General features: G+C 43.6%; 14 protein-coding genes and 1 non-coding gene across 31 annotated transcripts; 11 read left to right on the top strand and 4 right to left on the bottom strand.

The window, feature by feature from the left end:
- Window positions 1-1,836: 1,836 nt before the first annotated feature.
- On the top strand, window positions 1,837-7,475 carry CA14 (carbonic anhydrase 14). Its single transcript, XM_061186064.1, has 11 exons — window positions 1,837-1,891; window positions 3,848-3,868; window positions 4,834-5,013; window positions 5,525-5,667; window positions 5,894-5,989; window positions 6,185-6,251; window positions 6,449-6,606; window positions 6,717-6,837; window positions 7,057-7,077; window positions 7,203-7,287; window positions 7,412-7,475. The coding sequence occupies exons 1-11, from the start codon at window positions 1,837-1,839 to the stop codon at window positions 7,473-7,475; spliced, it is 1,011 nt and encodes a 336-aa protein (XP_061042047.1).
- An 836-nt stretch (window positions 7,476-8,311) lies between these two features.
- On the bottom strand, window positions 8,312-11,837 carry APH1A (aph-1 homolog A, gamma-secretase subunit). Its single transcript, XM_061186063.1, has 7 exons — window positions 11,500-11,837; window positions 10,771-10,941; window positions 10,531-10,604; window positions 10,173-10,295; window positions 9,892-10,019; window positions 9,348-9,471; window positions 8,312-9,008 (listed from the first exon to the last, which is right to left on the bottom strand). Exons 1-7 carry the CDS (start codon window positions 11,835-11,837, stop codon window positions 8,944-8,946), a joined length of 1,023 nt encoding a protein of 340 aa, XP_061042046.1. The 3' UTR covers window positions 8,312-8,943.
- A 128-nt stretch (window positions 11,838-11,965) lies between these two features.
- C3H1orf54 (chromosome 3 C1orf54 homolog) lies at window positions 11,966-19,868 on the top strand. Of its 4 annotated transcripts, none has more exons than XM_061186059.1 (7): window positions 11,966-11,997; window positions 14,188-14,253; window positions 15,446-15,529; window positions 16,311-16,369; window positions 16,787-16,897; window positions 19,013-19,114; window positions 19,790-19,868. In XM_061186059.1, exons 2-6 carry the CDS (start codon window positions 14,208-14,210, stop codon window positions 19,109-19,111), a joined length of 399 nt encoding a protein of 132 aa, XP_061042042.1. In that variant the 5' UTR covers window positions 11,966-11,997; window positions 14,188-14,207; the 3' UTR covers window positions 19,112-19,114; window positions 19,790-19,868. The 4 variants fall into 4 exon arrangements, with proteins under 4 accessions (XP_061042042.1, XP_061042045.1, XP_061042044.1 ...); XM_061186062.1 differs by having other exon boundaries at window positions 11,969-12,021; XM_061186061.1 differs by lacking the exon at window positions 11,966-11,997 and adding an exon at window positions 13,707-13,745 and having other exon boundaries at window positions 19,016-19,114.
- Window positions 19,834-26,525, top strand: CIART (circadian associated repressor of transcription). Of its 3 annotated transcripts, none has more exons than XM_061186055.1 (6): window positions 19,834-19,896; window positions 22,615-23,031; window positions 23,199-23,274; window positions 23,506-23,584; window positions 23,701-23,803; window positions 25,954-26,525. In XM_061186055.1, the coding sequence occupies exons 1-6, from the start codon at window positions 19,891-19,893 to the stop codon at window positions 26,479-26,481; spliced, it is 1,209 nt and encodes a 402-aa protein (XP_061042038.1). In that variant the 5' UTR covers window positions 19,834-19,890; the 3' UTR covers window positions 26,482-26,525. The 3 variants fall into 3 exon arrangements, with proteins under 3 accessions (XP_061042038.1, XP_061042039.1, XP_061042040.1); XM_061186056.1 differs by lacking the exon at window positions 19,834-19,896 and adding an exon at window positions 22,004-22,052; XM_061186057.1 differs by lacking the exon at window positions 19,834-19,896 and adding an exon at window positions 22,015-22,052 and having other exon boundaries at window positions 22,860-23,031.
- Window positions 26,526-32,064: 5,539 nt separating this feature from the next.
- Window positions 32,065-45,560, top strand: MRPS21 (mitochondrial ribosomal protein S21). 3 transcript variants are annotated; one of them, XM_061186053.1, is made up of 3 exons: window positions 32,065-32,149; window positions 32,587-32,701; window positions 44,976-45,560. In XM_061186053.1, exons 2-3 carry the CDS (start codon window positions 32,619-32,621, stop codon window positions 45,154-45,156), a joined length of 264 nt encoding a protein of 87 aa, XP_061042036.1. In that variant the 5' UTR covers window positions 32,065-32,149; window positions 32,587-32,618; the 3' UTR covers window positions 45,157-45,560. The 3 variants fall into 3 exon arrangements, with proteins under 3 accessions (XP_061042036.1, XP_061042037.1, XP_061042035.1); XM_061186054.1 differs by having other exon boundaries at window positions 32,099-32,159; XM_061186052.1 differs by lacking the exon at window positions 32,065-32,149 and adding an exon at window positions 32,166-32,373.
- Window positions 34,582-34,654, bottom strand: TRNAA-UGC (transfer RNA alanine (anticodon UGC)). The gene has a single exon. It is a non-coding gene; the product is annotated as a tRNA-Ala (tRNA).
- An 8,615-nt stretch (window positions 45,561-54,175) lies between the features above and the next one.
- On the top strand, window positions 54,176-73,138 carry PRPF3 (pre-mRNA processing factor 3). The gene is made up of 16 exons (XM_061186051.1): window positions 54,176-54,292; window positions 56,295-56,485; window positions 57,166-57,296; window positions 59,298-59,444; window positions 60,803-60,886; window positions 61,088-61,308; window positions 62,310-62,616; window positions 63,292-63,458; window positions 64,243-64,322; window positions 66,329-66,472; window positions 67,189-67,288; window positions 67,461-67,574; window positions 68,938-69,056; window positions 69,326-69,409; window positions 70,456-70,517; window positions 72,776-73,138. Exons 2-16 carry the CDS (start codon window positions 56,341-56,343, stop codon window positions 72,920-72,922), a joined length of 2,052 nt encoding a protein of 683 aa, XP_061042034.1. The 5' UTR covers window positions 54,176-54,292; window positions 56,295-56,340; the 3' UTR covers window positions 72,923-73,138.
- Window positions 73,139-81,031: 7,893 nt separating this feature from the next.
- Window positions 81,032-163,109, top strand: RPRD2 (regulation of nuclear pre-mRNA domain containing 2). 6 transcript variants are annotated; one of them, XM_061183548.1, is made up of 12 exons: window positions 81,032-81,852; window positions 118,814-118,943; window positions 133,139-133,239; window positions 134,105-134,182; window positions 135,462-135,514; window positions 136,109-136,235; window positions 137,713-137,888; window positions 150,386-150,668; window positions 151,938-152,198; window positions 154,767-154,967; window positions 158,176-158,595; window positions 159,498-159,676. In XM_061183548.1, exons 1-12 carry the CDS (start codon window positions 81,648-81,650, stop codon window positions 159,584-159,586), a joined length of 2,124 nt encoding a protein of 707 aa, XP_061039531.1. In that variant the 5' UTR covers window positions 81,032-81,647; the 3' UTR covers window positions 159,587-159,676. The 6 variants fall into 6 exon arrangements, with proteins under 6 accessions (XP_061039531.1, XP_061039532.1, XP_061039529.1 ...); XM_061183546.1 differs by having other exon boundaries at window positions 81,034-81,852; window positions 158,176-159,357; XM_061183549.1 differs by lacking the exon at window positions 134,105-134,182.
- A 6,770-nt stretch (window positions 163,110-169,879) lies between these two features.
- Window positions 169,880-180,877, top strand: TARS2 (threonyl-tRNA synthetase 2, mitochondrial). Its single transcript, XM_061186050.1, has 18 exons — window positions 169,880-169,994; window positions 170,320-170,516; window positions 170,831-170,954; window positions 171,626-171,750; window positions 172,528-172,645; window positions 172,764-172,828; window positions 173,083-173,161; window positions 174,350-174,496; window positions 174,686-174,784; window positions 175,087-175,304; window positions 175,783-175,945; window positions 176,164-176,301; window positions 176,484-176,561; window positions 178,267-178,367; window positions 178,578-178,679; window positions 178,855-178,927; window positions 179,438-179,552; window positions 180,504-180,877. The coding sequence occupies exons 1-18, from the start codon at window positions 169,929-169,931 to the stop codon at window positions 180,650-180,652; spliced, it is 2,157 nt and encodes a 718-aa protein (XP_061042033.1). The 5' UTR covers window positions 169,880-169,928; the 3' UTR covers window positions 180,653-180,877.
- Window positions 180,878-181,299: 422 nt separating this feature from the next.
- ECM1 (extracellular matrix protein 1) lies at window positions 181,300-187,124 on the top strand. 2 transcript variants are annotated; one of them, XM_061186048.1, is made up of 10 exons: window positions 181,301-181,530; window positions 182,701-182,763; window positions 182,844-182,945; window positions 183,051-183,128; window positions 183,223-183,303; window positions 184,423-184,745; window positions 185,014-185,388; window positions 185,903-186,123; window positions 186,292-186,379; window positions 186,807-187,124. In XM_061186048.1, exons 1-10 carry the CDS (start codon window positions 181,461-181,463, stop codon window positions 187,023-187,025), a joined length of 1,620 nt encoding a protein of 539 aa, XP_061042031.1. In that variant the 5' UTR covers window positions 181,301-181,460; the 3' UTR covers window positions 187,026-187,124. The 2 variants fall into 2 exon arrangements, with proteins under 2 accessions (XP_061042032.1, XP_061042031.1); XM_061186049.1 differs by lacking the exon at window positions 186,292-186,379 and having other exon boundaries at window positions 181,300-181,530; window positions 186,807-186,964.
- A 9,986-nt stretch (window positions 187,125-197,110) lies between these two features.
- Window positions 197,111-200,076, top strand: LOC133088211 (serine/threonine-protein phosphatase 6 regulatory subunit 2-like). Its single transcript, XM_061186046.1, is given in 5 exon segments — window positions 197,111-197,310; window positions 197,313-198,641; window positions 198,644-199,465; window positions 199,468-199,689; window positions 199,775-200,076. Coding segments are annotated over 5 exon segments (2,814 nt in total). The 5' UTR covers window positions 197,111-197,171.
- Window positions 200,077-221,882: 21,806 nt separating this feature from the next.
- ADAMTSL4 (ADAMTS like 4) lies at window positions 221,883-232,947 on the top strand. Of its 4 annotated transcripts, none has more exons than XM_061183540.1 (18): window positions 221,883-221,912; window positions 224,505-224,734; window positions 224,954-225,011; window positions 225,323-225,678; window positions 225,863-226,544; window positions 226,785-226,887; window positions 227,658-227,794; window positions 228,166-228,370; window positions 228,598-228,770; window positions 228,925-229,036; window positions 229,141-229,326; window positions 229,522-229,651; window positions 229,989-230,193; window positions 230,526-230,702; window positions 231,020-231,226; window positions 231,319-231,498; window positions 231,770-231,914; window positions 232,065-232,947. In XM_061183540.1, exons 2-18 carry the CDS (start codon window positions 224,715-224,717, stop codon window positions 232,199-232,201), a joined length of 3,213 nt encoding a protein of 1,070 aa, XP_061039523.1. In that variant the 5' UTR covers window positions 221,883-221,912; window positions 224,505-224,714; the 3' UTR covers window positions 232,202-232,947. The 4 variants fall into 4 exon arrangements, with proteins under 4 accessions (XP_061039523.1, XP_061039524.1, XP_061039522.1 ...); XM_061183541.1 differs by lacking the exon at window positions 221,883-221,912 and adding an exon at window positions 222,072-222,166 and having other exon boundaries at window positions 224,589-224,734; XM_061183539.1 differs by lacking the exon at window positions 221,883-221,912 and adding an exon at window positions 222,072-222,166.
- Window positions 222,996-223,760, top strand: LOC133087071 (uncharacterized). Its single transcript, XM_061183838.1, is given in 9 exon segments — window positions 222,996-223,119; window positions 223,122-223,203; window positions 223,205-223,304; window positions 223,307-223,380; window positions 223,382-223,529; window positions 223,532-223,564; window positions 223,567-223,614; window positions 223,616-223,635; window positions 223,637-223,760. Coding segments are annotated over 9 exon segments (753 nt in total).
- Window positions 232,948-242,182: 9,235 nt separating the features above from the next.
- MCL1 (MCL1 apoptosis regulator, BCL2 family member) lies at window positions 242,183-247,018 on the bottom strand. Its single transcript, XM_061183538.1, has 3 exons — window positions 246,236-247,018; window positions 245,642-245,889; window positions 242,183-245,174 (listed from the first exon to the last, which is right to left on the bottom strand). The coding sequence occupies exons 1-3, from the start codon at window positions 246,924-246,926 to the stop codon at window positions 245,058-245,060; spliced, it is 1,056 nt and encodes a 351-aa protein (XP_061039521.1). The 5' UTR covers window positions 246,927-247,018; the 3' UTR covers window positions 242,183-245,057.
- Window positions 247,019-268,560: 21,542 nt separating this feature from the next.
- ENSA (endosulfine alpha) lies at window positions 268,561-275,511 on the bottom strand. Its single transcript, XM_061183537.1, has 4 exons — window positions 275,310-275,511; window positions 273,526-273,651; window positions 272,040-272,206; window positions 268,561-269,300 (listed from the first exon to the last, which is right to left on the bottom strand). The coding sequence occupies exons 1-4, from the start codon at window positions 275,364-275,366 to the stop codon at window positions 269,285-269,287; spliced, it is 366 nt and encodes a 121-aa protein (XP_061039520.1). The 5' UTR covers window positions 275,367-275,511; the 3' UTR covers window positions 268,561-269,284.
- Window positions 275,512-282,823: the final 7,312 nt, after the last annotated feature.

Here is a 282,823-nt window from a genome sequence, read left to right as displayed (position 1 = left end):
TGGAGGAACTTCAAAACATAAAACTTATCTGTAAGGGAAAAGTAATTCGGAGGGTGATGAAAGAATTAAAAAGGAAATGACATCTGCAAAATGGCTTTGCTTTGCAGATCAATCACAATGGACAGAAAAGCATGGTAGGCTCCTGCCTCTGCAGGGGCTGATGATCTAGCATATGCATTACTCTGTTCACTTGGCTTTTATCCTGCACCCTTATTTAGCTCCCGCTCCCTTTGTTTTGGCTATTTATTGCTACTTGGCAGAAGCAAGGAGGGCAGAGGGAGCTCAAACGGGTGCATCCTTCTGGCTGTGACTCCGGTGAAGGGTATGGAGGAAAAAGAGGTTTCAAAGTCTGGCCTGAAGTTATCTTTGGGTTTCACATTCTGTAATGAGGGATTTAGGATGTACATTCCAATCGGGATTTCCAGTCCCGTGGGGGAACAAGCACCAGCCCACATTCCTGAGACACGGCAGCCTCTATGCTCCACTTGCCCAGCTCTCTGGTGGCAGGTTTCACTCAGTCCCAAAAGTCCTGCCTCAGCCCTTTGTTGGGCAGGAGGGAAGACCCTGGGCCCCTCTTCCACTCCAGCGGGATCACATGGTCTCTCTCTGCTCCCTCCCCTCTCTTTCCCTGGAGTCCGCCTTTTTTCTGATGGTGGTAGTGATTGTTTCTAAGGTCACCCCGTCTCTCCTCCTGCCCTGGCCACCGTGCCAGGGGTCAGTGTCCTCTTTGGTGACAAAAGCCGCCCTAGATCTGGGCTCCCTGGGGAGGGAGATGGCTGGGCCTGACAGTTGGAGCCGCTGTCTCTCTATGGTGTTGCTGCAGCCCCTCCCCCCGCTGGGCACACAAATGGGCTTTATTCAGCAAACAAAACCACCCCCCCTCCCAGGCCACACAGGCACGTGGACCCAACCTCACCGTGGGAAGCGGGTGGCGACAGGCGCAGGAGAAAGAGATTGCTCCAAACAAATTCTCTTTGCCTCACTTCTCTTCCTTATTTTCCACAACCCAGGTTCTGGTCCTTGACTTCCTCCCCTCCACCCGCACCCTGAGTGTCCCAGCTCCTTCTGGTTTACCTCTCTCCTAACTCTGCACTCTTCCTATTCCAGGGCCGCTCACATTCTGCAGGGCATGGGGAACGGGTCCTCCCACCATCTGCCCTACACCATCCAGGGAGGTGCTCCTCAGAGGAGAAGCCAGATGGAGAAGAAGAAGCCCTGAGGGAGCTGGATGGGACCCCAAAGGATCGGACCCCCAAACCCTCCGTTCCTGCCCCCGCCCATTCCAGGGGACACCCTTCTCAACAGTGTCTGTGTGAATAGCAGAGGAAGGAAGAGCTCACCCCAGCTGGGCTCCTGAGCCAGGGCCAGGGCTCCTGTGAAACCCGCCACGCTTCGCTCTGAGCAAGGCCATCCTGCATGCTTAATCGGCTATTTAAGGAGCTGTTCGCCAGCAACCCAGACAGTCCCCACTCCCCACGTACACCCGTCCAGAGCCATCTTAAAAGCGGGAGGCAATTGTGAAGTAGCTGGCCAGCAAGTGGAGTGAAGACTGCAGAGGGAGATAAAAAAGAGAGAGGGCAGAAAGACAGGCAGAGAGAGATTTATCCTGGGGACTCAGAAACTCACGGTACCCCACTGAAAACCAAATCCCCTGGAAGCCCGCAGAGACACAAAGAAAGCAAGAGAAAAAGTTAAATACACGCAACTCCAGGAAACTTCTCTTCTCTCTCCCCGACCCCTCCGCCTCTCTCTCTCCCCTCCTCTCTTCCCCCCTCCCCCTGCCCTAGTCCTCTAGTTCCCAAACTCCCAGTACCTTGTGTTCCTTCCAGGGATACCATGTTGTTCTTCACCCTCCTGCTAGAGGTGATTTGGACCCTGGCTGCCAACGGGGGTAGGTACATCTGGATGTCTGTGTGTGTGTCTGTGTGTGCTGATGTACACATGTTGCCATGCATGCTTAATGGAGGAGGAGGAGTGTAAGAGGAAGCCTAGGGCTAGAATAATAGGCTCAGGGATGCAGGGAAAAAGACAGGACTGGGGAGGAGACCACTTTCCTTCTTTTCCCTTTGCCATTCCAGCCTTGCTGTTCGTGGGGATGCGGGCAAACTAGCCTGGGTCAGGATGTGCACACACACTGCGGGAGTCACTTTGCAGGCTACAAATTCTCTCCGGAGCTCTTTCCCCCACTGCCCTGGTCCCAGGCAACCCTCCTGGTCTTCTTTATTTACAAACTCATCCAATTAGGGAGCCAAAGAGGCCTGGAGTGCAAGGATAGAGGACTGATGGGGTGGGGGGAATACTCCTACGCCTCCTGCCAAACTCACACCCTGAACCCTGACTATGAACCTCATGGCCAAAGTCCCCTCTCGGTTCTATGGGGCGACTAATTTCCTGTTTTTTCCTGAAAGCTGTAGCAATAACAGTCAACACTGTTGGGCCCTTTACAATTTACACAGGGCTTTCAGGAACTCCCAGGAGAGGAGGAAGGACTCTTGGGGGGAACAGGCCGAGGTGCTCCAGGAATGTCCCCAGAACCCCTACCCCTCATTTTTGTGATCCCTGTGCCTAGCACATAGCAGGTGTGTAATTAAAATTTGTTGGAAGAACAGGATGAGGGGGGTATCTAGAGGGCGGAAGGGGAACACAAAGAAGATGATGGGGGGGCGGGGGTACCCAGCCGAGGAGAGTTGTAAATTGCACCTGAGGAGAAAGGGACAAATTGAGAAAGAGGAGGAAGAGATGTAAAACTACTGTGTTGAGGATTTGGTGGGAGGGGAAGGGCAAGGCTCTCAGCCTGCCCAGAACCAGGGAATTCAAGTTGTTGAAGTGTCCCACTGAGCTGGTGAGTGAGAGGCTGCCTCCAGCCCTCCCTTGCGCTGCTTTTCAGAATTGTCTGAACGAAGGGATGGGCCAGCAGAAGAGCCCAACGATGAGATCAAGGATATCTTAGAAGTCTGAGGGTTTATTTAAGGGAATAAGAGAGACAGGGAGGAAGTTAGAATTTTTCTCCAAAGTTTCTAGCAATTTGAATAATGCAGAGACAACCTGCAGGAAGGCCTCCCTTTCCCCTTGAAGCAGTTTGGCCCTGGGTGAGAGCTGGACCAGCAAACCCCCGACCTTTTAGCTGGAGACAGGACTGCACGAGAGCCTGGCATGTGACCCAGCTGGCAGTGCTCTTTTCCACTCACAATGCTTCACTTTCATCCTGTCCCTGCCAGCCTGGCAGCCTGTGCCCACCCACTACCCTCAACGTGGAGCGGACCCTGCCCGATTCCCACCTTCCCCAGCCATCTGGGGATCTAGGGAGCAGAGGTTCCTGGTGATGGGAAAAGTTTCCTTTAGAGTTCCTGGGACCAGAGGAGGAACTTAAATGTTAATTTACAGCTCAGTGCCTTCTTCCGTGCAATGCTTCCAAGCAAAGGAATAATCGCCCTCTTCCCTCAGCAGCACTGCCCGCCCACGCTGAACTTCTTGCCCCTCTCTTTGTTCCAGTCCCTTTCCTCCAAACCCTACACCGTCACCTCAGCCCCATCTTCTAAGGGTTAGATTGGTTTGGCAGAGGCTGTAGAAAAGTGAGGGTTGGGTATTTTGCACATTTGGATCCAGGTTAATTTTAGTCTCCTGGATTTATCTCTTTTCATTTCTCCTCCCCCTTTACTCAGCGAGCACAAGCACAGCCTGGCTGGTGATTTTAAATAGCCCCCCCCTCGACCTTTCCACCGAGGTGTCCAGTTTCAGGGCTTCCTTTGGGAAGTGCTAGTGCAGAGGGAGGAGAAAGGGGGGCGGTGTGGAGGAGGGCCCTGCCCCAGGCTGCGCTGGCTATAACTCAAATTACTCTGCCTTGCAGGTCAACACTGGACATATGACGGTGAGAGCAGAACCCAAGGCCTACCGACACCCCTTCCCCACTGGGACCTCTTCACCTGGCGGGAAGACTTAGCCACGTGGGTGGGGAGGTTTCCTCCAGCTTCTCACCCTAGCTCCTCCCTTCCCCGACTCCCCATGCCCCAGCTTTCACATATATGATTCCTAGACCCTGTTCTAACAATCAAATCCCACACACCCTGATTCAGCAGAAAAGCCAGTTATGTCCTCAGTCAATCTGTGTGGGAGTGAGGGAGCTGGAGTGGAAAGGGAACTGGGTGGGGAAAGGCGCCATAAGCTTAGCTGCCAATTCTCCTCCTGGCTCTCTCTCTATCCTGATGGATCCTACCCCCACCTGAATCTGGAATTGGGACAGAGCTTGAGGTCAGGGGTGAGGAAGAGGCCGGCAGGACAGTTTGTAACCCTGGCAGAAGTGGAACCCGATTCCTTTGCGTTTCTGATTAATAACTTAACCGAATTCCAGAGTCAATGCAAGGTCCAGTGCGAAAGCAAGAAGTGAATGATGGAAAGTCAGCAGATCTGAGTCTTAAGGCCACCTGATAGGGGGGTCCCAAGGAGACCCTACCTCTCTAGGATCATTTCATTTCCCCAGTTTTCCTGCTCCTACTCAAATCCCACCTTCCTGGGTATGCGGGCTTTCTATCCATCCCCTCTTCCTCTCATTTAGCTTTCTTGCCTTCCAACAAGAGGACAAGTAAGTAAAAGCAACTGCTCCCCGTTCATCAGGAGAGCTGGAGAATCATCACTGCCTCTGCATAGGTGAAGGGATTGCAGCAGCAAGTCCAGCAGGGACTCCTTGCTCACCCAGCCCCGCACAACTGGGAGCTTCATCTGGGGTGGAGAGAAGTGCATTTCTGCCCCCACACGGGTGTACAGCTTGGTGGAGCGTTGCTGAAGGGTGGTTAGGGGCTGGAGGACAGGACAGATGTCTGTGGTAACCCCCACCAGGTCCACATGGTCAAGACCACTGGCCAGTGTCTTACCCTGAGTGTGGAAGCAACGCCCAGTCCCCCATCAACATTCAGACAGACAGTGTGACTTTTGACCCTGAGTTGCTACCTCTGCAGCCCCATGGATATGAACAGCCTGGCACCGAGCCTTTGGACCTGCACAATAATGGCCACACAGGTAAAAAGACCAGGCCTCCAAGGAGATATAAGCTCCAGTTCCAATCTTAGGAGTCAGAGGTGAAGAAGCATTCTCCTAACTTCTAAGTTCTCAGAAGGTTTCATCTATAAATTTGGAGACATGAGAATGGGGATCAGGCTCCTGTAGCCAAAGGTGGGAACTGAATGTGTATGATCAAGCTCTATGGGTGGGTTAGCATCATAGCATTGACTTGATCTTTACTAGAAAAGCAGTGGCTAGGACTTCCAGCCAGTGGTCCAGTGGTTAAAACTCCGAGCTCCCACTGCAGGGGACACGGGTTTGATCCCTGGTCAGGGAACTAAGATCCCACATGCCGCACGCAGGGCGCGGCTAAAAAGAAAAAAGAAAAGCAGTGGCCTATGGGAAGAAGTGGGTGCTGTGCAGGGAGACAGAAAAGGCTGGCCAAATCTCCCAAAAGTGGTGGCAACCCAGGGGTGGGAACGTATCCACATTCGTCCACCAACCCTAACTCGCTCTCTTTCCCTCACAGTGCAACTCTCTCTGCCCCCTACCCTGTATCTGGAAGGACTTCCCCGAAAATACGTAGCTGCCCAGCTCCACCTGCACTGGGGTCAGAAAGGATCCCCGGGGGGGTCAGAGCACCAGATCAATGGCGAAGCCACAGCTGCAGAGGTACCAGGGAGCAAAGCCTGGATTAGGACACAGTGGTAGGCACTGTCGGTGCCGGGGGAAAGGAAGGATCTGGAAACTGGGAAAAGTCATACTTGGGGGGAAAGGGCAAGCTTTGTGGGACAGATTTAGGACATGCTAGAGGTGGTGGTGGTGGCTAGGATAAAAGCTTTTGGGAGGGGGTAGTGGAGAAACATTAAATGATTCAATTCCCTCTCCCCTCCCTCAGCTCCACATCGTACATTATGATTCTGATTCCTACGAAAGCTTAAGTGAGGCTGCTCAGAGGCCTCAGGGCCTGGCTGTCTTGGGCATCCTCATTGAGGTCAGTGGCCCGCAATACCTCCTTGGTCTCTCTCCACTTCCTCTGCATCCCTCAGTCCTATTTTGCCCATGTCTGTTGCTGGTCGCCCTCTCAAGACAAGTCAGCAACCCATTCTGACCATTTATCCTATACACAAATGTCTTACTCCAAACATGGACTCATCCCGAACTCTCTCGCCCTTTCCTCCCCATACAGGTGGGTGAGACTAAGAATCCAGCTTATGAACACATTCTGAGTCACTTGCATGAAATCAGGCATAAAGGTGAGCCCTAAAAATCTATCTTAAGACAAAGTAACATTAATTAGGCTTCAGGGAAATTTCTCACAAAGGCCTGAGAGGCCTGGCACGAGGCAGTGAGTTGGGGCCGGAGGTGGGCGGGGTGTTCGCTTCTAGGAGCCCTGTCTAGGTAAGCGAGGGCACAGTGAGAGGGAGATGAGTCCTAGTCTGTTCTTGCCCAGATCAGAAGACCTCAGTGCCTCCCTTCAACCTGAGAGAGTTGTTCCCCCCACTGCTGGCGCAGTTCTTCCGTTACAATGGCTCGCTCACCACACCGCCCTGCTACCAGAGTGTGCTCTGGACAGTCTTCAGTCGAAGGGCCCAGATTTCAATGGGACAGGTGAGTGGTGGAGAGGTGAGACAGCAAAGACATAGTTGTAACCTCAAACCCTTTCCCACTCCCGAGAGCGAGTGCCACTTGTCCCTTAATCCCACTCTTCTACTTCTCAGCTGGAAAAGCTTCAAGAGACACTGTTCTCCACGGAAGAGGAGCCCTCTAAGCTCCTGGTACAGAACTACCGAGCCCCCCAGTCTCTCAATCAGCGAACGGTCTTTGCTTCGTTCATCCAAGGTAACTGTACAGGGCTCGGAAAAGGAGACGGGAAACTGGGGGACTCAATGGCAGGAACTAGGGAACCCCTGGGAAGGAAAAGAAGGCTAACAGGGGAAGGGATTTCCAGGACTTGCTTGGACTGGGAACCACGCCCCAACCCCGAGTACTGGCACAGTGTGCTACTCCCAACTGGGGTGGGGATCTAGTCTCACTGACCCGAGTTTTCTTCCCTTACAGTGGGATCCTTGTACACCACAGGTAAGACAGGCCTACCCAGGTATCGAGGGGTGGAGTGCGGGGTAGGGTTCTCCTCAGTGAGTTAGGGAAAAGCTCAATATCTATGTGAGTCTTAGGCTGACACCTTCCATCTTTATCTCTCCCAGGTGAAATGCTGAGTCTGGGAGTGGGAATCCTGGTTGGCTGTCTCTGCCTTCTGCTGGCTGTTTATTTCATTGCTAGAAAGATTCGGTGAGGTCCTATTCTCCATTCCTCCAGTCCCTTCTTTGGCGTTGAAAAGCATTCGCCTACTCCACCTCTAACCCGTTTCGCCTAGGACATTAGTCATTTCCACTAACCATTCTCCCTCTTCCAGGAAGAAGAGACTAGGAAACCGGAAAAGTGTGGTCTTCACCTCAGCACGAGCCACCGAGGCATAGACTCCTTCCCGGTCACCACAGATGCCTTCCCCTCGCCTATCAGGGAGCTTCTAAAGTGGGGTGCAGGGACTGGCCAGAAAATACTGTAGGAGTAGGCTGACATCCCTCCTTCCTCCAGACAGCCCCTACACAGAGGTATGGACAGGCTCTCATTCAAGGAAGAACAACAGAACCTTCAGCCTCTCAATACATGTAGATCAGGACAGCCCTATGTTGACAATGCAGAGGGTAAACTGTGTTTAGTTGTAGGGGAAGCTGGGGATGTGCCCCAAAGTCCCCCACCCCCTCATCCTTATATCCCTGTCCCTAGATATAGTACAAGATCTCCCCTTAGGAAAAAGGGTTGCTGCTGTTATATTTTTTTCCCTCAATATATTAGGAAATTAAATTTGCCGACCCCGCCTCCGGCCTTACTTTGGGGGCTCTTGAGAACGGGAGAGTTCCTTAATGCCTCAGATGGCAGAGGTGGGCAAAGGGTAGGGAAAAGGAAGAATGGGTGAATAACTCCTTTTACCCCAATTCTGGAGAAGGGGAGATCCACTTCTGGAAAATGCTTAACCCAGAGCTTCTGACATGTTAGACCCCCAGCCCAGATTTCTGCCCTGTATCGAAGCTATGCTTGGAGGGAACCAGAGGTTGCCAGGTTAGGAGGGAGGTTGGAAAAGAGACATGAGAGGGCAGAAACCTCAATTAACATGTTATCCCCTCCTTTTAAAGCCAAGTTCCCCCACAATTATAAAGTCCTTTTTATTAGTCAAAATCACAATCACCTTGATTAAAAGGATGGGATACGCCATCCTCAGCAGAAAATGATACAGTTTATAGAAAACCTCCCCGCCCCCCCCACACCCCCCCAATTAAAAACTAGAAAAAAATCTGCCCTCCTTCCCTGCGATGTCATGGTAGGCTGACTCCCCCAGTGGCACTGCGGCTCTGGGGTGGGCCAGCTTCCCGCAGCACCCTCCAGTACACCTTGGGGAGAGGAGGGATGCTGGTGGTCAAGGAGGTTGAAACATTAGTTCCAGTAATACCAGTTCCCAAACATGCACTTCCTTCCTTTCCCCCAAAGCCTGGGACCAAGGGGAAAGCTGGATAGATATAAGCCCAGCCATAAGGAGCAATTTGAGGAGGGAAAACATAGTCCAAGGAGGTTAGGAGAAGAATTCCAACATACTTCCTCCCTCCTCCCGCTCAAAAAAAAAAAAGGCAATTTGGGGGTCTTTATCACACCAGAAATGGTTCCCCTCAGACCTGAGAAAAAGACTAAGATATCCAGTCTGGGGAGGGGGTACTGGGAAACTCAGAGCTCGTCTACCCTTGAACCTCCAATTGACTTCATCTCCACAGCAATGGCTAAACTAGGTCCCTTTTCTTGGCAACCTGCACTGTCCAGAACAGGAGATGGAGAAATACAGGGCGAGGAGATCAGGAGGGCACCCCAGGCCCAGGGGTCCCCCCCAAGGTTCCCTCAGTCCTCGGGTGGGATGCGCAGGGCAGAATACACCATCACCCGACTGTCCTCCTGCCGTCGGCCTGCAGAGGGGAATGGGGGTGAGTCTTGGGCAGGGTGAGAGCAGAGCACTGACACATGGGGAGTCCTGGACAACAAGGGGAGGGGGTCCCCAGATGGTGGGGATAAGTGCAGATTCAAACCCACCAGTCACTGACTGGCTGAACCCAGACTGCTCCTGGTAAAGCCTAGAGACTAAAGGTCATGAGTGGACAAAGCAAAACCCTGAAGGTGGTGGAATACACCGACAAGGAGACAGAGAATGGTGGGCAATGGACCCGGGCTAGGGCTGGGCTCAGTCATGGGCAGTGGGCAGGCAGGTGGGATCTGTCAGGCGATCAGTCCAGGTAGTCAGTCCTTACACGAGAGACTGCGCTGGATACTTCGGAAGGACCCTCCAGCTGTGATGAAGGCCCAGAGCCCCATGGAAACAGTGACTGCATAGATGGGCAGCAGGCTGGCCTCGTACCAGGGGTTCAGGAATGTCTGGGGATGGGGGGAAGAGTAGAAAAGAGGTTAGATTCTTTCTCTAATCCCCATATTCTCTTTGTGCCTTTGACCCAAATCTCCCCCAGATATCTCACTCAAATTTCCCAGTCCTTCAGAACACCGATATCTTGTGGTTAAGGGCATTTGTGATTTTTCAGCCCCCTCAGAAGTTTCTGCCACTCCTGCTCACCTCAGGCCATCTGCATTAGTTTGACTAATCCATTCAAACTCCTCCCTAGAGCATCCCCAGAGCAGGTTATACAATTGATGCTGAGGTGAGAGACGTCTAAAGACTCACCTTTCTGCCTCCTTCCAAGATAAGTTTTTAAATGTTAAGAAGTGAGAATATATTTCCCCTCCATCCCACTCACCATTAAGTTCTTTTCTCTCTAACTCAGGCCCCTGTCCCCAACTCACCAGTCCCGATGTCAGTAGGTGACTCCCAACCACCAGGCCCAAAGCCCAGTACCGTCTCCTCTCACAGGCATCAAAGAACACAACTCCCCAAAAGGTATGGAGCAGGATAATGGCTGCTGTCAGAAAGGCTGCAGGGAGGGAGATGGGGATGAGATACATCCCTCATCTTCTCCCAGCCTCCTGAGATGTTGAGCCAAAGAAGTCTCCCAGGGAAGGCCAATAAATCAGATCAGGGTCAGGGATGAATGGGGCATGAAGGCAAGAAAGAAAGTGGATCTTACCTGAAGTCAAGAAGTAATAGGGTGAGTCTCCATGGATCCCAACCACACCTGGACCAAGTGCATCAGCCAAAATATTGATAACAGAGAAGACACCACTGATGATACCGAAGGAAAGACCAGAAACTGGGGGGAGGGAGGGTTTCATCAATGTCAAAGATCACTATAGCCTTATTACCAGTGATCCCTCCCCATTCCCAGTCACAGTTCCCCCACACCTACTCTCCCTCCAGACCACCTCTCCTTGGAAGTCGGGTATGAAGAAAAACAAGAAGCCGCTTAGGACATGTGGATGTTTAGAGACTTCCCTGGGAGAGAGGAGTGTCCAACTCCCTCCTCCAGTCCCTCTCCCTTGGCTCACCATAGGCCATCTGGCGGATGGAGATGGGTGATCTTCCGTCCTCACTCAGCGATGCTAACCCCTCATCTGCCTTCCTGGGGTGGGGTGGGTGGGATAAGGGAAACATGAGGGAGGGCAGGAATCGCCTTCCCCTCTAATATCTGCCCTTAGTACCTCCTCGTCCAAACCACCACCCAGGGCTGCCCCACTTATAGTTCAGTCCTCTGCCCTTCTCCCCTCCAGACCACCCCATCTTCTTACTTAAGCAGCTTGTAGTAGGCAAAGCGGAACACCTCCTGTAGAAGGACAGAGACTGCAGCACCAAAAATCAGGAGGCCATACTGGAGTCGGGCATCTGACCGGTCGGTCACATGGACCAAGATGAACCAGACCACAGAGGCCAAGAGCAGGGAGACCAGCCAGAAAAATGCCCTGAGGAAAGACAAAGGCAATCAGACAAGCAAGGGTAGGGGGCATCCAGGGAAATCAAAGAGGGGAACCAACCAAGGCTGCAGCATAAAAAGTGGAAGTTAGACTTCCGGATTGTCCAGGGAGACAGGGAGGAGATAGGATAGGTGTCTCCACCAAGGGAGTTTGTAGGGATCCGAACGCAGGGAAAGGGTAAGAAATCTGATTAAAGAGTCTTCAGAGTGATGAGAGCCAGAGTGTAGGAGGACAGGAGGGCGAGGTATCCATTCCTGGATACTCCCTTAGGGCCGGCCGAGGTCAGCACAGCCCCCTTCCAAGTCTTCGCCTTGGGCCTCCTCGGACGTCGCGGGAGGAGTATAGGAGGAATCTGTGCGATCTCTGGAAGGCGGAAACCAACTGCGGGAAAGGGCAAATCACCCAGATCCCTGACTCGACCCTCTCCAATCTTCACCTCCGACTTGTCTCCCCCTCTCAGGCTTCCAGGCTCGCCCCAGTTCCTCCAGCCCCTTTCGGATCTCTCTCTTCGGCGTCCTCCCGCGTCTCCCCAACCCCTTAACTCACCCGGCGACCAAGATGATGACGCGAAGCGGGTCTCCTGCCACAGTGATCAAGAAAAGCGCAAAGGCCGGGCCGAAAGCGACGAAAGTGCATCCGAAAAACACTGCGGCCCCCATGGCTGGGCAGCTGGGGGCGACGTGGGGGCCCGGCCAAGAGAGGCGAAGGGATGAAGCACGCCAGCCAGGGAGTCCGCGTGGGGTGGCGACGCGACCCCGTGAGGGGCGCGGTGCAATGTCACCCCGGACCCCCGGGAAGGCGGGGACACCGAAACCCCAGATACAGGTCGGCGCGACTTCCCCTACGGAAGCCGAGGAGGAGACAAACCCCTGCCGCGGCCCCATGGCCACCTCCCATCTAATCCCCACCCCCTGGAGGCCAATGGAGAACCCGCGGGGGCGGAGCTTCGGAGGCGGGGGCGTGGCTTCACGACGTGCTGGGAGTTGTAGTCCTGCCCTCCTCCTGGACCTCGGCCCTGGGAGTGGCTCCAGCCGGTTAAACCAGGTTCCTGGGTTCGGTTCGACCTTGGTCGCTGTTCCCTTTCGTTATTTTATGGGGCAGGGTGGTAGCAATCCTACGCTTCTTGAAGAGCTGCAGAGGGGGGAAGATCCTGTTGGAACCTAAAGGACAAATACAAAGAAAGCACAGGATAGAGGGTGCAGGGAGATAGGGACGGGTATTGTTCTTACTTGAATGCGAGGAAATGAGCTAGAGCTACTGCCTAAGAGATGAAGGTTGCACTTAAAAGTAGGAGCTCTTTGAACAGGCTACTGTAGGAAGCATGCAATACAGTGTATCGCTAATGAAGCCTTCATCCGTAATGACAAGAGAATCAGAGCGAAGTAAAAGGAGCCTGGAGAGCAATGTTAGGAGGGTTAGAGGGGATTTTGAGTTAAAATCGGGAGTTAAAGTTGTTTGTAAAAAGCAATTAGAGCTATGGAGTTGGAAAATGACACCCCCCCACCCCCACCCCGCCAAGTTACTCAGTTCCTTTTATGTCATACTTCCTCCATTTATTTTCTGAAAATGAACCTCAGTGGTGTCTTTTCCTCAGGCTGGGGGGGAAGGGAAGGCGCAGGGGATGCATATCAGAGCGAAAGAAAGTTAAAGTATGAGAAGAGGGTATTGTATCCTCATTTGGATGCAGGTGGGGTTAGTCCTTAGGGAGGATGTTTAGGAAAAAGAGTACCAGGATGGGAAAGTGAGGGAAACTGGAATATTGTTCTTGAGAGAGTAATCAAAGTACCCAAAAAAACTATAGAAATTCTTCAGAGAACCAGGCTTACTTTCCTTCCTGGAAATGATTTATGGCAATGCATAGATGTACATCCACATAAGAGTTTTACATTTTTTTCCAGGAAATTCTGGAAAGGAGCTGAAGGAATAGATTATATAGATGTACGTGAGAAGTCACCATGCAAATCCTCCCCCAATAAGGTTAAGAGGGTAGGAACATCCTGGCCAGTGCTCAAGACTCTATTGTCTTGCTTCTGAGCATAGCAAACCAGAAGAGATAGGGATAAGACAACTCGTCTCATCTCTCCTTTGAGCTGTTACCACAGCATTTGCTGACTTAATAACGGGAATCAAACCTATCTTGTTCATTGGTAGTTCCACAGAGACTTGCATAGTGTCTGACTCATAGTAGATGTTGAATGGATGTTTATTAACTCCCTTAAAAAAAAATACCTGCATTCTTTTCTTATTCCCTTGCCTCTGAACCCTGAATTGCCTATCAGACTAGGCCTAGCACCCTGTGCCTAGCACATACGTTATGTTTGATGTTTCTAAATTGAATTGAATGAAAATGGGAACTATAAAAGCAGAGAGAAGGATAAGATGAACTCCACCCCTGTAGGCTAGAATGAAGGGAACATACCAAGTGACTGAAAGTGGGAGAAGGGGTGTGGCATATACAGCAGGGAAAGAGACTACCTGCTTCCTCCCTTTTCCCATCCTGTGTGCAGAAAATTGAGAAAGAGGTGAGGTGAAATCAGTACTTAGCAGAGAGGAAGTAACTAGTCTTAACTGAAAGTTTTTTTTTTTTTGAAATCAGAAACAATGCAGCAGGTGCTTGGAGAGTCTGACAATGATGTTGATATTGTTCCCATACTTCGTAGTCCGAGACACGCAGAGAAGGGAGACTATTTTCAGTCTAGAAAAAATGCTCATCCCTTCCTCAGAATAATTTGACTGTGAAGAAAGAGATTGTGATGAAGCCTCGGAGAGAAGGGCAGTTCTGGATAGTGATAGTAAGTCAGGGACAGCGAGAGGGAGGGTGAGCTTTTTGTGAGGACTGGGAACAAGGAAGGAAAGTAGGGGAGAGGGGAAACTCCTTGGTAGGCTGGGATTTTTGTTGTTTGGTTTGGGTTTCTTTGGGTTTTTTGTGGGTTTTTTTGTTTGTTTGTTTTGTTTTTCTGGAAGTGGCAGCAGGAGGCCTGAATGGATCTAGTCTAGAGCCAGAGGGTCTCAATGAACATGTTTCCATCAAAGTTCACTTTGCCTCTCTTGATCTGGGCAGCTGTGGCTGAGGACCGCACTGGTAGTAACTGATGGCCCAGTCAGTCAGCAAGTGGGCGGGGAATTCCCCCCCCTGGGAGAAGGGTTGCTGCAGCTCCTTCCCTGCTTTGGAGGAGGGCAGAAGGCGGGGTAAGTTTGGTGGGAAACGCTGTAATTTCCTTTTTTACTTTCAAGGCACTAGTGCAGAATCCAGAATGGATGTCCTCTTTGTAGCCATCCTTGCTGTGCCACTCATCCTGGGTAAGTACACGTCTCTCCCTGAGCTTTTGAGCCAGGTCTTCTACCATAAATGGGGTGGGAGAAAAGAAAATGAGGAGGGGGCAGGAGGTGCAGTTCAAAAGGAGTGATAACACTTTCTCAACTGTGTTAGATGTCAGGGGCAGAGGGGGAACCTGGAAATTAGGGCCAGGAAAAGGGGAGGAGAGCATAGTCCTGTCAAAGAAGAGACAGCTGACGGGGATGGAGCCCCAGCCGTGGGGAGGTCCTAACAAGAGTGAACTCAGCTCGCCATCACCACAGACTTGAACAAGATGAGAAGGACTAAAGTGAGAGTGGAGAGAGGTGGACTCTTTGAAGGTGGGGGAGTCTGAAACTAGCGAGGGAAGCCAGGGTATCTTCTTTCCCAGCGAGTTGGAGAAAAACTTTGTATTAGTAAAGACACAGAAGGGGTGGCCTTTAAGATAGTGAGTACTGTCTGCCTTCAGGGACAAGGTCCCAAAAGTAGCTTGGCTCCTTCCCTCCTTTGTTCCCAGTCTGCCAGGTGCTCTCATTGTTTCCTTTTCCTCCAGACTCTGTGTCATTGCTTGGGGTTAAGAGAGAGCATTCAAGGAGCTTAGGGAAATATTTAGCAGGAGGCCTAGAATTCCTGACCCAATCAAGTCCAAGCCACATATTTTTAATCCTGGAAAGGAAGAAAAACTAATGCAGATGGATCATTTAGTCCAGCTGACTCATTTTAAGAAAGCGGATGTTAACTGGCTTGTTCAGAGATATTTTACTAGTTAGCATTGAAACTGGAACTAAAGCCCAAGTCCAAGAGGCTGTGTGTGTGTGTTAGTTGTGGGAGACACTGCTAAGAGAACATCTCTCACAAATACAGTAGGTCTAGAGCATACTGAGGAGTGGATTTGGAGGTCTTAATTTCTGGTGTCTCTCTGCTTCCTACCTTTTTAAGGCTTAGTTTGGGTTACAGTATGTGGAGGGAGCCGTTTTCTCTTCTGGGAGTTCCCGGATTGAAAGGGCACAGTGTAACAGGTCTCATCAGAGTTATGGAGCCCAAAAGACTGAGAAAGGTTTAGAGGTGCAGAGGCAGGGAGATAGTAGAGGGGAGGCAGAAGGAAAGGAAACTGATAGAGCTGAGGTCAACGTCAGGTGTCCTTCTATTGCTAAGGAGTTCCAGATGCCCCCTGACCTCTAGTCCTTGTCCCCCTAGGACAAGAATATGAGGATGAAGAAGGACTGGAAGAGGATGACTATTATCAGGTGGTCTATTATTACACAATCACCCCCAACTATGGTGAGTATGTATAAGGTTCTGACCCTTCGCAGGATGGAGAGAGGTTTGGGAGCTGCTCAGTTCTGACACTTTGACTTTTCCTTTACAATGGTATAACTAGGTCAGAGAGAAATGTGGCTATGAGCAAAGACTATCAAGCTCATGATGTTATGTCTCAAACTAGTGATTTTCAATCCTTTAGAAATTGATTGAAACAACTTGAAATTTTTCAAATTTGTACATGATTTTAGACACCAGATTGAAAATATAAATGCATACACATTCACAAACATTTTTTTTTAATGGTATAGTGGTATAGACAGTTCAGCAATTTCCTTTTTTTTTTTTTTAATTTTTGGGTTTATTTATTTGTTTATTTATTTATTTATGGCTGTGTTGGGTCTTCGTTTCTGTGCGAGGGCTTTCTCTAGTTGCGGCAAGTGGGGGCCACTCTTCATCGCGGTGCGCGGGCCTCTCATTATCGCGGCCTCTCTTGTTGCGGAGCACAGGCTCCAGAGGCGCAGGCTCAGTAGTTGTGGCTCACGGGCCAGTTGCTCCGCGGCATGTGGGATCCTCCCAGACCAGGGCTCGAACCCGTGTCCCCTGCATTGGCAGGCAGATTCTCAACCACTGCGCCACCAGGGAAGCCCCCACAAACATTTTAACATCAAAAGTTCATTAGAATTATACCAGTAAATTTTACAACTTGAGCAAATTGAAGTATTCTGAACAATTTCTTCCTCTTCTCATTTCCAGATCTAGTGCTACCTTTGTTACTACTGATTTTTTTTCTCCTTCCCAGATGACTTTGGTGCAAACTTCACTGTTGATTACTCTATGTTTGAGTCAGAGAACAGGCTGGTGAGTGATATCTACATGACCCTCTAGGAGGATCAGGATAGGTAACAGTTAAAAAGAAACTGGGCATTGTTGAAATGTAAATGATGAACAGGAATAAAAATTAGTTAGGTGAAGTGAAACTAGGTAGTGAGCCCAAAACAAATTTGTTAACCAAAGCTGGGGATGAAGCCAGAATGCAGTAGGTTTGCTAAGACACTGAAAGGGAGGAACAATCCTTGAGTCAAGGGAATTGGTGAATGGGATGGGTACATAATCCATGCAAACATGAAGTAGGGAAGATCCCTGAGTTTAAGTCTTGGGGGATGGGGAGGGGGGAGAAGAGGTGGTGAAGGAGAAAAGAACTCTAAATCGAAAATCTATGAGGATGTTGAATGGAGGCAGTGATAACTCTGTGTTTCCTAATCCTACTGAGGGCAGAACAAGTTGGATGAGGAGGTAATGGAAGCAGTAGAGACTACCATTAGTCGTGAAACAGACCCTGCAGACCATCAGAAGCCTGTAACAGAGAAACCAGTGACAGTGGAACCAGTGAGTGGATTGGGGATAAGGGGGGAGGGAGACAGACAACCCTTACCCTGGATAGATCCCAGGGCTGGTGACGTGCAGCAGAGGGAGGCTTTGGTGGATGGGGGAACCAAATAACTAGTACTACAATGCAGGTGTTCATCTCAGCTTGGCCATCATTTCTTTCACTGAGATTTAACACTAACCCTGTATACAGAACACTGGGAAGATTTGGTGCAGTTAAATTTCAGTTGAATAGTATTTACTGTGTAAGTAACCTATGCCTAAAGCTGCTGATGATGCTGATGATGCTGAAAAAGAAATCTGTGATGTTGTTATTGTCCTCAAAGTATTCATAAAACTCAAGTTTGCACTTATGAAACATTTAAAACAAAATGAAAAGATTTGTCACAATGTTAAATTGCATATACATTTGACAGCATATGACAAACAAGTGCTTTAGGCTGTGGAAGGAGAGAGATTAGCACAGGCTGAAGTTGTCTGGAAGACTTTTAGGAGGTAATTGTGCCTGAAATACACTTTGAAGAATAGGTGAGCTTTTGATTGGCAGGAAGTTATGAAAGGATGAAAGCAATTAGGGGGAAGAATAGTTATTCCAAGAGTGAAAGAGCTGCATAGACAAGGGGGATAGAACAAGCAGGGTATGTTTAGTGGATGGAGTATGATTGAAGGAGAGGGTATATGGAAAGGAACGGTGGGAAATTAAGAAATAAAATTTACAATGCTCCAAATATTTGCTTGGTAATCTCACATATGGGAAGATAGGGCCAAATTACAGAGTCTGAAGTATCAGGGTAAGGTTCAGACTTATAAGCAATAGGGAGCCTAGTAAGTTCTTCAGTGTGGTAAACACACAATGAAAGTGGTATTTTTGAAAAATGATTTATCTGGTTGTATGAAGGATGCAGTGGAGTGGAGAGAGACTCATGAGATTTGCATCATTCCAGAAACAATCCATTAAAGGTCTGGACTAGGGAAGTGGCATTTTGAATGGAGAGGAGAAAAATAAGAAACATTTTGAAGAAAATGCCTTGCTCCAGTGATAATTTCATATGGGCAATAAATGAGGAGAGAGTTAAGATAACTTAAAAGTTTTAAACATGGATATCTGGGAAAATGGTTGACCAAAATGGGAACTGTGGGAGATCAGAGTGATTTAGGAGTGAAGTTACAAATTTGGTATTGGCCAAGCTGAATTTATAGTGACAGCCCTATGAGGGTGTCGTAAAGGTAGCTGAATTAAGTCAGTGCTACAGTTCTAAGTGCAAAGTCACAGTTACAAAAGTAGATGAGCTCATTAGAGCCAGTACACACAGAAGACCAAAAGGCCAATGACTGTGCCGGTAGTTAGTAGAAGAGGAATCAACCAAGGAAATGGAGACAAGCTGATTGGAGAGGTAGGCAGATAGCCAAATTTGTATTATAAAGTCTAGAAGAGAAAGCTTAATACAATCAATCAAAAGCTACCAAGAGGCCAAGGAGAAGGAGGTGATTGATAATCACAGAGAAAGCAGTTTTAATTGAGTGGATGTAGCAAAAGCTAGATTTTGTGGCGTTAGAGCGGGACTACATTGTGAGGAAGTGGAGGGAGAGGATAGACCAACCATCTGAGAAATCTGGTAATGCAAAAAGAGAAGCAACAGCTAGAAAGGGCAACAGGATCAAAGTGCAGTCTGAATATAGTTGAACACAGATGGGAAGAATTAGTAGAAATGGAAAGCTGATGCTTGACAAGGACAGATAAATATTTTAAAGTATATAGTAGGCTCCCTTTAGATTGTAAACTCTGTGAGGACAGAACCACTGTCTTAATTATATTTATATCCCCCCTATGGCACCTAGCACAGTGACTAGCATAGTGTCATGCACATAGCTTAAAAAATAAAACAAAAAACATCTCATTGAATTGAGTCAGGTCTCCCTGGTATGGTCAGGAATGGCTGAAAGGCACAGAGGAAAGGACTTCTTATAGTGATGGGGAGGAGGGCTGGATCTTTCTCTAAGCTCAGAGGAAAGAAGACAGAGATTGGTGTAAAGAGATGGTTATCCTTCCAGAGTGGGAGGTGGGCAGTAGGAAGGATGACACTAGCCTACTATGAGGGGATGTCTGTATTTTAGCAGAGTCCAGATCTGAACAATGCTGTATCCAGTCTGCAGAGTCCTGGTGCACTCCTCCTGTCCTGGGCCCTCGTTCAGGGGGGGATGTATTTCATGTAGAAGGTGAGAGTGCAGCCACTGGCCTTGGGGGAGTCTGTGAAGCAATTTTACCAGTATCTCTGGCTAGTGTTTCCAGCCTGGTCAATTCTCTCTCAGCTGCTTAAAGAGGGATCACATATAGAAAAATCTTATCTAACTTTAAGGAGGTTTAGGAGATGTTGAGGCAAAGGCCTTTGTAATAAGAGTCATTACTTTTTCTGAACTGGGAGGATTTCAGGACCTCCTAGAGCAGAAGCAGGTGGAATGGAGAAGAAACTTCTCCAGGTTTCCAGTCTGCCTCGAGGAATCAAAGCTGGTTCCAGCTGGCCTGGTTTAAGGCTCTTCAGGTGATAGAGGGCAAAATGGGAGGGGCTCTACAACCTGGCAGAGTCAAGAGGCAGAAGTGGGGGTGGTTCCCTAGTGTAGGGGAGAGATGGTGGAAAGGGGGAAGGAAGAGAAACCTGTATTATAGGGAAGGAATTTAAGTTGGTAATCTAAATAACTATGGGCATGAAGGGGTTTAGCAGAAGGAAGGAGTGAAGAGGGGAGGGGGACACATCTAGTGGACGTCATGGGGAAATCTAGCTCAAAATAAGAAATCTGGGGGGTTTCCATAGAGGTGGGAGGGGCTTCCTGAGTCCCCTGACCTTGTTTTTTTGTTTTTTGTTTTTCCCTTTCTTCCTTTTTTTTTTTTTTTAGGAGAGGGAAGGCTGCTACGACTCATTGGATGGGGTTTTGGGAAGAGGAGAGTGGAAGATTAAATAAATAAATGAAGTAATCTGGTTACTCTCTACTCCTTTATGAGGGTCAGTTCTAAAGCTGCAACACTGAAGAGAGCACCAGGATATAGGTGTGGGAAGGGTAGATTAGAAAGGGAGTTAGGCGACAGTAGAGTTAGAGGGAATTATTAGGGCTGTGAAAAAATAAACCCTGAAATTTTGGGAATAATGGAGAAAAACACCCACAAACAACAGGTTTATTCACAGCCTATAATTCCCTCTAATTCTACTGTTTTGCTTTATCATATATGGTGTTGAGACAGTATGTTTGCAGAAAGAAAGTTGAAGTGGAACCCTTTTTTCCTTTTTATAAAATAAGCACATTGTTAAACATACGTAAAATATCAAAAACTACTTAGAATAGATTTTTAAAATTCACACCCTCCTCCACTTATCTCCCCACTGCAGCTCCTAACTATGTACCCTTTTCAGTTAGTAATTAAGGCATTCGGGGACAAACTGTTTTTTTCTTCTTATAAACTTATTTATTTATTTTTGGCTGCTTTGGGTCTTTGTTGCTGCAGGCTTTCTCTAGTTGCGGCGAGCGGGGGCTACTCTCGGTTGCGGTGCGCGGGCTTCTCATAGCAGTGGCTTCTCTTGTTGTGGAGCACGGGCTCTAGACGCGTGGGCTTCAGTAGTTGTGGCTTGCGGGCTCTAGAGTGCAGGCTCAATAATTGTGGCACATGGGCTTAGTTGCTCCGCGGCACGTGGGATCTTCCTCGACCAGGGCTCAAACCTGTGTCCCCTGCATCGGCAGGCAGATTCTTAACCACTGCGTCACCAGGGAAGCCCAGGGACAAACTTTAAAAAGAAAAAAATTTTTTTTCCTTTTATCCTTCGACCCTAATCAGAACTGGGCTGCCCCCTTGCGGTCTCTTGGATGTTATAGCTTCAATCAGCCCACAGTCCCTGGGTCCTGTCCCCTTCTCTCCACTGTGCTCTCAATACTGCAAGGGGGAGTTCCCCGGTGGCTTAGTGGTTAGCACTCCGGGCTTTCGCTGCGGTCACCCGGATTCAATTCCTGGTTGGGGAACTGAGATCCCGCAAGCCTCCCGGCACAGCAAAAGAAAACAAACAAACAAAACAAAACAAAGCACTGCACGGGCCAGTGAATAGTAAACTCCGGACTTGCCACCCTCCGTCCTTCAAATCTTCTCCAGAGGACAAATGAAGAAACTTAAGCTGGACAAGTACATAATCTAGGAGATCAGAGACCTACCCACTCTCCTTTTCTTGTGCTAAGAAACACAGAACTAAGGGCACAGGGCCCGGGGAACCGGGGTAGAAAAGTCAGGAACAACCCAGCGGGGCTTTGACCTCTGGAGTCGTGGCGGGCTGGCATCTGAGCTGGTAACGTGCGTGGCGGGTTACATAAGGAAAGGGCTGGTGGAGCCGCCCCAGCGGGAGCCGGGGAGAGGACGCGGTGTTCTCGGCAGCAATCCCCACCCTCCTCACCCAGCAGGGCAGGAGGCACCCAACTTGTAAGAGAAGGAGGAGGAGGGGAGGGTGAAACAGAGACGGGGGAGTCACGAGAGCTGGGCCGCCGAGAGGGGGAGAGTATACATAGTGGCACACATCCATTCTCTCACACACGTTGCAGACGCAAGTCGCTGATCGTTTCCACGTGCTGCACTCGTGAGCGGAGGCGCTGAAAGAGGGGGCAGAGGGGTCGGTTCCCAAGGAAGAGCCAAGAGTCCCACATCTCAAGGCTTACCCCTTAGGTCACACAACCAGTCTTGCACACTCCAGCTGCGCGGCTCCGGCGCACCACCATCCTATTTAAAGCCACAGGCTCCGCCCTTTTCCTCCCCTCCCTTCTTTTCCACTCTTTTTCCATCCTCCTTCTCTCATCACCGGGTCCTCCTCGCTAGCCGCATGTAGGGGCGGAGCACGGAATGCTTACCTTCCAACCAATCGTCACCTGACTGCCTCTTTATTGGCCGAGCCCCTGTATGCTGTAGCAAATGGAATGTGAACTTCAGTAACGAGAGTCACGTGCCACCGGCTAGACAACCAATGAGGGTGCGAGGTCTGTGTACGCCGGGGGAAGGCACGTGCGGAGCTGCACGTGTCTGGGAGGGGGAAGGGGCGGGACCCAGTGGGAGGGAGGCGGAGGTGGGTAGCCCTGACCCGAGAGTCGGAGTAGGAGCTGGAGACAGCCTGGGCTGAGCCGACCAACACAGGTGAGGAGACTCAGGTCAGGGAGCGATCCGCGCAGGAGGATCAGACCCGGTGGGAGTGGGCTTAGGGACTCAACGCGGATATTGGTATTGCGAGGGATCGCATCACGTGGCAGGCGCGACTGGAGATGGTCCGGCGCAGGGATCCTGATCAGAAAGATTGGCAAGAGGAGGGAGGTTGCTGCCGGGTCCCTAGGTGGGTTCGGGTGCTGCAGATTTCCGGCTTGCCGGTGGCGTGATCTCAGGTAGAGAGGCTCGCTGCGGGGTCAGGATGAGACCAGAAGAGGCGAACCGGGGAAAGGTGTCAAATCATTATATTTACTCTGAACTGAGGGAAAAGAGTCTGTGTCAGGCTAAGAGCTGCTCTGCGGAGGCCAGAGAGGCAATCCAGGTTCTTAATGGAGGAGGGGAGGCGGGGAAGATGACTTTTTTTATTGTCCCTGAGACAGGTAATATTGGGGAGGGAGAGAAGAGATATTATGATCGCAGACAGTACACCCTAGTCTCCCAGTCCATTTCCTAATACTCAGATTCTGGTTTCAAACTCCCTCGCTTTGCTCTTCAGTTGCAGGTCCCGATGTTTGGGCACTCCGGGAGCTGCTCTCCAGCCCCTGATTCTGAACCTATGGATTCTCCATCTAGCGTTTCTTCCTACTCTCTTTATTCCTCTTTTTCCACCTCCCCAGTGAACAGTGACTCTGGCTTCCCCTCCGATAGTGAGAGGGAGGACAAGTGGGCCCATGGCCCCAGGCCAGACACTGTTGGTCAGAGGGGAGGTTCTCGGCCCAGCCCTGGTCCTATCCGCTGCAGGCAACGACCCAAGGTTTCCAGTAAGCAACCTACAGCATCTCACTCGGAACAGCGGGGCTTGGCTTCTTCTATGTCAGGATCTGGGGTCAAAAGATCAAGAGGTGGTGAATTGGAGACCGGTCTAAACATCCAGGGTTGTACCACAGAAGGAGACCTGCTCTTTGCTCAGAAGGTAAGAGAAAGCTGGGGAAAGGAGATACGACCAAGTGGCTTAGCACCCAGTTGGTTGGTAAGGACCCCATGAGGATAATATTGGCTCTCAGATTGGGAGATGGAAGAATAAGTACTGGTGTGGGCAGTTCTTGGTCTTCTCATACCCTTTGTCCTGTTTTTCTACAGTGTAAAGAGCTCCGAGGATTCATACCCCCTCTCACAGACCTACTGAATGGACTGAAGATGGGTCGATTTGAGAGAGGTAGTTATCTGATTACTTGTATTCATTTGAGCTACATTCATCTTTCTGTCTCTCAAAATATGTTTTGAATGTGTATTTCTCTTAAGTCTTTGTTTGGGGCCTGGATGATTCCCTTTTTCTCCTGTGACAATTTGTTTAGGTGAATCCATTTTAAGCCCTTCTGTCTTTCCTTTACCTGATTAAATTCTTGAATCTCAATCCTTGATCTCTCTTTCTCTTTCCTGACCCCAGGATTGAGCAGTTTCCAGCAGAGCGTGGCAATGGACAGGATCCAGCGTATAGTAGGTGTTTTGCAGAAGCCACAGATGGGGTAATTGATTCTTGATTCTTGATTCTTTCCTCAGTACTTCATAAAAAAGGAGCTATCTCCAATCCTGTCCTGTTGCTTTTTTCACACCTAATGGCTTTTTTTTTTTTCCCCCACAGAGAGCGTTATCTAGGAACCCTGCTACAGGTAGAAGGAATGTTAAAGACTTGGTTTCCTCATATAGCTGCCCAGAAGTCATCATTGCATAGTCAGCTGACCAAGGTGAGAACTTATAAACCTGAGGAAAAGGTGGGGAAATAACCAAAGAAATGACGTGTACACGCAGAAATGGGCTCCCTCTTCCATTTTCTTTTGGATCTTTTCATCTTTTCAACAAGTTTTCTTTTCAGGGAAGGGAATGCCTAAACTTCCTTCATTGTCTTGATTTCTAGGTGTTTTGGGGTTCTATTTTGTTTGGATTATTTCAAGGAACTCCATGGAATTTAGCTGTGTTCCTCATGTTGTAGCTTATCTGCTTTCTGCCTAGATACAGAATGCTTTTTACCTGGCCAAATGAATCATGCAGGAAGATTCCTCAGCTTCTCTCTGCAAATCTTTTCTCTTCTGCTGCCCCTAAACCCCTTTTCCTCTCCCTCTTTTTACTCCTTCCCACGTACCCTTGTATCCCTCTGGAAGCATGGGTTTTGAGGACTGGTCACAAGAAGTACATCACTGGGAGGGGTGAAGGCACCCATGGGGCACCCATAAGGAGAATGTTGCAAAGATTCTTTTTCTTTTTATTCTTTTTTATTTATTTTTGGCTACGTTGGGTCTTAGTTGCTGCGCGCGGGCTTTCTCTATTTGCGGCGAGCAGATGCCAGTCTTCGTTGTGGTGCGCGGGCTTCTCATTGCAGTGGCTTCTCTTGTTGTGGAGCACAGGGTCTAGGCGCACAGGCTTCAGTTGTTGTGGCACGCGGACTCAGTAGTTGTGGTGCACGGGCTTAGTTGCTCCGCTGCATGTGGGATCTTCCTGGACCCATGTCCCCTGCCTTGGAAGGCGGATTCTTAACCATTGCACCACCAGGGAAGTCCCTGAAAAGATTCTTAGATCTAGTGTGGAATGACCTATTTTCTGTGCCTTCAAATAATAGAGTACGTAGGGGGCACTCAAACGATAGGGAGAGGAAAGTCTCCTGTAGCTAATGGACAGTCCTTGTTTTCAACTGCTGTGGGAATAATTGATTTAAAAATAAGCAGGAGGGGACTTCCCTGGTGGCACAGTGGTTAAGAATCTGCCTGCTAACGCAGGGGACACGGGTTCAAGCCGTGGTCTGGGAAGATCCCACATGCCACGGAGCAACTAAGCCCGTGAGCCACAACTACTGAGCCTGTGCTCTAGAGCCCGTGAGCCACAACTACTGAGCCCACGTGCCACAACTACTGAAGCCCGCGTGCCTGGAGCCTGTGCTCCTCAACAAGAGAAACCACTGCAATGAGAAACCCGTGCACCGCAACGAAGAGTAGACCCCGCTCACCACAACTAGAGAAAGCCTGCGCAGCAACGAAGACCCAACGCAGCCAAAAATAAACAAATAAATAAATTTTTAAAAAAAGTAGGAAGGGGACTTCCCTGGTGGTGCAGTGGTTAAGAATCTGCCTGCCAATGCAGGGGGCACGGGTTCGAGCCCTGGTCCGGGAAGATCCCACATGCCGCAGAGCCACTAAGCCCGTGTGCCACAACTACTGAGCCTGCGCTCTAGAGCCCGTGAACCACAACTACTTACTGAGCCTAAGTGCCACAACTACTGAAGCCCACGCGCCTAGAGCCCGTGCTCCGCAACAAGAGAAGCCACCGTGATGAGAAGCCCGTGCACTACAACAAAGAGTAGCCCCCGCTCGCCGCAACTAGAGAAAGCCCGCGCACAGCAGCAACGAAGACCCAAGGCAGCCAAAAAAATAAATAAATAAAATAAATTTATTTTAAAAATTACAAAATAAATACATAAACATAAGCAGGAGGATCTTGCCTGCATATTAATCTACACTTCTTAAGGAACTCAACATAGGAAATTAGAACTTAAAATACAGAAATTGGGAAATGATGATTCCAGTTAAAAATAGACTTTTTAGAAAGAAGTTCTAAAATAAATTAGTTTATAAATAGTGAGTATGTATGAGACTGTTTGTTTTATTTTGTATACGTGTGAATAGCCAGTGCCTATATAGTGTGTGGTACAAGAATTTGTTATATAAATGAAAGTAGTTTGGTTATTAAAACTTTTACTTAATCATGGCCTGACAGGAAATTATCTATTGCATAAAACAAGGTATGTTAGCATTACGGAGTTCCCAAGGAAAGCAAATGTTTAAGCAAGCAGGTGGAGTTAATCTGAAACCTTTCTCACATAATTCTCTTTTCTCCCCCTCCCTAGCATTCTCCAGGCCACCACAGTTATCCAGCTGCTTCCTCTCCTGCACTTTCTGTGGAAAAGATGGACCAGACACAGCTAGGACAGCTAATATTGAAACCAAAGCAGCCTTGGCACCTCACTGAATGGCCAGCTATGAACCTCACTTGGATCCACACTACTCCAATTTGCAATCCCCCTCTCAGTTCCCCAGGTACCATCTCCTTTAGCCATGGTCCTTTAGGCACTGGAACCAGCATTGGTGTCATCCTTTTCCTCCAGCATGGAGTACAGCCCTTCACCCACTCAGCCCCAACCACTCCAGTTCCATCTACTACTACAGCATCTCCTGTCATCCCTGGTGATCCTAAGAAACTCTCTGGAGAGGGGCCTTGTTGCCACAATTTGCCAGTAACTCTGCCATCAGACTGGAGCTGTACCCCATCCCCTCCTGGTCTACCCACCATGACCAGAGAGATGACCGTGGGAGACCTAGAACAGATGAGAAGCCACCCTTCTGTTGCTCCTGATGTCCGTCCTCTCAATCCCTAATGCAGGACTTGAGACTGTAGTTTCTAATTTGTGTAAATATATGTCTCTCGATATACTTTTTTAACTGTTAATGTGTGAATTTGTGTTGAGGGAAGAGAAATCCTTTCTGATTAAATAAATTTTATACCTAAACAGTTTGCTGACTGGGGGAAATTGAAACCTTCTGCCTCGAATTCCAATATTTATCCTCTGAGCTGCAGGAAAGAAAGGGGATGGGAATGTTTGTGAACCCGAGCTCCACCAAATTAGAAGTCTGGATGGGACAGTATACGTCCTGCGGGAAAGGAAAAGGGACTCTCTGCTGCTATCTTCCTAGGGAACACCCTTGGGACAGTTACAGGGTTCAGAGTTGGGTTGTTTTTTCATTCAGGCTCAGAGACTAGTACCTTTCTGTTTGTGTCTCTCACTCTTGTAACCTTCCAGCTGGCCCAGACTAGCAGGTTCTACTGCTCTGGGGTAGCTCTTTGCTTTGTTGGGAGCTGTTGATGCTTGTGGCTAAATGCATATGTAATCTACTGCTGCCAGAGGAGGGACACAAAAGCCCGAACAGCCACTGTGGTTGCCAGTTTTGAAGAGGAAGCAGTGCCCCAGAACTGTCAGAATGGGAAGTCCCCTCAGATGCTGGGCCTCCTTATTCAAAAAACTGCAGCTGCTAAATGTATGCTACCCAGTGTCATCAAAGGGCAAAACTGAAGTCTGTGAATTTACCTACATCTACCCTTCTCCACGTATTACTCTTTCTGATTTGTCACAGTTTCCATCAAAACCATGTCCTCTCCCAGCCTTGGCAAAGTTTCAGACTACTTAGTCATTTTAGTTATTGCATATTGGCTACTTAGCATATTCCTCATAGCTGGTTATACATCTTTCACCTGTTTCTCAAGTCCTCTGTTCTCAGTGAATTATTGTCTCATTTTATTTCAGACAACATGCCCTCCCCTTAAGGCAAACTTCTCCAGTTGTGCTTTTGATTACCTTGCACCTCTGGAACTTTTGCTGAGTCACTTATGCCCTCTTTACCTTGTAACTTCCATTTGTTATTGAATTATTTATTCTTTCTTTCTCCTACAAGTAATAATTATTCCTCCTGCAAGTATGATCAGGTACCCCCTTCTTGAAAATATCTCTCGAGGGACTTCCCTGGTGGCACAGTGGTTAAGAATCTGCCTGCCAATACAGGGGACACGGGTTCAATCCCTGGTCCAGGAAGATCCCATATGCCGTGGAGCAACTAAGCCCATGCGCCACAACTACTGAGCCTGCGCTCTAGAGTCTGTGAGCCACAACTACTGAAGCCCACACTCCTAGAGCCCGTGCTCTGCAATAAGAAAAGCCACCGCAATGAGAAGCCTGCACACCAAAACAAAGAGTAGCCCCCGCTCGCCGCAACTAGAAAAAGCCCGCGTGCAGCAATGAAGACCCAACGTAGCCAAAAATAAATAAATAAATAAATTTAAAAATAATTTTTAAAAAAAGAAAATATCTCTTGAACCCAACTGCCCTCTTTCTCATCTTTTCTCTATAATTCTTGACAGAGTAGTCTAGGGACTTCCCTGGCAGTCCAGTGGTTAAGACTCTGTGCTTCCACTGTAGTGGGCATGGGTTTGATCCCTGGTCGGGGAACTAAGATCCCCCATGCCATGCAGTGCAGCCAAAAAATTAAAAAACAAAAACAAACAACCCCCCCCCCAAAAAAGAGTAGTCTAATCATACTCTTTCTGACTCCTTTCCACCACTCAGTCCTTAAATTCTTGCAGCCTAGCATCCACTGCTATCACTCTACTGCACCTTCTTAAGTCACTAAGAAGATCTTACAGAATTAAAGTATTATAATGTAGCTTCCATCCAGTCAATAGCTAGATCCAGGGGCTTTTACAAAGCCTAGGTACTCCATGCTCTCGTTATCATTTGACACTCTTGGTAATGCCTACTGAAACTCTCCTCCCTTGGATCCCATGTCAGCACGATATCCTAATTCTCCTCTTACCTATCTGGCAACAACTTCTATATCTCTTAATAGCCTCACTTCTGCCCACTCCAGAGTATGCATATTCCCTTAGGCTCAGCCCTTGGCTCTTTTCTCTAACTACATTCCTTCACTTCAAGGTTTCATCTCCTTTCGTGGTTCTAATTATTGCCTCAAGTAGAAGACTTCTGAAGCTTCATCTCCAGTCCCAATCTTTCCCCTGAGATGACATACTGAATGTCTACATTTCTGCTGGACAGTTCCATTTACATATTACTAACACTAAAACATTGAAAATTTCAGCATTTTAGAGCCAAGAGGGTACCATCTGTATCTAATTCAACCCCTTCATTTTATAGATGAGAAAACTTAGGTAGCTTGTGTAAGACAACACAATGTGTCATACAGAACTCATTTTCCAGTCTGGTACCTTTTCTAGTGTTTACCAATCAAACTATTATCCTTTTAGAGATGTCCCGTTCTGCCTTTTTAGAACCTCCTTTTCTTCTGTTAATGATGGTACCATCATTCTTCTTTTAATTCTTTAAAATATTTATTTATTTATTTATTACTTATTTATTGAGGCTGCGCTGGGTCTTAGTTGCGGCACACAGGATCTTCGTTGCCGCGTGCGGGCTCTTTATTAGTGGCGTGTGGACTCTTAATTGCGGCATGCAAACTCTTAGTTGTGGCATGCGGGATCTAGTTCCCCGACCAGGAATTGAATCCGGGCCCCCTGCATTGGGAGCACAGAGTCTTACCCACTGGACCACCAGGGAAGCCCCGGTACCATCATTTTTCTATATAATTAGGCTTAAAACGTGGTGTATTTAATCACCAAATCCCTTTTATTCTGTATTTGGAATGTCTCTTGAAATCTGTTTCTTCTTATCCATTCCATTGCCACCTCTCTGGTCTAAACCTTGACTATAGCAATAGCCTCTCTTACCTCTAAACCCTTCTCACTGATAACAAGATTAATCTTCCTGGAACAATGCTTTGCATGTTATTACCTATTCAATGGCTCCCTGGTGTTTTGAGAAGAAAGTCCAGAACCTTTAGTCAAGGTCTCTGTTTCTCCCTCTGCTCCCCTGTATGATCCCTCTGTTCCAGGTTTTTGTTTTTTGTTTTTGTTGTTTGCCCTGAACACTGTAAGCCTTTTTGCCTCTAAACTCTTGTTCATGCCATTCACCCTGCTCAGCCTTTCCTGCTTCTGTTAACTAAGCCCTACCCTTCTTTCAATGACTAACTCAAGTCCTTCTCCCAATTATTCGCTCCATTAAAGATATATATGCTTAGTCTTTGGCCCTTTACTCCATTAAATGAAATCAGGTACATAAACTGCTTAGTACAAAGTTTGGTATATTGTAGGTTCTCAAAAATGCTACTTTTCCTCTTCTTTTCTTTCAAAGTATTTTTATATTTTATCCCATTTGATTCCCATGACAAATTTTGTGTGATTGACAGCAGATATTAGTTCCATTTTACAAATGAGGAAATAGACTGAGCGTTTAAGTCAGGGGTCAGCAAGAGCCAGATAGATATATGCTTTGTGGGCCATACATCTCTGCTGCAACTACCCAACTCTGCCATTGTAGCCCAAAGCAGCTATACCTAATATATAAACAAACAGCACAGCTGTGTTCCAATAAAGTTTTATTTACAAAAGCAAGAGTGGAGCTGGATTTGACCGGTAGGCAGTACTTTGTAGACTACTGGTTTAAGTGACTTGTTCAAGGTCATATGCCTCAGTATCAGAATTTGCGTAGAATCCAGATCTCCTGACTTCCAATCCAGTGCTTTACACTATATTATGCTGTTGCCTATATAATTTATTTTGCATTCAATATATGCTACCTTGTTTTACTATTTATCTTTTATGGCTACTTACTGTCTTTTGGTAGTCCAAGAGTCAGTGGCATGACACAAAGTAGGCATTCAATAAAAGTTTGTTGATAAGCATAATCATGTCCCAGTCTAGCTCTATTTTGGTACTTTGAACCTGGCTTACTCTAAGGCAGGCTTCAGGGTTTTTTTGTTTTTTTTCTTTTTAGATTTTTTAAAAAATAAATTTATTTATTTATTTATCTTTATTTATTTTTGGCTGCATTGGATCTTCGTTGCTGTGCGCAGGCTTTCTCTAGTTGCAGGGGCTACTCTTCCTTGCGGTGCGCAGGCTTCTCATTGTGGTGGTTTCTCTTGTTGCAGAGCGTGGGCTCTAGGCACGTGGGCTCAGTGGTTGTGGCTTGCAGGCTCTAGAGCGCAGGCTCAGTAGTTGCGGCCCACGGGCTTAGTTGCTCTGCAGTGTGTGGGATCTTCCCAGACCAAGGCTCAAACCCGTGTCCCCTGCATTGGCAGGTGGATTCTCAACCACTGCGCCACCAGGGAAGTCCAAGGCTTCAATTTTTGTGTGAGTTCTATTAGCATAATTGATGAGGATGCATCTGTGTGTGTGTGTATGTGCCTCTGTGTTTTAGGGGAGGTAGCCAAAGAACCTTATTACACAAGTACCTGGTTGGGACCTACTTTCTTCTGCACCTTTCCCTACTGTTTTCCAGTAGCCACTTCCAGTAGATCCGAACATATGTGAATAACCATAAAATGATATATATGTAGAAGTAACATACGAATAAAATAAAAGGAAAGCTGTTTCCACAATGAGGAAGAAATAAAAAAGGAGTTATTTATACTAAGTGTCACTAGGAGACAAATAGGATAGAAGCTGACATAAAAGAGTCTTTGATTCTAAATCCTGCAGGTGTTTCCCAATTCTTTTTTTTTTTAATTTATATTTTTGTCTGCGTTGGATCTTCGTTGCTGCTCGCAGGCTTTCTCCAGTTGAGGCAAGGGGGGACTACTCTTTGATGTGGTGCACAGGCTTCTCATTGCGGTGGCTTCTTTTGTTGCAGAGCACCGGCTCTAGGCGCGGGCTTATTTGCTCCGCGGCATGTGGGGTCTTCCCAGACCAGGGCTCAAACCCATGTCCCCTGCATTGGCAGGCGGATTCTTAACCACTGCGCCACCAGGGAAGTCCCTCCCAATTCTTTCTTCAGTGATTTCACTTTATTTAGTGAAATGTCTGAGAAGGTGATGTTATAGGAATCTGATAGTATGCTCATTTCATTTTTTTTTCCTTAGTTTTCAGGCAGATGAGGGGGTAAAGCTCTTTTCCATCCGGAGAGCAGATCTCAAGGAATCTGTCCTTGGCGAAAACAGGAAGCATGCTCAGGAAGCTTCGCCTATTTTTCTTATTTTCCTTCCAGAAAAAGAAATGGATTAAATATCTATTTAAGGTTTAATAGGATTACAGCAGAGATTGGCACCACGTTTTAAATCAACTATAGTTCAATTTTAAAAAAAAGATTTAATAGGATTAAGGGGTATGGAATCGGGCTGACCTCTGAGGCCGAAGGACGGCGACTCCACGAGAAAGCGAGGAATCTGTTTAGGGCGGGATTTAAGGCAACAAGTACTTTGCTTTGTCAGGTGTTGAGTCCAGGCCCGGGGGTTGGCGGTGGTGGGGGAGGATTAGAGAAACAGCCAACCCCGGCCAGAAGGACGGTTGCCATGGTTTCCACGTAGCTTCATTTCCCTTTCAGCCTCGTTGTCTTCGCGCGGCGTTGGAGAACACGCAACTTCCGCTTCCGGTCGGGGCGGGCTTCCAGTCGGCTGGGCGCTGAGGGTTGAGGACCTTGTGCGGGGGTAGGATAAAGTGAGGCGGGTGTGGCGGGAGGGCGCGGTTCCTCGCGATTCCCCACTTCCAAGCACGGAGAGACTCTGTTCCCGACTCCCACCCCAAACCGTCCTGGGACGAGGAGCGGTAATTGGGAGGGAGAGGGGGCGCCTGCGGCGCGTCCCGGTCTCCCGTGACCGGCCAGATAAATCTCCATGGGGACGCCCTGCTACCGTCTGTCTTCTTCCTTATGGTAGGGTTTGTATTGGCAAAGAGATCGGGCGAATCTTGATAAGTCGCGTATACTTTCTAGGATATGAGGACTTGCACGTGCCCCTGTCGCGCATGTTCCAGAGCCCGTTGCATTTCCAGGCCCTGAATAAGCTACGTCGTTGTGTATTCTGTTGTGTTTCTCTTTATTAGCTGGTCTCTATACTTCACTGCCCCTTTCTCCGTCATACTTTAGGTCCTGCAGACTGAAGACTTAAATCCAAGGTCATGGCAAAACATCTGAAGTTCATTGCCAGGACTGTGATGGTACAGGAAGGGAACGTGGAAGGTGCATACAGGACCCTAAACAGGTAACTGGTTAGGGACCAGAATCATGCCTAGACCAACTCTTGAGAAGTGCGGTGGTTATTCTCTCACTTCCCCTGTCGTAGGTTGTCTCAAACCAGTGCCAGCCCAGGTGTTCACAGCCTTGAAACTTCTCAGACCCTCAGTTTACTATATTAAAAATGAAATTCTGGGGCTTCCCTGGTGGCGCAGTGGTTGAGAATCTGCCTGCCAATGCAGGGGACACGGGTTCGAGCCCTGGTCTGGGAAGATCCCACATGCCGCGGAGCAACTGGGCCCGTGAGCCACAATTACTGAGCCTGCGCCTCTGGAGCCTGTGCTCCGCAACAAGAGAGGCCGCGATAGTGTGAGGCCCGTGCACCGCGATGAAGAGTGGCCCCCGCTTGCCACAACTAGAGACAGCCCTCGCACAGAAACGAAGACCCAACACAGCCATAAATAAAATAAATTAATAAAAAATTTTTAAAAAAATGAAATTCTTTCCCAAACCTAACTGTGAGGCTTACTTATCAGCAGTCATTCCTTTGATAATGAACCTGAATTCTATCCAAGACTTTAAAAAGAGCCCAAAGGGAAAATCAAGTTATAAAATTGCTAGTAAGCGAAAACATAGTACATGATATATAGAAAGCTGAGTGAGGGATTGGTATGGGACAAGGCAAATGGAAAAGATGAACTCAGATTTGGGATCTTAGAGAAGCAAGCAAGAGATAGAAAAGTGTTACAGGTTCAGAGAAAGGTTAACAACACAAGCAAAAACATGAAGATGGAAATGAACTGGCTGGAGTGGAGGAGCTGTATTGAAAGGTTTTGAATGCTAGGGTAAGAGGTGTAGAATGACTCTAATAAAGAACGCCTCACAGTTGTGGTTTCTCAAGAAAATAGTTCCTTAAGCTTCCCTTATCACTAGTTGTAAGGATTTTGACTTTCATTTATCATTTTCTCTCCCCAGTGAAGCAGAGTTTGGAGAAACAAATGCTTGTTGAGTTGAATTATCAAATAATTATATGAAAGAGATGTTAATATATGAGCTGGTCCTCTGCCTTAAGGCCACTAAGGTGGTAGCTTTATGTCAGAAGTAAGAGAAGCCTAGGGAGATTAAGTTATATTCCTTGGGTTACAATTGTTGAATGGTGGAAAGAAGCATAAATCACACTTTTCTAGTGCAGTGTTCTTTGCTCTGTTCCTACATTATTGACTAGTTTCTCTGGAAATGGAGAGACCTATGGCAGTCATTCTCCAGTTAAGAATCCTTATTTGATTGGGTTTAAATGTAAGTGGGGTTCTTGGGGACTGAGAAGGTAAATGAAAGAGAACCAATTCATCCAAGCAAAGAGTTCTAGGTATGGAGGGCTGGATGGCAGAAGACCATAGTAAATGAGGACAAAGATGCTGTCAGAAGCTATGTAATTGAGAAGCAGTTGCAGGCTGAGGATGATTTGTATGTCTTTTAAAAGGATCTGGTCTTGGGTCAGCCTCTACGTTCAATGACTGTGCATGCCAGTCATATCCTTGGGCAGAAGCTTTTCCCTCTGCATTTTCACTTGCGTTGAAAGTAAAGATAATCAGTTAAGTACCGGGCAGTAAGATAATCCTATTTCATGTTTTTGTATTGCTGCTCATTCCCTACTCTCCTATTTCAGACCTTTAAGTGGCATGTCTGTGGGAGGGTTGAGATGTCTAATGATCTTTTTCTGCCCATATACTGGAAGCACCAAGTGAATGTCTTTACAGACTCTGAAGTGAATTAGCTAGTGAGATGAAATGCTGAATTTGGGGAAAGGAAGTCTTGTAGATTACCTCACCCTTCTTCTGACCTCTTCCTGTAAGTTTTTTGTTTGTTTGTTTGTTTTTTGGTTGTGCAGTGCAGCTTGCAGGATCTTAGTTCCCCAACCAGGGATCGAACCTGGGCCCCCTGCAGTGCAAGCGCAGAGTCCTAACCACTGGACCGCCAGGGAATCCCAAGTTTTTTTCTGTATGATTTATTTTGGTGGATTTAGATGGGTCTTCTAACTAGGGTGACTGTGATGTTTGTATTGTTAAGGGATGTCAAAGGGCAGCTGTTAACCTGATGGTAAAACAAATTTCCAAAGGCTCAGCTTTAGCTCCCCTCACCTCTTTGATTCTTAAAGAATAACAGAAAAGCAAGAATTTTGTTTTTAGGAAATTAACTACTCTGATGAAGAACCAAAAAATCATTTGTGCAGCATTATTTATTGAACCATTTCTTACAGTTGTATCAAGAAAGTAGCTACAGGGAATTCCCTGGCAGTCCAGTGGTTAGGACTGTGCCCTTCCACTGCAGGGGGCACGATTGGGGGTGGGGGTGGGTGGGGGCGTGAACTAAGATCCCACATGCTGCACGGCATGGCCACAAGGCCAAAAAAAGAAAGAAAGTAGCTACAACTTTAATACTTTTGACCAAAGCCAGGCCTGAAAATAGTTTTCTCACACAAATGAGGCAGCATAACTTAGTGGTTTAGAGCACAGAGCCAACTGACTGGTTCAGATCCCTGCTGTGCCATTTTTTGGCCTCATAATCTGTGATTAGCTACTTAATGTCTCTGCCTCCGTTTTTTCAGTAAAATGGAACTAATAATAGTGCCCACCTCATAGGGTTGATGTGAGGATTAAGTTAGTAATATAAATAAATTGCTTAGGACAGTGCTTGGCACATAGTAGGCATTATGTGTTAGCTATTATCATAATTTGGAAGTAAATGTAAGGGAGTTTTTACCCTTTTGGTTTTACTTTGTAGGTGATCTGTTTATTCATTTGTTTTGAGAGATTGACGGTTTGCTTTAACTGTTTTTTCTCTTATGCTCCCTGATCATCAAGTTATGCTCAAGGTGGCCTGGAGGTGAAAAAATGAGAAAATAATTTAGCTTTATTTTGTCCTGAGGCTCTAGTTGGCTACTGGTATTGGAATGACTTTTCCTATACACGCTGATACTTTCCAACCAAGGCTTCTTCTCTATATGCTAATGCTAATCTCATTTTGAAATAACAGCGTTTATTCCCTCTGTATGCACTGCTCCCTCATCCCCCATTTCCACTTACAAAAATTTAAAACCTGAAAAACAAAATATTTCTAACTTCCTGCCTAAAGGAGTTGATCATCTCTCTATTGATGCCAAGTCTGCAGAAAGCATAAGGCCAACTCACCTTCTGAGAGAAGACTCTTCCCCTATTTTTTTGCCTGGGATTATTCTAATTAACCTGGAAACAAATCTCTGTATCTCCGCCTCTTATGAAATCCTAATTTAGCAAATACCTTTTTATTTAAGCAACATGAGGGTTTTGCTTTTCCTGTTTTTTCTTTTTTTTTTTTTTTTTTTTTTCATTTTATCTGAAAATCTCCTGATCCCAGGTGTGGAGTGGGTGTAGATGAGAAAAAAAGAAATAAATGACAGAAGGTGAGGTGTGTTTGGATACCTTCTGTCATCTGGCCTGGCCCAGTACTATCTCATACCTTCTTGTTCCTGAGAATCTGTTTTCAAATACCTCTAAATTGATTTCTTCCTTCTTTCCTTTCTTCTTCCCTCCTTCCTCCTTTTTGTTAAACAAGAGCCCCATACTTTTAAGATTCTCTTTTTATAGGTGAATTGCAGTTTATGCATACTTTTTTCCTGGGTAGAAATGCTTATTTTAGTCAGAAACAGCAGGAAACTGGTCCGTATAATGCTATGTGGTTTTTGACCCTGCTGCATCACCTGGGGGAATCTATTTAAAAAAAAACCAAAAAACAAAAACCCTCTTTATGTCAGGGCCCAACCTGAGACTAAATCAATCTCTCGGTGGTGGCGTCTGACCAGCAGCATTTTTTACAATGTCTCATGAGATTTTAATATTCAGCTAGGATTTTAATAGTCTTAAGGGTAGAGACCTATGCTTTTTCATTTGTATATCCCTTGCATTTACCAAAGTGTCGGGTGCATAGAAAGCTCTCAATAAATGTCTACTTAATGAATATAAATGTTCCTTTATCTTCTGTCACTCCCTAAATTTAGTGTTTGTCAAACCTTTCCACTGAAGTATACTTAACAGGAGAGGAGAGTGAAGGAACTGTAAGGGGTTCTTCCACCACAAGCAAACATGGAATTTCTTTTTTTAATCTCTTTTTTTAATTAAAATTTTAGGTGATTTTTATTTGTTGTCTTTACGTTTGTTTTAGGGCTAGCACCCCCACCTCCACTCTAGTTAAAGCTGGTCCTCCAGGCAGATGCATTGAATTTATCCAGAGATTTCTGTCTTTGGATAGTACCCTTGGCATTCTATCAAGTATCCTAGGTAAGAAATGTGGTATTACTTTTTCCTCACTTCAGGGATTAAAACACCAACATAGGAATAGATTTGGGGGAAAAACAATTTACATTGCTGAAAAAGAAAAGAATTTGATCAGAAAGGAGAGGCATGGTTAGGCAGGAAAAAAAAAAAGAAGAAATTCTGGTCCCAGACACTCAGGGCCTGAGGTGTGATGATCTCGTTTTAGGCTTCCTTATGAATTTGGAAAAGTCGAACTTTGTGACTAAGGTTATCCAGGAAAACAGTGCAAGAAGTGCATGGTTGGAAGAAGCCAGCTTGGAGCAAGTATTATGGCAGTGATTTTTATAATCTTTGGGGAGGATATGTATTTTGTCAATGTAGATTTATTCTTTAGGAAGTTGCATTTATGTTCCTTTTTATCTTGGAGTGTTAGATATATATCCTTAAATTGTCTTTTAGCCTCAGGAGAAAAAAGTAAATAAATATTTTGTTCTTAGGATAAGCAAGGACTTTTAAGCATCCAAATGTGAGCAGGTTGGTTCTGGAGTGTCCCAGCCTTCCTATCTGTCAGTCTGTCAGACACAGTAAACACTGTATTTTCTTTCTTTTTTTTATAAATTTATTTATTTTATTTATTTTTGGCTGCACTGGGTCTTCATTGCTGCGTGTGGGCTTTCTCTAGTTGCGGGGAGCGGGGGCTACTCTTCATTGTGGTGCACGGGCTTCTCATTGCAGTGGCTTCTCATTGCGGAGCACGGGCTCTAGGCGCACAGGCTTCAGTAGTTGTGGCTCACGGGCTCTAGAGTGCAGGCTCGGTAGTTGTGGCGCACGGGCTTAGTTGCTCCACAGCGTGTGGGATCTTCCCGGACTAAGGCTCAAACCCATGTCCCCTGCATTGGCAGGCGGATTCTTAACCACTGAGCCACCAGGGAAGCCCAGTATTTTCTTTTTCTTTCTTTTTTTTTTTTTTAAATTTCTTTTTTTTATTTATTTATTTTTTGGCTGCATTGGGTCTTTGTTGCTGCATGTGGGCTTTCCCTAGTTGAGGTGAGCGGGGGCTACTCTTCGTTGCGGTGCGCGGGCTTCTCATTGCGGTGGCTTCTCTTGTTGCGGAGCACGGGCTCTAGGCACACAGGCTTCAGTAGCTGTGGCACGCAGGCTCAGTAGTTGTGGCTCACGGGCTCTAGAGCGCAGGCTCAGTAGTTGTGGCACATGGCTTAGTTGTGCCGCAGCATGTGGGATCTTCCTGGACCAGGGCTTGAACCCGTGTGCCCTGCATTGGCAGGCAGATTCTTAACCACTGAGCTACCAGGGAAGCCCTTTTTTTTCTTGTATGGAAGTATAGTTACTGTATAATATTATATAAGTTACAGGTGTACAATATAGTGATTCACAATTTTTTAAAGGTTATACTCCATTTATAGTTATTGTAAAATATTGGCTATATTCCCCATGTTGTACAATATATTCTTGTAGCTTATTTATTTATTTATTTGGCTGCGCCGTGCAGCTTTGGGGACCTTAGTTTCCTGACCAGGGATCAAACCTGGGCCCTGGCATTGAAAGTGGTGAGTCCTAACCACTGGACCGCCAGGGAATTCCTCTTGTAACTTATTTTATACCTAATAGTTTTTACTTCTTAATCCTCTACCCCTATATTGCCCCTCCCCTACCCTCTCCCCACTGGTAACCACTAGTTTGTTCTCTATATCTGTGGGTCTGCTTCTTTTTGTTATTTTCACTAGTTTATTGTATTTTTTAGATGCCACATGTAAGTGAGATTATACGGTATTTGTCTTTCTCTATCTGACTTATTTCACTTAAGCATAATGCCTTCCAAGTCCATCCAAACACAGTATTTTCTGACACTTTACTTCTTTTCCTCTGGTTTTCCATAATGTCCTCTGGCTGCCTTTTCTGTATATCTCTCTTAAATCCCGGGCTTCTCCTCGTTTCTCTCAGCTTTCTGATAGTTGGTAGTTTAAAAATAAGTTGCATGTTCTGCGGTCTAATTACAACAATAGGTATGAGAGCAAATGAGAGGGAGGTGGTTAAAGCTTTAGCATGTTTGGAGCACAGATGTAGTCTTACAAAGGAAACAGCCTATGTGTCTGCACAGTGAGACCACCACAAAATGCTTGTTATATAACCAAGGGCCCTCATTGGTGCCCTGGGATGAAGAGATGGAGAGTGGGGGTCGCTAGGAAGCCCTGCATGATTGGCTGGCACCCAAGTAAAGAAAGGCAAGCACACTGGAAGCATGCTCAGTTGACCCCTTTTATTCCTGGTAGGTGAGCTTCTGGGCCCATTGAGTTCTTCTGTGTACATGTTGATCCTGATGTAGGCTGGCTACACTGACATGTGAATCTGCCACCCCCAAATTCCCCAGCCCAGGCAGCTCAGCTCCTTTTACATAATCTGTTGAACTGGCAGCTGAGTTCTCCTTAAATGTTAGGTTGCCAGGTGCCCAAACTCCAGGCTGATCTGTTTACTCTAAACCTCTTGGTTGACTAGTCCTTGAACTACCTGTGAAAGCAGAAGCATCATTAGTAACACCCTATTTACTTCATGAGTTCTACAAAACTCTTCCTACATCCTTTATTAGAAATGAGTTGAGTAGATGCCTCTACTGTAGGGATTCTGGAACATTTGAAGATAATCTGTGCTTTTTCAGGATACCTAGAAAGTGCAAGGTAAGGAAGGAAATCCTCACCTGGCACCTTGGAATTTATTTGGTTTGTGTTTTGGAAATAGAACCATCCAAGGAACACCATTTAGCAACCCCATCATTATGTTGGGGGCCACCGATCTTTCCATTTTTTTCCCCTCCTCTACTCTTATATTCCTTTGGTACTTTTTTCTTGTCTGTCTTTTCTGCCTGACCACACAGGCATTTACTTGGTAAGATGATCGCTTCTGTTTCAGAACCCTTTTGAAACTCCAGTAGGATACCTGAGTATGTTTCTAAACTCCTCCTCCTTTTGCTGTTTTCTTTCATACTACTTTAAACTGTCTTTGTCATTCCAGTAGGCTCTTCTTCCTAGGTGAAGTCATATCTAGGGTCTCTGTTCTTTTCATAGTCTCTCCTCAAATCCAGTCTCCTTGCCCTTTTTATATTTCCAGTCTTTCCCTTTCAGGCACTTTTTATTTTCTGTTTTTTCTCTAATATACTAGTCTCTAGTCCAAAAAGTGGCCTACATTAAATAGCAGTAAACAAGGTCTAGACAGAAATAAATACTTAATTGTTTGGATCAATTCCTTTCCCTTAGTGTGCCATGTCTTCTTGGCTTGCATCTTTTTACTCTAATTAAGGAGCCTGGCCCAGCTCTTTCCTCCCTCATTTTTCGCTTTGCCCATGGGCACCGCAATAATTTGTCTTTCAAACCTCAGTGGTTTTTGTTTGAGAAGCAGAGTGCTATTATAGAGCACTGCACTAAAGACCTGAATTCTACTGCTAGCTCCATTTTGTGATCTTGGGCAGGTCAGCCTCTCTAAACTTCAGTTTTCTAATCTGTAAAGAGACGACGGGAACTCCCCTGGTGGTCCAGTGGTAAGATCCCGCATGCCGCGTGGTGCGGCCAAAAAAAAAAAAAAAATGACATTACCTGCTTAATCAGTTTCATAGGATAATGATTAGGATCATGGATATGAAAATGCTATCTAAAGTCTAATGTGCCATTTTAGTAAAGGTAATATTGAGGCCTTCTGAGCTAATATTCCCAAGAACTGTGTCCGTTAGAAAGTAACTTAATCCCTTGAGCTGTAGACATTTGTCAGTCACCAAGAGGATTCATTTTTGTCATACATTTACTGATATTTGCTCTTTGCCAAGTATTATATTAAATGCAAAAATGAAAGACTTAATCTCTAACCTTAGAAAGCACACAACCCAGTAAGGGAGATTTTAAAAACTAAAAAACCAAACATGGCTAAATACAATACTGTCTGATCAGTGCTTTAAAAGTGTGTACTGTGGCATTGGTTCTCCCTGGACCATTAGCAGCAAAATCACTTGGGAACTTGTTAGAAATGCAGATTCATGGCCCCCACCCTAGACCTATGGAATCAGAAACGAGGTGGCACAGCAGTCAGTGTTTTAACAAGTTTTCCAGGTGACTGTTGCATGAGTCTCAAAGTTTGAGAACCGCTGTGCGTTGGGAACAGAGGGAAGGAGTGATTAATATCTCCTGGACCAGTTTATAAATGTCGTTACACATTGATTTGTGCCTTTGAAGAATAAATAGCCTTTCATAAAACAAAAAAAGGAACCATATTCTCAGCGAACATCATGAACAAATGTAAAAAATAGATGTGTAGTGTGTTTGGAAAACACCTAGTTCAATATGACTAGACGTAGGCTTTTTAGGGCAAGTTATTAAAGATAAAGCTAGAGCGAGAGGGTGAAGCTCAATTGTTTAGGACTTTGAGCTTAGACTAGTGGTTCCCAAATTTATCTGCACATTGCAATTACCTAGGGAACTTAACAAACCCTGCCCATGTCCCTCCCCACTTGTGACTTAGTTGGAATTTTTAAAAGATCCCCAAGTGATTCTAATGTGCAAACAAGTTTGGGAACCACTGGCTTAGACTATTTTATTTACTGGGAAAGATTTTTTAACATCAGAGTACACAATCTGATTTATTTTTTATAAATTTATTTATTTTATTTATCTATTTTTGGCTGCATTGGGTCTTCGTTGCTGCGTGCAGGCTTTCTCTAGTTGCGGCGAGCGGGGACTACTCTTTGTTGCGGTGTGCAGGCTTCTCATTGCAGTGGCTTCTCTTGTTGGGAAGCACGGGCTCTAGAGCGCAGGCTCAGTAGTTGTGGCGCACAGGCTTAGTTGCTCCGCGGCATGTGGGATCTTCCCGGACCAGGGCTCGAACCCGTGTCCCCTTCATTGGCAGGCGGATTCTCAACCACTGCGCCACCAGGGAAGTCCCACAATCTGATTTATGTTTTAGGACAATAATTGGTATAGGGAGGGAAAATGGAAATAGGGCAACCTGCTTACCCTTCAAATTCAAATAAGGTATCCTTTAGGAAGCTTTCATAACCACCTTCTTATCAAGTACAGATTATATACCTCTCCTGTGTGCTTCCCTCATCTTTGCATCTATCACATTCTATTGTAATTCTTACATAATTGTCTTCTCTACTAGACTGCAAGGGTAGGGAACTATGCCTAAGTTTGTTTTCTATCCTCGGCATTTAACACAGTGTCTGGTACAGAGTTGGGATTCCATAAATACTTATTGATTAAATGACCAGTTAGATGATTATTTCAGTACAGGTATAAGGACCATAATTAGAGCTGTAGCCATAGGGAAAGGAGAGAAGGAAAAGATCTAAGAACTATTTCAGGTTATAGAATGTATAGGATATTGTAAATGTGAGTGTAGGAAGTAAAGGAGAAGGCCTAGTCCAGGAACATGGTGAGATTTTTAGCTTGACTAACTGGTGATGCCATTAACAGAGAGAGTATAGAGGAAGAAGAATGAATTTTAGGAGGAGATAATAAATTTGGTTTTTGTGGGGTTTAAGGCAATTGGAAACATCAGTCTAGCTCTAAGATAAGATTGGGGCTAGAGATAATGATTTAAGAGTCAACCAGTGTCTGGGTCCATTCGCAAGTATGGCTCTACATTAGAATTACCTGAGGGGTGTTTTAAAATATACCCAGTGTATAACCCCACTGGAGACCAATTAAATCAGAATCTCTGAGGAATGGGACCGAGGCATGAATACTTTTTAAAGGCTCTTCAGGAAATGATTCCATTGTGCACAGGGTTGAAGCCCATGGTAAAGTTTAAGGGAATCATGGAGAACCAAAAAGGAGGAGGTTTACAGTCAGAATCTGGAGGGATACCAACAGTTAAGAGTAAATTAGGAAGAAAGCCAGCAATGGAGACCCTTTTGTGGGCCAAGATACTGAGTCTTTGGTGCCCTACTTTTTTTTGGCTGCGTTGGGTCTTCGTTGCTGCGCGCAGGCTTTCTCTAGTTGCGGCGAGTGGGGGCTACTCTTTATTGCGGTGTGTGGGCTTGTCATTGCGGTGGCTTCTCGTGGAGCACGGGCTCTAGGCGCATGGGTTTCAGTAGTTGCAGCATGTGGGCTCAATAGTTGTGGCACGTGGGTCCTACAGCGCACAGGCTTCAGTAGTTGTGGCATATGGGCTCAGTAGTTGTGGCTCGCGGGTTCTAGAGCGCAGGCTCAGAAGTTGTGGCACACGGGCTTAGTTGCTCCGTGGCATGTGGGATCTTCCTGGACCAAGGATTGAACCTGTGTCCCCTGCATTGGCAGGTAGATTCTTAACCACTGTGCCACCAGGAAAGTCCCCTGGTGCCCTACTTTTCTATTGTACAACTCTAGTGTTGGATCCACATGACTTCTGGGCATGACTGTGTTTTCAGCAGAACCTGAATTATCTACTCCTCCCACTTCTGGGAGTTGGCAACAATTCCCTTGCCTCCCATCTCCCTGCCACTAAAACCTAGACAAACTGATCTTACAAATCAGCAGGAGCCTAGGAGAGGATCCCAAAGGACAGTGGTTCCCATGTCTATTCACATTTGTAATGTACCCAAAGCTCAAATCTTTTCACGTACATGTTCAATCTATTATTGTTATCTTGGGCTTTTGGTATAACATACCAGCAATAAATAGGGTTTCCCACTGAGCAGAAGTAGCTGGTAGTTTCTCTTATTTTTATTTCCTTCTGCTGTCCCCCTTCCAGTTATAATAGCAATGTCTCAATTACTCTACCTCCAATTGTGTTTTTGACTTACTTTTTACATGTAATGAAAGGAAAGGGTAGGCAGGAATGGGGTCATGTAAACAGTGCCAGAATGGAGGGCAGTAGCAGCAGGTGCCTCCAGACCTCCTCAGGACCAACTGATGATGGGTTGAGAGGGAGAGACAAGTTGCAGACTGGAGCCAGAGCTCTCAGGAGCCCAGGGATAAGGTAGGTTATAGAATAAACCCCCGTGTCCTCTTGGCTCAGTGAGAACAAAGAGGTTAGTTTGAGTTAAGCGTGTTATGAATCCAAGAGAAACTGTGTTGTAAGGAATTAGGTGGGCAGGAAAAAAACAAATTGAACTAAATTAAGATTAATAAAATACAGTTTCTGCCTTCAGGGGTTATTAGTCTAATGAGGGAGACATTTGTATAAATAAGTAACAGAATGGCAAAATGAAATAATCTCTAAATAGGTATACAACAAAATAAATTATTTTCTCTAAGAAGATGAGAAAGCTTTTGTGGAGAGATGGCATCTGGATTTAGCATCAAAAAGATGTGGAAAATCTCAGGTTGGCAGCTACAGGTTGGGGATGGCATTCTAGGCTGAGGAAGCAGCGTGAGTAAAGACTTGGTATTAATGTGTGTTCAGGGAGTAGTCAGTAAAGTAGTGTGGTTGGAGCATGTGGTACATGGAAAAATCATGGTTGAGGCTGTTATTTTAATGCTCCCATTTGTATCACTGGTGTGATAAGGGCCTCTTCTTTCCCTGTATTAAGTGGGCCCAGATGTTTCTCAGACTTACAGACTTCAGCTGCATCAGCTCTTAAACACAGTAGGGGTGGAACTACATTCTCCACTAAGGACCACATAGGAATCACCCCTAGTTATTTTTTCCTACTGCAAATGACTTACCCCATTTGAAAATTCTGAAATGGCCCCTTGGTTGAGACTCACTGCCATAGGGAGCCACTGTTCTTTTGGGACTGTGCCATATCCCTCAGGTGTGTTGTGGTAGAAAAAAAAAAGGTTGACAACATGACCATGACTATAAACTCCCCAAGAGCAAGGACTATATAATTCATTGCCTTTTTATTTCCCCACGTATTACTCTTTGGTGCCTGGCCTCTATATGTTGGCAGTTAATGCTGTATTGTCACCATTTCACACCATTTTTACAGACACCAGTTATTTGGTCAATTGACTTCGGATCATTGTGAAACTGGAAAAGAACAATAATGAGCCTAAGCCTCTAACTTCATTGCCTGTCTTTATACAGAATCCTTACCATGGATGGGCTCATTGAGGACATAAAGCGACGGCGATACTATGAGAAGCCTTGCCGCCGGCGACAGAGGGAAAGCTATGAAACCTGCCGGCGAATCTACAACATGGAAATGGCTCGGAAGATCAACTTCTTGATGCGAAAGAATCGGGCGGATCCGTGGCAGGGCTGCTGAGGCCTGTGGATAGGAGGCCCCATGTGAAAATCCTTATCCAGCTGTCTCCACCTCTTTTCTTTCTCCCACCCCATTTTCTCTTACCTTTCTTACAATAAACTCAATCACATATATGCAAGAAGGCCTGCATATATAGAAGCAATCCCACTAGTCAGCAATGGACGCTTTCTTGTATTAAGTCAAAGAGAAACCAAGTCCAAAAGTAGTCTGGGAGTAGAATGGTGGTTGCCAAGGGCTGGTGTTGGGAGGAGGGGAATGGGAAATTATTGTTTAATGAGAGCAGAGTTTCAGTTTGGGAAGATGAAAAAGTTCTGGAGGTGGATAGTGGTGATACTTGCACAACAACGTGAATGTACTTAATGCCACTGAACTGTACACTTAAATGATTAAAATGATAAATTTTATGTTTTGTATATTTTACTGTAATTTTAAAAAAATATTTATTTATTTATTTGGCTGCGCCAGGTCTTAGTTGCAGCACACAGGATCTTCGTTGCCGCATACGGAATCTTTATTTGTGGCATGAGGGATCTAGTTCCCTGACCAGGGATCGAATCTGGGCTCCCTACATTGGGCGCATGGAGCCTTAGCTGCTGGACCACCAGGGAAGTCCCTATATTTTATTGTAATTTTTTAAAAAGTAGTCTGAAGTGGGAAATTTTTCTAAAATGTAGTGGAATATATCTACCATGTCTAATTTTTATGAAACCCAAAGCAAGATCTTATTATCGGAAAAGGATCTATTCCTCTTTACTGAACTGCCTTCCAACTATTAGGTAAAAGGAAGAGGAAACATGTATATATTTGGAATAAATTCTAATTCTGAAACACCCATCAACCAGGGAAGAGAGCTGAAACCTTTCCCCAAAGGAATCCTTAAGACAATCTAACATTCACCCCTGTTTTGTCTTTCCTGTGGTTTTCCTAAAGGAGGCTAGTGGAGGGTTGGTGGAAAAGAAAGCAGTAGATGGATGGTAGGAAAGAGAGAATGGGGGAGTGTTAAGAGAAAGAAGGGCACAGAGCCAGAAATACCTACAGCAGTGGTTCTCAAAGTGTGATCTTCAGATCAGTAGCGTCACCTGAGAAATTGCTAGAAATGCAAAATTTGGGACCCTACTTTAGACCTTCTGAATTGGAAATTCAGGTTGAAGCCCGGCACGGCAATCTATTTTAACAAGCCCTGCAGGTGATTCTGATGCAGGCTGAAATTGGAGAACCATTGCCCTACAGTACTCAAAAGAGATTCCAGGTGGAGGTCCCAACTACCACCCCTACCTCTCCTCAACAGGCACTCCTGGGCATGGGACTCTTGACAGCTGGGGCATCTGACCACTGTGGGAAGACCAGCTGCTCTGCTTCCTCTCCTGCTGTGTTTCCTCTGATCTTGGTCCCCTAATAGCCATGCCTGCTAGTATAAGGAGAGTTGGTGCCAACCCCTGTAGGAGAATGCAGAGGGTAGGTGGAAGTGGCTAGCCCACCTCTCCTCACCCTGAGTGGAGCCCACTCAGGATAGTGTTAAAAAAGGAAGTAAACACAGCCAACTGCCAAGCCTCCTATCTCTCCAGATTACTAGTGTTCAAATATTGCCCCCTTGTGGTACAGTAGCGTGGCTTCAGATTTCTTCTGGTCTTAATTCTGTCTTCAGTGTCTTTTTCTCTCTTTCACAGTAACCATACTTACTGATTAAACAGCAGATATGATGGAACCAGTGTACCTTGTTTCTCAGGGCTTGATTGTCTGTCTTCCACTCATCAGGAATAAGGCCCATGGTGAATAAATCATATTATTGGGCACGACATAGAAACAGCTTATAAACAGAAGATCTGGTCCTTGCCCTCTAGAAACTTACATTGTGGTTTGAGAAATTCTATATACAGACTGTCTTCAACTCTGTTACTTTTGTACAACCTCATTTTAATAAGTTAACAAATTAGACATTGATACTTCTGAATCACCTTTCAATCTCTGAATTTGGTCTTCAGTACATTACTTTTGAATGATTTTGAGCCACAGCATGGTATCACCTGTTGCCAATTGCTGTTGCTAAAGAATAAAGACCTGGCTTCTGCCAAAATGGTAGGGTATGTTTGTGATAGCAGAACTAGGTCTGTTACTTGGCAGCTTTTCTCTGAGGCTAAAGTTGCTTCTGTCTTCTCTCCAAAATACTAAGGGGTGGCTAAGGTCTGGAATTCGTCTCTGAAATTATCCCCTGCTTGTCCTAATCTCCAGTCCTGACCACTGTCCATGTTCCCTGGAGCAGTGAACAATGATGGGTTGTAGCAGGTAGCCAGCTGAAAAGGCCTCGTGTGTGAGAAGGGGGTAGCTGGCTGGGTGAGGTCCCAATCAGCTTGTGCTGTCATGGAAGGAAGAAAAACCTTCCACTCCCTGCTCTGGGAAGCTAGAAGATACCTCATGGTCATTTAATGAGTGGGGATTGCCCTAATCTTTTTATTCCTGCATCAGCTTCAGGAGAGGGGTGCTTTAGTATTTACACAGTTACAGGGCAATAGATACGATACCTCCTACCTTGATCTTAGGCACCTATGACATCTCTTAGATGTCCACTGGATTACCTCTGTCAGGCACGTTTAGTACTCTGGAAACAGGTACCCCTTTAAAATTGGACTCTGTTGAGGAACTTTGACATTGTACTTTAAAGTTTTCAGAAGTGCACTAAGTACAAAATAAGTTTGCCTATATGTTAACTGAAAATACTAAGGAATAACTACTCACTGTATACAGTAAGTCCCCTACATACAAACCGTCAAGTTGCGAACTTTTAAAGATGTGAATGTGCGTGCCAGCCCCTGTATGCCAGCTGTTGTACTGTACTACTGTACTTTTCAAGGTACTATACTGTAAGATTAAAAATGTTTTCTTTATTTTTTGTGTTTATGTACATATTATTTGTGTGAAAAGTATTATAAACCTATCACAGTACAGTACTATATAGCTGATTGTGTTAGTTGGGTACCTAGGCTAACTTTGTTGGACTTAACGAACAAACTGGACTTAAGAACGTGCTCTTGGAACGGAACTCGTTCATATGTAGGGGACTATTACTTCAGACTGTATTAAATGTAGGTAGTTGAAGGAAAAGGAAAAGACTGGAGCTTCTAGTATGTGCCAGCTACCTTATATGCATAGTTTTTTACACAGTCAAAAAGATCTAGATGCAGGGACTTCCCTGGTGGTCCAGTCGTTAAGACTCCTCACTCCCAGTGCAGGGGGCCCGGGTTCGATCCCTGGTCAGGGAACTTGATCCTGCATGCCGCAACTAAAGATCCCACATGCCACAACTAAAGATCCTGCATGCTTCAGCTAAGATCCCACATGCCACAACGAAGATCCTGCACACGGCAATGAAGATCCCACGTGCCGCAACTAAGACCCAGCGCAGCCAAATGCATAAATAAATAAATATTTTAAAAATATATATATATAACATGAAGTTTACCATTTTAACCATTTTTAAATGTACAATTGAGTGTTGTTATGTAACTATTACCACTATATATTTCTAAAACTTTTTCATCACCTGAAATAAACTAACCATTAAGCAATAATTTCCCACCCTCCATCCCCTGCCTCCCCATAGCCCCTGGTATTTGTCTATTCTATTTGTCTATTCTAGATACTTCATATAAGTCGGATCATACAATATTTGCCCTTCTGTGTCTGGCTTATTTCACTTAGCATATTTTCAAGGTTTATCTATGTTGTACCATGTATCAGAAATTCATTCCTTTTTATGGAGGAAAAATATTCCATTGTGTATATATATATATATACATGTGTGTATATATATGTGTGTGTATATATATATATATATATATATGCCACATTTTATTCATTCATGTCATTGAACACTTGGGTTGCTTCCACCTTTTCACTAATGTGAATAATGCTGCTATGAACATGGATGTACAAGTATCTCTTTGAGACCCTACTTTTAGTTCTTAGGGTATATGCCCAGAAGGAGAATTGCTGGATTATAGAGTAATTCTATTTTTTGAGAAACCACCATGCATTTTTCCATAGTGGTTGCACCATCTTACATTCCCACTAACAGTGTGCAGGGTTCCAATTTCTCCATATCCTTGTCAACCCTTGTTATTTTCTGGGTTTTTTGATAGTAACCAACCTAATGGATGTGAGGTGGTATCTCCTTGTGATTTAGATTTTTATTTCCCTAATGACTAATGATGTTGAGCATCTTTTCATGTGCTTTTTGGCCACCTGTATATCTTCTTTGGAGAAATGTGTAGTTAAGTCCTTTGCCCATTTTTTAATTGGGTCATTTGTTTTTTGTTGAGTTATAGGAGTTCTCTATATATTCTATATATTAATCCCTTATTATATATATGACTTGCAAATATTTTCTCCCATTCTGTGGATTACCTTATCTCTCTCTTGATGCTGTCCTTTGATGCACAGAAGTTTTTAATTTTGAAGTCCAATTTATCTTTTTTCTTTTGTTGCTGTGTTTTTGGTGTTATGTCCAAGAAATCATTGCCAAATTCAATGTCATGAAGATTTTCCCGTTTCCTTCTAAGACTTTTTATAGTTTTCGCTCTTAAGTTTAGGTCTTTGATCCACTTTGGGTTAATTTTTGTATATGGAATGAGGAAGGGGTCTCATTCTTTTGCATGTGGATGTCCAGTTTTCCCTCCACCATCTGATGAAAGACTGTCCTTTTTCCATTGCATGGTCTTGACACCCTTTAAAAAATTCAACTGACCGTGGACTTCCCTGGTGGCGCAGTGGTTAAGCATCTGCCTGACAATGCAGGGGACACGGGTTCGAGCCCTGGTCCGGGAAGATCCCACATGCTGCGGAGCAACTAAGCCCATGTGCCACAACTACTGAGACTGCGATCTAGAGCCCGCAAGCCACAACTACTGAGCCCGCGTGCCACAACTACTGAAGCCCACACGCCTAGAGCCCATGCTCCACAACAAGAGAAGCCACCTCAGTGAGAAGACCGCGCACCGCAACAAAGAGTAGCCCCCACTCGCCGCAACTAGAGAAAGCCCACGTGCAGCAACAAAGACCCAACGCAGCCAAAAAAAAACACAAAACAACTGACAGTATGTGTGAGGTTTACTTCTGGGCTGTCTAATCTATTCTGTTGATCTATATGTCCATCCTTATGCCAGTGTCACACTAAATATGTTTTGTTTTCTGTTGTTTTTTTTTAAATCTATTTTATTTTTGGCTGTGTTGGGTCTTCGTTGCTGCGCGGGCTTTCTCTAGTTGCGGCGAGTGGGGGCTACTCTTCGTTGCGGTGCGTGGGCTTCTCAGTGCGCTGGCTTCTCTTGTTGTGGAGCACGGGCTCTAGACGCGCGGGCTTAGTAGTTGTGGGGCACGGGCTTAGTTGCTCCATGGCATGTGGGACCTTCCCGGACTAGGGCTCGAACTTGTGTCCCCTGCATTGGTAGGCGGATTCTTAATCACTGCGCCACCAGGGAAGTCCCTAAATATGTTTTATAAGTTACATTTAATCCTCACAATATTCTTTTAAAGTAGAGACTTATTCTCATTTTATAATTGGGGAAACAACCTCAGAAAAATTTATTACCTGAAGGAATCACAGAATCACAGCTAGTAATTGAGAGACTAAGATTTAAACCCATCTGATTCCAAATATTGGAAATAAAATCAGTTCCTAAAAAAAAAGAAAATCCCTATGGGGAATTGAATCCAGGTAGTTAAAAGCACTGAAACTAAATTTACAACTCTGCAGAGTTGGAACTCATTAACCCATTCAACAGACTTTTTGGAGTGACTACTTATGTGAGACATTGGTTTTAGGTGCTGTAGATACAATGAGGAAACTGAGGCATGAATTAGTTGAGCAAGAGGCACCCTCAGTTTGCTACTCAAAGCCAGGATTTATTCATTGTTTCATGCTGCACCATCAGGGAAGGTAGATTTTGGTACATACTTCTCAAGCTTATTAAAAACCAGACTTTAAATACAAAAATCTGGTGCTCCCTGGGAAATTCTAATAACCTCCCTAGAGAATAACTGCATTTTCCAGTGAACCTACTATCTAAGAAAACGTCTTAGAATTTTCATTTCTGTCATTTGTAATCTGGAAATAACACTTTTTAAAAAATTTTCCATGTATAAAATTGTGTCAATTTTTGGGCATGCTTTTTTCCAAACTATACTTCACCCACACACAATGCTTTTCAGAAACACTGGTTAAAAGGGCATTTAAAGTAGGTTTAAAGCCTCATATTGAAGAAAGGGAAAAATACAGGCTTATTGGTAGAATGAGAAAAACATTGAGCCCTTACTATGCCTGGCACTATCCTAGGTCCTGGAGATACAATGTAACACAATTCCTGTCTGTAAGGAATTTCCATTCTTTTTTTTTTTTTTTTTTTTGCAATCACCTTATTATTATTTCAGGCAAGATCATCAATGAATGCTAAAATTAGAAGGTGAAAATTTGATGAGAAACATGACATTTATGTAGTCACCAAGCATCTCCCCCATATTCATTTTTTTTTTTTTTTTGGCCACATCTTGTGGCATGCAGGATCTCAGTTCCCTGGTCTCAGTTCCTGGACCCGGGATCGAAACTGTGCCCCATGCAGTGGAAGCATGGAGTCTTAACCATGGACTGCCAGGGAATTCCTAGGAATTTCCATTCTTTAGGACACCAGACTTCAGCAGGTTCTGAGGCCTGTAAGATCCACTGCTAAAAAAGATCTGTACTTTAATTCAACAAATATTTAATTGTGCCAGGTGGTATTGTAGGCATTTAAGATATATCAATGAACAATGATTCCTGCCTTTATGGAGTTGACATTCTAGCAGAGGGAGTCAGATGATAAGCAATAAATATAATAAAATTACCTAGTACTAGTACCATAAGTGGTGATAAGTACTATGGAAAAAGAAAAAAGGAAAAAAAAAAAAAAAGGGATAGTTAACTGTGCCAAGCAGACTTCGGAATTAAATAGGGTGGTTGGGGAAGACTTCTCTGAGGTTAATTTTGAATAAAAATCTGAAGGAGTGAGGGAGCAAACCACGCATATATCTGGATGAAGAGCAATTCAGGCAGAAAGCAACAAGTGCAAAGGCCTTGAGGTGAAATTATGCTTGGCATGTTCAAGGAACAACAAGGGGTAAGATCCTGGAGGTGAATGAGTGAAGGAAAGAGTAGTAGGTGAGATCACAGAGATAATGGAGTGGGGCAGATCTTGTAGGGCATTTTGCTGAGTGCTATGTAAAGCCAGTGGATAGTTTTGAGCAGGGAAGTGATATAACCTTTCTGATGTGTTAACATGATCATGATGGCTACTGTGATGAAACTAGACTAAGTGAGGACAAGGTGGAAGCAAGAGAAAGCAGACTACTAAAATAATACAAGCATAAAGGTGATAGTAGTGTAGGGTGGTGAGAAGCAGATGGTTTCTGTATATATTCTGAAAGTAGGGCCAATGGAACTTGCTGATTGGCTGGAGAAAAAGAGGGGTTGAGGATGACTGAGATTATTGGCCTGCATAACTGTCAACTGAAAGAAAAATGCACAACATGAGAGTTGTGAGTTTAGTTTTATACAGGGTCTTACTGAGGGAGACACATGTTCAAGAAGCACTTGAAATGTGTTCCACCAGACTACAAAATGGGGGAGGCTTATAAAGGCAAAAACCACAAGGTTACAGTTAGTTACATGAGTTCTTTATCAAGAATTATAATTGGAGCTGGCAAGAAGTAAGGGTGCTTGTTTTTGGGGGGTTTGTTTTGGCTGCACCACACGGCTTACACAATCTTAGTTCTGAACCCAGGCCCTGGCAGTGAAAGCGCCAAGTCATAATCACTGGACCGCCAGGAAATTCCAAAGGGTGCTTGTTAAATAAGGGTTGGTTGGGGTCCGAATTGGTTGCACAGTTACAAGGGGAGACCTTGAGACCATAAGGTTGCAGTGGCATGTGTTGTTCTGAATATGACCAGTGGTGTCCTTGGGTTCTGTACAGTTCAAAGAAAGTTCAAGTTCTCAGTGGGGCAGAATTGTGTCTGAGACCAGATCCTCAATGGCCTCCCAACTCCATTTTTGTATACCTGAACTGTGGTTACTCCATTATAATTTCAATTTGTCATCAACTGTAAGAATATGGTTGCCATTAACTGAGATGAGGAAGACTGTGTTGGGAGCTGGTTTTTTGGGGATGGTGGTGGTTAGAATCAGGAGCTTAGTTTTCATCATGCAAGTTCAGGAATGTCTACTATACAGTTATGTAGCCAACTGGATATATTATTATATATCAAGTAGCTTTATTGAACTCTGTGAGAAGCACTGTCACTCTTGTGGTCTTCACAGCAACGCTATGAGGTGGATTTTTTTTTTACAAGTGAGGAAAGAGAGGGCTTAAGTAACTTGCCTAATGTCGCAGCTAATGAGTGGGAGAGCTGGAATACAAATACAGACACTTTGGCTTTAAAACTCGTGCTCTTGCTTAATCATTAAGTAATACTGAATCTCAGTGGATGCCTGACACATAGTAATAGACACTCGATAATTATTTGTTGCGTGAATGAATGGAAGAAAAAACAGTAAAGGGGAGGGATGGGCTACTATCTTCAGAGTCCTCCTACACTCGTTTTCTTTCTGGGTGATCTCTGGCACCACTGCGAAGTTAGGGAAAAAGGCTAAGGAGGGAGCGGGAGGCGGCTAATGCTAGTGATCACGACTCTCGCATGGTTTACTTTCTACCACAAAGTCCAGGTTTAGCCCAAACGCAGAAGCCCCGTTTTTAGTTCTAGCATGACCTTAGCGCACTTATTCTCCACACTAGAAATACTACAAGCAGCCCAATTTATGCTTCAGGGAACAATAACTTTGCAATAACCTAGTTAACAGATTTACCTGGGGAAACCGAAGGAGGCAAGGAACTCGCAAGCGGAAAACTTTAGAGCGCCGCCACGCAGGCGCTCCGCCGCCGGGAAAGTACCCACTACGGCTGCGCGAATTGGCGGCCCCGCCCTCCCTCGTCACGTGCTGTGGGACCGCGGCGTGGCGGCGGCAGTGGCGGTAGCGACGGCAGGCCATAGGGCGGTCAGAAGGTTTCCGGTTCCGGTGTAACGTTCGGGCTCCGTCTCAGGGGCTGAAGTTTGTGAGGTGAGTAGTGGCCCCGGGCCCGGAGAGGGTATCCTCGCGTCCTAGTGACTAGGGCTAGGGTTCAATCCAAGGGGAGGACAGAGGCGGGAAGGTTCAGTGGAAAGGAAGCTGAGAAAAGAACAAGGTTCTGTGGGTGAACGGGTTGGAATGAGATTGTTGAGAGGAAAAGGGCGGGGGCGGGAAAGGGACGAGCTGAGGAGACTACCTCTGAGATGAGGAGTTGGGGGTAGAACGAGGCTGGGTTGGGGGCGGGTCAGAGAGACGGAAAGAGCAAAAAGAGAAGAATGGGGGTTTCAGGGAGGAAATTGGACTTGTAGCAAAGGAGAGCACAGAGTAAAGAAATCCTTCAGAAGATTAGAACCTGCTACCAGCTCATTCAGAGAGCTGAGGCAGAGGCAGAATGCTGCCTTCCTCTCCTTCCACACCATAGCCACACCCCACCCCAACCCCGCCCCACGCAGTTATTGTTGAATATTTGATTAGTGACAAAGCTAGTTACCGTTTGGAACTTTTATTTTGGCCACTGGCTGTTTAGTTTGCACGTTATCTTATGGAGGAATGGGTTGAAGTTGAGTACATTTGTTCGTATGGTGCTTGGGCACACATTTCATCTGATAGAATTAGTTATGCAATAAATAGTTATTGAATGAATTAAGTGCCATATAGAAATGGCAGTCGTCCTCATTTTGAAAGATGAATGAACCCAGTCTGAGAGGAGTTACTTGTCAGAAGGCTGGTAAATGGTAGAGCTCGGTGTGAGCTCTTCATTCTCTGTGGTGTCTGAATATGCTTTTGAGCAATGCACATGTTGAGATTGATAGGCTCTACTGCTATCTCATGATGGGTAAATAGAGCCACTGTATTCATATAACATGTCACTGAGGCACAAAATCTTTCACTCCTAGTTTCATGACTTTAATCTACTAGCTTCATATGGTTATACGAAAATTAAATACACTATTTAGCAACAGTTCTTATAGAGGATAAACCTGCCAAAAATGTAGAAGATAATCAGACTGTACCTTATAGGAGAAAAGATGTCTTAAAACATCTTAAAAGATTGAATCCCAGATCGGACCCTGATGTGTGGCGCTGCTGGGAGGAGGTTAGCTTGGAATTGATGTCAGTCTAGTTTATTGACTTTTAGGCAATATGGAGAAAATCAGGGGAATAAAAATTTTCTTTATGCTCATGAAGAGTTTTGAGATTTAAGTAGGAGATAAAAACGTAAACATGAATAAAATTTAAGAACTGTACTAACTTATATTAAACAACAAATTAAAGATTGTTGTAGAGAGTCTTTTATGATGGTGTTTTCTCTATTAAGCTAAAAAGTAGAAGAATAAAGGTGAAAAGAGAGAGAGTACATCCAAAACGAGGGTAATCTTTTCTGAACTGAGGGATTAGTTATGACAGAGACCCTGTAGATCATGAGAGAAAAGTATCTAGGTACAGAATTCCCACTGGGATGAATATGAGTACAGAGAAATGTGATAGAACAGTCTTAAGGATTATGAGTTTTAATATAGGATGACTGACCTGGATAAGCCCTCTCTTATTTGTGTCCCTTAAAAGAAGGCCTGGGTTAAGGAATGCTTGCCCAGAAGTAGGAAGAATAGAACGGCTGGGCTCTGAGTGGGCTTTTTCAGTCTTGTTTTCATGTTATATGCTTGCCAGTCCTTGTTGAATATGACAGAATCAAAAAAGAAGCTAGGACTCATTTCTCAGAATAGGTTATTCCCAAGGTTTGTTTGTTTATTCCACAGGTTTCACTGATCCACTGATACTTACTGAGTTAGGGTTAAAAATCAAACAGAATGTAGTTCTTTCTGTCTTGAAGTATGAGTTGTAGGGAAAGTATTTGGCTTGAAATGAAGTAGAGGAACTTGCCTAGGATTGAGAATAGAGGTGGGGAAGGCATTCCTGATATACTAACTGTTGCTTGGGGTCATTTTAGTCTTCTCCTGTCCTCTAACTTAACTCTTTACTGGTTTCTTTTTAGGTGCAGTATTGAATCCTATTTTGAGCTATCCTCCTTTTCCTGAAGAATGGCATTGTCTAAGAGGGAGCTGGATGAGCTGAAACCATGGATAGAGAAGACAGTGAAGAGGGTGCTGGGTTTCTCAGAGCCCACAGTGGTCACAGCAGCACTGAACTGTGTGGGGAAGGGCATGGACAAGAAGAAGGCAGCTGGTATGTACCTTTCTGAAACTTCTGGCTTAACATGTAGGATGACCCCAAATACTGCTTTGAACTTCCCCAAAATTCTCTCTGTTGGGAGTGTCTAAGAAAATGTCAGGCCACAGTTTATTTTCTCTTGCATTATAATGGAAATAGCCTAAATAATTAATATTGCTTCTTCTCTTATTTTTTATTTTTTATACTATTTGTGACATATTTTGAATCTCAGACTGATTTCCTTTGACCACTGCACTGAGTTACCTAAATTATATTTACTTAGGAAATATACTAAAGTCAGATGGGTATATTCAGATTCAGATTGACATCTAAACATATAGAAGTCTCTATAAAATACATGAAAAAAGTTGAGGGAGGCAGATTTTGTTAAGGTAGTCTCCTCCAACTGCTGTTTGGGAAAAGTTAGAGTGGTTATTCATCTTAAACTTTGATGTTCAACCTAAACAGGTTGCTCTGGCTATGCTACTTCCTATGCCAAAAAATTATAACTATTTTTATCTCATGGGGCAAGGTTATTCAGTGTAAGAGAATGTATGAGAATCCTACAAAGAACTTAAGAAAGCATTTCCCTCCCTCTTAGGGATAAAATTCCAGTGTTGGCATCTGTTGTATGCCTAGTATTGGACTAAGTACTTTTACCTTTTCAACCTTACCACCTCTTTTTTTCTTGCCAGACCATCTGAAACCTTTTCTTGATGATTCTACTCTCCGATTTGTGGACAAACTGTTTGAGGCTGTGGAGGAAGGCCGAAGCTCTAGGCATTCCAAGTCCAGCAGTGACAGGAGCAGAAAACGAGAGCTAAAGGTAGGTTACAGTTAACTATATGACGAGCTTGCAGTGTTTTGAATGGTAACAAAGTTGCTGAGCTTACCTGGCTCACACTTTAATATCCACTATTAGAATACCTAATATTTAAGAGAGGTACTTAGACATTGAAGTAGAGGGGGTGAACGTGTATTATCACCATCTTATGGTGATGAACTACCTAAGTTCATGGGTTGAAACGTTCCAAGGAAACAGTAGGTAGCTTTGTCCTTTTTCATATACAGTTAGGAGTTTTGGTTCTCATGTTTCCCTAAGTCTCTCTCTTTTTTTTTTTTAATAAATTGATTGCTCTAAGATTTTACGCTTTGATTTACTTGAGACCTAATAGATTGCTTCAGAATGTGACTTCACTGCTACCTGAGCCATAGACCTCATTGTTGGTCCTTTAGAGATATTACTCTGCAATGGGCTTGTAGATGGGACACCTAATAGCAATTGATTTTTTCCTGTGTGTCTTGAGAGCCTACTGTTTTCCACATAGCATATTGCCAGTCATCTGGCCCCATGAGTGGAATACTTAAAGGGACCATCATTACCTCCCTTACCTCCTTCACTTTTTATCCTATAGTTGCTGATTGGTCATGGCCTCTTTCAATATTAGCAGTGTCAAGTAGCTGATCTATCTCTTTTCTCTGTCTGTCTCTTAAAAAAAAAATCTTTTCTGTGACTCCCATCAAACCTTCCAAAGTGCTTTTGATATCCTGGCTATCCTTTTGTTTTTCCTGAGGCACAAGAGTGAATAAGCAGTGTCTGCTTGGTCCCTGGCCAGGCTGTGGAACCAAGAGAAATAGAGATTTGTGTGCTTTTTGTGTTTAGGGTTTTGTAGGGTTATCAGAGGAATGAAAGATAGTCCTTGCCTTAAAGGAATTTGCAGTTTAAGGGTTGGGGGATGGGAGGGCACAACAAAATACAGTCACAAATTATAGAATTTGAGTAGCAGTTTCATGTAAATTTTAGGGTTGACTATAGAGTTTCAGACTTTCGTTGAATTTTGTTACATTTAAGGGGGAATGCTTGATCCATAGTATACACAGATCTGTAGAGTGAAGATTATGTTTTGATAGGGCGTGCTACTGTATAAGTGCTGAGGGCCTGCTGTGAATAAAGTGACTACATTGGGTGGGATTAATAAAAATGGTTTCTTGAAGGAGGTATCTAGATAGCCTTGGGATTCGGGTCCCATTTTGGTCCATTCAGTCCCCACCCCACACAATATATTATGGGAGAGTCCTTTTTCTTGAACTGTAGGAGTTCCAGGAAGCGCTCGCCCCTGGCCGAGGATATGTCCTTGCAAAACACGAGCCCTCCTAGTGAAGAGGGGATGTCACCCAAAGCCTACCACCGGTGTGTACATTTGCTTTTTCCCATTGTCCCTTCCAGTTGGCCACTCTTGGTCCTGTTAAGTTCACCTTGCAAATTAGTCAACATATTTGAGTTCCCATTGTTTGATGAGAACAAAGTGTTATTGGGGAATACTGAAAAAGAGAGAAAGCCCCTGTCCTGGAAGAGCTTAGACACTAGTTGGGAGAAAGTACGTACTAACATTGAAAGTCTTAACACTTGGCAAACAGAATATCAGCAGTGTAATTTTACTTAGTATGAACCAAGCTCTTAAGCACTAAAAGGATGTGAAACAACAGTTTGATCAGAGTGGGATGAGATTATTAATGAGAAAAACTTCCTGGAGGAGGTGAGTTTTAGGCAGGATTTGGACTGGGGGAAAAGTTAAGGGAGATCATTACAAATGTGGGCAGTAAGATTTGCAAAGACCTTGGGATGGGAACATTTATAAGAACATGGGATGAAATTTGTTTGACTGGAGTAGGAGAATAATGAAGTTGAGATGGGTGAGATGGTCCATTTGGTGGAGGGTCTAGAAGACTCTGGGAAAAGCCACAAAATGCTGATATGGACTAGGATTATTCTTCCCTTCTCCCATGGGCAGGGATACAACTCTTCTTTCATCTTGGGTTCCCTTAGGAAGTGTTTGGTGATGACTCTGAGATCTCCAAGGAATCATCAGGAGTAAAAAAGCGACGGATACCCCGTTTTGAGGAGGTGGAAGAGGAGCCAGAAGTAATCCCTGGGCCTCCCTCAGAGAGTCCTGGCATGCTGACTAAGCTTCAGGTTAGTAATTAAGAACTGGAAGCGGTGCTTTTGAGAGTTGAAGAAGTAAGAGATGGATGGGTCCAGATTTCTCGTGACCTTAATTTGAATTAATTGTTAGCATTGGGAAAATTTTATGTCCTGCTTTATGTTTCATCATTTCTTGGTTTAACCGGGAGTATTCCAGTTGAAGCCTATTGAAATAGCATTTACTGAGCACCTATTATGTGGCAGGGAAGGTGTGTTACATACATCGTTTGCCCAAATATCTACCTCACTGTGTCAGTAAGAGAATTATTGAAATGACTAGAACTCAACATGATGGCAGAGAAGAATTTCCAAATACTATAACACAGAAAAGATATAATCCACTTAAATAATTTTGAGTTCACTTTGTATGTTTTTAGTAGGAATTATCTGTGTATTTAAAATGGGCACTGTTAAAAAATTTTGATACCACATAATTAGTAAATATTTCTTGTACCACTTAAAACTTGTTACAGGAGAAATAGAATATATACATATATATGGATGGGTGGGCGGATGGGTGGATTTGCATATTATGTATGATATTTCTGAAAGGAAAGAAACTGATGGTGATGTTTTTTAATAGAAAATGGGGTCAAGAATTCACAGTATACCCTTTTGTACTTTTTTGCATTTTAAACTATGTAAATATACCACCTATTCAAAAAAACGTTAAAAATAAATTTTTTAAAATATCTTGAAGCGCCTTGACACAGGACTCTTTTGGAAAATTCAAGAAGAGTTATTTGATCATGTCCTCAAAGCTTATTATTCTGAACTTCTTTAGGGCAGAGGAAGGGATTTACAGAGATTAGGAAGTAAGTCTTTACATTGTTGACTCCCGTTACCCAAACTAGGAACTCAGGGACCAATAGTGTGATTTTTTTTTTTTTTTTAAGTGTAATAGTGTTTATGGGTTCTGTCAGTTTTGCATGCATTTTTTAAATGTTCACAGTTGCCCTGTAAGGTAGGTACCATTTTTACCCGTTTTAGACACTTGGAGGTTTAGAAATTAAATACCATGTTCAAGGTCACACAAGCATTAAATGGCAGAGTTAAGATTCAAACTCAGGTTTCCCTGACTCCAGAGTCTTAATTAGCAAGCTATGTTACTATCAATACTTAACATGCTAATCCTGCCTTGGGAAGATAGGTTGAAAAATTCCAGTGCTCAGCTGTGTAGGCTTATTTTTATTACACTTTCTAGCCTATGGTACAAGCAGAATGTGATGGGGTCATTCAGAAATTTTTTGTTCTCTAAACCTGAAAGCCCTTTGAGTTTAGGAACCTGTATGAGAGAAATAAAAAAGAGATGTTAACAGTTTTTCAACTTTTTCCCCCACTGAGAGCAGATCAAACAGATGATGGAGGCAGCAACACGGCAAATCGAGGAAAGGAAAAAACAACTAAGTTTCATTAGTCCCCCTACGCCTCAGGTATTGTAACCAGATTTCTCTGAAAATAACAATCTTTAGCACAGAATTTCTTGCCACCCACTCAAATGAGAGTCCAGAAGATGAATGCATGTTCCACCCCCAATTTACCACAGTCTACCACTCTGTGGGGGGGGGGGGCGGGGGAGATCTGTCTGCTTGTCTAATTTTTCTGATTCTGATTTCTTTTTCTCTGTCTCACAGCCAAAGACTCCTTCTTCCTCCCAACCAGAGCGACTTCCAATTGGCAACACTATTCAGCCCTCCCAGGCCGCCACTTTCATGAATGATGCCATTGAGAAGGCAAGGAAAGCAGCTGAACTACAAGCCCGCATCCAAGCCCAGCTGGCACTGAAGCCAGGGCTCATCGGCAATGCCAACATGGTGGGCCTGGCCAATCTCCATGCTATGGGCATTGCTCCCCCGTGAGTATCTGTTTCATGGAACTCGTTTCTAAAGCTTGAGAAACAATAAATACCTTTGAATGTTATTGATCCTCTTCTTGCAAGGAACTTAAATAATTTCTTAGACAGTTTCATATTTCTTACATATACTCAATAAATACCAATTGAATTTATTCTCTTGGTTACCTTGTTGCAGAGTTTAATTATCTTCTTTTTACAATTGGTAGAACTGAAGTTAAGATTATTCCTCTAATATTGGAGCTAGGAATAGAGTCAGGTTTCCTGGTTCCTAAGTCAGAACTATATCCATTAAACCACATTGAGTGAGACCAGATCTGAGAGCTCTTTACCACTGGGTAAAGGTGATAGACTTCATTTTTAGCACCTTAATTGGTTTGCCATCCCCTGTCTGACTCAAGAATTAAGGAGTAAAGGAAGATATGATTCCAACTTCTTACCATTGTAATTTATAAGTTCATTTCATCTGATTGTACTCTATACTCAACTGTCCAGTTTGATAGTTTCAATCAAGATGTTATTATTCACTGATGGGTTTATGTTCCTTAGAATTTTGTAACCTAGTTGTCTTTGTTGGGTTTTGATTTTTCCTTTCTTTTTTTTTTTTTTTTTTTTTAATTTTATTTATTTTGGGCTGCATTGGGTCTTCGTTGCTGTGCGCGGACTTTCTGTAGTTGTGGCGAGCGGGGGCTACTCTTCATCACGCTGTGCGGGCTTCTCATTGCGGTGGCTTTTCTTGTTGAGCATAGGCACGTGGGCTTAGCAGTTGGGCCTCGCAGACTCTAGAGCACAGGCTCAGTAGTCGTGGCGCACGGGCTTAGTTGCTCCGCAGCATGTGGGATCTTCCTGGACCAGGGATTGAACCCGTGTCCCCTGCATTGGCAGGCTGATTCTTAATCACTGCGCCACCAGGGAAGTCCTGTTTTTTATTTTCTGCTTGTTTTTTTTTTTTGCTTGACTTACTGTTCCAAATGGGATTTATTCCTTTGTGGGCTATTTTTCAGGAAGGTGGAGTTAAAAGATCAAACTAAACCTACACCACTGATTCTTGATGAACAAGGTCGAACTGTAGATGCAACCGGCAAGGAAATTGAGCTGACACACCGTATGCCTACTCTGAAGGCCAATATTCGGGCTGTGAAGAGGGAACAATTCAAGCAACAGCTAAAAGAAAAGCCATCAGAAGACATGGAGTCTAATACCTTTTTTGACCCCCGAGTCTCAATTGCCCCTTCCCAGCGCCAGAGACGCACTTTTAAATTCCACGACAAGGGCAAATTTGAAAAGATTGCCCAGCGATTACGGACAAAGGTATCTGGCTTAGAATATAATCAAGAATTTTGAAGAAGTTAGGAAGGTGACAAAGGAAATTGAATATAGTCCTGAAATAACCGTCAACTCAGTTCTCTATGTTTTTGGCAATTAGATAAACAACTAGTAAAGCAATGAGTAATTTTTAAAATACTATATTTTTTCCTGGAATACTTGATTTTTAGCTGATTTGTCTTCTCAATTACTTTCATTCTACTTAGGTAGAAATAAAATTGAATTTGAAAATTCTCCACATACAACGGTCAGTGGAGGGAAACCGTTGAGAACCCTCAGGGCAACTGATGAAAGCTAGCCTGGTGTTAAAATTTACTGCAGACAGTCCACACACTTGGATAGTTTAATTGACTGTATATGTGATGACTTTAACCTTGTTTTCATCCTCTCAGAATGAGGTTTTCCATAAAATTCCATTTCTGCATATTTGCTGCAGGCAGGCACTGTGGGGTAAAGGGCTAGTGATGAGGGTGAAATGTATGTAAATCAACCAAGTAAAGGATAAAGTAAAGCAGAACACCTCCTTTTTCTAAGCTTTCAGAAAGTATGAATTTGTTGCATTAGATGTAAAGAGTTCAACAAGGGGGTGTTTTAAAGTTTGGGATTCTACTACTTCCCTGTTTTCTTTGACTTCAATTTATCTTCTTGTCTTGTCTTTAGGCTCAACTGGAGAAGCTGCAGGCAGAGATCTCACAGGCAGCTCGAAAAACAGGCATTCATACTTCAACTAGGCTGGCCCTCATTGCTCCTAAGAAGGAGTTGAAGGAAGGTGATATCCCTGAAATTGAGTGGTGGGACTCTTATATCATCCCCAATGGCTTTGACCTGTGAGTTTGTTGGTTAATACCTTTTAATAAGGCTAGAGTTTTAATGGGAAAGATGGTACTTGTGCATTAAGTAAAAATTTTAAATCCAAGGAAGATAGATAACCATATACAAGCTCATATATTTGTAAAGAATATGTTGTATGGGTTGTTTTAGTTTTTTGGGTTAATGTAGGAGGATTGGGCACATATAGTCTAAATAATCTATACAAATAATCTGTAAAATTTCTGTTTGCTTTCTTATACATTGTTATTTGTTTTTACCATATTTGTTTTCTTAATTACCTTCTTTTGCTACTTATAATAGGTGTTTACATTTCTTAAAGATCCAGTCCTAGAATAGAGCAAGGATTCTTAGTTGATGGGGGAGAGAATGATAAATAAAGCATATAAGAAACATTTGGCGAGCTTCAATCATATCTGCTCCATTATTCTGATACATGGCTTTAGGAGACTGTCTCAGCCTTTCCTTATGCTTCCTTTGTCAACCGCTGTCCCAGCGAATTATTGTTACTAATGAGAGAATATGGTGTCCATCAGGGGTGTTAGGGTAGAAAAAAAAGGTTGACAATGACTGGTGTAGAGAGTGCATCCAACCTTAGTGGGACCGTTTTCTCATCTTGAAAATTATATGTAATATATTACATATTATAGACATGCAAATACTTTAAAAAGTTCTAGAATGCATTATGGAGAGTGGATTTTTTCATTGTGTTTCTGAGATTCCCTCTCTCTTTGAATCATCTCTACCCACATATCCTGTTTTCCCTTCTTCCTCCAATTTTAGTACAGAGGAAAATCCCAAGAGAGAAGATTATTTTGGAATCACAAATCTTGTTGAACATCCAGCCCAGCTCAACCCTCCAGGTAATGTAGAGATTACTCAATCAAAGCTCTAGAGAAGTATTAGCCAATAGAAATTTATGTGATAATGGGCATGTTCTCTATCTGGGCTGTCTATACTATAGCTGCTGTGCACACATGACTATTGAGAACTTGAAAACCAAGTTGCATTAATACAGCTGAGGGACTGAATTTTTAATTTTATTCAATTTTAATTTAAATTGAAATAGTACATGTAGCTAGTGGCTACAGTATTGGACAGTGCAGCTGTAGAGCATTGAGGTCTAATCTATAGATGGCCTCACTGATGTATATTACAAATTGGGCTTTTGCCATAGTGTTGACTCCCAACTCCAGTCTAGTACACCACCACTAAACTCCTGGCCTTCTTCAATATTCTTTTTCTTCAGCCTTTCTCTTTATCATTTTTGTAGTGGAAGTCTGTTGGCTCAGTCAGAGAGATGGGTTTTAGTTGTGGCTGTGAACTAGCTAAATCCCTTGGGTAGATCACTTATAATACAGAATTTCCTCATATGTAGAGATAATACTAACTGATATTCCTTCTTAAGCAATCACAGAAGATTTTAACATTTTCATCAAATTTGAGATGAATAGAGGAGGTTAGTTTTTACTCAGTTAGTAAATTTACTCAGTAAATTTGCTTGCCAGTATCTCTAATAAGTTCAGAAAAGTAGATTGAGACCCTGTGATAATAAAAGGATAATAATTATTGAATTATACTTAATCAGAATGTACTTAGCTGTCATCAGCGTGAATCATTAGAAGAAAGTGGGGGATTTTGTTTGTTTTAACAAATTGAGTAAATCTGCTTTGGGAGCTCAGAAGATTTTTTCCCAATCTCTATGACTCTTAAATTATAAATTTCATAATGTTGGCCAGTGGTTTTCAAATTGTATTCCATAGGCACATTGAGGTTCAATAAGTAGGATCCAAATGGGATTCTGGATACCCACCACCTACCCCAAATCCTCACACAGAGCAGCCGGAGCAGCTCTAATTTTGTTTTCTATATTTGCCACATTTCAGTTTATAAAAGGGTTCAACTGCTTAAAGAAAAACAAGTTAGAACATTACTCATGAAAGATAAGAATGCTTTTTTTTAATATATAAATTTATTTATTTATTTATTTATTTATTTATTTATTTATTTATTTATTTTTGGCTGTGTTGGGTCTTCGTTTCTGTGCGAGGGCTTTCTCCAGTTGCGGCGAGCGGGGACCACTCTTCATCGCGGTGCGTGGGCCTCACACTGTCGCGGCCTCTCCCGTTGCGGAGCACAGGCTCCAGATGCGCAGGCTCAGTAGTTGTGGCTCACGGGCTTGGTTGCTCCGCGGCATGTGGGAATCTTCCCAGACCAGGGCTCGAACCCGTGTCCGCTGCATTGGCAGGCAGATTCCCAACCACTGCGCCACCAGGGAAGCCCCCAAAGAATGCTTTTTAAAGACATAACCATAATACCATTATCACAACCTAAAATTAACTAAAAACAAACTAGAGGTCCTTTCTTTTTCTTTTTTTTTTTTAATCTTAATTGGAGTATAGTTGATTTACAGTGTTGTGTTAGTTTCAGGCGTACAGCAAAGTTAATCAGCTACACATATACAGATATCCACTATTTTTTAGATTATTTTCCCATATAGGCCATTACAGAGTATTGAGTAGAGTTCCCTGTGCTATATAGTAAGTAGGTCCTTATTAGTAGTGTGTATATGTCAATCCCCGTCTTCCAATTTATCCCTTCCCCCTTACCCCCTGGTAACCATAAGTCTGTTTTCTACATCCGTAACTCTGTTTCTGTTTTGTAGAGAAGTTCATTTGTACCCTTTTTTCAGATTCCACATATAAGCAATATCATATATTTGTCTTTCTCTGTCTGACTTATTTCACTCATTATGACAATCTCTAGGTCAATCCATGTTGCTGTAAAGTTCCTTTTAATGTGATTGATATTCACCTATATCCCTCTAATATGCTTATTACTTTGGTACATTCATTTCTCTGCCTGACAGTCGACAATGACACACCAGTTACTCTGGGGGTATATCTGACCAAGAAGGAACAGAAGAAACTTCGAAGGCAAACAAGGAGGGAAGCGCAGAAAGAGCTACAAGAGAAAGTCAGGCTAGGCCTGATGCCTCCTCCAGAACCCAAAGGTACATATCTTAGAGGCAGAGAAGAAAGGGTGACAAGTTTATCTCTGTCATTCTAGAGGAACTTTAGCATCTCTCTCTACATGGGTGCTTTTTGTTTCTCAGAATCATTCATTGGTTCTTCCTTTCCTAAATTTTCTATTGTCTTTCCTTATTGAGACAGGTCAACATAGCCATTGTAGAGGTCATTTAAGGCTTTTTTTTTTTTTTAAACTAATATTGACCATAAAACATTCCTATATTCCTGGAAGAATAATAGGCTTGAAATTCATGAAGATAGTAGTTGGAGTATTTGCATAGAGTTGTTACGTACATAATTCTTAAATGTTTGAAAAATGAAATTGCAGTTTACAAAACCTCACTCCTGTAGTTTCCATTATCAGTTAGTAATATTTTGAGTGAGCACTGTTATGTATAGGATCTTTCACTAAATGCTATGATGAGAGTGAAAAATGCCAAAGAAATTAAGTTCCTTGTCTTTCATAAATTTTCAAACAATGTGAATAAATGCATACCAATTATTTAGATTAACTATGTGACCTCCCTCAAATGCTGAATTAATTGGATGGGCTTTCAAGGTAAGAGTATTTGGAGGAAGTGAGTTTTGAGCAGAGATTTGAAATAGGTGAATGATATGAATTAGTAGAGAAGAGATTGACAGGTTATCCCAGCTGGAGTAATGACTTAGGAGATTGATTTTTATCATCTCTTCACTGCAGTGAGAATTTCAAATTTGATGCGAGTATTAGGAACAGAAGCTGTTCAAGACCCCACGAAGGTAGAAGCCCATGTCAGAGCTCAGATGGCAAAAAGACAGAAGTAAGTGCCATGGGATTGGGTGGAAACCCAGGGCAAGTACCTTTCCCAGACTCTTCTGGGGGATCCATATTTGGAGGGAGGGGAGAGTTCTCCGTTGCTCTCTCTTTCCCTCAGCCCTGCCTCTGATCTTCAATGCCTTTCTCACTTGTGGATGTCCTTCCTGTCACGACAGAGCGCATGAAGAGGCCAACGCTGCCCGAAAACTTACAGCAGAACAGAGAAAGGTCAAGAAAATTAAAAAGCTTAAAGAAGACATTTCACAGGGGGTACACATATCTGTTTATAGGTAGGTGTCCAAACTGGGCCAGCCTTTTCCTTAGAAATACCAAAACATTTTCCAAGTGACTGAGGCAGAATCACTGGTGTAAAGCATACCTAATATCAGTTCTACTCTCTTTTAACGACCCTAGTGTAAATCAAGAGCTAGTAGATCTCTTTCATTGGTGAGGGTTAAAAACTTAGTCTTCTATCTCTGAGGTCTTAGTGAACTAATACTAGTTCTGAAGAATGAATGAACGAATATGCTTATTCAGGCCAAGATGTGAGCTAGGGATCATTCATCCTTTATGAAGCATAAAATATTATTTTTTTAGGAAGCATTAAAAGTTTTTTTCCTCAGTTAACTATATCCTTATCCTAATGTATTGCAGTAATCCTTTTATTCCCACTCCAAAATGGACTTTATTTATTTATTTATTTTTTTACTTTTTTATTTGGTTTTATTTTTGGCTGCATTGGGTCTTCGTTGCTGCACGCGGGCTTTATCTAGTTGCGGCGAGTGGGGGCTACTCTTCATTGCGGTGCACAGGCTTCTTGTTGTGGCTTCTCTTGTTGTGGAGCACAAGCTCTAGGCACTCAGGCTCAGTAGCTGTGGCGCACGGGCTTAGTTGCTCCGTGGCATGTGGGATCTTCCCAGACCAGGGCTCGAACCCGTGTCCCCTGAATTGGCAGGCGGATTCTTAACTACTGCACCACTAAGGAAGCCCTGGACTTTATATGTTGTAAATATTTTCTACCTTTTGTGTTGATTTAATGTTTTCATTTTATTCTTTTATGTCAAGTACATGTGTATCTTCTGTTTAGATGTGCTCATGTTTAGTTCTTTATTATAAAAGCGGCACATTATTATAAAAGTAGTGAATGCTTACTAAGATGAAAAACATTCTAACAATACAGAAGGACATTTACTGAAAAAGTCTCCTTCCTATTCTCTGATCCCTTAGGACCACTCACTGTGGGTAACTGCCACTGACAGTTTTTCGTATATTCTTCTAGAAGTTTTTCAGGCATAGCATTGTGACTATATTATAAGCATCTAGAGAGCAAAGAATTTGTTGGTCTTTATACTGTCAAGAACAACTAGCATATAAATATTTTTGGATGATGGTAAATATCTCTCCTTCATAGAGTAAATTTTGTTTACCTGCTATTTGTTGTAAAGTGTACAGTGTTAGACTTTGAAGAAGTTTAAGACAGTAGAAATACTTCTGGATTCATCAATTTTACCTTTAAGCATTAGTATATTTGCTTACTCCAAATGCCTTTGTTTTTAGAGAGAAAACTATTTTGGATCCATTTTTATTTGCCATTCCATTCAGGCAGCTGCTGATGCTAAAATGAAAGCCATAACTAAACTTTCCCTTCTCCAGAGTTCGAAATTTGAGCAACCCAGCCAAGAAGTTCAAGATTGAGGCCAATGCTGGGCAGCTGTACCTGACAGGGGTGGTGGTACTGCACAAGGATGTCAACGTGGTAGTAGTGGAAGGGGGTGAGTCTGAAAAAATTGAGGCAACCCTAGGCCTTGAAGTGATTAACATGGTGGGAAGAAAGGAGAAAAAGATAGTATTTTAGAGCCATACCTGGGTTTAATATCTTGGGCCTCTGTTTCTGTGTTTATTGGAGTAGAAGGACCTAAGATGTGGTTCCTGGGATTGCTTCAGCTACCACATTAATGTCTGAGCATTGAATGCACTCAAACGTTCTTTCTACCCCATTGTCTTCCACAACTCTGGCAAAATTCTCCTTCTCTGTTTCTAGGCCCCAAGGCCCAGAAGAAATTTAAGCGTCTTATGCTGCATCGGATAAAGTGGGATGAACAGACATCTAACACAAAGGGAGATGGTGAATGGGGGTTAGAGGGGATTAAGTGGGAGGTGGGATGGTACTCTGTCCATTCATCTGTTCCCTGTCTCTGACACTCTGGCAAATACCAGATAATGTTCAAGAATTTTAGACCCATTTGGACTTTAAGCATGCTAGACATTCATACAGTATTTATTAATATGATCATATGTATGAGTATTAGTTATTCTCCTGCCTGTCCTTTAAGGCCTTTCTACCAGCTGGTTTCCCTGTTAGCCCGGAATCTGGATACTGGCTACATGAGTGTATTTAGTTTGTGAAATTTCAGCAAGCTGTGCATTCATATGTGCACTGTCTATATTATATAATTTTGATAAAAAGTTTTTTAAAGGATTGAGAGCAAAAAATATTTTTCAGATCAAAAAAAGCTCTCTGCTTCATTCAAGAAAATAAACTTTTATTCTTTTGCCCAAGTTTATCTTGTATATATATTTGACATCCTCCAGGCCATCATTCTTCCATCAATATTCATTCTTCCCTTCTTTGAAGACCTGGGTTAGCATTTAACAGGTGCAGAGAACCTTACTTTTCTTAACTTTGGCCCTTTTATACTTTTCGTTCTTCCCTATTTTTGTACTTAAAGTACACTTTTTACTATAATTGACCTATATTTTATTTTGTTTCGCAAGTGTTCCTAAGATATTTTCATTCATTATATCTGTCCTCCTTCATTAGACTAAAAACTCCTTGAGAATGGACTCATCATTTTGGCATCTGAAGTGCTTAGGACAAGTTTTTATTGTTCTTTTATTTATCTCCTTATTCCCAATACCTGTCACAGCTCTTGACACATAATTGGTCCTCAATACATGTTTGTTGAATTAATTAATGTCCCTGCCTGTTTGGAGATTTCAGTCTAATTGGGGGGAAATAAAGAGTAACAGAAGACATTTGATCCCAATACATGAGAAAAGGTGATAATATTTAAAAGAATTTGGGTAGGCTTGAATACTGTTTGTTTAGAACCTAAATCTTGGTGTCTCATCTAAGTCTAGAGCACGATTTAGCTATATTGTCTTTTCCAGATGATGAGGAATCTGACGAGGAAGCTGTGAAGAAAACCAACAAATGTGTACTAGTCTGGGAGGTAGGTGATCCTTTGTTAAACACTGAAGCAGAACTTTAGCTAATTCCTGATTGTTTATACTATGCAAATGGAGCAATATAATGGTAAAACTAAATAATGACTAATCCCTTAAGTAATTTGTATTTCTTTTTGGAATTCATTGTTAAGTATTTGGCAGCAAATCCTTCCTGATTATATTTTAGTTAAATTGATGGGTATATAGTTTATGCCATCTGGGGAAAAGTATGGAAACTGGTGGCAAGAATACAAATTCTCTATTTATTTATTTCACAGTCATGGATATGAGACTTGGAAAGAGGTAAATGAATTGTAGAATTTTTCTTCGGATATAGTGAAAGAAGTACTAGACTTAAGAATATAAAGTTGGGAGTCTGGGCAGTATCACTTACTAGCTGTGTAACTGGGCAAGACACTTAATGTCAAAAACTGTTGCTTTGTCTATAAAATGTGGATATTATTTTCTCTCCCTATTGTCAGTTTTTTTTTGAGAACCTAATTTGATTATTATGTAATGATGCTTTGCAAAATGTGACTAAATCACTCTTAAAATGGAATTTTTTTATGGTTATACAGTTCTTTCATCCCTCAAATTTTCTTAGTGAGCCACACTATTCTGAAGAATGAATGAATGAGTGAATATGCTTGTTCAGGCCAAGTTGTGAACTAAGGATCATTCACCCTTTGTGAAGTGTAAAATATTATCCTATTTCTCCAGGAAGCATTAAAAGTTTCTTTCCTCAGTAACTATATTCTTATCCTGGTGTACTGCAGTAATCCTTTTATTCCCACTCCAAAATACATTTTATACATTGTAAATATTTTCTACCTTTGTGTTGATTTAATGTTTTCATTTTATTCTTTTAGGTTGCATGCGCGTGTGTATCTTCTATTTTTTAAAAGTGCTCATATTTAGTAACTAGTTCTTTATTATAGAAGTAGTACTTTGGGACTTCCCTGGCAGTCCAGCGGTAAGACTCCGCACTTCTCCTGCAGGGGGCGCGGGTTCGATCCCTGGTCGGGGAACTAAGATCCCACATGCCATGCGGCACGGCCCGAAAACAAAAAAAGTAGTACTTTACTACAAAAGTGGTGAATGCTCATTAAAATAAATTCTGACAATACAGAAGAGCACTTACTGAAATAGTCCCTTCCGATTCCCTCATTTTTTAAGACCACTCTATAGGTAATTGCTACTGTTTTTCATGTATCCTTCTGTCTTACCCCAGATTCCTCCAATTTATGCATACTAAGTAGGTAATAATAACCATAATAACTGTTTCTCTGTCTCATAAGTCCCCATCTGCATATTTAATATCCCCCAGCCCCTTCATCTCTTTAAAATTCTGTTCCATTTATCTCTCAGAGTCCTCAGGAATTATTTCTCAGGTTCAGAAATAAGCCAAGTTGTGCTTTAGCCTCCTTTTGGGAATCTGATCCCTGAAAGCCTCTTGAGGTAGCACTTTGTGACTGCCATTGCAGCTGGTCCCTTTGGTGAGAATGCGGTTCCATTAAGTACTGACTCTTTCTATTGTAGTTGTCTGCAGGTTATCCCCCCTGGCTCCCATTCCTCTCTCCCCCGAACCCCTGTATTGTTCTTTGTCACTGGGCCCCAGAACCTCCTGCTTATATACACAGTCTCACTAAGTCTTGTGAAAAGAGTCCTTTTAGCCTCTAACTCCTTTCTCCTTAAATGCCCCAATCTGGAGGCCTGGTGGGAGGCAAGTTCATCCCATCTCACCCTCCCTAGTCCTTCCTGACTTACTCTTCCATCCAGGCACCAGAGCACAGAACTCCTCATCCTCCATTCAGTCAAAAAAACAAACCCATATAAAGTCATGAAAACTCAGCAAATATCCAAGGGGATGGAGGTTAGAATTGTTTGTTTTGTTTTGTTTGTTTAATATTTATTTATTTATTTATTTATTTATTTAGGCTGCACCAGGTCTTAGTTGCGGCACTCGGGATCTTTTATTTGAGGCATGCGGGATCTTTAGTTGTGGCATGTGGGCTTCTTAGTTGCGGCATGCATGCGGGATCTAGTTCCCTGACCAGGGATCGAACGCGGGCCCCCTGCATTGGGAGCACGGAGTCTTACCCACGGGACCACCAGGGAAGTCCCTAGAATTGTTTTTAGCATAAAATTATGTTCAGGTAGGCACATTGCTACACAGATGTTATTAGGCTTTATAAAGGAATATTATATCTGATTTAAATTAGAAATTGCAGTGTTTTTATTAAAAATTTTGTCTCTTTCCCAGGGTACAGCCAAAGACCGGAGCTTTGGGGAGATGAAGTTCAAACAGTGCCCTACAGAGAACATGGCTCGGGAGCATTTCAAAAAGCATGGGGCTGAGCACTACTGGGACCTTGCGCTGAGTGAATCTGTGTTGGAGTCCACCGACTGAGACTACTGCAAGCCTTTGCCTCTCCCTTCTTGCCTTTGTCTCTTCAGTCCTCTCCCTTATTCTACTTCCAAACCCAGCCCTACTTGTGTGTGTGATCTCAGAACTGTGCCAGGCTGACATTGGGACAAAGGGAGAACACCTTGCTTCCTTCCCCAGACAGCCTGGTGCTGCCCTTTATTCCCCTTATGTGAATATGATTAAAGAGTTATTTTTAAAGTCGGTATGATATTTTTCACACGTTCAGAGGTATTGGAGTTTGGGTCTTCAGGTGATCTTTTCTCCAGACTTCTAGCAATTGCTGTGGAAAAAGAAAATTTTGTCATTGATATTTATGTATATATAAATGGATGAACGAATGGATGGATGATTGGATAATGGAAATTTCTGACCTCATCTTAGAGCAAGAATGATAAATACCGTTTTCCTGGAGCAGAGTGAGGAAGGAAAAGGTATTAAGTGGATAGGGGAGAGGGAATTTCCATCTCTTAACCTTCAGTGCATAGTCACGAGGTTGACAGATTACTTCTGGTCTTGGCTGAGTAGTCTTAACAGGAAATTAGTTCCTCATATGGGTGAATATATGAGAATGTGTGTCATGGGTGAAATGGACACAGGAGAGTCCAAAGAGGATGTTATGGGTCAGTTTGTAAGGGAATAGGATTTGGGAATTTAGCCTATTCTCTTTACTAATTAAAGAAACCAATCCTTTTCTAAAAGACAATGTGTAATTTCTTTTTCCCACCCGCCCCCAAGAATCTGACAAGATGCAGTTCTGTTTAAGCATTTAATGTTTCTGGATTGATTTTAGGAGTATTTCGGTCAGAATAAGTATCCATAGAAGTCCAAAATTCTTACCATAAATATCCTTCCATTTCATGTTGCCTGTTGAGGATGTATTGAGAATGGATTGAACATAGGAGCCATTAGCGTTCCTCCCTGCTAATTGGAGTTTACTAGGAAGTAGTGTCAGAATGAACACTTGACCAGAAGTTAAAACATTCTATGTTATCAAATTAACCCCTTTAAAAAAAATGTGGGGACTTCCCTGGCGGTCCAGTGATTAAGACTCCGTGCTCCCAATGCAGGGGGCACGGTTTGGATCGTTGGCTGGGGAACTAAGATCCCACATGCCAAGTGGCATGGCCAAAAATAAATAAAATTTTTAAAAATTAAAAAGTTACTGTTTCAGGCCCTAGTTAGAGTTCCAATTTTAAGGCAGTATTAGAGAGTGCTAGGATAAACAAGGTGGAAAGAGACAAGGGACTGCAAAAGGCCTTAAGGAAAAACTATACAACCTCTCTTTTTTAGAGATAAGCAAACTATAACCCAGACAGATGACAACTAATTCCTAGAGCAGGAAGAAATCTAAAAAAAGCCTATATCTGTGAGACTTAGGAGCTAGAGAATTGATATTTTGTGATTTAAGCAAATCCAGGGGAAAACTTCATTGTCAGAAGTAAGTGCTTTTGCTTTTATTAAAGGATTTATTACAAATATGCGTATAAATAATTTATACACAACTTCAAAAATGTATTGTTTGCTGAAGACCTAAAAGGAGTCTTTGTTCATTATAAAGTTCAGTAAGTTCCCTACATAAAAGAATGAGTTCCATTCCGAAAGCACGTTCATAAGTCCAATTTGTTTGTAAATCCAACAAAGCCTCGGTACCCAACTCACAATTGCTGTACTGTAATCGGTTTATAATACTTTTCACACAGCTAATACATAACAAAACATTTTGAATCTTACAGTACAGTACCTTGAAAAGTACAGTAGTACAGTACAACAGCTGGCATACAGGGGCATGTTTGCATCTTTGAAAGTTCTGAACTTGAAGGTTCGTCTGTAGGGGGCTTACTGTACCCATAATGAGACTTAATCCTTGTTTTAAGTCTTAACTCCCTGTGCTTCAGGGTGGTGGTGGTTTTTTAATTTATCTGATCCTATACTGTATTAAGCATTGTGCTCGATAAGCATTGCCTCCTTTATCAGAACAAATTTATGAGGAAAGTAGATTTTAGAGGTGAGAAATCTGAAGTTAAGAGTGAGTAAGTAATTTGCTCCAAGGTTATGGCTAGTAAGTGATGGAGTTTAATTTGAACCCAGGTTTGACTAGAACCCAAACTTAGTTCCTACACATGCTGCTTCATTTGTGAAATAGGTGGTAGGAACAGATGTGTTCTTTCAAATGAATGCTAGACTCAGAATAGTTCCTATCTTGGGATGCTGTTATCACTTAGAATACATTGTGAACTTCAGTAATTTCTTTCATAATCTGAAGTTATATGTATATCTTTAGTTAACGGCAGTTATTTGTCCTCTGTAGCGTTCTGGAAAGAACTTTAAAAGTCATTTGGAATTTATCATGGAGAATTAAGTGAGATGATCAAAGTAGATAATAGCTTTCTTTGTTAAAAAATGCAAATATAAAGTTACTGGACTGATTTTTCCTTCCTATATGTGGCTTACCTTGATGAATTTCCAGAAATATCTTGAACAATGGCAATATCATTGTAATATAGGTACCAAATAATTATTTTTGGATAAGACAATTCAGTCATAACTAACACTGTTTAGCAATCAGGGTGCTTTTGCATGTTATTCAATGCAATATTCTGTAGTTAAGATACATGTAATTTTATTCAGGGCAGAAAATGCTACTGTTCAAAAGAGATTCGATCCAGTTGGAATGATCAGGGAAGTTTGCCTGAAAGAGGCAGTTTAAGATAGTTCTTGAAAGATAGGTAGAATTTTGGTAATAGAAGAGGATATTTTAGGCAGAATTAATTATAAATAGAAAATTACAGGATATATTTAAGGAAAAGGAACAGTTTGGAGCCCAAGGAACCTTGGAGGAAAGGCATTTGAGATAATACTGGGAAGTTAGATTGGAACCATTGTGGAGGGTCTTAAAAGTTAGGGCTTTTACTTAACTTGGTACATAACAAGGAAGAAGTTTTTTGGTTTTGTTTTTTGAGTAGAGGAAAACTAGGAGATTAGTCTGGTAATGTATATAAGCTGAAGAGATATACTAGGAAGCTGATCGTGATGCTGTTGATATATAGATTAGAAAGGTGATGATAATCTTTAGGTAGAGGGCAAGGGGAATGAAAAGAAGGGAATTCACGCAAGAAATATCTAGGTAGAAGTCTACAAGATTTGATAACTAGTTGAAGGGGTAGAATCAAAGATAACTAGGATGTCCAACTTGAATAAATCTGAATGCAGGTGCTAAATTTAATCTTTGGGAGAGAATGAGCAGAAAAATGAGAGAAGGGCTAAAAATGGAACTTTGGCAAACACAAGGGGGTAAGAAAACTAGCAATGGGCAGAGAAAGGATCCATTTAGTGGGATCTGATTAATGATTGTATATTTAACAGAAGCAAAGGGAAATGAATTTTAAGAAAGATTTAAGTAAAATAATAGCTGACATCAACGTCATCAAGCCTTTACTAAGCCAGGCACTACTTTAAGCACTCTACACACATTAACTCATTTAATAATTATAGCACCACAGAGAGTAAATTGCCAATGGCAAGTGGCAGAGCCTGAATTTGAGCAGTCTGGTTCTAAGTGTCTTACTCTAAACTATTGCACTAACAGAAAAAGCTGAAGGCTGAGACTGTAAACAGTGCACTGGAATTAGCAATTAATAGATCTTTGATGCTTTTTAAGAGTGTGCTTCCTCAGCACCTATTGCAGTGCCTACCTATTTCACTGAGAAAAGAGAAGCAATTGAAGAGAATTTCTGCACATTCTCACCAACAAATCTATCAATCTACCTGAATCTCTACCTAGATTCTCTACCTTCCTGTTACAAGAAAGGAACTGTCTATGGACCTATCACCTGATCCTATCCTCTCCCACTTACTCAAGGAAATCATCCAGCAATTGTCCCATCTCTATCCTGTATCAACTGTAGCATCTGATAATAGCTACATTATTTCCCACCTTGGAAAAAAGAAATGACCTTTTGAACCCACATTTCCCTCCAGCTTCAGCTCCATTTCTCCGCTCCCATTTTATTTCTTGAAAGAGTTGTCTACACATGATAACTCCACATCTCCCATTCTCTCTAGAACCCTCTCCAATCACTTCACTTCCTGGAAACAGCCCTTGTCAAGACCACCAGTGACTACTGTGTTTGCCAGATTCAGTGGTTATCTCATTCCTCAACTTATGCAACCTATGCAGCAACACCTGACAAAATTACTCCCTCCTGCTTGACAAATATTCATTACATGGCTTTCAGAACATTACTTTCTGGGTTCTCCTTCGCTGGTCATTCCTTTTCAATATCCTTTGAAACTTGTTCCTTATAGCCCAGTCCTTGGTCCTCTATTCTATCTACGCTCACTCACTTCTGGGCAACCTCATCCATCTCATGGCTTTAAGATCATCTATATACTGACAGTTCTTAAACTGATGTTTCCTACCAAGAACTTTTTCATGAACTTTAGACTCACAATATCTGGTGCCATTTATGCCTCTGATATCTCAAACTCAAGATATTTAACTGAAATCCCGATTTCTACTCATTTCTCACAGGGCTGCTCCTTCCCCTTTCCTCCCCTGGTCCATCTGAGAAAATGGCAATCCATTCTCCGAGGGAGCAATATCACCCCACATGGGGAAAAAGTTGGTTCTTGGGGGATGAAAAAGTCTTAGATATTACAATGCTTTGTCACCTTCCAAAGCTCAACTCTACCCAACAAAATCTTACTCCTTATTTAATTTCTCTCATTTTCTTGGGTGTGACACAAGCAGCAATGACATTGAGTTCATGGAAGATACAAAAATTGTATGCAAAGTCAGTAAGCCCGTGCGCCACAACTGCTGAGCCCGCGTGCCTAGAGCCCGTGGTCCGCAACAAGAGAAGCCACCGCAATGAGAAGCCCGCGCACCGCAACGAAGAGTAGCCCCTGCCTGCCGCAACTAGAGAAAGCCCACGCACAGCAACGAAGACCCAATGCAGCCAAAAATAAATAAATAAAATAAAGTTAAAAGTTCACTAAGGGCTTCCCTGGTGACGCAGTGGTTGAGAATCTGCCTGCCAATGCAGGGGACACGGGTTCGAGCCCTGGTCTGGGAAGATCCCACGTGCCGCGGAGCAACTAAGCCCATGCACCACAACTACTGAGCCTGCGCTCTAGAGCCTGCAAGCCACAACTACTGAAGCCCGTGTGCCTAGAGCCCGTGCTCCGCAATGAGAAGCCACTGTGATGAGAAGCCCGCTCGCCGCAACTAGAGAAAGCCCGTGCACAGCAACGAAGACCAAACGCAGCCAAAAACAAATAAATAAATAAAATAAATTAAAAAAAAAACAACTGATTCCCTGGTGGTCCAGTGGTTAGGAAACGGCGCTTTCACTGCCATGGCCCGGGTTTGATCCCTGGTCAAGGAACTAAGATCCCACAAGCCGTGCGGTGTGGCCAAAAAAAAAAAAAAATCAAAAACTGATTTCATTGCTATTATGTATTTATACAAATTGTTAATTTACATATGTAATGCAGTGAATTACAATTTATATACATAAATTACATTAAAGTTTACTCAGCAAATACAGTTATAAAGTTAAATATTATTAGCATTAAAATTTTTTAAGTTTTGGGACTTCCCTGGTGGCGCAGTGGATAAGACTCCGCGCTCCCAGTGCAGGGGGCCCGGGTTCGATCCCTGGTCAGGGAACTAGATCCCACATGCATGCCGCAACTAAGAGTTTGCATGCCACAACTAAGAAGCCCGTGAGCCGCAACTGACCTGGCGCAACCAAATAAATAAATAAATATCAAAAAAAAAAAAAAAAAAGAATTCAATGGAAGAAAGACATCAAAAAAAACTTTTTTTTTTAAGGGGCTTCCCTGGTGGCGCAGTGGTTGAGAATCTGCCTGCCAATGCAGGGAACACGGGTTCGAGCCCTGGTCTGGGAAGATCCCACATGCCGCGGAGCAACTGGGCCCGTGAGCCACAATTACTGAGCCTGCGTGTCTGGAGCTTGTGCTCCGCAACAAGAGAGGCCGCGATAGTGAGAGGCCCGCGCACTGCGATGAAGAGTGGCCCCCGCTTGCCGCAACTAGAGAAAGCCCTTGCACAGAAACGAAGACCCAACACAGCCATAAATAAATAAAAATAAAATAAATTTAAAGCTGCAGTCTCTATAAAAAAAATTTTTTTTTAATTTTTTACAAAGATTTTAGTCACTCTTAACTCTGCATTGAATAAAAAGTAAACTTCATGCTTACTCTTGTATAAAGCACAAATATACAGACGGTACATAAACAGATATACAATATAACTGTGGCATTAACATTTCATGGGGGTTGGGGGAATAGGAAAAAATATCTAAGAAGAATCTTTAGGGTCAACAGCAATGGAAAAAAAGGCTGAGAAACACTGTTCTAGTTAATCAGGTCAGAAACCTTGGTGTCATATTTGACTCTTTTTTTTTTTCTTCTTCTCATATTCCCCTCAAGTCCATGAGCAATCCTTTCGGCTCTACCTTCAAACTATATCCAGGATCTGACGCCACTTCTCTTTTTTTTTTTTTTGCCATGCTAGTAGAAGCCACCATCATTTCCTTGTCTGGTTTACTCCAATAGCCTCCTTAACTGGTGGCTCTGCAGTCAGTCTATTTTCAACATAGCAACCAATGTAATCTTTTAAAAAGAATGCTATGTAACTTTTCTGCTTAAAACTGCTCTAAGTGTTCCCCACCTCAAAGTTAAAATCCAAAGTCTTTACAGTGGCCTTCCAGGCCCTACATGAACTCTCTCCCTTCACCTCTCAGATCTCATATTCTATCACTTGTCTTCTTCTCTAGCCACAATGGCCTCCTTGTTCTTCCTCTAATATATGAAGACATTCCTGTTTTAGGTCCTTTACACTTGCTGTTCCACCTGTCAGCATGTTTTTCTCCCCCTCCCCCATATTTGCTTGGTTACCTTGTGCTCAACATTCAGATCAAGTATCACTTCCTTCCAGAAGCCTTCCTTGATCACCAAACCACCATTCCCATTCCCTTAAGGACCACACACACAACCCCTCTCTCTTCCTTACCCTGCTTCATGCTACTTCATAGAACTTATTACTCCCTGATATATATTTTTTATGGTCTGCTGCCAATAAGCCCCAGAAGAAAGGGATTTTTGTCTATTTTGCTATGTTACTCCCCCACATCTAAAACTGTACTTGGCACAAGACGTTCAACAACTTTTTGTTGAATTAACAAATACTATATGTGAGCTTGACAAAACAGGTTCCCTGCCTCAAAAAACGTGAGTCTACTGGGAAGACGTGAAAGAATTAAAATACACTAACTGCATGTGTTCAGTGGAACAAAGAAGTCTCCAAATCTGCCCAGAGGATTTACATAGGCATATGCAATTGCACGGTTAATCTAGGTTGTGCTTAATCAATGTAATAATAAGTATCTAAGGCTTTTGTAAACTATAATGTATTATGCAATTGTGAGACTGTATCATAACTGGCGAAGGTGAGATCACATCTTGCCTTTTATTGTTTCCGCGTCTCGAAAATTCTACGGGGGAAATTTTTGTTTCACTTCATTTACTTCCTCTTCCTATAATCCAAAAAGTCAAGTGGCTGTGAGTGTTATCGTCCCAGGGGAGTGTAAAAAATTGTTTGGTCTGGGAGTCTGCGTAGTGAATGGCTCACTGGAGCTGGCGCATGCGCATCCTCTGAGGCACTGCAAGATGGCTGTCAGCTACTTTGTGGCGCGTTGGTGCCCCGAGAAATTAGCAGCGGCGGCGGCGGCAGCTGCAGGTGCCAGAAAATAACAGTGGCCGCTGAGCGGTGGGAGTTTCTCGGCCTTGCTGTGTGAGCTGGACAGCCCCAAGAGAGACACCTCGCTAGGAAGCAAAACGCGGGGCGGAGCGGTGAAGCCCCTCCCCCAACCTCTCCTTAGTTTGACCAACTCCCTCTCCCACCCTTCTCTCCCCGTTTTTCCTCCCAACCCGCTACGCGCTGGCCTGCTGCGCAGGCGCACGAATAATCGAAGCGCCTCCTTAGCCCTTGGGGCTTGTGGGCTTCTGCGCGCGCTTCTCGTTCTTCTCCCTTGATTGGCCAGATTGCCCCGCCATCACACCTCCCTCTGCTTTTTCTAGGTTGAGAAGGAAGCAGGGGGGCGGGGCCAAGCAGCGCGTGCGCGATAGTGTTGCTGTCCCTTTGCTGCTATTGCGTTGCAAAAAAAATCCTGACTAGGTAGCCTTGGGCCTTTCTGTTCTAGAGGATCTAAAGGAGAGAGAAAGATTTCTGCAACTGAAGGGGCAGTCGGGTATTAACTTTAAGATATTCATGCCCGCTCTTAGAGGAGTGTGGGGAAGGGCCTTAAGCGTTGAGAGCCGAAGAGTATAAAACCATTAATTTCCGGGCTAGGCGTTTAGAAAGGCTTTGCAGGACCTGTTTTCTGCTTAATTCTTCCGTGATTACTGACTGGTTTAAACACAATCCCTTGAACAATTCCGATAAACCTTCGAAACCCGCAGCCCCTCTTTGCAGCGTGTAGGAGCCGCCAGCGTGCCCAGCAGCTGGTCCTCCCGTCCTACCTCCAGAAGAGCCTAGCGCGTGCACCATCCCCACCCCCTGGCCTCCCTCCCCACCTGCGGCTTTCACGCACTCGCAGTGATTGTTTTGCCCGCTCCCGCCGCCGTCGCCGCCGCCGCCGCGGCCGCCAGAGGAGCAGCAGCGCTTGTGCAAACCGGGAAGATGGCGGCCGGCGGCGGCGGAGGCGGCAGTAAGGCCTCCTCCTCGTCGGCCTCTTCGGCAGGGGCTCTGGAGTCCTCGTTGGATCGAAAATTCCAGTCGGTAACTAACACCATGGAATCTATTCAAGGCTTGTCGTCTTGGTGTATAGAGAACAAGAAACACCACACTACTATCGTCTACCATTGGATGAAGTGGCTCCGGAGATGTGAGTGTTGGGGGGTGACTAGGGAAGGGAAGACGGGGGATGGAAGGAAATACTACCCGAAACGCTTAGGGTTTCCCTGTGGAGCCGCTGCATTCGGTTGGGGTTGTTCATATTAAATTTTCGACCAGAGTGTACCCAAACTCAGACCCTATTCCTAGCTAGGATTGTCCTGAACTGCAGGAGGCTCATCATTTCTTGGATTTTATAGCGACTGACTTGGTGTGACCTTGGGCCGTTGGGCCCAAGTCTGTTGAGATTTACATGTTGTTTCAGAGCCTTGTAAGGTGATGTTGTTTTTACTGAACCTTCACAGAAATTGTCGCGTCCGTTTATTTCTTATAGGCCCTGACGTGTTAATGATTTCTTGTTTTCCTGATGATAGACACGCTATGGTTTAAGCAGTAGTAAATGCACCTATTCCGCTGGAATATGTGGGACCATTCTATTTTCCACTGACCTAAAACTTGTGATGTGTAATAAGAAGGGCCTTACCTAGATGAAGAGGTAACGTGAGCTCCACATAGAGCTGAGGCGACCACCTGAGAGGTTTTTGTAGCTATATTTGCTGCGGTAAAATACAGGCTTCTTGATACTGACCGGAAACAACCGTAGTCAGTATCGCCACTAACACCATAAAATGGAAAACATATCCGGCTACTTTTCAACCAGTTCAGATACCTTTTCAAAGAATAGGAATTGGTTTCATAGGTAATCAAAACAAAGAATCAGAAAGTGTGCTTTTTGAATAGGTACTACTTTTTTACCCCAGTTAATTGTTTTTTTGTCTACATCGTGGAGTTTTTTTCACTTTGCTGCGTTACTGCAGAAAAGAGGTCTATTAGACTGTCAGGAAGCATGGCTTGTTTGCAGAAAATTTCAGATCTTTTAGGACAAAGTGTGGAGAAGTCATTTGTTGCTTCCTGCCGAGAAGAGAGGGTTGACCCTAAATCCATGTATATCTATTTGAATTTTAGGTCTGTTGTTGCTTCCTGTCTATGGCATGTCACCAGTGAGACCCATCGTCCACTTATTCTTCTTATTCCACTTTTGCTATTGCCCCTATAGTGTTTTAATTTGTGTTTACTTTTAGGGAACAGATGGATAAAACTTACAAAATCATAGACCCCAAACTTCAAATCATTTGTGTGTAAAGTTATTGTTGGGAGAGATGTTTTGTGGCTCTTTGAATAATATATGCAGAAAGGGTTGTATAACCAAGGCAGGATTACCTATATTTACCAATAGCAGATCAAAGTTACTTTCTTTCCAAGAGGTAAAATTAGAACATACAATATCAAGTACCAGTCATTATCAAAGACTCACATAGTAAGTATCTACTAAGCGCCTAGCCCTTTGTCATTTACAATATATCTAGTATCTCATTATACCTTAAACTAACGCTAAGAAGTAGATTTTTTAATAATTGATTTACAGATGTGGAAACTAAGCCTCAGAAATGTTAAGTAAGCTGCTTAAGTTTATACAGTAAAATGGTGGAGTTGGGATTTGACTCCACCATATCAGATGACAGTGGCCACATTTAACTTTGTAAAGTAATGTTTTCATGATTATTCTTTAATGTTTTTGGTATACCAGTGGTAGCAAGCAGTGCTCAAGCCTGAGGATGTATTCTCCTTAAGCATATTTTTCTTCCTGTTTTAAAACATTTTTACTTTTCCTACCTTTGGGCTCTGGTGCTTTAACTGTATGGTTACATCATTTGCAAGGATAAGTTGGTCGCCATCCCTGCCTGTGGGATTACAAATGCAATTACAATATTTTTTCCAGTCAGCGATAACGAGATACACTGGAGCCAGAATTTTTCTGCCTCTACTTTTGATATTGTGCCTGAGCTTATTTCCCTTGTTGATATTTTAAGAGTGAAAAAAATGATTGCTCTAGGAAGACAGTACTTCATTTGAAATGCATTATATATAGTTTGTATAGTTAAATGCTTTTGGCTTTCTATAAACCTGATTTTTTTTTTGTCTGGTGGAATGCAACTTAACTTTCTAAAATGGTTAAGGGTAATTTGTAGTTGTTTTATGTTTACATTGAGTGAACATCGTTTATCTTATTGTAAATAAAGCCTTTTGAGAGAAATATTCAGGAGATTGGTGTTAGAATTATTTTAGTTCGAGTTTGGTTTTTAAGTCAGCTTTAGGCAAATTTGTGAAATAGGTGTCTTTGGCATTCCCAGCCTTTCTGTCCATTTTCCTGATGCCCCTTTTGCTTCTCCTTTTTTTCTTTTGACATCCATTATTTAGTAATTTATATTTAGACCGCAGTGTGAGTTTAAGTAACTGTGTTAACTCTTCCTGAGATATTTTCATTTTTATCCTTTATTTCATAATGTGTAATAAGAGACTTTTGTTCACTTTAAAGGAAATAATCTAGGGAGTTCTCTGGTGGCCTAGTGGTTAGGATTCTGGGCTTTCACTGCCGTGGCCCAGGTTCAATCCCTGGTCGGGGAACTGAGAGCCCGCAAGCTGCGCAGTATGGCCAAAAAATAAATAAATAAAAATTAAAAAAACAATAAAGGAAATAACTTAGAGAAGGCAAGTAGTCTTCCTGAAGACACACTCCATGGTGGGTTCTACTGATTTTATTCAGACTTGTTTTAATTTGTTTGATTGAAGCTTCCATTACTATCATTTTTCAAAAGTGATCTTTCTGTGGCCTAAACAGATGTCATTTCTGTGCTTTAAAATCCTTCAGTGATATCCCATTGCAACAGGCTTTAAGGGTTAAACTTCTTTTTACTACAAGTAAAAGGTCTACAAGTTCCTATACCACCTGCCCTGCCTACTACCTCTCAGGCTTCTTCCAATCCTATCTTCCCATCATTTAGATCCAAGCTCAAATATTAACTCCTCAGAAAGGCCTTCCCTAATGATCTTATTTCAAATGGTTCCTTCAGTTGCATTCTAACACATCACTTTATTTTCAGTATATGAAATTACCTTATTTATTTGTTTATATGCTTACTATTTATTTTCTTCCACCAGATGACAGGGCTATGTCTTCTTTGCTGCTACATCCCCAAGCAACTAGAACAGTGTTTGGCACACAATAAGTAATCAATAAATATTTGCCAATATAATTTTGTGAAATAGTTAATCAAGAACTTGAATTGTTTTAATTTCTGTTTATCAGAAGGCAGCGTTTATAATTTAGTAAAAGAAATGATAGGTATGGTTGTTGGCAGTTTCAAAATATGGCTCTTATATGGGCTTGATGTGCAATTTGACTAGACTGTCATTTCTGTATTTTGTTCATCCGTCCCATTTTTAATGTAACATGGAAATCAGTATGGAAAAGTAGAAAAACAGACTTTAGAATTAGACCTAGGTTCAAATCTTAATTCCATCAGTTAATACCTGCGCACAGTACTTAAATTGTGAGTCTCAATTTCTGATCTGTGAGTAGAGATAATTATCTCTCATAGGCTTGTTGTCTAGATTTAAGAAGATAATGCACGTATTTTAGTATAGGTCCTAGCATATACGTATATGTTCAGATTATTTATTATGATGACAACGATGATGTAGATAGTCTTAAGGTCCTGACTATTTGAAATAATTACTTTGTTTTGGGAACAGTGCTGGAAATTACATTCCCAGTCAGGGGGAGATGATTTGGATCAGCCTTTCTGTAGTGAATTAGCAAGTTCTCTGAAGAACTAGTAGGACAAAATGGAAAATACTGTGTTCATGATATCTCCAAGTTGTTTTGCTTCTAACCATTGAATGGGCTGGTCTGTTTTAGAAAGTGTATGAGAATTGAAATGATTTTTTGAAGAAAAGGGGGTTATAGGAAAGTAGAATCATTTGTAGAGCAGAAAAGCTGTTAAGATTTCCTTTCAGCTGTTTTTGGTACGAACTTTAAGTATGTACAAGATTAGAAAAGTAATAACACTCCCACCACCACTGATCACCCCACTTCAGTAGTTATCATTTTTTTTAAAATCAATTAATTTATTTTTGGCTGCGTTGGGTCTTAATTGCTGTGCGCGGGCTTTGTCTAGTTGCGGCGAGCGGGGGCTACTCTTCATTGCGGTGCGCCGGCTTCTCATTGCGGTGGCTTCTCTTGTTGCGGAGCACGGGCTCTAGGCGCGCGGGCTTCAGGAGTTGTGGCTCGTGGGCTGTAGAGTGCAGGCTCAGTAGTTGTGGCCCATGGGCTTAGTTGCTCCACAGCATGTGGGACCTTCCCAGAACAGGGCTCGAACCTGTGTCCCCTGCATTGGCAGGTGGATTCTTAACCACTGCGCCACCAGGGAAGTCCCAGTAGTTATTTTAATGGCCGATCTTTTTTCTTCTGTCCCCTTTACTTTCCCTTCTCCTCCTCCTCATTTGAAGCAAATCTCAGTACAATCTGGTATTTTCTCCACAAGAGAAACTGTTATATAAACATGGACTGGCCAAAAAAAAAAAAAAAAAAAATCTCTTAATACAGGATTAATTTGTTGCAGAGAATTCGAAAAGTACAATTTACTATTTTTGATGTACAGCAGTGGTTTCTCAGATCCTTGAATGGACCGTGAAGATGGTAATAATTTTCTAGCTAACTTTTATCCAGTGCTTATTATGTGCCAGGCACTGTTCCAAGCATTTTGCATGTATTAATTCTTTCAATCTTCATAATTCTTTGAAGTAGGTATTGTTATGATCTCCACTTAATAGATGGGAAAACAGAGGCACTGAGAGGTTGAGTAACTTGCCCATGGTTAGAGAGCTAATAAGTGGTGGATCCGGGATTCAACCCAGGCATTCTTGATTTAGAGCATACACTCTTAGCCATTGTACTACACAGCCTTTCCTATTCATAAAATATTTTCTACAATATTAGGCCATGCAGATTAACTATAATGTCTAGATTTTGAAGCTTTGTGGGTATTTTTGTTTTTATTTTTGCTTTCTGTGGGAAAACTGATTATCTTGTATAGATTTGAAGTTCTGATAGTCATTTATAATTAAAAAGGAAAATAAATTGAACATGTTAGTTACTAAACTTATCTACTTGATAAAAATTTCTAAATGTTAGGTGTTTTAGATTAAATAATAGAAGGATTTTTTTGGTGGCAAAGTTTGGGGTACCACACTGGTACCTCCACTGGTGAGTGGAGAGTGAGGTCCATAATCTTGTATTTGATATTGCACAAATCTGAGGGTCTGGAACTATTTTCTGCAGCTCTGGTATCTGAAATGTAGCTATTCCTTTAACTGTTTACTTTCCTTGTAATTCATCCTTTGTAGCAGATATGTTGGCTACACATACAGAGTATAACAGTACTGCCATAGCTTTTTTTTTTTTTTAATTATTTTATTTTATTTACTTATTTTTTTTGGCTGTGTTGTGTCTTCATTGCTGCGCGCGGGCTTTCTCTAGTTGCGGCGAGCAGGGGCTATTCTTCGTTGCGATGCGCGGGCTTCTCATTGCCCTGGCTTCTCTTGTTGTGGAGCACGGGCTCTAGGTGCACGGGCTTCAGTAGTTGTGGCACACGGGCTCAGTAGTTGTGGCTCGTGGACTCTAGAGCGCAGGCTCGGTAGTTGTGGCCCACGGGCCGAGTTGCTCCGCGGCATGTGGGATCTTCCCAGACCAGGGATCGAACCCCTGTCCCCTGAATTGGCAGGCGGATTCTTAACCACTGCGCCACTGGTGAAGTCCCTGCCATAGCTTTTTAATCACATATCACGTGTATACAAATGTAGGTGGACTAGGTACAAATTCTTTAAGTTTCAAGGTGAATTTTGCTTATAAATCCCTAGTTTACATTCAGTTCTTTTTTTTAATATATATATAAATTTATTTAGTTATTTATTTTTGGGTGTGTTGGGTCTTCGTTTCTGTGCGAGGGCTTTCTCCGGTTCCAGAGAGCGGCGGCCACTCTTCATCGCGGTGCGCGGGTCTCTCACTGTCGCGGCCTCTCCCATTGCGGAGCACAGGCTCCAGACGCGCAGGCTCAGTAGTCGTGGCTCATGGACCTAGCCGCTTTGCGGCATGTGGGATCTTCCCAGACCAGGGCTCGAACCCGTGTCCCCTGCTTTGGCGGGCAGATTCTTAACCACTGCGCCACCAGGCAAGCCCCTACATCCAGTTCTTTTAACAAATATTTATTGAATATCTACTGTGCCAGGCACTGGGGACACAAGCAGGTGAATAAAATGGAGAAAATTTTTTGTCCTCTCAGAGCCTATACTGTCAGAAGAGGAGACAAGCACCAAACAAACAAAATATTAAATATATTAGAAGGTAAAAAATATTAGGAGTGCTAAAAAATATAAAGCAGGGAAGGGGAATACAGAGTGTTATAAGAGTTTGTAGTTTTAAATTAGGTGCTAAGGGAAGGCCTCACTGAGAACGTGACATTTGAGCAGGAAGGTGAGGTATAGGCAATATAGATGGGAGAGTGTGACAGGAGAATGTTCCAAGACAAAGAACAGAAAAATACAAAGGTCTTGAGGTTAGAGTGTGCCTGGTGAGTTGAAGGAACAACAAGAAAGCTTTTGTGGCTGGAAAGGAGTAGTGAAAGTAAGGATTAGCAGATGAACTCAGAGATTATGGTGGGTGATACGGCAGGAGGGGCAGATCACAAAGAATTTTATAGGCATTCTTCGGCTTTTATTTTGAATGAGATGGGGCAGAGAAGTGATGTGAACAGATTTCTGTTTTTAAAAGATCATTCTAGTTGCTGCAGAAACAGGGATGCCAGTAGGTGGCTATTGAAGTAATCCTGGGATAAAATATTGGTGGTTTGGACAAACTTGTGAAAGTTATAAGAAGTAATTTAATTCTAGATCTGTTTTGAAGGTAGATCCAAATGGCTTTCTAGATGAATTAAATGTGGGGTGAGAGAGGAGAGTTATCAAGAATGACTCTGGGGTTTTTTTGGCTGAGTGACTAGAAAGAGTTGACATTTATTGACAGACTTCACTCAAAGTGTACAATTCATTTGTTTTAGTATATTCACAAAGTTGTGCGACAGTCACCACAGGGTATCTGTTTAGTATATAAATTGTCTTTAGAGCCATCAGCCTGGAAGAGATGTACTAGGAAGCAAGTGTAGATAGAGAAGTAAGTGTAGTAAGACAGAGTAATAAGTATAGATAGAGAAGAGGTCCAGAGAGAAGCCTCTGGGGCATTCTGGTATTTCAGATACCTCTTTCTACTCACTTGGTCTAATGTGTTATTGTGTTTGGTTCTTTCTGAGGTTCAAGGTAAACTTTCAGCTCCCCAAAGAAGTAATACATCTATTTTGATCTCTTGCGTATTTCTACTCTTGGTTTAGGTTTAATGGCACTTCTGGATTAGTTAGGCATTAGGTCTGTTATAATTCCCAGTTGTAAAATTATTGCATAATCAATATTCTCTCTGCCCTTTGGATGCCTAGGTCACCTTTTCTTCCATCCATTGCCCTAGGTTCATAGAGATGTAGATAATTTCCATGTTTTCTGACATGTTTCAAAACATGAGCTACCGTAATTATTACATGTAATTATTGTAATGGTGTATACTAAATGATCCTTTTTATGTGTATTGTGAGACTTCACAAGCAGTTGTTATATTTTTCATTTAGCTGCTTTGTCTCTCAAATGCAGAAGGGTTGTATTATATACATGGCCTTAGGTGGATTTAAAGCAATATGTAAAACATACTTTTGCTGTACATCCCATAGTAAGCTAAATGTTAAATTATATAGCAAATAAACATTCCCATAAATCAAAGTGTGAAACAGTATTGACAAACTTCAAGTGATTTTGTGGTGTGGAAATATCTTGAAAATTCCATTGGAAATTTACATTTCCAATGGAAAATTACTAATATTAACATTTCCTTAAACAGGCCACCCCAAAATTTCAGTTCTGTTGGTAGAGAAGGGGTGAGTGTATGTATGTGTGTAATTTCTTAGAGAGTGGAGACTTCTGATTTTATTCTTAGTGATTTGGCTTCCTGCCTTTCATAAACAAATAATAGATGCATCCAAACTCCCTTTTCTCCTAAGCTTTTGTCATTCAGTTATCTTTTTTTTAATTTTTATTTTTAAATTAATTAATTAATATTTTTAAACCCCCTGGCATCAGTCATGGACAGAGAAGCTACAATTCCAAGATTCCTAACACCTTGGTCTCCGGATTCAAGGTACAGCTGGCAATAACCTCTGTCTACCAGGCAGGTGATGGAGACCAATTTGCAAGTGTGAAGCCAGCTGGTGGGAAGATAAGGAGGGGGCTGAAGGGGCTGTGAGGCTCTTTTTTTAAAAATTAATTAATTGATTAATTTTTTGGCTGCGTTGGGTCTCTGTTGCTGCGCGTGGGCCCCCTTCAACTGCGACAAGCTGGGGCCACTCCTTGCTGTGTGCCCACTTCTCATTGCAGTGGCTTCTCTTGTTGCGGAGCACAGGCTCCAGGCACACGGGCTGGAGTTGTGGCTCGCGAGCAGTTGTGGCTCGTGAGCTCCAGAGCAGACTCAGTAGTTGTGGTGCACGGACCCAGTTGCTCCGCGGAATGTGGGATCCTTCCGGACCAGGGCTCGAACCCGTGTCCCCTGCATTGGCAGGTGGATTCTCAACCACTGCGCCACCAGGGAAGCCCAAGTTATGATCTTTTTTTTTAATCTTTTTTTTCCCCCACTTTTCCCAAGTGTTTAGTGTTCTACAGCAGTACTTTAAAAAGTCCGAAGGGGATATTTTGGGTTAGTTGTTTTAAAATTTCATCTGAGAACTAAGACTACATGAGGTTTTTTAATGTGAAGAAGGAGCTCAGAGACCCTAGTAAAAAAAAATTACTCAAAAACTTAACACCGTTGCACAAACCACCTAGACTGAGTTTCTCATCTGTTTGTCATGGAAACAAAAAGGAGTTGGTGCTTTGTAGTGCTTTTGATTCCACTGCATCCACAGATTTTAGTTATAGAACACTGGAGAGATGCACATCTTGTGGAGAAGTAGTAGAACCTAGTTACTCCTTTTGGAAAAAGGCAACAATTCCATTTGTGCTTTAGAACATTGAAGTCTTTCTGGCTAAGATAAAGATAGTCTAAAAAAAAAAACTCATTGTTTTTCTTGTTCTCTTAGAAACATTGAAATAGAGGCTGTTTGATGAAAGAAATAAAATGTTTAATACGCTGGGTTTAAATTTTGGTTGCAACCTTTTATCTTTCCCTCATCTCTCTTCCTTCACTTCACTTGCTAGTGATTAGTTTCACTTACTTTCACCCTTTGGTTTCTTTGGTACCCACCAGAGGTGGCTGGGGGGAGAAAGGAGATTGATTATTTCCTTTAGTGAAAGTTTCACTGTTAGAAGGGAAAAGATTTTTTAATGTTAGGCATTATAACTTATCATTTTTAATTAAAAAAAGACCCGAATGGATCCTGTGCTGTTTTTGTGTTCCCTTTACTGTCATGATAGTTTTAAAATGGTAGCATAACGCATTATTTTAAAATGATGACCTCTAAGAGGCAGTCAGTATTACTTGAGTTATTAACATTTCTTTTATAGTGTATTGTTATGTCCAAAGATACAGAATTCAGAAAATTAATTTAGAAATATTGGGTACTTACTCTATGTAAAACTTTGTTAGGTCACTCGCTGAAAGAGATGGAATTATAAGGAACTTAACGTTTCGTAACTAAGATAAGAATTGAACAAAAATAACTTGTTCTGGGAAGTATGATAATATGAGTTTTTATATGCTGTACCAGTTTCAAAGAGTTATCACTTTTTGGTTGGAGTGAAGGTATCATTCACTGAGCACACTTACTAGATATCAAACATACATATATATATATATATATTTCTATAATCCTAACATAAGCTCTGTAAGGTAGGAGTTATCCACACTTAAAATTCTTATAAACCGAGGCTTAGGGAAGTCAATTGATTATTTTGAGGAAATTGTCAGAACATTTTTAAAGCATAGGAAAGGGAAACTGCCTGGTTTCAGGGTGGCTAAGCATAAGCTTAATTTTTTTTCCACCCTCGGTTTTGTTCTCTGAAGGCAGAAGGTGAGAGTGAGTGGGAGAAATACAATAAATACGGTGGATTCAAAGCCTGAGTTGCTTACAAGTACTTTGTTATTATTTAACAATGTTCTTTATTAAATTTCCAATCATTAATACAGTTAACTTCACAAACATTATCACTAATAGATTTAGTAATAAATAGTTAACATTTCCTGAGTTCTTATCATGTGATCTCATTTAATATAACAATTCATGAGGTATTGATATTATGTAATTTTTATTACTTAGTAAGGCTATTAGTGATATATATGTAAAATTACGCTGATGAAGGGAAAATAATAAAGAAAACATTATAGATGATATAACTGAAGCACTTGAAGGCTCAGTGAGGTAAAATTAATTGTTCAAGTTTCATAGCTAGTAAACAGTAGAGCCAGAATTAAAATCTAAGCAGTCTTGACTCCAGAGCCTACTCTCTACCTTTGTGCTAGACTGCGTTCCACTTCTTTCAAAGTTTATTGGTATTTTGTAGTGTTCCATAGTGTGGTATATATAGTATAATGGTTTCCAAACAGCCCTTGTGCCTGTTTTTTCCCAGCTTTTTAATATATTATTGACGTGTAACATTGTGTAAGTTGTGATGATTAGATACATGTATAAATTGCAAAATGATTACCACAAGATGTACTCTTTTAGAAACTTTCAAGTATATAATGCCATATTGTTAACTATAGTCACCATGTTGTATGTTAGATCCCCAGAACTTATTCATCTTATAACTGCAAGTTTGTACCCTTTGACCAACGTCTTCTCATTCCCCCACTCCCTGGCTCCTGGCAACCACCATTCTACTCTGTTTCTATGAGTTCTGTGCCTGTCTATTTTGATGATTTCATGGAGCTGCAGAGGTGAAAAAAATTCATTAACTCGTATATAGCAATAAATTGAATATAGAAGCAGATATGAGAACTTAGTTGTCTTCTATTAAGCCAAACATTAGATTTTCAAGAATGTAAAACAATGCTACTCTCCTCACTAAATTTTTTCTCTTGCAAATATAGTTATTTTTAATAAAATATGTATAACTTATTAACTGAATGGTTTTATTATTTTTAATAAATTAATAGATATTTTAAAATTCTTAGTTTTAATTTATAATACAGTAAAGAGCATAGATACAACTAACCCACATAAGCAAAAGTTCTTTGGGGTCTTCAGTAATTTTTAGGAGGGTAAAGGTGTCCTGAAACCAAAAGGTTTGAGAATTCACTGATTTATTGATATGTTGTAGAATGACCTTTATCAAGTTTCTGCAACGTACACATCCATTGTCTCTCATTTTAATACTGTGTATTGCCCAGGGGTTACCAGATGTTATTTTATAACCATTTAATTACTGTTTTTTAATTTGTGAGATCATAAGTTTGATAACTTCTTATTTTGCCAAATAAGGATGTAAAATACACTACCATTTATATTATCACTATCATTTTATAAATTACCACTTTATATGAAAAATTTGCTTTAATGTCCTTGTCTTTCAAGTCTTAGCTCAAATGTCATCTCCTTAGAGGTTGAGCCCTATCGTCCTAGCCAGAGCCTACCCCCCTTTGCTCCTACCTATCATTTTCTTATTGCATCACCCTATTTTATTTTCTTTATATACCTTTTCCCATTATAAGATATTACCTTATTTATTTGTTTATTTACTGAGATGCATGTCCCCTGTCACCCCCAACTAGAATGTAAGCCCATGACAGCAGGGACTTTGTTTTGCCCACCACTACCTCCTCAGCACCTTGAAGATGGTGTAGAACATAGAAAGTGCTTAATTAATGACTTTCTTATATCTGACCACAGAGCACACTTCGAGAATTGTTGCTATAGAGGTTTTACATAGTTTTGTTTACATAGATTTACATATGTAGGGGGATATACAATATTGTATAGTGGTTAATTGGCAAAGTACATGGGCTTTGGACTCCAATAGGCATTATAATTGTTACTTAACCTCTTAAAGCCTTTAAATAGGGATAATAATAATACAACACACCTTATGTGATTGTTGGTGGTATTAAAAAAGATAATTCATATAAAGTGCTTTGCAAACTACCTGACATTTAGAAAGCTCAGCACTGTACAACAGAAATTAACACAACATTGTAAATCAACTACACTTCAATAAAATATACATACATATATATATATACACACACATATAAAGAAAGCTCAGCAAATGGTAACTATTGTTGTTTTTAAATGCAATTATGGTATGTATTTTTATTACACCATGTTTCATGCAGGCCTGTGTGTTTAAGCTTTAAATTCTTCCAGTTAATCCTGCATACCCTAGGTGAAATTTTAAGGTTAATAATCCAAAGGAATGAACACAGATTTTTTTAGGCCTTTTTATTAATACTAGAGAATGCCTGGAAAACACACTAATTCGGAAACTATTTACCTATTTTGAGTATTTCACGTACCTATTTGTATAACAACATCTTGCAGTTCTAGAAGTTCATAGAATTTAAGAATCTTTCATATATTTTTATAGCTGTTGTGCTAATATGAAAATGCATCTCAGAGAAGGGATTTCACAGGGACAGCAATATCTTTAGTGCTGCTGGATTTTTAAAAATAACCTATCAAAAACAAAGGGTTTATAAAAATTTAAGCTGGAATAATAAAGACCAAATATTAATCATATTTTCATTTAAAATTTTAAATTTGAAATTAAATATTTTTTAAAAAGAAAATTTCATTTCAAGATACATTTTGGAAGATCAATTTCACTTTGTTTTAAAAGTCTTTAAAAACCTGATAATAGAAAAGTGAATAGCTTTTTGAAATCCATTTATAGGTCATCCTTACACATATATACTGTGTTTAGTATAAACTAGGATAAGAATTCATTTCTATTCTCCTATTCATTCTTATCCTCAGATTGCCATGTACAGTACATATGTATAAACTGATAAATGTGGATAAGATACAGAGAAAATAAAACATAGCAGTAAACAAAAAATACAGTATGAATTTGACTTTGTACAACAGCATTTTCTAGAAAGTGGTGATGTTTAGTTTAGGTTGTCACTGTCAAAGCTTAGGTCCTACGAAGTTAAAGTTAAACCTGTTTCATGTTGCTAGACTTTAGTACCTTTAATAAAATGCTTCATGAATTTCCAGAAGGAGTGGGGATAGGCTATTCAGTATTTTCCAAATTTATTTGACCATGGAGTTACTTTCTTTTCTAGCCATCTCTTGTGATTACTGTTCCGTGGAACACACATTGGGAAGCTTTGTTATGGATGTTTTTCTAGGAAACCCCCAATTAAAGAGCAGAGAGAACCAATTTATATTTGTGTGTAAGTAAGAAAGGCTTCATGGAGGAAACATTTGTTCAAAACAGATGTGAAGCAGGTGAAAGAAGGCATCTCAAATACAAAAAAGGTGTAAAAGAATCAGAAGCAGAGAGTGAACAATCAGAAGTACACATAGACAAGTGAGGATGGAAAAGACAAAGAGAAGCAATAAAAGCCATGATTTTTAAGACATGGTGGGGAGGGAAGGTATGTTGAAAACAAAGTAACTATGTATAGGCACAAAAGCTACAATAGATAGTGATTGTAACACTGGACAAAAATTACTTTTTTGTAATACTGGTATTAGTATATTTTCGGATTTATTCGAAGCTTTTAGAATTCAAAAATTGAAGTTAAGTCAGTGAGCCCAGATATTTAATGTATTTCATATTTTAAAACATCAAGTAAAAATGTAAATTTATAAAAACATAAATATTAAACATAGATTATCATTGTAATGTAAATCATCAGCTGTTCCTGGCTTTGCTGCTTCCTTTGACTTTGGTTTTTTTGTCTGAGGTACCTTTATAATTGCTTTGTGTGATGTAGCTGGTTGGGTTGGACTTTAGTATCTTCTTGCCATATTTAACTCCCCTGACCAGTGCTTTCGGAACCACCTGTCTATGTTCAGTAGTTCAAAATTGCCCAAGTTTTGACTTTTTTCTTGGCCAACTTGGGAAATGTTTCCCTAATGGAGTTTAAATCCTTTCTTTTCCCTAGGAGAGATTCTTTGTTATGGAAGGTTCTTTCCCTCAGGTGCAGACTCTCCCTATAAGTGGGCCATGACAAAGGTAGAGGGGGGTGAGTCAGGGGAGTTTCCTGAACTGCATAGTTAGTAGGGTAAGGAGTTTGTGGTGAAAGTGAGAGGAATGGGGGTGGGTGAGTTGGTAGGAAAGAGATAAAGGCAACCAAGGACGACGAATGAACTGCTTTTGTATTATGCCAACAAAAATATTGTATTTTGGTCTTTAAAATAGCAATACCTGAAACTGATATTACAGTTTCCAAAAATAAATGATAATATGTTTGGGGGAAGTGTTCAGGAGCCACTATAATAATCTAACCAAATGACAAAGATTTGAAAGAATATAAGTGATAGTGGAGAGGACAGATAAGATATAAGAGGTATTTAGAAAGTAGAATTTGACAGAACTTGCTGACCAGTTGGATGTACGGGATGAAGTTAGAGGAAAGCTTGGAAGATGGATCCTGTGGATTCTGTCTTGGGTGACAGGAAATTTGGGAGGAAATAGATGATAAAAGCAGGCTTGCACACATGGAGTTGGAGTGTCTGGAGGGCATCTGAGACAAGTTGTTTAATAGATAATTAACCATTTTGGTAGTGCTTATAATCCTAATATTGGCTAATATTTATTGACAGTTATATGCTTGATGCAATTCTAGGAATTTTTTGTGTATTTTGTCATGTAATCTTGAGAAAAACCTTTGAATAAGTAGGTACTATTATTTCATTGTATAGATGAGAAAAGCATCTCATTGTATAGATGAGAAAAGGTCATGCAGTTGGAAATAGGGGCTGGCCTTTGAAACTAGTTCTGACTAACTTAAATATGTTCATAACCACTATATTGTATTTGGGAGGGAGCTTTGGACTAGAGATGGAGACTTAGGAATTGTAATTATATTGGTAGTAGTTAATGAATGAGCACTTCAAGGGACACGGTATTTTAAGTGCGAAGAGACTAGGGCCAGTGAAAGAACTTGGGAAACACCAGAGTTTCAGAAGAAAAGGTGTCTTAGGTAGAGGAGAAGATCAGAGCAAAGTAATTTCTCAGAAATTAAGGGAAGAGAAAGTTTGCCAATGGAGTTTCCAAGGAACATGGTTCTGGGAAAGGGCATGATTGTACTGGGGAGAAGGGTGAATAGGACAGTTTCTGTTTCTGATGATATGACAGACTAGATATTTTGCAGAGAGACTATATTTTTTTGCCCTAAAAAATAACTAAATCCTGCAGAAATTGTAACAAACATAACTTTTAAAAATAAACTTTATTCTAGAATAGCTTTAGATTTACAGAGAAGTTGCAAAGATGGTATAGAGGGTTCTAGTATACCCTGCACCCAATTTCCCCTGTTAACATCTTACATTGGTATATGGTACATTTGTTACTGCTAATGAACCAATACTGATAGGTCATTATTAACTAGAGTCCATACTTTGTGGATTTCCTTAGTTTTTGCCAAATGTCTTTTTCTGTCCCAAGATCCCATCCAAAATTCCACATTACATTTAGTCATCATGTCACTTCAGGCTCCTTTAGACTGTAACAGTTTTGAGGAGTATTGATCAGGTATTTTGTAGAATGTTCCTCCATATGGATTTGTCTGGGGAATTCCCTGGTGGTCTAGTGGTTAGGACTCCGCGCTTCCACTGCAAGAGGGCCTGAGTTTGATCCCTGGTTGGGGAACTAAGATCCCTCAAGCCGCTAGGCGCGGCCCAAATGAATAAACAAAAATATGCGTTTGTCTGATATATTTTTTTTTTCATGATTAACTGGGGCTATAGGTTCTTGGAAAGAACACAGGAAAAGTGCCATTTGCATCACATCACGTCAAGAGTATCCTGTCAACATGACTTATCACTGATGATGCTAACCTTGATCACCTGGCTGAGGCAGTATTTATCAGGTTTCTTCACTGTAAAATCACTGTCTCCCCCCACCCCCTTATCAAACTACACACTTTGGAAAGAAGTCACTGTGCACAGTACACACTTAAGGAGTGCAGAGTTGATGTTCCACCTCCTTGAGGGGGCAGTATCTTTGTGCATGGAAGGTTACAAGCTTAATTTTTAATGCATTACTGAGTGTGCTAAAAAAGTTAGGGCTCTCTCTAAGGGTCTCTTCTCACAAAAGTGAAGAGTCAGCTGAAGCAGGAACAATGAGCTGTGAGCAAACAGAAAAGGCAAGGTTGCTCTCAAAGGCAAATGCCCATATTAGCACTAATGGGAACCTAAGCCTTTGGCCCACAGCAAAGTGGAAGAACCCTCTGAGAAAGATGCTAAATTGGACCAAGGTCAGTACTACCCTGATTCTGCCATAGCACTTGCAAGTACACTTCAAGAGAAAGTTTTTTCTGGTTTGGCTCTTTGAATTCCCACAGATAAAATTCAACAGAGAATTACCAAACACAAGGAAATAAGTCACTTTGAGTGAGATTTGGTAGAAGCAAACCGCTAAAGACTTAAACTATTAATGATAAGATACAAAATATAAAATAATCATGTTTAAATTAATAAAAGGGGCTAGGGGCTTCCCTGGTGGCGCGGTGGTTGAGAGTCTGCCTGCCAATGCAGGGGACACGGGTTCGAGCCCTGGTCTGGGAAGATCCCACATGCCGCGGAGCAACTGGACCCGTGAGCCACAGCTACTGAGCCTGCGCGTCTGGAGCCTGTGCTCCACAACAAGAGAGGCCGCGATAGTGAGAGGCCCGCGCACCGCGATGAAGGGTGGCCCCTGCTCGCAGGCAACTGGAGAAAGGCCTCACACAGAAACGAAGACCCAGCACAGCCAAAAATAAATAAATTAATTAATTAAAAGAATAAATAAATAAATAAAATAAAAGGGGCTGCTCTTCATTGCGGTGCGCGGGCTTCTCATTGCGGTGGCTTCTCTTGTTGCGGAGTGTGGGCTCTAGGTGCACGGACTAAAGTAGTTGTGGCGTGCAGGCTCAGTAGTTGCGGCACACGGGCCCTAGAGTGTGCGGGCTTCAGTAGTTGCAGCGCACAGGCTCAGTAGCTGTGGCTTGGAAGCTCTAGAGTGCAGGCTCAGTAGTTGTGGCGCACAGGCTTTGTTGCTCCGCAGCATGTGGGATCTTCCCAGACCAGGGATCGAACCCGTGTCCCTGCATTGGCAGACGGATTCTTAACCACCGCACCACCAGGGAAGTCCTGGAAGGCGGATTCTTAACCACTGGACCACCAGGGAAGTCCCCCAACAGCATTTTAAAATTAAGTTGTGTACATTGTTTTTTTTTAAGACATAATGCTGTTGCACACTTAATAGACTACAATGTAGTGTAAACGTAACTTTTATATGCACTGGGAAACCAGAAAATTCATGTGACTCACTTTATTTCTATATTTGGAACTTTATTGTGGTGGTCTGGAACCGAACCCACGATATCGCAGAAGTATGCCTGAACTGAAAGGAAAATTTACCAGCTTTGTTATCCTAGTGAGAGAGTTAAAATGTAGCTGTTAATTATTGGTAGTTTAAGCAGATACAAAATATGTAAAAATATAGAGAATTTATACTATACTACCATATCTGATTTAATTGGCTCACATATAGAGAACCCTGTGCTCCAAAATTAGAAAATGTGCATTCTTTTTTGAACAAACAAGGAATATTTAAACCAATTAGTGATGTGTACTGGCCCCTAATGCAAGATTAGTATAATTTTAGATCCTTTGTATCATGCAGATTCATGTTCTTTAGCCATATAGTACTTTTAACTTAAAAGTTAATAGCCAAAACAAAAATTTCCCCTTTGCTTGGAAATTAAAATGTGCATTTCCAGATAACTCATGGATCAGAGAATAAATCATAGTGGAAATTTAAAAATACATAGCACTGAATAGTAATAAGAACACTACATCGAAACTAATAACTCATTTTATTGAGTGCTTACCATTTGTTTATTTGGGATCCATCAGTGAATACATCAAGATTTCTGACCTTGTGGATCAATAAATATAATGAAAAAGTAAATTACCTATTATGGTAGAAAATGAAAAAATCGTATGGGAAAAAAGTAAAAAGAGCAGGGTAAAGGGCATTGGAATTAACGGTGGAGATTGGGGGACCGGTTGCAGTATTAAAGGAAGCACTTAAAATAGGCTTCATTGAGAGAGTAAGAATTGAGTAAAGACCTGAAGACACTGAGTTACCGGGTGCACATCTGGAGGAAGAGGATTCTAGGTAAAGGGAACAGTTAGAATTAAGACGCTAAGTTATGAGTATATCTGGTATGTTCAAAGAATAGTGTTCCAGAACACTATGGCTGGAATGGAGTGAAAGTAGATGAGGTCAAAGAGATAAAGGAGATGGCAGATCACGTAGGGCAAAGTCTTTGGCTTTTACTTAGAGTGGAAGTAGTAACCATTGGAGAGTTTTGAGCAGAGAGTTTTGAGCATGCTCTGACTTACCTTTTAAAAGAATTCTCCACTGCCATATCAAGAATAGACTATAAGGAGGAATGGACAGAAGCAGAGAGACCTATTATAAGAGTAATGTAATAGTCTAGGTGAGAGATGATGATGGCTTAGATTGCAGTGACAGGGATAAAGGTCATAAGAAGTAAATGATTTCTGGATACGTTTTGAAGACAGAACAAATTGCTGACAGTATGAGAAAAAGGAGGAATTAAAGATAATTCCAAGGTTTGTGTCCTGAGTGATAGAAGGATGGAGTTGTCATTAACTACGTGATGAAGGCTTTGAGTAGACAAGATTTGGGAGAGATCAAGAGTTTAGTTTTTTGTTTTTTTGTTTTTTTGTTTTTTCTTTTTTTTGAGAGGTGGCTTTTTTTGTTTTGTTTTGTTTTTTTTATTTATTTATGGCTGTGTTGGGTCTTCGTTTCTGTGCGAGGGCTTTCTCCAGTTGCGGCAAGCAGGGGCCACTCTTCATCGCGGTGCGCGGGCCTCTCACTATCGTGGCCTCTCTTGTTGCGGAGCACAGGCTCCAGACGCGCAGGCTCAGTAATTGTGGCTCACGGGCCTAGTTGCTCCGTGGCATGTGGGATCTTCCCAGACCAGGGCTCGAACCCGTGTCCCCTGCATTGGCAGGCAGATGCTCAACCACTGCGCCACCAGGGAAGCCCCAAGAGTTTAGTTTTTAACATGTTGAGTTTGAGGTATCTTCTAGATACTTTGGTGGAGATGTCATGTTACACAAGTAGGTATATGGGTCTTGAGTTAAGTCTGGGCTGGGATGCAGTAAAGCTGTACCTAAGGGAAATTTGTAACCTTAAATGCAAGAGGCTGAAACTTAATAAGCTAAGCATCTTTTGTTTAAAAAAAAAAAAAAACAGGCAAAGAACAACAGAATAGGCCCAGCCAAGGAGAGTAGAAGGAAGGAGATTAAAAATAAGAGCGAAGAATAAGTACAAAAGAAAGATAAAATAGACAAAAGATAAAAGACAAAACTTGCTTCTTCAAAAAGCCCAGTAGGGGCTTCCCTGGTGGCACAGTGGTTAAGAATCCGTCTGCCAATGCAGGGGACATGGGTTCGAGCCCTGGTCCAGGAAGATCCCACATGCTGCGGAGCAACTAAGTCCATGTGCCACAGCTACTGAGCCGGCGCTCTAGGGCCCGCAGGTCACAACTACTGAGCCCGTGCACCTAGAGCCTGTGCTCCGCAGCAAGAGAAGCCACTGCAGTGAGAAGCCCACGCACCGCAACAAAGACCCAATGCAGCCAAAAATAAAATAAATAAAATTTAAAAATAATACTAAAAAAAAAAGTAAAAGATAAACCTTTGTCAGGATTGATCAAGGAAGAAAAAAAGAGGAAGCATAAATAAACAATATTAGGAATGGAGAGGGGGCATGACTACAGATAAAGTAGAAATTTAAAAATCATACGAACAACTTTATGCCAATCAATATGAAAACTCAGATGAAATGGACAAATTCCTTTAAAAATTAATAATCCAAGAAGAATTAGAAAATTTGAATAGCTCTGTAAGTATTAACCAGACTGAGTTAGTAGTTTGTAAAATCTTCCTATGAAGAAAACATCAGGCTCATGGAATGAACATCTTTGGCAGGAGGGCAAGAAGGTCTCAGAAGAGCTCAAAGATGAATGAGATCATATCAAAAGGATGTAAGAGCTGGCTTGAAAGGGATTTTACTGGCTAACTGTGGGACAGTTTGTACATCAAAAAGAATGACAGTAACGAATGAGGAAAAAAATCCCTGTGTCTATAGTTATATTCATTAAAAGAAAAGAGAAAGAGAACAAGGGAGGGGCAAGAAAGAAAAACTCTTTATAGAAGAATGTCATCTAATAAATTGCATACTTTTTGTATGTTTAATGTTAAATGACTAATATATATGTATACATTTTTTTTTTTTTATAATAAATAGCTTGTCCTAGGTGAGGACATGGAGAGACATCTGGCCATTGTAGTAGACAGTGTTCCAAATATTTGAAGGAGGAGGGAAGGTAAGAAGTGAGAAGGTAGCTATGATGGATTATGTAATTAAGGGAGGGTTATTTTCAAATGAAAGTCACTTCAGTATACAGAATTAGGGAGCCATTAACTAGTTTGTTTTTTAACAAACTTTTTATGATTATAAAAGTACATTGTAAAATTCAAACTATACATGTGTTACAAAATGAAAAGTAAGTTACCCATCACCTTCCTCTATATGCCAAGTTCCATTATTAACAGTTTCTTATTTTTTTCTTATATACGTTAACATTGTTGTGCAACCATCACCAACATCATCTCCAGAACTTTTTTTCATCTTCCCAAACTGAAACTCTGTACTCATTAAACAGTAACTACCCATTCCTCCCATCCCATAGCCCCTAGCAACCACCATTCTACTTCCTCTTTCTATGACTTTGACTACTCTAGGTACCTCATATAAGTGGAATCATATAGTATTTGTCTTTTTGTGACTGGCTTATTTTACTTAGCATAATGTCGCTTTAAGATTCATCCATATTATGGCATGTGTCAGAGTTTCTGTCCTTTTTAAGGCTGAATAATATTCCATTATGTGTGTGAGATTTATATATATGTATATCACATTTTGTTTACCCAGTGTGTTCTTAAAAGAGAACTGACTATAGACATAGATTTTTTAAAATTACAAACAAATACATCTTCAGCTTTACATTAATAATTTTTAAAGCCTAAAGGAAATGGAGAAAATGTCCATAAAAATATTGGCTTAATATATAGAATATATATATTCTTTTTTTTTTTTAATTTATTTATGGCTGCGTTGGTTCTTCATTGCTGCACGCGGGCTTTCCCTAATTGCGGAGAGCAGGGGGCTACTCTTCGTTGCTGTGCGCAGGTTTCTCATCGCGGTGGCTTCTCTTGTTGCGGAGCTCGGGCTCTAGGCGCGTGGGCTTCAGTAGTTGTGGCACGCGGGCTCTAGAGCGCAGGCTCTCTAGTTATGGTGCTCAGGCCCAGTTGCTCCGCAGCATGTGGGATCTTCCCGGACCAGGGCTCGAACCGGCGTCCCCTGCGTTGGCAGGCGGACTCCTAACCACTGAGCCACTAGGGAAGTCCTTATATTCTTAATATATAGAACCCTTATTGGCTTAAGAAATAGAAAACCTGAGAAAGGCCTAGAACCCAGCTGGTTTAGCAGCCATACATTGTATGATCATGTAAGTGTGTTTGCTTTTATTAACGTGTTCTGTGGCTGAGTATTAGTTTGAAATAATTTTTTGTCTTCAAAATTTTAAACAAGGCTGTTTTTCGTATCCAAGTGGATGTCTTTGCCGGGCTGCATCAGATCTCATCAAATTAAAAAATAATCTCTATGACTTACATTCAAGGTTGTAACTATTCAGGATTCAGTCTGTATTATAGTTATTTGTCTGTGATGAATAATGCTGCTATGGATACTTTTGGGCGCATGTGCAAGAGAGGAATCGCCAGATTGAAGCGATGCAACTGTTTGACTTTACAAGTGTGTGTTGTCAATTTGTTTCTCATTTAAAATCCCATTAAAAGTACTTTAAAATGATCAATAAAACTGACAAATCTTTAGCCAGACAAAGGAAAAAAAAAGAAGATGCTAATTACTAATAGCAGGAATGAAAAAGGAACAACAGTACAGATCCTGCAGACATTGAACTTCCAGAAATTTTGTAGTTAGATTTTACAGTTAGGTCTATAATGCATTTCGAATTAATTTTTGCAAATGGTATGAGGTGTGGGTCAAGGTTGTTCTTTGTTTTTTTTAAATGGATGTCCAACTGTTCCAGTGCCATTTGTTGAAAAGACTGTCCTTTCTTTATTTCTTCATTAAATTGCCTATGCACCTTTGTCAAAAATCAGTTAACCATATGAGTCTATTTCTGAACTCTGTTTTGTCCCATTGATCTGTGTCTGTCCTTTTGCTAATGCCTCGCTGCCTTGATTACTATATCTCGTTTTGAAATCAGGTAATGTGAATCCTCCAACAAGATTTTCAAAATTATTTTAGCTATTCTAGGTCTGTTGTCTTTCCATTTAAATTTTATTTTATTTATTTTTAAAATTAATTAATTTATTTTTGGCCCTGTTGGGTCTTCGTTGCTGCGTGCAGGCTATCTCTAGTTGCAGCGAGCAGGGGCTTCTCTTGTTGCGGAGCATGGGCTCTAGGCACGTGGGCTTCAGTAGTTGTGGCACGCAGGCTCAGTAGTTGTGACTCGCGGGTTCTAGAGCACAGGCTCAGTAGTTGTGGCACACAGGCTTAGTTGATCCATGGCATGTGGAATCTTCCCAGACCAGGGCTTGAACCCGTGTCCCCTGCATTGGCAAGTGGATTCTTTTTTTTTTGGCAGGCGGATTCTTAACCATAACCATTGCGCCACCAGGTAAGTCCCCCATTTAAATTTTAGAATCAGTTTGTTTTTTCCAAAAATCATGCTGGGATTTTGATTAGGATTATATTGAATCTATACATTAATTTGGGAGAGAATTGATATCCTAACAATATTGAGTCTTCCAACCCATAAATATGGTATATCTCTCCACTTATTTAGGTCTTCTTTGATTTCTTTCCTCAGTGTTTTTTTCTCTGCGTGCATATCTTATTTTGCTAGATTCTACCTAAGTCTTTCTTGCTGTTATAAATGGTTCTACGTAAAAAAAAAATTTTTTCTATCTATTATGTATTCTGCAACTCTACTAAACTCACTCACTAGTTCTTGTACCTATTTGGTAGATTCTTTGTGGTTTTTCTATGTAGACAAATCATGTCTGCAACAAAAGACAGTTGTAATTTCTTCCTTTCCAATTTATATGCCTTTATTCCTTTCCCTTGTCTTACTGCACTGGCTAGAACCTCTAGTTGTAGAGAAAGGGTGAAAGTGAACATCCTGCAGCCTTCAGTATTTCACCTTTATGTATGAGAAAGTCTGTGATCTTGGGATAGGCAAAGATTTCTTAGGACACCAACAACACAATCCATTAAAAAAATTTTTTTTATAAGTTGGACTTCATCAAAATTATGAAATTTTGCTGTTTTAAAGATGCTATTAAGAGATGTTTATAGTGGTTTTATTCATAATTACCAAAACCAAAAAAACCCAAATACCCTTCAACAAACAAACTGTGATACAAACAAACTTTAGGACATCCTTGAAATGGAATATTATCTTACAATAAAAAGAAATGAAATGTTATGTTTTGTATATTTTACCACAATTTTTAAAAAAATGACTTAAGGGAATTCCCTGGCGGTCCAGTAGTTAGGACTCTGCGCTTCCACTGCAGGGGGCACGGGTTCGATCCCTGGTCTGGGAACTAAGATCCTGAATGCTGCACAGCATGGCCAAAAAAAAAAAAAAAAAAGACTTAAAAAAAGAAATGAAGTACTGCTACACACACATAGATACATGTCAAATGTATTATGCTAAGTGACTCAAAGGTTATGTATTATATAATTTCATTTATATAACTCTCTGGAAAGGACAAAACTATATGGTTAGAGAGTGGGGGTAGGAAGAGGGTTCAGTAAAAATGGGCAGGAAGGATTTGGGGGGGTAATAGAACTGTGGGGGTTACACCGCAAAATTTGTCGAAATTTATATACCTGTACATTAAAAAGGGTGAATTTTGGTGTATGTAAATCAAACCTCAATAATAACCCGGTTTTTTTTTTTTAAAAAAGCAAAACACCAACACAATAAATAAGATGACTTTCTGTTTCTCCACATCTTTGCCAAATCTTGGTACTGTCAGCTCTCTTTAATTTTTTGCCAGGCTTGTGGGGCGGGTAAATGCTGTCTCCTGATCTTAATTTGGATTTTTCTGATTATTAATGAAGTTCTTTTTTGATTGGCTATTCAAGATTCCTATTCTGTGAAATGCCCATTTGTTTCTTTTGTCCACATAAGAAGTTACAAGGAGTTTCTCCCAGTTAGAGGTATGTCTTTGTACTCTTTTTTTTTTTTTTTTAAACATCTTTATTGAAGTATAATTGCTTTACAATGGTGTGTTAGTTTCTGCTTTATAACAAAGTGAATCAGTTATACATATACATATGTTCCCATATCTCTGTACTCTCTTTATGATGTCTTTTTGATGAAGAGAGGTTCTTAATTTTAATAATATTAGATTTATATATTTATTGTGGTTAACCCACTTTTTATTATGGTTGGCACACTGTGTTTGGTTTAAGAACTCTTTCCCTACCTTATGGTCATAAAGATGTTCTCCTGTGTTTTCTGCTGAAGCCTTTGGTTAGCCTATTGTATTTGTCCTTATTCCATTCAGAACTGATTTTTGTATATGACATGATAGAGTTCATTTTCATTTTTTTTCTATGTAGAAACATCATTGTCCTATCTACTTTAATGAATAGCATTCTCCTTTTTCCCAGTGATCTGCAGTGTTACCCTTGTCATAAATGTCAGTTAACACAGATCTGTTTATGGGCTCTCCATTTGGTTCTAATGGTCAATTTGGCCATACCTGCGCAAATTCCATAGCCTGTTATATGACGTCGTGGTATCTGGGAGGTCACATTCTTCTACCTTGTGTCTTTTTATTCTTAGGCCTTTGCACTTAACATATAAAATGGAGAATCAGCTTGTCAAATTCCTTAATGTATTTTATTAGGATTTTGACTGGAATTCTATTGAATGTGTTGATCAATGTGGAAGAACTGATCTGATATATATGATAGTCTTACCCCTATGGTACTTCACTCTTTGTATTTAAGACTTCATTATCACGTTATGTGGTTCCTTTTTATTTCTAACGGAAATTGTTATTTGCTAACAGTATCTACTTCAGCAGACACAGAATTTTATCAAGAATTTTTCTGTAAATATAGTGAATGATATTTACAGATTTTCTAAGATAAAGCCATCCTTGAGTTCTTGGGATAAATAAAAGACCATCTTCATACACTAATGCTGCTTCTGGCATTTTTGTGATCCACAGATCATGGGTCCATGTAATCTCAAGAAAGAAATTTTCCCAGCACAGTTAACACACAAGTCTAATTATTGATAGTAAAAAGCAAACTAAGCAATGAAGTGTTTAAGCATTCATTTATTTTGGTAGCTCACAATGAGTCAGGATCAGAGAAGATCTATTGGACTAGTAGCTTCTAGACATGGGCCAATCAATTTAAGAAAATAAAAAAACTAAAGGTGCTGAAATAGGATTGTTCATATTTCCAGTTGAGGACATTAAAATCATTACCATCATTTCATAAAGATATTTTAATTACCAGAAAAATAGGAAGAAGATAATAGAGAACCATTCTTTAACTTGGATACATTTTGCTTTAGGAAAAATAAGCTGCTATGTCCTTATTTTTCTCATTTCTCTGCAAACCAATGGAAATTTCATCACAGGCTATGGCCAGAATTTGGGAACCGCTGCACCAGGCCATATTATACTGCTTCTTGGAAATTTTTCTATACTTATTAGATAGATGGAGAAAAAAGGGCACAGTACCTGACTCTGACAGCTGATTGGCTGACATTATATTATGAAAGTGTTATGGAAATTAATTCCTCTAAGTTTTTGGTAAATGTATAAGTTTATAACTCTTGGTTTCACATATATTGTCTTGGTGGTGGTGGCGACATTGATGTTGAAATATATGACACCCTGGTTATAAAAAGTTGATTGTTTTCTCACAAGTTACTCTTTCCTAATCTTTGTGGCATCTCTCTTCCTTCTGTTAGAGAAGTATAAGGTGTGGAGAGTAAGGTAGATTATTGTGATATAAACTTAAGTACATAATTACCAAGATAGATTTGTTAAAAGAATTGATATGATATATTCTAAATGCACAGTGGAAATGTTTTGGGAATTAATTTGTTGGGATTAGCCACACTAGTACTTCCCTTCATTAATGTAAATAATAAATAGTTGTGCTAATACTCATTGAAGATGAAAAGGAATAATCTGCTTTTTTTGACCTCAAGTTAGACTATGGAAGTAGGCAGTCGGTCAACAAAAACATAATAAAAGGCTAGTTTGTATTCAGCACTATGAAAGATGGAAAAGAAGTAAATGATATAATTCTATTTCAAAGAATTTACAATCAAGCCAAGGAAAAGCTAATGTGTGAAGCAGTACATGATGTTAAATATAAGAGCAGTGTAAGTTCAGAGTTAAGAAAGATGGAAGTGGTTTCAAGAGCTGTCTTTGGGGCTTCCCTGGTGGCGCAGTGGTTGAGAATCCGCCTGCCAATGCAGGGGACACGGGTTCGAGCCCTGGTCTGGGAGGATCCCACATGCTGCGGAGCAACTGAGCCCGTGGGCCACGGCTACTGAGCCTGCGCGTCTGGAGCTTGTGCTCCACAACAAAAGAGGCCGCGATAGTGAGAGGCCCACGCACCACGATGAAGAGTGGCCCCCGCTCGCTGCAATTAGAGAAAGCCCTCGCACAGAAACGAAGACCCAACACCGCCATAAATAAATAAATAAATGAAATAAATTTAAAAAAAAGAATAAAATGTGATAACAACAAAAAAGCACTTTAAAAAAAAAAAAAAAGCTGTCTTTGAGGACCAGGGTTTTGACTTGGGTTTTGAGATGAGAATTCAAATAATAAAAGGAGAAGAGTAATGTCATTTTAGATGGAAGAAATAGTGTGAACATTTTTTTAAATCCATGAACGGACAGCTTGCTATGTAATTAACCAACATTTGAATTGTTCCTGAACAGAGTTTTGGTTATAATCAACTTTTTAAAACATTTCGCTTATTAAATGATATGTACATAGTTACTCTGCATAGTTATTAGGTGTAAGCAATTAAACAACTCATATAAATCTCTATATTTAGTATTACTATAGACAGACCAAGCATTCTGAGGTCAGCTGAGAAGAAAACGTTGAGTTGAAGCCCTCGGACTTCTCTGAAGACTAAGGTTCCCAAGTGATTCCGCTTCTGATTTTTTTGCAACCTAGATGTTTCACAAGCCTCCTAGATATCAGGAGCCAGAATAGAGCAAGGGAGTCCTGGAACTGGAGGAGCTAAGAATAAAATAGCCTTTTCTCTCCCCATTTTCGGAGGCCAGGGTTAAAGAGAAAGAAACTATTGTCATACATATCTTAATTTAGATTAGTTTAATCAAATGGCATTTTCCCCTCATACTCACCTGATATATACTAGCTTACAGGGAAGGAAAACTGGGAGAAAACAACTGCTGTTAGTGAAGTATTTGAGTTGTTCTCTAGTAGGTACTATAAACAGACATTTAACATATATTATTTATTCCTTCCAAACTCTTTCAAGCTATTATATTCATTTTAAGGTATGGAAATTAAGTCTCAGAGACATATAATTTTAGTCAAGGTCATGACTCAGTTATTGAGGTAAAATTTGAATTGATGTATGTCTGAGTCCAATTTCTGTTTTCTTTCTGCTATACCATCCTCTGAAAGGAATGAGAATTCTGCTATATGTATTTGAGACAAGACTCTCCTTAGCACTAAGGTGGGGCAGATTATATTATTTATTTGGTATTTCTCTTTTCACCAGCATTTTCATATTAGTGAGATTAGGGTAAGCTTGAAAGAGTAAATGTTATGAAAGAGCAATGGTGGGGGGTTGTTGTTTAAGACTCTGTAATGTAGACTTAACAGAAGATGGATTTGGTTAACAAGGGACAGGAGTAAAAGGTTCAGTCTCCTTCACATCCTAGATCATTGCTTGGTGTTATCTAGGAGACCCCAAAACATTTGGGGATAATTGATAAGAGAGAGAAACAGATAATTTGGAGCATGCGGGAAGATGAGGCCTGGATGGGGATGATTTTAGAAGGGAGGCTTTGGTTAGTATTCATTTATTCAATAGAAGATAGTAATTGTATACCTGATAAATAGTTGATTGGCATTGAGGTACCAAGCCAGTGTGCTGAAAGAACTCATGGTCTGATGAGGAAACATTTATAAATGGATGTTTTAAATTCCAAGTGAAAAAGTACAGTATCTATATACAAGGTGCTTTAGCAGTATTGAGGAAGGACATAAAATGTAGTGGCATAGGGGTGTTTTCTTTTTAATTTTTAATGTATTATTTTGAATAAGTAAATACATGCCCAAGTCAAATTCCAAAAAGTGTACAATGGAAAATGAATTCCTCTGTCATGACTGTCTCTATCTCTCTTGATCCCTTGGTTTCCTTCTGTAGAGGCATCACTGTTAGCAGTTTCTTATATATCTTCCCAGAGGTATTCTCTATAAATATGAAGTATATGCTTGTTTGTACTTTTTGTACACATATACTAGCAAAGTAGACCCACTGTATCTTGTTTTTGCTTTATATCTTGGAGTTAGTTCTAAATAAGCTATAAGATGAACTATTAAAAACACAGGTTTTTTAATAGTTACATACTTTTCAGCTAGATGGAGGTAACAATTTATTTAGCGAAGCCCCTATTAAGAACTTTTAGGATTTTTCCAGACTTTTGTTGGAAATAGTGCTGCAAGAATATCTTTGTACACAGGGACAAGCATACTGGTGGGATTAATTCCCAGCAGTCTGGAGAATGCATTGAAACTACAGACAGAGATCAGTTATTAAGAAGTTTGTTGTAGTAATGATGAGAAACTAAAGTAGGGTAGTGGCAAAAGAAATGGGGAGGGAAAAAATGAAGTAGAAATTAATGTACTTCATCAATTCTAGGATGTACATCGTCTTTTCACATTTTAACATGTTTGAAATCAGTATATATTTTACAGTTGATGGTTTCATTCAGCTAACTGGAAGCACTTTTAAAATTTCTTGGTGGTATATAAAATGTGCATGTTATAAACAATCTTATCATTTTTTTTTAAAGTAAAGATTTTTATTTTTATTTTTTTAATTAATTAATTAATTAGTTAGTTATATTTGGTTGCATTGGGTCTTCGTTGCTGCGCGCGGGCTTTCTCTAGTTGTGGTGAGCGGGGGCTACTCTTCATTGCGGTGCACAGGCTTCTCATTGCGGTGACTTCTCTTGTCGCGGAGCACGGGCTCTAGGCCGTGCGGGCTTCAGTAGTTGCAGCACGTGGGCTCAGTAGTTGTGGCTTGCAGGCTCTAGAGCGCAGGCTCAGTACTTGAGGCGCACGGGCTTAGTTGCTCCATGGCATGTGGGATTTTCCCGGATCAGGGCTCGAACCCGTGAGCCCTGCATTGGCAAACAGGTTCTTAACCACTGCGCCACCAGGGAAGCCCAACAATCTTATCTTAAATTCAGAAATACGCAGTAATAAGACGGTAGGATTAACAGGACTTAAATGTAGAAAGTAAGGGGAAGCAAGAGGCAAGGTTGACATATATTTTTTGTTTTCTTCACTTTCAATATGTATACCATTTTTCTATTTTCTGTATGGTCTTCATATTTGATTAATGATTGTCAACTCTACTACTGGTGGATATTTAGATTCTGATTTTCTTTTGGCTCTTTACAGATCATTGATAACACTAGTTATAACAGTATAACTAGTTATAACAGTAGTTTTCTGTTTAGAGTTAGGGAATGTTTGGATTTAGTAGATTTCTAGATAATTATATATAACGATATTTAACAGATGTTCCTAGTGGCAAATTATTGAAAGAACTTCTGAGTTGATACTTCACAAATGTTGAGAGACCATTTTGAATTTTTTAGCTTAGATGTGGCTCTTTCAGTGTACATTGAAGTCATTTACTCGGGACTCGGGTTCTAAAATCAGTACCTAAGACAGAAGATTAATTCTTAAAATCGTGCACTAATTACAGTACCTTACGGTATCTTAGATGAAGTCTAGTCCCTATCTACTCTGTATATGTACTCAGAAGCCAGCTACCTTATGGGATTATTAACCAAACTGAATAGAAGACTATAGTACTCATTTTCATGAGTACTTTTTCTTTTCTTTGTATTTTCCTTCTCTTTTTTTCTAATTTATTTATTCAAGAAATAGTTACTGAAAGCCTACTATGTGTTAGGCATGGTCCTAGGTGCTGAGAATTCAACACTAAACAAAACTGACAAAAATCCTTGTCCTCAGTGGGGGAGACAGGCAAAAGATAAAGTAAGTAAATTATAGTATATTGGGGGAAAGAAACAAGGGGTGATAGGAGTGTTGGTGGTTTGATGTTGCAGTTTTCCTGGTCAGGGAAATACAGAAAGTCACTGAGAAAATGACATTTGGGCAAAGATTTAAAGGCAGTGAGAGAGTAAACCATGAGATTATATGGGAAAAGAATGTTCCAAGCAGAGGGAGCAGGGAGCTCAAAGGACCCTGAAGCAAGAGTATGCCAGGTGTGTTGTAGGTCTTGCAGTCGCAAGGTGGCCAGAGTGGCTGGAATGGAATGAATGGTTACCAGGACTGGGGATCAGAGAGATAATGCAAAGTCAGATTGTTTAGGACTTACAGGCCATAGTAAGGACTTTGATCTTTACTCTGAGTAAGGACGAGAGCCATTATTGGAGGGATTTAAAACAACAAAATAATATGGTCAGATTTATATTTTGAAAAGATCGAGACTGAAGTGGGGCAAAGGTAGAAGCAGGGAGACCAGTTAAGAGGCTAATTCAATAATTCAAGCAAAAGATGATATGACTTAAACCAGGAGGCAATGGTAAGTAGTAGTTGGAGTCTATGTATTTTTAAAAATTTGTTATTTTTAAATAATTTCAAATTTAAAGCTGCAGTATATTACAAATTCCTCTGTGTGCGTTTCACCAGATTCCCCAGTAATTAACGTTTTACCATATTTACTGTAATCTCTTATTGCTCTCTTCATACACACACACACACACACACACACACACACACACACACACACACACTTTTCTTCAGAGCTATTTGAGAGTATGTTGCAGACATGATGCCCTGTTTAATACTTCAGTGTCCTTAAAAACAGTTAATTTCCTTATATAGTTGTATTAATAAGCTTGGGCTGCCATAACAAAATACCACAAACTGTGTGGCTTAAACAGCAGAAATTTACTTTCTCACAGTTCTAGAGGGTGGAAAGGCTAACATCAAGGTCTGACAGGGTTCAGTTTCTGGTGAAAGTTCTCTTCCTGGCTTGTAGATGGCCACCTTCTTACTGTGTCCTCACGTGGTGGAGGAGGGTTTGGAGGGAGGGAGAGTTCCTCTGATGTCTCTTATAAGGACACTCGTGTCGTCTTACCAAGGCCCCACCATTATGTCCTCACGTAACCTTAATTACCTCCTTATAGACCTTATCTCCACATACAGTAACATCGGGGGTTAGGACTTCAACATATGGATTTTGGGGAGACACAGTTCAGTACATTGCAACAGTTGTTATGTAACATCTGTACAACCACCAAAATCAGGAAATGAAAACTGATACAGTACTACCATCGAATCCATAGACCTTAATTGAATTTTGCCAGTTATCCCAATAATGGTCTTTAAGAGTCCAGGGTCATTTGTTGAGTTAATTGTCGTACCTCTTTAGTTTTCTTCAGTCTGGAACAGTTCTTTAGTCTTTCCTTATCTTTCATGACCCTGAAATTTTTGAAGACTATAGACCAGTAATTTGTAAAATAATCCATAAATTTGTGTTTGTCTGTTTTTTTTGTTTTTGTTTTTGTTTTTAGATTCAGGTTATGCAGTTTTGGGCAGGAATACCACAGAAGTGGTGCTGTGTTCTTAAAGCATTATATGTATTTGGAGGAACATAATGTCAATCTGCCCCATTAATAGTGACATTAACTTTTATCACTTGAATAAGTATATGTTTTCTATATATAACTGTGAATTCATACCAAGACTTCCAATTACAGTCCAGCACCACGGGGTTTATTCTAACCTCCTTCTTTCCGCATTTGTAACTTCCTAAGTCTGTATATATTTCAAAGGTAGCATTACTGAGATCTGCATTGTGAGTTTGGATATGGAGTGTGAAAGAGAGGAGTCAAGGATGACCCGATTTTTGGCTGAAAAAAGCCACCACAGAAGAAATGCCATTTACTGGGATGGAGAAGACTATAGGAGGAGAGAATTAAGAGGAAGAGATCAGAATATCACATGTTGAGTCTGAGCTGTGTATTAAACATCCAAGAGAGATGTTGGGTAGGAAGTTGGATATTTGAGTCTGCAGTTCAAAGAACAGGTCCAGGCTGAAATACAAATTAGTTTAAGACAATCAGTTAAACTTTTTGGACAAAAATGATTATATTTCCTTAATCAATAATGGAAGCAGCAAATATGTATTACAGAAAATTATAATACAGGCAAACAAAAGTGAAAAAAATAGAAATCAGTACTGTTAAAACTTAATTCCTGATTCTTTCTGATCTCTTTCACAGATTTTTTTTCTAACATGAGATCATTTTGTAATTACTGTTTTTTCCCCCCAGTTGATGATTTATTTCCATTTCCGTAAATTTTCATTTTATCTGATCCCAGACCATATTCACATTTCTTCAGTTGATCCAGAAATGTCATTTACAGCTGGCTAGTCCAAACCTATATCCATTTCAGAAACACAAATTAGTTACATCAGATTGCTCTGTACCTTGAGTCTCTTAATCTCTCCAGTAATAGTTTAGGGCGGGAATTTCCTGGTTAGGACTCCAAGCTTTCACTGCCAAGGGCCTGGGTTCAGTCCCTGGTGGGGGAACTAAGAGCCTGCAAGCCACGTGGCACGGCCAAAAAAAAAAAAAGTTTGGGGTAATTTGTTTTGGGAAGTCGAGGTAGAGAGGGGTCAGAATCTGACATGAATTAAATTTAAAATTTTTGACTTTTTCCTATGGGTGAGTAGAAAACACTGAAGATTATTTAGGATGGGTTATCGTAGAAAAGGGAAGTTCTGTGAGAGAGAGAGAGGGAGAGAGGTGTGTTTCTGGGAACTGTGAGTAATTCATTAAAGGTGGAATTTTGAATTTGAAGGGGAAAGAGATGAGACTGGAAGAGAAGGTAAGATCCAGAATGTAAATGAAGACTAAGGTGTTTGGGCATTTTCTAGTAAGCAGTTGGAAATCATTGACAGATTTGATCTGAGAAATAGTTGGATACTGTTTACGTATTAGAAGATGAATTCAGCAACAATGTAGAGAATAAATTTGAGAAGACCAAGTCCACGGCAGGATAACCAGTTAGGAGGCTATTTCAGTAGTAGTCCGAGTCAAAAGTGATGACCCAACAAAGAGCAATGGTAGGAAGAGAAGGAGAAGAGGGGATAAATTTGAAAAATATTATTGGAGACAAAATTGGCTGGACTTGGAGGTTTATCAAAAGGGGGTGAGGGTCAGGTAGGGAGGAAGAAGAGCCAAAAAAGACTGCTGAAATTCTAGCTAAATATAAGAGCAGTAACAGATGGAAGAGGAGGAAGATTATTAATAAAATATTGAAAAATCAAGTTCAAGGTATCTCTGAGACTTTGAAGTAGATGTGTGCATTGACTGGTAAAGGGAAATCCAAGCATGAAATCTATGGATGTGGGAGTCATTGGTACTTAGGTGGTAGTAGTTAAATGTGGATAATTATGCCGATAGCATTCCATTTTCTGTTGACTAAGCACAGTCCTAAATGCTTTGCATACATTGTTTTATTTAATTCTTATAACAACCCATGAGTTTGTCATTTTGCAAAGGAAAAAAAAGTAATATATAGAAGTTAGGTAATATATAAGACCCTAAAGCTAATAAGTGACAAAGCAAGGAATAGAACAGACTATCTGATTTTGAACCTGAAATCTTACAACTCTATGCTACGGGTGAATCGAGAAGAGTGCTCAGGGGAGAATCCTGGGGAGCATCAACATTTAAAGGAGGATAGGGACTGGTGGCGCGGTGGATAAGACTCCCACTCCCAGTGCAGGGGGCCTGGGTTTGATCCCTGGTCAGGGAACTAGATCCCACACGCATGCTGCAACTGAGAGTTAGCATGCCACAACTAAGCCCGTGTGCCGCAACTAAGAAACCTGCATGCCGCAACTAAGGAGCCTGCGACCTGCAAATAAATAAATAAATAAATATTTTTTTAAAAGAAATAAATAAAGGAGGATGATCACAGGCAGAGCTGCCTACCTATCATGTCCACCTGTGTATATATATGGAGGAAGAGCTAGAGACGTCAGAGGAGAACTAAGAGAATGATTATAACAGAAACAAAAAGGGATTACTATAGCACATTATTCTGTGTGTCAAAGCCTGGTGGAAATGATAGTTCTTTGTAGAAATAGCATTTAGAAAAATCTCCTTTTGGGGCTTCCCTAGTGGTGCAGTGGTTAAGAATCCGCCTGCCAATGTAGGGGACACAGGTTCGAGCCCTGGTCCGGGAAGGTGCCACGGAGCAACTAAGCCTGTGTGCCACTAACTACTGAGCCTGTGCTCTAGAGCCCGCAGGCCACAACTACTGAGCCCACGCTCCTAGAGCCCGTGCTTCCCAACAAGAGAAGCCACTGCAGTGAGAAGCCTGCGCACCGCAACAAAGAGTAGCCCCCGCTCGCCGCAACTGGAGAAAGCCCGCACACAGCAACGAAGACCCAACACAGCCAAAAATAAATAAATAAAATAAATATATTAAAGAAAAATCTCCTTTGGGTTTAGTAAGTTGGAGTTTGTTGGTAATATTGGTAATTGCTGTTTGAGTGAAGTGATGGCAACATAAATGAGATAACATAATTTATATAAGGCTCCTCACATAGTAGATTGCATATTTTTTAAGTACAGAAAAAAGGTAGCTCCTATAATTATGGAGTTACTAGAAATTAGAGACAGTGAGTATATAACACTCTTTCAGATCCCTAATCTGAAAGATCTTAACTGACTCAGGTAAATTGATCTGGATGGGTTTACTTACATATGGGTACACTTTTTTTTAAAATAAATTTATTTATTTATTTAATTTTGGCTGCGTTGGGTGTTCGTTGCTGTGCGCGGGCTTTCTCTAGTTGCGGCGAGTGGGGGCTACTCTTCGTTGCGGTGCGCAGGTCTCTCATTGCAGTGGCTTCTCGTTGTGGAGCATGGGCTCTAGGCACGCAGGCTTCAGTAGTTGTGGCACATGGGCTCAGTAGTTGTGGCACACAGGCTTAGTTGCTCCGCAGCATGTGGGATCTTCCTGGACCAGGGATCGAACCCATGTCCCCTGCATTGGCAGGCGGATTCTTAACCACTGCGCCAGCAGGGAAGTCCCTGGGTACATTTTTTGAGAGAACATAATTCCCATCTAATGATTTATGCTTCTCTGTGAAATAGCATATTAAGCTTATCTCCTGAGAGTGAGAAAGAATGTGGTAGGAGAGGGCGCTTGACAAGAGTGGTAAAAGTTTGAAATAGCTCTTACAGCAAATGAGAGAGGATGCTGATTAAAGACATGTGGGAGGAGGGCCCACTGAAGGAAGGGACTGAATTTACATTGTTTCAGTACTTCTGGTGGTATGATTTTTCTTCAGCAGAACCCAGAGGCAGAAATAAAGGTGCAGTAAAGGCATTCAGTTAGATTGATCCAGATTTAGGATTTTGTTGAATACATGTGATAGAAAGCCTAAATTGTAGGGAGGATGAAAAGCAAAGGAAGGTTTTGATATAAGAGTGGTTTCGATAATGGATCAGAAAGACTCTGGAATTGGTAGAGAAAGAATTGAGTACTGGAAGAGACTATATGTGAGTTAGAGAAAATAAAGAACTGAAATCTTGATGAAATTGAAGGACAAATATAATGGAGTGGGCGGTTGTGGTCAGAAAGGGTGATTTTAAAATGTAGAAAGAAGTGGTTCTTGGAGGTCGCTGCATTTGAGGTCGAGACTAGAAAACATGATGAATCATCCGTATGGACAGTAAAAATTTTCAGGATAATAATAAAACTTAGGGTGGCTTTGCTCAAGGTTCCAGATAGTAAATTGATTGGGCCCTGTCCTGGACCTTAAAAAAGGTTGACGTGGGTGGGTTTATGGGCTCAAATTACTTATTTCCCAGGACATTCGCCTAGTGATGAAAGTGGCAGCAGAGCCTCTCTTCCAGTAGATGGGAGGACTTAGGTGTATCTGGACTGGTTGATGAAAAGAGTCTGTCTGCAATAATAATGTAGAGGAGGTTAAGCAATTGGCTTGCCTAAGGTCACATTCTGATTGGATTCTAAAACCCATGCTCCTTCCACTAACCCTGGTGTTTTTACAACAAATTGAACTACTTCAACTCAATTTTTTATCTTCCCAAATGTTTGGGAGAACAGTTTTGTTTTATTTGAGCTTCTCCAGAGTTAATGGATTTTTTAGTGCCAAATACATACAAACTGAAGTAGAAATTTACTAAAGGAATACCTTGAACAGAAACTTAACCTGAAGCAGTCAAGGTTTTTAGGCATTAGGTTCAGTAACTTGATCCATTAGCTCATTTGTCTGTTTATTCATCATCCATCCTTGTAGTAGCAGTTATACAGTTTGAGAACACTGTATTTGGAATAAGTTGCACTAAGTATAAATTGACTCATTTGGTCTTATTTATTGTCTCTTGTCATCTCCAGCTGCCTATCCCCACCGTTTGAATCTCTTTTACCTTGCCAATGATGTCATACAGAACTGTAAAAGGAAAAACGCAATCATATTCCGTGAATCATTTGCTGATGTACTTCCTGAAGCAGCTGCTCTAGTGAAGTAAGTAAATTCTTACTCCTCTTTGGGATCTAAGCTTAGAAAATTTAGAATTTTAGTTTCCCGTTAGTAAGAACTGTAATAGTTAGTTGCACATGCTTGAAGATCCAAGGATATTTTGTCCAAATTGTTCATTGTAACTTTCCTGGTAATACACTTTTCTTTTAAAGACTCTTTCCTCCCTTTTTGAAAACTTGTCTGTTATTTATGCTCTGCCTCTTCTCTCCTAACTTGACCAGGAGAGTGTATCTCCTGGTCATACTCTCTGGCTGTACTTCTTTCTAACTGCTTTTTCTGTTTTTGTGTTTTTTACACATTTCCATTTTTCTTTCAGAGTCTTTCTGAAATCTTGCCCCCTTCATGAAATCTGTGTAATTAGGGAGAAATGAAAATATTTATTCTTAATTCCATACTGATTTACTCCATTTGCAAAGTTGTATCCAGCATTTCCCAAAGTGCTGGAACACTTATATTTGATCTTATTTTTGCCCTGTATTAATAGTGTTTTCCTTGTGTTTCATCCATATTTGTAAGCTGTTTGCTTGGTGTGAGAAACACGCACATCTACACACAATTGGAGGATAAACAATTATATGGAAAAATAAAAATAGCTAAATATTTCCTCAAATTATGTACTTATTAGCATAATATATATTTGAATATATGACTGTCGTATATTATTGATCCATTTGTTAGTATTAACCCAGTTAGAATGGAATGATCCTTGTTCCTTCCTTTGGATTGTAAACTTAAGATGTCTACTTTGGTATTACAAAAGATTAAAATGTGGTCTTATTTTTATATACTAAGTAATAAAGATTTATGCATGTCAGAAGTACATAAAATAATAACAGTAATAGCACCTACATTTATTGAGCAGTCATAATTGACCAGATATTATTATTATTATACAAAGTGCTTTGTGTACTTCAGGTTGTTTAAACCTGAGAACAACATTTAAAGTGGCTACTACTATTACCCCCATTTTAAGGAGGAGGAAACTGGCTTAGAGACATTAAGTAACTTGCCTAAGCTCTCACAGCTACCGGGTTAGGGGGCGGGGGGGGCTGGCATTTGGCAGAATTCCTTCCCAAGCCTGTCTAGACCCCAAAGCTTATGTTCTTTGCCACCTGACCACTAGTCTGTGCTGTTTCTTTACATATATAAATCCAGTATAATTTTGAGTAAGAAAAGCAGTGTGCTACATTATCTCCACTACTTAGAGTTTCTGCTGTAAATATCATTATAGTCTTAAAAACTTAACCTAATGTATCCTAGACTTAGATTTCATGACCTAGTTCATGGATTAATATAGGGTTGTCACCTTTTATTTTACTATGTAAAGATATTTTTAAAAACAACTACTTTGTATTACTATTTCACACAAAAACGTAGGAATGGCATCATCTCAGAATAAAGTACAGTCCTTTAAAATTTTAAACTCCGAAAATGTTTTTAACTCAATGAAGGATATGTTGAGAAACCTATGATAAAATCAGACTTAATGGTGAAACAATAAAAGCATTTCAGGACAGCAATGCCCTCTATCATCATTACTATTCACCATTATGTTGAGATTCCATTCATTTCTAAATAAATAAATAAGAAGAAGAAGGCATTTAGAAGAGATAGAATCTATATCTATAGATATAGATTTCTATATCTTTATATCTTTCTTTCTATAAAAGACCAGATAGTATTTTAGGCTTTGCAGGCCATAGGATCTCTGTTGCCACTACTCAACTCTGCCATTCTAGCATAAAAGCAGCCATAAGCAAATGGGTGTGGCTGTGTTCCTAAAACTTTATTTACAAAACAGGCAGCTGGCCAGATTTGGCCTGAGGTTTGTAGTTTGCTGACCCCTGGCCTACATAGAATCAACTAATAAGAGAGTTCAGTTAAATAGCCAGATTCAAGTTCAACGTAGAAAGGCAGTAGATTTCCTATATATGCTAGCAGTAACCTATTAAAAATGTAATTAGGAAGAAAAGATTCCTTTTGCAACAAAAAGTACTGCCTCCCCCCCCCAAATAAAGGAAACCCCACCCAAAAATAAATATAAGAAGAAGTATGTAAGACTTTTATAGAGAAAATTTTATAAGAAGACCTGGATAAATGAAGAGATAGATACATACTTTTGAAGGGAAAGATTTGGTATTGCTAAAAATATGATTCTCTCCCAATATGTAATCTATAAATTCATTGTGTAATCCCAGTCAGAATCTCAGTAGGGTTTGATGTGGAAGGATGTATATCCAAGATAATTGTTTATAAGAACATCAAAGTCAGAGTTCCCCTGTCAATTATCTGTATATATTTTAAAACAATAATAGAATCAGGAGTAGAAGATTATATCAGTGAAACAGAATATATTCTCAGTTATAAAGAAATTAATTATAAAGTATATGATAAATGAGAGGATATTAGGATATGAGCTTTAGTATTCCATAAACAACCCCATCCCATCCCCCTTTTAAATTTCTGTTCACGGTTATACTTTAGACTCATTTCTACCCTTTTGTGAATTCATTTCTCTTAATTTAAGGCTATCATTTAAATCCCTTTAATTGAGGGGCAAATGTTTAGAAGTTCTAGACAGTTAACCCAGGTGAGTGAAGTGGGTGGACTATAAGGAAAAACCCATCTAAAAGGGGCAACAGCTACTCAGCCCTAGCCTATGGCCATAAAGAAAACTGTTGACCTATGCTGTCAGACCTTCCAAAGACTTTCTCATTTTTTAAGCTAGGTCAAAATCTAGATTCTTATATGAAGCCTCCCAATTTTTAAATGTGTGAAGCTAAATCACATTCTAAAAAATTTATTGCTAACCAAACAAAACACATCTGATGACTAAATTTTGGAGTTACAAATAAATTTTAGCAAGTGGGTGAATTTTCAAATACAGAATCTGCAATTAATGAGAATCAACTGTATCTAGAAATAAATCTTAACAAAAGATGTATAAGATCTCTATTGAAAAAATTATAAAACATAATTGAGAAACAGTATAGAAAACCTAAAGAAATAATTTGTGGATAGGGAAGACTCAATGTTTAATGTCATTTCTTCCCAAATTGATTTATAAATCCAAAGCAGTCTTGATTAGGATCTCAGTAGTGTTTTTCCCCCCTATTTTATTAATTGATTTTGAATTTTGTATGGAAGTGCAGAGAGCTCCCTCCTCCCCTTCCCCCACAAAGGGAAAGCCTAGAAACTCTTGAAGAGCAACAAGGTGGGAAGACTGGCTCTACCAGATTTCAAGACTGATTATAAAGCTATGATAAATAAAGCAGTGTGATATTTGCCCAGAGATAGCCAAAGAAACCGGTAGAACATAATACAAAGTCTAGAAACAGACCAGTGTATATACTTGGTCTCTGTATGAAACTATTAGGTAGTAGAAAAGGAAGAACTTTTTCATAAATATTGCTGGGACAAATTGGCTATATAGAAAAAATTAGATCCCACTCACATCATACACAAAAATCAATTGCATATTAAATACTTAAACATGAAAGAACTACAAATCTTTTGAAGACAATGTAGGAGAATTTTTCATGACCTTACCTCATAAGATTAATAAATACAGCTACATTAAAATGAAGACCCTTCCATTTAATTGAAAGACACTATAAAGAGTGAAAAGACAAGGGGCTTCCCTGGTGACGCAGTGGTTGAGAATCCGCCTGCCAATGCAGGGGACACAGGTTCAAGCCCTGGTCTGGGAAGATCCCACGTGCCGTGGAGCAGTTAAGCCAATGTGACACAACTACTGAAGCCCGGGCGCCTAGAGCCCATGCTCCGCAACAAGAGAAGCCACTGCAATGAGAAGCCCACGCACTGCAACGAAGAGTAGCCCCCACTCGCCACAACTAGAGAAGGCCTGCACGCAGCAGCGAAGACCCAATGCAGCCAAAAATAAATTAAAAAAAGAGTGAAAAGACAAGCCACAGAGTGGGAGAAAATATTTTTATGCAGTCAACAAAAGGTTCATATCCAGAATATATAAAGAATTATAAAATAATAAGAGAAAGACAAAAAATTTGAAGATTTTAGTTTTACCTGGCACTTATATTAGAAATCAAACCAGAAATTATTTAAATATTTATCAATAACTTTTAAAACAATAAACGTTAATAACCAACACTTAAAATTTTAGTGAGAAGAGTGGTGGTGTTTTGCATTCTTGCCAGATCTCTTTAATGTGTGGCTTAATATCAGACAGCTATATTTTCTTACCTGCTTTTTGCATTCAGTCTGTTCTGATATCATGTTATACAGCCCTAGAACTGCTGAGATATATGATTACATATCATATAAGTTAAGTCCCAATCAGGAGAGATAAATCACATATCAGTAATTTAATCAGGGAAAATTTAATATGAAGAATCGTTACGTAGGTAAAAGGTAGCTAACTACTAGAAAGAATAAACTGACTCTAAGGTGTTATGGAATAGTATCTGCTGAAAGCAGCTACTACCTCTGAACCTGAGGGAAAAGTAAATAAAGACTCACCCCACCCCACCCCAAGCTAAGATTCAGACCTGAGGAAAGAGTGGATTGCTGTAAGAACATGCTGCCTGTCACTAGTGGTTAAGAAACAGGCTGGAGAGCACTCACCACTGAACTACAAAAGCTATGGTAAAACGCACCCAGGATGCCTCTAAGCTGATCCACTTGAAAATAGAACACCAAAAGAAGAATCAGTACTGCCTCTTCTAGCCTCTCAGTGTCACTCTAGGGCTCTCTGTTGTCAGAGTCCAACACTGAACCAAGGGGAAATAGAGTTTGCAGAGTCTGGCTCCGGTACCGCAAGGGAAGGGCATGTTAGAGCTGAGAGGCAGTAAATTAATAACTAGCACACATACGTACCAGATAAGGCATAAATCTTAAAGTCCACCAGTACGAACATTAGCAAGATTGTGGCACAGTGGAAGCTCTTATATACTGTTGCTTTGAGGGTTGATTGGTAGAAAACAACCTCATTTTTGAAAGTTTATGTACAGATCTTGCGATTCCACCCCTAGGCTTTTACCCCTGAGAAACTTTTGCATATGTGCAGCAAGATCAGTGGAAGGGCATTTTTATAGCAACATTGTCTATGGTAATAAAAATTTGGGGAATTCCCTGGTGGTCCATTGGTTAGGACTCTGTGCTTCCACTTTAGGGGGACCAGGTTCGATCCCTGGTTGGAGAACTAAGATCTCACAAACCGCGTAGCACAGCCAGAAAATAAATTAATAAAGTGAAAACCCTAATAAAAAAAATTTGGAAACATTTTTTTCTACAGTAAAGTGAATGAATTATGGCATACTGGAATACCAGACAGCAAGGAAAATTAATGAATTTCAGTTATATGCAATGACATAGACAAATCTCACAAAATATTGATTGAAAGTACAAAGGAATATTTATGTATATATAGTATGAATCCATTTATATAAAGTTCAAATTTGGCAAAAAATGAACTATTGTTTATACCTACCTATATGTTAAAACAAAGAAAAGTAAGGAAACAATTATCACAAAAGCCTACCATCCCAGGTAGATGGAAGGGATTGTGATCTTGCAGGGGCCACTCAGGTCCTCTGGGGAGCTAGCGATGTTTTATTTCTTGACCTGGGTTGTGATTACATGGCTGTTCACTTTTTAATCATTTGTTTATAATATATATCATATGTAATTATATATTATATGCAACTTTTCCATAGTGTAAGATTTATTTGGACTAAACAATTTTCAAATTACAGTATTAAGTAAATGAATTTAAGAAGTTGATTCCTTTTGAAAATCAAATTGGCAGCCTAGTAGAACAAATTGTATATAATCAACCATAGAGCAATACAGTATTCCCGATTAGGTATAAACTCTGTAGAGTTTTGTTTGCTCTATCCTTTCACCTTCCTTATACATTTAGTATCCTCAAGAAATTTTCCCTTCCTGACTTCTACTTCCTAGTCTGGATTAAACAGTTCTTCTTTGCTACCATTATACCTGTCTCTACTTCTGTCATAGCACCTAGCACACTGCCTTGTAATTGATACACATGCTTTTTGTCACCAGTTTCTATTTCCCAGACATTCTGCTCCCAGCACAATGCTTGTCACTTCATAGGTGGTTGGTTAGCTTGATGCATGGATGGAAATACCACGGAGAGCTGTAAAGCTGTGTTTCTTAAGTACAGGCCTAGGTATTCCTAGGTGGGTCCATGGATATAGTTTAAAGGGTCTGTGGATTGTCTAAGCATATTCAGTGTCATCCGTATGATTACCTTATTAACAGTTCTGTGACTCATTTTCAGTGACTGTGTTATCATGTGTTTGTATTTTGACATAAGATAATATTACTTTATCAAAGGCTAATGAGGAAAGGTTAAAGATGGCTTTAATATATAAATAATGGTTTGTATCAGTTGAAGGCACTAATAATTTCGACATACACTAAAAAAAAAGTTCATAGTAGTTCAAATGGAGAAAAATGGTGAAATAATTGAATGATAATAGTATCATAGGCTTGATAAATTAAAAACAATGTATTAAATTCAGTGTATATATTCAGTATCATGTTTACATTGCAACTTGTACTTGGTTTCAACAAAATATCACTTTAAATCAATGTTAATATGAATGGTGTTTACTGTATTTTTGTTTAATTTGCAAATTCTGATTTATAGTTGTTGAAGAACTATAAAATGTTTTCAGGGGAATCATAGGGTAAAAAGATATATGGAGACTTTGGGATCATATTCATAGGAAATCCAAGAGAATTTACAGACTAATGAGGATTCAGCCAGGTTGCTGGATACAAGTCAACATATAGGAATCAATAGCATCTCAGTATATCAGAAATAACCAATTAAAATATAATTTAAAAAAGGGATATTATTAGCAGTAACAACAAAAGCTTATAGGTACCTAGAACAAAAGTGTGTTGAGACCTTTATGAAGAAAATTATAAACTGTTTCAAAAAGACAAAAGTCAGCATGTAAATACAGTACACTTTAATCAAGTTCCCAGTAGGACATTTTAAGAAGTTTGTTATACTGATTCTAAAATTCATATAGAGGAATCAGTGTCTTAGGAGTAGTCAAGACTGTTGATAAAAAGCCAAGTAGGACTTAACCTATGAAATATCAAGAATTATTATTTGGCTATAGTAATTAAAAGAATATGGTATTAATACAAGGGTAGACAAATAGATTTAAGGAGCAAAACAGAGAGCCCACAAATGGACTCATACATATATGGGACCTCTGTAAATGGTAGCATTTGCATTACAGTTCATTGGGGGGAAGATGAACTCTTCAATAAGTGATTCTGGGACATGGACTTCCTGTGTGGAAAAAATAAAATTAAATGTTTCCCAACAGAGTACACAAAAATATATCCCAAATGAATTACCTTGATGTATAAAACAAAACGTTAAAATGTTAGAAGAAAATATGAATGTTTTCATGACTATAAGGGTTAGTTTAGAAAGCTTTTAAGACACCAAGAACAGATAATAAAGAAAAGTATTTATAAATTTAAGTACATCAGAATTAAACTTCTACATTATAGAAGACACCATAAAATTAAAGACAAGTGACACACTAGGGAAAACATTTGTTATAGGCAAATAAAAAAGATAAGTTTTATAAATGGGGATTATTTTAGGAGATACAGAGTAGCAAGTTTTTAGAGATAAAAATCTCTCTCCATCTAATTTCTGAGCTCCAAGATTTTTTTGATTAAGTATTGACTGCCTCCTCCTTGAGTTGACCCAGTATTTGGTCTTCTGTTCAGTCAGTTGGCAAATATTTATTAAGAACCTGCAAGATATATAGCACATTATTCTGATGGTGTCCCAGAAATAAGATACTGATAAAGAAAAGATATTCTTGAGTGAGGCACAAGATTATGCTGATTGGTTCTGGTTTTGTTTTGTTTTGTTTTGTTTTTTTGCCACTCTGCGCAGCTTGTGGGATGTCAGTTCCCCAACCAAGGACTAAACCTGGGCCCTCGGCAGTGAGAGCGCAGAGTCCTAACCACTGGACCGCCAGGAAATTCCCTAGTTCTCTTTATTTTATCTGTGATACCTGGGCACCTCTTGTACTCCTTATCAACTTTATGCCTTGAAATAATTTGCTAATACCTTGCTGTTTTAAAAGTGGTCCAGGGGCGAGGGTTGCTAGCATAGAAAGCATCTATTCAACATCCTAGCAATTCTGCAAGTCAGTCAGTTTTTTTGTTACTTATAAATCAAACAACAAAGTTTATATTTAATTATTTTATGTTGTGTGTGGTAATAATTGTATGTTCTGTAGAAATTAAGGTTGTGATCAGTAATGGCTGAAATAGAGGTCTAGAATTACAAGGTAAGTAAAACTGCTATTTTGGATTTTGTTTTGGTTTTTTAATTTTAGTTGAATTTGTAAATTCAAGAGATGGTTGGATTATGGAAGTTTGAGAGTTCTGTGTTCATATAAAGAACGAATCTAGCCAAGAATTTTAGAGCTAACAGAAATTGTTTAGTAAAAATCATTTTACAAATGAAGAAACCTAGTTTCCAAAAGACTTCTCACTGAAACCAGAACTAAAACCTCTAGTTTCCCAATCTAGTGCTATTTTTTACTATATTATACCCTGGTCTTATTTTTATAATTTTTTTTTTTAATAGCTACATTATTTATTTATTTATTTATTTTATTTTTTTAGCTGTGTTGGGTCTTCGTTTCGTGCGAGGGCTTTCTCTAGTTGTGGCAAGCGGGGGCCACTCTTCATCGTGGTGCAGGGACCACTCTTCATCGCGGTGCGCGGGCCTCTCACTAGCGGGCCTCTCACTATCGCGGCCCCTCCCGTTGCAGGGCACAGGCTCCAGACGCGCAGGCTCAGCAGTTGTGGCTCACGGGCCCAGTTGCTCCGCGGCATGTGGGATCTTCCCAGACCAGGGCTCGAACCCGTGTCCCCTGCATTAGCAGGCAGATTCTCAACCACTGCACCACCAGGGAAGCCCTATACCCTGGTCTTATTTTTATGATTTCTTAGCAGTTGCTGTTTTTCCAGCATATTTTACTTGAGACTTTGGTGAATAGCTGTTGGGACTTCATAATGAATAGTTGGGTTTGAAAATGACAAAATCCAGTTGTCATTCATTCATTTACTATTTAGTGAACACTTCGTAGGTGCTGAAGAAGCAACAGTAAATAAGTTACAACTTCTGCCAGGAGAAAGCTCTGTAAACAGACATTTACAGATAATTATGACTTGGCTTCTGGCTGAATGGCCAGCCATCTATTCCAAAGGGTCCTTTTTTATAAAACAGTTACATTGTTGACAAAATATAAGCTGAAGCAACAACAGTGGACATATTAGAATGGCAGAGCTGACATTAATTAGTATGCCTATCTCAGAGTACCTACCACATGATCTGGGCTCTGGAAAGGGGATAAAGTAGTCTTGAGTCATAAGTCCCCCTGGCTTCCAGTATAGATTTGCTCTCAAGGAACACATTTCCTACTTAGATCACCAGGAATCTCATAGATGAAAAAAATATGTGCTCACCATCAAAGGTCGCCAAATACATTGGGAAACAAAGCACCACGAAGGAGAATCATCAGATTTAGATCCCCTCACAGTGAGCTTCAGATATTAGAATTATCAGACAGGGTATCTAAGACAATTATAAAAGATGTTAAAGAAAGATTAAATGGAATAAAATGAACAATGGATAAGATATTTGGGCAAAAGAACCAGTAGGAATTCTAGAAAGGAAAAAGAGATTAAGCTAGAAAATAGTTCTGAAGAAATTAGAATGCAGCAGTAGAGAGAAGGAAGTGGAAAAATGAAGAATAGAATGAAAGGCCTATTTAACATCAAATGAGAATCTTGGAGGAGAGACCTTCTGAGTTCCTTCAGAGAGGTAATGGCTGAGAACACTTTGAAAGTAATGAAATAAGCAAAACAAAACATGAATCTTCAAACATAGGAAGCACAACATATACTAAGCAGGATAAATAAAAAATTTACACCTAGTCATTCATTGTGATGAAATTACAAAACAAAAAGATTTTTAAAAGCAGCCAAAGCGTTCACACCTACTAGGATAACTAATTTAAAAACAAAATAAAACCAGAAAATAACAAGTGTTAGAGAGAATGAGGAAAAACTTCTGCATTTCTGTAGGAATGTAAAATGGTGCAGCTGCTATGGAAAAAGTTTGATGGTTCTTCAAAAAGTTAAACACAGAATTACTATGTGATCCAGCAGTTCTACTCCTGGGTATATACAAAAAAAGAAATGAAAGCAGGAAATTGAATTTATGTTTGTACACCCGTGTTCATAACAGCACTTTTTACAATAGCCAAAAGAAGGAACCAGCCCAATTTTCAGATGAACAGATAAACAAAATATGGTATATACATAAAACGGAATATCATTCAACCTTAAAAAGGGGAGAATTCTGACACATGCTACAACATAGATGAATCTTGAAGACATTATGCTAAGTGAAATAAACCAATCACAGAAGCACAACTATTGTATGATTCCACTTATATGAAGTAACTACAGTAGTCAGATTCACAGAAACAGAAGGTAGAATTGTGGTTGTACGGGAAATATTGTATGATTCCATTTATAGGAAATGTCTAGAATAGGTAAATCCATAGAGACAGAAATTAGATTAGAAGTTGTTAGGAGCTGGAGGAAAGGGGTAGTAGGGAGTTAATTGTTTAATGGGTACAGAGTTTCTGTTTAGGGCAATGAAAATTGTTGGAAACAGATAGAGGTCGTTGTACAACATTGTGGATATAACTAATGCCACTGAGTTGTACATTTAAAAATGGTTAAAATGGCAAACTTTATGTTATTATTTTATGACAGTTAAAAAAAAAGTAAACAAAAAACAAAGTAGTCAAGAGAAAAGACAAAGTCAGATCACATGCACAAGGACTACAGTTAGACTGACAACAGACTTCTAAACTGCAACAGTGAAACCAGAAGGCAGTTATGAAAAATATTTTTATAGCATTGAAAGAAAATAGCTGTCAACATGGATTTGTGGGACTTCCCTGGTTGCGCAGTGGTTAAGAATCTGCCTGCCAGTGCAGGGGACACGGGTTCGATCCCTGGTCTGGGGAGATCCCACATGCTGCAGAGCAACAAGCCCGTGGGCCACAACTCCTGAGCCCATGCACCACAACTGCTGAAGCCCACGCACCTGGAGCCTGTGCTCTGCAACAAGAGAAGCCACTGCAACGAGATGCCCACGCACCACAACGAAGAGTAGCCCCTGCTCGCCGCAACTAGAGAAAGCCCACGCGCAGCAACAAAGACCCAACGCAACCAAAAATAAATTAATTAATTAATTTTTTTAAAAAATAGAGTGGGTACAGAAGGAACGTTTCTCAACGTAATATAGGCAGTATATGCCAAACCCACAGCTAACATAATACTCAATGGTGAAGAATTGAAAGCTGTCCTTCTAAGAATAGGAACAAGGCAATGATGTATACTCTTGCCATTCTTATTCAATATAGTACTGGAAATTCTAGCCAGAGCAATTAGGCAGGAAAAAGAAATAAAAGGCATTGGAACAGAAGAAGTATAACTGTCACTATTTGCAGATGACATGATTTTATATATAGAAAATCCTAAAGACTCCACCAAAAACCTATTAGAATCAGGGACTTCCCTGATGGCGCAATGGTTAAGAATCCGCCTGCCAATGCAGGGGACACGGGTTCGAGCCTTGGTCCGGGAAGATCCCACATGCCATGGAACAACTAAGCCCATGCACAAGTACTGAGCCTGCACTCTAGAGCCCGCGAGCCACAACTACTGAGCCCACGAGCCTAGAGCCTGTGCTCCGCGACAAGAGAAGCCACTGCAATGAGAAGCCCGCGCACCGCAGCAAAAGTAACCCCTGCTCGCCACTACTAGAGAAAGCTTGCGTGCGGCAATGAAGACCCAGCACAGCCAAAACTAAATAAATAATTAATTTAAAAAAATTTGTTTTAAAAACCTATTAGAATCAATAAACAAATACAGTAAAATTTTAGGATATGAAATCAGTATACAAAAATTGGTTTCATTTCTGTATGTTAACAATGAGCTAGCAGAAAAAGAAATTAAGAAAACAAAACAATCCCATTTACAATCGCAACAAAAAAGAATGAAATACCTTGAACGAATTTAACCAAGGAGGTGAAAGACCAGTACGTTGAAAACTGTAAGACATTGTTGAAAGAAATTGAAGAAGACACAAATAAATGAAAAGATATTCCACGCTCATGGATTGAAAAAATTAACGTTGTCAGAATGTTCATATTACCTAAAGCAATCTGCAGATTCAGTGCAATTCCAATCAAAATCTGAAGGACGTTTTTCACCAAAATAGAACAAAAATTCTAAAATTTGTATAGAACCACAAAAGACCCTGAATAGCCAAAGTAATCCTGAGAAGAAAGAACAAATCTGTAGGTATCACACACCCTGATATCAAATGATATTACAAAGCCATAGTAACCAAAACAGCATGGTATTGACAGAAAAACAAATACCTTGATCAGTGGAACAAAATTGAAAGCCCAGAGATAAGCCTATGCATTTATGGACAACTAATTTACAACAAAGGAGCAAAGAACATACAATGGAGGAAGGATAGTCTCTTCAGTAAGTGGTGGTGGGAAAAACAAGACAGCAACATACAAAAAAACCCCAAAACTAGGCCACTGTCTCCCGACAGACACAAAAATTAATTCAAAATGGATTAAAGACTTGATGTAAGACCTGAAACTATAAAACTCCTAGAAGAAATCATAGGCTGTACAGTCTTTGACATTGGTCTTAACATTACTTTTCTGGATATATCTCCTCCTCAGGCAAGGGGAACAAAAGGAAAAATAAACAAATGGGACTACATCAAACTAAAAAGTTTCTGCCCAGCAAAGGAAACCATCAATAAAACAAAAAGACAGCCTACTGAATAGGAGAAGGTATTTGCAAATCAAATATCTGATAATGGGGTTAATATCCAAAATATAAGAACTGATACAACTCAACAACAGCAAAACTAATAACCTGTTTAAAAAATGAGCAGAGGTGCTGAATAGACATTTTTCCAGAGAAGACGTACAAATGGCCAACAAGCATGTGAAAAAATGTTGAACATCACTAATTATTAGAGAAATGCAAATCAAAACCACAGTGAGGTATCACCTCACACCCATTAGAATGGCTGTTATCAAAAAGGCAAGAAATAACAAGTGTTGGAGAGGATGTGGAAAAAATGGAACCCTCATACACTGCTGGTGGGAGTGTAAATCCGTGCAGCCACTATGGAAAACAGTATGGAGATTCCTCAAAAAATTAAGAATAGAACTACCACATGTCCAGATATCCTACTTCTGAGTATTTATCCAAAGAATATGAAAATACTTATTTGAAAAGATATATGCACCCCTCTGTTCATTGCAGCATTTTTTACAATAGCCAAGATAGGAAAACAACCTAAGTGCCCATCGATGGATGAATGGATAAAGAAGGTGTGAGATATATATATATATATATATATACACACACAGTGGAATACTGTTCAGCCATTAAAAAAAAAAGACGAAATCTTGCTGTCTGTGACAACACAGATGGACCTTGAGGGTATTATGCTAAGTGAAGTTAGGTGAAGAAAGATGTACCTTATGTTTTCACTCATACATGGAATATGTTTTAAAAATTAAAAATAAAATAACTGAACAAACCAAACCAAACACACACATAGATACAGAGGACCGAGTAGTGGTTACCAGCGTGGCAGGGTGGTGGAGGGAGCGTGAAATGGATGAAGGGAGTCAACTGTATGGTGATGGATGGAAACTTAAACTTTTGATCATGAGCATGCTCATGAGTGTATAATCATTAGTGTATACAGAAGTAGAAATATAATATACTCATGAAACTTATATTATGAACCAATATTACTCTCAGTAAATTTTTTAAAAGTTCAATATGTTATCCATAGCCTCATCTACGTCAGTAGTAAAAAGTGTTGAATAAGAGTTTTTAAGATTTTAGCCCTAGACACCAGAAAAAGATGTTTTAAAATAAACATGAGAAGACATTTGGAAAATAATTTTGTTGACAACTTTATTTTCAGATTTCTAATTTGAGATGTAAGTTAACATTTTTATATGTCTGTCTCACTTTTTCTTTCTTCTCAGGGATCCATCTGTCTCTAAGTCTATAGAACGAATCTTTAAAATCTGGGAAGATAGAAATGTATACCCAGAAGAAATGATTATGGCGTTAAGAGAAGCTTTGAGTAAGTATTTTTTCTCTCCTAAAAGAAAGGTTGAGTCATTGTTCAGTCTTTAAAATTATATATATTTTATAGATTTGGTCCTTTTGCTTAATAACGAAAAATAAACTTTTGGATCTGGCCCTGTTTGTTTAAAATTAAATAATTGTAAAAATCGGTTTGCATTAAAATTTAAGTAGAATTGGTTTGGGGAGGGTTGAATTTCGTTTTTATTGACTAAAGAAAGTCAAGCATATTAAGTGATGATGACCATCTAATTATTTTCCGGCATTTGCTTTACTTTAGTTGAATGCTTTAAACTGTTCATCTTTTGTGTTTAATAATTACTGCCCTGTCCTCTTACTTATGGGACAATTTTTGGACAGGGTTTCAGTTTTCAGTAAGCTGTTTGATACTAAGCATATATTGGCATTCTTCGGTCTCTCTTTTGGTTTAGATTTGCAGTAAGTTGTGTACTGGTGTTATTTAAATTACTTAGTTCCTGTGTATTAGATACATGTAATTAAGTCATTGAATAGCAGTAGGTGGTATCTGATACCATGACCATAAATTGACTAGAAATTTGCTTTAAAAATAGCATCTTCTAAGAAGCTGTTAAATTCTTCATTTGAATGTGTCACCTGGTGTTTTTAAGCTTCTACCCTATTCTCAAAATTTGTTATTTCATTGATGTAGAAATCATGTTTATTTGACAGCTTCTTAGATCTGGTGGGTGTTTTTATCTTTTTATAAAAATGAAAGAAAAGGAGAGAAAGAAACAACACACAGTCTCGGATTGCCTTTTTTCATGCTACAACTTTGACACTGAAGTGGACAGACAGAACAGCTTCCCATAACGCCAGATTGCAAAAACTGAAATGTTTTCCAGGTACCACTTTCAAAACTCAGAAGCAGCTGAAAGAAAATCTGAACAAACAACCGAATAAGCAGTGGAAGAAATCACAAAGTAAGGAACAAAATCTCAACTAATATAAATTACCTCCTCTTTTTGGAGCAGAAGAAAATGTAGACCATTTGACATCGTACCTGGCATAAACCATGGGCAAGCCTGTGTTTTCCAGGCCTGGGAGGCTCCCAGTGACTTACACTAAACAAGCCATCATGGAGTTACTTCTTTAAAAAAATAAAAATAAAACTACTTTTAAACAAAGGAAATGCAGAAAAAGGGTTTAAATGAGTGAAGATTCAAGAGTAGTTGGGGGATTGAAAGAAGAAAAAAATACGTGATAGTGCCCAGGCTAACTTTCAGGTTCAAAGATATATGAAGTTAGAGGCAGCTGGCATTAAACAACAGAGCTGAAGAGGAGACTAGGCATTAAGAAGCATTTCTGTGGGAGCCATGAAATCCTTCAGATTTGGGGATATACTCTACCAGATTAGACATGGGCCTCAAATCCTGGCCAGAAGCTCATTCTCTAACAGGAGCTCCTGCTGTGTTTATCATGTTTACCCAGCATGAGATCAAGGGAGTGGAATACTGCATGTGATAGGCTGCTGTGGGCCAAACTGAGGAATATTGAGAAAGACTTGAAGGTGTGGAGGGAACAAGGTAAAAGACAGTGAGAATTGGGAGGTGAAACAAGACACTTGGGATGGTTTTGCTCCAGCAAGCATGTGATATTCATCATGATTAAGGGAGTCCTCTCACATCCTTTTGGTCATAAGTTGCATGCTTAGGAACAACAAGAGTCATCATTTCAGCCAAAGTTCAACCACAGTGGTATTGTACTTAGAACTTTCCCTACCTATTTTTGCTATGAATTGAGTCAGCAGAAAAAGAAATCCAAAATTAAATACATAGGAATAGAGTTGATGCTTCTAAGTAAATTTTCTTCAGCCAGTGCTCAGGATTAATTGGATGTCCTGCTCCTGAACACTCTTAATTTGAGGTGTTAAGATCCTCTTACACTCAGACTAGGCAAAAAGGTACTTCATGTATCTCAGTATCTCCAAATCAATAATTCTAGGACTTCAGACTTACAGGTTATGTTGGAGGTAAGTAGGTTAGACCTATCTAAATAGTGTATTTTTATATTTACCATGCTTGGGAGTGTTCAAATTTCATATTCCACTATTTATTCTAAGAATTATACCATGATTTAAATGTGCATGTTCAACATATATTCAAAGAGTACAGCCTTAACTATAAAACTGGAAATTTTCCTGAATATTAGTCAACATTTTGTGTCTATATTCTTAAATGACCTTTTGTTTAATTCCAACAGCATCCACGAATCCAAAAGCTGCTCTCAAGTCTAAGATAGTTGCTGAATTTCGAGTAAGTTACAGAATATGTTCAACATGCCAAAATATTATTCACCCCTTTTGTGTTAGTTTTCTGTATAGTCCATCCTGAAAGATTTATTTTTATTCAGTTATGCATCAGTTATATTTTAAACATGTTCAAACTGTCTAAAACTTAAGAGGTTTATCTGTACCTCTAAAGGACAAAGTAACCTTCTTCTGAAATATCTATTACCAGCTGAATTTTGTGTTGAATCCCAACAAGAGATTCATCTTTCTATAAAACTGTATTAAATTAAAATTTGCTTAAAGTTAACATAATAAGACCGTTTATCTAGTTAAAATTTAAAGAAGATATAAGTGGACCTTTGTCTGTTTCAGTCTTAACTCTGTATCCATAAATTAGCTTTGAATAAATAAGGAAAAGGATCTTTTAAAGTATGTAACTGAAAATACGGTTTTGACATGAGAATTGATGTTGATATTTGATATCCCTGATTATGAGGAAATATGAAGGGTTTTTGCCTCTCATGGCTTTGTTACGTTTTATTCATGTTTTACTTTAGTGTGGAAAGGTAGAATAAGTGGATGATTTCATAAATTAAATATGACCCTGGTCTGTGTTCAGTCTCAGGCCCTCATTGAAGAGCTGTTGCTGTACAAGCGCTCAGAAGATCAGATAGAATTGAAAGAAAAACAGCTGTCAACCATGAGGGTGGATGTGTGCAGCACAGAAACTCTCAAATGCTTAAAAGGTAATACCTACATCCTTTTAAATAGAATAAGTCAGATTTTCTTTCTAGATATGTCATCTTCAAGTGATCAGACTGACTCCTTCCATAAAGACAACCTCACGTTACAGAGAATAGTTGTGGCGCCTCTTTCCCAGGTGGTGATTTCATACATGTCAATTTCATAAGTAAATTCCTAGCCTTCAAATTGTACACCTTAAACAATGTTATATGCCAGTTATATCTCAATAAAGCTGGAGAAGAAGTAAATTTAAAAAAAATTTTTTTAAATAAGTAAATTCTGTCCTTTTCCCCACTTCTAGTCCTTTCTTGATGTATTGGATTATGATAGGGGTATTTCACATGAGTGATTAACTGGTTTGGCTATGCTCTTCAATAAGGTCACTGTAGGGAATTCCCTGGCCGTCCAGTGGTTAGGATGTGGCACTTTCACTGCTCTGGGCCTGGGTTCGATCCCTGGTCAGGGAACTAAGATCCTGCGAGCCACACGGTGCAGCCAAAAAAATAATAATAATAAATAAATAAGGTCACTGTAATGCCTCATAAAATCTAGTGCCTTGCTCTCTTTTCCTTACATTGTAGATTATAAATAATAATCATATTAATTTATTAGAATGTAACTCTCATGAAAGTAGAAATTATCCTTATTTGTTCTTGCTGTATCCTAGTGCCTAGAGCAATACCTGGCACATAATAGGCATCTGATAAATATTTTTGAAATAATGAGTAAATGACTACCAGCTATTTGTTTTGGCACCTATTTTGTTCTTGTACCATGCTTTAAATTTAACATATGTTATCTAATTTAGTCCTCACAACAACTCAGAAGCATGTTAAAAACCTCCATTTTGGACATGAGAAATCTGAGGCTTCATAAGGAGATAAGAAGCTTGCCCAAGTTACACAGCTGATAAAATGCAAAGCCTAAATTTATATCCACACCTAAGGCCATATTCCAACATCACTGGGAAAAATGTACTTAGGAGAGTAAGAAACAGTTTACAATGTCATACAATGTCACTATTGTTGAAAAATAATTCATGGTACTCTTCTAATATCAAATTACCAGAGATCTTCAGATAGGAAAGGATAATTTTTAAGCCTGATACACAAAGAAGTCACTTTATCTTTACTTTTCTGAACCTCTGTTTTCTCATCTAAGAGATATATCTTATTACAATCTATAGTATAAAAGTTAATGGTATAAGTGTACAGAATTGAGCCTCATTCCATTATTCCTAAGTAGCAGTGTGACATCAAATTTGTGAATAAAAGCAGTCAACAAACTTTCATTTAGTTGAACTTTCTTTTCTTTACCTTAATTGCAAGTGCCTTCATCATGCACTCTTGCCTCACTCCAGCAGGATGACACAAACCATTTAAATAATCTGTTTTGTGATTTTTGTGATTTAGAGAAGCTTCTTTAAGGTGAAACTATGAGACTAAGAATTTTACAGAATACTTCCTCTTGTTATTTTAGATAAGACAGGTGGGAAGAAATTCTCCAAAGAATTTGAAGAGGCAAGTGCCAAGCTGGAGGAATTTGTGAATGGACTAGATAAGCAGGTGAAAAATGGGCCCTCACTAACAGAAGCACTTGAAAATGCTGGAATTTTCTATGAAGCACAGTACAAAGAAGTAAAAGTGGTGGCCAATGTAAGTAATGATTAAAACTGTCTTACATCAATTGCTTACCATATATCTGTGACTGTTTATATGTGTTATCTAACTCTATTAGGATAAGCATTATTATCTCCAGTTCACAGATGAAGAAGTTACTTTTGAAGAGGGTTAGTAACCTTGTACAAGGTAGAATATTATAGCTAGCAAGTGAAGGTGTCTGAATTAAGACCTAGGTCTTTCTGATGCTAAAGCTTGTGAATACCCTGACCATTAAGCTTTGCTGAAGCCTTACGTCTTAGCGTTTCAGTGGGAGTGTGCCAAGTTACTGTTAAGGGATATAAAATTGGGCAGAAGTATGTATATATATTTTTTTAAACCCAGATACTAGATGGAAACATTGTTTCTGAATTTCATCAACTCAGTTAAGGAACCTCTTTCTCCCCACCTCAACTGGAAGAGGGGTTGATAATTAGACATTTGTCTAATGGCCCCTGAAAGAAACTGTTTTGTACTTTATTTTTATTTATTTTTTAGTTTTAATCACTATATATGGTTATAAAAGTATATAGTACTTTAAGTACTTTTTTTTTTTGGCTGCACCACCCAGCTTGTGGGATCTTAGCTCCCCAACCAGGGATTGAACCTGTGCCCTCGGCAATGAAATCAGGGAGTCCTAACCACTGGACCTCCAGGGAATTCCCAGTATATATACTTTTTTTTTTTAAATAAATTTATTTATTTATTTATTTGTTTTTGGCCGTGTTGGGTCTTTGTTGCTGCGCATGGGCTTTCTCTAGTTGAGGCGAATGGGGGCTACTCTTCGTTGCAGTGGGTGGGCTTCTCGTTGCGGTGGCTTCTCGTGCAGCATGGACTCTAGGTGCGTGGGCTCTCGTTGCGGTGGCTTCTCGTGCAGCATGGGCTCTAGGTGCGTGACTTCAATAGTTGCGACGCACGGGCTTAGTTGCTCCGCAGCATGATCTGGCAGGATCTTCCAGGACCAGGACCAGGGCTCGAACCCGTGTCCCCTGCATTGGCAGGCGGATTCGTAACCACTGTGCCACCAGGGAAGTCCCTCCCAGTATATAGTACTTTAGATCCCACCAGTCCCACTTCCTAGAAGCAGTTTCTTGTAACTCATTTAGCTGTTTTTTCTGGTATTTGCCTTCATATTTCTGAATAATGTACTCCTATTTTTCTTTCTTGATTTATACTATATAAGAAATATCTGTTGGGACTTCCCTGGCAGCCCAGTGGTTAAGACTCCGTGCTTGGGCTTCCCTGGTGGCGCAGTGGTTGAGAATCTGCCTGCCAATGCAGGGGACGCGGGTTCGAGCCCTGGTCTGGGAAGATCCCACATGCTGCGGAGCAACTGGGCCCGTGAGCCACAATTACTGAGCCTGCGCGTCTGGAGCCTGTGCGCGGCAACGAGAGGCCGCGATAATGAGAGGCGCACGCACCGCGATGAAGAGTGGCCCCCGCTTGCCACAACTAGAGAAAGCCCTCGCACAGAAACGAAGACCCAACACAGCCATACATACATACATAAATAAAAAGAATGTAAGCAGACAAGAATATCATTAAGAAAAAAAAAAAAAAAAGACTCCGTGCTTCCGCTGCATGGGGCACGGGTTCCATCCCTGGTAGGGGAACTAAGATCCTGCATGCTATGGGTGCGACCAAAAAAAAAAAAAGAAATATCTATTAACTTCTTGGTGTGACAAATGAGGATTTAGCTTATATTCACCTCCCTTCCCCCTTCTCCCAATATCATTATATAATTCTTTAAATCTGTTGATTACCCTGTAAATTGAAGTACTAAATTTACTATTTTTTTGACCACTAACTCTAGATGCCCCACTTTGTAAAATGAAAATATTAACATTCCTATTCTTTCCCATTAGTTTTCTTCTGTCCCTTCAGTTTCCCAACATCACTAAACAATACTTTTATATTGTCTAGGTTGATAATATTTACATTCTATTTTATAATTATAATTAAGTCTTCCTTGCTCTAAAGGCTGAAAATTAATAAAGCTTACATCATAACTGAACATTGTTCACTGCAAGGTCTTTTGGTAACTATGGTTATATTAGAGAGTTTTTGTTTTTTCCTAGAATTTCTATTTTTTGTGCATTGTTTGCCTTTTAGCGTCTTTTTTTTTTTTTTTTTTTGGTCTCTCCCTAGATTCTGTATCATATCAGATATTCTGAATCCATGTTTTCCCCCAGAGACCTCCCTACCAGAGCTTACATTCTCTTGCTCCATTTTAGGTCTCTAGATCTCATCCTAGGACTATTCTTTACTGCTGTTCTGAGCTGAGGCCTCTGTTTGCCAATTTCCATGTCTTCTTTTCTTGGCTTTCTCTCCTGTTTTGCTGGAGCACATCCTCAATTTCCCAAAAAACAGAGTTTGTAAGAGATGAATTTTCTGAGTCCTTATATTTAAAAATGCCTTTCTTCTGTTTTCACATTTGCTCTGATAGGTTGGCTGGTTGGAAATCATTTTCCCTCACAGCTTAGAAGGTGTCACTCCATTGTCATTAGTATTGTTGATATGAAGTCTTTGCAAGATCTTTTTAAGGACATTTTATGTGGTGTTCTGGAATTTTTACAATGATGTATCTACCTGTGAGGTTTTGTTTTGCATTCATTATGGGTTAGTGGAGGGCTTTTTCAGTCTAAAGGCTGATATTCTTTAATCTGGGATAATTTCTTTATCTCCGTTTTCCCTTTCTTGGACATCGATTAATCATTTGTTAGACCTCCTAGATTGATCCTCTATGTGTCCTGTGTTTTCTTATGTTTTATCAGCCTTGATCTTTTTGTTCTGCTTTCTGGAAGATCTAGAGTCTTTTTTCCTTCCCTCTAGTTATTTGGTTTTCTTTTATATGATTCTGGCTTTCCTCAAAAATCAGGTAATATCTCTGTCCTATTCATATTTAAGAATGAGGTATGAAAAAATTGATTGGGAGGGCTCTCTGTACATAGATAGGAATTATCTACTCTGAGTTTAACCCAAGAATGAATAATAGTAAAATCTGCTTAGGTAAGGAGCTGGCTGTTAGGGTGGGAGGAGCCCTAAATGTCAGAAGGCTGGAGTCTTTTTGCCAGAATATTGTAACTCTTTAGAGAAGAAGTCATATTTTTTTTGCCTGGGGCATAGTGCCTTGGCTGCTGAGTATCAAGATTACAGAGGAGGTGGTATTGAGTGTTTGGTATTCACACCTTTTTTTTTTTTTTTTTTGGCTGTGTTGAATCTTTGTTGCTGCGTGGGCGCTACTCTTCATTGCGGTGCGCGGGCTTCTCATTGCGGTGGCTTCTCTTGTTGTGGAGCATGGGCTCTAGGCACACGGGCTTCAGTAGTTGTGACACGCGGGCTCAGTAGTTGTGGCTCGCAGGCTCTAGGGCACAGGCTCAGTAGTTGTGGCGCACAGGCTTAGTTGCTCCGCGGCATGTGGGATCTTCCTGGACCAGGGCTCGAACCCATGTCCCCTGCATTGGCAGGGGGATTCTTAACCACTGCACCACCAGGGAAGTCCCCAAGGTATTCACACTTTTAATTTCTGATTTCAACCCCACTATTCACTCTACTTTTTTATACTCATCATTTCCTGGATCAAAACTTCTCAGGGATTCTGCAAGACAGATCAGCTCCTTTCCCAGGTATAACTCCCTTTCTGCATACTCCTAACCTCATTTTTCTCTACCCTGCCTCATTACTTCTTACTCTTACCAAACCTTTTCCTTGTTACTGGTTTATACCTTTGTGTTCCTTTACTATTCATTTTTCTTTTTCTTTTTTTTTTTTAATCAGTCGTCAATTTTATACACATCACTGTATACATGTCAATCCCAATCGCCCAATTCAGCACACCACCATCCCCACCCCACCGCATTTTTCCCCCCTTGGTGTCCATACGTTTGTTCCCTACATCTGTGTCTCAACTTCTACTATTCATTTTATAGGAGTCCCAGGAAGGAGAGACACTGAACAGGAGTGATTAGTTTACCATTTTTACTCAAAAGACCATTTTATAATTTTTGAGAAGTGAACCATCATTACTTATTTATGAAATTATATAAAATCATTTAGTCTGTTTTGGAGGATCCTTAGCAAATGGCTGGGAGAAGTTCGTTCAGCGAGCATTCAGTGAGCACACATAATTGCAATTCTGTGTAATAAACGCTATAATGAAGGTAACTATAGGGTGCTAGGAGAGCAGATTGAAAAGGTGCTTTAGCTAATTTGGGAGTGGGAATGGAGGATATGGAGAAAAATTTTCCCAAAGGAGCTAAACTCTGAAGTTGCAGTAATTGGCTAAATGAAAGACCATATTCTCTGAAGAGCATTTTCAAAGCATGGGAATGAAAGAGAGCATGGCAAAATTGGTGGACCTGAAAGTAGTTTCTTATAGCTAGGCATTTATGAGGAAGTGATAAATAAACCTGGAGAGGAAGTCAGGAACATGGTCCTGAAAGGCCTATATTTATTCTAAGGTCTTTGAATTTTACCCTGAAAGCAATGGAAGGCAGTTGTAGGATTTTAATTTTGCTGATGATGTGATCAAGTCTGCATTTTGGAATCAAGATAGCAGAATGGAGAATAGGAGACTATTAGAGATAGGGAGACAAGTTAGTAGGTTATTGAAATAATCCAGGTTGACTTTTGTGGAAACAGTTAAACCTTAAAGCAATATTCTCAAAAAGATTTTGACCACAGTCCGTATGAAAGAAAGATTTTACATGGAAACTAAGAACCACACACATGTGCACATATACAGCAAAAGTTTCACAAAATAAAACTTACTCTTGTTATATGCAATATACTGGGAGATATTCTTTCTTCTGTATTATTTCATTTCCTATACTTTTTCTGATTTTTTAAGATAAATACTTAGATAATTGATTTTCAGCTTTTTAAAAATATGTATATTTAATACAATAAACTTCCCTCTAAGCTGCATCTCACAAATTTTTTATTTGTTTGTTTTTGGCCTTGCCAGGTCTTAGTTGTGGCATGCAGGATCTTCGATGTGGTATGCGGGATCTTTTAGTTGCGGCATGCACGATCTTTAGTTGCGGCATGCAAACTCTTAGTTGAGGCATGTGGGATCTAGTTCCCTGATCAGGGATCGAACCCGGGCCCCCTGCATTGGGAGCTCGGAGTCTTAGCCACTGGACCACCAGGGAAGTCCCACATCTCACAAGTTTTTATACTTAAATGTGTCTTTTACAAACAGCATATAGTTGGATCTTGGTTTTGTTTTATGGTTATTGTTTTTTAATCAAATCTGACACTCTTAACTTATTGCCTTAAATTAAATTATCTTAATTTAATATTACTATCTTAATATTGTTATAATAAAACCTTAAATTAATATTCTGTTACTTCATATATAATTAGGAACCTTAACAGTAGTAGGATTCCCTTCCCCCAGGTCTTTATGCTATTGTTAACTATTTTACTTATGTATATTTTATGTAGTATAATTTTTATTATTTTTCTTAAACAGTGAGTAGACTTTTAAAGAAATTAAGAGGCAAATAGTCTTTTATATTTACTATTTCTGGTGTTTTTCATTCCTCTTTGCAGATCCATGTTTCCCTCTGGGATCATTTTCCTTCAGCCTAAAGTCTTTAACATTTCTTATAGTGCAGGACTGTTGGTGATGAACTTCTCAGATTTTGTTTATCTTAAAATGTCTTTATTTTACCTTCATTTTTGAGAAATGTTTTCACTGGATAAAGAATTCTAAGTTGGCAGTTTTTTTCTTTCATTACCTAAAAATGTTTCTCTACCTGTCGTCCCTTGAGAAGTCAGCTGTGCCTAGATTTCTTCTTTATACTTATCCTGCTACAAAGGGATAAAAGGGGTTCACTGACCTTTTTGGATCTGTGGTTTGATATTGTTCATCAATTTTAGAACCTATTCGACAATTATCTTTTAAAATATTCCTTCTTTTTCATTCTTTCTCTTTTCCTTCTGGGACTCCAGTTATACGTCCCATGTGTTCTTAGATTTCTGTCTGTTCTGTTCATTCTTTTTTCTCTCTGGACTGATTTTTGGCTACTTTATATTTACTTGTCTTCAAATATTCTTTGTTCTACTGAGCCCAGTATGCTGTATTTTTCAGTTCTAGAATTTTCATTTTGTTCTTTCTTAGAGCTCCTTTTCTTTGTTGAAATTTCCCATCTACTCATCCGTTCTTCATCTTTTCCTAAAAATTCTTTAACGTAATATTTGTAATCACTGTCTTAAAGACCTTATATGTTAATTCCAGTATCTGGGTCATTTCTAGGTATACTCCTATTGACTGTTTTTTCTATGATTTGTGTGTGTGTGTACTTTAATCATACCTATATATCCTATCTGCTTGTTTAAGAATTTATTTCATAGGAGACCTTTTGGGTGATACTTGTGGAAACTGTGAATTGTATCATTTTACCTTTAAAAAGTGTTGAGGTTTTTTTCTGGCAATCAGTTAAATTATCAGTGGATCACTGTTATGTGAAGGCTTGGTTTTAGGTTTGTTTGAACATAACCCTTAGTCCTGGGACATGGTCCTTACTCCTAATCCATGGCCTTTGTGGGGTTTTAATAGGAAGTGAAGGTGTTTACTAAGCCTCTCTAAATTGACAGTGCATAAACTCTAAACTCTTTGCCTGGCACTGGGCAGCTGCTGAAATCATTGCTTAGGTCTTTAACTTCATAGCTTCCTTGGAGATAGCATCAAAGGAACTATTTCCACCATTCAGATTTATATGTTTTTATTGTTATATATTTTAATTATACACATACATATTCTACAGTTGTTTTATGTAGCCAGTATTTATTTAGTGTTTATTAGCCTTTTTATTGTACTGCATTTGGTTTGCTATTAATATTTTCTCTTTATCTTTGGTTTTCATTAGTTATACAGTGATCTGCCTACGTGTAGTCTTCTTCATATTCATCTGGTTTAGGGTTTGCAGAACTTTTTGAGTCAGTGGTGTATTAATTTACTAGGGCTGCTATAACAAAGTACCTGAGAGTGGGTAGCTCAAACTACGTTAATTTATTGTCTCATACTGTAAGGCTATAAGTCCAAAATCAAGGTGTTATTAGCAGGGTTGATTCTTTCTGAGGGCTGTGAGGGAAGATTCTGTTCCTGGCTTCTCCTGTTTAACTTGTAGATGGCTGTTTCTTCCCTATGTCTCTTCACATTGCCTTCCCTCTGTTTCCAAATTTTCGCTTTTTTGTTAAGGATACCAGTCATATTGGATTAGGGCCCATCCTAATGACCTTGTTTTAACTTGATTACCTCTGTAAAAACTCTGTCTCCAAATAAGGTAACATTCTGAGGTATACAGTTAGGACTGTCAGTATATGATTTGAGGGGCACAATTCAACCCATAATGAGTGGCTTAATGTTTCTTATAAATTTTGGGATGTTTTCTTGTCAAGTATTGTTTCTATTCCATTATATCTCCTCTCCTCCTGGAACTCTATTAATTTGTATACTAGATCTCATCAGTGTTCCAAATGTCTTTTTATGTTAGTTTCTGTATTTTCTATCCTTTTCCCCTCAGTGCTTCCCTTCTAGATATTTTCTATTAACCAGTCTTCTGATTCATTAATTTTCTTTTCTGCTGAATCTTATCTATTGTTTAACCCATCAGTTAATTTAGTTGGCTTATTTTTCAGTTCTAGAGTTGCCATTTGATTTTTCTTCAGAAATAATTCGATTTTTCTGGTAAAATTCTGTCAATCTATTTTCATTTTTTTCAGTCTTCTTTTTTTTATTTTGTAACACTCTCAAACTTAAAGAAATACCTTAAGTATATTATGAAGACCTTTTTTTTTGGAGTCATTTGAAAATAAGTATAACTGATTCACTTTGCTGTACAGCAAAAACGAACACAACATTGTAAAGCAGCTATACTCCAATAAAAATAAAAAGAGAATGAAGATAAGTAAATACATACATAAATAAATAAAATAAAAATAAACACACACCCCCAAAAAAAGAAAAGAAGTTGCTGACACCCCGTTACCCACAAATATTTTCATGAGTATTTTCCTCCAAGACAATTATTTTCTCCTTCATAACCATAAGGTATAGCTGTTTAATCATGAAATTAATTGATACATTTCATGCATTATTATCTAATCCTCAGCCCCTATTCAAATTGACCAGTTTTTATAACAAAAGTTCTTGTCCAGAATCACGAGTTGCATTTATTGCATTTCTGTTTTCCATTGATCTGGAACAGTTCCTCAGTCTTTTCTTTAATTTTCATGACCTAAATATGTTTGGAGATTACAAGTCAAAATAGTTTGTCCAGTGTCCCCCAATTTGGATTTATATGATGTTTCTTTGTGATCAGATTGAGGTTATATATCTTTAGTAGGAATATCACAGAAGTGATTGTGTTCTTCTCATTTCATCCTTCAGTTAGCACACAAGTTTGATTTGTTTTACTACCTGTAACATTCCCTTTGGTATCTTATTAGTGTGGCATCTTCCCAGCTTGTCCACTGAAAAGTTTTCACTTGGTAGTTGCTGTGGGTTGAATTGTGTACCCCAGAAGATAATGTTGAAGCCCTAACTCTCTGGTACATGTGAAAATGACCTTACTTGGAAATAGGGTCTTTACAGATGTACTCAAGTTAAGATGTGGTCATTAGGATGAGCCTTAATCCAGTATAACTGGTGTCCTTATAAGAAGATGGAAATTTGGATACAGATGCACACAGGAATAATATCATGTGACAACCAAGACAGATACTGTAGTGATGCATCTGCAAACCAAGGAATTCCAAGGGTTGATGGCCACCACCAGAAGCTAGGAAAAGGCAGGGAAGGATTCTGCTCAGTCGTAGAGGGATCATAGCCCTGCTCACACCTTGATTTTGGACTTTTAGCCTCCAGAATTATGAGACAATAAATTTCTGTTGTTTTAAGCCACTCAATAATAAAGTACCACAACACTAGGAAACTATACACTAATTAATAAGTGTCTTGTGGGGAGGCGTTTTGAAACTATGCACATATTTTGTTCCTCCTCAAAATTTCAGTTTATTCATTTATTTATATCAATATGGACTCAGTCGTATTTAGTCAGTGTTCTAATTCATTACTAACTACTGATTTCATTGCAAAATAATTATTTTGATGCTCAGATTGTCCCAGTGGGAGCTCCTCTCAAGCCGCTTTCTGTGTTCTTTTGACATATCCCCATCATTTTTTGAGCGTTTCCTTACTTTTGGAGCAAGGTATTCCAGGTTCATCTTGCACTTTTCTGTCCAGCCCGGGAATCGGTCATTTCTCCAAGGAGCCTTGGTTCCTTTTAGTGAAAAACCACATTTCGAAACCAAGATCTGAGTACTAGGTGTACTTATTACTATTGGGATATCACTGCTTCCAGACCATATCAGTGTACAGAGGTAGGAAATATGTGTGTGTGTGTGTGTGTGTGTGTATTTAACCTATATACACACATTTACATCTATATATATTTCTGTATCTGTCTATATATGTCAAAAACCGTGAGTTCACACTATTATCTCCGATCCCAGTCTAACACTACGAGGTTCATTCTAGTTTTCTCCGTTTCCACATTTATAATTGCTTTTTCTAAAAATGTAAAATCTTGCTCCCCTTATCTTCAACATAATCTCACTTGTTTGATCATTGCCCATGTGTATAGCCAGTTTTCCAGCACTTCCATCCCTCCCAGCCATCTCTGTTGGCTTTCTTTTTATCTCGCTTAGGCTTCAACATCCCATGCAATGCCTTCCTCCCATGCAGTCATTTTCCTCACCCCATTTTGGCTCCGTTACCTAACCTAGGCGACCAAGGCTTCCCTTCAACTCTTGCTAATGAATTTTGGACTGAATTGTTCAAGATGGGATTTTCTGTATTTTCTTGAACGTATAAATCATAGCTATTTGGGTTTTGCTAGGTAACTCCAATATTGGCTATACTTGTTTTGAGTCTGTTCATAGTGTCTGTCTTTTCTTTTATCTCTTGGCATGCTTTCTAATTTTTTATTGAATACTGAACATTGTATATGAAAATATTTCTAGAGTCTCAGTGATTTCTCTTCCTCCAGAAAGGATTCACCCTTTCCTTTGCTAGGCAGATATTGTGAGAGTTTATCATATATATTTTTTAATTTATTTATTTTTTATGTATTTATTTTGGCTGCGTTGGGTCTTCATTGCTGTGCACAACTTTCTCTAGTTGCAGTAGGCGGGGGCTACTCTTCACTGCGGTGCACGGGCTTCTCATTTCAGTGGCTTCTCTTGTTGCGGAGCGCAGGTTCTAGGCGCACAGGCTTCAGTAGTTGTGGCACTCAGGCTCAGTAGTTGTGGCACGCGGACTCTAGAGCACAGGCTCAGTAGTTGTGGCACATGGACTTCGTTGCTCCCTGGCATGTGGGATCTTCCCGGACCAGGGATCGAACCCGTGTCCCTTCCATTGGCAGGCGGATTCTTAACCACTGCGCCACCAGGGAAGTCCAAGAGCTAATCATATTAATCAAACCTGAAACTGAACTGACTTCAGGCTGAATTGCAGTTTGGGCAAACTTTTGATTTCTTCTGGTTCATCCAGCTTCTAAGGCACAGATTTTTCCCACTGAGAGCCTGCGACATCACTAGGGCCCCTCCTTCGTTGTGTGATTTGAACGCTAATCCTTGTCTCTTCTCCACCATGAGACTATGTTTAACTCCGCTTTGCTTTTCAGAATTTTTCTGCTTGACTTCTTTAATTCCCTCTTAAGCAAGCTTCATAATTCAGCAAATATCTTTTTTTTAAATTGGAGTATAGTTGATTTACAGTGTTCTGTTAATTTCAGGTGTATAGCATAGTGATTCAGTGATACATATACATATATTTGTTCTTTTTCAGATTCTTTTGCCCTGTAGGTTATTACAGGATATTGAGTAGAGTTCCCTGTGCTCTACAGTAGGTCCTTGTTGGTTATCTATCAGCAAATATCTTGAAGAAAAAGCAATAGCATATTGTTGAGCCAGTTCTGTCCTTCCTCTTTCATCAAAATTTTGGCCTTTCTAATTTTTTCTAATTTATCTCTACAGGCCAGCAACACTTTTAAAAGTTCTCCTTTTTTCTTTATATTATTTAGTAGTAACCCTCTGCCTTTTCCTTTTGCCTGAATTCTCAAATTCTTGCCTAGCTCCCCAAAATCAGTAGGACCCTGAGAGAAAAGGCAACTGCAGAATGTCAGCTTGACTCTCCTCATGGTTTCCCCCTGCTATAGAATTTGCCACTTGGGTTTTCGTTGCCTTAGCACTCTACAGTACATTCAAATATGTGTGTGTGCACGTATGTGCATGCGTGTGAGTGTGTATAGATATGTATGTGCATATATCTGGCTTTTCTAGTTGTTCTTGATGGGAGCATTGCTGTGCTACAAACTACTCAATTATATCTAGAAACAAAAGCTCAATTCTAGCATATTATTTTCCGTTCCACTCCATTTTTTAAATAATGCTTCTTGTTCAGCCAACCAAAATGATTCCACGATCTAATGTTCCAAGACCCTTAACAAAAAAAAAGAAAAAGACACACAGCTTCAAGACACTGGCAATTAAGATAATCAGATGAATAGGATTTAAGCCAGATGATCAAGGTTAACAACAACAGTGGTACATTGTATTGATTGTATGTACCCTTGATATGATGTGATGACAATCACACTTTATCTCTGTGGTCTTCCTCCACAAAACCCATAACCCCAGTCTAACCATGAGAAAAACATTAGACAAAAACCTCAGTTAAGAGATAGTCTGCAAAATACCTGACCAGTACTCTTCAAAACTGTCAAGTTCGTCAAAAGTAAGGAAAATCTAATAAACCATCACAAACGAGAAGCCTAGGAGATGTGACTACTAAATTATGGGATCCTGGAATAGAAAAAGAACATCAGATAAAAACTGAGGAAATATGCATGAAGTATGGGCTTTAGTTAATAATAATTATCAAAATTGGTTTATTAATTGTGACAAATGTATCATACTAATGTTAGGTGTTAATAATAGGGAAAATTGGGTGTGGCTTATATGGGAACTCTATTTTATCTACACAGTAATTTTGTACACCTAAACCTTTTAAAATAAACAGTTTCTTTTTTTAAAAAAATCAATAGTATTTGACCTCTCGGGCTATGCTTTATTTATTGATTTGATTTTTGTCTTCTTAGTCATTGCTGTATCTCCAGTACCTAGAAGAGTGGCCAGCACATTTAGGCTCTTGATAAATATTGGTTGCTTGGAGGGATACAGGGGAGCAAGGGAGCATGAATTGCAGATAACTTCTAAGTCTCTAACTTGGGCAACTGTGGATGGTAATATTGACTTAGGGAATATAAAAAGCAGAGATTGGAAACTACTCCATGCTTGACAGATGATATTTTCTTATTTTATACCAGTGATATAGTTAATAATAATGAAGAAATCTGATCAAGTCAAAATGGTAGCTTCTTGGTTACTTCTCAGAGGAGTAAACTCTTCTTTTTCTCTTTTAGGCATATAAAACCTTTGCTAATCGAGTGAACAATTTAAAGAAAAAGCTGGATCAATTGAAGTCAACACTTCCTGATCCTGAGGAATCACCAGTCCCTTCCCCAAGCATGGATGCTCCCTCCCCAACTGGCTCTGAGTCTCCTTTTCAAGGAATGGGAGGTGAGGAATCCCAGTCACCAACCATGGAGAGTGAGAAATCTGCCACACCTGAGCCTGCAACAGATAATCGTGATGTGGAAGACATGGAACTCTCAGATGTGGAAGATGATGGGTCAAAAATCATTGGTATGTCCTATATGATTAGTACACAACTTGCTCCTTATCTGTTTTGCCTTCCCCACCAATAAATCTATCACAGGCAGGTATTAAAAGATGGTTTAATCCTTATAAAATTAGAACACCAAGGTAGTAGTATTGTCTGTAGAGCAGTGGTTCAGGATTTGGTATGCCACGTACGTTGAGAATCATTGCTCAAGATCTGTGCTGTTCAGGGAATTCCCTGGTGGTCCAGTGGTTAGGAATCCGCGCTTCCGCTGCCAGGGACCCAAGATCCTGCAAGCCACGTGGTGTGGCAAAAACAAAAACAAAGCAAAATACACACTGGATTCTAGGAACTTAGTGCTTTAAAAAAGAGTGAAAATATCTCATTAATAATTGTTTATATTTATAACTTATTAAAATGAAAATATTTGGGATATATTGAGATAAGTAAAATATATTATTAAAATTAATTTTACCTGTTTTTCTTTTTTTGATATGGTTACTAGAAAATTTAAACTTACATATGTGGCTTGAATTACATTTCTTTTGAACAGCACTGCTCTAAAGGGCCACTTATGCTGGAATTCCTTATTCTCTGTCACTCTTGACCTTCAAGATTCCAAAGCCACATTTTGTTAACCACACTTTCAGAATTAACCTGGATTGGTGAATTGTTTCTCTGACATCCCCAGCTTTTATAATTATTCTTATTAGGCAATTTGACTTAGGTTGAATTTAATGCACTATCCGTATAGTGCATTGCCTTTAAAGCATTAAGAGGAATGTATTGCAGAGACATCAAGAGTTAAGACATTGCATTAGTGCCTGATTGCACCCCCAGTGCCAGACCAATTTCAGGAGACCAAAGGATAATACATTAACATAGGTACAGAGTTTCTGTTTCTTAGAAAGCTCTCAGGTTAATAATGGCAAAGAAAAGACAGGACAATTTATGACATAAATATTACTGAAAGACAGAACACAAATGTGTACCAAATAATAACATACTTCCAGAAATGTACAAATTTAATATACAGATACTAAGAAGATGTAAAGAAATCATTAAAAAGTAAGATAAAAGATGCATTTGGGGAATTCATTTTAAGCAGATATTAAAGCTGGGAAGGTTCATAAATTATAAAGAGCATGACTTTTTAAAAAAATCATGAAGTGAATTATTTTTCTCTAAAGCATAGTACTTTTTAGGAAATATTGGGACATGTTATTTCATATTGCAAGCAGAGTCTGGAAAGTAGTAGGATGCAATACCATCTCTTTTCTTTTTTTAAACAGTAGAAGACAGGAAGGAAAAACCTGTGGAGAAGTCAGCTGTATCCACTGCTGTACCTACAAAGCCAACAGAAAGTATCTCAAAGGCCTCTTCATGTACTCCAGTGCCTGTGACTGTGACAGCAACCCCACCTCTTCCAAAGCCTGTGAATACTTCTCTTCTCTCCCCTACTCCAGCACTGGCTTTGCCAAACCTGGCTAATGTGGATCTGGCAAAGATCAGTTCCATCCTTAGCAGCCTGACATCAGTCATGAAAAATACTGGTAAGTAGCCCCAGTAAAGAAGATAAAAGGCCTATTTCCACCTTTCTAATTGAACCATCAATCTGGGTTTTGTTTTTGTTTCTTAATTAAAAGTAATTTTTTAATTCAAAAATAAACATAGGGACTTCCCTGGCGGTCCAGTGGGTAAGACTCCATGCTCCCAGTGCAGGGGGCCTGTGTTCCATCCCTGGGAGCTAGATCCCGCATGCATGCCGCAACTAAGACCCAGTGCAGCCATAATTAATTAATACATACATACATACATACATACATACCAATACATGGTCATCATAGGAAAATTAGAAGATAAGTTAAAAGAATAAAATAAATATCCATAATTCTGCCATCCCAAAGGAAACCACTTGTGTTTAATCTTACGTGTGTGTGTGTGTGTGTGTGTGTGTGTGTGTGTGTGTGTGTTTTGGGAAATAAAATGTTAGTATAATTTTTCTTTCAGTAATTGAAGCATATTGTGTATACAGTTGGTCCTCCATATTCACCGGTTCTGCATCTGCAGGTTCCACTTCCAAGGATTCAACCAACCATGGATTGAAAATATTTGGGGGGAATATTTTTTCAGAAAGTTCCAAAAAGCAAAACTTGAACTTGTCATGCCCCAACAACTATTTATATAGCATTTACATTGTATTTACAACTATTTATATTGTATTATGTATTATGAGTAATCTAGAGATGATTTAAAGTATGTGGAAGGACGGGGAGTTCCCTGGCGGTCCAGTGGTTAGGTCTCGGCGCTTTCACTGCCATGGCCCAGGTTTAATCCCTGATCAGGGAACAAAGATCCCGCAAGCCATGTGGCACGGCAAACAAACAAACAAAAATAAATAAAGTATATGGAAGGATGTGCATAGGTTACATGCAAATACTATACCATTTTATAAGGGACTTGATTATCCACAGATTTTGATATATTCAGGAGTCCTGAAACCAATCCCCCATGGGTACCGAGGGACAACTGTACTCTTTTGAAAGCAGCGACTTAAAATTTAACTACATATCATGGGCATTTTTGTAAGTCATTTAACATTCAGCTATATCATTTAATAGCTATATAGCATTCAATAATTTATGTAAGCCTTTATTATCAGAACATCTAGTGTGTTTCCAATTTTTCGCTGTTATAAAGAATACTGTAGGGGCTTCCCTGGTGGCGCAGTGGTTGAGAATCTGCCTGCCAATGCAGGGGACACGGGTTCGAGCCCTGTTCTGGGAAGATCCCACATGCCGCGGAGCAACTAGGCCCGTGAGCCACAACTACTGAGCCTGCGCTCCGCAACAAGAGAGGCCGCGATAGGGAGAGGCCCGCGCACCGCAATGAAGAGTGGCCCCTGCTTGCCGCAACTAGAGAAAGGCCTTGCACAGAAACGAAGACCCAACACAGCCATAAATAAATAAATAAATAAGTAAATAAGTAAATAAATTAATTAATTAATTAATTAAATAAAGGAATTCCTTTAAAAAAATTTTAAAAAAAAGAATACTGTAATGAACAACCTTGATGCTAAAATTTTATGCACAACCCTTCTTAAAAGGGTTGATAAGTATATGGGACTTTTTTTAATGGAAGTTTTAATGAAGATATATAAAGTAGAGCCCCTCTACATGCTCATCACTCATCTTCAACACTGTAAACACATGGCCCATCTTGTTTCTGCTGTGCCCTATCCAATCCTGATTATTTTGAAGAAAATCCCAATTATTTCATTTCTTCATAAATAGCTAAGTATTTATTTCTAAAAGATAAAGACTCCAAAAAATTCAACATGTAGGTTTTTAAGTCTTTTCATGTTATAACTAAAATGTTCTCCAAAAAACGTACTATTTTATGTACCAAGTATATGAAAGTTCCCATTGTTCCTCAACCTCTCCAACACTGTTTTGTTTTATACTTTGTCAAATTCAATCTTTAAAAAATTGTTCGTTTTCATTCCTTTGATTAAAGATGTGGTTAAAATTTCTTTCATATGCTTATCATTTTTTGTGTGTGTGAAATACCTGTTTATATTTTTGATTGTTAAAAAAATCAAAAATCATTTCTTCTTTATATACCATTTTTCCTATGTTAAGAATCAACCCAGTATTTTAAAATGTAAAAATGTAAAGATTGCTTATATAACCTCATTTTAAAGTCCATTTCAAAAGGAAATAACTTACTTATCACATAGAATTATGCAGTGGCCAAGTCTGATCATAATTAGCCAGCAATATCTATTGAGCACTTAGAGGAGTCTGAGGTGTAGGTTCCATTTGGTAGAGAAAAAAGAAATAGGTTCTCTGGTCTCTTTCTATTGGGGCTCTGAAAACTAGTAAATACATATGAAAAAAAATAACTTAATACTTAATCTAATTTAACGGTGTTCCAAGTAGATAGGAGCAAGTCTTAATCTAATTTTCAGATTTTTTCTTTGTACAAGATGGACAATTTGTGGATCATTCACAGAAGAATTCCTATTAAACATACCATACTCAATTAAGTGACTGGAAGGTATCATGAATTTAAAGGTCATTTTGAATTGCATTTTCTTGAGTTAATCTTTCTGCCACCAGGGGTCAGTCCTGCATCAAGACCTTCTCCAGGAACTCCTACAAGTCCCAGCAACCTCACCAGTGGTCTGAAAACACCTGCACCTGCCACGACAACATCTCATAACCCTCTAGCAAATATCCTCTCGAAGGTGGAGATCACCCCAGAGAGCATTCTGTCTGCTCTTTCCAAAACCCAGACACAGTCAGCCCCTGCACTGCAAGGTAAACTGACATGCGCTAGAGGGACTTGAATTGTGAATGTTTGTCTCTGGCTTAATCCTGGATTCCATTTCTGAGGAATCCAAAGCTATGAAATATATAATACAGTTAATTCATTATTCTCTTTATCATGTACAAACTGACATTTATAGAATTCTGAAATGTCAAAGCTGAAAGAGACTTTAAATATCCTCTAGTCCGATACCCTCCTCAGGTGAGGAAATTAACACTCAGTGAGGTGATGTGACCTGCTTAAGATCACACATCTGTCTGTTCAATGAAGAGCTGAGACTAAAAGCCAGATTTCTTGACTGGAGTCCAGTATTCTTTCACTTACACCATGTATCCCAACCTCTTAGTATAAGTTAGTACATGTTGAGGTTTACACATTTTAATGTTAACTGAAGCTAAAGACAGTAAGAAAGATCAATCTACTATCAGAACTCTTATGAGACATGATTATCTCTTTTTTTTATGTCCTAATGTTTTATAGAGGCCTCTATAGATATCATACCTTTTTTAATTTTCTGCCTAGCTATTATCGCTACCTTATTTGAACCTCTCTCTTCAGCTTTGCTAAGTATCTTGTTTTGTGCTAAAACTGTCTGCTTCTAACATTTTTTCATAAAGCTTACCTTGCTCTTTGTTCTCAGACCCTCCAGATACCAACCTCAGTATAATTATGCAGTGAATTACAGCTTCAATACAGTGACTTACTCTTTATCAATAGTTCTCAACCAGGAGCCTCCAGGGGACATTTGGCAATGTCTGAAGACGTTTTTGTTGGTCACAGCGGGGATCGGGGTGGGGGTGCTGTACCTCTAGGGGGTGGAAGCCAGGGATGCTGCTTAACCCTACAATGCATAGGACAGTCCCAACAACAAAGAAGTATCCCGCCCAAATGTCAGTGGTGCTGAGATCCTGCTTTATATGAATAGAGAGCAGCAGTACAGGTATCTGTTAATTTTCTTATTTCCTAAACTGTTCTGTAAGTGGATCCGCCAGGCACTGTATTATAGTGAGCTTTGTCTTACCATGTAAGAGAATTTTGTTACACATAACTAAATACTATGAAATAGTAATCCACAGCTCTACATATTGGAACCAGCAAAAGAATTGATGATGATGCTACAGTGCATCTCTTACTACTGATTTCAGGGATAATTAGTTTGAGAGATTGGCATGTTTATATGATTTCTCCCTTCCACTCCCTCTTCTATCACCATCCTATAGTTACAGTAAAAATTTTGAAGTCACTTGTATTTTAACTTCTTATATAGATATAATACTTAGATCTTAAAGAAGAAGCTTTTTCTTTCAGCAGATTGTTACAATAGTATCATGTGGACCTTCTCATCAGGCAAAATTTGAACAGAACTAGGTGTGTTATGACAAAATGAAAAGTGGGAATCTCAGGAAACAAGCTTTGTGGAATAACAGGGCAGTTTGTCACCTTTCAGTTCCTTATGGAAAGTGGAATTCTCTTTGCCTTTTAAAAGAACTGTGTCCGGCAACTTAAATAGATAATTTCTTCAAAGACCGTAAAGGAGATCTCTTAGAACTTTGCTCTGAATGTGTCACCCATAGCCCTTATTGACTGATTTTCAGCACAAAAGAATGACTTCAGTAGGCAGAGGCCATAGACTATGGTTTAAGATTGAAGAAAAGTAATATTTAGCGGTAAGAGACTATTTCACCTATTACCAGAAATCTGAGTAGTATCTTTGTTAAGAAGATGGTCTTCTGAAGAATTTATTTCACAACAGCTGAAAGATAATACTGAAATATCTTTTTTAAATCATGATATTATCATATCTCACTTTCCAGTGCTTGAAGACTTCAGGTTTTGGTAGGAGCAGTTACTACTAAGAATTAAATCAAACTGTTAGGAAGGGGAAATTTATATAGCCAGGGACCTTTTTGGAAATGAAACATGGATTTTTTTTTTTTCAGGGCGATAATAACTGAAATAAACAATATTTCAATTATTTGGATATTATCAAACACTGGATAATAATAAAAGCCATGCATCATTATTTAGAAGTTGATGGCATTTGAAAATGTTGCAAGGATGGAGCAACCTTAAAATTCTTAAGACCTTAAATCTCTTAGCAAATAAGGATAAAAATTGAAATTTTGAAGAAACATTAATTGAAGTATCATATGAAATATTTTCCTTCAATCATTTTGAAGGAACAGTTTTAATGTATGACTGAAAGCTATAAATTCAGGTGAAGTATACATAAACTTTTCATTTGTGATCAGAAATTGAGGAAAATTTCCAAAATGTGATTGAATTTAAAGGACCTTCTGTTATCTCTTTATCAAGTACTTTTCCAAGCATTTTTCTGCAAGAGCAGTTTGCTTTGGTGAACTTCAGTCTTCTTTGCCCCAAAGAATTCTTTGTCAGTGCTTCTGAGAAGGTTTTGTCAGTGAGTGGGGTTGAATCTCATCAGTGTCAGCCTGAATAATCCTTGAATTTTCCAAGCTATAAGAAGGGGATTGTATGTTTTCTTGTGAAAGAATCAGTGCCCCAGTGGTCTAGCTGTATAAGCTTTGTGGTGTATGTTTGTATATTTATAATTGCTACATTTTACAACTAAAATTTTTACAACCAAAGCTTTGTTTCCCCAAAGATAACACCAATGCGGCAAGAGATGCTCCTTGAAAAAAAGCGTCCCAGTTCAAATAAATTCCTGCAATTTGCATATTGCTGTCTCTCTCCTGAGAATAACAGTGTAGGTTAACTTGTTAGAGACAGTTGTGGAGGTTGGAAAGGAAGGATAGGGCAGAATATCTATTTGCATTTAGAGAAACAGTTCCACAGGCCAAACATTAAGAAATACTGGCTTAAAGTGTTATTTTAAAAGTAATTTTGCACCCTTTCTTTTCCTGCTTTGTCTTGTTTAAGCTGTGAATGATTCTGACACTAAAATCTCCCCCATCCTGTTGCCTTTTATTTTGCCATGTTGGACTTGTTTCATGACTACTAGAAACATTTCAGTAATTTGCTCTTCTTAATATTGATAAATAGGTCCCGTGTTTTCTATGACATTTAGCCATTACTTGTTTGGTCTGGATTCCCTTTGATCTCATATTTTAATGTCTATCTAGTTCCGACTGGAATGAATGAGAATATCCAATTAGCCTACATTGTTTTCATTGGAAGGTAGGGAGTTCTTTTTAACTCCTCTAATCTTTGTTTCTACAGGCCTGTCATCTTTACTTCAGAGTGTTACTGGGAACCCAGTTCCATCCAGCGAAGCTGCACCCCAGAGCACTTCAGCTTCCCCTGCCAACACCACAGTCTCTAGCATAAAAGGAAGAAATCTGCCCTCCAATACCCAATCCTTTATTCCGAAAAGCTTCAGCTATTCCCCTAATTCATCAACTTCTGAAGTCTCTTCAACTTCAGCCAGCAAGGCCTCAATTGGGCAAAGCCCAGGGCTCCCAAGCTCTACTTTCAAGCTACCATCAAACACTCTGGGGTTTACAGGTACCCACAATACTAGCCCTGCTGCCCCACCTACTGAAGTTGCCATGTGCCAATCTTCAGAGATCTCCAAGCCAAAGCTGGAGTCAGAGTCCACCTCCCCAAGCCTGGAAATGAAGATCCACAACTTCTTAAAAGGTAATCCTGGTTTCAGTGGCTTAAACTTAAACATCCCAATCCTGAGCAGTTTGGGATCCAGTGCCCCAGCAGAAAGCCATCCCTCAGACTTCCAGCGTGGCCCTACTAGCACATCAATCGACAACATTGATGGAACCCCTGTGCGGGATGAACGGAGTGGGACACCCACCCAGGATGAGATGATGGACAAGCCCACATCCAGCAGTGTAGATACCATGTCCCTGCTTTCTAAGATCATTAGCCCTGGTTCCTCAACACCCAGCAGTACAAGATCACCACCCCCTGGGAGAGAGGAAAGCTACCCCCGAGAGCTCTCCAATTCTGTATCTACATATCGACCCTTTGGCCTGGGCAGTGAATCACCCTATAAGCAGCCTTCTGATGGAATGGAGAGACCATCTTCCCTGATGGACTCTTCACAGGAGAAATTCTATCCAGATACTTCTTTCCAGGAAGATGAAGATTACCGAGATTTTGAGTATTCAGGGCCTCCACCCTCTGCCATGATGAACCTAGAGAAGAAACCAGCCAAATCTATCCTGAAATCAAGCAAGCTTTCTGATACCACCGAGTACCAGCCCATCTTATCCAGTTATAGCCACAGGGGCCAAGAATTTGGGGTAAAGTCTGCCTTCCCTCCATCTGTAAGGGCCCTCCTGGACTCTAGTGAGAACTGTGACCGTCTCTCGTCTTCCCCTGGGCTCTTTGGTGCCTTCAGCATAAGAGGGAATGAACCTGGGTCTGACCGGTCACCATCACCGAGTAAGAATGATTCATTTTTCACCCCTGACTCCAACCACAATAGCTTGTCTCAGTCTACCACTGGGCATCTCAGTTTGCCACAGAAGCAGTACCCAGACTCTCCTCACCCAGTTCCACATCGTTCCCTTTTCTCTCCGCAGAATACCCTTGCTGCTCCCACGGGCCACCCACCCACGTCAGGCGTGGAGAAAGTCCTGGCCTCCACCATTTCCACCACATCGACGATTGAGTTTAAGAATATGCTTAAAAATGCCTCACGAAAGCCCTCAGATGATAAACATTTTGGCCAGGCCCCCAGCAAGGGCACTTCAAGTGATGGTGTCAGTCTCTCAAACCTCTCCCAGCCCAGCTTGACAGCCACTGATCAGCAGCAACAAGAAGAGCACTACCGCATAGAGACCCGAGTCTCCTCCTCCTGCTTAGACTTGCCTGATAGTACGGAAGAAAAGGGGGCCCCTATAGAAACCTTGGGTTATCATAATGCATCCAATAGGAGGATGTCAGGGGAGCCAATACAGACTGTAGAGTCCATCCGAGTTCCTGGGAAGGGAAATAGAGGACATGGGCGTGAGGCTTCAAGGGTGGGTTGGTTTGATCTGAGCACCTCAGGCAGCTCCTTTGACAATGGCCCCTCAAGTGCCTCTGAGTTGGCATCCCTTGGGGGTGGGGGCAGCGGAGGCCTCACTGGCTTTAAAACAGCACCATACAAAGAACGAGCACCCCAATTTCAGGAAAGTGTCGGCAGCTTTCGTTCCAACAGTTTCAACTCAACATTTGAGCATCATCTCCCCCCGTCCCCATTGGAACATGGGACACCCTTCCAGAGAGAGCCAGTGGGGCCATCATCTGCCCCACCTGCCCCTCCTAAGGATCATGGTGGTATCTTCTCTCGAGATGCACCCACTCATCTACCCTCTGTGGATCTTTCGAACCCCTTCACAAAGGAGGCAGCCCTGGCCCATGCTGCCCCACCTCCTCCTGGAGAGCACAGCGGAGTTCCTTTCCCCACCCCACCCCCTCCTCCACCCCCTGGGGAACATAGCAGCAGTGGCGGGAGTGGCGTCCCTTTTTCTACTCCTCCTCCTCCTCCACCTCCTGTTGACCACTCTGGGGTTGTACCCTTCCCAACCCCACCACTGGCAGAGCACGGAGTGGCGGGGGCTGTGGCAGTATTTCCCAAGGACCATAGTTCCCTCCTTCAGGGGACCCTGGCTGATCATTTTGGGGTGCTCCCAGGACCCAGGGACCATGGGGGCCCCACCCAACGGGACCTCAACGGCCCTGGCCTTAGCCGTGTACGTGAGAGCCTGAGCCTACCCTCCCTTTCTCTGGAGCACTTGGGCCCAGCCCATGGAGGAGGAGGTGGGGGAGGCAGCAGCAACAGCAGCGGCCCCCCCTTGGGTCCCTCACACAGAGACGCCATCAACCGGAGTGGTATGATCTTGCGGAGTCCCCGGCCAGACTTCCGGCCTAGGGAACCTTTTCTCAGCAGAGACCCTTTTCACAGTTTAAAGAGACCCAGGCCACCTTTCGCTAGGGGCCCTCCGTTCTTTGCACCAAAACGCCCATTCTTCCCTCCCAGGTACTGATGGAAACTAAGGGAAAGGCATTTTGAACAGTCTAGAGAGAATTGGAAGTAGGAGTTTGGTTTATTATTGTTGTTTTTGTTTGTTTTCCCTCCTTTGATTTATTTTTTCTTTTTTTTATTATGACAGAGGACCTCCCTTCCAAATTAAAAAGTCCCATGTGCATATGCTCACATTTCACTATTCCATCCAGTCCTGCCTCCCACTGCACTTACACCCACCTTCTCCAAGTTGTTTGTATTTTAAGGGGGTGGGGGGCAAAGAAACACAACCAAAGCCACTTCATTTGGCTGGGGGTTTGAGGGGTGGGGAGGAAAACAGCTCTTATCTTACCCCATCTATGGAAGAGTATTATTACATTTGAAATAAAACTTCCATCAGTACAGATAATAACATGTGCAATGTTGGGATGTTATTTTGGGCTTGGCATGTCAAAAGTAGTCAGTGGAAGGATTCCTGTCCCCTTCTCTCTCCAGCTCCGTTACTGCTGTAACCAGTGTGGCGCTCTTCCCTGTATGCTCTGTGGCCTGCTGACAGCCAGGAGATGTTGCAGGGGAGAAATGTGGGAGACCTTGGACCTGTCAAGTTGTTTTGTTCTGCTTTGTTTTGTTTTTAAAGGCATGTTGCAGTTGAGTTCTTTACCTCTCTCCTAAAATCTAAAGCTTTTTTTTCCTTCTTTTTTTTCCTCTTCTAAAGTACTATCAGGCAGTAACTTTGAGGAGATAACGGACCTCATTTTATCCTAGTAAAAAATTTTCCTCTTTATACTTGGAGTGAAAGAAAGGGGGCTGGATATAATTTAAAGGTTAAAATAAGGAGTAGCTACAATATTGAGAGCTAGAGAAAGGAACTGTTAAATGGTGTGTTGTGACCTGCCTATCTGTCATAAACAAGGAAACATTTCTGAGGTAGTTTCACACATCTTGCACCAAACTCTTGCTTCCTGCTTTTCTTTCTTGACTTTTTCCTCCCTCAATTTTCATTTCTGCTTTAGCCAGAAAGAAAGTCACTACAGTTGACAATTGATATGAAGGTGTAACTGAAATGTTATCAAATATTATCCCTGTATTTTTTAATAAGAAGTAGACATTTTTACCATGGTGCCTCCCTAACGTAAGTGACATTTGTTGGTAGTTTTCAGCAAAAGTTAACTACAAGGGAAAGGGAAATATTTGTCTTTATCTTTCTTTTCCCCTTGACCTAGTCCTGTATTCACCCCTCTTCTTGGTATTTCAGAGGAGGAAGTTCAGTAGCATCTTTCTTTATATTATACCTCTTTAGATCTGTCTTAGTGACAAGTGGATATTATTATATGTATCTTTACAGAGAAACAGGAGGACCTGATAAATTCAAATTTACCCCACTCTACAGATCGCAGCCTGTCACATTTCAAGGCTCAATCCTTAACCTCACCTCCCACTCAATAGAAAATAATGTTTCTGCCCTTAGTCATTTTCCACGAGAAAAGAGTGCTTTTCTTGTCCCTGAACTGAAAGGCTTCTTATTTGTATTTCTACAACTAGTACTGGGAAAAAGACAATCACTGCATTCTGAGTGTTTTTATCTAGGGACACTGAAAGGCAAATGTTGCTTTACTACTATTTTTTATTTAGTGTGTTACCCCAAGGTACACACTGGTCATCTCCAGCCAGATGAGTAAAAGAAAAGGAAATTCTAGCAAGTTCTATATTTTCTTCCAAGTTAGTATAGGAGTAACTGTAGGAAGTATGGGGATTGCTTTGGATTCCTCCAGCGAAATATTAAAGATGGGAGAGAGTGGGTAGTGTAGTGACAGAACATGATTATTTGTCTCAGAATAAACTTGCTTTTCAGATAAAGAGCGTTTCAGATAAAGAGCAGCTTAAACCAGGTGTGCATCATAGTGGGGGAGTTTTTGTGTAATTTATTCCATATTATTTATTTGGGCTCGCCATGTTTTCTTTGGTTAGGATCCTGCAAGTCATTCATCTTCCTAATGCATTTCTGGTTTTAAGCCAACTGTTCTTTCTTTCTTTGACCTTCTCAAGCCTTTCTGCCCTGTAGCTCTCCCCCCCAAAAAATGCATGATACCATGACCTTGTAAGTGGGGTGGGGTATATAGTGTAGCAAAGCAAAGAAACAGTACAGTTATATTGAGTCCTAAGACATTTGTTTAGAGAAAAGTATAAGAGAGTGTGAGGGTGGGGGTGGGGGGAGGGAAAGGGAGAGTTCTCTCTGACTCGAAACTGAGATAGGTTTTTTTTTCCTTTGCAGGAAAGTGGGATTTTTTTAAATTCTAGAATAAAAGAATGTGAATTCTTTTTGCTGCTCTCGTTTAAGCTAAAAGTAGTGTTTACTTGAAAAGGCTCTCTGACCATTTGATTTTATCAGAAAATGCGGGGTTGTCAGGACAGTGGCTTCCTGAATGTTGGGGCAGGGCTATTGTCCTCAGAAGCATGATAGCTAATCCATGAAAGAAGGACCTTGTTGTACAGTTTAAAAGATGGACTTTTAAGGGTTGGTTTTTTGGTGGAGTGTTTTTTTATTTTTTTTTAAGCCACAAAATCCTCAATGCATTTGTTTCAAGATGGAAGTGAGGATTTGTATGTGACTTGTCAGCTGTTGTTAACTTTAAGGAAATCTGTCTACAGCAGTAAATGAAGACAACAATGTATATATGTGATATAGTGAAACAAAAAAGACAATTCTGGTATTCATAACATGAAACAAAGGGGTTTTATTCTTTCTGTGTCTGTGATTTAAAACTCCGTGCTCTGACTTTTGTATTTCAACCTGAGTTTAAAAAATAAACAAGATTTTTTTAAAGAAAGCATAGCATAGTGTATCTTGGCAAGGACATGATTCATATGCAAGCAGAATATGTGAAGTTGTTACTAACGTCCTTGGTGCTCACTGTAAAATCACAGACAGAGAATCGGTGGGGGTCATGAATACACTGGTACCACTTAAAACACAGTGATACAGTATCAGAAATTGAGTCCTTAAGTATTTTGTAAGAGTTACTCTTCAGTCAGCTTAGATGAAACCTCTCTCCCTGCTCCCCTCTGCCTTCCCAAAAGTTGAGAATAACTAGAATTTGGTTTGTTTCCAGGGAGGGTAAAATGATAAGAGAATAGGCCTTTTATCCTTTCCGATCCCAGGAATACAATGTTTGTGATATATATGGTACAGCAAACCTATCTAGATAATGTGAATATGCTAAACTTCTAATTGCAAAATATTCACTATCAATCTTGAAGTTACTGGTTCATGCAGAATTAAGCTTCAGCTGTTACTGTTTTGAAGCCGCTGTAAATTACTGCTTTTTCCCCTTTTTTCTTCCCCTCCTCCCCCTCCCCCCTTTTTTCGAATGGGCTGGGGTGCCTGTTAAGATTAAAATTAGATATGTTGGATTGATATTCTCACGTGTTCAGTGTGGAAAACAAAACAAGTACATGCTTTAGAGGCAACAACAATGAAATCCTTTTGAAATGTGTATTAATATCATTTAATAAAATAACTAGTTCTAAAGGTTTGACATTTTTCTTTGAGATCTGGGGCTTTGACCAAGGGCCCCTGGCTTCTCTGGTGAGTGCAAATAGGAGGGAACTTCTCCAGGAGTTGAAACTGCTGCTTTGTGGAACAGGCCTATGGTTGGAAAGACCTAAATTTTCTCCAGCAAAGACCCTACATGACTGTCCAGGGCTGAAGGTGAAACCAGCTACAGAATGCAGGAAGAAAAGCCTGGATATATCTCTGAAGATACAGTTGTATTGGCTTTTGGTCTAAGAGTGCATGGAGGGTAGAGGGGCTGGTGTGTGTGCCTGCACGGTTCTAAGGCAAACACAGATGCCACAGACCACCCGTCTCATCCCTTCCTTGTGACCACTTGCCCTTTCCTCTCTTCCAGCCATTCCTCTTTTTTTTTTTTTTAATCTCTTTGCCCCCAAAATTATGTTTTTGTTTTCCTGTTTAATAAAGTATGGTTTCCTTTGTTGTGTGGTTGACTTTTCCCCTCTCGCACTGATCTTGTCCAGCTGTCGTCCCCTTTGACTTCTGCACTCAGTGTCACTGAAGGCAGTCTGAGCCTCTTGAGATCTTTATGGCCTTGTGGTTTTCTCTTTGATCCTTTATGAAATTCAATTTTGAAAGGGATGATGGGTGGGGTGAGATCAAGATGTTCAGGGAATGGTTGGTAATGAAGTGGGCATACTGTATGGATGGTAGCTTGTGTTATGTCTTCAAAAAGTTGTACAGTTGTGAGTGAAGAAGCATTTTTAAAGCAAACATAAAATTGGGGTAGTGGTGATAGGGATCCTTCTGGCCAATTCTTTGCCCACATCTACCCTTCTTGCATATTGACAGTCTGTCATACAGAAGCTACACTCAACCCCTCTCTCTTGCCCCATCCCTTTTTCATAACCCAGTGAGGCTTAATAAATGGAATGTTGGCTTAAGGGGTGAAGAGAGTTGCTGCGTCTAGACCAGGCTAGGTCACTGGCAGGATAGAATGCTCTAAATAGCAGCCTTGAATACGTGAAGCTACAGATGTGTCACCAGACACTTCAGAAATAGCAGCAGCCTAGGAACACACCCAGCAGGTAGGGCGTACCACTATGCTAGCTGCTTCTGGAATCTGGCTCACCCTTACTTCCTGGTCCCCAGTTGGGACCTCGACTTGCCCACCTGATTCCTGTCTCCACCCCAAGGAAGCAACAGCTTTTAGAATTCCTCATCGGCCTTTCTGGGCATGTTGAAAATACATAACTTCCCCAAAATTGTTCTATTTAAGCCAATATGGTATAGAAAGAATGAGTTACCCCCTCATGTATGTAGACAGAATAACACAAACACTATCTGAATGGGTTTTAGGGTATTGAGGCGTTTCTCATACTTGTTTATGAGTAACTGTATGGACAAGTCCGGTCAGCTGCTGTTCACAATTGCTGAGTAATAACTCATTGAGTCTGCATAGACAAAGCTGCAAGAGGGATACCCATAAGTGAGATGGCTCCTAAGTAAACATCCTGTTCTCCCCCCACATAGAAGTAGAAAGAAGCACATAATGCTTTAAAGGAAAGGAGCAAGTGCAATGTAAAATTAAATATCAATTTCTGACGAACTGCTGGGGGAGGACAGAAGAAACCTTTAATGCTTAGTTACAAGTTTGAGGGGAAGGGGATAAGAAGGCTGAGATCTATCTAGAAACATATTACAGTTACCTTACGGTTCTATTATTTTTTTCCTATCCTTTCCCTTTGTTATCAGTGTGGCAAGAATCAAACGTTGAGAACACAGATATGGGTGGAGGGGCTAGTGAGCAGTGCCAACAGAACAAATAACAGCTGCAGTTGTTTGTGTTTGACTTAAAAGGGTGTTGGCTAAACCAGTACACCCTGGATCTGCTGGGGTTCCTAGCAAATTAGATGTTCCAACCACATTACTTCCTTTCCCTTCCCCATTGGATCCCCTTCTTTTTGAGAATTAAGTCCTTTGCCACATAATTTGTGGGAAGGAGATAAGACTTGAAACTTCCTACATTTTTCTTGGAGTATTTCAGTTGGAATGGGTAGAAAGGAGATGGGCAGCATCCAGTTCCTTCTGTTTTCTCCTCCCCTGGCTAGGAATCCTTTGCACCCACATGAGGCAATACTTAAGGTCCCATTTTCTAGGTAGCCAATCATTGTCAAAGGCAGTAGAGATTAGTGAAGTATTAATTTCAAATCTTGGTTTTTGGGGTAGTGGGCCATAGTTGTATGTAGTCTTCCGTAGATGTAGCTAGGGCCTTCTTTCAGAGTACTTTGCTCTTTGCTTTTGTGTTTTGTTTTGTTTTGTTTTTACTTCAGCATCAAACTTAAGTTGGCACTGACTCCTGTGTTTGGGAGACTTCATATTTTTCCGTTGGTGTTGACCTGACCAACCAGGGTCATTTAAAAGGCAGGGTGGAGGTGGCTGTTTCCTTGTTTCTCAGACTCAAGAAATGTCTTGGGAAAGGGAAATGTTAGTAGAGATTTTTAGGTGAGCCTAAGGTTTTGTCTTCAAAGTTCAATTTATCCCCATGCTCTGGGTAGGAAGCTTCCCCCTCTTGATTTATTCAGCAAAGTTGGCTGGACTTTCTCTTTGTAGCATCTTTAAAGCAAAGTTAAAGTTTGGCTGCGTCCTAGATCTTCATTACTAAGGAAGAAAAAACTTTTTTTTTTAACCTAAACTCCCCACAGTACCTCCTGTAGGCTTAACCACTTGGCTAGTTCTTTGGGCCTCAAAAGCATTTGGTGGCAATGATGTAAACCTTTCTTTATGTATTTTACCTTCTTACATTTCTCTCTTTTACCTCCAATACCTTTTAAAATTTCTTTGGTGCAGGGAAATTTTGCTTCTAAAAACTAAGATTTGGAGGTAATGTGTTGATCCTGATAACAAGTGGGAAATGTACTTTACCTTCAATGGAGAGAATTCTTACAAATAGTTTAACGTTATAAAAACAATACCTCCTCAACCAAAGCTTTAGCTAACAGGATGTCTATTCTAAAAGTGGAGTAAAGCTGAGAATTTCCCAAAATTGATTAAGGGTCTAGTATACCCTTTACTGAGGATTCCCTTTTCCCTAGACTTCTGTGAAATCTTCTGCCATTATTTCCTAAACTTTTCTTTTTTCTGAACCTTAGTGTGGTAGAGGATATTTGGTAAGATGCCTCTTTGCCTCTTTTCTTGGCTTTTTATTGGACCTTTCTCTCCACCCTATATTAAAGATCTCTTAGGCCCCAAAGGCTCCTAGAAGTGTACCCTGGAGAGAAAAAAAGGAGCTGTGCTACCAAACATGATGCATTATGATTATCCTGGTCCCTGAGAGACAGCATAGCATGGCAGAACACCGGCCTTGGTTTCAGATGGACTGCGGCTTGACTTGTCTGAGAGTCCTTTTCAATGTTTTAAAGGGAGCGTAAGAAGAGCTACTACTTGTCGGGGTTCTAGGAGTTAAATGAGATAGTGAAGCATGGCACTTGGCACATAGTAAAATTCCGAGGCTGAGACATGCTAGTCATAGATCAAAATCACTGTGAAGAACCAGTGCTTAATGCGTTGGCCTTAGCTAGCTTGCTTTTGTCTGCTTGCTTGCTGGCTTGCTTGCCATGCGGAGGAATGGAATAACTTGACATTCCTTCCTTCCTCCCTCCACTGCAAAACAGGTTACATAGGTGATGATATAGTAGTTGATTGATTGGCACTTCCTGAGCACTCAGCTCAGTGCATTGCACACAGTAAGCAGTCAGTAAATGTTTGAGGGATGAGTGCCGGGAGCTACCATAACAGTGTAATCTACTTATTCCACCATCCCTCTACTATCCTTACAAGGTAGAATGATTGAAGAAGGTGTGTATCAGTATATCAATACTTTGGAGTTTCGAGTCAGTACAGTGATTGGTGCATTCTTAAATCAATAATTATTTATTGAGCAGCTACCAATTTGTTGCCTGCAATGTAACACTCCCCTGTCCCTTTTGGTGCAGAGCCATGGGGAAAGTTCTGCCTGTTGTCAGACTTTCTGAATGCCATTTAAAAATTCTCCCTACCTTCTCCCAACCACACACACACACACACACACACACACACACACACAAGTAATCTTCCTCTTCCACAGTCTTGTTTATTTCTTTTTGTATTTCAGGGTGTCTAACATACCAGAAGATGGAGCCAAGATCCAGGGTGGTGCCTGTGACTCAGATCAACTGCTGCCTCTCTCAGAACCTCTGGAAACTTAGATTAAACATCTTTCTCTGACAGCTTTTCCTCCACAATCCTTGATAACATCACCATTGGAAACTTGAGAACCAACTCCAACCAGCCCCACCCCCAGGTGAGGGGACTAATGGGAATTACTGAGAACCTCACAGCTGTCCCCAAATCCATTTCCCCTCATACTTTACTACATATCTGGTTGTGTTTCAATTTTTATTGTGTAAAACAAATCAAATATACCTAGTCCTGTGTTCTGGATATAGCAGGGAGAGGGAAGAGAAGGGATAAAGGAAGTTGAGAGCTAGGATGGGAATGAGAGGCAAAGGTCTTGTGTAGGAAGCAGAGAGCTAAGATTCTAGGGTCAGGCACTTCTTTCTGAAGTGAAGAGGGAATTGCATTGGAGTAAACTCTATTACCAGAGAAAGTCTGGTGTGGTAGAAGAGTACAAGATGTGGATTCAGAATCCAGCGTCAGTGCTTACTGTTTGGCCTTAAACCACTTAACCTTCTCTGACCTTAAATTCTTCATCTGTAAGATTAAGAGGTTTCTAAGGTCCCTATTTAAGCACGATGAGTATGAAGGGACTCCAAGGAGTGCCCTCTGCAGATTTTTCGCTCTAGCCCCAAAGCGGTTATATTCATTTGTTCTCATAGCTTGTAGCTATTGTTGCCCCTTACTATGTACCATGCAGTATATTAAACGATTTACATAAAATTAACCTCAACAATTCAGAATGATAACTATTATTCCCATTTTATAGATAAGAAAATTGAAGCTTAGAAGAAATTAATTTACCCAAAATTACATAGCGATCCAGGATTTACACTAGGTCTGTCTTGTCCCCAAGTCTATGCTTTTACCTGTTTCCTACCTGCCAGTGAAGACTACGTAAAAGAAAACTTAATGGTTAAAAGAAAATGATTACCCTTTCTAATCTGTTTTTCTCCCACTCGCACTCTGGAGAATTTTCCTGCCCCTGCCCTCAAAGCCGCGGGATATCTTACTGCTACTTTGGTCTGAAACTGCAGGTCTTGGGAATTGCCCATATGTGTAACAGTTTAGGTCTTCCGGTCAGCCGGAACCACCCGCATCGCTGCTCGCGCTGTGTGGGGTGTACCTCTTCGGAGTTCCTGGAGGTGGTCCCAGACTGGAGTGGCAGCTGTAATAACCAATAGGCATGGACATTGTTGGGCCGGAAGCCAATGAGGAATCTGGCGATGGAGAAGCAGCGATCATTTATTTGAGGATGTAGGACGGGTCTGAAGGAAAATGGGGCTGTATCAGAGGTGGCGGCGGCTTCGGATCCCAGGGTTACAAGCCTGCGGGCTGCACACGGTGCGTGAGGTACCCAAAGATTCCGAACCACATTGGACCCTGCCCAGCGGAACCCCAAAGTGTAGGCTCTCAACCCAGCCTGACCCCCTCTACTCCCGCCCTGCGTCTCCAGACCCGGCTACCCTAGCCCTTAGATGCGCCATCTTTTTCCTAGGGTCAGCAGCCTGGGGGCCTAGGGCTCCCAGCCTAGGACCCGTTATCACCCAGTCCTTTTAAAGACTAGGGATTAGGACCACGGCCACTTAAATGTTCTAATTTCCCACTGTCCCCAATCCCAAGAAGGAATGGTGGGACATGTGTTACCTCCTAACATCTTTCCCTCCAGGCAGCTATGCCGACCCCTCCACACTGGTTGGTAGAGCGGCTTGGCCTTTTTGAGGAGCTATGGACTGCTCAGGTAAAGAGGTTAGCAAGCATGGCACAGAAGGAACACCGGACTATTAAGATATCACTTCCTGGAGGCCAGAAAGTGGATGCTGTGGCATGGAACACAACCCCTTACCAACTAGCCCAGCAGATCAGGTACCAGGCCCATTCTTTACCTACCAGGATAATCCTTCTATCTCTGTACTTTCTCGATTTGAGCAGGGAAAGAGCTCTGTACGTTTATTCCATTCGCATCAAGACAGCTTTTCCTGCTGATTCCTTTTTATCTGCATTAGTTTCATAGTCTCTGCCCTTTCTCTATTATGCATCGGGGAAAAAAACGATAGGTTCTGTTGCTCTGGTAACACATTTCCCCTTTCAAGTTTGGAGTTGCTAAGAGATTAGTCCCTCTCTACCCCTTTGGATGGTAACCTTGTTTTTCTCTTTTTCCCCATCCCCCACTGCTGAAGTTCTAAACTGGCAGATACTGCAGTGGCTGCTCAAGTGAATGGAGAACCTTATGATCTGGAGCGGCCCTTAGAGACAGATTCTGACCTCAGATTTCTGACATTCGATTCTGCAGAGGGGAAAGCAGTAAGTTTCTTCCTTATCAGGGATACAGTGGCTACTAAACTAAGAGATGTTTAAGTGGGCACTTCTAGCATTTATTTCTTTTGTCTCAGTTTCTCCATTTGCAGTTGGGAGGGAGGCCTACCACAGATTGCTTGTCTTGATTATTTCTGGCTAAGCTGGAAACTTAGGGTGAAAGTTTTTACTTAGCCTGGGTCTATTAAGCAGTGATCACTGAGCTAGTGAAAGGGAGAGATATAAAGTTGAAAATAGAGGATAATAATGCCACGTTAGCCCTCCAACTCTTGAGACATGCATTATAAGTCATCTGTAGCATATATTTAATTTTAATGTGGCTTGCACAACCGAGCACATCACCTGGCCTCATCTCCACTTTTTTATGTCAGCTTGGATGGCATGAAAACTGACTAGCTTCCTACTATGCTCTAGAACCGGAAGCACTGAGGAGTGAGGCTTACTCACTTCTGTGCATTGTTTCTAGTGGCCTTCTTTCTTTTCTATTCAGTTGTTTTTGTTTTCGTTTTACTATTTAGTGGTCACCCCAAAGTCAGGTTCCCCATTTTGTGATAGTTATTCATACTGGTTTCATGCCAGCTTCTCTGAGGAGAGGATCCGAGAGCTAGGGGCTAAAGGAGAAGGTTATGAACTCATGAACTCCTTTCTTGTGAACCCAGGTATTCTGGCACTCCAGTACCCATGTCCTGGGGGCAGCAGCTGAACAACTTCTAGGTGCTGTCCTCTGCCAAGGTCCAAGCACAGGATGTGGCTTTTACCATGATTTCTTCCTTGGAAAGGAACGGTGAGTAGTGCAAGGAAGGAGGAGAATGATTCTGGGGTGGTTTCTTTTTCAAAGATTTCACCATATTTTACTTTATTTTTCTGTTTTTTTGAGCTATAGTTGACAAAGTTGTAATATAAAGTGTACACGTGGTGATTTGATGCATGTATACATTGTGAAAGGATTCCCACAATCGAGTTAATTATCACATGCTTTTTTTGTGTGTGTGAGAATGCTTAAGATCTGCTTTTAGCAAATTTTACTTATGCAATACAGAATTTATCAACTATAGTCACCATGCTATACATTAGTTTCTCAGACCTTATTCATCTTATAACTGAAAGTTTATACCTCTTTCCTGGGGTGTTTTCTGAGACCTTTTTCTGAGGCCTCAGGCATGTTCAGTTTGGAGGAGAAAGAAAGCTTGGGGCAGGTCCCTCCATGCCTCAACTGTGACATAGGCACCACTTTCTCCACTAGTCCATGTCCTTCCTTTTCTAAATCTGCTTGAAACTTACCTTCTCTAGCTTTTATGAATTCTTCAACTTTTACTTCATCCCTCATTACTGTTGCTCTAGTTTTCTTTATCCAGATTGCCTGCACACAACATTTAATTTCGTACAGAGAGCTTTTGCTCCAGCTGTAAACTTTGTACCTGATTTCCTGTTTGTTTTCCCCTAGTCTGTTTGTCTTTGCCAATAATTTTAGATGTTTTTGGAAGGCAGGATTTCATCCCCTGGCCAACACCCAGGTGATGCTCCTTAGAGGATGGAAGCCAACCAACCCTCATCTTTCCAGGACAATCAAGGGCTCAGAGCTGCCTGTTTTGGAACGGATTTGTCAGGAACTTGCAGCTGCTGCTCAACCCTTCCGGAGACTAGAGGCTTCCCAGGATCAGCTTCGGCAGCTCTTCAAGGTGGGGTGGAGACACACAAGTTTAGGAGGATAATCTAGAGACGTGAGGGAAGGAGTGGCTCTCTCTCAGGACTTCTTCGTGGGAATAAAGACTTGTCTTCACTCTTCCCTTCTTCCAGGATAACCCCTTTAAGCTTCACCTGATCGAGGAGAAAGTGACAGGTCCAACGGCAACAGTATATGGGTGAGAGCTGTCAAGATTGAGGGAAACAGGGAGAGGTGGGGATGCACTAAAGAAGGCCAGAAATGGGATAAGGGAAAGAAGATAGAAGGTAATCTGTTGCTCCCAAAAAAGAAATGGAAATTGATTTTTATCTTCCATTGCTTTCTCTGTGGAATAGTTCTTTATGTCTCTTTCTGTCAGCTAAACACCCTAGAGGGAGAATCCTAGAAGCTCAAAAACCTGGAAATCACTAACTGGCCCCTTCTTTCTCCCAGGTGTGGTATGTTGGTTGATCTGTGCAGAGGCCCCCACCTTCGGCATACTGGACAGATTGGAGGCCTGAAGCTGCTAACGGTCAGTTGTGAGGGCTGGGTTAGGTTGAGATTCCTGTTTTCACTGGAGTGAGCTGGGGAATGGGAAGGTGATCCTCTCTCTCAGCCCCTTTTCTGCTCTGATAGCTGAGGGGGGAATCCAGAAATAGAAAGAAACTTTGTCCCTGCCTTTTAGAAATCCCCATCTGATGACAGATACTGGACATCCTGCCAGGGCCCAGAAGCCAATTCCGAGTCCATAGTCAGACATTAGCACTAAGGGAGATGGCGAGGGAGGGCATGAACAGGCTGGACACGGTCATGTAGGGAAAGCTTCTGTGGAGAGAGCCAGTGTGGAACACCATTTGACAGGCACAGAGAGAATACTCTGAAGTCAAAGGCCTGCCCTTTCTGAAAATATTGCTCCTGGGCAAGGTGAGCTATTAGTTGGAATAGGAGCAGGGAGAGAGGGGAGAGGCAGATATGCAGAGCAGAAAGCCCTGGACTGAAAACCTAGACATCTGCTCTTAGCCCTGTCTCTGCCACTGATGAAGTATACGGCCTTGGGTAAATCTCCTTACCCGTTTTCCCCATCTATAAAATGAAGCTGTTGATTCCTGTTCTACCAGTAAATCCACATCAAAGAGACAAAACCAACTAACACAAGAGAAAGTGTTTGAGGAAAAGTTAAAAGTGCTGTAAAATGCAGGTTGTTTCTTATTAGTACCATACAATTGTTCAAGGAAAGAACAAGCAGAGGCATTTGAATTTCATGGATCCAGGAACAGGACCTAGTGTGGGAGACTGAGTTTTCTAGCAGCTGAATGGGAGATTGATAAGGGGATGGATAGACTAATATTTGACCAGAACTTAGGGTTACTTCCCTGAGCAGTCATTGATTAGAAGGGAAAGGAACAAAGTACATGGGTGCTGGTAGGGCAGTGGTAGTGAGAATGGGGACAAAAAGAGGTGGCAGGGTAAGGTTAGAATTCAGCAGGACATACGTAGAAATCAAGGCTCGGGCACCTCCAGGGTGGTAAACATGGCAGGGGGTGTCTGGAGGATGGCGGTGGCCATCCTCCTGGTGGTGATGGTGGGAAAAGTAGAGAGAGAGATGAGATGGGATCGTTGTCAAGTGTCATACCTGTGATGCTTATGCTCAGAGTATCATATGAGGATTGAAAGAGAGGTTGTTATCATCTTCCCTTTGACTCCCTTTGTCCTCCCACAGAACTCATCATCTTTATGGAGGTTTTCCAGCACCCCAGAGACACTGCAGAGAGTGTCAGGGATTTCCTTCCCCACTGCAGAGGAGCTGAGGGCCTGGGAAGAGTGGAGGAAGGAAGCAGAGTTACGGGACCACCGGCGCATTGGGAAGGTACAGAGACTGGGAAAATGGGGGCAGGGTGGGGGTGATGATAAGGGTTGGAGAGAGATGCAGGAACCTGACTGTGAAGTTGAGAGTAGATTCGGAATCCCGCAGACTGAGCAGCTTGGTCAGTTACCTCTTCTGGGTTCCCAAGCCCCCGCTTCCCCGTTGAAGTGACCATTGCCGTCCCGACTCCAGGAACAGGAGCTCTTCTTCTTCCATGAACTGAGCCCCGGGAGCTGCTTCTTCCTGCCTCGAGGGACAAGGGTGTATAATGTACTCGTGGCTTTTATCAGGGTAAGGAGGACCCATGTTCAGGGGAAGGAAGACTGGGGAGGGACTGAGGGCCTAGAAGAAGCCAGGTGTTAAAAGAGGGGGATTAGAAGTTTAAACATAAATATCGTAAAGTGCTAGTAACCTTTATCAAGGGCCTAGAAATGTGTGGTCTACAGTGAGAAGCATAGCGAGGGAGGATGGTGCTTACTAGGTTGTAGCTGTGCTCAGCATGACCTGAGGGCCCAGAAGAATCACACAGCCGCCATCCTGCCTCCTCTCCCCCCAGTCACTCTGGCCTTCCATGTCTGTACCCTCCTCTCTAGGCCGAGTACACCCGCCGTGGTTTCTCAGAAGTGAAAACCCCCACCCTGTTTTCTACGAAACTCTGGGAACTGTCAGGGCACTGGGAGCATTACCGGGAAGACATGTTTGCCCTGCAGCCCCCAGGCTCTGACAGCCATGCCGGCTCCCAGAGTGACCACTCTACCAGCCATCCCGCAGACACGCTCGCCCTCAAGCCCATGAACTGCCCTGCGCACTGGTGAGCTGGCATCCAGGAGACCTGGGTCCTCCCAGGGCTAGGGCTAGGCAGCTGGGTTACTCAATACTAAGTTGTAGAAAACTTGGAATCGTATTGGAACACCTGATTTGAGTCTTGAATCTGCCCTCTAGCTCACCATGTGAATTTGGGAAAATCATTGCACCTCCCTAAGCCTCAGTCTCCTCACGTGTAATATCAAGGGTTTGGAGTTGCTGTCTAAGGTTCTTCTTTCAGTTCGGTGCCTATCACAGAACAGGGGCACAGTAAGTGATGTCTATTATTGTTGTTACTGAGATTCACTTTTGAACCAGGCAGGGCCCAGATTGTGGTGAGTGGGATTGACAGGACTCAGGCATGCCGAGGCTGGAGAGCGCGTTAGCTGATGGTGCAGAGAAGGGAAGCAAGCAGCCTGGGCGGAGGAGCAGTCTTCAGGGGCTAGTTTTCCCTGTGGCCCTGACTCCTCCCCACCCCAACTCAGCCTGATGTTCGCCCACCGGCCCAGATCCTGGCGAGAGCTGCCCCTGCGACTGGCCGACTTCGGGGCCTTGCACCGGGCCGAGGCCTCTGGCAGTCTGGGGGGACTGACCCGGCTGCGGCGCTTCCAGCAGGATGACGCTCACATCTTCTGTGCACCCGATCAGGTGGCCCTTCCCCAGCTCCACCAAAGCATTTCTAAGCCGCCTTGCATTCTCCTTGTGAACTGCCAACATTCCTGACCCTCAGTTGCCCTCTTTATATACAATAATTTAGCTACATTCTATCGCAACCTTTCCTTTATGTTTTTGCCCTCTTTTCCCCCAAACTACCACCACCCCAGAGCTCTAGCTAGCACGCAGCTCACCTGCCCTTATTCCCCCAGCTGGAAGCAGAGATCCGAGGCTGTCTTGATTTCCTCCGCTCTGTCTACACTGTCCTTGGGTTCTCTTTCCGCCTGGCACTGTCTACCCGGCCATCTGGCTTCCTGGGAGAGCCTTGCCTTTGGGACCAGGCTGAGCAGGTGAGCAGGTGGTAGGGAAGCAGAGGCAGATAAACCAATCTCTGATGGAAGGAGAGGGGAGATGGGAATCAGGGTCCCTGGCAGAGGCATGTGCTGAGAGGGTCACTGTGGGGGACTAGAGGGATCTGTTGCTCATAAAGTTGAAGACGACATATTCCTCTCTTGTATCCTTTCCTCTAAAGGTCCTTCAACAGGCCCTAGAAGAATTTGGAGAACCCTGGGACCTCAACCCTGGAGATGGTGCCTTCTATGGGCCTAAGGTAAGCTGGGGACCGTGGTCAGAGTCTTATTTATTCCTTTTTTTGTTTTGTTTTATTAACTGTTTAATAGATATGAAGGAATGTTTTTAAATTTGTGTAAGATATAAAGAAGAGCAGTACATCTCCTGCTCTCATGGAACTTAGGTCTGGTGAGGGCTCTGGGAGGTAAATAGGGTGTTTCAGCACCGTGGGATCAGTGCTGTGTAGGTACTAAGGGGGCACGTTACTCAGGAGGGTCAGGAAAGGCTTCCCATAGGAATCTCTTTCCGATTTGAAAGGTAATCGTTGGCCAAGTAAAAAGGTGCTTCAGGAGGGAACGTTGTAGGCAGAGGCTGGGGCGAAGAGTAAAAACTCACACGGCAAGTTGGAAGAGGTGAAAGAAGTCGGGGAAAAAGGACTGTAAAGTGTCTGCTGGATTTAGTGAAAAGGCTGTTAGGTTTTGAGGGTCCATTTTTCAGTAAAATGGGGACTGGACGTGGAGTCAGAAGTGAACAAATGAACCTAACACTTCCAAGAACATTCGCTCTTATAAAGGCAAAGGAGAGTAGCTGGCAGATCCAAAGAGATGTTGATGAAGGGAGAGACTTGAGAATGTTTAAATGCTGTGATGAGAGGGAGCCTGTTTGGGTCAGGGAGAAGTTGAAGTTGTAGAAGGGGTTTCAGTAGAGGAAAGTTTCTGGGGAGTCTTGAGGGGTGGGATCCAGAGCCCTCCACAGAAAGAACCACCTGTGCTGTTGTTTAGGGGGTAGAAGGAAAGGCTTGGGGGTAGGTGCCAGGATATTTATAGGTGTGGTGACAGAAGTTGAGACATTTTCCTATGTCATGATACCAACTATCAGAATTCTCCATGAGATAGGAGGCAGGATCATTTGCTGAGATAGGAGTGGGGAATAGGAGAGTTGTCAGTGAGGGGGTTGAAGATGGGAAGAGAGGAGAAAGCTTGAAAATCCTTGAGGAGAACAGGACACAGAGCTGATTAGGGCAGCCAAAGGATTGCAGGCAGCAGCAAGGGTTCAGTTGAGGTTCACAACAGCGACTTGCATCAATTGCTGGTTTTGCGTCTGTGTGGTGTGTGGCGTGTTGGGCAGCACTGGGCACTTCTGTTCCAGGGCCAAGGAGGTGGGAGGCGAGGGTGCCACCAGGGTGGGGTTTTGCCATGTGGATGTGACAGAAGAACAGTGATACCAGGGAACCAGGCAGACTGGTTACAGCTGCATGGGGAAAGAAACAGAGGTGGGAGAGGCTGAGAGGCCTGTGAATGGGAAGAAAAATGAGTTAAGGAGCCGAGAGATTGAAGAGCCATTAATAGGAATAATTGTCAGAGCTGGAAGGACAAGAGATAGTAATCAGAGCAGGTGTCTGATGGACTGTTTCAGAGGTGCAGCCGTTCTGGGCGGTGACAGCATGAAGGACGTAGCCATAGTGTGGGCGCGGATGAAGGTCTCTGAGATGAGGAACTCAAGGAATTGAGAGGCCAGGGTGAGGATGGGCCATTCATGTGAATGTTGATGTTCCCTAATAATACACCACTATTAAGTGGAAAGAGCCACCGCCAGAGTCTGCAGCGAGTGACGGACAGCACGATGCAGCTGGGTGACACGTCTCTCCACACAGCCTGGGATGTGGCTAGGTAGAAGGGGGTGGCATGCGTAATGGAGGATACTGGTTCTGGTTTCTCTCATGTCCTCCCTTCTGTCTCCTCCAGATTGACGTGCACCTCCGCGATGCCCTGGGTCGGCCCCATCAGTGTGGGACAATCCAGCTTGACTTCCAACTGCCCCTGAGATTTGACCTCCAGTACAAGGGGTACAGAACCTTGTCCTGTCCCCTTTTCCCTTGGCCCATGGAATAGGTGGAGGACAACTTCCCTTTCTGCCTTTGACCCTAAAAACTAAACCACATCCTCCACACCCTCCCTTGCCAGGGCTGAAGATTCTTGGAAACTGGAAGGTGATCTTGGGTGTACATTGTGTGACACTTTTCCATTCCATCCACCCCCCCGTCTTTCCCTCCAAGGCAGGCGGGGGCCCTGGAGCGTCCAGTCCTCATTCATCGAGCAGTGCTAGGTTCTGTGGAAAGGATGTTGGGAGTGCTGGCGGAAAGCTGCGGGGGAAAATGGTGAGACCTCTGACCCTCGATTCCTGTTCTGGCCCTCAAGCCAGGTAGTGCGTGCTCCACATCCTGGCTCCCTTCAGACTCCAGCTTCTGTTTCCTTCTAGAATCTGCTCCCTGCAGCCACTCTTGGGGTCTGAGCCAGGATAAATAATTTGCCTTCCTCTGTTCTCTCAATCAGGCCACTATGGCTGTCACCATTCCAGGTGGTGGTCATACCTGTGGGGACTGAGCAAGAGGAATATGCCAGGGAGGTGAGGAGTTGGGGGTGAGGATGGGGGCTAAAGCAAGACTAATAGGGAGGCTGGGGACGAGCAATGGGTAGCAGAGGCCACATGGGGTAGTGAAAGGGGCACGGCACTTGGAATCACAAGACTGGACTCAAATTAATAAATGTTAAATGCTGACAGCTGAGCACGTGGCACAAAAGGGGGCTTGGAGAAATGTTTGTTTTATTTTTCCTCTCTAGAGAGAAGTAAGGATATGGACAGTACTAGAGTTGAGCAGCTGGTTGGGCAGAGTGGTGTCTAGAAACGGGCAGAGTCCAGGGAGGCCTGGCTCCAGGAGGAGGCCGACAAGGAGGCTGGGGGCCTGGGGAGAGGCCTCAATGTAGAGAGTGAGGAGGGTTTGTCCCTGAGAAGGGAGAGCCTTGAGGCAGAGGAAGGAGGAGCAGATGGGGGAGCTTGAGGAAAACTGGCATCAGACTGTTCTAGCCCCTCAGCCTTCCATTAAATCAGGTTCCTGTCAATGATCCTCTGCCCCAGGCACAGCGGAGCCTGCGAGCTGCAGGACTGGTTGGCGACCTGGACGCTGACTCCGGACTGACCCTTGGCCGGAGGATCCGCCGGGCTCAGCTTGCCCACTACAATTTTCAGTTCGGTAAGACCGGGTCAGCACAGCCCTCGGAGCCTTGCACTCTTCCACTCGGCCTGTATGTTGTTCTTTCCTGTCTACTACGTTTGGTCATCCGCGTATTTGGGTAAATTGCAGCTCGTTACCTGAGCTGGGCAGGAGCCAGGATTCAGAACTCCTGAGCCATTTGGGCCCTAGGCTCCTTCACCCCCTGACCAGCACCTCTGACCCTCAGAACAGTTTTCTTCTGACCCCCACCCTAGCTCTTGGTGTCTGTTAGTAATTAGCCAAGGGAGCATCAGAAAGGAACAGGAAGGGTTAATAAGGCATTAATTAGTTAGCTTTGCTTATTCTAGACCTAGATAGAGTCAGCCCTAAGGGATGAGGAAAAAGGCCTTAAGAAAAAAAGTCTAGGCCTACCTTGCTCCTTTTTTTCATTTTCCAAGGTTCAGAGCTCTGTCTTGAAGGCAAGGGGTAGGAACGTCTCAGCCAGATTACCTGATTCTCTAGTTTTACACATCCACTCATCCTGCCAGCCTTGGAGCAAGCTGCCCATGATCCCGTGGACTTGCACATGTGTCATCCACCCTGCCACCCTCCCCTTTCTGTAATGTACACACACACACACACCCCCTCTGTCTCGCTCTCTCTCTCTCTCTCTCTCTCTCTCTCTCTCTCTCTCTGGATCTGCTTCTTGATCTGTTTGTCTTTCTTTGGCTGACCATACTATCTCTGACCCCTGGGCTCCTGAGTGGAAGTGATAAGGCATGTAAGAGAATGTCTGGAATATTTCTTTATCTCCTCAGGATGACCAGGGAACCTGGAGAGCAAGAGATAGCTAAATATATCCTTTCCCGGAACCATGTCTGAGCTCTGCTCTTCCTAAAGATTTCGGTCTCTTACATTTCTGCATAGCAAGAGGAGATATCCTCTGGATAAATTTGCCCTGAGATTCGCAAACTTCCCCTCTTTCTGCAGTGGTTGGCCAGAAAGAGCAGAGTAAGAAAACAGTGAACATTCGGACTCGAGATAATCGTCGACTTGGGGAACGGGACTTGGCCGAGGCTGTACAGCGGCTACTGGAGCTACAGAACACCAGGGTCCCAAATGCTGAAGAAATTTTCTGAGCTTTTGTGTATAGATGTGGCAAAGACCTGTAGGAGCTATCAGGCCCCCTTAACACGGAGGGGCCCAACCTAACTGACAAGAGTCTGAAGTTCCCCAGACCCCTCAGAACTCGTGTGGAGGCATGAATCTGCTGTCATGAAAAGAGATTTGGTCTGGGGGAAGCTGTAGCTGTTTGGATGTGAGTAGAGTGAAACTAAAAATAATAAACTTGAAACTACTGGGAATGTGTCTTCATCTCTGACTCCTGATGGGGACATAAAAGGGAGTTTGACTCTGTCTCCCACTCTTTTGTCCTAGGGGATTGGGATAATTGAAAAGGGGCAGCCCATGGCTCTCACTGGTCGGGGAGCTCCCTGGGATAGCTGTCCTGTTCCCCTGTCTAAACTCCTCAGTGCCCTGTTTCCCCAGCCCCAGTTCAGCAGGTTGTCAGATCCATTCTCCAAAGAAGGCCAAATGGAGAAATTGAGGCACAAAACAAAGTCTCAGACCTCTCTTGCTCCAGGATTCTCAGAATCAGTTTCTCTTGGGGTTGGGTTCACCATTCTTCTCAGTCCTCTCAGGAGCCTTCAGGGTGTGTGGGAGGAGTGTCTGCCAGAGGAGGAGCAGCTGGGACTGAGTCACGGCAGGAAGCTGAGGAGGGCGGTAGCTATCCCCAGATAGACTATAAAGAGGAGAAGGAACCAGCCCTGAAGTTCACAACAGCAGTAACAGCAACTGGAGAAGCAAGCTCCCAGCAGCGCAGCCCTTCAAATCGGATCTGCCTGAGAGGACCTACTTGGGTGGCCGCCAACCAGTCCTTGCCCCAGGATGGGGACCACATCCAGAGCAGCCTTGGTCTTGGCCTGTTTAGCTGTTGCTTCTGTAGCCTCTAAGGGAGGTGAGTTGGGGTCGGAGCCAGCACTTGGAAAGGGGGCCTGGCCAGCATGGGCCTGGGGCCTGGGTCCAGCCATCCCGGATGGCTCATCACCAGCAAAAGGGTGCCCCATTTGGCTGCCTGTTTCTGAGCAGGCCTGTGGTGGGCCTAGGCACTGGAGCTTTCAACCAGGGAGGGGAGCAGGGGTACAGAAGGAAAGGGGTTCCTAGAGATTGCTGCCAGGAAACACATATTGGAGTCAAAACGGACAACTGCGGGGGTGGATGGATTCACAGAGTGAGGGGCCTGATGTATACGTGGCACCTATTAGCCAGAAGTGAGAAGAAGAGGAGCTCCCAGGCTGCTCAAAACCAGTTTACTGACCCAGAGAGCCTTGACTGACTCCCTACCTGGTTAGGAGAAGAGAGGGCATCATCCATCTACAGGGGACCAGGCACAGCCACTCTCTAGCTCACACACACATTATCTGCTTAGATACCAAACAAAATGTTACTGTGGGAAACTGTTGCAAGAGTGTCATAGATCTAATCTATCTGGAAGGCCCTGTCTTGTTCTTCCCAGGTCCTGGTCTTTTGTGACTGGCGATCAGCTACAGGTGATTCCTTTCCCTGTGGCTGTGGGGTGAGTTGCCTCAGGAGTCCTGAACCATCCCAGTTTCCCAGGTCCTAAATTGAGACCTGAACTAAGGGGGATCTGAGACTAGCTGAAGGGGAGGCACTTCAACTTCTGTGTGGGCTCCTTACCAGAAGGCCCAAAGATGTTTAAAGGGCCTGTGGTAGGCAGGAGGGTGGAGGAGATGGGCAGGTGAGGCTCCAGCCAGTTCAAGGTCTGGACTGTGGAGAGAGCCCAGAAGCTGTAAGGGAAAGACACTGACACAAGATTAAGGCCTTCCTTCCCAGCCCCATGTGTCACACTCCCTTTAGGCCTGGACTTGGGAGACCCAAGGCTTTGAGCGTGGTAGAAGTGAGGCTGTCAGATTATCACACCCAATCGGTCTTGATCAGGTGTGTTTGGGGGGTGGCTTAGGGGACGTGGGGCAGGAGCAGTACAGAGAGGCTTCTGGTGTCTTGGTCATCTTTTCTAAGCTCTTAACCTCTACTGCCTCCCCTTCCCATGCTCAGGGCCAGGAAAGGGCCCCTCAAAACCACCCCTGACTCACCCTTCCTCTTCCAGACATCAAGGCTTCAGGGCAGAGCGAGCTGGGGCCAGTGCACCTCACCCACCCCCTTCAAGAAGGTAAGAGTTTGGGGGAGTGGCATGGGATTGGGGCTCCAGGAGGAAATGTAGGCTCTGACCATCTCCCTTCTTGCTGGTAGTTGGCTATGCTGCACCCCCTTCCCCACCTCTGACCAGAGCTCTCCCCATGGATCACCCTGACACCTCTCAGCATAGCCCTCACTTTGAAGGACAGAGTGAAGGTAAGTCTCAGTTGCACCTCTAGGTTTCTAGTCTGACTTACTTCCTGATCTTCAGAATGGGAGGGGAAGAAGGAGTGGGCTACTTACACAGTCCGCTTTCTGTAGTACAGCCATCTCCATCTCAGAAAGCCATCCCTGTCCAAGAGGAGCTGCCCCCTCCCCGACTCCCTGTGGAGAAGAAAGGTGAGTGCTTGCCCTTTCCCTCACTCCCACCCACTGCATCTGGCTGACATCAGCCTGATCCTTGCTCTTTTGTGTCCTCACCCCTATCTTGCAGGGGATCCGCCTCTCCCTCAAGAGGCCGTCCCCCTCCAAGAAGAGCTATTCCCTCCCCAGGTCCCTATTGAACAGAAGGAAGGTAAGTGACTCCTTCCCCTCTTTACCCTCCTGCCTACCCGTGGCTGACAGCATGGGCTTTGGGGCTTCTGCCACTTCCTAGCTGTGTAATAACCTTGGGTAAGTTACCTCTCCAAGCCTTAGTTTCTTTATTTGTAAAATTGGGGAAATAATACCTATTTTATAAAATTATAAGATTACATGACACAAAAGTAGCATTTATTTTCACTTCTCTATTGAGTTACTTTTTTTTTTAAAGCATATGCTATTTCTTTCTTTTTTTTTAAATTTTATTGATTGATTTTGGGCTGCGTTGGGTCTTTGTTGCGGCACACAGGATCTTTGTTGAGGCATGCGGGATCTTTCGTGACGGCGTGCAGGTTTCTCTCTAGTTGTGGCATGCAGGTTGTTTTCTCTGTTCTAGTTGTGGCGCATAGGCTCCAGGGCACATGGGCTCTGTAGTTGTGGCACGCGGGTTCCAGAATGCGTGGGCTCTCTCGTTGAGGCGTGCGAGCTCAGTAGTTGTGGCGTGCAGGTTTAGTTGCCCTGTGGCATGTGGGATCTTAGTTCCCTGACCAGGGATCGAACCCGCATCCCCTACATTGGAAGGCGGATTCTTTACCACTGGACCACCAGGAACGTCCCTCTATTGAGTTACTTTTTATGAATGGGAACTGGCCTGTCTTCTAGAGATGCCCGTCCCAACATGAATGTTTTTTACGCATCTCTTTCTACCCCAGTAGACCCATCTTTCCTTTATCAAGAGATGACCTTCCAATCTAAGCAGAGAGAGAGTGAGTGACAGCTTTAGTCTGTCCATCCCCCAGCTTTAATGCTCAGACCCTGGTCGGGGTAGTGGGGTGGGGGAGCAGGTATTCTGAGCCTTGGGAAGCAGCACAGGGAGCAGGCGTGATTCGGGGTCAGGGAGCTATAAGGGTGACACCTTTCATGACTCAGGTCTCTTTTCCTTTTGGTCAGTCATTCTGAAGTTAAGAGCCACGAATTCATTTGTCCCCTTTTCCTCTATATCCTCCCAACACTTTCTCCTCAACCCCAACTTCTTTCAATCCTCCCAACTCAATCCAGCCTTTCTCTATCCCTCTGCATGTTCCCCCTTCCCACTCTGTTCTCCCCATTCTAGAAAAGCTGGCTCGCTTCATGGACCACAGCCCCCCAGAGCCTGAGTCTTGGAATCCAGCCCAGCACTGCCAACAGGGCCGATACCAAGGTGGCTGGGGCCACCGGCTGGATGGCTTCCCCCCTGGGCGGCCTTCTCCGGACAATCTGAACCAGATCTGCTTTCCTAATCGTCAGCATGTGGTGTACGGCCCTTGGAACCTGCCACAGACTGGCTTTTCCCACCTTGTTCGTCAGGGTGAGACCCTCAATTTGCTGGAGACTGGATATTCCCGCTGCTGCCGCTGTCACAGCTACACAAACCGCTTGGACTGTGCAAAAGTCATGGTAAGGGTTGGGCTCTTGATCCTGGGGATGTCCTTTAACCCCCAGACAGTATGTGTGTGTTTCAAGGACTAGAGGCGTAGGCCTGGGTATGCAGGAACCTCAGGTCCCTTTCATTGGCCCTACCTTGGGCCTCCTCATTGTGCCAGAAGAGCAGAGGACAGCCTCTGCTTCTTTATTATCTGCATACCCAGGGTCCTTTTTGGAGCCTGGGAGGAAAACAGGTATGTGGAGAGTGGGCTACCAGGCTGATCTACTCCTCTTGCTCTAGTGGGAGGATGCAGTGACCCGGTTCTGTGAGGCTGAGTTTTCTGTCAAGACCCGAGCCCATTGGTGCTGCAAACGTCGGGGGGAGGCTCGATTCTCCTGCTTCCAAGACGAAGCTCCCCGGCCACACTACCAGCTCCAGGCCTGCCCCAGCCACCAGCCTGGTATTTCCTTGGGTCCTAAGCTGCCTTTTCCCCCTGGGCTACCCACACTGGACAATATCAAGAACATCTGCCACCTAAGACGCTTCCGCTCTGTGCCACGCAACCTCCCAGCTACTGACCCCATCCAAAGGCAGCTGCAGGCTCTGACCCGGCTGGAGGGGGAGTTCCAGCACTGCTGCCAGCAGGGGAACAACCACACCTGTACATGGAAGGCCGTAAGTGGGCATCCCAGCATCCTGAGAGCCTGTCTGCCTGCCCACCTGTTTCTGACCTCTGATCCCACCAGCCTATTCATCATCCATGTACCTACCCCCTGTGAGCATGTCTGCCCATTCATCTGCTTGTGAATGTCCGTCCATCCACTGTGTTCTTCATCTGAGTCTGTTCATCGTGCACCTTCATTCTGCACTCCTGGCCTCGTCCACCCAATCCCCTACACATATACCTGTCTGCCATCCATCTGTCCAGCTCTGGCCTCACCCGACCCTCTCTGTCTACCGTTCCAGCACATCTCCTGTGGCCAGCTCCGAACCTCATCTGTTCTTCTCCCCTTCCACCTTCCCGATCCCATACATCCACAGCTGCCTCCTTGCCCTCTGGTTCTTTGCCCTTCCCTTTTGGCACCTGGGGCTGAGAGTCCCTCATCTCATAGCGTAGGGCAGTGAGGGAAGCAGTGGGTCAGGAGGGCCAAGTGTCCAGGCTTCTGATTTTCCTTTTTCTGGCCCACAGTGGGAGGATACCCTTGATAGCTACTGTGATCAGGAAAAGGCTACAAATACCCACCACTACTCGTGTTGCCACTACGCTCCTAGACCTGCCCGAGATGAGTGCTTTGCCCGGCAGGCTCCCTATCCCAACTATGACCGGGACATCTTGACCCTGGACCTCAGCCGAATTACCCCCAACTTCATGAGTCATCTCTGTGGAAATCAAAGAGTTCTCACCAAGCAGTGAGTCTTGCCCAGTTCTTCCCCAACTCTTTTCCCTTCTCCAAAACCTCCCTTTTGGGGCACCCTCTGGGGCACTCTTGGGAAGAGCAAAATCATGGTCTGCAAGCACCATTTTGATGCCTGGAGACACCCAAAGACCTGACCCCTACCCGTTTCCCACCAACATAGTAAGCAGATTCCTGGGCTGATCCAGAACGTGACTGCCCGCTGCTGTGACCTGCCGTTTCCAGAGCAGGCCTGCTGTGCTGAGGAGGAAGTGAGTGTGAGGGCAGGGGGTCATAGTCTCCAGAGGAATGCAGAGGAGGGGAGTGAGAGGGGTGGAACTGCAGGATACCCCTTCTTTTAGTACCTCAAACCAGCCCACAGAAATAATGAGGACTACTGGGGAGATCTTTTTTCTTGGTTCCAGGAGTCTTCACTCCTGACCTGACCTGCTCCCCATCTCTAAGTGCCTATTATGCCTTCTCTGGGCCTCTAGCTTCTGGCATTTCCAGATGTTCACATCTGTCCATCACAAGGAGTCTAGCTGTGGAAGGCAGCCTTGTACTCTCTCTGAGCCCCAGAAGGGATCTAGGGAGAGAGCAGTAGAAGCTGAGGGAAGGGGGACTTTGGACATCCAAGTAACCAGGCCTGACCTCTGACAACCCTCCTCCCCTATCATGTCTGCTTTACTCCTTCATCAGAAAGCCGCCTTTATTGATGACCTGTGTGGTCCCCGACGTAACTTCTGGCAAGACTCTGCCTTCTGCTGTAAACTGAGTCCTGGGGATGAACAGATCAACTGCTTCAACACTAATTATCTGAGGAATGTGGCTCTAGTGGCTGGAGACATTAGGGATGCCAAGGACCAGGGGGAGCAGGGCCCAACTCAGGGCCCCACCCCTGAGCCCAAGGAAGAGTGAGTCACCCCAGAGCCTTGGAGGATCAGATTGGGGGACCCCACCCCACCCCACCCCACCCTCCTGGAATACTCATTACAGTAAACACCTCTTGGATTTGGCCTCATCGTGTCTGTTGTCTCACACAAACACACCCTCCTAAGCCTGCCCGATTTTCTTCAGTGTCTGGCCCCTGAGGCCTACTACCCCACCCCCACTAACTGAGCAGAAGTCTTTCCACAGGCTTTGTTGGGACCAAAACTAAATGGTTTAACTTCAGTATTTGTCATTGAATTTATTCACACGTTTAAAAGGAATGTCACTTTGTTAGTTGGCTATCAGGATTCAGAAGTGGAAAAGATATGATTCATGTCTTTGTTGAGCCCCCAAAATGCACAGCCCTGCCTGACATTTTTTAATCTTCACTTTTGATCCTTGGAGTCCATGTGTTTATTCATTCAGTATACATTGATTGAACTCCTGTCGATGTGCACTGTGCTAGACTGCAGGATACACATTCGGAAAACACACAGTTCCTTCCTTCAGGTTGCTCACATTCCAGGAACCTAGCAGGTGTGATTAGTGTTGTGGTACAGGGCTGCCAGAGTGCCAGTATGCTCGGAGCAGTTGATAACCGGGCCAGAGCTGGGAGTAGGGCCGGGGGCAGTAGGGGTGCACCAGGGAAGGCCTCTGCAGGGGTGAGGTCAGAGCTTCTCCAGGAGAAGTAGAGGGTACAAGGGGCAAGTACGGACCAGGCGAAGGGGCAACTCATGCAGAAGCACAAAGGCTGAAAGGACCTGACTGGTGGTGGTTCCTCCCAGATGAGGCTGGAAAGATGAGCAGGAGCTCATCACGAATGACTCATCTGCCCGGCTTAAAGGGCATCTTGGCACCTCTGCCTGCTAGGGCACCGGCGGTTTCAAGCAGAATATGTGTTCAGATTTGCCTTTTACGATGTCTAGTCGGCAGCCAGCCAGGCAGGAACCTGGGAGGCCAGTTTGGACAGTGTCGTGCCAATGCCTGAGGGGAGGGCGCCGTAGCACCCAGACCGGAGCTAGACCACAGGGTGGCGGGACCCTGTGGCCCTTCGAGGTTGACCACAGGAAACCGGAGCCTCCAGGCTGGAGCTGAAAGAACTGGAATGAAGGCTTAGTCCCGTGGGAATGAGTCCTCTGTGATTCTGCTGCGTGCACAACTCTCCAGAAAGCAGGACGTCCCCGGCCCAGCTTATGGAGGAAGAGGGTGAAACAGGGACTGCCGTCCTTCCCCAGCCGGGGACTAGATGAGCCCCAGCAGCTCTAAAACTGACACCCGCCGTTCCCTCCGCTCCTCCACCGCCTTTTATTTATTTACTTACACTTTGCCCGCATAGCAGTTTTTAACCCATCAGCGTCTTAGCAGCTCCTTCGCCTGTCCGTCAGCACGGGGGCCAATGGGCGGGCGAAAGACACTCCGTGCCCCGCCCCTGCGACGGCAACCCGGCCAGCGCGGGCCTGCGCGGGCCTGCGCGGGCCTGCGCGACCCCGGCCGCGCGCTCGGGGAGCGCTGTCAGAGGGCGTCAGCTTGTATGTGCGGACGTCTGGACCATTTCTGGTCGCCTCTGGGCGCCAGGGACCGGGCTGGCAGAGGCAGGGCGCCCTCTTTCCCCCACCCCGTCCGCTCGTCCGCCCTTGGTGTACGGGTCCAAACCAGCTCGCGGGGCGGAGCCCCGGCCGGTGGAGGGACGGGCGGGCAGCTCCGCCGGCAGAGGCACCACTAACGGGCTCTGTCCCTCCAGGAGCTTCCCGGAGATGCTTTCGTACTGCATTTGCAAAGCGCCCCGCCAAGTCTGGAGAGGGAGTCCGAGACGAGTTGGACCACAGTCCCAGCCCCGAGGAGTTTACAGTCTACCGGGGAGGAGAGGAAGGAAACCAGGAAAGCAGTAGTAAGCAGCTATCATGAAAAAAATATCAAGTGCTAAATAGATATAAGCATCAAGAACTGAGAGTTAAAAGAAGTAATTATCTGTAGGAATCGGAGTACTGTTAAATGGAGGAGGTGGCTTTCCACAGAGCCCCGAAGCATGGATAGGATTGCTGTTAGAACACGTGGTGAACGTGTTAACATTTATGGCAATTCGTTGTATAGAAAAACTTAAAATATATTAAATTCTATACAGTGCTGTATGTCAATTATATCTCAATAAAACTGGAAGAAAAAAATAAGTAAAATAAAATGTACTAAGTTCAGATAAAGGAGTCAGAGACCCTAACTACTTGGAGGGGCCGGGGAATGCTTTATGGAGGAATGCAAGCTTGAGTAGGATTTTGCTGGAAGGGAAAGGGAGGATGAACAAAGCACTGGGTGTATGCAAAGTTCAGCTAAAGGAAACAGAGTATATGTTTTTGTTAAACAGAGTGCTAAGTATTCTGGCTATAAAGAATATTAAAAAATCGTCCTCAAGGATTTTTAGCTCTATGGAGACTTGAATATCTAATGATAGATATTCTCAGGATTCTTTGGGAGCCACCTAGCCTGGCTTTCAGGTAGGTCTTCTGGAGGAGGAAATAAAGCAGGAAGTGTGGTTGGTATATTTGAAGAGCCACTAAGTAGTAAAAATAGTGTGGGGGAGTAGCTAGGCATGAGGTTGGAAATTTCAGACTTTCTGGAAGATCTTGAAGCACGATAGAAGTCACGCCAACTTGGGGATAAGCACCTATAAAGGGTTGTAAAAAAAAAGTGATGTGAACAAATTTATTTTTTAAAAAGATAAATTAGATGGACAGACAAGTGGATAGGAGTAGATGAGCTGGAGAGAGGGTGGAGACCCGAACCTGTTCAGAGGTTGAAATTGTAATTCTTCAATATTAATAAAATTGAGAAACTCTGATATCCAGAACTTTGTTAATGGTAGAGAGGATGAAAAGGGAGGGGACATCTTTTAAAGACATTTAGGAGATGGGATTGACAGAACCTGTTTGCTACAGGAGATGTCTAGGAAGACTCCCAAGTTTGAGGTTTGGGTCAGGATATGCAGGACGAGGAGCAAGTTTTACAGGAGGATGATAAGAGTTCAGTTTTGGAGTCCTCAGTAGTTAGTGTCCTTAGTGAAAAGCACCTTCAGGAGGAAGATGTCAAAAGCCAAATTCTAGGGAACTGATTGTGAATGGGAGGTGAAAAAGAGGAGGCAGCATGTGTAGCCTGCTCTTTGAATGTCCTTCTAGACACGGCACTTGGAAGTCCCTTAGATAGCACAAATTCAGCTTGTTCAAAAATGAATTCCTCTGGGTATATGGGGAGATGTGAAAAAGAAAATGTAGCAAGAAGTGACCTGTAGAATCTAGGTGGTGGGCATATGGGTGTTCACTATTCAATCTGTCAACCTTTTTCTGCATTTTTGACATGAGCTCATCATCTCTACCCTCCAACTATCCCTACCCCTGTGAACCCCATCTCAATAAACAGAACCACCATCTACTCATTTAGGCAACAGACGTGGGAATGTCATTTAATTAGTCCCTCTCCTTCTCCCTTCTATTCCAGTCAGTCACCAAATCTCCTAAATCTCTCTTACATCCAGCAACAATGGAGTTGCACCTTATACCAAGGTTAAGTTCTAAAGTCAGTACATAAGACAAAAGTTACATAGTCAACATAACCTTTGGAAATCCCTTAAATCACTCATAAAATACAGCAGTCATGGGACTTCCCTGGCGGTCTAGTGGTTAAGACTTGGCAATTCCACTGCAGGGGGCACGGGTTGAATCCCTGGTCAGGGAACTAAGATCCCTCATGCCGCACCGTGGGGCCAAAAGTTAAAAAAAAAAAAAAAAAAAAATACAGCAGCCATGGTTTTGTGTGCACAACTCTGTAAACAAAATGTATGTGCAAGCATGTATGTATAAGCCTGGTATAGTAATATACAGTATATAATAGGGTATACAATATAACATTAAAGTATTTTCAACTACATACAAAAATGAGATAGCGCTCCAGCTGCAGGACACGTGGAAGCTCAGAGCCTGAGGCCAACGCTGCCAGGACCTCAGGGGGAGAGGAGGGGCTCTGCCCTTGTCTTTCAATAAACCTGTTGATCTTAAAAAAAAAAAAAAAAAAAGTGAGATAGTGCTGCATATAGTTGTTAAATGTACACAGGGCACAAGGATGCTGCATTTCTCACCTCTTCACTGCCTGTACCCTAGTCCAAGCTTCCATCAACCCTCGGGATTATTGAAACAGCTTCCCAACTAGCCTCCTGGCTCCTTCTCCTGAGCCTGTCCAATCCATGCCCTACACTCCAGGCAGATTGACCTGCTAACTGATTTGAGCAGGTCACTTTGCTGCTTTAAAACCCCTCAGTGACATCCCACTGGTCCCTTAGGACAAGGTTTAAAACACCCCCATATGGCTGCCCCAGCCTTCCGCCATCTGGCCTCTGCCCAGTCTCTGGACTTCATGTCACACACACCTCTTTCCTCTTGTTCTCTAAGCCCTGTCAGAATTGGGCTTTCTGTTCCTCAGGTTCACCATACTCTTTTGTGCTTCACGGACTTTCCCATGCTGCTCTGTCCGCAAAGAACTCTCTTACCCCCCTCTGCTCAAATGGTTAACAAACACTTCTTATCTACTCAACGAACCATCCACCTCAACCCCCCAATACTTTGTTCTTGCGAAATTTTATTATTTTAAACTTTTTAATTTATTTTTATTTTTTGGCCGCGCAGCATGTGGGATCCCCGACCAGGGATCGGACTTGTGTCCCCTGCATTGGAAGCACGGAGTCTTAACTGCTGGACTGCCAGGGAAGTCCCCTTGCTGAATTTTAAATTAAAAAAAAAAAACATTGTGAAAAATAATCCACATATTTAAAATGCACTAAACATAAGTATATTTCAATGGATTATTATAAAATGAAACCCCCCTGCAACAACAACCCAGGTCAAGAAAAAGGACATTGCCTTCACCCCAGAAATCCCCCATAATACTGCTTGCTGGTCATAGACTCCTTCAACCCTCACAAAGTAACCACTGTCCTACTGTCCTGATATTTATCGTAACCATTTACTTGCTTTTTCTTTATTGTTTTACCACCTAAATATGAATCCTAAAAACAATCATTTAGGTTTTCAAAAACGCTTTATTGAGATATAATTCACGTACCATACAATTCACCCATTTAAAGTGTACAATGCAATGGTTTTCAATATATTCCATTATTAACTTTTTAAGATTGTGGTAAAATATATAGAACATAAAATTTGTCATTTTAACCATTTTTGAGTGTACAATTCAGTGCCATTAATTACGTTTACAATGTTGTGCAAACATCACTACTATATAATTTCCAAAACATTTTTGTCACCCCAAATAGAAACGCTACAACCATTAAGCAATTACGCCCCATTTCCACCTCTCCCCAGCCCCTGGTAACTTTTTTTTTTACTTAATTAATTAATTTGTGGCTGCATTGGGTCTTTGTTGCTGTGCGCGGGCTTTCTCTAGTTGCGGTGAGCGGGGGCTACTCTTCATTGCACTGCACGGGCTTCTCATTGCGGTGACTTCTCTTGTTGTGGAGCACGGGCTCTAGGTGTGCAGGCTTCAGTAGTTGTGGCGTGCGGGCTCAGTAGTTGTGGCTCATGGGCTCTAGAGCACAGACTCAGTAGTTGTGGCTCACGGGCTTAGTTGCTCCGCAGCATGTGGGATCTTCCCGGACCAGGGCTCAAACCCGTGTCACCTGCATTGGCAGGCGGATTCTTAACCAGTGCACCATCAGGGAAGTCCCCCTGGTAATTTCTAATCCACTTTCTGTCTCTATGAATTTGCCTATTCTAGGAATCTCATGTACACTATTTGTAGGTACTTCTTTTTTTGGCTGCATTGGGTCTTTGTTGCTGCTCACGGGCTTTCTCTAGTTGCGGCGAGCAGGGGCTACTCTTCGTTGCGGTGCACGGGCTCTAGGCGCACGGCCTTCAGTAGTTGCAGCGCATGAGCTCAGTAGCTGTGGCTCACGGGCTCTAGAACGCAGGCTCAGTAGTTGTGGTGCACGGGCTTAGCTGCTCCGCGGCATGTGGGATCTTCCCAGGCCAGGTCTTGAACCCATGTTCCCTGCATTGGCAGGCGGATTCTTAACCACTGCCCCACCAGGGAAGTCCCCCATTCATATGTTGATGAACACTTCAGTTGTTTCCATCTTTTGGCTATTGTGAATAATGCACAATCATTTAATTTTGCCCATTTTTGAATTTTATGAGAATGGAACGGGACAGAATATATTCTTTGTTATGTCTGGCTTTTAAAGCATGCATTCGGGGCTTCCCTGGTGGCTCAGTGGTTGAGAATCGCCTGCCAACGCAGAGGACACGGGTTCGATCCCTGGTCCGGGAAGATCCCACATGTTGCGGAGCAGCTAAGCCCGAGCACCACAACTACTGAGCCTGCGCTCTAGAGCCCGTGAGCCACAACTACTGAGCCCGCGTGCCGCAACTACTGAAGCCCATGCACCTAGAGCTCGTGCTCCACAACGAGAGAAGCCACCGCAATGAGAAGCCCACGCAGTGCAACAAAGAGTAGCCCCCTCTTGCTGCAACTAGAGAAAGGCCGCGCGCAGCAACGAAGACCCAACACAGCCAAAAATAAATAAATAAAATAAATAAATTCATTTTAAAAAATAAAAATAAAGCATGCATTCATGTTATTTCATATACCTGTAGTTTATTCATTTTCATATAGATTTCCATTTTAGAAATATACCACAACTTACCCATTCTACTGTTGAAGGATATTTGGATTGCTTCCAGTTTTAGGCTATTTCAAATATGCTACTATAAAAATGGTGCATATTGTATGCATTTTTGTTGAATATACAGCTAGGAGTTGAATTGCTGGGTCATAGAAGCTGTTCAACCTGACTAGATAATGCCACAGTGGTTGTACTAATTTTTACTCCCACCAACAGGGTATGAGTGTTTCCCTTGTTCCATATCCTCACCAACTCTTAAGGTTGTCTGTCTGTTTAGCCATTCTGATGAATTTATGTTGATATCTCAGTGCAGGTGTAATCTGCATCTCCATGACTCTAAATGAGGTTGAACACGTTTTTATATGTTGATTGGCCATTTGGATATCCTCTGTCAGATGCCTGCTCAAGTCTCTCGCATATTTTTCTATTAGACTTTTCCTTATTGGTTTGTAGTTCTTTATTCTGGATATTAACTCTTTGGCATGTAATATGTTGGAAATTTGTTCACTCTCTTAATAGTGTCTTTGATGAAAAGATGTTCTTAAATTTAATGTAATTGTTAATATGTTTAGTGCTTTTTCCATCTGTTTTAAGAAATCTCCTACCCCCAGATCACAAAGATCCTCTCTTTTTCTTTTCTTTTCTTTTCTTTTTTATTTATTTATTTTTGGCTGCATTGGGTTTTCGTTGCTGCGCGTGAGTTGCGGTGAGCGGGGGCTACTCTTCGCTGCGGTGTGCGGACTTCTCATTGCGGTGGCTTCTCTTGTTGCGGATCACGGCTTCTAGGCGCAGGGACTTCAGTAGTTGTGGCACGCAGGCGCTAGAGCGCAGGCTCAGTAGTTGTGGCACACGAGCTTAGTTGCTCCGTGGCATGTGGGATCTTCCCAGACCAGGGATCGAACCCGTGTCCCCTGCATTGGCAGGCGGATTCCTAACCACTGCACCACCAGGTAAGCCCCAATCCTCTCTTATTTTATCTTGTGAAAAGTATTATTGTTTGGCCTATCTCATTTAAGACTGGTATCCACCAGGAGATGATGTTTGTTTATACTGGGGTCATGATTCATATTTTATTCCATTTGGAGATTGTTATCCCAGCACCATTTGTTGAAAAGACTGCTGTTTTCCCACTGCTCTGCAGAGCCACATTTGTCATAAATCAAGTGTCCATATGTGCATGGGTTTCTTTCTGGACCTTCTGTTCTATTATTTGTTCATCTTTGCACAATACTACACAGTCTGTAGCTTTATAACAAATTTTGATATCTATAGGGCAAGTCCCTCCCACTTTGTTCTTTTTTAAGAGTGTCTTGACTGCTGTTTAATGATCAGTCACAAATTTGTACAGATTCTTTTATGTAAGTATTGAAAATAGAAGAGCCATGTTGTGTTTTCTGAACAGTTATTACAGTGACTTTCCGGTTTAGTAGTTGGCCATGCTATCCAGTACAGTAGCTGCCAGTCACTCGTGGGTCTCAAGCACTGGAAATGTGGCTAGCCTGAAGTGCAATGTCCTGGTGTAAAAAAACACCAGATTTCAAAGACTCAGCATGAAAAAAAGAATGCAAGCTATCTCACTAATAGTTTTTCTTTTGATTACATGTTGACATGATCTTTTGGGTATATTGGGTTAAATGAATATATTATTAAAATTAATTTTACCTGTCTCATTTTACTTTTTCTTAATGTGACTACTAAAAAATTTAAAATTACATACGTGGCTTGTCTCACACTATATTTCTTTTTATTTATTTATTTATTTTTAACTTTTGGCCACATGGTGTGGCATGTGGTATCTTAGTTCCCCGACCAGAGATTTAACCTGTGCCCCCTGCATTGGGAGTGTGGAGTATTAACCACTGGACCACCAGGGACGTCCCACACACTATATTATATTTTTATTGGACAATATCCAGGGGGGCTGACAAGTGGCCCCCCAAAATATCCAGGTCCTAATCTCTGGAACCTGTGAATGTTACCTTAAATGGCCAAAGGGACTTTGCAGATGTGACTTAGGGTATGGACCTTTAGATGGGGCGATTATCTTGGATTCTCTGGGCAGACCCTACATGTAATTACAAAGGTCCTCATAAGAAGGAGGCAGAGTGAGATGACAACAAAAGAGAAGGACTTCAACTATGGAAGCAGAGATTGGAGTGATTCATGTAGGCGGCTACCAGAAACTGGAAGAAAAAAGCAAAAGATTCTTTCCTGGGCCCTCCAAAAGGCTGCTTCAGGAGCCTTGCTAACACCTTGATTTTAGCTCTGTAAGACTCTGGCTTCCAGACTGCTGGAATTCTGGCCTCTGGAACTGTAAGAGAATAACTTTCTGTTGTAAACCACTAAATTTGTGGTAATTTGTAACAGCAGCCATAGGAAACTAATACAGACAATGTGCTTCTAAAATTATTTTTAATTTTAATATTATACACACCATATATTCAATAAAAATTTCTAGGCTTTCATAGCACATATCAAAGTTATTAGGAAAAACTAGACTGCACTACCAAAGATGTCAAGGATAGCACATGATTCTGAAAGGGAGATCCAAGACCATAGTATACTTGTGTGTAAGAGGCAATTCTACTTAACAGCATGCGCGCGCCCGGCCGCCGCCGCCGCCGCCGCCGCCGCCGCCGCCATTTTGGACCGGCCGGAGCACCGCCCACGGCCCAAGCCGGTCCCGAGCCGCAGGTCCCGAGCCGCAGGTCCCGAGCCGCAGGTCCCGAGCCGCAGGTCCCGAGCCGCCGGCCCGCCGCGCTGAGTCTGCGGGCGCCGTGTCCGTGGGCGCATCGCCCGGCCGGGCCCATGTGCGCGCGGCCCGGCCCAGGCCGCCCGCGCCCTGGCCTTCACCCGGGCCTCCGAGGAGCCGCCGCGACGCCCGGCACGCGGGGCAGGTGAAGAGATTATAAAAATAGTGAATGAAAAAAATGTTTCTTAAAGTTGCATATACTCCAAGAGAATATCCCAAATGTTTTTATATTTTGCCTAAATACAAAATTTAAACAAGAAGTTTCCACAGAAGTCAGGACCTCTGAGGAGAAAGTGTGCCAGGCCCTGTTCTGGGCTTCTCATCGGGTAGCTCAGTTCATCCTCACAGCAGCTCTATGCGGAGGGTGCTCCTTGTCCCCAGTTTACAGGGCTCTGTTCATGGAACTGCATGATCACACGGACAACATTTCTCTTTGGAAGCTGCCTTCTGTCTGATGGTTATACTAACCAGAAAAAGTAAATGAAGAGGCAGAACTTGAAGTTCCTCTCATTTGGCTGTTGGATAAGAGTCTAGAAGATGCTGCTTCCTAGTAATCTCGGCAGCTGCTTCCCCTGCCTGAACACCTCCTTCATGACATGCAGATTGTTTCGTGGAATCTCTCCAGTCTCATAGAAGGACAGCCACTCCTCAACTTGTTCTCGAAGCTTCTCCCCAAATACACTGCTCTGTGGCCATCACCATGTTCTGGAAGTTTGACTTGAACACCACATCCCACATCGACAAGCTGCTGGATAAGGAGGACGTGACGCTGCGAGAGTTAATGGACGAAGATGACATCTTGTAGGAGTGCAAGGCCCAGAACCGGAAGCTGCTGGACTTCTGTGCAGGCAGCGGAGCATGGAGGAGCTGGTGAGCCTCGTCACACAGGACCCGGCCCTGGACATGGAAGAGAAGGTCCACTTCAAGTACCCAAATACAGCCTGTGAGCTGCTGCCGTGTGACGTGCCGCAGATCAGCGACTGGCTGGGAGGGGATGAGACTTTGCTCAACCTTCTTTACGACTTCTTGAACCGTGAGCCGCCCCTCAGTCCTCTCCTCGCCAGTTTTTTCAGCAAGACCATTGGCAGTCTCGTTGCAAGAAGAACTGAACAGGTGATTGTGTTCTTGAGGAAGAAGGACAAGTTCCTCAGCCTGGTATTGAAACACATCGGCACCTCGGCCCTCATGGACCTGCTGCTGCACCTGGTCAGCTGCGTAGAGCCCGCCGGGCTCTGGCAGGAGGTCCTGCACTGGCTTAATGAAGAGAAGATCATCCAGAGACTCGAGGAATTGATCCATGTGAGTCAGGATGAAGATAGGCAGTCCAACGCTTCTCAGGCGCTCTGCGACATCGTCAGGCTGGGCAGGGAGCAGGGCAGCCAGCTGCAGGAGGCTCCGGAGCCAGACCCCCTCCTCACGGTGCTGGAGTCGCAGGACTGCATGCAGCAGCTGCTGAAGAACATGTCTGATGGAGCCCAGACTGAGCTCTGCCTCGTCAGTGGGACCCAGGTGTTACTGACCTTGCTTAAGCCCAGGAGGGCGGGGATGGAGGGCTTGCTGGAATCCTGCTCCCCGGGACTGGACAGGCTGTGTGCCATCGGCTCCGGCATCCTGCGTGGCATCGAGCCATGGCTGAAGAACTTCCACCAGCTTCTGCTCAGCCCGCCAAAGAAAACAGCGATCCTGACCACCATCGGCGTGCTGGAGGAGCCCCTGGGTAAAGCCCGCCTGCACGGAGCCCACCTCGTGGCCGCTGTGCTGCACACGGACATGCCCAGCACCAACCAGGAGCTCTGCCGGCTCAACACCATGGGCTTGCTGCTGGACCTGTTTGTTAAGTACTCCTGGAATAACTTCCTGCACTTCCAAGTGGAGCTGTGCATGGCCGCCATCCTGTCCCATTCTGCCCGGGAGGACAGGGCCGTGGCCAGTGGACCTGAGGATGGAGTGGGGCCTCCACCCTCCATCGGGGACCCAGAGACCCCCCAGCCTGCCGCCGGCCGCCCCGAGAGCACGATGGTGACCCACCTGTTCCAGAAGTGTTGCCTGGTCCAGAGGATCCTGGAGGCCTGGGAAGCCAATGACCACACACAGGCAGCGGGTGGCATGAGGCACGGGAACATGGGCCACCTCACCCAGATCGCCAACACGGTGGTGCAGAACCTGGAGGGGTCCCCATGCAGACCCAGGTCAGCGAGGTCATCCGAGGGCTCCCCTGGGACTGCCGCGGGCGCTGGGAGAGCTTTGTGGAGGAGACGCTGATGGAGGCCAACTGCAGGAACACAGTGGACCTGGTTAGCACCCACCATCTTCACCCCTCAAGTGAGGAAGAGGATGTGGAGGGCGTTTTCCCTGATGAGCTGTGCCTCCAGCAGGCTTTCTCCGAGTACCAGATCCAGCAGATGACGGCCACCTTCGTGGACCAGTTTGGCTTCAGCAACGAGGAGTTTGCCGAGCAGGACAACAGCGTCAACGCCCCATTTGACAGGATTGTGGAGATCAACTTCAGCATCGACAGCCCCGGTGCCGCTCTGTTTGAGGCCTGCTGCAGTGACCACATCCAGCCCTTCGACAAGGACGACGACCTCGGAGAGGATGAGGAGGCACACCGTGTGGCCCAAGTGACCAGAGCCAGGTTCGGGGGCCCTCATGCTTCAGAGAGCTGCCGGAAGGACGGCCCGGAGCGCCGAGGCCAGGGCGGGGAGGAGAGCTCGGGAGCAGACGGGGACATGGCTCGGGTGGGCGCCCCTCGGGCTGCCACCCAGAAGGAAGGTCCTCGTGTTGAGGGTGGCTCAGAAGCAGGTGCCCCGTAGACGGTGTTTGATGAGCCGGAGAATTCCATGGCCTCGAGCCCAGCCCTCGCAGTGGCGATGGGCGTGGGTTCCAGTGTGTGGGCGGCCAGCTCCCCCAGTGCCTTGGCTCCAGAGGAGAAAGGCTGGGCTGAGTTCGCTGACTTCCAGCCTTTCTGCTGCCCTGAGTCGGGGCCCAGGTGCAGCTCCCCGTGGACAGAGGTCATGGTGATGCCCAGGGTGGCCTGAACCAGGGCCCAGAGAGAACCCTCGGCCCAGCCACTCTGGGTGCCTGGAACGCATGTGTTACCAGGAAGGCACCCCTGGTGGCCTCCAAGAGCCGTGAGGACAAGCAGATGGTGGCTGTTGCCTCAGAGGCCGTTAGTGTGGGTCCCGGTCGGGAGGCCACCCCCCCCGCCGCCCGTGTCAGTCCCCAGGTGTGGGCGGGAGTGTTGTGGACAGACGTGGCCTGCGAGGTGTTCAGGGAAGGGCCCTGGGCCCGTGTGGCTCACAGAGTGGGCTGAGTGCGCCACCAGCACGCCTCCAGACTTGGCCTCCCTTGCGCCTGTGGAAGTGACCTCTGCCCCGGTCGTGGCCATCCTTCCCGAGGCTGCCATGGCGGCCACCACAGTACCGAGCAACGCCGGCCCCTCCCTGGCCACCCTGGCAGTCTCTCCTGTGCTGGCCGTGGCCATCACCACTGCAGCCCCAGCTGGCCCAGCTGTCTCCACGGCGGCCGCCCTAGGGACGGTGACAAAGGACAGGCAGACTGATGGGCCGCCGCCTGCAGGAGCCTCCTTAAATGGCCTCGTGTGATGCTGCTGCCGCCACCCAGCTTTGGCGCCCCAGCCAAGAAAACTACCTGGTGACGCAGTTCGTCTTTTTAAATTAAATTTAATTTAATTTAAAAATAAATGCTGCATTGGTAAAGCTGGCTGTTGGAACCAGTCGGGCGGCCCAGCCTGCATTTCTCCTGCCTGACTCCGGGTGGGCCTCAAGGGTCCAGCCCCACGCACAGCAATAAGGCCTCAGACCGGGTCTCTGCCTGCGGGGGCCGTGACTCCAGACGCCGCGAGGACCAAGGGCTGGTCTGGGAGCCACAGGCTCTGAGCCTGTTTTTATCCATTATTTAACAAACGCAGATAGAGCCACATGTTTGCACTTTTTATCCAGCACAGGAGAGGGTCTCCGAGGCTCTGGGGACAAATGTGGGTCTGGAGCTGGGCTGGCCAGACAGGGTTTTAGCTGCCTGGTGGCCCTGGGAGCTGGTCTTGAGCCAGGCTGCAAACCTGACTGACTTAAAAATAAAACGAGCCCCCCGCAGCCTGGCAGGGTGTCCCAGGCTTCCCGCCGCAGTGGGCAGTGGGGGCGCCTGGCAGGAGCTGGCCACGGGCTGCAGGATGGGGTGCGGAGGGCCCAGCAGTGCCTGGGGGTGGGGGGCTAACCCTGCACCTGCCGTGGAGGGCGGGGCCGAGCTGCCCTGGGGGTGTGCAGAGTTATCTCATGTTACTGTTCTGATAATGTGACAGGGCACCCAGATCCCACAACTCCCAATAAAAGTTGTTATTCTCACCGAAAAAAACATAATGAAAAAAAAAGAACAGCATGGTGTATATCCAGAAGAGAATAGCCAAACTCTTACACCTCAATACTAAGAAAACAAACAATCCAATCAAACTATGGGCAAAAGATTTGAATAGACATTTCACATACATAGGAAGATACAAAAATTGTTAATAAGCATATGACAAGATGCTCAATATCATTCGTGATTAGGGACATGCAAATCAGAACCACAATGAGGTACCATTTCACACCCACTAAAATGGCTATAATCAAAATGACAGAGACTTCCCTGGTGGTGCAGTGGTTAAGAATCTGCCTGCCATTGCAGGGGACACTGGTTCGATCCCTGGTCCAGGAAGATCCCACATGCCGCGGAGCAACTAAGCCCGTGTGCCACAACTACTGAGCCTGCGTTCTAGAGCCCGAGTGCCACAACTACTGAAGCCCTTGTGCCTAGAGCCTGTGCTGTGCAACAAGAGAAGCCACCGCAATGAGAAGCCCGCGTACCGCAACGAAGAGTAACCCCTGCTCGCCGCAGCTAGAGAAAGCCCGTGCGCAGCAACGAAGACCCAACACAGCCATAAATAAATAAATAAATTCATTAAAAAAAAAAAAAGACAGAAGGACTTCCCTGGTGGTCCAGTGGTTAAGACTCCGCGCTTCCACTGCAGGGAGCAGGGGTTTGACCCCTGGTCGGGGAACTAAGATCCCTCGTGCCCGCGTGTCGGCCAAAGAAAACAAATACCAAAACAAAAGACAGATAAAAACAAATGTTGGCAAGGTTGTGGAAAAACAGGAAGCCTTAGACATTCCTGGTGGGAATAAAAAATGGTACAGTCACTTCAGAAAACTGGAAGTTTCTCAAAAGGTTGAAATATATTTACCATATGACCCAGCAATTCCACTCTTTGGTGTCTTCCCAAGAGCTATGAAAACATATATACCCACATAAGGACTTGCACACAAATGTTCCTAGCAATATTATTCCATAATATAATAGCCAAAAAGGAAACCAAATTGGAAACATCCTAAATGTCCATCAACTGGAGAATGGATAGATAAAATCTGTTACGTCCATACAATGGAATACAATTCAACAATTAAAAGGAACAAAATACATGTTATGGCATGGATGAACATCAAAAAGCATGCTCAGTGAAAGAAGTCAAACACAAGAGACCTCATATTGTATGATTCTATGTATAGGAACTATCCAGAGAAGGCAAAGCTATAGAGACAAAGAGTAGATTAGTGTTTGCCTGGGTTAGGAGAGGGAGAACAGGATTAAGAGTAAATGTGCCATGAGGGATCCTATTAAAGTGCTGAAAATAAAATTTTTTTTGGCTACACCACACGGCTTGTGGGATCTTAGTTCCCCAACCAAGGGTTGAACCCAGGCCCTCAGCAGTGAAAGCACAGAGTCCTAACCACTGGACCACCAGGGAATTCCCGAAAATATTTTTACACTGATTTATGGTGGTGGTTACACAACTTGGTAAACTTTTTAAAATGTCATTGAATTGTACACTTGAAAAAGGTGAATTAAATGATATGCAGAATAGGCTTTAATAAAGTTGTTTTTTTAATTTATTTTTAATTAATTAATTTATTTATTTATTTTGGCTGCATTGGGTCTTCGTTGTGGCGCGTGGGCTTCTCATTGCGGTGGCTCCTTGTTGCGGAGCACGGGCTCTAGGCACGGGAGCTTCAGTAGTTGCAGCACGCCGGCTCAGCAGTTGTGGCATGCAGGCCCTAGAGAGTGCGGGCTTCAGTAGTTGTGGCTCGCGGGCTCTAGAGCGCAGGCTCAATAGTTGTGGCACACGGGCTTAGTTGCTCTGCGGCATATGGGATCTTCCCAGACCAGGGCTTGAACCTGTGTCCCCTGCATTGGCAGGTGGATTCTTAACCATTGCACCACCAAGGAAGTCTCTAAAGTTATTTTTTTAAACATGGGTATAGAAGATAGACCATTTAAAACACTTAAGACATGTTAAATACATAATTATGATTCCAAATTGCCATTGATTTATGCTTTGTATTTCACCAAAATTTATTTATCCATTATAGAAACTCCTCCCCTTCCCTGCCTATGGAATGTTAAGTTTGCACTCAAGGTGATATAAGTCTCCCTTAATTTGATATGCCACTAATTTATGGTTGTGCAGAAATATCAACAGCCTCATTTAAAACACACACACTTGCATTTACATTTATCTAAATTTGTAAAAAATAATGAGGTGAGGTAGAATTTCCTCCCTCTTGAAAATTTGTTTTTAGCTACTAAAAAACCTAATGTTTCCAGGGCTACTGAAAATATACATTTACAAAGTCATTTACAAACTATTTTGAGGGTTAGTATCAATACAAGGACCACTGATAAACCTGATGTAAAATGTCCCAGACGTGACTTCCTGTCTTCTCTGCACCCAAGGCTGCACCAAAACACTCCTCGTTTTCTCTAGTAAGTCTTCCTCTCTTCCTCCTCCTCCTCCCTTTTCTTTGAGGTATTCTTTACATACCATTCTTGGTTTGGTTTTTTTTTTTTTCTTATTTAACTCTCTCTTTTGCTTTTCCTCGTTTTTTATATTGTTTAGACTTTTAAAAAAAAATCTGGAGATTTATCCTTTCCTGTCTCTTTTGATTGGCTTCAACTTTTTCAAGGCAACCTTGTACATCTGCCGTGGATTCTAACTCCCCTTCGGTGGAACTGGCAGTGGAACTGGCTTGTGAACTGCAGGATGTGGTCTTAGGCGCTGGCATCCCAGAGGTGACTGTGGGAGGGAAAGAAGATGTGCCTTAACTGTAGAGTCTTTGGGATTTTCTATGCACACAATCACAACCACTATGAGTATCAGTAGTTTTGTTTCTTCCTTCTAATCCTCTTGTCTTTTATTTCTTTTTCTTTTTTACTCCCCTGGATAGACTTCGAAGGAACACTGATGGGAAGCAGAGATTGAGGGCATCCTGACCTTGTGTGGTTCTTGATTGTGGCAGGCAGCCTCCAGGATGGTCCCCACTGACCCTTGCCTACTGGTGTTCACACCCTTGTGTAGTCCCTCTCTCATGTTGTTTATGTGACCAATCAAGCATGGCAGAAGTGATGGTATGTCACTTCTGAGGCTAGGAAGTGAAAGATACAGTGGCATCTGCCTATTATCTATGGTACCTATTGTTCTATTTTTTTTTTTTTAGATTTTATTTATTATTTATTTATTTTATTTATTTTTGGCTGTGTCGGGTCTTAGTTGCAGTGCATGGGCTCTTTGTTGTGGCACGCGGGCGTCTCTCTAGTTATGGCATGCGGGTTTTTCTCTTCTTTAGTTGTGGCGCGCAGGTTCCAGGCGTTGTGGCGCGTGGGCTCTGTAGTTTGCGGCACACGGGCTCTAGTTGAGGCGCGTGAGCTCAATAGTTACGGCACGCAGGCTTAGTTGCCCCGCGGCACGTGGAATCTTAGTTCCCTAGCCAGGGATGGAACCCACGTCCCCTGCATTGTAAGGCAGATTCTTTACCACTGGACGACCAGGGAAGTCCCCCTATTGTTCTTCTTTATGCTGTTTTATACCCTTGGGTTATATCTGTGTGCTGGACATTGTTTTTGAGAAATTATTTATAGAAATTCCTTGAGGCTCAAGATAATATCTCCACTAAACAGAACTTATTTTGCCAGCTCCTGAGGGCACTAGCAATCTGGAACCACATAAGTCTGAAATTTTCACCCTAGCCCCTTGAGGCTGCCAGTACTGCAGCTCAGCCTTTTCCAAAACAAGAACCCCAAGGCATAAGCAGCCTTTAGGGAAGGTTTCACTTCACTTTCTCATGCTCTTCAGTATCTCAGCATCTCAATTCAGCAATTCTTCAAATCTCCTTATTTCTCCGATGCTTTTAAGATGACTTTTTAAAGTTTTTGTTTTGTTTTGTTTTGTTTTTATTGGTATGAGGGTTTGTCTGAACTATCTAGGCTTCCATATCCAGAACTGGTGGTCCCTTTGACCCTCATTTGAGGGATCCAATAGGCAGCAATATCTTCAGCAATGTCTTCACTGTGCTATAGGATGAATCATAACTGGGCTAGGTCAATCATGGTAACCCCCTTCTTCTATGCCTGAGGTGGGCATATGACCCACTTCTGAGGGAAAAAAAAGACACAAGAGGAAAATTCCTGAGAACTTGTGGATGAGTTTTTGTGCCCTTTTAAAAGAGAGCTGATCGGGAACCAGAGCCCTTTCTCTTTTTTGTGCTTTGGGGTGATGTTATGGAAGGAAGTCACACTTGAGTCTGTGGCACCCCTCTTACGACTGAGGGAAAAGCCAAGAAAATTGCAGAAGTGTCAACTCATGGTTTTTTATATGGTGGAGCCACTTAAAAATCCTGGAACCCTTTGCTTCCAAGCTTCTGAAATATTCTTATGGTTTCACTGTTAGTCAGGTTTTCTGTTATGTGCTGTCCAAAGTGTTCCTAATTGACATATCATCCTTCAAGACTCAGCTTTAAATAACATTTCCTCAGGGAAGCCTTTCTGAAACCTCCAGATCAATACATTCAATAATACACTCTACTTTCCCTTTAGTGCCCCTCATCATATTTCTAATATCTGTTGAATGATAGTCTCTCTCTGGGCTGTAAGCTCTATGAGAACAGAGACCATGGTGGGTATCGTAGAGCCCAGCCCAGTGCCAGGCATGGCAGCCTCTTATAAATAAATAACTATCCAAATAGGCAAATAAAAGCATCAAGAGCAAGTGGAGGGAGAAACTAGATAAAAACCCTGGAGGATGTGAATTTAAATTTGTGCAACTGTTCTTCTTCTAACAGACGAAAACTCTTCAAGCTCAAAGAATCAATACAGGGCTTCCCTGGTGGCGCAGTGGTTAAGAATCTGCCTGCCAATGCAGGGGACAAGGGTTCAAGCCCTGGCCTGGAAAGATCCCACATGTCGCAGAGCAACTAAGCCCGTGCGCCACAACTACTGAGCCTGCGCTCTAGAGCCTGCAAGCCACAACTACTGAGCCCGCATCCTGCAACTACTGAAGCCCGCATGCCTACAGCCTGTGCTCCGCAACAAGAGAAGCCACCGCAATGAGAAGCCCGTGCACTGCAACGAAGAGTAGCCCTCGCTCACCGCAACTAGAGAAAGCCCGTGACACAGCCAGAAAAAAAAAAAAAAAAAAGGATCATTACGGAAGGGTTGGAATGACCATCGTGAGAACTGGGTATGAGTGTTCATCTGGGAAAAGTAAGAGTTGCCAAGTAGTGTTAAAGACCCAGCTGGGATTAGAAACCGTGTATGTGCATTGGCATCAGTCGGCAGAATTATGAGGTTTCCTCCAGCAGTGGTCAGCTGTCTGGGTGTGGGAAAGAAGTTGGGTAGTTAGATTGATCTAAAGATGGGGGCTCTCAGGACAGGCTGCTTTCTGTTCTGGTCTCTGGTAAAGTAAGTAAAAGTAGATATGGAATTTTATTTAATTTATTTAATCTCTCAATAGATTAAACCTTGTAGAACTCAAAAGGCCTGCCCTTTCATTCCAGACTGGAGAATATCCCTTGGCTGAAGCACTCACTGCAGAGGTCTGCCCCCATCTCCCACTTGCCATGGAAAGGCTTATGAGGGGGATGTGTGAATTTCCTAAAGTGTGTGTGTGTGTGTGTGCGTGCACGCTTGTGCATTTTTCTGGGGTGAGTGTCTATAGTTTCCACCAGATTCTCAAAAGGGTCTGTGATCCAGAAAGGCAAGAACCACTGACTTGGGGTTAGCTCCTAGCCGTGAGCCACTGTGTGGATCCACTGTGTCCATCAGGGCTTGACTGATGGGTAGTCACAGCCCTGCTTATTAATGAGAGGTGGCATGGCACAGTGGTAGATGTGTAGACTCCAGGGTCAGAGGCCTGGGCTATGCCACTTAGCTCCTCAGTTTCTTATCAAATGGGAATGATAATCACAGTTCCTTATCTCAGAGAGCTGTTGCAAAGATTAAATGAGTTAGTACATGTAAGTGCTTAGGACCATGCCTGGCACTTAGTAAGAGCTGGTTTTTATTATACCTAATGGTTAGCGATGTGTCAGGACCCACATTCAGGACAAAGAGGTTGAATCAGGACGCATCATTTGGGGGAGCAGTCTCTTCTCCCTGATAACTTACTGTGTGATCTGGGGCAAGTTCCTTAACCGGTCTGTGCCCCAGTTGTCTTATCTGTAATATGGAGTTAGTAATAGTAACTACCTCATAGGATTGTTGTAGGCCTTCTTTTTTTTTTTTTTTTTTTATAAAGTTCTTTTTTTTTTTTTAATTTATTTATTTTTGGCTGCGTTGGGTCTTCGTTGCTGTGCGCGGGCTTTCTCTAGTTGAGGCGAGCAGGGGCTACTCTTCGTTGCAGTGCACGTGCTTCTCATTGTGGTGGCTTGTCTTTGTTATGGAGCTCGGGCTCTAGGTGTGCGGGCTTCAGTAGTTGTGGCGTGTGGGCTCAGTAGTTGTGGCTCGCAGGCTCTAGAGCGCAGGCTCAGTAGTTGTAGCGCACAGGCTTTGTTGCTCCGTGGCATGTGGGATCTTCCCGGACCAGGGCTCGAACCCTTGTCCCCTGCATTGGCAGGCGGATTCTTAACCACTGCGCCACCAGGGAAGTCTGTAGGCCTTCTATATGGGCTCAGAGCAGTGAGTCCAACTCACTAAATGCTGGTAGTATTATTATTATTAATATTATTATTACTGCCTAGGTATATTCCAGCTCCTCATTTTGATGAGAGCGGCTCTTTGCAGCTGGCTCCCAAGCCTTCCCTCACACTGAAACCTTCACAACTCACAAAGCACCTCACACATACTGTGTCTACCTCACAGCAGCTCATTGAGGTGAAGACTTGAGACCCAAAGAGAGTAAGGGACTAAACCTAAGGCCCCTCCACCTGCCCCCTTCCTCATGGCATCCCTTCCTCTCCCTGGTTTCCATCTACAACAATCCTACTTGTGAAATCCCACACCGACTACAAAGCCTTTCTGGTTCCCCTAATCAGAATCCCGGTTTGGAACCAACTTCATGGCCTGCCCACAGTTCTGCAGTGACCTCACGGCTCACCTCCCCACTAAGCTGCAGACTCCCAGGCCCAGTCCTACTCCTTTTATTGCACTATCACCGCTCTTTGGACAGAAAATGCCTTCTCTAGAGAGCTGCTGAGTGAAGGAAATTAAATACTTGATGATTCTACTATTCCAAGGTATTCACATGTCTAAGGGAGGGGAGGAAGAGACACTGAAAGGCTGATCTGCCCTGTAGACCAAGAGACTGAGCACATAAACAGTGGCCAGATCCGTATGGAAAAAGAGACTCACCCACAACATTCTGAAAGCTGCCCAGGAAACCAACCCCTTATCTACAGTAAACCACCCAGGAAGTCTATAAATCAGATTTGTAGGAAGTTAGACTATCTCTAGCAACAATCCGGGAAGTTAAACAATAACTTCTAGGGACTTCCCTGGTGGCGCAGTGGTAAAGAATCTGCCTTACAATGCAGGGAACGCAGGTTCCATCCCTGGTCAGGGAACTAAGATCCCACATGCCACGGGGCAACTAAGCCTGCGTACCACAACCATTGAGCTCCCGCGCCTCAACGAGAGAGAAGGCCACGCCCTGCAACTAGAGAGAAACCCAAGCAGACCACACGCCCTAACCAAAAAGATCCCGCATACTTCAACAAAGATCCCCTGTGCCTCAACTAAGACCCGATGCAGCCAAAAACAAACAAAAAACCAATAACTTCTAAAACAATTGGATCAAAAAGGCCAGGACTTGATTAATAACTGACAACTTCCCTAATTTTGGTCCCCACTTCCAATGTGGGAGCAACCATACAAAGCCAAATAGGTACCCCTAACCAGTCATGCCCCAGGATGCCCCATTTCTAGCTAGCCCGCCTACAAGCTTCCCCATGCCAACAGCCTCAATCAGGGCACACCTGAAACCTTCTCTTTTATCCACTATGAAGCTTTCCCATTCCTCTGCCTGCCTTTGATTCTCTCCTAAAACACAAGTGACCTTGGCTGACTCCCTTGCTATAGCAAGGACAGAATACATAGCCTGCCTGTGCTTTTCTCATGTGGCTGGTTATTTCCATGAGACCCCGGAATGAAAGCGCAGGGAGCAGAGACCCAGACCTCTGTCAGTTCCCTGGTTTCCCCTGGGGTGGAGCTCTGAGCCCTCAAACAGCAGAGCTGCTGGCTGATCCACTGGAAATGCTGAGCAGACCTTTGGACTCAACTGAGTGAGAGCTGGGGAAGCCAAATTGACTCAGATTAAATCCCCCAGGCATAAAAATCACAAAAGAGTTTTTGTTAGATGCTGATTGGGAGGGAGAGGCTCCAAAGATCTGGGAAAAGGATAGGACAACTGGGAATAGAGAAATGAGGGAAAGGCAGGAATCTTGCCTAGAACCAGAGCAAGAATTGCCTGGAGCTGCTTGGGTGGGATGGAGATTTGAGTCAAGATTCTTTTCTAACCTCCACCAAAATCCTTTATCCAAAACACAGATATTTACTGAGTGCGTACCAGGCACGGCCACTGACTTCATGGAGCTCACACCCTAGTGGGGGAAGACAGACAATAAATGACTAAAAAAAAAAAGTATATATATATATTAATTTTTTAAAATATATATATAATTTCAGAAGTGGTAAGTGCCCTGAGGAAAATAAAATAGGATGTTGGACAGAGAGAAGGGGTGCTGGGGTTGGCAGCACAGCATACGGAAATGTGGTTGGGGGAGACCTGTCTGAGGAATGACATTTGCACTGACACCAGAAGGAACCAGCAATAATTCTCCCAGGGGAAGTCGTTTTCCAGGCAGAGGGAGCAACTTAAGCAAAGGCCCTGAAGTGGGACTGGGTTTGATACGTTCAATATGGAAAAGAAAGAAGGTGGAACAGAAGGAAGGTGGGTGTGGCTAGAGCAGCGTGAGGGGAGGGTACTAGTGGTGGGATGAGACCAGGAAAGGAAGCTCAGGTCAGACCAGGCATGAAAGGAGGGCTTTCGAGGCCGTGTTAAGAGTTTAGATTTTATTTTATTCTAAATATAATAGGAAGCTATTGAGAGAAGGCACTAAACGGCTTGCCTGCCTCAGCCGTTTTGTCAAAGCCTTAGAAGAGCTCCCTTGTTGAGATTTTGTCAAGATCCTGGTAGTCGGGGGATGTGTGTCTGTGGGGGGATGGCACTGAGGAGATGGGAGGTGGCTCAGGCCCAGTTGCTTTAAATCACAACCAGAATCCCTTGTTCAGGAGGACAAAATGGGCCACAGAGAATGTGTGAACCCCTGAAGTTGTACGCTAATTTTGTGCATGTGTGTACCCTATTTTAGGGAAGAACCCAGGCTTTGTCAGATTCTCAGAGGAGTCTCTGTAACCAAAAGAAGATAGAAAAGGAGGCTACTGACTTGTGTGCTTGCGCACGCATGTGCCATCTTAGTAGGGACCCGCGGATGTGGCCAGCGAGGGGCAGGGGTAGGGGGGGAAAGCAGGGAGACGCGTTGTACTGTGCACCATGTGCTTTACCTATTTTTATTTTTTTTAATTGAAGTATAATTGACTTAAAACATTATGTTAGTTTCAGGCGTACAACATAGTGATTCAATATTTTTATACATTACAAAATGATCACCACTGCTTTACCTATTTTTAAAAATCCGCTTCAGTGTAAAGGACTGAAGCCAGAGGAGAATGGATAGGGTGAGGAGGAAGGTGCAAAAGTCTTGGTTGTGGCCAGGGCAGGGCAGTGACGTACCTGCTGGTCCTAACTTGACCCACCCCACCACTAACCTGTGCTCACAGCCCTCAACTCTGAAGAGCTTGTTCCAGAGATGTGGGTCTGTGCAGGAGGGCTCGGCTGCCCAGCGAGTGCCAACTGCACTGCTTTGGGAGAGTGGTCATGATCTCGGGTGGCCTCGGCCTGCAGCGGCTTGAAGCAGGGTTTCGGTTCCCGGCCAGTGATTGAGGTCGGGTTGCGGCGGTGAGAGCACCGAATCCTAGGCACTAGATCAGTGGTCAGTGACAAGGCCGGGCCCTACGGCTTTGCAGAAAAAGAATTCCCACAGAGATGGAAAGTGGTGAAACAAGTATTTATTAGGAGAAAAAAGAAGTACAGTACGTGTGGATAGACACACGGGCGGGCGCAGAAAGAGTCGCGCCCTCGTGGCAGTTTAAATCACTTATATGGGGCACTTTTTCCAGGTTTCCTTTGGCCAATCATTTTGATTTGCCTGGTTCAAAGTCTGAATTTGGTATAGCTCAGGATTTTCCCATGTGTGCCTGCACATCTCTTAGCCAAGATGGATTCTACCGGAGGCCTATGGGTAAGTGAGTATTAGTTGGCATCACACCCCTTTTGACCTCCAAGGAGCCTTTCTGTGCATGTGTAGTCGGGGAGGTCTCCTGACTTCGAGAATGAGGAATATGTGGTCTCTTATCTTCTATCTGGGCAGGGCCCAGCCTCCTCTCTCAACTGTCCTGTTATTCCCATCTCGGAGTATCGGTCCACAAGGAACGAACTCAAACTGTTTGTCCCGGGGGCCCATCTGTCTCCTGCCTCAGTCAGAATAGATCCCCTGGAGATGCCCTTGCTCAGGACCTGAGGCCACTGTCCTCTGCCTGAGCCCCAGGCTCCTCTGAGCCCTGCAACTTCACCAAGAGAAGCCGGGGCTTCCGGAGCACGGCACACTGCCGACCCCACCAGGAGCCTTGGGCTCAGATCTGAATGCATCTCTCAGCTTCTTTTATGAGGGGTCCATCCCCAACAAATGATCTTTGTTGGTCATTTTGCTTTGAGTAAAAGTTCCCTTGCTCTGCCTGACGTCCATGCCCAGCCCTAGCCAGGCAGATGGAAGCTGAGATGGGAATGTTTTCTCTTAATTCTCTCCAGAATCTTGTGCTTTGCCTCCCCACAGATAGGTCTGGCCCGACCTTCAGGACCCACCTGTTCTCAGTGATCAGTAAGTGGGCAGGGGCTTGCCCTCCCTAGGGTGTTCAGATCCGCAGCAATCCCGGTCCATGAGCTGGGGAGTGGAATCAGCTGCTGATGACAGGTTCCTGGCAGGGTGCAGAGCAGGCCAGGGCCTCCTTGTCCACACTGGGGGAAGGTATCAGGGTGGCTTTGTGCAGGCCAATTAAACCGCAGAGCTGCTCTCCTGCTGGGAAAAAATTCAGACCTTTCAATAGCTTCCTCCTGGGGCCACCTCTGTGGTGTCAGCGCAGGCATTTATAATTGCGTAGCCTAATAGAATTTTACCACTCAGTCTTCTAACTCTAAATTAAATAATAATACCATCCAATATTTACTTACTTACTTACTATGGATCAGGTAGTATTCAGTTAAAGACTACGTGTATCATCCCATTTAAACCCCCACTGAGGGTCTTCCCTGGTGGCGCCGTGGTTAAGAATCCGCCTGCCAACGCACGGGATACGGGTTCGAGCCCTGGTCTGGGAAGATCCCACATGCCGCGGAGCAACTAAGCCCATGCGCCACAACTACTGAGCCTGCGCTCTGGAGCCTGCGAGCCACAACTACTGAAGCCCAAGTGCCTAGAGCCTAAGCCACCACAATGAGAAGCCGACACACTGCAACAAAGAGTACCCCCGCTCACCACAACTAGAGAAAGCCCGTGCACAGCAATGAAGACCCAACGCAGCCAAAAATAAATAAATAAATAAAATAAAATTACAAAAAAAAAAAACCAACCCACTGAGCCCCGAGGTAGTGGCATGGTCACGTCCCCTGTCACGCAGCCAGTTGGTCAAGGAGCTGGCATGTGAACCCAGGCAGCCTGGGAACACTGTGCCTATAGCTGCATGGGATGCAATCCGGGCCCAGTAATCAGATAGGATGCAATCCGGGCCCAGTAAACTTGAGGGTCCTGACTGTTGCACACAAGCACACAGTGGGGATACCGGCTGCCGGCCTGGAGTCAGGGGCCCCAGGCTGCCGTTTCCTCTGTAAAATAAGGGGACAGCCTGTACTGCGCCAGCACTCCCAGCTCTGAAAGGCTGCAGGTTACTTCCCAGAAAAGTGTGAGCTCCTCCTGCTGGGATGCTGGCTGGGAAAACCACTACCAGGCCTGCCAACACTTCTCCTTGCCCCAGCGGCTCAGAACGGTGCTGGGAAGCTGCTGGGCCAGGGGTGGGGGGACCTGGGTTCTGGCTCCAGTTCTGCTTCCTAAGAAAAGTGCTTGGCATCATCTCCTGCCTCATTTTTCTCATCTGATAAATGGAAGTAATGTCCACAGGCCCACCCCCACTTTATAAGATTTGGGGAGAAGATAAAATGAGATGATGAATCTAAAAAAGCCCTTGGAGGGAATTCCCTGGTGGTCCAGTGGTTAGGACTCTGTGCTTCCACTGCAGGGGACACGGGTTTGATCCCTGGTCAGGAGCTAAGATCCCGAAAACTGCGTGGCGCGGCCAAAAGAGAAAAAAGAAAAAGAAAAAAATAAAAAGCCCTTGGAGACTGGAGGTTCTGTGCACAGTGAAGAACTGGGGCCAAGGCAGGTCTCTTACCCTCTGCATCCTGGAGTTTCTGAGATGAGGACAGGCCCTGAAGTGAGAGACTGGCAGGCAGTGCTGGGCATAACCGCCCCTCACCCTCCACCAAGGTCGCCCTGTCTGCCAGGCCCCCCCTCCTGGGGCAGCAGCCCCTCCCCATGGTGAGAGGACAGCCAGACAGCAGGGGGCTGAGGTGAGGAGAAGACACAAGGACTCAGAAACAGGGATTTTCTTTCTGATGCTGACCCTGGGCTGACTGTCGGGGCTTCAAAGGGGAGGCTCAGGGAGCTGAACCCCAGAATGATGACTCACTCGTTAAACAATGTAATTGAGCACCTACCGGGTACCAGACACTGGAAAACAATGAGCTCCCAAGTGCCCAAGGTGGATGCCCTGCGGGTGAGTCTCGGAGTCCCCTGCGCACTGACTGAGCCAGCAGAGCCGAGGGACCGTGTGGGGCCTGTCCGGGAACGTGGACTGAAGAGAATCAAGTGGGAGCAGCGGCTGAAGCCAGACTAGGGAAGCTGGGGAGCCAGGCTGCAGTCCCAGACTGAACGTGAGGCCACAGAGCAGGGACCCTTAGGCTTCTCAGCCCCAGGAAGAGCAGTGGTCACCTTAGAGCCCCAGAAGTCCAGCTGGGGCCAGTGGCTCAGCCGGAGTCCAGGCACATCTGTGCATCTGGGGGCAGGTCCAAGTGGCAAGCTGGTTACCTCCTGCCTCCACCTGCACCTCCCCCGCGTCCCCTCCTGCAGCAAGCCTCCACCCTCCCATTTCTGACGTCAGGTCCTTGGTATGTAGAGTCTTTCCTCTTGTCCTGGAAGAAGACGCCTGCTGGACTGTATCAGTTCTTTCCCTCACCCTCAGCCACTCTTGGAGCTTGCTTACCCCAGAAATTAAACATTTCCTTCTCAGTTTGTGTTCCCAGTTCACTTGGGCCAGCGGCTCAGTGGCCACCTCTAAGCATTTTGCTAAAGTTTCCCCTCTTAGCATACACCACACAAGCAGCAACTGAAATTTTATCATGTAGTCCCCGAGGCCCTGTAGGGGAAACCAAGAAGTGTAAGGCAAGCCCCTGCTCTTAGGAATTTATCATCTAATTACGGAAAACTGAATAGCGTACAGGTGCAGCCTGCCTACCGTCTCACCTGCCCGTGAGCCGTTGGGGCGTGGTGCTAAATGCAGCTGGAGGGGAAGAGGACACGTCGGACCAGCACCTGATTTTGGAAGAGGTGGCATTTGAGCTGACCTTGGAGGATGAGTAGGATGTAAGGGATGGGAAGGAGAGAAGGCATTCCATGGACGCCAGGAGCAAAGTGTCACGCATTAGTATTGGTCACTGTCACTGTGATCCACGCAGGAGGTGAGGAGAGCTTTGTCAGGTGGTGGCCACAGAAGGGACGAGGACACATAACTATGTGAAGGACAGGAAGTCTTTGGGCTAAGAGGACTGGACTTCACGTCCATGACATGATCTGGGATCTAATTCTGGGTTTGCCAGAAATTGCCGCAATCTCTTCACCTGGAAAATGGAGGGACTGGGCAAAATAACCTCTAAATTTCTGTACTATTCTGGAATTAAAGGAGAGAAAGGAGTAAAGATGACTCTAGGATTCTGAAGAACAGTCCCAACAACAGGAGGTGAGAAGTCAGGAGAGGAAGCAAGGTTTGGGGAGAGGATGTCAGTTTTACATAAATTTGAGTGTACCCCTTCATGACCCTTCCTTCCACTGGGTTCTGGTCCCCACTGCCACAGGCCGATCTGTTCTTCGTCTTGCCTGGCATTTGCTGCTTCCCTCCCCTGGGAGAGCGTGACCCTGCTGCATCAAGGCCAGAGTAAGGAAGAGGACCTGGCCTTTGCTCCAGGAGATTTGTCAGCTTCTCCTCTGTGAATAAACACCTTCTCCATCACCAACACAATCTTGCTAGGAAATGAGTGGCTGCCCAGTGCCCACAGGTGAGGGTGGGAAGCCCCTAAACTGACAATTAAGTTTCCATCACCCCCAGGGGAAGGGGGGCTTGAAACAGAAATGAGGCTGTTATTGAGAAATGAAGTGTGGTTCCTGCATACCTGGGTTGGAGGACCCAAATGGGTACCTGGTTCACAGGCAAACTTCCCAAGGAGTGGTTTAGACCAGTGGACCTCCCCCGTGGGTGTGCACAGAGCCCCCGTGGAGGTCAGGAACGAGATCACCCAGACTGGGGACCAGGCAGCTGTATTTTAATATCCTCGCAGGCAACTGTCAGACACACCTAAGTGAGAGACTCCTGGGCCTAGAGAGCTGCCAGGGCCAGGGCTTTGGGCCAAGGAGAGAGAGGGACAGAGGTGGTCCTGGGAGGTGAGGGGCTCACTCATAGAGAGACTCTGCTGGGGCATGGAAGGTTCCAACCTCAGAGGAGATGGATGGGGGTGGGCATTTCAGGCAAGGAGGCACACAGGCCCTGGCTGGGGGCTTTGCCTGTTTGGGGTGGTGAAGCCGGAGGGGCAGGCTGTGGCCAAGAGGGCAAGGCTTTGAATGCCACGCTAAGAGCTGGACTAGATCCTGAAGCTGCCAGGAGCAGGGAAGGCTGTGAGCAAGAGAAGGGAGAACTTTCCAGCACCAGGAGCAGATGTGGCCCCCTGCTTGTCCACACAGGGTCCTCAAGGTCTCTGAGATGAGCCTGGGCCTGTGGTCAGAGGGGCAAGCCTGCACTACCTCCTGCCTCGACTCATTTCCTTCAGAGCCAGCTCTGAGTCTTCCATTTCTGACTTCAAGTCCTTGGTATGTACAAAATTCTTGCCTCTCTTTTGGCTGCCCTGCCCGCCTCTCTGGCTGCAGTTTTGAGTTTTGTACCCTGATTCCTACCCTTTTATGTCTGCCTTTCTTAGGCCTTCAGCACAATTTGTCAAAATTAATTTGACACCAAGCTGGCTTTCTCTAGAAAGTCAGGGAAACTTCTAGGCACGAGAGCAAGATTCATCTGGGGAGAATTACCATGGCCCTTTCCTTAGGGCAGTCCTGAGGTTAGAATCCTCTGTCTCCAGCGACAGTCCACTAAAGAAAGAAGCCATTGCTTGAGGCTCAAGTGGTGGAAATAACTTGCTCAGATTCTGGCCCATGGAGTCCAGCACATCAGCTGATCTCCCCGCTCTGCTCTATAACTCTGAAAGGGGTGCCCTGTTCAAACCACAAACAGGACCCACATCACCTCCAGAGCCTGCCTCTCTGTATACCTCTGCTCTGCTTGGAGAAATTCTTCATTTACTTCTGGAATTAGGTGAGGGGTTGGACACTGGGCCCAATTATCACAGGGACATTTATTCTCTCTGTAGGAGCCCCTTTGGAGAGGAAAGATGGGTTTCTGCCACCTTCCTTACTTGGGATAAAACGCACTGTTTCCTTGCTCTTAATTCACATCTGCAGTTGATCTTGGAATTGGTCACAGTACTATGTGTGGCCAGTACATTAAGTGCAATTCCAGACTCAAGAACAAAACAATAGGTTTCTCTGTTTTCTCAAAATGTTTGGAGGCCTCAACCCTCGCCCTACCTCCACCAAGCAGGGCCTGCCCTTTTTTCTGTGACTCTGGGACAATGTCTTCCCAGTGCCTCTTTGCCCTCAGCCGCTGCTGAACCTGTGCCAGCCCAGAGCACCTCACCTTCTGGTCCACGAACCCCAAGGCACAAGGAGCCTGCCAAGCTGGGAAGACATCACAGAACTCAGTCCTGGTGGCCAATCTGCTGCCAGATTTCTTAGTAAGGAAGATAGCTTCTACCCAGACAGCAACATAAATTTTTTCCCCAATCCCTGGCACAGAGGCTGGGCCACCGTTGTCAACCTGCTGTGAGAACACATTTAATATGTGCTCTGTCACTGGCAAATCCTTGCTGAATCTTGCTGGGCTCTGAGAGAGGATCCTCAGCACAGAACGTGGGCATCGCGATGGGGCAGGTCTCAGTCTTTACACAGTGCAGAGTCTTGATCTACGCGGCACATCAACTAAAATAAAATTTTAAATGCATCATTAATCATAACGCTGACTGACTTTTTTCTCTATGACTCTACAGCTTCACACACCTGCTCTTATTTTTATTTTGGCTTTTGCAATAATCCATGAAGTAGATAAACTGAGTACTGTTGTTACTCCAATTTTAGAGGTGAGAGGCCTGAAGCTTAGCATGCCCAAGGTCACACAGCCCCTGAATGGCAAAGTTGGGATGGAATCTGGATCAGCGCTTAATCTCTTTAGGACCCAGGGCTGGATCTCGCAGCAGCAGCAGTAGCAGCAGTGGCAGCATGGGACGGCCGACTGCCCTGGGCTCCCCAGGCCCTAGTAGCCGAGGGGAGTGTGGCTACTTGACAATGTTCTCCAAGATCCTAAGGACAGGACTAAGTGGAGGCTTGTGTCAGAGGAATGGGTCCTGGCTAATTGTTCCCCATGCCTGGTGATGGGTACCATTTTATTAAATCTGTAAATCAGTTATATTGAGACTATAACAGAGGAAGAATATCATCTGAAAATCTTCCCAATTTAGCAAACAGTGAATATTCTCAAACATTCTGGAGGCCTAATCCAGAAGCTCTAGCTTATGGCCATGTTTCCCAAACACATATGTAAGAAGATGTGCACATGAGTTCAAACCACTTAACATAGTTGTCAAAGTACTGACGATTTTGTAAACTTAATGGCTGCCAAGGTTATGTTTGATCAATTCATTCAATTCCATAAACATTTACTGAGCACTTCCTGTTTTTCGAATGCCGATGGACAGACAGACACATGGCTCAGGGCGGTACTGAGGCAAAGTCTGTCACCAAGGACCCCAGGACCTGCCTGAGAGGCCCTGGAAGATTGAAATATGGTAATCAAATTAAAAAGAATCCTGGGACTTCCCTGGTGGAGCAGTGGTTAAGAATCCGCCTGCCAATGCAGGGGACACTGGTTCGAGCCCTGGTCCGGGAAGATCCCACATGCCGTGGAGCAACTAAGCCCGTGCGCCACAACTACTGAGCCTGCGCTCTAGAGCCCGTGAGCCACAACTACTGAGCCCTTGTGCCACAACTACTGAAGCCCGTGCACCTAGAGCCTGTGCTCCGCAACAAGAGAAGTCACTGCAATGAGAAGCCCGCGCACCGCTCACCGCAACTAGAGAAAGCCTATGGGCAGCAACGAAGACCCAAGGCAGCCAAAAAAAAAAAAAAAAAAAGAATCCTGGCTTTGAGAGTTTCTGACCAAATTTAATGTCTCCAGAGCAGTGACTGGGAGACCAGAAAGTCCCATCCTCATCTTGGACCTCATCTTACCAAATGGGTCACATCCTGTTTCTTCATGATTTCATCATCCTAGAACCAGCTCAGCCAAAATGGGTTGACACAACAACCAGAAAGTGCTGGAATGTGGCCAGAGCTGAGGCAGGGATCACCATTTCTCGTTCATGGCTTATCCCACAAGCATTTATTAAATGCCAGGCGAGGTGGCGGACACAAAGGTAAACATGGCCGGGTGGCCCCTACCCTCCAGGTTCCTTGTAGAGAACAGGTCACAATAGGCTGTTCTCATAACTGTTGTGGGGAGTAAGCTAACTAGGCCGATGGTCAGCAGAATGGCATCAGTGACAGAAAGTGCGGAACAACGTGACAGGACACTGAGAATCAACGGCTGGAGACCAGCCTGGTGTGTAGCAACTGGTAATAGAGTGGCTCTTCTGGAACAAAGGAGTTGGGCAAACCACGATTCCCAGAGGCAGAAAGGCAAGCACTGGGCTTTCTGAAAATGGGTGCTATGACCACAAACCAAAAGACACACAGTTTCACACTAGTTTCCGGGCCCCACCTGTGCACACTGGTATCGGCATCAGCATTATGTTGGAGTAGGGACAACGTCTCACAGGAAACATGAGTTTAAAATGTTATTCGGTTCAACACAAATAAAACTTCCTTAATCTACTACCAGAAAAAAAAATTATTAAGTGAACTTAGCTAAATTTCTCAAACATTTCACTTGCACACAACATACACAGGTAATAGCTTCTCACTGTGAGGTTTGGGGCAAATTACCGAATTTTTCTTTGTGTCTTTGTTTCTTTTTTTTTTTGGCCACCCCATGAGGCTTGCTGGATCTTAGTTCCCTGACCAGGGATCAAACCCAGACCCCTGGAATTCTCTGTGTCTTTGTTTCCAAATCTGTTACAATGAGGCCTGCACACAGAGTAAGTGCTATATACATGTTAGCTATATTATTATTATTATTACTAAATCACTACGTTAAGCTCAAAGTCAGACGAATACTTAGACTGTTCCCTTTTTGTCCTTCGTTTGTCCTAGCCCTACAGGTACTTTTGGGTGAACATCTACTTATTGCATAATCTTTTCAGAAATTTCTTTTAATCCTTGAGACAGTGTCCACAAATTTCATCTGGCATTTTGCACAGTGCCGAGGCATAGGAAATTCCTTTCCTTATACAATATTTTCAGACCACCAAGTCATGGGAGGTGACAGCTGTAATAAATCTCGTGAGCTCTTTGGCTCACAGCCACTTCTTAATGGAAAGGACTATATCTGACCCTCAGTTCACAGCATTACAAATGTCAAAGGCGGACCTTTCCCTCCGGCCAGGCTTCCTTCCCACTCTTCTGTCTTCGGTCACACCTTCTGGTCCTGCAGCTTGCCTCCTGGTAGATAAGTGAATGCTGCTGGGGTGTGACTTGGGGGCACTGAAAGGTCCCTGACCTAAAATATCTTCCTCTGTCCCTGTGGACTGGGCATCTCATCATCAGCATTGTACTCTGAGGTCTGAGCAAAGGGGCTTCCCACTCCAAATCCAGGACTATAAATATGCCTCTGGGTTAGGACTGCATGTCACCAACAGTCCCAAGATAAGCCACCCCTATCGGGAGGGGGCCTTAACCCATTATCTTCCCAAGCTCTTTAGGAGCATGAGACCAAGACTGAGGATGTTTTCAGAAGAGGCACAAACTTAAGGCCTGCAGACAAATCCGAGCAACAGTCATGTTTTGTAGGTTGTACTTGATGTCTTAAAGTTGTTTTTTTAGTGACTTGTCAATATTTTAAAAGCAGGATACTTTATAATGTCTCTTAAAAAATAAAAACTTAATAAAAAAGCTCTAGCAACATTGTCCTGTACCCGCACAAAATAACAGGGGTCTTAGGGGTTCCCAGCCAGCTTACCCACCATCCTGTGGGCCTGAGCTTGGGTAAAAATGTTGGAAAGCAGGCCTGGGCACCTGGGACTCATTTGTCTGTTCTATATCATTCCAATTCAAATATTTCTTTTAACTCTACAAATAAAAATAAACAAAACATAAAAACAAAATATGAAAAAATATAGATGACACAAAGTAGCCTAAATTTCTTTCCTTGTGCTGAAAAAACTTAGGGATTTACTGAGAAAACAAAATATGGATGTTAAACTTCAAATAAGGGTATACCTGTTACACTTCAAAGCATTTTAGGGCTTCCCTGGTGGTCCAGTGGTTAAGACTCTGCACTTCCACGGCGTGGGGCGTGGCTTGGATCCCTGGTTGGGGAACTAAGATCCTGCATGCCGGGCGGTGCCGCCAAAAAGTTAAAATAAATAAAATAAAATAAAATATTGACAAGTCACTGAAAAAAAGCCAAAACCTTTCAAATACTGAGTAGACCCAGCAATACAGGACCGTGGTTCATGAATAAATGGCAAATAAAACTTTAAAAATAGTAGTGACCATTTATTATCTACTTTGTCATACACTTTCATGTATATTATTTATTTCTTTAACATAACTAAAAACATAGATAATGCTTGTGGTTAAAAATTCAACAGCATATAGACATGTAGAGTAAAAAGTGAAAGGCTGTTTTTTTTTCTCTCCCAACCCCACAGCCCCTGCCCAGGTGTTGCCCCCAATTCCGAATTTGGGGTGTATTCTTCCAGATATAAATGAATAGACAGACATATCTCCAAGCTTATTCTTATATATCAGATTAGCCCCATTTTACAGATGAGGAAAGTGCAGCACAGAAAAGTTGTAGTATTCATCCAAGACCACAGAGCTGATAAGTACTCGAGCTGAGACTCAAATCCAGCTCGTCCGATTCCTAAATCAGCGCATTCCTTCCGCTATGCCCCGTGTGTAAAATTTTATGGATGAAGAAACCGAGGCCCATAGAGGTCCCTGAGCAGCCAGAACCACATGGTTCACAGCCCAACTCGGGAGGGGCAGGGGTGACTGGGCTTGCACGGGAGGCTGCGTGGAGGAGAGGGCCTAGACCAACGCGGATCTGGGGTCGGGCGGGACCATCTCGGTCCAGCAACGCCCAGATCTGGGGCCCGGGGCTCGCCCACGCCGCTCGGGTACAGGCACCACCCAGCCCCTTGGCGCCACTCGAGGCCGCCTGGCCTGGGCAGGCGCAGCGCTCGCACCGCCCACTCGGAGCCGGTCTGGAGGCCGGGGTCCGGGGGTCCCGAGCTCCAGCCGGGCCTGGGGACAGCCCGGGAGCGATGGCTCCCTCCGAAGCGGGCTGGGACCCCCTCGGCTTCGCCCCCTCGAGCCGTTGGCGGGTGCCGGGCTGGGGTGGCCAAGGCCCGAAGCCCGGGGTGGGTGGCCCTGGCGGGTAAGGGGTTCGGGGTGGGTCGCCCCAACCCAGGGGCCGGCTCGGGGCGCGGGCTGGGCGCGTGGCGGGCGGGCGGGCGGGCGGAGCGGGGGGCGGGGCGAGGGCGGAGCCGCGGCCGGAGGCGTCAGTGGCCGGAGCCGGGCTCAGGGGCAGCCGTGGCCGCCGCGGAGCAAGGCTGCCTGGAGAGAGCGCCCGGGCGCAGAGGGGTTAACGGGCCGCCGGGGCCGAGCAGAGCAGGTACAGATCTTCCCTGGGACCCCCGGTCCCGGCCGCCCTCTCTTCCCGGTCCCGTTAGACCCCCCGCCCTGCGCGCACGCGCCGTCCCTGTTCCCTGCGCCCCGCGGTCGCGCCCCAGCCACGACCCCAGCCCCAGCTCTTATAGCTCTTATAGCCTCGGAAGTCCCTGGGGTCGAATTCCTGGGGAGGGGGTTCTGATCCCTTGGAACACTGGCCCCCATCACTCGGGCGGAGAATCAGCCAAAATTCCTACGAAGTCACAGAGTAAAATTGGAAAACGTAGCCAGGACCTCCCGGCACACGCCCGGCGCCTCCTGCCCTCCTCCTCTAGATGGGTGCTCCTGGAGGATGTGTTCCCCTCATCCCCCAGCCCCGCCACTCTCTTCTGTCCTGGAGTTGGGGGACAGGGACGCTATGAGGGACGCATGTGGGTGCCCTTGATCCAGCTCAGCCTGACGACTAGAAAGGAAAGATGCCTGTTGGGATGGGCCTCCAGGACCCAGGAGTGGAGGGCCCAAGGAGGACCAAGGAGTTCTCATCCAAGATAGGGACTCTCCAGCCAGCCCTGGAGCCTGCTGTGGGGCGCCCTGCCCCGCAGCACCACCCATTTCCCAGAGGTGGGTCCCCTGGGGGTGAAGGGGTTAGTTCTGCCCAGGTCTCTCTTCCTTGATCTTCACTGGCCAGTGTGGAGGTATGGCCGGGAGGAGCCCAGGTTTGTCTAGACCAGAGTCAGCCTGGCCCAAGAGTGACCACTTCTGACCTCTCCTTTCTTCACCCTGGGCAGTGAGACACACCAGATGAGGAACATGAGAAGGGGTGAAAACCACAAATGTGTATCTATTTCTGCAGGGGTGGAGGGGGAGTGTCGGCCCCCTGCCCAGCTATGCAGGGGGTGGGGTAGGACTTTTCCAGAGAGGGAGCCAGGCCTGGCCCTGGCCCCAAGAGCTCACGCCACCCCACCCCTTACTTCTCCAGGGAACTGCCAAAGCCAAACCCAGCTCAGGACAGGATTATGTGTACTGGGTAGACCCATGGAGAAAGAGGTAGCAGAGAGAAGCAGAGGCAGAGAGGGAGTAGAGAGGGGACCCGGACCCGGCAGCAAGAAGCGGCAGTGATCATCACCCCATCTCTCCTTCCCTTCAACCTCCAGTAACAGAGTCAGGCAGAGAGCTGAAGTTTTGGGTGGAACGTTGGCCCTCCTCTGGAGCCCCTACCCCCCCCCCCCATCAGGGCGGAGTTGCTGACCTCAGTGGTCAGCCCAGCCAAGGGAAGGAGCAGCCATCAGCAACCCCCTTCCCAACCCCAAGCAGCTGAGGAGACCCTGCAGCTCAGGCTCAACCACTGTGATCCCTCCCTTAACTTCCCAAGTCCTGGGGTCTCAGGGAGGGAAATGGGGCTGAGAGTTACTACCCCCAAGCACATTCCTGCCCTTCCCTCTGTCATTTTCCTGCCCCTGAGCTGGCCCACCTCGGCATTAGCTCCTTGGATTCCTCTCCCGGGTGCCTTTTGGATCCAACAGAAACATTTTTTTTTTTTCCTGGAAAGCAGAACTCCGAGCAGCATGAGGAGTGGGGGTGGGAAGGGCTCATTGTGAGCAGGAAGGGGCTGGAGGGCAAGGGGGAGCGATGGGAGAGTCAGGCTTAGACCAGGGGAAGGTTCCAAGCTCCACTTCCCCAAGGATCAAGTTTAGACTTCAGGAGGGACTTCCTGGCTCTTCAGAAGATAGACCGTGCATGATTGGGGAGCAACGGCATCTCTAGCTGCATATCCCCTTCCCAGGTTTCCCTAGCCCATCAGACTCTTGCCTGAAGTAAGGCCTCATTGATCTAATGCTGGACGCTGGCCCCAAGAGGGAGGTTAAATCTCAGTGGGAAAAATCACCTGCTTCTCTAGAGATTAAACCATCAGCCCATTTAGTTTATCCCTTGACTGGAAAGTGTTTGAGGCAGGCAGAGATGTGCCTGAGTGTTCCAGAAGGAGCTTTATTAGCTAAGAAGGGAAGAAAAAGCTGGGAGTCAGGTAGGAAACGGAAAGCCCAAGGGGCTTCCAGTCAGCAGGTCAGAGGGGGTGTCTGGTAAGTCCTCATTGAGCCTCCCTCCTCAGCTTTCCAGGACCGCTGGGAGGGCAGGTGGGGGAGCCAGATGAAAACCATCTTAAGAAAGATGCGTGTGCCTGAGCTGGCCTAGAGACAGTTCCTAGTTAGGACATGGAGGAGCTGAGAAGTTCCTGCAGCTGAGGAGGGGGACTGAGCCTGAGTTGGGAGGCTGAGGGCAGACTGCCACCCCTCCAGCCTGGGAGGATGGACAAGGGCAGTGTGCCTTCTCCCTCCCTCCCTTAGGATCATAAAGGGGTGGGCCAGTCTTCACCCATCCATTCTCACTCTGAGATGTCCTTCTGAGGAGTCATCCCTCCCAACCCCCAGCTTTCTGGAGACTGGACCAGGCTTCGGTCCCTGCAGAGCGCATCCCCCACCCCACGCCCAGATGCCGGAGTAGAGTTTATTTCCGGTCCCCTCCTCCCTGGCCCCGGGGCCATCAAGGGAGGAGCGATGGAGAAGTGGGCGGGCAGGTAAGAGGTGGGGTGGCCCTGGAGGAGGGATGGCTGGGTCTCAGTCTCTGGAAGGGAGGGAAAGGAGCTCTCTGGGAGGGGCTGGGGGAAGTGATGAGTAACTTCTGATTTCTGAGCAGTTGGTATCAGGATGTGCGGAGCCTCCTTGGGCTGAGGGCGGTGTCGTAACACCTCCTCCGGCTCCCGGCTGACACCTTCACTCCTGCCTTTGGTTTGCAGGTCCCGGTTGTGTCTGATGCTGCTTCTGTTCCTCCCTCAGCTCTGCCTGGATCAGGAGGTGAGCCAGGGACCAGAGACTATGATCCTTTCCTCTCCCTGCCTCCCCGCTTCCCACAGTCTCCAGGCCGCGTCTGCATTTCCCGCAGCCTCTGATAAGCCGCGGCCCCTTTCTCTCACACTTGGCCCTCCCAGCCTCCCAGCCTCCCCAACTCCCTAACTCCTTGCCAAATCACTTCAAGTCCCACCTCTGCTACTGAATGTGACCTTGGGCCAGTCACTACTGCCCCAAGGCTCCAGCATTGGACTAGATATTCTGTACAGTTCCCTCGAAAATCATTCTAATTTTGGCTGAACTTTTTGTCTACACAGGTGTTGTCTGGGCACTCTCTTCAGACACCTCCCGAGGAGAACCAGGGCCCTGAGGGTGTCTGGGGTCCTTGGGACCAGTGGGCCTCTTGCTCCCAGCCCTGCGGGGTTGGGGTGCAGCGCAGGAGCCGGACGTGTCAGCTCCCTACAGCTCAACTCCACCAGGGCCTGCCCCTCCCACCCCGGCCCCCAAGACATCCAGAAGCCCTGCTCCCCCAGGGTCAAGGCACCAGACCTCATACTTCCCGAGAAACCCTTCCCCTGTACAGGCCACCACCTCGGGGAAGAGGTGGCCCCCTTCGAGGTCCTGCTTCTCATTTAGGGAGAGAAGAGGCCCAGGAGATTGAAGGAGCCAGGAGGTGAGGGGTGGGGCTTTGAGGGAAGAGGCGGGGACTTAGGCAAGGGGCGGAGCTAGGGATGAAGGAAAGGGGAGCAAAGGATCCAGGGTTTATAAAGGCTTATCTTTGGTGCTAGGGAGTCGCCTGGGGAGGCAGGCTCCGAGGTAGCCAGCACTGTGACCCCACGTCTGCAACACTTTCTCAGGTCCCGGGTTCGAGACCCCATCAAGCCAGGAATGTTTGGTTATGGGAGAGTGCCCTTTGCTTTGCCGCTCCATCGGAACCGCAGGCACCCCAGGAGACCACCCAGCTCTGAGCTCTCGAAGACCTCAGATCTTCCATCCCTGACTCCAAGAACAGAGCCATCTTCTGCAAACCACACCCCGCAAACTGAACTCCCTCCTACTGAACCGTCTGCCCACACCCTGTCCCCCCCAGGAGAACCCCCAAGCCCCGAAGCTGCTCAGACAGAGGTGCCCTCTAGAACCAGGCCTGCCCTCACACGGCCCCACCCCAGAGCCCAGGCCTCTGGCACAGAGCCCTCCTTGTTCCCTCCATCCCCAGGAGAAGGTAGCTCCTTTCACATGTCCCCTCAGCCAAGAAGGCCAAGTTCCCAGGGTTGGGCCGGTCCCCGGCTGGCAGAGAGACACCCTAATCCTTTCCTTTCTGTCCCTCGGAGCCGAGGCCAGCAGAGCCGGGAGCACTGGAGACCTGGGGGGAATCTTCACGGGTCCCTCACGGAGTCTGTCCCTCACTACCCAGATGGCTGGTTGCCTCTGCTGAGTGCTGGCCCCCATTCCAGCCCCCTCTGGAGCCTCTTTGCTCCCAGTAGCCCTGTCCCAAGATGTTCGGGGGAGAGTGAGCAGCTGAGAGCCTGCAGCCAAGCGGTGAGTTCCTTCTTGGACCCCTCCCAGACTTCCAATTCTGCTTCCCTGACCCTGAGCCTGGGTCCTCAGCCTGTCAGATCTGGACCTGAGGGAGAAGGGCCTTGGCATCTGACCTCTTCAGGGTAGGGACCTTGGAGCTCTTCCATAGACCTGACCTGCCTCCCTATCTCCCCAATCCAGCCCTGACCCACACCCCCATTTTCCTCCCCAGCTTTGACTCCTCTGTATCCCCCACCTCAGCCCTGCCCCCCTGAGCAGCCAGACCCCCGGGCCCTGCAGTGTGCAGCCTTTGACTCCCAGGAGTTCATGGGTCAGCTGTACCAGTGGGAGCCCTTCACAGAAGGTGAGGTTTCTAGCCCACTCCCTGGACAGGGGGGCTGGAGATTGGGGGATGATGGGGAGGGAGACACTCAGCCCCTCTTTTTCTTCTCTGTAGGCTCTTGTATTTCTCCTGTGTCATATTGTCTTCCTTATTTCCCAGTGCTGGGGTGAAGAGACAGAACAGGCCCAGAAAAGGCTGGGGGTTTTGGACAGAGCCCTAGCTGTCAGATGGCAGTGTATGGTCAGCAGAGGGGTCAGGCTAGGAGGAGGGATGTGTCCAGAGGTGCCCTTTGGCTGGTCTCCTCTGGGAAGAAGCCCAACCCAGGAGGTGGGATGGATGTGACATGAGCAGGGTATGGTCAGAGAGATCCTGTCCAGTGGTGACAGCTTGGTGGAGGTACCCCATGGATCCTGGACAGTGTTGTATCACTTTCTCCCAAGTTACCATCCGTTTGATTTTCAGCCTGTGTCACCTTGATACCAAGACAAGCCCTCATGAGCTCTGAACTCACATAATCATAGTTTCACGTATCTGTCCTCTCTCAGAGCTCACAACCCCTTTTCTGGTCTTAGTGACCTCAATTGATCTGACCCAACTTTTGTGTGACCCTCAAACTGACCTTTCAGAGTACAGAATTGTCGTATTCCCTTCATCCACAGTGACCTCGGCAACCTCAGGATGCCCTATTGCTAATATAAGGCAAGCCAAGCCGCTCTCAGGGCCCTGGGTTCTTTCTCAGTTAACCTCCTGCCAGGGACCCCAGCTAACCACCCTTCTACCCTGTCTCTTAGTTCAGGGTTCCCAGCGCTGTGAACTGAACTGCCGTCCCCGTGGCTTCCGCTTCTATGTCCGTCACACCGAAAAGGTCCAGGACGGGACCCTGTGTCAGCCTGGAGCCCCAGACATCTGTGTGGCCGGACACTGTCTGGTGAGGGGGGATGGGGTGCGCACATGGGGAGAGAGGCAGTGTTAATAACTGCTACAGGCACACACACAGAATCTCCTTGCTTATCATCACAATGGCAAAACACCAGACTCAGGTTGCAGAGAGGAAAGTTCTTACCTGCCAAGCAGGGCTGAGCAGAGTCAAGAGTCGAACTGCAAGAAAGACCCCCTTAAGCCCATCCAAGCTTCCCAGAGGCTGGCTGGGGATGGTGGGGCTGACAGAGAAACTACAAGTCTCACTTGTAGTGCAAAGGTCAAGGCACGCGGTGAGCCGAAGGCTCCAAGACGACCAGGCCAGGGTTGGAGGTGGTGTCTGGCTTCTGGCAGCCCCTGCCTCACTCCGCTTTCCCCCAGAGCCCTGGCTGTGACGGGATCCTTGGCTCGGGCAGGCGTCCAGATGGCTGTGGAGTCTGTGGGGGTGATGATTCTACCTGTCGCCTCGTTTCGGGGAACCTCACTGACCGGGGGGGCCCTCTGGGCTATCAGAAAATCCTGTTGATTCCTGCTGGAGCCTCCCGGCTCCGGATCGCCCAGCTCCGGCCCAGCTCCAACTACCTTGGTGAGTCCCTGGGTTCCCCGAGTCTTGGTCCCTCGTTCCATTCCTGGCCTATTGGTTCTGCCCTTCACACCCCCATTCAGCACGGCAAATGAGCCACCCGGGAAGTCAGGGCTCCCTTCCTCCCTCCCGCGTGGGCACGGGGTATGTGGGGTTCTATGCTGTCAGGGAAGTGGTGGGAGAGGAGGACAGTATGACTAACCTCGCATGTCCTGATCTGCCACCTCCAGCACTTCGTGGCCCTGGGGGCCGGTCCATCATTAATGGAAACTGGGCTGTGGATCCCCCTGGGTCCTACGCCGCCGGCGGGACTGTCTTCCGGTACAGCCGTCCTCCTCGAGAGGAGGGCGTGGGAGAGAGTCTGTCCGCGGAAGGCCCCACAACCCAGCCTGTGGATGTCTATGTGAGCGAGGGGCCTGCGCCTGGGCCGGAGGAGGAGGCCGCCCCGCTGCCTCTCCTCTGAGGGGAAAGCTGTGGGTCTCAAGATGGGCAGAAGGCTAGTGGATGCCCCCCCCGGCCACCCCCAAACATTCATTACCTTCTCTTTTCCCCCCCAGATGATCTTTCAGGAGGAAAACCCGGGTGTTTTCTACCAGTATGTCATCTCTTCACCTCTTCCAAACCTTGAGAACCCCACGCCAGAGCCCCATCTCCCCCAACTCCAGCCTGGTAAGACTTTGATCCCCAGACCTAAAAGGAGGTGGGGAGAGGCTGAGGGGAGCTCGAGGCAATGGGGATGCATCTAATTTGTCTACCCGACTCTCCCTGCGCAGAGGTTTTGAGGGGAGAGCCCCCACCTGCTTCAGTACCCCGCCCTGCCCGCACCCCAGGCACCCTCCAGCGTCAGGTGCGGATCCCCCAGATGCCCGCCCCGCCCCATCCCAGGACACCCCTGGGGTCTCCAGCCGGATACTGGAAACGGGTGGGACACTCTGAGTGCTCGGCATCCTGTGGAAAAGGTGAGACTTCATGCACCAGCCTGTATTCCTGGCACCCTCAGCCCAGATCCCCAGCTTGGCACTCCTGACCCCATAGCCTGGATTGTGGGTCCACACCTTGACTCTGTGCCGAATCGGACTTCAGTGCCTGGGACCCCACTGACACTGGATGCCGAGCTATCCTGCCTCCCCTGGCTTCCCTTTTATCCCTTTCAGGTGTCTGGCGCCCTGTCTTCCTCTGCATTTCTCGTGAGTCAGGAGAGGAACTGGATGAACGCAGCTGTGCGGTGGGCACCAGGCCCCCAGCCTCCCAGGAACCCTGCCACGGCCCCCCGTGCCCACCGTAGTGAGTGCGCCCCACGAGAGGGTTAGGGTCCTAGGGACATGACGGTTGCCCCGGGGAAACACATCCTCGCCCCCATAGGATCTCACCTGGACTCTGCACTCAACACAAGATCTCCTGGCTTCAGAGAGACGTTATTCAGTGAGAAAGGCTGACATTCCATAGACAACAAGGAAACCCTGAGCCCCACAAGGGATCCCAGACTCCAAATATGCCCACTCTCCCCTGAGGGGTCCCCACCCCCAGTCTGTCGTCCCCTTCCCCAAACGTGGCAGCCCCACACATCTCTGTTTTTGCCCCCTGTGTCTCTGTCCCTTCCCCTCCCTGCCCACGCCCATAGCTGGGAGGCCGGCGAGTGGACGTCCTGCAGCCGCTCCTGTGGCCCCGGCACCCAGCACCGTCAGCTGCGCTGCCGGCAGGAGTTTGGGGGCGGTGGCTCATCGGTGCCCCTGGAGCGCTGCGGACATCTGCCCCGGCCCAACATCACCCAGCCGTGCCAGCTGCGCCTCTGCGGCCGCTGGGAGGTCCGCTCCCCCTGGAGCCAGGTGAGTGGCCCCAGGCAAGGAAGCTCTTGGAGCGGGAAGATCCTGGAGGCGTGGGCACCAGTGAGCTAGAGCAGTGGTTTTTCCAACTCCGTTCTAATCAGCAGAAACTTTTACAAATGAGATCTCATGTAGAACCTCCATCTGTAAGTCTGTGAAGAGACGGAACCGGGGCTTGGGGGCCCAGAGCCCCATACTCAGCCTGCTCCTCAGCCCACGAAGCCCTGTAACCGCTGAGCCAGGCATCAAAGGCAGATCCTGGTCCAGAGGCCCCAGAGCTGGAGGCTGGTGAGGCAGCCGGGAAGCCCAGGCCTGAATGCCCCTCGTCCCCTCAGTGCTCTGTGCGGTGCGGGCGCGGCCAGAGGAGCCGACAGGTCCGCTGCGTCGGCAACAACGGTGATGAAGTGAGCGAGCAGGAGTGCGTCTCAGGCCCCCCGCGGCCCCCCAGCAGAGAGGCCTGTGACATGGGGCCCTGCACCACAGCCTGGTTCCACAGCGACTGGAGCTCCAAGGTGGGCCCCACACCCCCTCAGCCGAGCCCCACGCCCCCGGTACCCCCACCCAGGACACCCTCCCGGGGCCTTTCCAGCACGGTTGCATAAACGTTGATTGAGCAAGCACCTGCCGTCTGCTAGACACTGCTGATGCTGGGGACTCAGAGAAAAACTTACGCTGACATCCTGACCCCTGCCTGGCAAAGTTTCCCCATATCTGGCTGGTACCCCTGGGGCATTCCCTAACTCCTGGATCCGGGATGTGTCTGTCCTCAGCCCCCTCCCCTTCCCCTACTTGTCACTTCAGCCTCCCTTCACACTCTGCTTCCCAACAGTGCTCAGCTGAGTGTGGGACGGGAATCCAGCGACGTTCTGTTGTCTGCCTCGGGAGTGGGGAGACCCATGGGGAGGGCCAGGAGGAAGCAGGGGCAGGAGCCACTGAGCAGACCTGTGCACCAGGAAGCCGCCCCCCTGACATGCGTGCCTGCAGCTTGGGGCCCTGTGAGGTGACGTGGTGCTGGTACACGGGGCCCTGGGCAGAGGTGAGCTGAGAGCCTGGGAGGGGGCCCGTCGGTGGGATTCCCTGTGGGGAGGTAGGAGTAATCCTGCTCTCCCTTCCCGTCTTCTGCGTCAGTGCTCCTCAGAATGTGGCTCTGGCACGCAGCGTAGAGACATCATCTGTGTGTCCAAACTGGGGACTGAGTTCAATGTGACTTCTCCTAGCAACTGTTCCCACCTGCCCAGGCCCCCTGCCCTGCAGCCCTGTCAGGGGCAGGACTGCCAGGACCGATGGTTTTCTACACCCTGGAGTCCGGTGAGTGCCTGGCACCCTTGCCCTGCTCAGCATGGACTTCCAGGGGAGGGGAGGCTTCCCTCCTTGTACCTCCCTCTGTGCCCCAGGCTAAGGCCAGCGGCACTTTAACTTGTCCCATTTCCTAGACCAGGAGGACAGGTGGGCCCCCTCCACGTGGGGTTTCATAATGCTCCAGGAGAGCCCCCCAGCTCCTTTCAGAGGAGGAGGCCTGGGGTTCAGGAGGAGCCTGGGACACAGCAAAGGTCTGATTTGATAGCTGGGGTCTCCCCAGTGTTCTCGCTCCTGCCAGGGGGGCATGCAGACAAGGGAGGTCCAGTGCCTGACCGCCAACCAGACACTCAGCATCCGATGCCCTCCTCACCTGCGGCCCTCCAGGAAACGATCCTGTAACAGCCAACCCTGCAGCCAGCGCCCTGGTAAAGAGCTCCCTCTCCCCAGTCCCCAGCAGAGCGGAGTTAGCTGAAGTGTGGGTGGAGATTAGGAAGGACGAGTGGGAGTGGGCAACACACCTCCAGCGGGATGGATCTTGGTGACTTCTTGTGCCCAACGGCCTTCTCTGTCCCCAGATGATCAATGCAAGGACAGCTCTCCACATTGCCCCCTGGTGGTGCAGGCCCGGCTCTGCGTCTATCCCTACTACACAGCTACCTGTTGCCGCTCTTGCGCCCATGTCCTGGAGCGGTCTCCCCCGGAGCCCGCCTGAAATGGGTCCAGGAGGCCCTCTCCTCGTGGTTTTCTCATGCCACCATCAGTCACCTGTCAATCAGCCCACTCTGTACCCTCTGGCTCTCTAGCCTGTCCTGGTCTCACTAGGGACGTCCCCCAGGGTGGTCGAAGGTGGCAAGATGACGGACAGTAACTGTCAGGACGTGTGGTTGGGTGTGTGCGGTGGTGTGATGGTGTGTGTGCACATATGCCCCCAGATGTGTATCTGGGCCTGTGTGGATGTGTGTGCGCCCATAAATCTGTATCACTTCTCAAAAAGAAGTTACACAGACTGAGAAGGAACCGGGAGAGGGGACAATGCCTGTTTCCGTGAGAGTTTTCTAGGCTGAAAGGAAAGCAAGTTTGCAACTCTTTGGGAATCCGAGCTACTTAGAGTCTGGCCTCCCCATTAATCCCAACTTTGTGTCCTAAGCCTCATTTCTCCTGTTCAGGCCAACATCATCTAAACCATCCTTTTGTCCTCTGACCCTTTCTCCCCTTACTTAGTCTCTCTATCCCTCCCTCTCATAGTTAGCTAGGGATGGGGTGAGCCATTGCCAATCCTGCTTTTCCCCAGGAAGAGAGACTATCTCCCCAGAGCAGGGACCAGCTGGGCAGAGGATGGAAAAGAGAAAGGTTAGAATAAGACACCCTAGCCCCTGCTCCCGCTCCCCACCTCCTAAAATGGTTCCCACCCCAGAACTAATTTATTTTTTATTAAAGATGATTATGACAAATGAGAAACAGGCTCTTCATTGTCCTCGTGGGAACCCAGCCATACAGGCCACCTAAGCAAGCAGTGTGAGATCAGAATGAAGGGTGGGAAGGGGAACGGTACTTGGAGCCCAGGTGGAGAGAGTTTGGGCCCAGAAAGGCTAATGAGTGAGCCCCAGTCACCTGAGACCAGGAGCCTTGGTCAGAGAGGGAGAGGATCCTGGCCGACCTCAGGCCCTGCAGGTTGGTCATTGACCACTAGAGGTCACCACTTCTCCCAGTTTAGGTATGGAGTTGGGCGCTTGGGTCCAGAGCTGAAGAAGAAACTGCTTGGCCTATGGTGGGTTTCTTGGTAGGCTCTTTCTGTAAAGTCTCTTGGAATCTAGTAGCACTTTCTTCCCATCTGGGGCTGAGCTGAATGGCGGCTGCCTTTTCAGGGCTCCTTTTTCCTGTTCCCTTTCTTTGGCCCTGTCTTCCTGCCCCTCTCATCCTTTCTGCTATTACCCATTTCCCTATTAAGCTCTTGGTTTATTGCTTTTTATAGGGTGGGAGGAAAGGAAATGATTCACACCCCACACCCCACACCCCTCTCCCTCAGCAGAAACGGCCGGAGGAGGAGCCTGGCCCGTCTCTAGGGGACTTGGGGGTGGAGTCGAGGGTGGAGCCAAGGCAGTACTGGATGTCCTGCCAAAGACACATTCTTCAGAGATGTCTCACCCTACTCTCCTCCCTCCTCCCTCCCCCGCCCATGTCCACTCTCAAGGTAAATAGCTTGCTAGAGGTGGTGTGAGAGTGGGCAGCCTTTTCCATAACACAGATCCTCTCCCTGACCCCTACAATTCTGAGGTCTGAGTCCAGATCTCCACTTGTGGAAGCCAGACTTCCCAGGGGTCCCCATGCCTAGGAAGAGGGGAAGTGCAATAGAATTGAGCTTCTCTCCCCATTAGAAGCATCCCTCCCCCATCCCTGCGCCTCTACAAGTCTGGCCAAGTAAGACCGTAAATAAAGGCCTGCAGAAACAGCTGAACTCAGTGACGACTGTTTCCTGAGCATGCACACCCAGACACCCAGACACTGGGGAGGACCCCAGAGTTGCCTGAGGAGACAGGACTTCTCTGCTCTGGCAGATCCCTCACATCATACTGTTGCCTTGGGAAGCAGGCTTTCCCTGGGTTGGAAGTGGCTGAGAAGGAAGACTCCGGACAACATCTTGGGAGGACAGTGCATGAGGAAGGAGGCAAAAGAAAATGGGGGGAAAGGAAAATGAAACTGACTTTAGTCCAGGGCGAGGAGTAAGGAAGGGGGTACAAAGAAAGCCCAGTCTTAGTGTCTCTGCTCAGTGTAAAGAGAAGGCATCAGATGTGTTCCTCTCTTTGGTGAACCCCTAAGGGGATCAGAGACGCAGGGGGACCAGGGAAGTGGGACCTGAGCCAGCCCGGTAGATACGGAGGGCTGAAGGCGGAGCCCTGAGACCGAGGGAGGGGTGTGGTGAATAGCTGGGGCCCTCCCAGCGATTCCTGGAAGCTGAAGGCTGGGCGGTGGCCCCAGCTCAGCTGACTTCCCCGAAGTTCCTCCTCCCTCTTTGGGCCTCTCTGGGCTGTTGCCGGGCAGGTTTGGAGTTTGGCCCGAGCCTGAGAACCAATCACAGGTGGGGAATGCAGCCACAGCCCCTCTAAGGGCTCCCCCAGCTTCAGTAACTCCCTTCTTTTTCTGATAGCCCCCAGCTCCCTCATAGCCTCCAGCCTCTGACTGCTCAGGATGTGGGCTTTCATCTGGGGGTTGCCCCCTTTCACCTCATTTTAAAGCTAGGATTCAGTGCAGCCCCTAAGGATTCTTTTCTCTGGTCACTGAGGTCAGTATTGGGGGGGGTGTCAATGTGAAAGTTTTCAGGAAGGGAAACCTGACCCCAAACACCCCTTTTCCTGGCCCCTTAGAGGGGAGTAGTGTGGCCAGATACCTCTTTGATGACCTCTGAAACCCTCTGGAGGGCTGGGAGAGAGGAAGCTGCAACCCAAGGTCAGGGAGATGTGCTAGAGGGGCCCCTATGTTTGGTGCCCTGGGTGGAATTTAGGGAAGGACTCAGAGGAACTGGACCCCTGAGAATCGAGGTGGGGGTGGGGTGGTGATGGGAACAATCTTGATGTGCACAAGAGAGATCAAGCGTGCAGAAGGCCAGGAAATTGCTAGGGCTTCTCGTTTTCTTGGTGTTTGTTGGGGGAAGGGGATTGTGGTTCTGTGTCAGTGGACTTAGGGGTGAACTTGTGAGGTCTCAGTTCAGCTGGGTCAGAATTCCTCTCCCCTCCCCCCTCCCAGTTTCCCCAGGGTAATTACCCACCCAATTAAGCTTCAGCCTTCAGACTAAATTTAGCTTCTATACTTCCCCAACCAGGGGCCTCCCTGCAAGCAGGTGCTCACAGCTGCAGGGGTGAGTCTGAGGAGACCAGACCCACACTCTTCACTCATCCAGATTCAACCTCTGTGGTTAACTAGGAGTGAAGCAGAGCACAGGGCCCCAGTTGCTGACCTACGGCATGAGTGTCTCAACCTGAAGACACCCTCCCTCAGGAGCCCTTTAGGGGAGGATCTCGATAGACCTGGAGGGCGGCAGGAGGGCAGAGGGATGAGAGTGAGAACAAAATGCAAGGAGAAGGTCCCTTCCAGATTCCCTCCAACCAGATCCTCTTTCATTTCCTGTTTCCCCTTCTCCCCAGTTTTACAAACAGAGACTTCATTTGAACTTAACACCCTTCCCCCACCAGAGTAAACTGAATCAGAGACCTCTCCTCTCCTTGAAGCATGGGGAGTCATGCTAAAGAGTACCTCAGTAGTTTGGAGGTGGAGTGGGGGCGTGGGTTCCTGCATTCCCACCCTCTCTCCGACCAGCATCCCTCAAATCCATCACCTCTGGTTCTGGGAGTTAGGTGGATGAGGAAGTTAGAGTGGAGGGGGCTTATCTGTCACAGGCAGGTGATGAAGAGATGTCAGCTTTAAAGGGTGAGAGGCACCTTCTACAGGAAGTAGAAAGCCTCAGGAAAGTACCTAAGACTAAGTCAGTCAACAAGAGAGAAACAGTTTGGGTTAACCAAACTAGACAGCGCAAATCTTCAATCTGACTTTGGGCTCCTTGACCCTGGAGACTGGGGAAAGCTCTAGAGGGGGGTGTTTCATGGCTGAGGTCAGAAGGTAGAAAGGATTGGAGGGAGGAATGTGCAAAATTAGTCCAAAACAAGGTATGCATGAGCCATAGCAGTCAGATCCTAGGCAACCAATCAGCCACACCAGCTGAAGGGGAGGTGCAGGGATGGATGGCTAGGAACCAGACCAGAGCACTTTCTCAGCGAGCACCAGAGAGCTGTGTTTGAATGTCCTGGGAAAGAACCTCAGTATTAGAGGAGAGATGGGTTCAATTTCAGGAATGTCCCAGGTTGGGGTTAGGATGTATGTGTGTGTGTTGTACTCCTCTGAGCCTTGCCTGAATCTTTTTAAGAGACAGCGCTACAGAACTTTGAGTGAGGAGGAAAAGAAACCGGGGGTGAGAGGGTGGGGTTACTCATAAAAAGAAGACTGTGTGTGTCCCTGGGATCCCTAGGCTAAAAGGCAAGAGGCCCTGCCCTTGATGGGAGGGGCAGAGTTAATCTGCCCTGGAACCAGACCCCCTCTTTCATCTCTTCCTCCCTCCCCTCACTACTATTGATTCTTGGTTGCCTGCCTCTTTCATGACATCATAAGATGCCTTTTTAGCTCTAGCAGAGGAGTGGGCAACCTTTTTCCCTTAAGGACCAGCCGTAAATATTTTTGGCTTTGCAGGGCATAGAATCTCTGTTGCAACTACTTGACTCTGCTGCTGTAGCACAGAAGCAGCCCTACACAGTTTGTAAACAAATGGGCATGGCTGTGTTCCAACCAAACTTTATTTATGACACTGAAATCTTAATTTCATATAATTTTAACGTGTCACCAAATATCTTTTTTCAACCATTTAAAAATGCAAAAACCATTCTTAGCTTTTGAGCCATACAAACAGGCAATAGGGCAGATTTGGCTGGCAGGGAGTTTACTTATCCCTGGGATTTCTTCCATCTGGTTGAACTCCCACAATGCCCAGCCATGGAAAGTCCTGTTTGTATCCCCTCTGCTTCAAAATACAGCTGTAGACCCTTTTAATTCAACATCCTATCTATTGACATCGGCTTCTTAGTGGTTTCTCCCTGGGAATTCAATGACTTGGACATGGCTGATAGAGTAAATACTTAAGAGACGTTTCCCGAAATTCCTTAAAGCACTTTTAGTGCTTTAAGGTAAAGCACTTGTATATATTCTCTCTTTAAATCTTCTCAATAATAAGATGGGGGAAGACAATTAAATCCAGTTTACAGGGGAGAAAATTAAGTCTAGTCTTTTAACTTTTAAAATTCTAATTCCTTTGATCTGCTATTCAATTTCATTCCCACAGAGCACCCTTTATCAAAATACTCAGTTCTTTGGGCCACAGTGATCTGGAAGTTGGATGGGATCAAGTGTTTTTGTTGTTTTCAAATGTCTTTCATGACGTCTCTGCATTTTAGGAAAATCCTGTCTAAATTTCATTTTTCAACTCAAAGTTTCAAGGAATTAAAAATCCTTTCAAATATATTCAGTGTTTAGGCCCCAGGAAAAAATTAAAATAAATATACATGGTCTTTGTGTAAGGTACACACACTGTCATACAAACACAGGCTTATATATTACTAATTGAGTCAGTTTTTTCCCCTAGAACAAACTTTATCAAAGTTGTATGTTAATATGTTCTGGACTTAAAAGCAATGCAGCTGCATTTCTTTTTAAAATAACCTATTTCTGGGATTGCTTAACAAATCCTTCTTTTGTATTAGAGGTTTTCTTTCACTCAATAGTACCGTGATGGATTGACGTTATCTATCCATCATGGTTCATGAGGGGGGAAAGGAAGATACAGAACCTCTATCCTGTTTCAGACCTGACCCCAACTATCAAACTTTGAAGTGAGAGGAAGGGGCAAAGAAGCAGGTAACCAACCACTCCCCCACCATTACCAAGCTCCTCTGTACAGCTGTTGTTCCTTAAAGCTGAAAACAAGCCACCTCATTTCAAAACACGCACACAGACAACCTCACTTCATTTCGACACGAAGTTGTTTCCCTCTTTCTGTTTCTCTACTTTGCCTCACGGAGGATTTCTGAGAAATGAAAAAAGTCACCTCCCACAGTCTCAGTCTGCAGTTTTGTTTTTTGGGTTTTTTTTTTTTTTTTGTATGATGAAGAGGAGAGACAGGAAAGGCGTACACTGGGCACACAATATTAACCCAAAGCTTTACAAAGTAAGCAAAATGCTCTTCCCATAGCGCTTCGGCCTAAGTGGGCCCCACCTTGCCTTAGATCTGGGCTTTCAGGGTCTAGAGATGGGTGGGAACCACTCCAGGCAACCTCAGGAATAGAGGTGTGAACTGAGGATGGAATGCATGAAAGAGCTGGGCATAGACACTCAGGAATAAAATGTTTATGAAACCAATGTTTCTTAGGGAAAACCCCTACCTCCCCCGCCCCCCCGACCCCAAATCTGAACACCTGGGTCATGCCAGCCCCGCAGGGGTGTCTATGAAATGTGTAGCAAGATTTCTGAAACCAGCTCCTCCTATTAGACTAGAAAACGAACTGCTTTTAGGGGCACAGAATTGAAGGCGTTTCTTAATCAAAATAAAGTAGAATACTCATCTCATTCAGGTAGAAACCCAGCAGTTAAATACTCTTTTCCTTGTCTGCTTCCTTGGCTCTTTCCCAGCACACCTTGTTCCAGAATAACTTCAATAAACATACACATGTGACCACAGAGGGTGGGGGGAGGGGAGACCAAGTGGGGGTGGTGAAATTCTGAATGGAATGCAGCCCCAGCTAGCTAGGGAGCTGGGACTGAGACTTCGCGGGCCCTGTCTGTGGATTTATACAGGCAGAGAAGCCAAAACAATGAGCTCATGGGCAAGAATGCAGCCTGTGGGGAAGTCTGGGCAGTCAGAGCAAACTAGTTTTTTGAACCAGGACGGGAATAGCTGTAATTGAGTCTCCCACGGGAACAGGATTAGGGAGAGTGGAGCCATCATTCAGTATCTTAGGGTCCAGTTAAGTAACTTTTGGGGGCTGTTCTTTATTAAATTCTGTTCTGCAGAGAGCATAGCAGTCTCGGGTCCATGTTCAAAAACCTGGTTCCTTTCCCTGACTATGTGAACTTGGGTGGGTGAAGATGGCTGGTGAGATGTGTGAGCGAACTTAGGTGATGCTCTTAAGACAACTTTATTCAAAGCAGGTCTGCCAATGCCAGCTCCTACACCAGGATCCAGTGATGGCTATGATCCTTAGGTTGTGTGTGTTCAGGGCTACCACTTTAACAAGACAGAGGAAACGGCCAATAGAGTCTGTCTTCTTTACTTCCCAAATAAACGCAGTCCACCCAGCTGTATTTATACCAAATTCAGACTTCTAAGACCAAAGAGACATCTTTTTTTTTTCCTACCAGTGTTTTCCAATACTTTTATATAAGGCCCTAAATGGAAGAAACTGAAGAGATACTACCTTCACTGGCCATGTATGGTGAAGGGGAAGGAAGGCAGGGAGGGAAGATGAAATGAGAAGAAAAAAAATTATCTACACATCTCCCCGTTCTCCTACCACCCACCAGAGGTTCTTTCCCAGTTCCATGCTTTTGTGCATGTTTCCTACTCATTTTAAGGTCCAACCTCAAATGTTTATTTTGAAGCCTTCTTGACCACCTTCTACTTCCAGAAGTTGTCACCCTGCTTTGTCCCACCCCTTGTCTTATATCTTTATTATAGTATTTTGTGTACTGTATCCTAATTATTTTTGTCTATGTTATCACTATTAGACTGTGAGCTTTAACGTTGTGCTACAATTGCTCTTTCCATGGATTTGTTATGCATAAATTCTTCAGATGTATTTCCTAAAAATGACATTTTCTTATATAACCACAATTAACACACTCAAGAAATTTAACATTGATACAGTACTGTCTAACATATTGCCCATATTAAAATTTTCCCAATTGTTCCCAAGTCCTTTATAGCTTTTTTCATCCAGGATCCAATCAAAGATCACCCTGCATTTAGTTGTCATGTTTCTTTCAAGTGTTCCCTGGTTGGTTTTTTTTTTCCATTCTATACATAAAAGCTTACATCTGTAACCCCAACCTCCCACTCCACCCTAGTCTTTTTTGATTGTGTTGAGGGTAAGAATTAGTCTTTTCATAACTCCAGCATCCAAAAGTGCATGGTGCATAGTAAGCAGTCCCCTGCCAGGTAATGGACAAATGAAGAGACTCAACAAACATTTGGCTGCCTTGAGCTCATTAAATGTCCCAGTTCATTGAAGTATTGAAACATTCTTAATAAACTAAAGTAACCCCTGAACAGGGGAAAAGGAGAGAAGGCAAAGTGGGTAAGAATACAGAAACCCAATGGCAGAGACAAGCCATGGAAATGGATACTTGTAAGGGGTAAAATCCAGAGTAGTATTCTTGGCCCAAACACATTTCCCAACAGTCAAGAACTATTATTCTATGCAGGTAAAGAAAGGAACTGCAAAAGAAAGACCAGGTATAGCATGGGAACAAAAGCCTGCCCCCCCCCCCCTTTTTTTTAACCTCACAAGAATCATTAGTAAAGAACACAGAATCCCTGAGAGGTCTGTTACATCTGCTTGCAGGCAGATTCCCAACTCCCAACTTTCCACATGCTTCACATAACTAAGATAACACTGTAACAACTTTGAAACTAAAGAAGAGGGACAGAGTTAAGCTTTCAAATCTTGAAACTGAGAAGCCTTTAAAGAGTGTGGGAGGGTTCCAGAAGACAAAGCTCTGTAATCATTGAAAAAGTGGGGCCAAAAAGAACTAGGATAAATGAAGACAGACTCAGCTGATCATCTTGAACTCCAGGAATTAATGGCCTGTGCTCTGGGCATCTGGCTGGAGCCGTGCTACACACCAGTTGTACAAATTATTTCACTTTAACTTTTGTAAAACCCTCCAGCTGTCACAACTGCTTTAAGAAAAATGTTCTGAAACAGTCTGAAGCAAGAGCTAGCACTAAAGTCGCAAAACAGGAACTGAAAGAAAAAGTCTGGCTGTGTCAAATGAGGGGAAGTGTTGATTATTTTGACTCCCTCAGTGACTCATGTTACTGGTTACCATTTCACCCAAGTTTTTAAGGTGTTAAACTAAGGAATATTGCCACAAAAATAGCTTCACATCACAACAGAGCAATGGGAGCAATAGTATTTGCACAGCAGGACTTGACTCTGACCACGATTTGGGCTCTCATGTCCTGTGCTACACTCTCCCTCCACACCTGTTTGGGAGTTCCTTTGTACAAAACAGCTTTCTTTGTAATGAGAAAAAACTGCCATCTTCTGGTAGTTAGGCTGCAGAAAATGAGGGGCTGCCAAACAGAAATGCACAAAACCTGAAGGGGGAAAAGCGCAGAATCCTGTTTGCATGATTAGCATTTGGTGCTCAGGGCTGAAAACCAATATGCAAACCTCATATTTGCACATTTCCATGGTGATTCTGCTCCCTTTCAAGGTAGCTGAAAATAAAGACAGGATAGGGCTTCTGAAATTGACTTGCTTATTCTCACCTCCTTTTTGGGAGGAAAGGGGAAAGGTACTGAAAGGTTAGTACCAACAACCTTATGGAAACTTAACTTTGGGTGTTAATTCTTCTAGCTCCTTTACTCACAAGGTTGAGTGAGATAGGGAGATACAATAACTGTTGTAGTGAACCCTCTTACCCCCAAGTTATACCAACATTTGGTGACTAAAAGAAATCGGGATGGGGATTATGATTTTTGTATTAAAATATACTGTTGCACTTTTGAACTACTCCAAAGTACAACAGTAATACATGTAATTAAAAGCCCGGGACTTCCCTGCTGGTCCAGTGGTGAAGACTCCGCGCTTCCAATGCAGGGGGTGCGGGTTTGATCCCTGGTCAGGGAACTAAGATCCCACATGCCATGCGGTGTGGCCAAAAAAATATTAAAAAAAAAGCCCAACAGCTCTAATTTGAATGAAAGAAGAGGTTATTCTGAATGGAACTGACCTTTGCTCTAAGGCAAATCAGCTTTATGGGGCTTTTGCTGGTTAATTCACCTATACTTGTTTGCTCAGCTGACTTCCCTCAGATGCTTGCCTAAGAGGGGGAAGGAAAACAGGCATTGATTAGAAAACAACCGTACCACACCTTGCATTTGAATAAAAGATTTATTATTTTCGTCTCAGGAAAAACAGGAAGTTAGGGAAACACACTACATTTTACAGCCCACATTAGTTTGTACTTGGTCCTAACCCTTCCTGGCACAGATGTCAACAGCATTAGCTGTTTTAACCAGAACCAAGGTGTTCACCCCCAACAGAATGTACACAGACGACACTAGAGGACTGCAGGGTTTTCCGTGAGAGAAGCATCAGACAGACAGAAGTTGCTGAGAGAGCCATCTTTCCAAGCAGCCCCTCCCTTTCCATTTTGGAGGATTTGCCTGAACTATGCAGCTAGTCAGCACTTAAAACATGTGCCTCTTCTCCCTACAGAATCACCCACCCTGCCCCAAAGCACTTGGGCTCCCTAAGCCCTCACAGCCTCTGACCCAAAATAGCAACTGAAGATTCTCATCTACATTTCAGCAGTCACACCTAGTAAATCGGGAAGTGGGGCCCCTAAACTCCATCAATCTACAGCTCTGTGCTTACTTCCACAACTGGCTATGGGGAGACAGGCCTTTTTAGTCACCTTAACTAGATCTTAAGATTAATTAACTATATAAAGTGCTTTTAGGTCCTTAGAGATAGACATGATATAAATAAGTGGTTTATGATCAAGAATGATAAATACACAGATAAAAATAGCTCTAGCTAGATGACCTTAAGGCTTGGAGATGGGCGGGCAGGGCAATTGTTCCCTTATTACATTCTTAGTCATTTTATTCATGCCTATTTTTGTCTGGAGTCCACATACTAAAGGTCACGTTCAGAAGCTGAAGGTTTCAAAATGACCCTGGTTCCACTATAGAAGTTTTCTTCAGTTTACTAGTAGCTTTTATATAACTCTGAGGTTTAACAGCCCATCAATTTCTATAATTTTAAGTGAGCATATTCAAATGCAAAAGAACCTAGAGAAAGTCACCTATCATCCCCTCCTCTGAAAATCCCTAAGGGGATTTTGAAAATTTCTCCCCGAAGACAGGATTAAGCAACAACCAATAAGATACTAGTCCAAGGAAAAGGGACTCTTCTCACCTCATCACTGGTACTGTCAGCACCCATTGTACTGCCACCTCCTAAGGATAAAATTCAAGAAGGATGAAGGTCTGTGGACTCCTTGGGCGGTCACTTAGGTTCCTAGTGCCAAAAACTAAAAGGGCTAGTAAGAATTCACGGATGGCAAGATAAATTTGTAGGAACTATAAATATCTGTAGAGGGAGCCGAACAAGCAGCAAGTATTTCAAGGAAGGATAGGAAATAAACGGTAAGTTTGATAAAACATCAAGTCTGAAGTCCATAGAGATGCCAATGCAAAAATTTGAAACAAAGTTTGAGAATCATCAATAGAAAAGAAATAAGTATTCGTTTTATTAACTCACTAGGCTTAGACCTGTGTTTAACAAGCAAGCCTAGTAATAGCACCATGGTTAGACTATAGCCTGCTTTTCCAAGCCATCATTGTACAATTTATTAAGCAAACAAGGGATCAAATGTCTCTCATCCACCCAATGTGATCTTTTTATACATACTCCTAATAAGTCCCATTTGGAACAGCTGAAAATCTTTTAGCAAAAGCTTTGAAGATGAGCTCATGAACTCAGTTAAAATTTCACCAGTTAAATTAAGTCAAATGGAAGGAACTCAAATGAGTAGTTGCCCAATCAGAGCCCATTATTTGTAAGTCATCAGCCCGTGTGCCCTGCCCCCCCAATAAATCCTTAAAACCTTGACTCAATTATTGAAAACCCACATTTAACAAAGTGAAAGGATTAATTTCCATTCCTCAATTTCTCAGCCCCAGGTTAAAAAAAAACCAAAAAACAAAACCCAAACAGCTATCTAAGAAATACTTACCAAAATCAGATAGGAAAATTAAAGCCTGCATAGTTATGAATCAGAATTGTTGTACTACAACCAGATTGCATACAATTACATCAGTTGGTTCTGTATACAATCTAGAACTGACTAGCACAAAATTTAGAATAGAAAAAGCTATAAGAAACAGGTTCCTAACTACAGAAGTTGTAAATTTCAAAAGGGTATGAAAAAACTAATGTAATTTCAGACTTTTCTCCCTTTACATTTCAAACAGATGTTCTGTAAAAATATATACAATTTTTACAGACGATTACAAGTTTTTGTCTTAAAAACAGCATACTCCAGATTTGTAATTGAGCCTTAAGTCAAGTATTCTTGGCCATGACACTAGGCTAATAAACTAGGAATCACTCAAACCAAGCCAGAGTAGAACAGGTATAAACATCCTGAGCATTGGACTTTCTATTCAAGAAGCACATCTAGGAAAGCTAATTATAGAGGATAAAGCTTCCCTTCACACTCTGTTGTACAGTGTTGAGGCTTCTAGTCACAGGTTCTATTACTTATAGCTTAAATCCATTTTACACATGCCGCTGGCGTTGTTAGTGCTTCTATTTTAACACTATAGAAGTTAATGGATTCAGTGGGCATATTTAATGAACTCTATGACTAGCCTGGCTACTGGCCACTTTCCTGTTCTAGGCAAAGTAATTAAAGTCTCTCCACCCTACCATCTTCACTAAATCTAAAAGTCCTCCTCCGTGGCCTCCCAAAGTTTGCCTGTTGCTGAAACTGAACTCCGCTTCTTTCACTTCTTTCAGACAGTGACTCTTCAAGAGGGACTACTTTTCCCATGTATTTATTCCTGTTAGCCATAAGCCTCCTGCCGCTTGCTTTTCTCCGTTGCTAGAGTAGAACTCCTGGAGGTTATGGCCTGCACAGCTTGAAGTCCAACTTCATAAATACATCTGATTTCACAGCAGGCGTATGTGGTTTTGGTGGCTGGAGTTGGTTAAGAGTCAATTATTGCACTTAAAAGGCTATCTTATTAGATACGCCAAACCAGCTCCTACTCCGGCAACACCTGCAAAAGCCAGCAGCACATTTCTGATGCCGCCTTCTAGGTCCTCTACATGGAAGAAGTCCACAAACCCATCCTAGAAAACAAACAAAAAGCAGTTTCAAGTATGGGCTTCCAGTGGCTTAAAAACACTATTTACAAAGAAAAGATGAATTAAAATATCTAAGGTTTCCCCCCCAAGCGCAATGACGAACCAATTATTATTTACCTCCAGACTGCAAAGGAGACACATTATGCAATTAAAAGGGAGGTGGGGCACGCTCAAAAATGTATTTGCTATCACGCCCAGGTGATTCTTATTTCTTAACCAGTAAACAGCCTACAGAAAACCAGGATTTTTGATACAACAATTCAAGACAGTCATACCACCATCTCTAAGGACCAACTACTTAAATCAACATCAAGCAACCAGAGGTCCATAAGTTAGAGCGTTGAAAACCGAGTCGTGCATCTTAAAAACCTTTAGCTATCCCCTCTTTCTCTATAAAATCTTCCATTTCATTTTCACTCCAAGACCCCTCCTCAACCTTAAAACAAACTTACCCAGCCTCTTTGTTTGACTAGCCAGTCTCGTTTTGTCCTTACGAGAACATCTGTGATGCTTTCTGCTAATGGTTCGATGCAGCTTTCTTGGTTTATACTCTTCAAGTGTTTGGCCACAAAGGCACCAAAAGAAATGAGAGTCACAATCCTGCCCCAGTTTGTTACTCCGTCACTGAAAACATGGACCATCACTCGAGACAAAGATTTGACATCGTCTTCGTTTTTGATGTCCAGTTTCCGAAGCATGCCTGAGAGGAAGAAAAGCATGCAGGTTCTCACGGCCTCTTTTGTCTAAACCAGGGCACGATTCGCCTGCCCACCCACGGCGGGGGAAATCGCTATTCGGGCTCTATAGAACTCAGGCTGATCCCACTTGAAAATTGACATCCCACCCTTTCCGGGCTTTGAGCAGAGCTGCCATTTCCAAAAGAATCAAGTGGGTGGAAACAATGACTCACGGCCAGAATATTCTGGTTTCTGAAATAGGATGAGAGTCGTTTCAACACTGACTCGTTTCGGTTTCCACCCACCAAAGGTGGGTGAGTCCAGAGAGCTGAAAAAAGGCAGCGCGGCCTTCGCGAATAACCCCCTTACCTTGGAAGGCCGTCTCGTGGTTCCGTTGCACACCGTCCCCGACCCGTCGCAGGGTCTCTAACGCCTTCCGGCTGGCGGCCCCAGACCTGCCCAGTGGCTTCGCGTCCTTGGTGCCGGTTGCCTGCTCCCGGAGGTATCGAGAGATAATCTCCAGGGACTGCCGGTACAACTCGTCCTCCTCCTCCTCTGCTGGGGGCGGCGTCGAGGGGAGTGAGCCGTCCTTGCCGGAGCTGTTACTGGCCTCGCCGACCAACTCCAGCAAAGGCAGGACGGCCGGCCGCTTCCCTAGAGGCTCCGGCTCGCACCCGTCCAGCTCCTCTTCGGGCGACATGATGGCGTCGGAGGCCGAGGATTCCATCTCTTCGGGCGGCGAGGCGCGGTGGGTGGGCGCGAAGAACAGCAGCCTGGCGGGGGTCGCGGTGACGTCGGGGCCCTCGGCGCCAATGGGCGAGGGCCGCGCGACCCTCCGGGCGTCGGGCGCAAGAGTGGCCGGGGGGCTCGGGCCGGCGCTTCCGCCAATCACCTCGCCGGTTTCCCCTCCCCCTACCTCTCGCCCGGCCGTGGCCTCCTTTCCCGCAGCCAAAAGCCGCCTCCCTGGAGCGGAGGCGCCGCTGCCGCTATCCGCTCCCAATCCGGCCCCCCCACAGTAGAGGTTGAGTCCGATTACTGCGTTTCTCTTGAAGCCGAACATCTCAAACCGCCGCCGCCGCCTACTGAGAAAAATGGGGAAGACCCCAACACCTCTCTTGAACAGCGGAAGTAACAACTGAGAGAGGCGCTCCTAGATCACGGTTTTAGGGCCAGTCCTACGCAATGGCGTCAGCAACTCTTAAAAAAAAATTGTATCCTTAAATGGTGAAAAGGGCGGAATCTTCCGGAGGGTTGCGCACGACACCTAAGCGGCGGGTTAGGGCAGGGGCGGGGCCTGGGGCAGGGCGGGGCTTCCGGCTCTCCGGAGCCTCTCGCGGCCGGTTACGTAACGGCGGCTCAGGCGCTTGGGCTGGTGGGCTCGCTCTCTTGCCCCGCGCTCACCTGGGCCTGCTAATAATGGCTCTCTCTGGGCTTCCCTGAACCCTGATTTGCGAGCCCCTGCTGTTGTTTTTGTGCCAGAGGTTTTTGTCCCACACCAAAGCCTTAACCATCGAGTCGCTCAGACTTTGAGGAAAGGGAATGAGTAAATTCTGCCACGGATGGGGAACAACAGTCTTAGATAACATGGATAAATAAGAGGGCACTGTTGGGGACCTGTAGTTATTTTGTACATCTTCAGCTCTTTGGAAATGGGGACGCTCCATGGACTGCCCTATAGAATCATTTTATGTAAGTTGACAAAACGAAATTGTTCTGCTCCACCTAAATTTTATTCCTGTCTCCCTGTTTGCTTTCTCCCATTCCGCATCTCTACCCTCTGGTGCTATTTACATACAAGCCTTGCTCTGTCAGCACCTCTTCTGAGACATTTGACTCTAGCGGTCAACCCCTTGAGGACAAGGATCCTGGTATATACCGTATGTATGAATTAACATTAATTGAAGCAACCTCTTTTTGTTAAAAGACCTGTAAAAATAATAATAGCTAAAATTCAAGAGCAAAATATTTGAGGGACGTAAGCAGGAAAGGTGAGCAAGGTTCCTATTCCCGAAAATATCAGTTTAGTAAGGAAATAGGGCATCCATACCACACAATTATGTATTTGGGCAAGACCTAGAACCATGGAGATTTATATGTGGCAGAGAGGATGGAGAGAAACATCTTGTGGCTGTAGTGAATAAGAAATGGTTTCTCTATTTAAGGAACTTCCAGTCTTGCACAGCAACTAACCATAATGTGAGATAAAATTTATGCTCTATAGGAGGCATCAACAACTTAATACTGGAGTTGAGAGGTTGGAAAATTCACTTTGGGCTAGGAGAGCTAGAGGAAGAAGACTTTATGGAAGAGGTAGCTTTTTCTGCTTTGCTTTCTAGAATGCGATTTTATCAAGGGGAGAGAGGTTGAGCAAATTTGTGTGCAAAAGCATTTTCTTCTTCAGAGGCTGAAAAAGGAAATGCATTGCAGGTTTCACCTTAATTATAGCCAGAAATCTCAAGTGCTCTGTAATCCTATTGCATTTCCTTAATCAACTCACTCTCCTGTGATCCAAGGTGACTGTTGCACATCATCTCTTCTATCCTTAAGCCTCCATAATTCCCTCCTCCCTTCCTCACTCTCAGCTGTTGACTTACTTCACTGAGAAAATGGAAGCAATCAGAAGAGAAAAACTTCATTTCTCACCACCAAATCTACTAATTTACTCCTTCTGTTTCCATTCTTTCTGCCATTCCTGCGGTTAAAATGATTGAACCTTCTCTGCTATCTCAGATCAACCTCTTGTGCACTGGATCCCATCTTCTTTGCCTACTCAAGTACTTGCAGTTATCCCTTGCATCATCACTTTCTCTCTCCCTATGGAATCATTTCATCAATCAGCATACAAACTTGATATTCTCTCTCACATCTTTAGAAATCCTTCCCTAGAACCTAAATTCTTTTTTTTCTTTTTGGCCGCACTGCACAGCATGCGGGACCTTAGTTCCCCGACCAGGGATCGAACCTGTGCCCCCTGCAGTGGAAGCACAGATTCTTAACCACTGGACCTCCAGGAAAGTCCCTAGAACCTAAATTCTTTTTTTGTTTTGTTTTGAACCTAAATTCTTGATGTTCCCCTTTGTAGCAAAAATCTTCAGCCTCCTTACTTTCTTTTCTCTCTTGAACCCACTCCAATCAAGCTTTCATTCCCCCCACTCCACTGAAACCATTCTTGTCAGTGTCAGCAATGACCTCCACATGACCAGACTCCAGTGGTTAATTTGCAGTCCTCATTTTACTTGACCTCTCAGCAGTATTTAACATGTATTTAATCATTCCCTTCTTGAAACACTTTCTTCATGTGCTTTTTAGGGAACAATACTCTCCTGGTTTTCCTTCTTCCACGCGGGCTACTCTTCAGTTTTTTTCTTTTCCACTGGCTGTCCACTTGATGAGGACACTTACCGTGTTTCCCTTTTTAACCCTAGCTATGCCTGACCCATGGCAAACACTCCATTGTTGAATGGCTAAATCTGAATGTTTACTAATATGGGATATACAAAAGCTAGAAAAGCGGGATGGGGTCATATTATTGAGGGCTTTGAAAGCCAGTTGAAGAGCTTAGAACTTTTCTAGGCAGTTGGGAACCTCTGAGAACTAGAGTACCATGATATATGCTCTAATTTAGGTTCATTACTCTAGTTGTTGGTTTTAGAATGGATCAAGAGAGAAAGGATTGGAAGTAAATAAATTAGGAGGCTACTGCAATATGATAGGCAAGAATTAGGGACTTCCCTGGTGGCACAGTGGATAAGACTCCACTCCCAATGCAGGGGGCCTCGGTTCATCCCTGGTCAGAGAACTAGATCCCACATGCATGCCGCAACTAAGAGTTAGCATGCCACAACTAAGGAGCCCACCTGCTGCAACTAAGATCCGGCGCAACCAAATAAATAAATAAATATTAAAAAAAAAAGAATTAGTGGTGGTAGTGGAAATGGAAAAAATAACATGACACTGTGGAGGCAGAGTCTACAGGGCTTGATGACTAAGAGGATGAAAGAACGGAGTGTGACATTATCATAAAACAGGTATCCATATTATACACGATCAACAGGTAGACCACCTTCCAGACTACTATGGGCTACCCTAGAAAGCCACTAATCTCACCAGTGGGGGAAAGGATCTATGCAGCTTAGAGGCAAGGAGTCAGCATGTTTCCAGGATGTCTGGGAGGTCCTGTCCTCAGGGAATTTTACTTCACTTAGAGGGTCTTCTGATCCCTAACATTATTCAGAGTCACAGGAGCCTCTGGATTTGTACACACTCCATATCAAGAATGGCTCTTGTTCTTAGGTTAACTATATTGGCCACAGTCCTGAACCGGAAAAGAAAAGCATTGTTGACATCTTGATTATGTCATTCTTTCTTGTAGGCATGAATGCTTTGAAATGTCCCCAAATTGTGAGCACACTTCCTCCTTAAAATGTGCCTTTGTTTCAGAGAATTCATTTGCATAATTTATTTCAAAATAGACAAAGAAAAGGTCTTAATATAGGATCTAAGAGGTACTCCAGTAGTCTTTTTTTTTTTTTTTTTTGCCACACCATGAGGTATGTGGGATCGATTATTTATTTATTTATTTATGTATTTTTGGCTGCGTTGAGTATTCCTTGCTGCACGTGGGCTCTCTAATTGTGGCAAGTGGGGGGCTACTCTTTGTTGCGGTGCACGGGCTTCTCATTGCAGTGGCTTCTCTTATTACGGAGCACGGGCTTAATTGCGCCGCGGCATGTGGGACTTTCCCGGACCAGGAATCCAACCCATGTCCCCTGCACTGGCAGGTGGATTCTTAACCACTGTGCCACCAGGGAAGTCCTGGCATGTGGGATCTTAGTTCTCCAACCAAGGATCAAACCTGCCCCCTGCAGTGGAAGCACGGAGTCTTAACCACTGGACAGCCAGGGAAGTCCACTCTAATAGTCTTGTTCTCCACTCTTTGGGGCCTGAAATTGGGCATACTTAATATCTCATGTTGCCTTCCCTCCTAATTAAAAATCTCTTGCTCTTGGGCTTCCCTGGTGGTGCAGTGGTTAAGAATCTGCCTGCCTAATGCAGGGCACACGGGTTCGAGCCCTGGTCCCGGAAGATCCCACATGCCGCGGAGCAACTAAGCCCGCGAGCCACAACTACTGAGCCCATGTGCCACAACTAGTGAAGCCCACGTGCTTAGAGCCTGTGCTTTGCAATAAGAGAAGCCGCTGCAATGAGAAGCCTGTGCACCTCAACGAAGGGTAGCTCCTGCTCACTGCAGCTAGAGAAAGCCCATGCCTGGGCACGAAGACCCAATGCAGCCAAAAATAAATAATAATAAATAAAATAAATATAAAAAAATCTTAAAAAAAACTCTTGCTTTTATCCTTACTGTCTCTCTTAATTACTCAACCCTTTTATTCCTCAGCCTAATAAAGCAGCGTTTTTGTTTTTGTTTTGTTTTGTTTTGAGGCCCTATATGTAACTCAAGTTTGGGGAGACTCTCTACTCGACTGATAGAAATTTCCAGAACTACTGGAGCACCTTGTTCTCTTTCTGTAAATTGAGGCTAATCTTTTGCTTATAAACTATTTCTAAGGCTTCTTCATACCATACTCAATCACATTATCCTCTAATTTTTTTTTTTTTTTTTTAAAGGGACTGGCGGGGTGGGGCGGGAAGGCTCCAACTTTTTACTTATTTATTTATTTATTTTTGGCTGCGTTGGGTCTTCGTTTCTGTGCGAGGGCTTTCTCTAGTTGTGGCAAGCGGGAGCCACTCTTCATCGCGGTGCGTGGGCCTCACTGTCGCAGCCTCTCTTGCTGCGGAGCGCAGGCTCCAGACGCGCAGGCTCAGTAGTTGTGGCTCACGGGCCTAGTTGCTCCGCGGCAGGTGGGATCTTCCCAGACCAGGGCTCGAACCCGTGTCCCCTGCATTAGCAGGCAGATTCTCAACCACTGCACCACCAGGGAAGCCCCCTCTAATTTTTGAGGGTTGTAAAACTCCTGGGTGCTAATCAAATAAAATAACATTCACTAAGGTAATCTAGTGACCCTCAGGTGGACTTATTTGAAAATGCTCTAACATGGTTTTAAAAGATCATGTAGTCATCTTTTTGCCTTATTGCTAAAATGTACGTAATTTTCCCCAAACATTCCCCCCTGTGACCATAAATAATTTCTAAAGATTATTCTTGATCACACACTAAAAAGTTGATCTCATGTTTTTATGTCAAAATCATTAATTGAAATTCTTGCTTAGTTGGACATTTCTTACACTTCTTACTGAATACCATACCTTTCATACTGTGCCTTCAGTATCAGTATCTTCCTACCTTGCCATCACAACACTGTAATCTATCATCTTTGCCTATAAGATTATAATTTCGGGCCCTAGTCTCCATAGGTAACACTAGCATAGAACTAGGGTTCGGTAGCCTTTCATAACGTGTGACAGACATTGCTAGTTGCCTTATCCAATATTCATTCTTATTCCTTTCTGACAAACCCAGAGTTGGCATAGTGGTTCCATAATGATCAGGAACTCATATTCCTTCTATTGTGTTCTTCTGCTATCCTCATACATACTTTTCTACCTCATGGTCCAAGATGGCTAGCTTTACCCATCTTATATGCATTCCAACCAGCGGGAAATACAATAGAAAAGGGAAGGCAAAGGGTATCTAGCTTTCTTTATTGACACTTCCCTGAAGTTGCATACCTTTTTTTGTTAATATCCTGTTAGCTAGAAATTAGTTACATTGTCTCCTACCTGCAAGGGAGTCTTTATTCTAAGAATACAGTCATTATTGTGAGTGTCTGTGTGCCCAGCTAAAAATTGAGGATTCTGTACTATAGAAGAAAGGAAGCATAACCAGCAGTCTCTACCACTATGTGTAAAACTATATGGAGAATGTTATAAAATTCTATTGAAATACATTAAGCAAAACCCAATAGAGACACAAACCATATTCACATATAGGAAGACTCATAATTGTAAAAATGTCAGTTCTCCTTCAAACTGATGTATAGACTAAATGCAGTTCCAGATAAGGAAATTGATAAGTTGATCCTAAAACTTACATGTAAGACCAAAGGGCCAAGACTAGCCAAGAGGCTCTTGAAAGAAAAAAAAAAAAAAAAAAAAGGAACAACAATGAGGGGACTAGCCATGAAAGGGGTAGTAAACTTGGTTTACTACTCAATTTTAATTTTTCTCCTCTTGGCCTGGGATATGTAACTCAGACTTCTCCTCTGTGAAGTCTGACAGTGGAGCCTGCAATTGTTCAATTCAATTTTCTGTGAAACATTGTAATAGCAAAACACTGGAAACAATCTATATGTCCAACAACAGAATGGTTAGATAAACTGTGATACATTCATACTCTGGGATCCTTACTATAGCAGCTACAAAGAGTGAGATAACTTTATATGTGTGGATATGAAAAGGTCTCTGAATCATGTTAAGTGAAAAAAGAAGACGTAGAATAACACAAACCATCTGATACCATTTATGTTTTTAAAATCCTGTACAACTACATATTTCTACATGTAACTGTATATCCATGTAAATACATAGAAAAAAGTCTGGAAGGATACATAACTAGAGGACCAGGATTTGGGGTAATGATCAAGGAAGACTTTGCCTTTGTCTGTAGTTTTTTTTGAATGAAGATTTTAATCTCTATTATTTACAAGTTTTATAAAGTAATTGTATTCATATATTATTTATAAAATCAAAACAACCCTATCTCATCCCCAAAATTACATCTCTAGGTTTTAGTTAGTTTTAATGAGTCAGTAGTGTGATAGGGTTAGTACTGAAGAAAATCTAAGGGGACCTAAGGCTCTCTCACAGTCCAAGTCTACAACCAGGAGGTGATGATTTATTTCTACTTGATTCAGGTCACATCTGGACCAGACTTAGAGAGGTACATTGACACAATTTGAGCTCATCTAGAAAATAGTCAGGGAGATGCCAGGAGTCCATACCATGTCAAGGAGCAATAACTGAAGGAAGGGAGAATGTTTAGACTAGTGAAATGAGATGTAGAGAGAAGTGGTCCTCAAATGAAGAGTGTTTTTTTTTTTTTTTTGGCGGGGGGGCTTTCTCTAGTTGCTGCTGCTCCCTAGTGGGGGCTACTCTTCGTTGCAGTGCGTGGGCTTCTCATTGCAGTGGCTTCTCGTTGCAGAGCATGGGCTCTAGTCGCACGGGCCTCAGTAGTTGCAGCACACGGGCCCTAGAGCGTGCGGGCTTCAGTAGTTGTGGCATGCAGGCTCAGTAGTTGTGGCTCACGGGCTCTAGAGCGCAGGCTCAGTAGTTGTGGTGCACGGGTTTAGATGTTCCGCAGCATGTGGGATCTTCCCGGACCAGGGCTCGAACCCTTGTCCCCTGCATTGGCAGGCGGATTCTTAACCACTGTGCCACCAGGGAAGTCCCTCTTTCGTTTTTTATCATGAGGGTCGATTGATGTATTATTTTATTTTATTTTTTAAAATTATTTATTTGGCTGTGCTGGGTCTTAGTTGCGGCATGTGGGATCTTCGTTGTGGCATGCGGGGTCTAGTTCGCTGACCAAGGATGGAACCTCGGCCCCCTGCATTGGGAGCGCGGAGCCTTAGCCACTGGACCACCAGGGAAGTCCCTCGAAGAGTTTTAATGAGGGTGAAGATAGTAGTAAATTCTAAGACACTGGACTTATTCAAGAAAAAACTAAATGATCACTTGTCAGGGATGCTCTGGAAAAGATTAATTCAGGAGGAATTAGAACTAGATGATCTTCAAGGTTCCAACTAACTCTAAGAGTCTACTTTAAATTCCCTTGGTCTCAGCCAGATTTACCAAACCCCAAATCCCTAAACCTCCCTTCTTTTGAGTTGTTTTATGGTGGAGAGGATCTTAGCCTTTCAAAGGCTCTTTGGACTACAAACTGGAAGGAATAATCTCATTCCATGCATGCCAATTAAATGCCTCAGAGAATATAAAGATGATAGTTGGAATGTTTAACAAGTACCAGTTGAAGGGATGTAGTAAAAATTAAAGTTTAATTTTGTCTCCTGCCACTGAAAAATTTATTTCAGTAGGAGATGTTTCGCTCTGATCTGGATGAAAATTCCAGCATCCCCCCCGCAACATTTCTTCACCTTTGGGTGACAGTCTTGCGATCACTTTAAGTAGCAGAACAGAGTCTTCACCCCACAGCTAGGATCGGTGTAGCCTGCAAGCTTGCCTTTGTGGAAGAGTGGTCGTTGGCTTCTCCTCTACTTCCTAGATGCTGACACTGACACCTCCGAGAATGGGGCAGAAGGAAGAGGGGGGAATATTCTTGGGGGCTTCATGCTCTCCTCATGCTGATGTTGAAAGCTGACTGTCTCATGGGCATTTGTGTGGATCCATCAGAGGCTTCCCTACTGGGCCTTTCAATGGCAATATCAGCTTCCCTTAAGTGAGATGATGCATTGTATTTCTATGGCCACCACTACCCCCTCATCTTTCTGTTTTCCAGAGGTCCATTCTACACGGAACCTTTTGTAAAGAGTCCCACTATGTGTCCAGGAAGTTCTCTTGAGCAGGATTTACACTGGCTTCATACTTGGTTCCCAGGATTCATGTACATTTGACCCTTTGTCAGAAGGAAGTGCAGTTGCTTCCAAGATGCAGCTGTCCCGTAAGGTCCCTCCTTCTAGGCTTGAGAAGAGGGGAGTATTCCCCACACCCTCTCCTCCAGATTGGTTGTGGATCACAACACAGTAGTAGCTCTCTCCAAAGAAATCTCATTTGTAAACCCTATCCCCACTTTTTATACTCTTGAAATGAGGATTCAAGACTTGTGGAACTGGTCCTTGTTAATTTCCTTTAAACCTTTGCATTTCTGTCTGGTGTCTCCCTTTGGAATTTCATATCTATTATATCTTGGTACCCCAGCTGAAACATCCAGTTAAAATCTTAAATGTAACACATAATCTCCTTTATCAACCTGCTTTACATCCTTACCCATTCTCTACCTTCGAATCTATGTGATTTAGTCATACTTCACAGGCCAAGTCACAGGGTAGTCATCAAGTTGGTCAGACATGGTTTGGTTACGCCTCCCTTTAGTGATAAAAAAGCCAAGCTAATGTCTAGGGCCCAGTACAATGACCCCACCGCCCATGAGAGGGAACTCTCAGGACTCCCTCTTGGCTCCAAACCTAGTTCTCCATGAGGATGTACCTAGGACATTGTTGTTTGGGGGCACAGCCATGGACCCTGGAGTCTGTCAATTACCAAATGACCTTAGATAAATTACCTTTTCTGAGCTTCATTAAACATCTGTAAAATAGTCTTACCTTCTAATTCAAAATTTAATTTTAATCACATAATTAATGCATAAATACTCTCCTTATAAAAAAAGCAAAACATTAAGATGAGACTAACTTTCCTTTGGTTATCACCTTCAATCCCATTCCCCTAACTCCCTTCCAGATGTAACCACAATTCTTAGTTTAGAAATTATCTTTCCTTTTTCAATCAAATCTGTTTTAACCTGTAAAAATAGGATAGTAATATCTATTCTGTGAAATAGGACAGAGGTGAAAATGCAAGGTGCATAATGTTTTCTTCTATTTTCTCAGTGTGTTGGGAGGAACTGAGACCTCCTGCAGGAACATAGCTGTACACTAAATTCAAGCTGAAGAAGAGAAATCTTACCTATTTTCAGTGTTGGAAATACCTGCCCTTTATCTGATATTAGAAAGTTCCAGGATTTTTGTTTATTTTTTTTTCGAAAAAAATTCAGTAGACATCATGCACAGAATCTACAGGAGGAATAAGCCCCAGCCTGTTACACCAGCACAGGCAGCCTGCTCTTGGATAGGGGTCTGCTGGAGAAGGGTAGCCAGAGCCAAAGGCCCAGAGAGCACTCTGCCTCCATTATACTCTTCCATTTCAGCCAGGCAGTGATTTTATGTATTGTGTCTTTTCTTTCCTGTGGCTTTCATTTCAAACTACAGAAAGGAAGAGATCATATACCCAGATTTTCCTTCCCAAAACAGCTTTCCAGCTGAGTACAACAAAGGCAAAAAACAAAGCAATCTTCCCACATAATTCTGCTCTTCCATCATTCTACAGGACAAGGGACACTCCCACAACAGCTTTTTTCTACTATCAGAGAGGACACACAAGCCAAGATTTCCAAAGGCACCTGTGGTTGGTTCCCAGGTGCCGCCGAGCAGGCTTTTATTTTAGCATAAGAACAAATTCCATTTATTGAGCATGTACTTTGCCAGCCATGATACAAGTTTCTTTACATATATCCAATTTAATTCTAACAAAAGCCATATAAGGTTTGTATTATAATTATCCTCATATTACAGATTAAGGGACTGAAGTTCAAAAAGGTTAAGTAATTCTGTTCTTAAACTGTGACTTCCTGAGGCAAGAGAGATGTTTAAGAACAGTACTGGTCGGTGGGAAGTGTCATCTGGGAGCAGGAATGAGAAGCATGAAAATGTGGGGAGAATAGATGAGGTAGGACAATAGCAAATTAAGAGAAAGAAAAAATGCATGTCCCAGTGAGAACTGCCATTCATCCCCACTGCTCAGCCTGGGCCGTACCCTAGGGTGTGTTTGTGTGTGTGTGTATAAACCTTCATAGCAACCAGCTGGTTTATGTCTCTCTATGACAACATAGGCTTGCAGTGTCTAAATATGGGCACTGGTGAGGATGAGTGTGGGCTGGGGAGGGGAAGTAGGACCGCTGAGTCAAGGGGAAATTGTGCAGAAAGGGCAGATTCCTTTGGTATGCCCTCATCTCTCCCTCCCAGCCCACCCTCAAGATAGGAAAGGGGCTTAAAGCCCTGCTCTCTCCTTGATTCACAGCAGTTACAGGTAAGAGCTAAGCCTTGCATACATGTTGTCTTATTTTAACCAATTATGTAAATTCCTATCCAGCCAGGGGGATCCCCTTGGTGCAAGAGGGGAAGGGTAGAAACTTTTGCTTCCCATTTTCACCCCAGGTGCCACTTTCAGGGCCACTGAGGGTAGAGAGAGGTCGGAGGATCCCATCTGATGAAGGCATGGTGGCCCCAGAGGGAAAGGAGAGGGCGAGAAACCAGGCACCAGGGTGTAGGAATAAGAATAGGCACTGCTGAGAGGATTAAATAGCCCCAGGCTTGAGTTACAAGAACCTCTTCCTTTAGTCAGCACAGTGGTTCCCAACCACGGGATCCCAGGGAACATGTGGCAATGTCTGGGGACTTTTTTGATTGTCCTGACTGAGCATCTAGTGGGTAGAGCACAGAGATGCTGTTAACATCCTAAAATACACAGGACAGCTCCCATAACAAAATATCTAGTTCAAAATGTCAATAGTCCCAAGGTTGAAAGTTAGAATATTCTGGTCATACATGAGTCCTCTCCTCGGTCCATTGCAGGAGCACCAGTGATAGGTCAAATTACTTGAAGGGAATACCATGGGATGCCAGCTTGTTACCCTGGGCCCTGAGTTCCTCTCAAACTTCCAACTCAAGTATTTTGTTTGTTTACTCCTAACAAAAACAAATTTAAGCTGGAGTCCCAAATTTGCTGTAAAGTCAGCTTCTAGAGAAGAGGGCCTTGGGTATCGGAAAAGCTGCCTGACAGAGGCTGTGCAACTGGACAAAAGGCATGATCTCTTGGCCAGTGTTTCACTGAACTCAATGATCTCAAATGTTCCTTTAGTTCTAAACTCTGTACTTTTGGATAATTTTTGCACGTAGCTGTACACAATTTGGGTCACTGGACAAGGAAATGACTCAGAAATGCAATGGAGGGAAGTCTGAGGGTGATTCAGACTTTCCTAATCATAAAAGGTGCTTCAGACATGGACTTTACCAGTTTTGTTTTTATTTTTATTTATTTTCGGCTGCGTTGGGTCTTCGTTGCTGCACACAGGCTTTCTCTAGTTGCTGGGAGTGGGGGCTACTCTTTGTTGCAGTGCGCAGGCCTCTCATTGCAGTGGCTTCTCTTGTTGCAGAGCACGGGCTCTAGGCACGCAGGCTTCAGTAGTTGCAGCACGCGGGCTCAGTAGTTGTGGCTCGCGGGCTCTAGAGCACATGCTTAGTAGTTGTGGTGCACGGGCTTAGTTGCTCTGCAGCATGTGGGATCTTCCCGGACCAGAGCTCGAACCCGTGTCCCCTGAATTGGCAGGCGGATTCTTAACCACTGCGCCACCGGGGAAGTCCCAGACATGGACTTTAATGTCAAACCAGGACTCATGATCGCTGAATGATTCCAGGTCTTTCCTTTGTATATTTCAGTAGGTGGTATCTACGTGGGGTGATTAAAGGTGCTGGTGAAAGACAGTTCAAGGAATCCACCTGATTCAGACTGGGTAAGAAGATAGATTAAGTTGTCTCTACCCGCCCCCCACCCCCCCAAAAAATATTTCCCCCATAGGTCTGCTTATGTTCGAATTTCTACCATGAGAGTTTTATATGCAGTTAAAAATATAAATATTTTAGCATAAGTATCAGTTTGATGTTACTAATTGGGTTTGGGACTGTAAGGTAGGTAGGTAGCTGGCACTTGATCAAGAATGATGCTTCTTGATAGGTATGTAGCTCTAGCAGTTAATATGAATAACTTGAGAAAAGTTCTTGTACTGTGTAAATTCTATTCAGTTCAATCTTTTCAATCTAAATATAATAATAAAGATTTAATAACTGAGTTCATATTTTGCATTAATCTCTAATATCTACCCATGATAAATATATGTCAGAAGAAGGTTCAAAAAAAGTCCATCTAAAAACACTAAGTGCCTCTGTCACTAAACTTCCGTTTATACCAAAACTTTTCTTTTACCTGAAGAGGCCACTTTACCACAATGTGGTTATCAGTATTTGGTGCTCTCTTCCTGTCATAAGTTAATGTTTTACAGAAAAGCTATGCTTGGTTGACCTTCTGAGCACTCGGCCTTTACCTGTTCTTTCTTAGTCATGTGGCTCATCTAGAAGTTTTCCAAAAGAGAGACCCAGCTTTGTGTGGGGAGTACCCTTCCAACATTGTTCTCTCATTTAGAAGTCTCATTTCCCTGCGTATCCACTGCTGCTGCCATTCAGAGACTGTTGAAAGAGGTCAAACTCTTTTTATTGTTTTCTGAATACTTATAGATTAATCTGAACATAAGTTAGTGAACAATTTATTCCTTCAACAAATACTTATTGAACACATATGTGCCAAACACTTGATGCTGGGGATATAGCAATGAACAAGACAAAGCCCTGGTAGGAGTTCAATAAATACTTGATAAAGGTGTGAATGAAGGACCCTCCTCCACTTGTTCGCTTTAGTCTAGCTTACTTGTTCCTCTTTGTAATCATTGTTCAAGCTACTGTTCCATTCTCTTTCTCCTAGGATGTCTTCTCAGAGATGGAATGCTTAATCTTCCCCTCAGAACCCTGAGAGGGAGGCCTGAGGAGACTGGACTCCATAGCCCTATGGGGCCTTCAGTCAAGACTGGTACCAAACAACTTTTGGACCAAAGTTGGGAACCTTAGGCTAATTCACTGCACAAGTGGTTCCCATCTCTATAATCTTTGGACCCTACCCCAAATGCAGATCTCTCCTACTTATACTTTCATCCCTGGTCCCCTCATTTCTCTGATGCCTCATACAGAAACTCCTCTTTAGAGAATTTCCCTCAACCCACTCATTCAAATTACACTGAGGTTATCCCCAAACACAGCTTTATTTGCAGACCTAGAGGGTTTTCCCCTCCTATATCAGAAAGTGGGGGAACAGAGATACTCCTGGTTCCCTCGTGTCATTTTCAGGCCCTTATTTTTCCAAGATATTTGCATGCTACCCCTCCTGCTTTGGAGTTCATCCCATCAAGCTAAACTCTCCTTCATAGTCTCTGCTATTCTTGGTCACTCCTACACCAGGACTGGCAGCTGGCTTCATCTTCTCCCCCCCAGGCTTGCACAATTCTAGATTCATTTAAACACCTTGATTTACTGACCCAACACTCTAAGCCCATAATTCTTTTGTTGTTACTGTTGTCATTTACTAAGCTAGACACTTCCATTTTCCTTTTATAAAAAAAAATACAGTTGGGTTTAATAAGAGATAACAGTACAAAATCTCAAACACATGAGCCACCTACCCTGGCAGTTGGATATGGAAACTCCCTTAGTTCTTTAACTCTGCAATGATCTTTACCTTTACTCCACTTAAAACACCCATTCCTATTGCCCTTGTCATTATATGGAAGAGTTCCAACTCTGAAATCTTAAACTCCAACATCATTCTGCCACCATGTCCTGCCTGGGCTTCAAGTTTTACCACTTTCACTTCTAAATCATCTGCTCTTTGACCTTATCAAGACTTCTCTTGACCAGAGTTTAACGTACCTTGCCAGTCTGAATTGGGTGGCTTCCATCTTTCACCAGCACCTTCAATCCCCTTGTTCCCTTGTCAATCCTCTTCATCTGTCTACAAATCATGATCCAGGATCTATACAATAATGTGTCTTCTCTGCTCTTGTACCCAGGCAGCTGGGTGTTGCTAGAGAAGACAGCAGAAATATATGGATTGATACCATTCCAATGGATGATGCATTCCAAGGATCACACATTCATGGTTTCTGTTATACCCTCAACATTGTTTCCTAACTCTTTTAGTTGTTTTTTTTTTAATTAATATATTTTATTTTTGGCTGTGTTGTGTCTTCGTTGCTGCACACAGGCTTTTCTCTGGATGCGGCGAGCGGGGTCTACTCTTCGTGTGGTGCACAGGCTTCTCATTGTCGTGGCTTCTCTTGTTGGGAGCACGGGCTCTAGGTGCACAGGCTTCAGTAGTTGTGGCACACTGGCTCAGTAGTTGTGGCACGTGGGCTTAGTTGCTCCGCGGCATGTGGGATCTTCCCAGACCGGGGCTCGAACCAGTGTCTCCTGCATTGGCAGGCGGATTCTTAACCACTGCACCACCAGGGAAGCCCTACTTAGTATTTTTTATCATCACTCTTTCATCCTCCTCCCTTTCATCCTGTCTCCAACACTATGGCCACTCTTCTTAAGCCCCCTAACTCCCACTTCCCTCTCAAGTATCAACCTCACATCCTATTCCACAAAGAACAAGGAAGCTGTCAGACAAGGACTCCCATCAATTACCTACCCCTATTCACAAACAGCTGTGAGTTTACGCTTTGTTACATCTTCACCTTGAGTCTCATGCAGGATGAGGTATATATCCTCCTGCTTTAGACCAATTCCTTACTCAGCTGACTTGCTTACTAGACTAACCTCAGCACCTCACCTTGTACAGTGGCTGGCACATAATAAGTGCTCAATAAATGTTTGCTGAACTATTGTTTAATTAACCACATCCACCTGAGCTCTTGCTTGCCCCCCAACTCCCCGTTTCTTTTTGGAACCCTGCTTTTTGGTTATCATCATTCTCTATTGAGCTTCTACTTTTACTTGTTCCTTTCACTTGGTAAATATACATGCCTATCATTCCCATCCTAAAACAACAGCAAACAACAAAACCTTCGCACACCACTCAGTTTTACAAGCAAGATTCTACCTCTACCAATCCATTGCAACTGGTTTCAAAAAGGTTACTAACTGGCAAATCAAATGGACACCCTTTAGTTGATTTTTTTTTTTTTTTGGCTGCGTTGGGTCTTCGTTGCTGCGCGCAGGCTTCTCATTGCGGTGGATTCTCTTGTTGCAGAGCATGGGCTCTAGGTGTGTGGGCTTCAGTAGTTGCGGCACACGGGCTTAGTTGCTCCGTGGCATGTGGGATCCTCCCGGACCAGGGCTCGAACCCGTGTCCCCTGCCTTGGCAGGTGGATTCTTAACCACTGCACCACCAGGGAAGCCCCTTTTAGTCCATTAAAAAAAAACATTTTCTGATTTTATTCTTGCTATTAGAATTAAAATTACCTCTAGTGATCAAATACATGCTCACTGCCAAAATCCTGAAAAGTACAGAAAGTGGACACACACACACACACACACCTTAAACCATAATCCTGGCAAATAGTTATTCACGATTTTGGCACACTGCTTTCCTGAAATTTGGGGGCACTTTTTATTACATAGGTGAGATAGTCTCGTTTTTAAACTTAACTTCTAATAGCATTTTACACTATTGACTGATTGAGTTTCTCCATTAAACTCTGTCCTTGGGCACGACATCTTCCTGATTCTCCTATTTTGTTGGGCCCTTTTCTCTATTCCCTTCAGATGTTAGCCTTCATCAGGATCAGTTCTTCAGTCTTTCTGCTCTATATATTTTCACGGCCATGGCTTTACTAGTACATCTTGAAGTCTACAGAATCTGTATCTCCTATTTTGACTTTTTCTCCAACCTCTAGACTCATAAATCCAGTAACTTTCTAGTCATCTACTCTCGGATGTTCTATAGGCACCTCATATCAACTCTTCTGCAAAACTGAACTCATTGTCTTCCTTGCTAAACTTGCTCTTCCAGCTGTATTCTCTCTCTGGATTATGGCATCATCATTTACCCAGTAACTCAGGCCAGAAACCTAGGAATTTTTTATTGGAGTCCTGTCTCTTCCCGAGTCCCACCCCCATGAAGTTCTGTTGATTGTACTTCTCATATATCTCTTGAATCTGTTCACTCTTCTTCATCCCCACTATCATTACCTTCTTTATTTCCCAGTCATATCTAACCTACAGTACTGTAGCAACGTAGTCTGTCTCACTCATAACTCAACTAACCCATGGTAACAGTTTACTAAGTGTAGTACAGAATTCTCCACTTAGATGTTTGTTACTTTAAACTTATTATGTCTGAAATTGAATTCATCATCTTCCTCTTCACAATAGCCTTAACCCTTCCCAACTTTTCTATCCCATTAATAATAATTAATAATGGTAGTACATCCATTTTACCCTCTCCAATCTCTTCCTGACACTGCAATCAGAAAGATTATTCTAAGGAGCCAATCTGATCATGTCATTTCCTTGCTCAAAATCTTTATTCAGCAGCTTCACATTGCCTCCAGAATAAAGTCTAAAGGGCCCTTTGTGATCTAACCCTTGCTTCTCTCCACCGACATCTGGCCTCATTCCTTGCATGCTATGCTACAGCTACTCTCAGTTATTTTAAGTTTCCAGAATGTAATACCTCTGCATCTTTTCACATACTGTTTCTTCCACCTGGAAGACCTTTCCCAGTCTAATCCCTTTACCTAAGTCCTACTACTCCATCATATTTCAGCTTAGAAGCTACTTTCTGTGAAGGGATTTTCCTGACTGTTCTTCTCCCACCTGCCCAAATTAGGTGTGTATTCTGTGCTTCCAGAGCATTTTGTGCTTATCCCTATCTTAGCACTGAATCCTTGTATTCTAATAATTGTCAGTCTACCTATCTTTATTATATCCCCCAATAGTCTGTAAGCTCCCTGGGGGCAGGAACCATATCTTAGGCACTGCTGTAGTCCCTGAAGTAAGGGCTTTTCATGCTTTATCTTGTTTAATCGTCACAACAGTCATTTGTGGTGGGTACGACATCATTCCTATTTTACAAAATAAGTAAACTGAAGCAAAGAGAGTTTAAGAAACTTGTCCCAAGTTACCAAAACCAGGAAACCTGACACTAGAACCAGTCCATCACTAAATCTATTACCTTTAAATCCCTTCTCCACACAATTTGGCAGTGACCTATCTAAAACACAGAACTGACAAGATTTCTCCTTTGTAATCCCCTCAGTGGTTCCTATGCCTGCCTGCAAGCCATATCCTTGTCTACCTTCCTGGCCTGGTCTCCAGTCACTCCCCAGGACTCACTTGATACTGCTACTGCAGAATCACCACAGATTCCACACGTTCATCCTTCTCTAAGTGTTGGTCCCTGTACAAAAATGCCCTTTCTCACCTTACCTTTCTGGAGAAATCCTGTTCCTCCTTCAGAATTTGCTCCATGAAACCTTTCCTGATCACTTTTTCTTTAAAAAGATTTATTAATTCATTTATTTATTTTTGGCTGCGTCGGGTCTTTGTTGTGGTGCGCGGGCTCTTCGTTGTGGTGCGAGGGCTTCTAGTTGTGGCGTGCGAGCTCAGTGGTTGTGGCACACAGGCTTAGTTGCTCCGCGGCATGTGGGATCTTAGTTCCCTGACCAGGGATCGAACCCATGTCCCCTGCATTGTAAGGCGGATTCTTTACCACTGGACCACCAGGGAAGTCCCCAGATCACTCTTTTTTTGTGTTTTTATGGTTGCACTGTGCAGCTTGTGAGATCTTAGTTCCCCGACCAGGGATTGAACCGGCCCGGCAGTGGAAGTGCTTCCTGATCACTCTTTTCCCCACCCCATTGAAGCCAGTGGAATCCTGCCTCCACTCTCGGAAGCTATGTGACTTGGCCAAGTTACTGATTTAGTTTTCTCATTTGTATAATGGCAAGACTAAGACTACCTACTTTGTAGAATTGTTGTGAGGACTAAATGAGATGATGTAAATTGAGTACTTAGCAATGGGCTAGGTGCAATTACTATTAAATACTTGTTCCTATTCCTCTATGTAGCTGGGCTTCTACTGCTGCAAGTTTAACACTGCAATATGATTTCCTCATGTGTTGTTTCCCCACCAGAGTGGAATCTCCTTGAAAGAAGCACCCACGTATCATTTATATTTTAGCACAATGCCTGGTATATTATAGGCACTTATTAACTGATAATTGAACTAGACAATTTAATACTACCCATCTTTCAAGGCCCAGTTCAATCTCCATTTCTTCCACTAATATTTACCTAATGATTCCAGCCCTTTGAATTTCCCCTTCTCAGAATTCTTTTACCACTGACATGCATTATATGTAGAAGTGTTGTCTCAATGAGGCTTCAAGTTCTTTCAGGGCAGACACCATTTCTTACACTGTTTATCTGCCCAACAACTGCTAATATTTCCAATCGCAAAGTTAGAGTTCAACAATTATTGGGGTTGGCCAAAAAGTTCGTGTGGGTTTTTCCGCAAGAGCGTACGGAAAAACCCGAACGAACTTTTTGGCCAACCCAATACTTGTGAATTAAAACATTGCTGCCCAAGCATGGGCAGCCTCATCTTATCTTTATTAGTAAGTCACCCATCTCTAAGAAAATTCACCTAACAACTCATCTCCTGACCCTCCTTCTCTTAGCTTGTGGGAATTCCGCTTAGAACTACATTAATTTGGAGACTTCCCTGGAGGTCCAGTGGTTAAGACTCCGCTGCAGGGGGCATGGGTTCAATCCTTGGTCAGGGAACTAAGATGCCGCATGCCACGCGGGATCTTATTTATTTATTTATTTGGTTGCACCGGGTCTTAGTTGCTGGAGGCAGGCTCCTTAGTTGCGGCTCGCCGGCTCCTTAGTTGTGGCATGCGAACTCTTAGTTGCGGCATGCATGTGGGATCTAGTTCCCTGACCAGGGATCGAATCTGGGCCCCCTGCCTTGGGAGCATGGAGTCTCATCCACTGCGCCACCAGGGAAATTCCTGCCACTCGGGATCTTACATTAATTTGCTTTTATCTGTATGCCACTGTCATGTCTTAGCTTCCAAGGGAACAGATCTTCCCTTTCCTTGTTAACCTCCCTCAAGGCCCAGTAGAGGGCACTATACACACAAGGGCTGCTAGTGTGGGTGCCACTGGCTGACTGTAGATATCGTCAATGGCAATTCTCCGGGCTATTTTTCTTTTGCCTGTGTTTTCCATGCTAGGGCCACAACAGCTTAAAATAAATGCTGCTGGACAATAATAATGGTGACTTCATCCCTGCCACCCTGCATATCAGATGGCTCAACTGAGAGGCTTGTCAGCACAATCATCACTCAACCATGTTGGAGGAGTAGAAGAACCCTTGAACCCACTCTTTGAAATAAAGATTTTAGAAAACACCAAACTAAAATAATGGGCAGGAACAGCTATTTGAAGCACTGCAGAATCAGTCTTCCCTGACTGCCTAGCCCTATAGTATGGGAGTGAAGGAAAAGGAATGGCAAGTTTTAAACTGAAACAGGAATGGGAACAAACATTTCTTGGCACCCCAGGATCCCTAATGCTACGCTTAAACCTAAGGGCCAGGGAAGCCAAGAATAATGGAAAAATCATATAAAAGCCTAGATATTAACTCAAGCTCTTCAGTAAACTAGCACTGCCACCTTGATAAGTAACTTATTTCTATATGTCAACTTCCGTTACCTGTATATTAAATGAAACTGCACTAACTAGATGATTCCACATCTTGAGACTTGCTGGCCTCATTCCCCAGCTGTAGCCACCTGGCAAGCATAAAACTAGGGACAACATGCTCAAAAAGAAGTCATGGGACTGGTTTAAGGGGACTAAGGATGAGAAGGCTCAGAAACCCCACCACAATAAACATTCATACATCTCCTAGCTTTAAGATATAAAGTTTAGGGAAGTCCCTGGCAGTCCAGTGGTTAAGACTCCGTGTTTCCAATGCAGGGGGCGTGGGTTTGATCCCTGGTCGGGGAACTAAGATCCCATGTGCCGCGTGACCAAAAAAAAAAAAAAAAGAAATGAAGAAGTATCTAAAAACAACCCCAAAACGTGGAGACCAGAGAAAAATGGCTCTAATCGCTAAGTAAAAATTTAAAATGTTCTCTGTATAAAAAAAAAAGATATAAAGTCTATACCTTTTAAAGTATATGAACTTTTTCATATATTTTCTTCCAGTTAGACAATAAACCCCACAAAGGCAGGGAATGCCTTTAATATATTTCTCCAAATCACCTGGCTCACTTAGTGTCTAGCATGCTGTTCAGAAAGGCTGATGGTTAGGAGGCATCACAATCCCCTGGCTAAATCAGGAGAGAGCAAGTCAGTGTAACATCCCGAGTAGCTGAAAACTTATTTGGAAAGTTTCTGATTAAGAAGAGAGAATGAGTTAGATACTGAGAACATTCCTTCTCAAGTTTAGAAGTACTCCTCCCCCTCAACATGATAGAGATTTCTCTGGAATATCTTATGTCTCCTGGACCCTGTTTATCTTCCTTGATGCATTCTCATTTGAGACACCAATCACATTTGGGAAAATACCATGGTAAATTCTCCTAATCAAACTTGGGCAAATGGGCAAGTTTCAGTCTTCACACATGGTAGATTGGTGTGAGTGTGAGAGGAGACAAGTGAGTTTGTTTCTCCTTGGGTAACATTTCTTTTGTATATTACACTCACAAGTAGTTTTAAACTTTTTTCAGTGGCAGGATTCCAGTGATGGTTAGGACATCATGAGGAAAGAAGTGACTCTGCCCCCTGCCGGCCACTAGCAGAAAGGCTTGAGTTCCTTTTAGCTTACTACTAGAGGTCACATTTCTCCTTCACAGACATGAGAGCTTGTGAAGGAATGGAAGACTGAAAGGGAAAAGGAAGAGCAGGCTTCCTTTTTTGCTTAGCCTGGACTGAGCTTTAGGTGTCAATAAACCATTTAGATCAAATACCGCAAACCCCTTATTCTGTGAGTCAAAACCTGAGGTGGCTGCGTCTTCTGCATTAGCTATAGAAACAGTAGCTTGGACAGGAGTCAGGAAAAGTCCTAGTCTATATGCCAACGTCCCTGCTCCCTCTCCGTAAATTAGGGAAACGGGGAACCCAGACACATCCCACATGAAGGGCCCCTGTTCCTTAGAAACTGAGGTCCCCACATTGGCTTCTCCCCTTGAATGGTGTCTTCAGTCTTGTTTTCTTCCCTTTCCCCAAACCCCAATAAAACACACCAACTGCTTCAGAGTATTTCTGGGTTGGGTTTTTTTTTGTGGGTCTTCTTTTGTTTTTTATTTCAAACTGAAAAAGTCCCCTGGGCTCTATGGGGCTCCCCACGCTCATAGCCCCCTTCTCCCATGCTCACTGCCCTTCTTCCCACAACAAATCTATTTCAAGACAGCACTTTTTTTTTTTTTTTTATGAACAGCTGAGTTCTCAGCTTGCTCTGCAGAACCAGAGGAGCTGTCTGCATCTTTCATATTTAGACGGTCAGTTTCTTTTATCTGACACCAGGTCCCCAGCCACATCCAAGCAAACAAGGCATTCTTCTACAGAGCTGAATTAGAGCCTCTCATCTTTTGTCCATTTTACTTCCTCCTCCTCACACCCACCCCACACCAGCTACATGGTTAAGGAGGATAGTCAAGAATGTTTTTATCAACTCCAAGCCCTAATTCATATTCCCCCAAATCTCCCACTCCACCCTCCCAACCCCCCACCCCACCCCCAGGATTTCACTGAGATGTCTCCCAACAATTATTTGGAAAAAAAGGGAAAACAAAAAAGGTTCAAGGTCTTGGTGCTCAGCCCAAGGGGCTCCATGCGCTGGGACACCGACGGGCAGGGGCTTCTGCCTCTCCAGCCCGCGCCCGAGCCACCTCCTGACCCCTGGCTGCAAAAGCAGGGAGGGGCAGGAGCCAGCACAGGACCCAGGGGGGCAGCGTCTCAGGATCTGGCGGAGCCCCGGGCAGCATCATTCAACTTGGCCACTGCGGACGAACACAGAAGAAAAAGAAAACACTGTCAAGCAGTAAGGGAAAGAACCCTAAGTTCCACCCCAGTCTCTACCCCATCACTCTTCCACACTGAACAATCATTAGGGCTACCTGGCACATGTCTCAATCCTATCCAACGAGTTGTTTAAAAAAAAAAAAAAGAATTTCAGTCTTTTCCTGTCTTCAAAACAAAATGTTCTCTGTCTTTTTGGAGATACCCATGAAAACAAAAACAGAAAAAAAAATTCTTTAGACAAGATCAAAATAACTGGAGGTTTTCCGGGGTCTAAGCTGCCTGGCTCAGAGCAGGCTTGGTTTCAGAGGCACGGCCAGAGCCACCTGCAGCAGCGGAGACGGACGGGGGCACACAGCGATGAGGCGGTAACTGCACAGAGGTCAGGGCCAGACAACACACATATTGTTTTGAGTGGACTTAGTAATCTAGGTTTAATCAAAGCAATTTGGATTTGGATTTTGAAATGACCCTTCTTTGCCATGGAAGCTATGTACTTCACGCTGTGGAAACAGGTGGCGTATACAGAACGTAGCTTGCTTCTTTGTTTTCTTAGCCTTGAAGATGACCAGGTGGAGACAGAGACCAACAGTTTTTCTGATTTCCCTATTTCTTCTATTCCTTCCTAAAAACCAGACTCACTGTGGCCTCAGTCTTGAGGAGTCATACTGACCGATAGAGAAAGCAGCTCAGACAGAAAAGAATACAAAATTTGAGAAGATCGGAGATGAAGAAAACGTACAAAATTATATATATATTTATATATATAATAACATGACATATCTATGTACAACATGTCTGGGACAGTTGAGGAAACTATACAAGGATGTTCAGCATTCTCCCCTTCCCACATGGACTTTAGACTAAGGAAGACAGCATGAGGAAATGGAGCAAGAAACACAAAAATTATATACAATTACAAGTGACAGCCAAGGAGTTTGGGGGCTAGGGAATCACAGGATCCTGCTCTCCCCATTCCCTCCTCACGAACTTTTTCCTATCCAATCTGAATGATGGCCTGAAAAGTGAATGGCTGGTCAGGAAAGCAGCAGAGACACACCCCAACCCCCCCCCCTCCACGTGCATTAGCAAGTTCATCAGTCGTTCTCATCAGGCCAGATGTGTGGTACATCAGAACTGGTGAGCTGAGAGGGCAAGAGGATTATAGAATCTTCCCCTCCTGAACAGCTAGTTCTCACCCTGCCCTCTCTGTGATAACTAGCAGGCTGCATTCAGTAACATTCAGGCCAAGCTAGTGATAACTAGATGGATGATGCCACCTGCAGCCCCTTTCCTCCACCTGGTTCACGATCAGCATTGCTACTTCTCAGAGCACAGGAGCTGGGTTACTGAGCTCTAGGAAGGCAGAGATTTCTCAGTGCTCCTTCTCTTTCTCCCTAACCACCTTCCCCAGCTTCCTCCAAGGTGACTCATCTCCTGAGAACCTGCTGCTCCAGCCCTGCAGTGGCACTAAGCCCCAGAGGCTCGCTCAGTTCATCCCTTTTCTTCTTGTCTCCCTAACAATACACCTGGCAGCTGATAACATCTGAAATATGGGACTCCAAATGTGCATGACTGAACATGTTTCTTCAGGCCCACAGCTTGGCTGCCAGAGCAGCTTTTTAGCAGCAAGGGTCGAGATTGTAGGAAAGCAGGTGAGGGCAGAGGCAAGAGCTTTCATGGCTAGCTTCTTAGAATTTTTTTTCTTGACCCTTAAGACCATGATACTTATGAGGCCCTCTTGCCTGAATTTATAACCCCCAAACCTCAACTTCTCTCCCCATGTAGTCTTCAAATAGTTCCCCTCTGTAGGCTCACCTATGGGCCTTCCTCACTTTTGGCTTTACAATGAACAGCAGTTTTTTTCAGGATTTTAGAATCAGAATCAATCTTATCTATATTCAACTGTTTTACAGATGAGGAAATAGAAATCCAGAGAGGTTAAATGACTTGACCAAGGTTACACGTCAATTCTGCCTAGACTAGAGTGGAACTAGAACCCAGATATCTCGACTCTTAACCCAGTGTTCTTTCCACTATCCCATGATACTTTCAAAAAGCAACATGCTGGGAGAAAGAAGGTGCCCATTTTATGTGAATTATATCCTCCAATCTTTACATTATTTAAGAACCAGGGCAAACTGTAAAAGACACTGACTGAGTAAAGGAGGTTAAGTGCGCATTATAGTTTTAGGCAAGCAAATCAGTTTTTCTTTTTGAGGCTTCTCTAAACCTGCCATAATGGAAACATGAAGCAGTAGCAGCCCAAGGGACAAAACACTTAAAGCACAGAAAACAGATCCCATTCAATCTACCTTTCCCAACCATGTCAGGTTAGCTTTGGGATGTTAAACCTGTCATATTATTCCCAAGGCCTAGCCTAACAAATTTTGGGATATTCTCTTCCAAAAGGAGAAGTCACATCTCCCCAGTTTCTTGTACAAAAGAAAAAGAGAGTCTGCAGCATTATCCAATCCTAGTCTCCTATTTCTGAGCCCCTACCTGGGCTACATGAGGGTGTGGAAATCTCAATTTATCCAAAGAAATGAACTCAGAGCCTCTCTTCAGCCCACATTACCTTCTCAGCAGCCCCCAGGAGAATCACAGTCATTTCTGGCTAGCAAGCTGAGAAGATATAACTAGGTGCCCATTCCATCCCTGCCTATGATATACAAAAGTCCAGTGGGTGAGGAAGGGGAGCAGAAGGGGGCCCTGGTTACCCCGCAAGCTTGCTGGTGACGAGTGAAGACTTTCTCTGGGGCAGATCCTGTGGGGTGGGGATGTGGTCACCAGTCACCAGGTTCTTGTCTGGTCCTGCACTTGGCAGCTGCTTATTCTTCATCTTGGCTTTGGCCATGTTGTAGTCTCCTGAGTCAAAGTACTTTTGCTAAGAGACAAGAGGGAGGTTTAGGTGAGTGAGGAGCTCTGGTCTTCCTCAAAAACAAGGAGACTCACATCCACTATAAACCTTCATCCACGCTCAGATCTTTCAAGTCTCTTTTGGATTAGTCTCTTGCATACAGAGCTTAGCATTAATTACATTTACTTATGTCTTCTCCCCAGTGTGTTCTGACTTTTTCAGGTATGGAAGCAGTTTCCCAGCTAGGGTGTGTTATTTTTGGAGTTAAGAGATAGCTCCTACATCCTCTGTACCCACATCTTTTGTAGCCCCATGAGTACAGGATGAGTCAACCAAATTACTGACTTTATTCACTAAGGCTTATGAGGACCTATTAGCCTCCAATGGGCTTGGTGCTGGAGAAACAGAAATGAATAAGATACACAGAAGGGTCGATCTGGGGCTATCAGCAGGAGATCAACCTCAAGCTAACAACCTCAAAATTAAAAATTATTCTCTCAGACTATGAATAGAAACTGGGCTTGTTCATGAGAATAATGTACTTTCCTCTGACTGCAAGCACTCCCACACATGTTCCATGGCTCTGACAGCCTGCCCACGCCTGCCTTGCTTACAGCAAGGTAAACTGCAAATCAGCATCACATCATCATCTGTGACTAAGACTCAGTAACCGGGATTCTCCACAGGGATCTGCTGCCCTCTCCATTTCATCCACATAGAGAAACACATTCCAGGTTAATGACATACAATCCCTCAGTCAGCTTTCGGTACCTCTGAGGACTGAGAAACCTGATCAGGAGCTAGATGGCTATGAAGGTAAGACTCTGCCTTGGGAGGAGGACCACCATTCTGGACAGGAAAAATAAGTCTCTTCAGGGAGCACAGTTAATAGTTGGTGCTACCTTCAAGGGTCTAAAGACATCTACTATTCATTTCAAGTTGAGGAAATCTGTAGGACAGATGGGCTGATCTTTTTCTGAAATGACACACCCCAAAATTTAGCTCTAATCCTAAATGTGCAATCCTAAAACTCCCACCATCCAAACAGGCAAATGTCTGGAGGCTGTCAGCATTCCAGACTCTAACATCCTTCCCTCACTCCCCCCAACCCCATACCCAAATGTCCCTACATTAAGCCTTAATATCCTATGTGGGAAATCAGAAGATAACTGATACCATTTCAGGGATTTACAATATTTGCCTTGCTTTTTACAAGTTTCTAATTTTTCTCTACTACTGCCCCACAACAAAACCTTCATATCGGTGTTCAGTAGAACTTCCACAGATCTCATCCCTAAGGCCCCCTTTGGCTCCGAAATAAGAGGGTAAGAGATTGTGCCCCATACCCCTTTCTGGAGTCTCTTCATGAGGAAGTCGGAGCCTCCAGGCTTTTGTCCTAGGCTTGGATATTTGGCCTTTAGCTTTGCCTCCTCGACTCTCTCAGGGAGCATACCTTCTTTCTCCTGTGTGTCCTGGAGGAAACAAATGGGCCAACAAAATTAAACACTAAGAAGCAACTGCTAATATCTGATAACTTTTATACTATTACCTTTTCCTGGAGGTCTAACCATTAGTAAACATGCTATTTCCACTCTGTTCTTAAATAAAGCTAGACCTTTGTTCAAATCCCTAAAGCTCAAGATGACTGTATTGTGAGAAGAAAAGATAAGTTGCTTCTCACACGAAACCCAGGGAACCACCCCAGTGACCTGTGAGTGACCTATACCTAAACCTAAACACAATACTTCACTCAAAGAGCAAGCGATATCTCACTCAGAACAGAAGCTAGGAAAGACAGAGAAAAGAGCTAGCAGGGCTTCTGGTGATACAAAATTAGTAGGAAAGCTCCCTAGCTGTCCCTAAAACGCAGTACAGGTCAAATGGGAAATCAAGGGGGATAACTGCTGAGATGTTCCCTCCTAAGCTAGTCAGCAGATAAGTCTCTCTACGGAGGAGGCTAGCTATGTAGCCATCTCCAGACACCTCCACCTTAGTAATGGGACAGCATTGCTTCCATAAACACTGTAGTAGGAAGGTGACAGGTAAACAGATTAAAATGACACTTTTTAACCTCAAGAAAATTAAGGTACAGTAGGTTCACTAGTATTTACCTACCAGCTTTGCCAAAAAATCAACACCTTCCCTAGTGACGGAAGTTTGGGGAACATGCCAAGAGCTCAATTAGCTTGCGGGGGCTCTTGCTGTTACTCTCTGCTTGCTTTTTGTAGGCGCTGCTGCCCTTTTTTTTCCTGACTTTTTAAAAAAGGACATGAAGCCAATTTGTCGTTCTTTTTAGTGGAATTACATTCCCTTCCCTTGAAAACCTGGCACAGACATAACACCAGGTGTATTTCATGAACCCGAATCCAGTACTAAATGTTATAAGTCAAATACAAACCCCTAAAGAGGGTGGCGTGTTTTCATCACAGAATTGCGGGTTAACTAAGTCCCACTACCTTGGAAGTCTGGGGGGAATATGGTGGCGTCTTTCTTGTCACGACTCTGTCGGCGTCTTTTCTAGGTTTAACCTCCATTATTCTGTTTGGAACTCTAGTCCTCTTCAATTTTGTAAGGTCCTTTTTGAAGGTGGGCAACAGACCATCTCCAGCGGTCAAAACAGGTCTCTTTGAGAAAGTTGCCGCCTTAAACTAGCCATGATAATAATTACTCTTCTCCCTTCCCCCAGTGCTGGTCCTTTTTAAACGTCTTTACCTCGACTTGTATCTTTCTGGGGATTTAGAATGCGAGCCCCAAGCCTAGTTGTTGGATCATCTTACCCCTACTAACCAATAACACACATCTCGTCCCGGGACCACCAACCCCCCTTTCATTCACCCAGTCTTTCTAAACACCCGCCCCGCGCCCAGGCTCGGCCAATTATAGCACAGCTTCAATGAGTTGAGCGGTAGGTCTACTGGCCAATCAAGAAGAGTACCGCACTGATTGACAATCCACCCAACTAACCAGCGCCAAAGCAGCAGGCCGTATTGAAGCTCACCCTGCATGACGCGAGAAGTGGCCAACCCCTGCAGAGCCCGAGACCATGGCGACCAATCCGCGCTGGTGGCAGACCGTCTCCCGCCCCATCACGGTCGCCCCCAGCTCGCCCACCGCACCCCCTCCATTTCACCTGCTTCTCCTCGCCAGTCTCCTCCGCAGGGTTCTCCTCCTCTTGTTTCTGGGACATGGCGGGACCGGGACTGTGGAGTGTAAGGGACCCAGGAAGTCACCCGGAGAAGGGAAGGGGGAGGGGAAACGGGACAACCTGAGCTGCTTCTTCGGCTCCTGTCACTAGGGTTGCTCAGTCAAAATGGCGGCTCTTGCCTGTGACGTTGCGGCCGCCCCTTCCTATGGGAGCCAATGGGAGCGGGGTAGATAGGGCAATGACGTAACGACCTACCAATAGTTGCTGGCTAAATGTGGGTTCTATGGAGGCGACGGGCAAGCTGGAAGGCCAACCTGGAAAGAGAGTGACCCACAAGGACCAATTGGAAGCCCGTGGGGGATGTGAGGGGGTGGTGCTGGTAGCTCTGGCATTTTTGCTCCTTTGATGGGGTTAGACTTCCTTCGGCTCCACCGCCCCGCGCCCAGGAGGCTTTGCTGAGCTTCAAATTGGAGAGCAAAATGATGGAAACCTTTTATTTCCAGGTGAAGAGGATTAAGCTTTGCGCAGTGTTAGCAGAAAATTATCAATCACCAGAAAATAATTAAGAGGTCAGAGTGGACTTTAACGTGGTACTCCACAGTATTCCAGTGTGTCACTGGGGTGTGGAATGGAGAGACTGAGTCGTCTTGCGGAACACAAATGGCTTACGTTTCATGATTTAACTCCTATGTACAGTTTTTTACTTGTTCACAGTCATCCCATGGAGACTTGAGCTCCTTGAAACAGTACAGGTCTAGGTACCTGGTAAACATTTAGTAAATACTTGCTAACGTATCTGAGTCACAGTTCAACAATATTTTTTGAGCGTCTATTTGAAGACGGTACTGTTTTAGTTTTACAGGGGATACATATGTAGTAAGGCAGTCTCTGCCATAGAAAGTTTAGTGGGCTTGTAAAGTTTAGTGGGCTTGTGGGGAGGGTTTTCACAGTGTGCCAGGTGTACCTTAAATCCTCAAGATTAAATAGACACGTCTTCCTAGAGTGTTAGTCAAAAAGCATGACATTTTTATATTAACAGTCTAATACTAATAACACTGAAAAATTCATATTAAATTTTAATTTTCCAGGCAGCCTGTTGTGACAGATAGCCTTGGGGCTGTTCGTTTTCCTGTATAATTAGGTACACTTCTAATGGAAAAGTTTGAGAAGCATAGAATACACAGATTATTATCACACAAGGCAAAATCTGGTCAGCATTGAAGTAAAAGTATTAATAAAGTGGTATAGGGGTTCAAAGGAAGGTTCATATTCAGTTTAGGGTCCCCCCCCACAAAAAAAAGACTTTGTGATGGAAGTGGGTATTTGAAATCAGCTTTAAAGAATTTAGGAGTTTGCCAGGTAAAGGTGAAGGAAGGGTATTCTAGGTGATGGGGTCAGCATGAAGGCTAGAAAAATAGAACTGAGCCCAGAACATGGAGGACTCTGAATGCCAGGATAAGGAACTAGTGAATAATTTAGTCATCCAGGGGAGACATTTAAGGGTTTTAGGCCAGAGAGTGGCAGGTCAGAACTGTTCATTAGGAAGATTAATCTAGTGGTAATGAATAAAAATCATTCAGAATTCCAAGCAGAAAGATAGTGGGGGTGGACAGTCTAGCCAGGAGTCCACTGCAATACTCTGGGTAGGAGATAATTAGGATTTAAACTAGAAACGTGATAGTTTAGAATGGAAAACAGTGAACCTAATTGAGAGAGTCTGTGGCAATGGAATCTACTAGATTAGCAGCTGATTGAATATAGGGAATGAGGAGACCATGTGCCTCAAGGTGACTGTTTGTAGAAATAAATTCAAGAAGAGGAGTCGATTTGGAAATGGAATTGGAAGCAGACAGAAAATGAGGTGTTCAGTTTTGAAATCATTGACTTTTTAAAAGCCAGTGAGCCATTTGGTGGAGATATCCAGGCGATGAAGACTTAGGATAAATGTCCTCTGAGATCTCCATAGCTGAAATTTTAGCGTTCTAGGAAATATAGATCTGGGTTTGGAATAAAAGTAGTAGCCAAATATGAATGAAATTTGGACTTCTTCACATAACTATAAGTAAAGTTGTGGAATTAGATGGGATCAACAAAGGAGAAAGTAGAAAAAAAAAGAAGTCCCAAGACAGAAACCTGGGGAAAAGTTGGCAAGGGACACAGAGACAAATGATCAGAGTGGTAAGAAGAGAGAAGAACAGAGAAGTTAAAGTTGAAGGGGACAAAAGCTAATTGCAAGTGGTTAAAGAGTGAAGAGGTGGTAGCAATATTTAACAATAAAGCAAAGAAAGGAATGAGGACAATGAACTGAAGAGGAAGCAGCAGAGGACTTTTCTTTTTTTGGAGAGTAGGCAAGATTTAAGCAAGTTTTAGAAAAGGGGAAGGGCTAATTGCGAGAAAAACTAAAAATATAATTAACTACTTTAAAGAGGAGATAAATAATTAAAGTCTCATAGAAAACAAACTTACGGTTACCAAAGAGGAAAGAGCAGGGAGGGATAAATTAGGAGTTTGGGACTAACATATACACACTACTATGTACAAAATAGATAACCAACAAGGACCTACTGTATAGCACAGGGAACTATACTCAATAGTTTGTAATAACCTATAAGGGAAAAGAATCTGGAAAAGAATATATATATATATATATATATATATATATATACACACACACACACACACACACACACACGCATAACTGAATCACTCTGCTGTATACCTGAAACAAACACAACATGGTAAATCAACTATACTTCAATTAAAAAAAAAGTTAAAGTCTCAGAGGAGATCATTAGATCAGGAGGGAGAGAGGCAGACAGGTTGGCTTTGGCCACTGAAAAGGAAGAATGGGAAGGGAAATGTACAGAGAGATTTTGAGGTGGCTAAACATTTAGAGAAGTCATATTGAATGGACTTGCTTTTCTGAGGTTAATCTTTTGAGAATAAAAAGGATGATGGGTGGGATAGAGGATCTAGGAAAAATGGGGTAGAAACTGTGCTATAGAAAATGGCAATGATGCAAAACAGCAAGAAAGATCTACCTGAGATTAGATAAGAGTGAATGTGTAGGGCTTCCCTGGTGGCGCAGTGGTTAAGAATCCGCCTGCCAATGCAGGGAACACGAGTTTGAGCCCTGGTCCGGGAAGATCCCACATGCCGCGGAGCAACTAATCCGTGCGCCACAACTACTGAGCCTGCGAGCCACAACTACTGAGCCCGTGCTCCACAACAAGAGAAGCCACTGCTCGCTGCAACTAGAGAAAGCCCACGCACAGCAATGAAGACCCAATGCAGCCAAAGATAAATAAATAAATAAATATTGAAAAAAAAAAAGAAAAAAAAAGAAGAGTGAATGTGTAGTAGTCCTAATCAGCATGGCTTTGTGACTTTGCTCAGTAACTCCTGGCTGCCTTGGGATGGAGAAAACAGACAGCCTGAGTTAATTAACCAGGACGAAGGACTGGTAAAGAAGGAACAGTGGAGGGAGGACAATGAGGAAGTCTAGAATGGTTTGCCAGTTTGTTGAAATAGCTGACTGTGGCATCTAGGCTCTTTAGGAAAGACAGAATGAGATTGATGAACTGGGAGGAGTAGAAAAGAGTTGAAGAACTGGTTATGAGACAGATGAAGCTCAGATTTGGTGGGAATGACTGAGAGGCAGATGAATAGGAAGTTGCAGTGAGAGGGAAATTTCAGTTTGTATCTGGGAAGGTGGAGACGTTGTAGGTTATGATGAGCTCTAGCCTATAATAATTATAATTGGTGCCAGATATGGCTATAGTAGTCACTGTTGATACAATCAAGCAAATGTGAAGTCACAAAATTTGAAGTTCCAGAGCATGATAGGGAAGGTGGTTAGGACAGGGTGTCTGCGACCCATATGTTGGAATGAGCTATAGGTCACCAACACGTGTATTTAAGTATATAAGGTACCACACTGTGTGGAAGTAACTATAATATTAGGTAATGTATGACACTTACCAAATGAGTTGTATTTATAAGTGTTTCAAAGATCATTTCTGGCTGAGCTTGTCAAGGAATGTTTTAGATGTTAGAGAACCTAAACTGGGACTATGAAGATGAATAGGAAAGTTGGAGATTAGCAGGAGGGGGGAGGAAAGGAAGATAATTTAGAGGACCACCCTATCTTATAAAAGTTTAGAGGGTGACTGACCCCTGACTGAGGAGAAAGTATCTATATCAAGAGTTTCTACAGGGAGTGAGATCCTACTAGCCCAGCAAGACTTCTCTTTCATCCAACAAATTTCATTGAGCACTCATTACGTGTTATGTATTGTGCTGGGCATGTTACCAAACAAAACTTGGGTCTGCTGTGCTTGGGATGCACAGCAAAGCCTATATACTGACACTGGGTTGTGATGAAGAAAAGTACAGTGTTTATTGCAGGGCACCACACAGGAGAATGGGTAGTTAGTGTTCAAAGGACCCAAACCTCCCTACCCCCCATGGCTTTCAGAGAAGAGTTTTAATGCCAGTGTGAGGGAGAGGGTCATAGGGTGTGTGATCAGTTCCTACACAATTCTCTAATTGGTGATGGTGAGGTAACAGGGTGATGTTTTGTGAATCTCAGTCATCAACCTTCTGGTTCCAACTGGTCTGGGGTCTGTGTGCTGGTGGTCAGCATGCAGTTAACTTTCTCCGCCTGGTGGGGATTTTAGTATCTGAAAAAGAACTCAAGGATATGGCTCATGATATTATCTACAGCCCTTGAGGAGGAACTAAAGGTCCTTGACTTTATTTTATGGCTAAACTATTATTATTTTGTCTTGCTCGACTGATTTCCTTTGTTTCTGCACTTCTCACTTTTCTTGATTAAATTTGCTCTTTGGAACTTGGGGAAGGCCTAGGAGGCTAAAGCTTTTCTATAAACAAGAGGTGAGGGACACAGTGGGATCTATCCCTGAGAAGGCCCTGCAAGTTCCTGCTCAATTTCAGGCACCATGGATGGATGCAAAGATAAAGGTCAGTCCCTGCCTTCAAGTTGTTCACAGATGAGTAAGAAGATAAGAGATGAAGACGGTTTACACTGGCGAAGACTATTAAAAGCAGCTTCTTGGAGGAGATGACATTTAAGGAAGTATAGGAATACTCAAGGTAAAAAAAAAGGGAGTGTGGAGAAGCCCTTTTCAAGCAGAAGGAGCCTCATGTGAAAAGACATAGAGCCATAAGAAACTCCATGTTGTGGATCCTTGGTTCTCAGACTCAGTTGATTAGAAGTTCCCAGGGAACTTTTTAAAAATACGGATTTCCTCAGCCCTCTTTCACCCCAGTTGAATCAGCATCTCTGGGCTGGGGCCTGGAAATCTATACTTTTAAAAAGCTCCCTAAGGAGAGACTGCAAATAAGGCTGATTTGGAACCCCTGTGGAGCAGCAAGACATGACACTGTTCAGGTTGCTGGGGTCCTGGGGAGACTTGTAAGTCATGCTAAAGTGTTGGGGTTTCATGAAGACAAAGGGGGAACCTCTGATTTCAAGCAGGGAAATGGTATTGTTAGACTTGGGATTTGGAAAGATATAACTGTGGTAGTGTTGCAGCAAGAAGAGAAATGAGACTTTTCTGATAAACAAAGAAAACAAGAGGGGACTTCCTGGGACTTCCCTGGTGGCACAGTGGTTAAGACTACATGCTCCCAATGCAGGGGGCCTGGGTTCAATCCCTGGTCAGGGAACTAGATCCCACATGCATGCTGCAACTAAGAGTTCACATGCCACAACTAAGGAGCCCACATGCTGCAACTAAGAAGCCCATGGCCGCAACTAAGGAGCCTGCCTGCTGCAACTAAAAAGCCCACGTGCTGCAACTAAGGAGCCCTTGAACTGCAACTAGGGAGCCCACCTGCCACAACTAAGGAGCCCACATACCGCAACTAAGGAGCTGGTGAGCCACAGCTAAGGAGCCTGCCTGCCACAACTAAGACCCAGCACAACCAAATAAATAAATAAAATATTAAAAAAAAAAAAAAAAAGAGGGGACTTCCCTGGTGGTCCAGTGGTTGAGAATCTGCCTTCCAATGCTGGGGACCCGGGTTCAATCCCTGGCCTGGGAACTAAGATCCCACATGCCGCAGAGCAACTAGGCCCCTGTGCCGCAACTACTGAGCCTGCTCGCTCTGGAGCCCGCGTGCCGCAACGAAGAGCCCGTGTGCCGTAACTAAGACCCGATGCAGCCAGATTAATTAATTAATTAATTAAAAAAAAAGAAAACAAGGGAACAGTGAACAGGCTAGAGAAGAAACAAACTGGCCCGAAAGAGTCAATCACTCCTAGTTTTATTTTAACTGTTACTAATCTATAGTGTCTGTAACTAGATTTGTACTTCATGAAGCTAACCTATCACTCCTTAACACTATGTGAATTACACCCTGCACTCCCCTGTAGCAAATCACCCCTTGTAGCATTTGCATTTCAGAAAGAAGGTTGCAGGCCGATAACCCAGAGACAAACGGACCCAATTACCTGGCTTGCCTGAGCCAGCTGTGACTGTTTTGAACTAACGCAGGAAGAAGAATACAAGAGCTTCATTACTAGAGCCTTATCACCTACCAAAGACTATGAGCCCTGGCTATATAACCTCTCTCAATTCCCCAGGGAGGGGGGCACATTTCTTGAGGCGCTAGCCTGCTCTGTCTTTCCTTTGCATGGCAGAGGAATAAAGCCTTCAAAGCCTTATCCTTCAAAATCTCTGTCTCTGTATTTCTGTTCGGCATCGGTGCACAGAGAGCCAAGGTTTTTTGACAACAGTAGCCATGTGGAGATTGGACTGAAGTGGAGAGGGAGACTCCAGGATTGCAGTAATCCAGGCAAGACTTGAAAGGCCTGATCAAAGGCAGGGCCGTGTGAATGAAGAGAAGCTGAAGAGACAAATGATATTGGATGTAGGGAATGAAGGTGACGGAGAATTAAGGATGAATCCCAAATTCCTGAGTAAATGGTGGTGCCATTTACCAAAAAGCAAATACAGGGAGAAGAGCAGATTGGAGGGGGGAAAGTGAGGAGAGAAGAGGACCTGAACTTCTTGTTTATTCCTAGTCTGTTCGTCTTTTTTCTTGTTTATGTTTGAATTTTTCAGGGGAAGACCTAAATCTTTTCAGAGTATGAGAGATGAGATATCTTGGAATAACACTGTAAAATTCATCAGTGCTTAAGCAAGATTCTACAGAAGAATGGAATATAAAAGAATATAAAAAGTGAAACTGGGGACTTCCCTGGTGGTCCACTGGATAAGACTCCGTGCTTCCAATTCAGGGGCACGGGTTCCATCCCTCGTCGATCCCTGGTTGGGGAACTAAGATCCCACATGCCGCACAGCGTGGCCAGAAAACTGCAGAAATATCTGGGTTTAAGACACATGCCATTAGCACTCTCTGATGGGTCAGACTGAGAATACCAGGGAATTAACCAAGCTCAGTCCTCTCCTTGTCTCTTTTAGAAATGTATACTCTTAGGGCTGGCCTTAAGTGTAGCCTAAGAAAAGTAG

The sequence above is a fragment of the Eubalaena glacialis genome, chromosome 3 (assembly GCF_028564815.1).
Source record: "Eubalaena glacialis isolate mEubGla1 chromosome 3, mEubGla1.1.hap2.+ XY, whole genome shotgun sequence".
NCBI lineage: Eukaryota > Metazoa > Chordata > Mammalia > Artiodactyla > Balaenidae > Eubalaena > Eubalaena glacialis.
The sequence above is the reverse complement of the archived record's forward strand: the minus strand, read 5'-3'. Positions and strand labels throughout refer to the sequence as shown.

Excerpts from the sequence above, each read along its gene's own strand:
- TARS2 (XM_061186050.1), top strand. The coding sequence starts at position 169,929 with ATGGGGCTGTATCAGAGGTGGCGGCGGCTTCGGATCCCAGGGTTACAA. Across the intron at positions 173,162-174,349 it reads GAGGCCTGAAGCTGCTAACG|AACTCATCATCTTTATGGAG; the intron begins GTCAGTTGTGAG and ends GTCCTCCCACAG. Across the intron at positions 178,928-179,437 it reads AAGAGGAATATGCCAGGGAG|GCACAGCGGAGCCTGCGAGC; the intron begins GTGAGGAGTTGG and ends CCTCTGCCCCAG.
- ADAMTSL4 (XM_061183540.1), top strand. The coding sequence starts at position 224,715 with ATGGAGAAGTGGGCGGGCAG. Across the intron at positions 230,194-230,525 it reads TCCGCTCCCCCTGGAGCCAG|TGCTCTGTGCGGTGCGGGCG; the intron begins GTGAGTGGCCCC and ends TCGTCCCCTCAG. Across the intron at positions 231,499-231,769 it reads TTTCTACACCCTGGAGTCCG|TGTTCTCGCTCCTGCCAGGG; the intron begins GTGAGTGCCTGG and ends GGGTCTCCCCAG.
- RPRD2 (XM_061183544.1), top strand. The coding sequence starts at position 81,648 with ATGGCGGCCGGCGGCGGCGGAGGCGGCAGTAAGGCCTCCTCCTCGTCG. Across the intron at positions 135,515-136,108 it reads AGATAGTTGCTGAATTTCGA|TCTCAGGCCCTCATTGAAGA; the intron begins GTAAGTTACAGA and ends GTCTGTGTTCAG. Across the intron at positions 137,889-150,385 it reads AAGTAAAAGTGGTGGCCAAT|GCATATAAAACCTTTGCTAA; the intron begins GTAAGTAATGAT and ends TTTCTCTTTTAG.
- MCL1 (XM_061183538.1), bottom strand. The coding sequence starts at position 246,926 with ATGTTCGGCTTCAAGAGAAACGCAGTAATCGGACTCAACCTCTACTGT. Across the intron at positions 245,890-246,235 it reads CCACGAGACGGCCTTCCAAG|GCATGCTTCGGAAACTGGAC; the intron begins GTAAGGGGGTTA and ends TCTTCCTCTCAG. Across the intron at positions 245,175-245,641 it reads TAGTCAAACAAAGAGGCTGG|GATGGGTTTGTGGACTTCTT; the intron begins GTAAGTTTGTTT and ends TTTGTTTTCTAG.
- APH1A (XM_061186063.1), bottom strand. The coding sequence starts at position 11,837 with ATGGGGCCGCGGCAGGGGTTTGTCTCCTCCTCGGCTTCCGTAGGGGAA. Across the intron at positions 10,605-10,770 it reads GCCTACTACAAGCTGCTTAA|GAAGGCAGATGAGGGGTTAG; the intron begins GTAAGAAGATGG and ends ACCCCACCCCAG. Across the intron at positions 10,020-10,172 it reads CTATTACTTCTTGACTTCAG|CCTTTCTGACAGCAGCCATT; the intron begins GTAAGATCCACT and ends CCCTCCCTGCAG.
- PRPF3 (XM_061186051.1), top strand. The coding sequence starts at position 56,341 with ATGGCATTGTCTAAGAGGGAGCTGGATGAGCTGAAACCATGGATAGAG. Across the intron at positions 56,486-57,165 it reads GGACAAGAAGAAGGCAGCTG|ACCATCTGAAACCTTTTCTT; the intron begins GTATGTACCTTT and ends TTTTCTTGCCAG. Across the intron at positions 70,518-72,775 it reads AATGTGTACTAGTCTGGGAG|GGTACAGCCAAAGACCGGAG; the intron begins GTAGGTGATCCT and ends TCTCTTTCCCAG.
- C3H1orf54 (XM_061186059.1), top strand. The coding sequence starts at position 14,208 with ATGGATGTCCTCTTTGTAGCCATCCTTGCTGTGCCACTCATCCTGG. Across the intron at positions 15,530-16,310 it reads CACAATCACCCCCAACTATG|ATGACTTTGGTGCAAACTTC; the intron begins GTGAGTATGTAT and ends TCTCCTTCCCAG. Across the intron at positions 16,898-19,012 it reads AACCAGTGACAGTGGAACCA|CAGAGTCCAGATCTGAACAA; the intron begins GTGAGTGGATTG and ends TCTGTATTTTAG.
- ECM1 (XM_061186048.1), top strand. The coding sequence starts at position 181,461 with ATGGGGACCACATCCAGAGCAGCCTTGGTCTTGGCCTGTTTAGCTGTT. Across the intron at positions 182,946-183,050 it reads CTTTGAAGGACAGAGTGAAG|TACAGCCATCTCCATCTCAG; the intron begins GTAAGTCTCAGT and ends CGCTTTCTGTAG. Across the intron at positions 185,389-185,902 it reads ACACCTGTACATGGAAGGCC|TGGGAGGATACCCTTGATAG; the intron begins GTAAGTGGGCAT and ends TCTGGCCCACAG.
- ENSA (XM_061183537.1), bottom strand. The coding sequence starts at position 275,366 with ATGTCCCAGAAACAAGAGGAGGAGAACCCTGCGGAGGAGACTGGCGAG. Across the intron at positions 273,652-275,309 it reads AGACTGGCGAGGAGAAGCAG|GACACACAGGAGAAAGAAGG; the intron begins GTGAAATGGAGG and ends TGTTTCCTCCAG. Across the intron at positions 272,207-273,525 it reads TGAAGAGACTCCAGAAAGGG|CAAAAGTACTTTGACTCAGG; the intron begins GTATGGGGCACA and ends CTTGTCTCTTAG.
- MRPS21 (XM_061186053.1), top strand. The coding sequence starts at position 32,619 with ATGGCAAAACATCTGAAGTTCATTGCCAGGACTGTGATGGTACAGGAA. Across the intron at positions 32,702-44,975 it reads GCATACAGGACCCTAAACAG|AATCCTTACCATGGATGGGC; the intron begins GTAACTGGTTAG and ends GTCTTTATACAG.
- CA14 (XM_061186064.1), top strand. The coding sequence starts at position 1,837 with ATGTTGTTCTTCACCCTCCTGCTAGAGGTGATTTGGACCCTGGCTGCC. Across the intron at positions 5,990-6,184 it reads TCTTGGGCATCCTCATTGAG|GTGGGTGAGACTAAGAATCC; the intron begins GTCAGTGGCCCG and ends CTCCCCATACAG. Across the intron at positions 6,607-6,716 it reads CCCAGATTTCAATGGGACAG|CTGGAAAAGCTTCAAGAGAC; the intron begins GTGAGTGGTGGA and ends TCTACTTCTCAG.
- CIART (XM_061186055.1), top strand. Across the intron at positions 23,585-23,700 it reads TTGCAGAAGCCACAGATGGG|AGAGCGTTATCTAGGAACCC; the intron begins GTAATTGATTCT and ends TTTCCCCCACAG. Across the intron at positions 23,804-25,953 it reads TGCATAGTCAGCTGACCAAG|CATTCTCCAGGCCACCACAG; the intron begins GTGAGAACTTAT and ends CCCCCTCCCTAG.